The following is a 281,572-nucleotide window of genomic DNA, read 5'->3' as shown; positions in this document are numbered from 1 at the left end:
AGGTGCCAAACTAAGATACAATATGGTAATAAGTTCTCAATTGATGAATGATCGAAGGTCTTTAAAACTGTCCTCTCTAAACCACTTTTCCTAAGTAGTCTCAAGAAATACAAGCTAGGTCAGACTTATTCTTCCTGAAATCTATAATGAGTTCCTTAGTTTTCCTTGTAATTAAAATTATTTGCAGTACACACTTCCACTGGTCTACCAACCCCTTTCCTCCATTCCCGAGTTACCCCACCATGTTGCTTTTCAAGCGATTCAATATGATGGACAACTGTACTTATTTTACTATGTCATGTTTTTTAATGTATTGAATAAAACATGTCTTCTTACATTGACTAATCTTTTTGCCAATGCTAGACCTACCTCATTTAAAGTCCCAAACCCTCTTTTTGATGCATATAGAAAGGGATGGAGATGTGTGATCTCACTCACCTCATTTAAAATCCCAAACCCCTCTTTTTGTTTCAACCTCTTTCCTGTAGGACTCCTCATCCACTCCAGTGATACAGTCAACTACTGTGGTCATCATCTGCAAATTTAATAATGCTGAAAGTATGATATTAAGGGGTATAATCATAGGTATATAGACCGTAGAGGTGAAGACTAAGCACACAGCCTTGTGGTGCTCCAGTACTTAATTTAGGCTGGGAGGAACATATTTGCCCAATTAAACTATCTGTGATCAATTTATCTGAAAATCCTTTGTCCAATTGCAAACAGAAAAAGGCAGGTTCAGCTTCAGCATTTTCTCAAATAATAAATCTGGAATTATAGTATTAAAAGCAGAGCTATAATCTATAAACAGTATTCTTACATAGCGTTCTGAGTGCTGCAGGTGACTTAGTGCCCCATGCAGTGCCAGAGCTATGGCATTACCTCTACTTCTATTTGCCCTGGATGTGAACTGATAGGGATCTAAACTACCTGACATAAAACAAAGTCTTGTTATAATGTGTTTATGACCAGCCTCTGGGGGCATTTCATTAGCTCTGACGTCAGTGCTACAATCTTCCAAACTTCTGTGATTGACTTTTTCGGAGTTGGGATAATGATTACTGTTTTACTGTAGATCTTAGCAAAACACCTTGCAAGTTGATCTGCATAGGCCCAGGGAGTCCATCTGGACCTTCAGATTTCCTTGTGTTTATGGCCTTAAACACCTGTCCCACCTCATATTCCTGTAGTGAGTATGAAATTTTCTGGGCCTAGCGAATGCCTTATATCACATTGGGGTAATGTAACTTTGAAGTGTGTAAAAAAAAAAAACTGTTTAATTCCTCAACCAGTAAAGCACTAGAATTCTCTTCCACTTTAGCATTCCCTGCACAGTTTGTCATGGCCCTGTATGCTGACATGCCCTACCTGAAACAGTGGATGTAGATCTGAGGCCCCATACACACCATAGAATCTATCCGCAGATAAATCCCATCAAATGGGTTTCTGCGGATAGATCCTATGGTGTGTACACTCCGTCGGATATTTATCCGCAGATAAATCTCCCCTGGGATGGATTTCCAGCAGATGGATATTTGCTGACATGCTCAACAAATCCATCTGCTGGAATCCATACCAACGGATGGATCCGCTCGTCTGTACAGACTTACCGGATCCATCCATCCAAAGGGATTCCCCGCACGCGTCGTAATGATTTGACACATGCGTGGAATTCCTTATATGACAGCGTCGCGCCTGTCGCCGCGTCATAATAGCGGCGACGGCGCGACACGTCATCGGCAGAGGATTTCAGCGCGGATTTCAATGTGATGGTGTGTACACGCCATCGCATAGAAATCTTCTGAAATCCTCGAGAGGATTTATCCGCGGATACGGTCCGCTGGACCGTATCTGCGGATAAACCCTCTCGTGTGTATGGGGCCTCACAGTATATTTGTCAGAAAATTATTTACCATTCACCTACTGCAGAGTCAGTTTACAAATTATGCTACTAAGAAGCTTCTAGGGTATAGTGGAAGGGGTTGGGCCAGTGATACCCGAGGACTCTTTTCAATACTGATACCCATAGCCCAGATGACGATGGAACACTGTACTAATAAGACACTAAAGACCCAAATATCATTGTTTGACATGGTTCCCATTGATCAGTAAAGCCATATCTCTCCCTGTTGTGGAACAAGGCTGATAAAAAGCCATTTGATCATAGATGATCCTGATGACATGGCTTTTATTTGTCAACAAACCCATGAATTCACCCATCATTTTGATAATTTTTTATATGACAATATTGAGAAGAAAAGAACAAGACAAGGTTATTTCAAGAAATATTTAAATACTGTACATAAGCTGGTTTAAAACAATATATACCAGTAGAGAAACAAATAAAAATAGATGGAATCATATGCATAAGAACTCCAACAAGGAAGATTGGTAATACCACATGATCCATTAATAAAGCCAAAAGGAAACACTATTCTAGAAGAACTCTTCACCAGAAAACAAGGGGGGCAGATTAGTCAGTGTTGAAGAGGTGTATATTAGAAAGGGGCAGAAGAAAAACCTCAGTAGGTCCAAAGAATATAACTGATGAGGATATGCCTTGTCAGGGTACAGCATAAGGGAGAATAGGTGAATGACATCATTTAGAGCTCTCAGATCAGTAAATAATCTATATGGATATAGTGGGGCATTTAGTCCTTGATTCATGGTTGAGTCTAGGTTTCACAAAATGTAGTCATGGTATTTATTTTGTAGTGCTGCAAGGTTCCCGCAAGTCATAACTTGGGAAACTAGAGCCTTGATGTCTGCAAGAGGTATGGTACACCAGGGCCAACACCTGATTGGCAGCTATAAGCATGTGTGTCACCAATTGAATTGGTTAGCTATACCAGACTGACAATGCTGCAGTCTGCTGTGCCTTCGATGATCATTCCTCTGGAGTTGTGTCTCCCTAAAACAGGAGGTGTGTTACTGGCAAGAGCTTCAGGTGAAACAGAGGGAAAAGAGCCAAAGAAAAAAAAAACTGATGCAGCCACCACATCTGATTGGTTAGCTGCAATATATTACACTTTTGGTTTTGGGTTTAATATTGCTTTAGGGGGCCGATGAGGTTGTACCACAGAGAGACCTTCTGGATATATACAATGGCTTCTTGGGTTCCAAAAAGTCTCAGTAAGGAGTTAAAGATCCATATCATATTATAACATCTATAACACACACAATTGTGAAATATTATAACATCTATGATTACTCACTCCTCTTTGTAGAATCTATTTTTGACAGCATATGGTTAAATTTTTAATGAGTGGATACATTTTTTATGTATTTTTGCACGTTTTATCCATTTATTAATGTTTGCAATAGTGATGCCAATAGATTGTCTTATAAGGTCTCAATTGATCCTTTGTTTAAAATAGCGGCCATATAGGATAATAAAAAATAGGTGATACTCCTGCGCAGTCAGCTGCTCCTTAACAGATAAATGGGTAAATAAGTAATTGTGATGCTGAGCTGTGAACTCCCTAATGGGTGGTGTGAATAACTACAATAAAGTGCCAATACAAAAAAGGCAGTGTGATAATCACAAGCAAATCGGAAGGATCTATAATAAAGTGCAAATGCAAATGACCATGAAATACATCATGAACTATGCAGCAATGCGTCATAGGAATGGATACAGCTGTTCCCCGTTGTGTCAGAGGGGGGTGGGGTCTCCCGCCCATGTGATGGTGGCCCCACCCTCAGCTTTATAAGAGCTGTCACAACGGGAGAGCGTCATACGGCGGGTGCCTCCCACTGAGGCAAGATCGTGTCGGCGTGTGCTCCGTATACTCGCTCGAGAATGGATTACATCACTGCAATTTTTTTTCTTGTTTTCCTTTTTAATAAAGGACTTGTCCCAAGCTGTCTCCTGTAGTTTTTAAAATTTTTGACACTTTGTTTGTGAAGTGGTAGTAGGCCTTACCAATTCACATAGGGGGACTGGGATCTGGGGGTCCCCTTTGTTAAAGGGGGCATTCAGATTCCGATAAGCCCCCCGCCCACAGACCCCCACAACCACAGGGGAAGGGTTGTGCGGATGAGGCCCTTGTCCCCATCAACATGGGGAGGATGTCGCATGTGGCCTGGTATGGTTCAGAAGGGGGGTGCTCTCTCATCACCCCCCTCTTTTCCTGCGGACTGCCAGGTTGCGTGCTCGGATAAGGGTCTGGTATGGATTTTTGGGGGAACCCCATGCTATTTTTTTTTGGCGCAGGGGTTCCCCTTAAAATCCATACCAGACCTGAAGGGTCTGGTATGGATTTTGAGGTGGACCCCTACGCTATTTTTATTTTTTATTTGGCGCAGGTTTCTCCTTAATATCCATACCAGACCTGAAGGTCCTGATAATGGACTGGGGGGGGGGGGGCATGCCGTTTTTTTAATGACTATTATCTGTATTGCCGGGACCCGACAATTCATTATTTAGTTTTAAATTACTTTTTTTTATTAGGAAATGTCATTTTGTGCAGGGACTGTTCTAAACACGGGAAACATACGCTACTTTACAGGCATACTATAGACACCCCCCAGTTACAAAATTTAAAGGAATATTTCACTTATATTGTTTCACTTTAAGCATTATTAAAATCACTGCTCCCGAAAAAACAACAGTTTTTAAAACTTTTTTTTGCATTGATACATGTCCCCTGGGGCAGGACCCAGGTCCCCAAACACTTTTTATGACAATAACTTGCATATTAACCTTTAAAATGAGCACTTTTGATTTTTGACGTTCGTGTCCCGTAGATTTTAATGGTGTTGGCGTGTTCGAACACATTTTTTGCCTGTTCGCATGTTCTGCTGCAAACCAAACCAGGGGGTGTTCGGCTGATCCCTATTGTAGACTGTGAGTTCAGACCCACAGAGCACTTCCAGCTACACTGACAGCCCCCCCCCCCCACTGTATCCATGCATGCATGCTTACTGATGAGAGAACACTGGGCGGGAACCTATGATAAGCTCCTACCATCCTGTATACGCCCATTGGCTACACAGGAACAATGCCCATCCCTGGAAGTGATGTCACTAGCTTTCAGTAACCCCACCCACTTGCTGATTTTACTCTCAGAAGGAAGTAGACATTTTATAATTTTGAGGCATAAGGCTGAACTTAGCTCACATTAATGATTGCAGGGGAGAATTTAAGTGTTAGGGTGGACTTCCACTTTAACGACCAGTGATCTACTTGTACGTCACTGGAATTTTGGTGGTTATATTTTAGATTTAATGTTATGTCTATAAGGATGTTTTTAAAGATGAGCTGTTTTAAATGTATATAATAAAGATGTGTTTTATATTTTTTCAAACATTGTTTGTGAGTGTATATTTGTCCATTGGAGGGGTAATTAGAGTTTCATCACATGCAATTTTGCCTTTTGTTTTATCTCACATAAGGATGAGACCCTCCAATGGCATTAGTATTCACCTAGCACCATTTCCATAAATGTAATACTTGACCTCTGATTTTAGCCTCAACTACTAATGACCTCTGAACTCTGTGTCATTTACTACTGAACCTTTGTGACACTTACTAATGAACCCCTGCACTCTATGTCCCTTTAAGCTATGGCCAATTTTCACTGCCATGAAAACCACATCCAATTTTTTTTTTCTCTGGCAGGAGGGCCCAACTTATGATCTTGCATACTGCTTTCAGAAATAACCCCTAATTGTCAATCTATGGAAAAAGACTCTTCTTTTTACTGTGAATAATTGCAATTCCACAACGCAGCCCTTAAAGTGGATGTACAATCAAGTTGTTTAAAAAAAATTAAGGCTTGCACCTTGTAAAGTATAGGATTTAATGTCATCTGTGCCTAGTCTTTCCACAAAGAGTTAATTCAGCTCTGAGCAGTCCTCTTATCTTTTTTTCAGTGAGAGAAAAACTGACACAAACAGAAATTGGAGTCAGTTCTTCCACCTTGCTGTCATTGACAGGTGATTTACATATATCATGCACAAGCCTGAGAGAGACATTCTTTGTACTTCAGATCCCCTCCTACTTTCTTCTCCAGCTCTCCCAGGATTGGCTGTTCCACACCTCAGCATGATTGGGCTGGATGTTAGTGATCATAGCAGACGTTCCATGTGAGAAATACACAGGAGAAAATGCATGTTGATAAGGGGAGTGTAGAGGTGGGCGGGGAGTCTACTGACATCACGACTCCACCCACCGATCTCTGGACAACAGACCCACCCACAGAATCTGAATTTTTTCAGGTCTCATAAGAGACAGAGGGGAGACATTTGACAGGTAAGGATACATGCAGGAGGCATGTATATCCTTATAGGTCACCACTATCATAGCTCCCAACTGTCCCTGATTTCGAGGGACTGTCCCTGATTTGGAGCAATGTCCCTCTGTCCCTCATTCCTCCTCATTTGTCCCTCATTTTGGTCTGATCAATATAGTTGTAAATAAAATGCACTTTTTATCTATCAAAAAGTGTTTCCCAGTGCTAAACCTTTCATCTGATTTCTAAATTGCTGCATTTGTAAATTCCAAAAGCCAATATAAAGAAATAGTAGTGGTAAAAAATCACTTGTGGGTTTAACCAATCTTATTTTTTTTGTACACTTCTCCTTTAAGGGGGCGTGGCAAGGGGTGTGTCCTATGCCTGCATACTTTTGGTGATAGGTGTCCCTCATTCCCATCTCAGAAAGTTGGGAGGTATGCCACTATGGCAGTAGTTTAGAAAGGATGAGAGTGGCTTTACATTCACTTTAATGCAAACAAGGCGAACAGGATTGTATAGGCTATATTTATGAAGATTAGGGTACCATCTATAACACACTGGGACAAAATAGTTAGAATATCAGCTTTCCCATTAACTTATTTCTGCTTTTTTCCCTTTGCACATTCAATCAATTTATAAATGCCTACTTACAGGCAAGCTACCTGTGTAAAGCATATCCTGTAGCTGGATTTTGAGACCAAGAATATTTTCCTTATCCAATGAGTTTGTTACCTTGCATACCTGCTGATAGTTTACCAGGGTTAGTGGGGATAGTTATCACCCTCAAAAATGGGGTTAAATATATATTTTTTTCGTTTTTAATGAAGACTGTTTATGTTCTCCCACCTCCGTCCAGAGATATGTTGGCTCCTTTGGCTTCTGTATAGCGCCCTCCTCCTGTCTGACACGGGTGTAAGTCACACATGGCTGTTTATACCACATCTCATGAATAAGTTGTTGGAAAATAACTTTTTGTTGTATACTGTATATGTTATAAAATGTTAGTATTTTTATTCTATTTTGTATATGCTTAGATAATTAAATTTCTCCGGAGGAAGTGTAATTCCACGAAACATGTTGAGGACATATATGGCAATATACATAGTGACAACTAATGTTACTGAACATTAGACATGTGCATTCGTTTTCATCCGAATGCATTTTCGTCCGAATTTCAGGTATTTTCGTTATCGTTTTAACAAACGATAACGAAAGCACAGAAAACGAAAAACGAAAGATCCGACATAAACAAATGCTTTATTTTCGTTTTCGTTCCGGTTGAATGTGCGTAACTTTAACTCTATTAGTCCAATATTATTCTACAAAAAGAGAAAAGATTCAACATTATAGAGACATGAAGAAGAGTCGACATAGAGAAAAAAGATTCGACATAGAGAGACATAAAGATTCAACGAAGTAGCTAAAAACATATGATTGCAGCAAGCGGACATTTATGGTGAAATTCTCGGCCCATAGGCTATAGAAGAATTTTAATGTTGGTTGACTAGTAATAATAATTTATAAATATAATTATTACTACTGTCATACAACATTAGAATTCTTCTATAGCTTGTAGGTGGAACATTCGACTGGAAATGTACGATTGCTGCATCGTCCAGTTTCGTTGCTCCGTCAAATCTTTTTTTTTTTTTTTTAGATTCCGTCAAATCTTCTTTTTTTTTTTTTTTAAAGGTTCCGTTGAATCTTCTTAGAACATTTGACAAACACCATAAGCCTTCAATGATAGATTCGACTTAATTAATTTGGATTTTCGGACGAATGCATTTTTTTAACAAAAAAATAAATAAATAAAAACGAATTTCGGGAGTAACTAAATAAATTTATTTTTCGTACGAAAATGAAATTCCGAAATGAAATATTTCAGTGTGCACATGTCTACTGAACATTAATGATGGGAGAGTTCTCTTTCCTGTTATATGGGTGTAATATATATATATATATATATATATATATATATATATATATAGTGGATGGTGGGACCCTGTGCTATCTGAAAGATTGCTGGTTTATGCCAGATTTTGGAGAGAAAGACACATTGATTGCACAGCTGTGTGTTGGGCTATTTAGTTCTGACCTGACTATGGCTAAAGGCCCCACCCAACAGACAGGAAGTCTGTTCCTGGGAGTCAGGTGGACTCCCATCCCTCTGAGAGGAGTCAGAGGCTGCATGTCTGCAGGAGGCAGATGTAATTTCTGATAAAGCAGCAAGGTGCTGATCAGGAGTAAGCTAGGAGAGAGCTTAACTCTAGGAAACTGTTTGTTCTGAGGAGCAGACTTAAAGGTGTTGTTTATTCTCTAAATAGGTTCCTTTAAGCTAGTGCATTGTTGGTTCACTTACCTTCGATTATTTCCCTTTTTTGAATTTCTCACTTAATGTTTCTCCTCAGTAAGCTTTCCACCATCATCTGAGCAGTGGAAAGTCATTTAGAACAGCGTACTGAACACTTTACTGAGGAGGAACAGGAAGTGAGAAATTCAGACAAAGAAAACAAAGAAAAAAAACATTTGGAAGGGAAATTGAAGGAAAAGGTAAGTGAACCAACCATGCACTAGCTTAAAGTAACATATTTAGAAAATAAAAAACAAACCTTTACAACCCCTTTTAGGCCTAGGCTAAAGGCCTGAAACAATGGAAAAGAGTACCGCTCCAAGCCCTGCGACCTATGCTGTGCTCCCACACTGTAGTACTGACAGGTGCAGACTCTGCGCTGATCCGTGGAAAAAAGAAATGTTCCTGGACTGCCGCACTCTGATAGGCGATTTATTGAAACAAAATTAATAAAGGATAAAATCCAAAACTGTATAACATTCAAAAATTCATGCAACACTGCAATCAATGGTAGAAAGTGGACATAGGGGACAAAAAAGCTAACTTGTTTCACATCATGGATAGATGCTTAGTCATAGCTTTGTCACAGTTTTGGATTTTATCCTTTGTTCACTTTGTTTCAATAAATCGCCTATCAGAGTGCGGCAGTCCAGGAACATTTCTTTTTTCCACTAAAGGCTTGAAACAGCCGGATGGCAAGAATGAAAGCCAGGAGGCTAAAGTGTTGAGTATGCAAGATACAGTAATGGTGGAACCCCCTGTGTGGGCTACTGATGTATTTGTGAACGTTTTGTGCTTTTAAATAAAAGTGGGCTACCAGGCCCTTAAAAATTCAGTTCTGGACTGGCGTACTCACTAAAAATGCACCAACCGCTGGAGTCTGATCACCCAAATCTTTTAATATATATATATATATATAGTGAATGTGGGATAAATACTGCGCTGCCAGAAATAAACGTGGCTAAGCTGCTGACACAAACAATACGAATATTTGTATAGTGAAGTGCGAGTAAAATGTGCAGCGCTAGATGAAATAAATAATACATGAGGAGTGTAATCCTTAATGTGAACAGCTCAGATGTGTCCAATATATAAATAGTGATATATGTGTATAAAATAGATATGTATGTGAACCAAAAACTGACTCAAGGGAAAACAAAGTCAACATATACACTGGTGATAAGGATTACATTCCATATATAATATTTATTTCATCTAGCGCTGCAGATTTTACTCACACTTCACTATATATATATATATATATATATATATATATATATATATATATATATATATATATATATATATATATATATATATATATATATATTAATTTTTTTAATATGTCTTACTGTTTTTAAGATGGTTGTTCAATAAATCTCTAGTTTATATTATGTTGAATAATTTTTTTATTAAGAGCTTTAAAGCGTTACAGGCGATATAGAAAAAAAACATACATGTATCCTGTTCCAATAACATAGCAAAAAACACATAGTCCAGAAGCAAAACATTTGGTGAAATAAAGGTAAAAATGGTCACTGTCTATAGGCATACATTTCAGATGTGTTATCTAATTGAGCAGTTTATGCAATAATCTCTACCCGAGTACGGTAGAATAACCATTTGAAAATTCCAGGTAGTCAGTAGGCAGAATACCTAATAGATACATCCATAGCATTTAAGAATATATTTGCATTAGCATCGTTGGAAGCAAATCATTCTAATATACCTAATCTAAAATAACATGGAGGAAAAAATATGCATATAAAAGACAGCAGGAATAAGAGAGAAAGAAAGTAGGAAAAAAAAAAAAAAAAAAGGGGGGGGTGGAGAAAGGGATAATAGGAAGTACAGAGATGGCCACATCACATGGGAAGTCCCGAGAACAACTGTATCCTCGAGTTTTCGTAGGAACAAAGGCAGCAAAAGAGGAATATATGAAATGGGACCACATTGTCCACATGAGGTTGTAGGATTTAGACCTGTCATCATCCTATGCAATCATAAGTTCTACATAGCCAAGCTGATTCAAGTGGAAGTAAACCCTCCAATCGTTTTCAGGGAAAGGAAGCCGCCATCTTGGCCTCTGTCTGATCTTCAACTGTCATGATGCTGCACATGTGATCAGCTATAACACCAGTCATTGGATGGTTTGACAGTTTGGTTAAGAGTACAAACATTCTTTAACGTCCAAAAATTCTTTAACCTCCCTGGCGGTAAACCCGAGCGTGACTCGGGGTGGATTTTTTATGCTATTATCGGTATCCCCGAGTCACGCTCGGGGTGGACGTGCAGAGTGTGCAGCGGCGTGCAGCGGCTTACCTTCTCGCTGGATCCACAGGCAAGTTACTTACCTTGTCCCTGGATCCAGCGATGCATCCCCGCTGTGTGAGCGAGTGGGTCCTCGCTCGATTCACAGTGTCCCCGTGTGCCGCCGATCTCCGTTCCCTGCGACGTTACGACGCACAGGGGCGGAGAACGGCGCCAAATTCAAAAAAGTAAACAAACACATTACATACAGTATACTGTAATCTTATAGATTACAGTACTGTATGTAAAAAATACACACACCCCTTGTCCCTAGTGGTCTGCCCAGTGCCCTACATGTACATTTATATAATAAAAACTGTTCTTTCTGCCTGAAAACTGTAGATTGTCGAAAAGTGTCCCTTTATGTCAAAAATGGTTTTAGAGCAGCTAGAAAACAGCGATAATAAATTATAATCACTTGCAGAATTGTGCGATAGCGATTTGTGGGGAAATACGTCATAAAAAAATAAAAGTAATGACAGCGACAATTCTGCAACTAAGCAAATTTCAGTGATTTTGAGTTGATTACATTATTGAATAATTTTTATTATAATTATATTATTATTTGTTATAATTATTTATAATTATTTATTATATTATAATTTATCATTTTGTTTTTTAAAACAAATCATACCCGGGATGCCTACAAGACTCTTGTTTGGTCAGATTTAAGTGAGTTATTCCTAAAAATTACAGGCCTACAGTATAAAACGCCAAATTTCCTTGCAAAATAATTGTACCGCTTTTGGTACGTAATTCCAGACAGAATTATACCGCCAGGGAGGTTAATGCATAGAAACAATCAAAACAGCAACGTTTCAAAGTCGCACAGGACCTCTTCATCAGGCAAATGATGCAGCATTTGCCTGACAAAGAGGTCCTGTGCGACTTCGAAATGTTGCTGTTTTGATCGTTTCTATGCATTAAAGAATTTTTGGACGTTTTTCGAAATGATCCTCGGTGTGCTGGCGAATATGTTTGTATGATTGCCTTTCCAGTTCCCAGCTGGTAATCGCTTCAGCACCCTCTTTTCTTATCGGCCGTTCTCCAGGAAGGTGTGCAATTGGAATATTTTTGAGTTTGGTTAAGAGAACATCCAATGTGACAGTTACATTTCCGGCATGTGCCGGGAATGCTAACAGTTTTCTTAAACTATTAAATCTATGGGTTTACTTCCGCTTTCACTTCACAAGCCCATTCAGCCAATGATGGGGATTGCTAAGACTTTCTACTAAGAACTTGACTTCTTTGGCTTAGGGACTTAGCCCACCAATCTGCCATCCCCATCCAATAAAAGTACCTCAGTTGCCAATGGATGCTGTTATTGGGCAGGGCATAGTGGGTGGGAAGAGCCTAGAACTGTAGTAAGTCATTCTCTTAATAACCAGTAGGTATCAAGTGGGTGCCCTGATTTTTTTTTTTTTTATTGGCTAATGCATTTAATATCAGACAATAGCTCATAGATAGTAGTACTTTTACAAGTTTAAAACAATGGGCAAATTTGGTTTAAGATGACACACACGGGTAATGTAGACTCCTGATTGACTATCTTTAAAGCTTATAAAGGAGTATAAAGAACAGTGTCTGGGTCTCTTTACATATGGGATGAGAAGTTTATTTAAGAACAGAGTAGAATTTAGGTATCAACATTAGCTCTCTTAGAAGCTGAAAGGAGTTCAAATATGAATGTTGCATTATAATTGCTATTGCAGACATTTTACATAAATATAAGGTTTCTAGAATTAAAGCATATAAACTATTGAAAGAAAATCACTTGTTTTTAGAATATTTTTGTTTTGATTGTATATTTGTTTTCTGATTCCTCTTCTCGATATTAGGCCCATTTCTGCTCTTGATTATTCAACTAAAGGAGCAAACAGTTAATAGAAAAAATGTTATGATCACAGTACATGGATATTTTTCAATTCTGATTTATATACAGTAGGTTATTGCTGGTAAAAACATATTTAAAACATTAAAGTAAAATTTCAGGCAAACTACAAAATACACACAGTACATATACTGGAGCTGTTTAACCTTGAGGCCTCGTACACACAACCGAGAATCTCGTCGTAAAAGAAACATCGTTTTCCCTCAAAGAGTTTCTTGTCAGGCTTGTCGAGAATCTTGTCAAGCTTTATTTGCGTACACACTGTCAATACAAAATCTGGCGCCACCCTTGGGGCTGCTTTTGCTAATCTCGTGTTGCCGCGTGTTAGTAAAAGTTTGGTGAGAGACGATTCGCGCTTTTCAGTCTGTGACAGCGTGACGAATGTGCTATCTCCATTATGAATGCTACTTTTACCGAAGGTGCGCTCCCGTCTCATACTTTATTCTGAGCATGTGCGCATTTCTAAGCATACACACGAATGTGTTTCTCGTCATAAACCAGCTTGACGAGAAACACGACGAGGAAATTGAGACTCCAGGCAAAAAAAAAAGAGAACTTGTTCTCTTTTTTTCTCGTCGAGATCCACAACAGTTTTCTCATCGAAAAACATACACACAACCTTTTTTCTCGACAAATAAGCTCTGCCACCAATTTTCTTGATGGATTTTGTCGAGGAAAACGGTTGTGTGAATGAGGCCTTAAACTTAATGTATCCTTGTGTCCCTATGAAGCCATATTGATTCCTGGTTGGTCCCAGGCTCTGCATGGAGCCTTCCCCCTCTTGGCACTGAGGTCAACCGCAAATTTTGTCTGTGTCATGAGAATGTTAATCTTTGTATCACATAAAAAAAATTGTGGTAGCGCACCCCACGTATGAGTTGCTTAAAAGTCAGGAGCTGCAGTTCATGTTGGCTTTTAATATTTTAATAATTTTTAATATTTTTTTTTTACAGCGGAGCTCCACTTTAAGAGATGCCCACTTTACTTTAGAACAACTCTTCAGGGACAACTTTCTCTGCTTCCTCCAGCACACTTGCTTGCAGAATTCCTAGCTGGCACACTGATAGTTAATCCAACAGCCCGGGGCCCCTTGGGTTGTGTAGCAAAATACAGTGTCCAGTTTACATCCTGTGGCTACTGATTCCAGCACCACCTCTTCAGGCACCGTCAGCCCGCCTACTACCCCTTTCACTAGCCCTCATGGCTACTTCTTCACCACAGTCCTCCCAGATTGCACATTAACCAGCCCACCTGGCTGACTTCTCCTGGACATGCTGACTCTCTCTTGCTGTCTTTACTCCTGCTCCCGTCCATCCAGGAAGGACACCTCTGTGTGATGTAAGAGGATCCCTCCATGCTGACTCTCTCTTGCTGTCTTTAATCCTGCTCCCGTCCATCCAGGAAGGACACCTCTGTGTGATGCACCAGCACCAGCACCCGAGCACTAGGCCTGAGGTCACCCTCCCCAAGGGCCTCAAGGTCCATCAACAGTCTCCTCAGCACTGCATCTCTATCTTCCACCCGACCTCCCCTGTTGGTATGACCAAAGAGTATTTAAAAGGTGCCAGTTCACTTGCTGTGGATTGGGAGTGGGGCCCTCATTAAAGGGGTTGTAAAGGAAAAAAAAAATTCATAATAAGCATCCTTCACCTGCAGACATTCCTCTTTTCACTTCCTCATTGTTCGTTTTTGCTCAGAAGTTGCTCTATTTCTTCTCTGTTCTGTTAACTTCCTGCTTGTCTGATTTTTACTCACCACTGTGAAGGGAGGCTTTACTACGGTGGTCAGTGATGTGCTCGCCCCCCTCCTGGGAACTACATCTGTGTGGCAGGACGCTCTCTACATGTTAGAGACTTCAAGGAGGTGTGAATTACTGGGCGTGCCGCAATGCATACTGGGAAATGTAGTTCTTACATGAACGAGCGCTGCAAACCAGGAAGTGAATGAGAGAACAGAAACTAGAACGCCGGAGGTGATATAGATGAAGGAATTTAATAGGTATTTACTCGTTTTTTAACAGAATCATTACACTATTCTGTCTGTCTACCTTGCAGACATTAATTTTAGGATAACATTTTTTTTCCTTTACGACCTTAATGCTCCAAGCAGCTCCTCTTAACCTCCCACCCATTCTTCTGAAAGCTTCTCCAAATGTTCCCTAAAGTTGGGGGGAGGTACCAGAAGTGCTGCCTGATGAGTCATCCAACTTCCCTGAGTCACTCACCCCTGACCCAGATTCAACTAGCCTGGCTCTTAGCCAGGTTAAATTTACCTACACTACAGCTTACTATAAAACGATTATACACATATCACACTAAGCTAGAGGGTGTTAAACTAGGAATGCGCAAATGTGCACACTTCTAGTTTATAGACCACTCTGTCACTGACAATGGTGGGTCCCAGATTAAAGTGGTTGCAAAGGAAGAAGGTTTTTTTTTATCTTAGTGCATTCTATGCATTAACATAAAAAACCTTCTGTGTGCAGTAGCCCCCCTCATATCTCTGTTATGGCAGCAGCTAGCTGCCATAACCCAGGTATCCTCTTTTTCAGCCGGCGGTCCAGTTTCCGATAATGGTGGTCTCTGCGGTAGATTCGCTGCAAGATCAATGTTATCAGCGGCGGGAGAGGAGTGAACAGCGATACCTCACTGTGTTCAAACCACACATGTGAGATGTCTCTGCGATCGGTAGAGCAAGAACAAAATTCTAGCCCTAGATCTCTGTTACTCAAAAAATGCAACCTGTAGAATTTTTTTAATTTAGCCTATGGAGATTTTTAAGGGCAAAAGTTTGCCAGCATTCCACTAGTGGGCGCAATTTTGAAGCGTGACATGTTGAGTATCAATTTACTCGGCGTAACATTATCTTTCACAATATAAAAAAAAAATTGGGCTAACTTTACTGTTGTCTTATTTTTTTTTATTAAAAATTGTATTTTTTCCCAAAAAAGTGTGTTTGTAAGACCGTTGCGCAAATACAGTGTGACATAAAGTATTGCAGTGACCGTCATTTTATGTTTGGGGGTTCTAAGTAATTAAATGCATTTAATTAATGCATTTTTTAAAATTTGTGTCTATTTGTCAACTTTGAAACAAAGAAGTATGGGCCAGATTCACAGAAGAGATACGACGGCGTATCTCCTAATACGCCGTCGTATCTCTGTGATCCGCCCGTCCTAACTATGCGGCTGATTCATAGAATCAGTTACACATAGATAGCCATAAGATCCGACAGGTGTAATTGACTTACACTGTCGGATCTTAGGATACAATTCTATGCTGGCCGCTAGGTGGCGATTCCATTGCGGTCGGCGTAGAATATGCAAATGACTAGTTACGACGATCCACGAAGATCCGCGCGTTCGTCGCAATTCCGTACGTCGTCGCTAGTTACACCTGCTTTAACATGGCTTATCTTTAGATCAGCCATGTTAAAGTATGGCCGTCGTTCCCGCGTCGAATTTCGATTTTTTATTTTTTTTTGCGTAAGACGTCCGGGAATACGAAACGCTGTAACGCACGTCGCATTTCAAAAAAACCGTCGGGGCGCCGTAATTTCGCGCAAAGCACGTCGGGAAATTTAAACACGGAGCATGCGCAGAACGTTCGGCGCGGGAACGCGCCTAATTTAAATGGTGCCCGCCCCATTTGAATTAGGCGGGCTTGCGCCGAGCGCATTTACGTTACTCCGCCGCAAGTTTACAGGTAAGAGCTTTGTGAATCAGGCACTTACGCTGTAAACCTGCGGCGGTGTAACGTAAATGGGATACGTTACGCCACCGCGGAGTAACGTAAGTGTCTGTGAATCTGGCCCTATGTTTCTCTCTTTTGAGCTCTGGAATATTGTAGTCAGTCATATTGACATTGTATCCTATACACTGATTGCATATACTGTATGAATTCCTTTTGCATTTTGCTTCAAAGAAATGCATTTATTTACTTAAACTTTACTTACATTCTATTCCTTATATTTGAATGTTTAGTTTACTCTACACGTAGCCTGGAAGCATGTTAGCATTTTTAGAATGAGATTTTTAATGGAAGGGTTTATTATTGCCATCTACTGGTCACAAGCGATGCATTATCTGTTGTGTATAAGATAAGGTGTTTAGTAATAAATGTAGCCTTGTCCCTTACAGGGCATTTTTTTTTTTAAATGACCCTGAGATGACAAAGTCACAATAATAATAATCCCACCTGGATTGTCATTAATGGCTACTGTGCCGTTGAGACCCCACGGAGGCCTTGTCTACGTAGGTACAGTGGATATAAAAAGTCTAAAGCTTAGTGAATGGAGTGAAGCTCTGATGACTTCCATCGTCCAATTGTGCAAGCAAAAATTATGTTTTCTTTTCTTTGCATGTGATTGGGTATTCTTTGCAAAGTAAAATGTCACTGCATTTCCCTGCCAATTAGTGCAACTTCCCTTGCAAAGTGAACAGACTACTGGCCTTTACTAACTCAACCCCACTGTTTTTTTTTTGCCTGTGTTCCCATTGGAGAAATTTCTCATTGTTTCCTGTCCCAATTTAAAATGTGGGGCAATCTTTACAGAAAAGACCTATGAGGCAGTAAAGACCTGAGAGAGGCTTGAAAACCTTTCCTACTTTATCCAAAAAGAATAAAAATGTTTTGGTTGGAGTTTATCTTTCCATAAAATCTTTGGTGGGAAAAGAAGTTTGCTGTTATTGCTGAAAATGTGAGTTTATCTGGCTGCCAAGATGATCTTCCATACTTTTAAGGCCCGTTCACGTCACTTGTTCGAGAAGTGTTTCTGTGAACGTATTCTGCACTGCATTGAAACACGTTGCTCTCTTTAGATGTGCACGGTTAACATTAATTGTTAAATAGAAACATGCACATATTTACGACCCCCGAACTGACATTTGCTTATATCCATCCCCTCTACCCAGTGGCACCTGCTGTGCACAGAAGATGTCCTCGCAATCTGACAGATTTGGAGTGTTTTGGCAAAGAAGAGTGGGCAAATATTGCCAAGTCAAGATGTGCCATGCTGATAGACTCATACCCAAAAAGACTGAGTACTGTAATGAAATCAAAAAGTGCTTCAACAAAGTATTCGTTTAAGGCTCGGTTGACACCTATGCGAATTTCCACGCATCCAATTCGCATAGCAGGAGAATGTGACTGTCTCTCTATGGCAGTGTTTCTCAACTCCAGTCCTCAGGGCGCACCAACAGGTCATGTTTTCAGGATTTCCCTCAGATGAAACTGCTTTATCAGTTTCACTAAGGCAGTGAAACTGATAAAATCACCTGTGCAAAATAATGGAAAGCCTGAAAACAAGACCTGTTGGTGCGCCTTGAGGACTGGAGTTGAGAAACACTGCTCTATGGATACGGTTCACATATCTCTGCAGCTGGTCCGGTGCTGAAAAACGTGTGCTTTTTTGGTGTGTGTGTTCAGGTTCGATTTCAGCTCAAAATTCAGGCTAAAATCGGACCTGAACCGGTGAAACAGCATGCACCAGACCCCTGCTGTGAGCCGCATGCGGCGACGGTGTGAACCGAGCCTAAGGATGTGCACACTTATGCAACCATACTATTATCTTTTTTATTTTTACTTCTCTCTCCACCTAAAAGATTTCAGTTTGTTGTTCAACTGAGTTGTACAGTGTATAGGTCACATTAAATGTGGAAAACGTTCTGAAATTATTTATCTTTGTCTCATTTGTTTACATCACAGAAACCTGACATTTTAACAGGAGTGTGTAGCCTTTTTATATCTACTGTATTTACCGTGGGACCTTGAGACATTTGTATGACAGCATCAGGTTATAATACAAAGACATTGGGGTGTATGTCTCGCTTATAAATCAAGGCACCGGCATAATGTTGATGTCACATGAACTCAGCCCTGTCTGGTCCCGGGCATCAGTGATCCTGTACACCGGAGAGTCCAGAGGAAGGAGAAGAGTGAGAAAGAGCAAAAAGACCCTGAGTGCACTGTGCGAGTTGGCCCCACCCACGTTTCCAAGGAGAAGGTGTCATGGCTGATTCTAAGCCTTTGCATAGAGTCTCACAATGGCTCGGTCCCCACATAGACTAAACTATCCCCCAGGAGGGCAGTTTGATTTTTTTTAACCCTTTGTTAGGACAGACAGTGTTTAAATCCAGTTTACAGCTAATAATGAAGAACTGCAAGCACAGTGCAGACAGGGTTAATTATAAACGTTTACAACTTTATTTATACTTACTGTTTGCTTAAAAACGCATCTCATCTAAAGTCCCAAAATCTCCCCTCTTTTTTGTATCCAAAAGGGATGGAAGCAGACAGGGTTAAAACATTACTTCACAGTACCCTCCTAGATTTAGCAACCTGGGGTTTAGGCAGGGTTTCTCCTAAATGTACCTGCCTTAGCTAATTGTTAGGGATCAACTGATTTCTCCCCAAGTCTGGCATTGCTGCACTTTTTTCTTCTGTCCCTATGTGACCAGGTACCTGGGGGCATTAGATATGAGAAAGAGGGGAGATTTTGGGACTTTAGATGAGATGCGTTTTTAAGCCAACAGTAAGTATAAATAAAGTTGTAAACGTTTATAATCAGACTCACATTTACCACCCAAACAGCAAGCCAAATTCAACTGTCTAACTGTGTACATTAAAAGCAGAGGATTGGTTGCACGCATTTGCAAGTACATGATTAAGCTGCAGGCCTCGCCACGGCTCTCTGCATTCTGCAGTCCTAACTAAACTTTTAAAGTCTCCTCAATAGAGGAATATAAATACTGATGGGTAGATTGAGGGCGGTGACTAGGGGTGTGTCCCCGCCTCCACCTATGCTTGGTATGGTAGTAAAGAGCACTGAAAAAAAAACCGCATAAATGTAAAAGGGTATAAAACGCATCTCCATCCCTGTATAGTATAAATAAAACTAGCATTGGGACTTTAAATGAGGCATATGAAAAACATACGCCTCCATCCCTGTTGGATACAAAAAAGAGGGGAGATTTTGGGACTTTAGATGAGATGCGTTTTTAAGCAAATAGTAAGTATAAATAAAGTTGTAAACGTTTATAATCAGGCTCACACTTACCACCCAAACAGCAAGCCTCTGCTTTTAATGTACACAGTTAGACAGTTGAAGTTGGCTTGCTGTTTGGGTGGTAAGTGTGAGCCTGATTATAAACGTTTACAACTTTATTTATACTTACTGTTTGCTTAAAAACGCATCTCATCTAAAGTCCCAAAATATTCCCTCTTTTTTGTATCCAACAGGGATGGAGGCGTATGCTTTAAATATGCCTCATTTAAAGTCCCAATGCTAGTTTTCTTTATTAGATATGAGAAGGGCAATGCAAGGTCAGTTTATGGGTATATGAGGTATCTCAGCCAATGGGCAGGGGTTTTCTTGAATCCCTTGGCCTGCTGGGAGAACCTATATATTCGGGTGGAGTCAGGTGATCAGCGTTCTGTGCCACCTGGACGGCTGTCTGGGTGGACGTGTGTTGTATTGCTCTGGCTACTAGGCCAGAGTTTGGGCCTATTCCGGGCACATCTAGCTGCTAGGCTGTCTGAGGGCCTATCAAGAAGCAAGAGAGAAGCACAGGGTTGGGATTGCGGCTTGCAGGCCAATCAGAAGTGACGGTTCTGCCGCCGGAGAACCTGTCATGGTCGGAGGTAGAGGGGAATCTGTCGCCACTAAGGGACCAACCACCTTGTTACCAGGGACCACAGTGAGTAGCTGAAGCAAGTCCTGGAGCAGTTTTCTCACCAACCGGGGACGGTGAAGAATCTGGAAAATTCAGCAGGTATCAAGCCAGGGACCCAGCCAATGGAGGTGACGCTTGCAGAGCAGACTTGTGTGTCAAGCCAGGGACTGAGCAGGCCAGTGGGGTGAAGCTTGAGAAGTATCTTGAGTGCCAAGCTAGGGACCCAGCAGAGAAGTGGGGGTGACGCTTAGGGAAGATACTACAGTGAAGATTCAGTGGAGCTCAAGGGATTCAGTGACAGTGAATCAACTAGTCTAGTGAGAGACTGGGAGCTCAGTGGGCTGAAAAACTACAAGAAGTGATTGTAGTGGAAGTAAAAGAACTGTTATGCCGCGTACACATGCCCTTTTTTTCGGGTTGTAAAAAATTAAATTTTTAACGGTCTAGAAAAAACAACGTTTTTTTCAACGCGACCGTGAAAAAAAAAGGCTCTAGAAAAGCACGGTGACGTACAACACGTACGACGGCACTATAAAGGGGAAGTTTCATTCATGTGGCGCCACCCTTTGGGCCGCTTTTGCTGATTTTGTGTTAGTAAAAGACGATTCGCGCTTTTCAGTCTGTTATAGCGTGATGAATGTGCTTAATCCGAACGCTAGTTTTACCAGAACGAGCGCTCCCGCCTCATAACTTGCTTCTGAGCATGCACGTTTTTTTCACGTCATTAAAGCCCACACACGACCATTTTTTACGACGTTAAAAATGACAACGTTAAAAACGTCGTGAAAAATTAGAGCATGTTCAAAATTTTTAATGCCCATTTTTCATAACGTGAAAAATGCTCTGGAGCCCACACACGATCGTTTTTAATGACATAAAATGGTTGTGTGTATGCAGAATTATACTTTGCGTTAGAAACTGTTAAAGACTGCTGCCATAGGAGACAGCATTCCTACACATGCAGATGTGGTGTCTTGCTGGATGCCTTTCTCTGCATGGTTGTCCTCCTGCTGAAGTTTTGGAGTCTGCCAATTGACATTGCAACTACCTAAGGGTGTCCTGGCCCTAACCCTCCCTCTCAAACAGCGAACAGTTTGGGGTGTTCGCGGCAAATTCGAAAAGCAGCGAAACACCCTCTAAAAGTCTATGGGAGAAATCTAAAGTGCTCATTTTAAAGGCTTATATGCAAGTTATTGTCATAAAAAGTGTTTAGGGAGCCGGGTCCTGCCTGAGGGGACATGTATCAATGCACTGTTTTCGGGAACAGTGATTTTAATAATGCTTAAAGTGAAACAATAAAAGTGAAATATTCCTTTAAATTTCGTACCTGGGGGGTGTGTATAGTATGCCTGTAAAGTAGTGCTTGTTTCCCGAGCTTAGAACTGTCCCTGCACAAAATGTCATTTCTGAAGGAAAAAAGTCATTTAAAAGTACTCGCGGCTATAATGAATTGCCGGCTCCCGGCAATACAGAGAAAAGTCATTGAAAGTCATTGATAAAAAAATGCGTAGGGGTCCCCCCAAATTCAATTACCAGGCCCTTCAGGTCTGGTATGAATATTAAGGGGAACCCTGTGTCAAATTTAAAAAATAAATGATGTGGGGTTCCCCCCCAATATCCTTACCTTACCTTCAGGTCTGGTATGGATTTTAAGGGGAACTCCACGCCAAATAAAAAAAAATGGCGTGGAGTTCCTCCCAAAAATTCATACCAGACCCTTTCCTTTATCCGAGCATGCAACCTCCACACCATTTTTTATTTGGCACAGAGTTCCCCTTAAAATTCATACCAGACCTGAAGGGCCTGGTAATTGAATTTGGGGGGACCCCCACACATTTTTTTTAATTTTTTATCAATGACTTTTCTCTGTATTGCCGGGAGCCGACAATTCATAATTGTCGCAAGTACTTTAAAATTACTTTTTTTCCTTTGGAAATGACATTTTGTGCAGGGACAGTTCTAAGCAAGGGAAACAAGTGCTACTTTACAGGCATACTATACACCCCCCCCCCCAGGTACGAAATCTAAAGGAATATTTCACTTTTATGGTTTCACTTTAAGCATTATTAAAATCACTGCTCCCGAAAAAACTGCCATTTTTAAAACTTTTTTTTGCATTGACACATGCCCCCTGGGGCAGGACCCCGGGTCCCCAAACACTTTTTCTGACAATAACTTGTGTATAAGCCTTTAAAATTAGCACTTTAGATTTTTCATGTTCGAGTCCCATAAACTTTAACGGTGTTTGGATGTTCAAACAAATTTATTGCCTGTTCGCATGTTCTGATGCAAACCAAACTGAGGGGGTGTTCGGCTCATCCCTAGTTAAGAGAACTAAAATCTCTTTGCATCCAAGAAGTGTCTGGCGCCCGATGAATCAATCTTGCATTACACCCACCATGCCTTACAACACACCATATACAGAAGGATGTCAGCTGTCTCTGGCCGTGGAGGTTCTCATTAGATTAAATTAGGCATTGGACCTTGCTATATAAACATTACAAAGGGTGGAGGGCGTGTAAGGCATTTTAAGCAAGTAAAGAGCACTTAAATAGGTAATCTGCAATTTTTTATTCAAGCAAAATGTAATGCATAAGAAGTATAAAGTAGGTGTTATCCCACTTTAGCTGTAAAAGTGGAAATACTGTACACTTTAGAGCTTATCCAGAGAGTGTGAATTCCATATTTTCATTACAGCATCAAATATCAGACATTTTCTTTTAGAACTTACACTGTGCAGTAATGGCAGACATATGCGTGCCGATCGCCACACATGTCATAAGCACATCCAAGCACCCAAGGTAATGCCCAAGCAACCTTAATAAAGAGAGATGAATTAGAAACAACATGGGAAAAAAATATTATAACAGAACATTTGAAACTATAAATTGATTAAATAGCTTGTAGGCTTATAAACAAAAATATCCAGCCTTGTGATCTGGGCACTCATTTAGGCAGGGGTCACTCTGTTGCCCCTTTTAGAAAGATTCTTCTTTAAAATCCTTCCAGGAGAATGAGTTCATATCCTCCTGGCAGGATCAGATAAATACTTGTGGTGGTGCTTAGCTGGGAGAGTCCAGTCTGGCTGATGGGAAGATAGAAGTCAAGAGAGAGAGATGACCTAGAGAACAGCAGCTTTAGTCCTTATGCACACATGGCGTTTGTTTAGCCCCTCTGAACCCCAGAACTCCTGGCATGAAAAGAGCCGCGTTTAAAAAACGCGGTAGAATCTATGTACAGTATATCAAGAGTACACCCCTCACATGTTTGTAAATATTTTATTCTATCTTTTCATGTGACAACACTGAAGAAATGACACTTTGCTACAATGTAAAGTAGTGAGTGTACAGCTTGTATAACAGTGTACATTTGGTGTCCCCTTAAAATAACTCAACACACAGCCATTATTGTCTAAACTGCTGGCAACAAAGGTGAGTACACCCCTAAGTGAAAATCTCCAAATTGGGTCCAAATTGGGCCCGCGTTAATTTTTATTTATTTTTTTCACCTGAAAGGCAAAAGCCATAATGAGCTAGTATTCACCGCATATTAGCTCATTATGAAATACTTACCTCGGAACGAGGTGTAGGGAACTTACCTGGTCCACGCCTAACGAGATGTCATCTTGACTCGGCGTGTCTTCCGGGTATCGCTGCTCCAGCGCTGTGAGTGGCTGGAGCAGCGATGATGTCACTCCCGCGCATGCGTGCGGGAGACTTCAATTCGGCAAGGTCCGGCGGCTGCCGGTCCTTTAGCCGAGGATCCCCGCGGCTCATGCGCGGGAGTGACATCATCAGCGGCGCATTGCGGGGGGGAATATCTCCTAAACCAGGGATCCTCAAACTACGGCCCTCCAGCTGTTGCGGAATTACACATCCCGTGAGGCATTGTAAAACTCTGACATTTACAGACATGACTAGGCATGATGGGAATTGTAGTTTCTGAACAACTGGAGGGCCATAGTTTGAAGACCCATGTCCTAAACCGTACAGGTTTAGGAGATATTTTTTATGCCTACAGGTAAGCCTTATTATAGGCTTACCTGTAGGTAATGTGGGTTTACAACCACTTTAAGTGTGGCCACCATTATTTTCCAGCACTGCCTTAACCCTTTTGGGCATGGAGTTCACCAGAGCTTCACAGGGTGACACTGGATTCCTCTTCCACTCCTCCATGACAACATCATGGAGCTGGTGGATGTTAGAGACCTTGCACTCCTCCACCTTCCGTTTGAAGATGCCCCCATAGGGTTTATGTCTGGAGAAATGCTTGGCCAGTCCATCACCTTTACTCTCAGCTTCTTTAGCAAAGCAGTGGTCACCTGGGAGGTGCGTCGTTATCATGTTGGAATACTGCCCTACATCCCAGTCTCTGAAAGGAGGGGATCATGCTCTGGTTCAGTATGTCACAGTACATGTTGACATTCATGGTTCCCTCATTGAACTGTAGCTCCCTAGTGCCAGCAGCACTCATGCAGCCCCAGACCATGACACTCCTACCGCTAATGCTTGACTGTAGGCAAGACACATTTGTCTTTGTACTCCTCACATGGTTGCCGCCACACATGCTTGACACCATCTGAACCAAATACGTTTATCTTGGTCTCATCAGACCACAGGACAGGTTCCAGTAATCCATATCTTTAGTCTGCTTGTCTCCAGCAAACTGCTGGCTTTCTTGTGCATCATCTTTAGAAGAGGTTCCTTCTGGTATGACAGCTATGCAGACTAATTTAATGCAGTGTGGCATATGGTCTGAGCACTGACAGGCTGATCCCCGGCACTTCAACCTCTGCAGCAATGCTGGCAGCACCCATACATCTATTTCCTATAGACAACCTCTGGATATGATGCTGAGAACATGAACTCAACTTCTTTGGGCGACCATGACGAGGCCTGTCCCGAGTGGAACCTGTCCTATTAAATCACTGTATGGTTTTGGCCTCCTTGCTGCAGCTCAGTTTCAGGGTCTTGGCAATCTTCTTATAGCCTAGGTCATCTTTATGTAGAGCAACAATTCTTTTTTTTTTTAGATCATCAGAGGGTTCTTTGCCATGAGGTGCCATGTTGAACTAACGGTGACCAGTATGAGAGAGTCAGAGCGAAAATACCAAATTTAACACACCTGCTCACCATTCACAGCTGAGACCTTGAAACACTAATGAGTGACATGACACCGGGGAGGGAAAATTGCTAATTGGGCCTTTATCGGGCCCAATTAGTAAGGAAACAAGTAATAAGAAAAATAATGAATAGATGCAATGATGATTGACTAAAAGCAAGGTGGATCCTGTCAGAGCTCAACACGTTTCATGTAAAGACACTTCATCAGGAGAGGATTGCATCCATTAGTCTGTAAAAGATATATATAGATACCGAAACAGATAAAACACATTCAATGCATTACAACACATTACAACAATCGCAATGCTCGAGCATTAAGACCCCTTTCATACCGAGGCGCTTTTCAGGCGTTTTAGGGCTAAAAACATGTGCACGTGTTCTCATTTGCAGAGAGTATTTTAGGATTTTTAAAATGTATTACATTTTATTTTCTTTACTAAGTTTCATTCATAAGCATTTGCATACAGTATGTTGTACATTTCCAATGTGTTTGCGTGTGTTCTTTTGTGTTTTTGGTGCATTCCAGTGTGGAAGAATGCAGCATACTGTACTTTTTTTAAATGCTCATGAAAGCACTGCATTGGTGTAAACCAGACCCATTGGAGTACATTTCTTGCATGTGCATTTGCACTGCAATTTGCTGCATTTAACCACTTCAGCTCCAGAAGCCCCTTCGTAACCAGGCCATTTTTTGCTATTCAGCACTGCGCTACTGTAACTGGTGATTGCGTGGTCATGCAATGCTGTACAAAAACAACATTTATATAATTTTCCCCACTTTCTGTTATAAAACATATCCAATAAAAAAAATAAAAAAATCAAATGTCTTCATACATTTAGGCCAAAATGTATTCTGCTACAAATGCAAATAAGTGTATATTGATTGGTTTTCGTGAAAGTTTTAGCGTCTACAAACTATGCAATATATACTGGAATTGTGTTTTATGTTTTTATACTAGTAATGACAGTGATCAACGACTTATAGCGGGACGCCGGTCAATTTGACACTAACTGACACTTTGTGGGAACTGGGTAACTGCCACTGACATCTCTGTTGATGCTAATACAGTGATCAGTGCTAATAATATATACTGACACTGTACTAATGACACTGACTGGGAAGGGATTGACATATGGGGCAATCAAAGAGTTAAATGTGTGCCTAACAATGTTTACTTGTAATGTGTGCTGATTTTGCTAAGGGATGTGCCAGTTTTTAATTCCCTGCTTTGCAAGGTAACAAAAACCAGCACATCAATGCTGTCAAAAGAGAGCTTTGTGTTGTTTACATAAAGGGGTTTTTACAGGCAGAAAAAAAATGCTCAACACCTGAAAAAGATGCGTTTTTTTAAGCTCAGTGTGCCTGAGGCCTTATTGTTCTTAACCCTTGGGATGGGTACCCTGCTACCGAGCCCATTAAGGTACAATAGAACTCAATATTAAACTGCTGCTTAACCACTTGCCAACCGTTGCATGTACATTTACGTCAGCAGAATGGCATGGCCGCGCAAAGTAACATATATTTATGTCACTTTGAATTTCGCGCCATGCGGGTGCATGCATCGGCCCCTGCCGTGGGCTCCGTGACCGTGCCCACAGGACCCGCGGACTCGATGTCCATCAGTGTCCCGCGATTGTGTCACAAAGCTGCAGAATGGGGGGATGCCTTTGTAAACAAGGCATTTCCCTATTCTGCCTAGTGACAGGACACTGATCGTCTGCTCCCTGTAATCGTGAGCAGTGATCAGTGTCGTGTCAAGGTAAGCCCAGCCCCCACACAGTTAGAATCACTTCCTAGGACACACTTAACCTCTTCCCAGCCCCATAGTGGTTAACCCCTTCTTTGCCAGTCACATTTATACAGTAATCAGTGCATTTTAATAGCACTGCTCGCTGTATAAATGTGAATGGTCCCAAAATTGTGTCCCCAAGTGTTCTGATGTGTCCGCCATACTGTAATGTCGCAGTCACGATAAAAATCGATGATCGCCGCAATTACTAATAAAAAAAATATTAAAAAAAATGCCATAAAACTATCCCCTATTTTGTAGACGTTATAACTTTTGCGCAAACCAATCAATAAACACTTATTGCATTTTTTTTTTAAATGTAGAATAATACGTATCGGCCTAAACTGAGGGAAAAAAAATAAATTATATATTTTTTGGGGATATTTATAATAGCAAAAAGTAAAACATTGCATTTTTTTCAAAAATGACGCTCTATTTTTGTTTATAGCGCAAAAAATAAAAACCGCAGAGGTTATCAAATACTTTAATATAGCTTTTGGGAGATATTTACTGTTTATGCAGCCAATGACATCATTGGCACATACGCTTTGAAGGAACAGCCACCCGTGCCATTTCTTCAGACCCCTGTGCCGTGACCGATGGCTCCCACGCACATGCACGGGAGTGACGTAACATGGCTCTGGCTAGTCACACAGCCAGAGTTCACAGACCCAGGAGGAAGATGGGTGAAGATGTATGCGACCTCCAGCGGTGACAATGCATCGGTGGAGGGCTTTGTTTGCAGGTAAGTTTCACAAAATGTTCTATTATGTGATGAATACTAGAGCATTATGCCTTTACTTTGCAGGTCAGAAAAAAAAGCACCCATTTACTCTTTAACCACTTCCCATCCCGCCCATAATGATATGACGTCCGCAAGAGTAATCTCCTATCCTGGGCGGGTGTCATATGACGTCCTGGGCTTCCAGGCCGTCTAGGGGGCGCATCAATTGGTCTCCTCCCCTTGTGAGTCCCCGTCCCCTACAGAATCACTAGGACACACAACCAGCCACGACTCGAGCCAGCCAGCTGGAGCCTCATGATGTCATCACGCTCCAGCTGGCTGGCTCGAGCCGCGGCTGGTTGTGTTGCTTCCTAGCTTGTTCGTTTTAATACTTTCATGCTGATGTCGGTTACCCGGTACATGAAATAAAGGGTATTTGTTTTTTTAAAAACGAATGCACCAAAAAGTATTCCTTTCCACTTTTAAATGTATTTCCTTGTTATGCTCTATGAGAGAGCCCATCCACATCAAAACCCTGAAGGTGATCGTGAGTAGTCCCCAGCTGGTAAGTGGAGGTGAGGATTCGGATGATTGCACAATCTATTACTGCTGACACCGGGAGTGATCCTGCATACTGAGCTCATTTGATCTCCATGACAGAGATCCAACTATCTGGTAAGCGGCCTCTTTATACACCTGCCTTTTTTTCTTCACCTGCCGAGTGGAAGTATAAGATGAAGATTTGCATCTCTGCCCCTTTGGTTTCAGCACAATAGTTGTAGCTTATTTAAATGGACTGACAGAAATGCCTGTTCTGTAGTGATCTTTTTTTTTCACTTTGACATTGTTTTATTGCAAAAAATTTTGGTTTGTGTGTTTATACATTACCCACATATTTGCACTTTGTTTGCTTTTTTGTGGTTGCACATCTATTCTCAATTTTAACACATACATAATTACATTTTGTGATTAAAGCCTGTACTGAGAAAACAATCCCCTGTGGTTACTTTGCAACAGGACAGTTGCTTGGCACAGGAGTCGGAAGACAGCAAGGAACACTTTAATAGCGGAGGCTATCACAGTGATTCTCCACTTCTGCAGTGTTCCCACAAGTGGGGCATATGCATACCTACATCAATCCAAAATTAACCAATAATCACGCAATAAAATCTATACCTGGATTTCAGATTTAAGAAGGGATGCCTAGGATCCTGAGCAGGGTCCACCATCAGACTTGCCAGAATGCACACATACACCATTCAACAGCTAGCATGGTAAAGACTGCCAGCAAAATGCCTGCCCTAACCATAATTTCTGGCTGGGCTCCCAATAACAAAAATCTGCTAGCAAGGCAATACTTGCTAACAAAGCTACAATAATATACAAATATCCATCTTTGCCCCCCAAGCACAGCATTCAGTACTTACAGTGTATTTATACAGAGGATGGTACTGATGTCCCCCATACATATCACAAAACAATCAGTAGAACCAAAGATCCAGGCAGCTGAAGTTCTATGCAAATCCTTTTTCTGTATAAGCCCAGCTTAACTTTTACAGGTTTTGAACATAACTTCAGCAGTATTTTGAATCTACTGGCCTCTTGCTTTTATCACACACCTCAGGTTATACTGCCCAGGTTCATGGTGGTCTTTGCAGTGGTTTAGACTAGAGGTCAGACCTTCTAGATAATTTTAGCCTTCTGACCTTAACAATACTATCTCACTAACTGTTCAGAAGTTGCTAGTAATTCCAAAATTACCGGATTGAAGTCTCCAATTGTGCTTTTTCCTTCAAATCCAGGCTTAAAATATTCTTGGCTATTATTCCAGTCATTGATCGTTTCTGCCCATGAATCTTGTGTAGTAGAGAGGTGGATGTTTTCCCCACAAAAAGTGAGAAATGGCTCTAATAAAAAAGTAAAACATTTAAATACATGAATAACTGGGCCTCCTAAAAGCATAAAAGGCAGTAGAACTTAGATAGGCATCTCACAGTACAATAATAAGCACCCCAGCCAGGGGTTAGTTATGGTCTCCCTGTTAGTGGCACAATCCTTTAAAGTGGTTGTAAAGCCTGTACTACCACGTTTACCTATAGGTAAGCCAATAATAAGGCTTACCTGTAGGTACTGTGAATATCTCCTAAACTTGCATCGTTTAGGAGATATTCACTATATATGCTGGCGCCAACTTCTTTGGCGCAGGCACACTGAAGAAAGGGCTCGATTGTGCCGTTTCTAAAGGGCCTGAGCCATGAGCGGCAGCTCCCACGCAAGTGCGGGAGTGATGTCAACACAGCTATGGCCAATCACAGTGCCGGATCCTGCGAACCCGAAAATAATCCTGGGAGACATGTCTCCGGTCACAGCGGTGTAACAGCGTCGATCTACGGTAAGTATTTCATTTTATTCATAAAAGTTTTATTAAGAATGAAGAGAGCAGATATCTTTTAGAACAGGTAAAGACAATGCATACATGTTAACATAAGTTGTAATCTCTACATACAGTGTTGAATATAACAAGAGGCTATAAAACAGTGGTTCTCAACCTTGCTAGTTGTGGGGACCCCTAATAGTAAAAAAAAAATTGTAGCATGGGTTGTCGGGACCCAAAGCAAGAAGTAATGTGCGCCCCTAACCCACGGACATTTAGCGCTCCGTGAGTCCCTTCCACTCGTACAGTATTAAAACCCCTTATGGTACATTTTAGGATGTACCACTTTTTCTCTTCTCCTTTTTCCTTTTATCTCTCTGTGCTAATTTCTTGTTTTTTTCCCCTCGTCCCACTCTTTATCCTTCTTTCCTGTTCTTTCTCTTATTCTTTCTCTCCCCTTTTCTTTGTTCTTTGTTCCTCCCCCTCTTTTCCTCTCCTTTCCATGTATTCTCTATTTTTTTCCTTCTCTTAGGCCGCGTACACACAGTCGTTCCAAACCGATGAGAATGGTCCGACGGGCCGTTTCCATCGGTTCACCGCTGAAGTGGCCTGACGGTCTGATGTGCGTACACACCATCGTTCCAAAAACCGATCAGGTCAGAACGCGGTGACGTAAAACACACAACGTGCTGAAAAAAACAAAGTTCAATGCTTCCCAGCATGCGTCGACTTGATTCTGAGCATGCGTGGGTTTTGAACCAATGCTTTTCTGTACTAACCATCGGTTTGGACCGATCGGTCAGCGGTCCATCGGTTCGATTTTAAAGCATGTTTTAACATTTTGGACGGAAGGACAACAGACCGATGGGCCATACACACGGTCGGTTTGGACCGATGAAACTGAACTTCGGTCCATTCTCATCGGTTTGGAACGACGGTGTGTACGCGGCCTTACTCCTTGGTGAGAGGGCGGGAAGTTGGGATGAGTGGCAATGCTCTGGGAACTTCTTTGGTGCGCTTGATCAAGGTCATCTGCTGATCTGAGAACCGTAGTGGGGACTTTTAATGGCAAATATAATCACAAGTAGTGTTACTCACTCTCCGACTTTGTGGTGTCTGGTAGCAGTGACACCTATGCTGAAATCAAGAGATAGGGTCTCCTCCAGCCCCTCCCACTTCACATTCCTCACCAGTTATCTGACCTCTAGTCTCTGCCCCCCAGCCTTTCCATTAACTCAATGGGTGGCTGTGAAAAGGCAGAGTGGCCGGCCGTGGGCTCCAGGGCCAGCCCTGCTGGGTAGCCGCAAAAAAAGGCTGGGAGAGTGGTGTGGGCTTCAGGAACAGCCCAGGATTTGGTGACCCCTGGCAAATCATCATTCGACCCCCTGAGGGGGTCCTGACCCCCAGGTTGAGAACCACTGCTATAAAAGGTATAAAACATTTAACGGTGAGGCTTATCAAGGATGGTCAACAGTTCCATTGCTAAAAGGAAAGTTACATTCATTTTAGTCTTTTGAGAGAGCTATATATGGTAGATACCAAATATTGTAGATGTCTCTCAGGGTTAGATGAGGATCTACTGTATAGTGGATTTAAAACATGGTTCTTCATAGGCCAGCGGGACAGGGGGAGCCTGGGATATGTTAAGAAGGGCCGACGAGCCTTCATGTAAGGTAGTGTAGTCAATGTAGAAAATTAGTTCATCGTATGTCAGAGGGGACATTAGATATAAAGAAGCATAGTATCAAGGTGGGAAGGTGGGAGGGGGTTTGCATTGGTTTGCATAGGGGGAGGGGATGAATGTCTTTAATTTGGGCGATGGAATTAATAATTGTGGATGCTTACAATAAATATAGGGGTTATATATCTTTGTAAGCCAGGCAGGTATTTATTTTACATGAGATCACTATGAGGTCACATTAAGGTACTGGGATGGGGGTTACTGAGTTTGCTGAATTCCGCAGTGGTTTGGAAGGGGGTCCAGCAGGCCTATTTGCCAGAGAATTCGGTGGGGGAATCTCGGGCTATGCTAATCAAGCGTTCCATCTCTGCTGTTTTATTTATCTTTGTTAGCCATTCTTTGATTGAGGGAGGTTGGGTGGAACCCCAATAGAGTGGGATGCATTGTTTTGCAGCATTTACTACTGATGTGAAGTATGTGCCATGTGGGAGGGTGAAGTGATGTAGGAGGAATTGGGCTGGGGAGTGGTCTAGCGTATAGGTAGTTACCTGGGCAATGATGCGGACAAATGGACATGACCAGCAGTGATTCACTTTCAGATTGACATATCCAGCAGGTGTCTGGAAGGTCCAGGTAGAATTTTTGTAGTAAAGTGGGGGTTCTATACCATCGAGTTTGGACTTTATAGTAATTTCCTTGGGTGAAAAAGTTGATTCACCCCTTGTGGTTGTTTGGATGACTTTGTTCCCAATCTTCTGGTGATAGAGGTATGGAGAGATCCCTTTCCCAGGCTGCACAGGCTGACCCGTGGTTTGAGGGAATGAGGTAAGTATTGATTGACCCCTTGTGGATGTTTGGATGAATTTGTTCCCAATCTTCTGATGATAGAGGTATGGACAGGTCCCTTTCCCAGGCTGCACAGGCGGACCCGTGGTTTGAGGGAATAATGTAAGTATTTCATAATGAGCTAGTATGCGATGCATACTAGCTCATTATGCCTTTGTCTTGCAGGTTATTTTTATTTTAGATGGGTTTACAACAACTTTAAACCGGAACCAAACCCACTGATTTAACTGTTTCCCAAAACAGTTACACTTAGGGCATGCTGTGAATGATAACTGCTACAGTTGCTAGTGTGCTTTTGTCAGCTCTCAAGCAAGTTGTCAAGCCATCAAATGGCTAGTGTCATAGCGGGTTGAACGAATAAAAAATGACTTGATTCCAAATCCACACACTCAATGTGGATGGGGCAATCCTCCCCGCTGAGCTATTGTATTCTGACAACAGGGAGACCTCTGCGCTGTCAGAGTACACTGATCAGCATTCTAGACAATAGCCAGAGGTGCTGATCAAATGGGGAATCTTGGCAGATGAATTTTGATCCATGTATTGTCGTCTTAACATACCTGCTCCCTCAGCTGTAAAGGATAGGTTTAATGCCATTTTAAATCCTCCAAAGCAGAGAAAGATATTGGCGAAGTGGGTGTCAGCATCATGTGATTATCACAGTGAACGTTGGGCAGGCGATGTTCTGACGTCACCACGTTACCAGCTGAACCCGGAAGACATGGGCAGGCACATCGAGGAGCCGGCCGGCTCGATTTTTTACTATATGCTTCAAACAATTGACAAATTGTAAGTGTCCATTTTTATATTTATTATTAAAGTTAACCTGGATTTTACACAATGCAAGTTTTCCTTTTCATGGCACATCTTTACATGTATTGAACTTGAAAGTCTACATTGAGGAGTTCCCTGGTGGAGAGCTGTTTGGAAGTTACCTGCCTTATGCGTTTGCGATCTCCTAATCAGAGATTAATTCCAGCTGGTAAGAGGCAGTAATACCTATGGTGGAGGCTTTCCTTTCCTCACGTTCTTCTGGATGTTGGGAGTTTTCTGCACTGAAAAACCTAGTCCTGGGATTTCATTTTTTTGGATTGTGTAATCTTTGGACTCTGTGAATACACTTATCACTGGGTCGTTTTTCTTTTATCCATTTACTTATATGGGTTGGGAGTTTTTTGCACTTGATTAATAAGTTCAAACTTATCCATTGGGATTTCACCTATCTGAATTGCCAATATCTGGACTTTACTCTTTACACTTATCACTGGGGCATTTTATATACAGTATCATACTAATTTATTTGGTCACCATTTTTTATATATAGGTTAGGATGAAGGAAAAAAGCTGGGACAGCCGCACTCCAAAAAAACTCCTCCTTTAATTAAAAATCACAAAATACATGCCACAGCAAAAAACAGCACAACAAAAGAAAAGCTGACGTTTCGCACTATGCCTTAGTGCTTCTTCATAGCTTCACAGCTATGAAGAAGCACTAAGGCATAGTGCGAAACGTCAGCTTTTCTTTTGTTGTGCTGTTTTTTGCTGTGGCATGTATTTTGTGATTTTTAATTAAAGGAGGAGTTTTTTTGGAGTGCGGCTGTCCCAGCTTTTTTCCTTCATCCTAACCTGCATTTTGATTGCACTGCCTGCACCCTTGGCTCGGACCACAGGAATCAGATTACCTGGTTCTCTTTGAGCGGTTACCCACTCTCTCATTTTTTATATATAGGTTCTGTTTTTTAACAATTCTGTTTTCTAACAATTCTATATTGCTTATATATAGAGGGATCTTTATATAGTCACTTAATTAGCGCAGCTTTTTTTGTATCAATTTTTGGTTTAGTGTAATATAACACTTATAGTTGCTTGCTGATCATTATATATTTTTTTTTGGATGAGCGCAATATTTTTTTTTACCACAGAGCACAAGTAGTGTTTGAGGAACCAGCCGGAGTTAAGGGGAACTCCAACCCACTTGCAGATTCTGGGTAAACAGCTTGCTGGAACTTTCGGATGCAGAGATCAGAGGACTAGCCGTGTCGGTAAACTTGCAGGCAGCAGGGTACCAAATCATCAGCAGAAGCAGGGTCAAATGGGTAGCCGGGTTCAGGAACCAAGTAATCAGGAAGGTATCAGAGTCCAGTGACGAAGTCAGGGAAAGCCAAGTCAGCAACAGAAATTTAGCACAATACACGGGCGTCAGGAAATCAGGGCACTGCTGAAGACCAGTCAGTACCGCCTGGACGTCAGAGCCCCCTTTAAATAGGCACCAGGAGAGATTAGGAACCCCCTACGCGTGGATGCCGTCCATTGTGCACGCGCATGCGCAGTAGCGCTCTGGAGCGGCCGTTGTGTCCCATGTGCGCCAAAGGCATTCCAGTCTTTCTCTTACAACTAGGCTGAGCAGAAGCCATCCTAGGAGCCAAGGTCGGGACCTGTTCAGCAGGAGGCCTGTTCAGCAGTCGCTTGAGCATCAAGATTTACCAAAGGGACTGAGTGTATAACTTCAACCACTACACATGTGTGGCACAGTGGCTGCAATTAATGGGCACAGTGGCTGCGTTTGATGTTTTTTTTTGTTTTTAGAATTTTTCAGTTTGTTTGTACCGCCCAAAAATTTGGAGTACCAGATGCCACCAAGCCCGCTGACAGCTGATGACTCATCGGTTGTTAAGAATGCATCTTCCCGTCCCCCTCCTTAGCAACCAGCTATATACAGTGTTAAAAAAAAAAACACGAATCACGGTAAAAAACATGTTCAAAAACGTGGCACACACCGCAAAAAGCACTACAGAAACCCTCAAAAGCAACATGCATAGATGTGCATCGAGCCTCAGATGTACTAGCAGCAAATTTTGGGCCAGATTCACAAAGCACTTACGCCGACTTATCTCGAGATGCACGGCGTAATTGAAAAATGCGCCGCGTGTATCTTTGCGCCGTATCCTCAAAACGAGATACGCCTGAAATCCATTTTTTTCCGTCCTACCTAAAAAATTTACACCGGCGCTTCTACGAGCACAAAATACGCTAGACACACCACTGTTTTGATAGGCAAAGATGCAAATGAGGGAGATAAGGCGCTCCACAAAATTAAGTGTGTGCGGCGTAGGCTACGCCCTGTGCGCATCTGTTAGTTTCCCGGTGTAAATTTACACCTTATAAAAGCTGCCCTAACTTTACACCAGCCGTGTAAATGTCAGCTAAAGCAACACCATTAAGGAAGAGCTGAGCACACACACTTGCAGGACAACAATCTGTATGCCACCATGCCAGGGGCATCCATGCTCATATCTATACTAGTGACTTTAGTAACCCAGGGTACCCCATCTTCTGAGGGAACAGCAGCCAGGAGACGCCTCACAGAATGCATCTTTGCACAGTAAACACACACCTTAATCATGTCACAATGAGAATGCATGCACGCACACCCACTGTGGTCCCTAGCACAGACACATCACATGCACATCTAATTGGATTAGATCCAAGTACCCCCAATGGTACTTGGGAGCATTAACGCCACGCCACGGCTCCAATTATGTCACTACTCCACCAAAACTGAGGGTGACACCCTTATTTAATCAGGAATGCCACCCCCACATTCATACATCATTCACACACATAAAACAAATCATAAGTACAGTATAAATAATAAAAAATAAAAAGTACCCCCAAACTTAACGGTGGCGGCGTGAGCTACGCCTGGGCCGGCCATGGGCACAGCCACGGCCAACCAGGGGAGACTCCTGGGGGGGGGTGAAGCAGGGGAAGGAGGAGCCTCCCCTGGTGACTGTCCTCCTGCTGGCCTGCTCTCCAAGGCCACGGCTATCCTGGTCAGACTCAGTGTGAGGGCTGCCGTATTGGCCTGGACAGCCCGGGTGTTGTCCTGGACAGCCTGGGTCAGGGCACTCACCTCCTGGGCCATGCCTGTTGTGGCGGTCTGCAGCTCACAAATGCATGTGATGACCGCCACAGAGTTTGTGGCCACATCAGTGAGTGACTCCTTAATTGAGCCCAGGCTGTCCTCCATCTGGGTCAAAGTCTGGTTGATCTGACCCAGATGGCGGGTCTGAAGGGCCTGGTCCCTCCGCAGATTGGCCGGCAGACACTCGGCCACCCCCCTGGTCTTATGGGTAGCCTTCCTGCCTGCAGCTGAGTCTTGTGGCCTGGGAGGAGGGGAGAGAGAGACCCTTGTGGGGGAGGCCTGTTGGGGGAGGAGTGGGAGGGGCTACCCCTGATGGTGGCCTGACTGCTGCCAGCCTCAGGGGTAGCCTCAGGGGGAAACACATCTGAAGCCAAAAGGATTTCCCTGGCAATGTCCATATCTTCATCCTCATCCTCCCCCCCTCATCCTTCTCCCCCCTCAACCTCCTCCTGAGGTGAGATGTGGCCACTCCCCTCCCCTGGGGACTCCTGCCCTTCTTGGGGCTCTTCTGCAGGCTGTTGTCTGGGGGTGGTGCAGCAGACTGGCCTGATGGCCCAGAAACCTCCTGGCCTGATGGCCCAGCAATCTCCTGGCCATCTGTGGAGGACACAAAACATTCACAGGTTGGAGGATCCACACACTTGGCACATATTCCCTTCCCCCACCCACACATGCTACTCACCAGATAGAAAAAACAAAAAATTACCTGGCCTCACAGGATCATCCGATTCAAAGCCGGGCAGGCCCACCACCTGCTGGCTATGGAAGCACCGGGCCACTGCCCACTCCTCCTCAGTCAGCCTGACGGAGCAGGGTGGTCCTCCGCCAGTGCCCGTGGCATGGGCACTTATCTTGGCCATCTTGTCACGGACCAGGCTCCTGAGATCATTGATCTTCTTGGATATCCCACTGGGGTCCTCGTCTCCCCCCCCGCATTGATCTCGTCAGTAATTCGCTGGATGATCTCCCTCTTCCTGGCCGGGGTGGTGTCCCGGCTCTCAGGGCCATGCAAATAACGCCCGAAACGGGTGATGGCCCTAGCAAGTATCTGCTTTTCTCTGACAGAAAAATTCAACTTCCTGCACTTCGGTGCCATAACACCCAACACTCAGCACCAACAAAAAACAAACACAACAAACAAACACAAATACTCACAGAACAAACAGACACAGATGCTCACAGCACAAACACACACAAAAAGACACAGAAGAAACACACACAAAAATCAAACCACACAAGCAGACAGCTAATACAAATTCAAAAACAAACAGAAAAAACACTCAGAAAAAAAACACAGCTACTACACTCTACTACTCCTCCAAATCTTTTATCTAACACTACACTCACCAACACACACCAACAGATGACAGAGCAAAAGCTTGAGGAAGGGGAAAACAGGGATGTACTTTTGCAAGGGAAGTGCGTTTGTCTGGGGCTATTTATACACAGGGCGATTCTCAAACTAAGTACGCTTGGCCTTTTACCTATCTCACTGATTACGCCGAGCCGAGTTCTATGCATGCCCAGTGAGGTGCAGATTCTTGCGCGCATGCGCAGTACGGCCGGCCCTTCATTTGCATGGGGTCACGGCTCATTTCAATGGAGCACGCCCACTTCCTTCCCACTTGCAATTACCCCGCCTTACGCCTCGGGATTTAAGTTACGCTGGAGCAAATTTGGGCGCAAATGCGCTGTGGATACGGCACTTACGACACAAAATTAGGGCGCCCTAACTTAAATGACATAGGTTTGGAGTAACTTAATTTGCGCCGCTCTACGTGAATATGGCCCTTTGTTACTAAAACAGACTGAATCCAAACTCCAGCTCACTCTTTAACTGCTTGCCGACCAGCCGCCGTCATTCTACGGAGGCAGGTCGGCTCTGCTGGGCGAGAGCCCGTAGCTATACGGCGGCTCTTGGAGCCGCCACTAGGGGCGTGCGCGCCGCCTGAGGCGCGCGCCCCCCGCTCGCCCCCGACTCCCGTGCGTGTGCCCGGCGGGCGCGATCGCCGCCGGGCACACGCGATCGCTCGTTACAGAGCGGGGACCGGGAGCTGTGTGTGTAAACACACAGCTCTCGGTCCTGTCAGCGGGGGAAATGCTGATCTTCTGTTCATACAATGTATGAACAGAGGATCAGTGTTTCCCCTAGTGAGGCCACCCCCCCCCCCACAGTAAGAACACACCCAGGCATACTTAACCCCTTCCCCACCCCCTAGTGTTAACCCCTTCACTGCCAGTGGCATTTTTATAGTAATCCAATGCATTTTTATAGCACTGATCGCTATAAAAATGCCAATGGTCCCAAAAATGTGTCAAAAGTGTCCGAAGTGTCCGCCATAATGTCGCAGTACCGAAAAAAAAAATCGCTGATCGCCGCCATTACTAGTAAAAAAAAATATGAATAAAAATGCCATAAAAATACCCCCTATTTTGTAAACGCTATAACTTTTGCGCAAACCAATCAATTAACGCTTATTGCGTTTTTTTTTTACGAAAAATATATAGAAGAATACGTATCGGCCTAAACTGAGGAAAAAAAATGTTTTTTTATATATTTTTGGGGGATATTTATTATGGCAAAAAGTTAAAAATATTATTTTTTTTCAAAATTGTCGCTATATTTTTGTTTATAGCGCAAAAAATAAAAACCGCAGAGGTGATCAAATACCACCAAAAGAAAGCTCTATTTGTGGGAAAAAAAGGACGCCAATTTTGTTTGGGAGCCACGTCGCACGCGCAATTGTCTGTTAAAGCGACGCAGTCCCGAATCGCAAAAAGGTCTCTGGTCTTTGGGCAGCAATATGGTCCGGGGGGTAAGTGGTTAAAAGGAGTTACAGCAAACAGTTTTATTTTACCTTTGAAGCAAAGGTTTTATATAACTAAAAGCTGAAAATTGTAAGCAACCCTGTCAGTGGTAAATGGTTTGTCTCATTCCTGTAACTACCACATCTGCAGAAGAACTTATTGAACAATAGGCTTACTGGCAGGATCACCAAGGGAAAATAAAATAAATATTACAGTCTCGCACCACAGTTTAGAAAACCTATACACAATCTCAAAGCTGCTGAGACAAACACAATCTTGTGTCACTCTATGTGCATACTATATCACACCACTAAATGACCACTGTTCATGCACAATTATAATAATTCATCAAAATATCAACAAAAAAGTGTAACAATATCACTAAAGAAAAAGTGTCCATTGCCTATTTGTGACACAGCTAAATAAATGAAAGCGTCCAGTGTCACTTAAAGGGGTTGTAAAGGTTAATTTTTTTATTTTCTAAATAGGTTCCTTTAGAGCTGGGTCACACAGAGGCAACACGACTTTCAGCGCGACTTTGGGAGGCAACTTGAACACGACTTGAGTATGAATCACAACGCGACTTACAATTAGGGTTGCCAACTCATCCCTTTAAAACAGAACACAAATTAATTACACAGGTTCTGTGGCTGATTAAGGAGGTAATTAAACTCACTTGGTGCCTTATTTGCATTAAATTAGCCTCAGAACCTGTGTAATTCATATGTGTTCTGTTTTAAAGGGATGAGGTGGCAACTCTACTTACAACACACCTTGAAGTCGCCGCCAGGAAGGCGAACTTGATGCCAAATTTTAAATAAAAAACGGCATGGGTTACCCTTGAAATCCATACCAGACCTAAGGGCTTGTTATGCTCTTGAAGGTTGAACCAATGCCGTTTTTTGTTTTTTTTATTTGGCGTGGAGTTCTCCTGTGGGAGGGAGGGGCTTGCCTTAGAACAGGTTCACACTGGGGCGACTTCCTGTAAAGTTGCCTCACTGTGAAAGGGGATCCGACTTGGAGGCGACTTCCATTGAAATCAATGGGTACAAGTCAAGTAGTACAGGAACCTTTATTCAAGTCGGAGCGACTGCAGTAGTGTACATTAAGACAGCTCCATTCACTTACATTCATTTTTTCATGCAGCGCGACTTAATTCGACTAGGGGTGACCTGGGGCGACCTGAAATCGGATCCCAGGTCGCCCCTGTGTGAACCAGCTCTTAAGCTAGTGCATTGTTGGTTCACTTACCTTTTCCTTCGATTTTCCTTCTAATTTTCTTTTTTTGTTGTCTGAATTTCTCACTTCCTGTTTCTCCTCAGTAAACTTGCCACCCTCATACGAGCGGTGGTTAGTCAGCCAGAACAGCTTACTGAACAGCTTACTGAGGAGGAACAGGAAGTGAGAATTTCAGACAAAGAAAACACAGAATTTTTTTTTTTAGAAGGGAAATAGAAGGAAAAGGTAAGTGAACCAACAATGCACTAGCTTAACCTCCCTAGCGGTATGATTATTTCAGATTTTAGGTGCTGAAAGCGGCACCATTATTTGCAAGTAAATTTGGCGTTTTATACTGTAGGCCTGTAATTTTTAGGAATAACTCACTTAAATCTGACCAAACAAGAGTCTAGTAGGCATCCCGGGTATGATTTTTTTTTAAAACAAAATGATAAATTATAACATAATAAATAATTATAAATAATTATAACAAATAATAATATAATTATAATAAAAATTATTCAATAATGTAACTCAAAATCACTGAAATTTGCTCAGTTGCACAATTGTCGCTGTCATTACTTTTATTTTTTTATGATGAATTTCCCCACAAATCGCTATCGCACAATTCTGCAAGTGATTATAATTTATTATCGCTGTTTTCTAGCTGCTCTAAAACCATTTTTGACATAAAGGGACACTTTTGGTTGCTATGGACAATCTACAGTTTGCAGGCAGAAATGTAATGTGTTTGTTTACCTTTTTGAATTTGGCGCCGTTCGCCGCCCCCGTGCGTCGTAACGTCGCAGGGAATGGAGATCGGTGGCACACAGAGGCACTGTGTGAATCGAGCGAGGACACGCTCGCTCACACAGCGCAGTGGCATCGCTGGATCCAGCGACAAGGTAAGTAAACCATGCCTGTGGATTCAGCGAGGCGAGCCCGAGTCTGACTCAGGGTTACCGATCGCAGCACAGAAATGTAACCCCGAGTCAGACTCGGGAATACCGCCAGGGGGGTTAAAGGAACCTATTTAGAAAATAAAAAACAAACCTTTACAACCCCTTTAAATAAAGTGCTCAGTGCTTTTTCTTCATTTTCTCTTCACTTGCAATAATCCACATGGTGCATCTTTCCCAATTTGGAACTTTTCACCCACGTCACGTGTCAACACCAGAAAACTCACCGGATGGGCATGACTTGTTTGTTTATCAGTGGGTCACTAATATACTGTATATATATGTTTTATTATTTGGTTTAGATACAATTAATTCTTTATAGATCCGGTCTAATGCTGTAATTTAATACTGACTTTTTATTACCCGTTTGGATGGATCACTGGGCTTTTCACTGCATGTACTTGCAACCTTTTTAGCATTTCGGGCAGCTTTGTCATTCCAAACCTAAATGCAATAAGAGTAAATGAATTTCAGCCAACAATCAGAATAATTCAATGCAATTTTTAATTCTTCAGATTTTTAGGCAGAACGTTTGGTTTGGCTTTGGATAAACGTGGGAAGAGCATTTACTTTTGTCAAGTTTATATTGCTGTCTGTGACAACGTTAGGGAGAATTCACCTCATTTCCTTCCCTGCTACATCATTTGCATTGCTTGTGATAAAAACACATGTTAATAAAAGGCAAAGAATCCTTATGATGAAAGCCATCCTTGCGTGCTGATTTTTGTAACACATAAATATTGCATTATTATTTATTTCTATTATTCCTATTTATGTACACCCATGTGGTGTTCAATTCAATACCTAGGAGCCAGCTACATAGGGTTAAAACAATCATTAGTGATCCACAATAATGTGAAGTAAGATTAAATGAAATGGAAACCAGGCTTGTTAGGCAAGGTTATCCACGTTTATTAATCAACCACTTCAACCCTGGAAGATTTTCGACCAGGGCATTTTTGGCGATTCGGCACTGCGACTTTGTACAAAATTTACGTCCTTTTTTCCCTACACATAGAACTTTCTTTTTGTGGTAAATGATCACCTCTGCGATTAATTTTTTTTGCGGTATAAACAAAAAAAGAGCGTAATTTTTGAAAAAAAAACTATATTTTTTTATCTTTTACTATACTAAATATGCCCAATTTAAAATAATAATATTTTCTTCCTCAGTTTAGGACAATATGTATTCTTCTACATATTTTTGATAAAAAAAAATAGAGAGAAATAGAGAGAAATTCTGTCATATCAGCTATTAGGTATATTGGTCCAGAAACAGAAAGCCCTCATATACCATATCTAATATGAGACTGGAAGGAACTAGAAGCTCTATCAAAAGAAAGCAAACCTAAAGTATCTCTAGCGAAAGGTACACCAGATGTTAGGATGTCAGAACCCCCGTCTGTTACTCATATTCAGAAGCATAGGTGTGCGCACAGTGGGGCAGATCCACGTACCTTTGCGCCGGGCGCAGCGTATCTAAGATACACTACGCCGCCGTAACTTATCTTTTTTTTTCCGAATCCTCAAAGAATTTGCGCCGTAAGTTACAGCGGCGTAGTTTATCTCTGGCGGCATAAGGGCGCGGAATTCAAATTGATGTAATGGGGGCGTGTTTTATGTAAATACGTCGTGACCCGACGTAAACAACGTTTTTTTTTAACTGCGCATGCGCTGTCCGTGGGGGTATCCCAGTGCGCATGCTCGAAATTAAATCGGAACCAGCCAATGCTTACGACGGTGACGTCATTCTACGCAAATTCCTATTCGCGAACGACTTACGCAAACGACGTAAACATTTCAAAATTGTACGCGGGAACGACGGCCATACTTAACATTGAGTATGCCTCAGAATAGCAGCTTTAACTATACGCCGGAAAAAGCCGACGTAAAAACAATGCGCCGGCCGGACGTACGTTCGTGGATCGCCGTAACTAGCTAATTTGCATACTCAACGCGGAATTCGACGGGAACGCCACCTAGCGGCCACCGAAAAATTGCAGCTTAGATCCGACGGCGTACTAAGACGTATGCCTGTCGGATCTAGCCGAGATGCCGTCGTATCTTGTTTTGAGGATACCAAAACAAAGATACGACGCGCAAAATTTGAAATTACACGGCGTATCAAGAGATACGCCTGCGTAATACCTTTGTGGATCTGCCCAGTGTGTGCCAAATGTGGGCACACACTAATCACTCTGTGTGGTGTTGATTCCCCCCCCTGTTTAGACCCCTGATAAATCACCATGCCCTCTATCGGGGCTCCTTAAAAAAAAATTGGAAAGATAAAATAAAATTGTGAAAAATAATAAGAAATAAAAAATACTGACTCTGACTGTCCACTGCCCTACTGACCAATCTCTGCCCTACTACTGACACAGTCTATTACTCTACTGATGCTGTCAGTATATATACACATGCATACACACGCATGTGTGTTTGAGTTTTGGGGTGCACACCCTAATGCAATAGGCTACGCACACCTATGTTTAGAAGGCTAGAGAACTCTTCATGAAAAATAAAAAGGGTGGTTTCATAATTACCTTGCCAAACTAACCTAATTTACGATTGTGTTTGAGAATCATGTCAAAGTAAAGTTAATACCTTATTTGGTACCTGAAGCTCAGATAAATGCAATTTAAGAAAAAAAAAATCTATTACTTGGGTGTTATAGAGGAATTTCACAGAGTGGTCCAGTCCCATACTACTCATTCCTAAGAGCCCTTTCACACAGGGCGGATCAGTAATGATCGGCCCCGTGAACCCCCACTTGCTCAGCAGGGATCGCTCCGTTGATCCCCGCTGAGCAGGCGGATGACAGGGCGGTCCCCGCACACTATGCAGGGACCGCCCTGTCTTTTCTCTGCTCTCCCCTATGGGGGGGATCGAAAAAACACGGTCCGTATGTCCGTGTTCACCCGATCCGATCCGCAGATGGAAGGAAATATAGGGTTTTCATCCGCTGACACCCACGATCTCATAGGGACCAATGTATGTCCCTTTTTCATCTGCAGATGGATAGATGAAAAAGCGGACATAGGGTCCGCAGGTGTGAAAAGGGGCCTAAACCAGGTGGTAGCCAGAGGTTCTGCTACAATTGCAGGTAACTAAATAATATGTACACTTTAAAAGATTGGGAAAACCTACTCTGTATAGCTGATGAAAATTGCATTGGATTCAACTTCAGTTTAGCTGCCTGTGGATTAAAAATATGTAGCACTACCCCCGTATGAGCTGCTGGTTTAGATTTTGGGTTTTGCATGTTACCGCTAAGTTCGTTGTCCAGGGGAGGAAGTCTTTAGAAATGGCAATGTCCACACAAGATGTAAAACTGTAGGCTTTATTTTCGCTCCATAAACGTGTGAAGGAAGTAGAGATTATAGAGAGAAGGGCAAGGTTCAGGCATGCGGTACAGAATGCACAAAAGTATTCAAAGTTCCAATAATCGCCACTCACTCCTGAGTGGGTATTGCTCCCCCGGATAGACCCCTCTCACATGGCCTAGTATCCGGAGTGAAGCACGGACAGTATAGAAACAGTGTCTGCCACAGACCGTCTGAAAACACATAATGGATAGTCAGGGATCCTCTGCCATAGGATTTAAAGTCCCGAACTTCCTGTCTTACAGCCAAAGAGCCTTTAAGCCAATCCGGGGGACTGTAAGACAATTTGCGTTGTGGATCCCTTTTCCTTAACAAGGTCACCAGGCCTATGCCGAGACATCAGCTCTCCTTGCTTGTCTCCTCCAGGGCAGGTCCTCCCCCGGTTTCCTTTTCTAAGAAGCTTCCTCCACTTGGATGGACAGCTTGAGATCCCTTGTAGAACCATAGGCCCCAGCCAGAATAGCTGGGCCTACTTGACAGGAACACATCCTCAGAACAACGTGGTCCCGAGACTGGAATCACGCACACCCACCTCGCGCCAGGAGGGCCACGAGGCGAAGGACCCCGGAAAACGGCGTCTGCCCTTAAGTATCCCCTACCAGCATGCACAACGGGGCACCACTCCCACTGGGCTGCTGCCGAGAAGGGTCACTTAACAAACTATGGTTTGCCCGAGTTCCAACATGGGCCTGAAGTGGTAACACCACCTACAGGCAACAAGGGGAAACTTCTACCGAGCACAACCACAGCCAGAACAGAGGCTAATTTAAATGGAATTAACAGAGTCTGAGCCCAACTATTGGCTCAGACACCCCTAAATTTACTGCTGGGCTCTGAGGAAGAGGTCTCTGTCACCTCGAAACGTGTCAGCCAGCAGCAACGCACCTCGCCACCCCCCCCCCACATTCTGGAGTGTGGTTCGAGGGGTATTTCAATTATCGTTTGACAAGCCTTTTATCATTCTTTGTTTGTGAGTAGTTTTCATTATTTTGTTATTTCATTAAAATTTGTCAAACGGTAGTACACGAGGCTGGTGCGCCTTTCTTTCTCCCTTTTTGTCTTCTATCAGGATTCCCCCATCCATGGAGGGCAGCAAGGCCTCTGTTACTACGGGTTTTTTTTTACATCTAAGGAGAACTGTATGTAGATATCTGACTAATCATCAAGGATCCCACTTGTGCACAGGAGTTTGTGTTTCTTGTCAGAATACCCCTAAATTTACAATAGCGCCCGACTCATTGGGAGACCAGAGCTACAAATATTAGCCATTGTGAGAAGTTTTCCTACCATGTCACTGATTGAAGAATTTACTTTTCTCCTCATGTCATTGTGATGACGTAGAATTTCATCTCGGTTTTCTCTTTTCCAAGTCCCCAATTTGTCAGCCTGTGTATATAAAATATATAATTAAATATGTAATAAATACTAAAAATATAAAAATAAATATTCATTTATTTATTATTCTATAATACTCATTAGTTGTCGTGTTGAGATTAGCATATAGCATGAAAGGATAATTGAATCGAACTGGTATTAAACTCAAAAGCAAACACGTACTACATTGCAGTCTGAATAATGCACATTTTTTAGCTTGGTTATTCTTGAGTGTCCTTGTCACACTTATACAGTAACTGTTTATTCTCATCCAATGTAAGCATTGCCATTAACATATAACAGGTAGGCAACCCCCCCCCGCACTGAAGCCTCTTTGCCTGAACTCGGCTCCCTCCCCATCAGCAGAGCAGCACAGGGAAGTGTCAGTGAGACACTAATGCATTCCAATTTCAGAAATTCCCCATGCCGCACCTGCACTGAGGGGAAGGCACTGTGCCCCTACACATTGTAAAAGATGGGAAACATTGTTTGGTTTTCTAAATAGGCGATCCCTATTTCCAGAAGGAGGAGGATTGTCTTGGCCACTGCTAAAGCCAATCACAGTCCTGCTAGCCTTGTCCACCATCTGGAGGAAGATGACTCGCTTGGTTGCCACTAACAATCCCAGAAAGAAGGGATTTCACTGATTGAGAAAATCACAATCAGGTGACAGTTTGTGGAATTACTGTTGAGCTTCTGTAAACTTTGTTGAAATTATTCCTGGAACCTTTGCGTCACTTACTACTGAACACCTGCACTCTGTGTTCCTTTAAGCCACAGCCAGTATTCAGCGCAATGAAAATCACACCCAACCACTTTTTCTCAACTGCGGAGGCCCAACTTATGATCCTGCAGATCCTGCACACAGGCCCTCTGCTTTTAGAAAATGCCCCTGACCTGAGCTTATCATTGCGCATCCATTCCATATGCTTGTATGTGACATCATATACAAGCACGTGGGCTGGATGTGAGAGGAGGATCAGCAGGATGAGTGTGACAGGACAGGTTACATAGTTACATAGTTAGTCAGGTTGAAAAAAGACACAAGTCCATCCAGTTCAACCACAAAAAAATAAACAAACAAAATAAAAAAACACAATACTGTATAATCCCAAACACCCAACTCCATACCCACAGTTGATCCAAAGGAAGGCAAAAAACCCCAGCAGAGCATGATCCACTTTTCTACAGCAGGGAAAAAAAATCCTTCCTGATCCCTCGAGAGGCAATCAGATTTACCCTGGATCAACTTTACCTACAAATCTTAGTTCTCAGTTATATTATGTACATTTAGGAAAGAATCCAGGCCTTTCTTAAAGGTAGATGTGTCTCATTTCTGCTTCCTTTCACCACTCTGCATATCACGCATATCATAGATGAGAAGAGGGTACAGCAGTGGAGCAATGATCAGGAGGGTACAGCGAAGGTGAAAATGAGCAGGAGGGGTTTAGAGGCGGTACAGATGAGCAGGGGGTACAGCAGTGGGGAAAATGAGCAGGAGGGGTTCAGAGGTAAAAAAGAAGAGCAGGAGGGTACATCGGTGGGGCAGATGTGCAGGAGGTACAGTGGTGGGCCAGGTGAGTAGGGGAGTAGAGCAGTGGGGCAGATATGAAAGGAGGTGTATTGGTGGGTCAGATGAGCAGGGGGTTACAGTGGTGGGGCAAGATAGCAGGGGGAACAAAGGTGGGGCAGAAGAGCAGGGGGTACAGAGGTAAGACAGATGTGCAGAAGGTACATTGGTGGGGCAGATGAGAAAGGGGGTTACAGTGGTGTGGCAGATGAACAGAAGGGCTCAGTGTTAGGAAAGATGAGAAGGTGATTCAGTAGTGAGACAGAAGAGCATGGGGATATGGCGGTGGAGCAGATGTGCAAGGAGGTACAGTGGTGGGGCAGATGAGAAAAGGGGTACATTGATGGGGAAGATGAGCAGGAGGGTTACAGTGGTGTCAAAGATGAGCAGGGGGGGTTCAGTGTTGGGGCAGAGGAGAAACGAGGTACATTGGTGGGACATATGAGCAGGGGGTTACAGTGGTGGGGCAGAGGAGCAGGAACGACAGAGGTGGGACAGATTTGCAGGAGGTACAGTCGTGAGGCAGATGAGAAAGGGGGTTACAGTGGTGGGGCAGGTGAGCAGATAAGTTCAGTGTTCGGGCAGATGAGCAGGGGGTTACAGTGGAGGGACATAAGAGCAGGGTGGTACAGTGGTAGGGCAGATGCACAGTGGTTTACAGTGGTGGGACAGATGAGTAGGGGTACAGAGGTGGGGCAGATGTGCAGGTTAGTACAGTGGTGGGGCATATGTGCAGGGTAGTACAGTGGTGGGGCAGATGTGCAGGGGGGTACATTGGTGGGGCAGATGAGCAGGGTGGTACAGTGGTGGGGCAGATGAGCAGGAGGGTACAGTGGTGTGGCAGATGAGCAGGGGGGTACAGGGCTGGGGAAGGTGAGCAGGGGGGTACTGTGGTGGGGCAGGTGAGCAGGGGGGGTACTGTGGTGGGGCAGGTGAGCAGGGGGTGTACAGTGGTGGAGCAGATGAGCAGAGGGTTACAGTGGTGGGACAGATGTTCAGGGGGTTACAGTGGTGGGGAAGGTGAGCAGGGGGGTACAGTGGTGTGGCAGATGAGCAGGGGATACAGTGGTGGGGCAGGTGAGCAGATAAGTTCAGTGTTCGGCAGATGAGCAGGGGGTTACAGTTGAGGGACAGAAGAGCAGGGTGGTAGAGTGGTGGGGCAGATGTACAGGGATTTACAGTGGTGGGACAGATGAGTAGGGGGTACAGAGGTGGGGCAGATGTTCAGGGTAGGACAGTGGTGGGGCAGATGTGCAGGGGATGTACAGTGGTGGAGCAGATGAGCAGGGGGTACAGTGGTGTGGCAGATGAGCAGGGGGTGTACAGTGGTGGGGCAGATGAGCAGGGGTTACAGTGCTGGAGCAGATGAGCAGGGGGGTACAGTGGTCTGGCAGATGAGCAGGGGGTGTACAGTGGTTGAGCAGATGAGCAGGGGGGTACAGTGGTCTGGCAGATGAGCAGGGGGTGTAAAGTGGTGGAGCAGATGAGCAGGGGGGTATAGTTATTTTCGCAGATGGGCAGGGGGTATACAGTGGTGTGGCAGATGAGCAGGGAGTGTACAGTGGTGGGGCAGGTAAACAGGGGGTACAGTGGTGTGGCAGATGAGCAGGGAGTGTACAGTGGTGGGGCAGGTAAACAGGGGGTACAGTGGTGTGGCAGATGAGCAGGGAGTGTACAGTGGTGGGGCAGGTAAACAGGGGGTACAGTGGTGTGGCAGATGAGCAGGGAGTGTACAGTGGTGGGACAGGTAAACAGGGGGGTACAGTGGTGTGGCAGATGAGCAGGGGGGACAGTGATCTGAGGTGTGAAGGTGCAAGAATTGGGGCTCATCTGAAGTGTGGAGTTGCAGGAATTGGGGCTTATCTGATGTGTCAGAGTTGCAGGATATCAATTGTTCACTACTAAAGTAGTTTACAGCATTTACATTTAATAAAAATCCTTTTCGTGATTGAGACTGTGAAGTTGAATTTTTTTTGTTATAAAATCGTCACTCTCAATTTCTTTGAAAACATTTTTTGTCACACTGTGCTCAAAAGTTTGCCTACCCCTGGCTTTTAACATCCTCACTGTTCCTAGAATATTCATAATATGGCCACAAAACGGAAAAATTACATTATCAGTTTACAAAAATAATGAATATGTAATTTTACATTTTTAATTCTACTCTGTAAACGTGTGCATGCAAAGAAAATAATAACAAGGAAAAAAGCACACCTGATAGCTTAGTAATAACTTTATTTCAGTAAAGGTAAAATATAAAATATACTCACAAAGGGAAGTGTTAAACCCAATTTTCTGTGACCCATAAATATTCACCATCATCCAATAAAGAAGAGGGTTGGCGCTGAAAGCAGTTTGGAATGCTGGGATTGATACATTGAAACTCACTTTCTGAAGGCATCATATTGGCAGTAAAGAGAAATGCCCCTTGATGCACCATGCTAAGATGCAGGCATGAGCTTCTGTAGCTCCTTTTTCCACAGTCCCTTCCTTGGGTTCCCGCAATCTCTTGTATTCCCACAAGACCTTGGGCCCCTCGACACACCCAGTTTATATGTTTCCCAGTCTCCTGTCCTCTGCTGCTCAGCGAGAGCACACTTTATGAGCCAGAGGTGATTGGGCATGTGAACTGCAGCCAAGGTTTTCCACTGTTATGCCGCGTACACACGATCGGAATTTCCGACAAGAAATGTTCGATGTGAGCTTTTGGTCGGAAATTCCGACCGTGTGTAGGCTCCATCGGACATTTTCTGTCGGAAGTTCTTGTCGGAAATTCCGATCGTCTGTATGCAATTCTGACGTGCAAAAATTATATGCATGCTCAGAATCATTGAACTTCATTTTTCTCGGCTCGTCGTAGTGTTGCACGTCACTGCGTTCTTGATGTTCGAAAATTTACGACAACATTTGTGTGACCGTGTGTATGCAAGACAAGTTTGAGCCAGCATTCTGTCAGAAAAAAAAATCCATGTTTTTGTTATCGGAATGTCCGATCATCTGTACACAGCATTAGCCCGATAGCATGCAGCTTCTTGGAAAGACCCAGCCACTACGGAGAACATTGCTCCAATTGTTACCCTAGTACTGTGCATCAAGTGGGGTGGCCCTGCATCTCCAGCTGACCACCTGTCATACCAGCCTTAGGATTCTCCAAACTCTCACCTGCGCTGCCCTTCTGGAGATCCCTCTAGCTTTTTGGCAGAATGGCACGGCTGCGCAAAGCAACGTATATATACGTCGCTTTGAATTTTGTGCCGTGCGGGATTGCTCCCCTGGACATCGAGTCATGGAGCTGCAGAAAGGGGGGATGCCTGTGTAACCAGGGATGCCTTGTGACAGGACACTGATCGTCTGCTCCCTGTCATTGGGAGCAGCGATCAATGTCGTATGACATGTAGCCCAGCCCCCACACAGTTAGAATCACTTCCTAGGACACACTTAACCCCTTCAGCGCCCCCTAGTGTTTAAAGCGGTTCTCCACCCTAAAGTGGAGTCCCGCTGATCGGAACCCTCCCCCCTCCGGTGTCACATTTGACACCTTTCAGGGGGGAGGGGGGTGCAGATACCTGTCTAAAGACAGGTATTTGCACCCACTTCCGGCCCGGCATTCACAGGCAAAAGACGGGCATTCCGTCACATCCCGTCGCCCCCCGTTGTGTGCTGGGAACACTCGGCTCCCAGCACACAGCGGGAGCCAATCGGCGGGCGCGGCGCGACTCGTGCATGCGCCGTAGGGAACCGGGCAGTGAAGCCGCAGCGCTTCACTTCCTGGTTCCCTCAGCGTGGATGGCGGGGGGAGCAGCAGAGAGATGAGCGATCGCTCGTCCTCTGCTGCGATCGGCGCTGGACTCCAGGACAGGTAAATGTCCTAATATTAAAAGTCAGCAGCTGCAGTATTTGTAGCTGCTGGCTTTTAATATTTTTTCCCCATGGCACATCCGCTTTAACCTCTTCCCTGCCAGTGTCATTTACACAGTAATCAGTGCATTTTTATAGCACTGCTCGCTGTATAAATGACAATAGTCCCAAAATAGCGTCAAAAGTGTCCGATGTGTCCACCATAATGATGCAGTCACAATAGAAAATCGCAGATCGCTGCCATTACTAGTAAAAAAAAAAAATATTTATAAAAATTCCATAAAACTATCCCCTATTTTGTAGACGCTATAACTTTTGCGCAAAGCAATCAATTAACGCTTATTGCTTTTTTTACCAAAAATATGTAGCATAATACGTATCAGCCTAAACTGAGGAAAAAATGTGTTGTTTTATATATTTTTGGGTTATATATTTATTATAGAAAAACATAAAAAATATGTCGCTCTATTTTTATTTATAGCGCAAAAAATAAAAACCGCAGAGGTGATCAAATACCACCAACATAAAGCTCTATTTGTGGGAAAAAAAGGATGTCAATTTTGTTTGGGAGCCACGTCACACGACTGTGTAATTGTCAGTTAAATCGACACAGTGCCGAATCGAAAAAGTGGCCCGGTCATTTAGCAGCCAAATCCTTCGGGGCTGAAGTGGTTAGACCATCAGTTTTTTTTATTCTCTGGGGTGTTCATTCCTATCCGCTTCCTCCCCTTTAGGTATTTCCTTCTTTCTTTGGCTTCATAGATGTTCAATTCTTGTTCTACCAGTTTTAAAGTTGTCTTTCTAGAGAAAAACACCCTCAGGGAGTTTGAGACTTATTTACCATAAATGAAAAATCTGATTAAACTGTCTGTTTTCTTCTCTTAGGCTTGATTACCACCTATGCATGTTGCTTTTGAGCGTTTTTAGAGCGATTTTTTACTGCGATTTGCATTTTTTTTTTAACTGTCAATTTTTATTGTTTTACATTCCCTTTAACAACCAGCTATAAACAGGTAAAAAAAAAAAGAGCTGTAGCCAATCACAGTTTACTAGTAATCACAGCTGTTATGAATGTAACCCATTCATGACAGTTGAAAACATTGGCCCAGATTCAAGAAGCACTTGCGCCCGCGCAACCATAGGTTACGCAGCGCAAGTGCTTACTTGCTCCGCTGTAACGAGTGCTCCTGATTCAGGAACCTCGTTACACCGACTGCAGGCTAAAATCTGCACGGCATAAGGCTCTTATGCCTCGCAGATTTTAGGCTGCATTCTTGCGGGGGGCCGCTAGGGGGCGCTCCCATTGTGTATCAGCGTGTAGAATGCAAATTGCATACTACCACTGATTCACAAGCTTGCGCGGGCCCCGCGCAAGCTAGGTACGGAGTTTCCGTACGGCTACTTTTAGCGCAAGGCTGCCCCTTCTAATAGTAGGGGCAGCCAATGCTAAAGTATAGCCGGCCTTCCCGCGCCGTGAAATTTGAATTTCACGGCGTTTGCGTAAGTGAAACGTGAATGGCGCTGGACGCCATTCACGTTCACTTAGAAGCAAATGACGTCCTTGCGACGTCATTTGCCGCAATGCACGTCGGGAAAGTTTCCCGACGGAGCATGCGCTGTACGCTCGGCGCGGGAGCGCGCCTAATTTAAATGATTCCCGCCCCCGGCGGGATCATTTAACTTGCGCGCGCTTACGCCGGGCAAATTTGCTGGCGCGCCCTCGCAATTCACGGAGCTACTGCTCCGTGAATCGAGGGCAGCGCAAAATATTTGCGGGGGCGCAGGGCAAAATCGTTGCCCTGCTCCCCTGCAAATATCGTGCAATTCTACTTGAATCTGGGCCATTACTACTACAGTACAAAACAGGTAAAAAACGTCAATCACGTCGGGTCACCAATCATTTACATAAAACACGCCCCCCCATCCTCATTTGAATTAGGCGCGCTTACGCCGGCCACATTTACGCTACGCCGCCGTAAACTTAGGAGGCAAGTGCTTTGTGAATACAGCACTTGCCTATCTAACTTACGGCGGCGTAGCGTATATGCCATACGCTACGCCTGCCTAACGTTGCGCCCGGCTACCTGAATCTAGCTATATAACTTTTGTGCAAACCAATAAATATACGCTTATTGTGATTTTTTTTACCAAAAATATGTAGAAAAATATACAGTGCCTTGCAAAAGCATTCACCCCCCTTGGATTTTTACCTGTTTTGTTACATTACAGCCTTTAGTTCAATGTTTTTTTTTAATCTGAATTATATGTGATGGATCAGAACACAATAGTCTTAGTTGGTGAAGTAAAATTAGAAAAATATCTACATAAAACTATTATTCAGAAATAAAAAATTGTTAATTGGTATGTGTGTATGTATTCACCCCCTTTGTTATGAAGCCAATGAAAAGCTCTGGTGCAACCAATAACCTTCAGAAGTCACATAATTAGTGACATGATGTCCACCTGTGTGCAATCTAAGTGTCACATGATCTGTCATTACATGTACACACCTTTTTGAAAGGTCCCAGAGGCTGCAACACCTAAGCAAGAGGCACCACTTACCAAACACTGCCATGAAGACCAAGGAACTCTCCAAACAAGTAAGGGACAATGTTGTTGAGAAGTACAAGTCAGGTATAGGTTATAAAATCTTTGATGATCCCTAGGAGCACCAACAAATCTATCATAACCAAATGGAAAGAACATGGCACAACAGCAAACCTGCCAAGAGACGGTCGCACACCTAAACTCACGGACCGGGCAAGGAGGGCATTAATCAGAGAGGCAGCACAGAGACCTAAGGTAACCCTGGAGAAGCTGCAGAGTTCCACAGGAGAGACTCGAGTATCTGTACATAGGACGACAATAAGCCGTACGCTCCATAGAGTTGGGCTTTATGGCAGAGTGGCCAGAAGAAAGCCATTACTTTCTATGTCTGAATAAAGGTGTTTAACCACTTAACCCCCGGACCATATTGCTGGTCAAAGACCAGAGCACTTTATGCGATTCGGCACTGCGTCGTTTTAACTGACAATTGCACGGTCGTGCGACGTGGCTCCCAAACAAAATTGGCGTCCTTTTTTTCCCACAAATAGAGCTTTCTTTTGGCGGTATTTGATCACCATTTTTAGTTTTTGCGCTATAAACAAAAATAGAGCGACAATTTTGAAAAAAAATGAATATTTTTTACTTTTTGCTATAATAAATATCCCCCAAAAATATATTAAAAAACATTTTTATTCCTCAGTTTAGGCCGATACGTATTCTTCTTTTTTTCGTAAAAAAAAAAAAATTGCAATAAGCCTTTATTGATTGGTTTGCGCAAAAGTTATAGCGTTTACAAAATAGGGGGTATTTTTATGGCATTTTTATTAATATTTTTTTTTTACTAGCATTGGCGGCGATCAGTGATTTTTATTTTTTTATTATTTTTTCGGTACTGCGACCTTATGGCGGGAGTCGGGGGCGCGCACGTGCCCCTAGTGGCCTGCGCGAGAGCCGACATATAGCTATGGGCTCTCGCGCAGGGGAGCCGACCTGCCACGGCAGGTCGGCAAGCAGTTAAACTATTATTGTGTATTTATTAATATTGTTATTGGTTTATTTGTATTGTTTGTATTATTGTTAGTTTTGTTTGGGTATGTATGTATGAAAATCTATGTACGGATGTGTAGTTAGATTCTTGGTAATTTGTATATTATATTATATTTGAATTATTATTCAATAGCAAAGTCCATAACGACATTGATAAGCGAGTTTGGGGTTGAAAAACCTGACTGGCCTGCACATAGTCCTGACCTCAACCCGATAGAACATGAATTACAGCAGAGACTGCGAGCCAGGCCTTCTCTTCTACATCAGTGCCTGACCTCACAAGTGCTCTTCTGGAAGAATGGTCAAACATTCCCATAGACACACTCCTAAACCTTGTGGACACTTGCCAAACAATTCACTACATTCAATTTCTAATAACAGAGCTGCATCTAGCCAAACAAAGACATTTGTTTGAAACACTTCGGCTACTTAAAGCGGAGGTTCGCCCATAGAGAACACATTTTCCCCTTAGATTCCTGCTTGTTTTGTCTAGGGGAATCGGCTAGTTGTTTTAAAATATGAGCTGTACTTACCGTTTACGAGATGCATCTTCTCCGCGCTTCCGGGTATGGGCTGCGGGACTGGGCATTCCTTCTTGATTGACAGTCTTCCGAGAGGCTTCCGACGGTCGCATCCATCGCGTCACGATTTTCCGAAAGTAGCCGAACGTCGGTGCGCAGGCGCAGTATAGAGCCGCACCGACGTTCGGCTTCTTTCGGCTACGAGTGACGCGATGGATGCGACCGTCGGAAGCCTCTCGGAAGACTGTCAATCAAGAAGGAACGCCCGCTCCCGAAGACCCATACCCGGAAGCGACGGAGAAGATGCATCTCGTAAACGGTACGTACGGATCATATTTTAAAACAACTAGCCGATTCCCCTAGACAAAACGAGCATGAAGCTAAGGGGAAAAGAGAAAAAAAAAACTAATTGGGTGAACTCCCGCTTTAACAGCTACACTGGGGCTGAAGACATATAAACATAAATAATATATATAAACAAATAAATTAAAACTGTTGTAATAAAATAAGCCACCCTTAAAAAATCAAAAAGGTAATTCTAACAACACTCACCAATCCATTTGATAAATGAAGCATGGCAAATAAGAAAATAAAGCAGAATACATTTGTGGGAAACATGGCTCAAGAATAAATGTTCTTTTTGGAATTCAGATAGTCTGTGTGAAAGATGGAATTGCAAAGAAGAGAATGAGATCGGATATATATGAGGTTCAGGGAAAGCCAACGAGGCGTGTCCTGGAAGATTCATATATATATTTTTTTTCTGGTGACATTTATTATTTATTTTTTGCAGGAGCCTGGAAAGCCTTGCACCAGCGATCAGCAGATCTCTAATGCCATGCAGGCAGGCCCCGGATTTACTCCCTTTGCCGCCCCAATGGCAGGTCCTTCAAAGCCGCCGCCCCCCCCCCCCATGTGATAGAAATTAGGTAAAAAAAATAATTATATTAAAACCCCCTCCCACCAAAAAACAACTAGCATTACTTGTGATTTGCAGCAGTGGTGGTTGGGTGGGGATAGGATCAGTGGCAGCAGTGAGGGAGAGATGGGATGAGTGGCAGTGGTGGTGGGGGGGAGGAGATGAGTGGCAAGGGTGGAGGTTGAGGGGTGGGATCAGTGGTAGGGGGGATTGAATGGGATGTGTGGCAGAGGTGGTGGGGGAAATAGGATCAGTGGCAAGGGTGGTGGTTGGGGGGCATTGGATGAAATGAGTGGCAGCAGTGGTGGGAGGATGGGATCAGTGGTGAGGGTGGTGGTTGTGGAAGATGGGATGGGATGAGTGGTAGTGGTGGGTTGGTGGGATCAGGGGCAGGGATGGTGGTTGCTGGATGGGATCAGTGGTGGTGGTGTGGGGGTATCAGTTGCGGGGGTTTTATCAGTGGTACTAGTGGCGGTGTGGGGGGGTGTATCAGTCTCACTAGTGGTGATGGTGGTGGTGGTGTGGGGGGGAATCAGTGGCAGTAATGGTGGTGGGGGGGTATCAGAGGCAGTAAAAAAGTGGGGGGTATCAGTGGCAGTAATGGTGGTGGTGGGGGTATCAGTGGCAGTAATGGTGGTATTGGGTGTGTATCAGTGGCAGTAATGGTGGTGGGGTATCAGTGGCAGCAATGGTGGTGGCTGGGTATCAGTGGCAGTAATTGTGGTGGGAGTAATTGTGGTGGGGGGTATCAGTGGCAGTAATGGTGGTGGGGTATCAGTGGCAGTAATGGTGGTGGTGGGGGTATCAGTGGCAGTAATGGTGGTGGTGGGTGTGTATCAGTGGCAGTAATGGTGGTGGGGTATCAGTGGCAGTAATGGTGGTGGGGTATCAGTGGCAGTAATGGTGGTGGGTGTCAGTGGCAGTAATGGTGGTGGTGGGGGGGTATCAGTGGCAGTAATGGTGGTGGGTGGGTATGAGTGGCAGTAATGGTGGTGGGGGGTATCAGTGGCAGCAGTGGTGGTGTGGGGGGGAATCAGTAGCAGTCTTGATATTGACTGTGCCCGTGAGTGAGGGCGGCGAGGATAGGCGGAGCCGCCTCCGCCCCTTCACCCACTACCGAGACTTTACAGTATGCCCGTGAGTGAGGGCGGGGAGGATGGGCTGAGAAGATGGACGGAGCCGGGACTATACAGTGTGCCCGTGAGTGTGGGCGGGAGGAGACTGTGCCCGTGAGTGAGGGCGGCGAGGATAGGCGGAGCCGCCCCCGCCCCTTCACCCAGGATGAGCGGAGTGGGCGGAGATGATAGGCGGAGCCGCCCCTTCACCTACTGCCGCCCTGAGGCCTGGCCTCGGTGGCCTTGTCTAAATCGGCCCTGCATGCAGGTCTCCTGTATGGGTAATCAAAAACTACCTGATAGAAACACTTAACCTCCCTGGCGGTATGATTATTTCAGAAAAAAGGTGCTGAAAGCGGTACCATTATTTGCAAGGAAATTTGGCGTTTTATACTGTAGGCCTGTAATTCTTAGGAATAACTCACTTAAATCTGACCAAACAAGAGTCTAGTAGGCATCCCGGGTATGAATTAAAAAAAAAAAAAAATTATAATATAATAAATAATTATAAATAATTATAACAAATAATATAATAAAAATAAAAATGATTCAATAATGTAATCAACTCAAAATCACTGAAATTTGCTCAGTTGCAGAATTGTCGCTGTCATTACTTTTATTTTTTTATGACGAATTTCCCCACAAATCGCTATCGCTCAATTCTGCAAATGATTATAATTTATTATCGCTGTTTTCTAGCTGCTCTAAAACCATTTTTGACATAAAGGGACACTTTTGGTTGCTATGGACAATCTACAGTTTGCAGGCAGAAAGAACAGTTTTTATTATATAAAAGTACATGTAGGGCACTGGGCAGACCACTAGGGGGTGTGTATTTTTTACATAAAGTACTGTAATCTATAAGATTACAGTATACTGTATGTATTGTGTTTGTTTACCTTTTTGAATTTGGCGCCGTTCTCCGCTCCCGTGCGTCGTAATGTCGCAGGGAACGGAGGCACTGTGTGAATCGAGAGAGGTCCCGCTCGCTCACACAGCGCGGTGGCATCGCTGGATCCAGGGACAAGGTAAGTAAACCAAGCCTATGGATGCTGCGAGGCAAGCCCGAGTCTGACTCGGGGTTACCGATCGTAGCCAACAAATCTCACCCTGAGTCAGACTCAGGAACACCGCTCAGAAGGTTAATGAACTACCACGGCCCTCCACTAGGGGGACCACATTTCTAAACTACCATTCAGGGACACCTTCCCTTCCCAAAAATCATCTTGTGCTGTAACGAATCACAGCACAGTGATTGGACGCAAGAGGCGGGATTCATGATTTCTCCAATCAAAAGCAGGGGCGTGGATTGTGCTCCTCCAGGCATTCCCGGCCAGGACAAGTACTATCAGTGAGTAAATCAGTGATATGGCGGCCTTTTTTGGGGGCATCAGATTGGCCCGGAGGGTGGCTGTGTCAGTTTCATTCTGGGACACTGTATTGTCCTGGAATGAATGTGCCCGGGACAGACCTGCAAAATGCGGGACAGTCCCGGGCAATCCGGGACACGTGGTCACCCTACCCTCCACAGCGCCGAGGTAGTTCATTGAGAGCTAAAAGCTGACAGCCGCTAAGGATGTCGGGGCTTGTAGTTCATTTAGACACAGAGCTATGCTTTGTGCGCTGGTCCTAATCATTTGGATTATGGTGTGGTGCTGTTTTACTTACATGAGCCGGATCCAGTGTTGCTTTCCCCAAGCTCTTGTGGGCTCTTCATTGGATGATTGATAGCAGCGCAGCCATTGGCTCCCACTGCTGTCAATCAAATCAATGACGCAGCGGGGCCGAGTGATGCACTGTATCACACGAGAGCATGCCCGCAAACTTACCCCCTTGGGAGAGTGCTTCCCAGAGGGGGGTTAGCTCTTGCGGTGAGGAGCCGAGACAGCCACCGAGGGACAAGGATTGGGGCCACTCTGCGCAAAATGAACTGCACAGTGGAGGTAAGTATATGTCTGTTATTTAAAAAAAAAAAAAAAACCTTTATAACCCCTTTAATTCCAGTGAGGGAAACTCTTAAGGTGTCAGCATGCCAAGACATTCTGGACAATTTCATGCTTCCAACTTTGTGGGAACAGTTTTGGGATGGTCCCTTCCTTTTCCAACATGACTGCGCACTAGTGTATGAAAATATAGGAAAAGCACTCCTATGGCCATATCCATATGAAAGAAAAAAGGGGAGCAAAAGTAGCCCACAGGTCGGACTTTAACCACTTCACATCCCGCATAATGCCAAATGACGTCCACAAGGTGACTCTGCCATCCTGGGTGTACGTCATATGACATCCTCGGGCCTCCCGGCCGCTAGGGGACGCGTGCCGCCGGCCACGTCACGCAGATGATGATGCGCGTGCCCGGTGGCCGCAATGTCCGCCAGGTACCTGCAATCGGCAGTTACAGAGCCAGGGACGTGGATCTGTGTGTGTAAACACACAGATCCACGTCCTGTCAGGGAGAGGGGACCAATCGTGTGTCCCTTGTACATAAGGACACCGATCGGTCAACTCCCCCAGTCAGTTCCCTCCCCCCATAGTTAGAATAACTCTGTAGGGAACACATTTAACCCCTTGATCGCCCCCCTAGTCTTAACCCCTTCCCTGCCAGTCACATTTATACAGTAACCAGTGCATATTTATGGCACTGTTCGCTGTATAAATGTGAATGGTCCCAAAATAGTGTCAAAAGTGTCCGAACTGTCCGCCGCGATATCGCAGTCCTGACAAAAATTGCAGATAACCATTACTAGTAAAAAAAAAAAAAAAACATAAATCTATCCCCTATAACTTTTGCGCAAACCAATCACTATACGCTTATTGCGATTTTTTTTTTTTTTTTTTTTTTAACCAAAAATATGAAGAAGAATACATATCGGCCTAAATTGAGAAAATAAATAGTTTTTTTTAGAAAAAAATTGGATATTTTTTATAGCAAAAAGTAAAAAATATTGTGTTTTTTTTTAAAAAATGTCAGTCTTTTTTTGTTTATAGCCCAAAAAATAAATTTTAGTTGGGGGCCACGTCGCACGACCGCGCAATTGTCATACAAAGTGTGACCGTGCTGAAAGTTGAACATTTTCCTGAGCAGGAAGGGGGTGAAAATGCCCGGTATTGAAGTGGTTAAGGGCACAATGAACAGTGGAGATTATACAAAGTTATTGCAATATTTATTTATAGCAATACATTGTTAGAGTTTAAAAAAGCATATATAAATAATACATGACAAAAACTGAGCCCCTGTGCGTCAACGTGTTTCGCTGTCTAGCTTTGTCAGCACACACTCAGGGATTGATGGAGAGAAAACAGGTCTCACTATCTTGCAGAAAGAAGGGGTCCGTGTAATGCACACAAGTGTACAAAGCAAGGTCCATAAACACATGACTGAGCGAGTTTGGGGTGGAGGAACTTCACTGGCCTGCACTGAATCCTGACCTCAACCCGATAGAACACCTTTGAGATGAATTAGAGCGGAGACTGCAGTCAGCTCTACACGGCTCCTAGTCGGTGCGCAGGCGCCGTGTAGAGCTGACTCGCAGTTCGGCTACTTTCGGAAACTCTGTGACTGGGGTGTTTAACTACTTGCCGACCTGCCGCCGTCGTTTTACGGCAGCTCTACGTCGGCTCTCTTGCAGGCCACTACGGGCGCGCGCCCCCCGCTTGCCCCCTGATTTCCCCTAGTGAGGCCACCCCCCCTACAGTTAGAACACACCCAGGGAACAAACTTAACCCCTTCCCCGCCCCCCTAGTGTTAACCGCTTCACTGCCAGTGGCATTTTTATAGTAATCCAATGCATTTTTATAGCACTGATCGCTATAAAAATGCCAATGGTCCCAAAAATTTGTCAAAAGTGTCCGCCATAATGTCGCAGTACCGAAAAAAAATAGCTGATCGCCGCCATTACTGGTAAAAAAAATAATAATAAAAATAACCCCTATTTTGTAAACGCTATAACTTTTGCGCAAACCAATCAATAAACGCTTATTGCGATTTTTATTTTTTTTACGAAAAATATGTAGAAGAATACGTATCGGCCTAAACTGAGGAAAAGAAGCGTTTTTTTTTTTTTATATATATATTTTTGGGGGATATTTATTACAGCAAAAAGTAAAAAATATTCATTTTTTTCAAAATTGACGCTCAATTTTTGTTTATAGCGCAAAAACTAAAAACCGCAGAGGTGATCACATACCACCAAAAGAAAGCTCTATTTGTGGGAAAAAAAGGACGCCAATTTTGTTTGGGAGCCACGTCGCACGACCGCGCAATTGTCAGTTAAAGCGATGCAGTGCCGAATCGCAAAAAGTGCTCTGGTCTTTGACCAGCAATATGGTCCGGGGGTTAAGTGGTTAATGTCTCCCTGAAGACTTGTGATAAAAACTGAATCCAAAGCACTGAGTCTGGTTCTTCTCTGATCTCTCCTCTCTGCTATCTGCATGTGTCACTGACAGAACTCCGCCTCCTGAAGATGGCCAGCACCCCTCCAGCACACAGCAGGTCACTCATAGGGATTGATTTACTAAAACTGAAGCATGCAAAATGCTTCAGTTTTAGTAAATCAACCCCTATGAGTGACCTATGAGTGCTGCAGGCAAATTATGGATCAAATGTAAGCACAATTCTATCCTCTTTCCCCATGGCCCCCCATTAAGATCGGTTCACACTGGGAATTACACAGGAATGCGCTGCACTTTCTTGATTCAAATACGTTCAATTCCCTGTAAATTGAGCCCATTCATTCTGAATGAGCTAAATTACATTAGACCGCAGCAAAAGTATTGCGTGCACTACTTTAAAAATGCACAGCAACCGGATCGCAAGGTACTTCTGCACCATGCAATCCAGTGCAGGCAAACATACTGCGTTTGTGTCCTGTGTTTGAGCAGTGTGTTCTGAAAGTGGTGAAGGAAATGCGCACGGAAAGTGATTTTCCCGCATGGCTTTCTGCAGTGAATGGGCCCTGTTTGTAATGGCAGTTTGGATAAAGTTACACAACAGTTGTGGAAACCTGGCAAAAAAATAAATACAGAAAGAATGAAACATAATATTTGGTGTGTGTTTGATGTAGCAGATTGAAGCTCTACGTGTTTCACGCCAAAGAGCTTCTTCAGGAGCATGGGGTAAGTATTAAGGTGGATTATCGTCTTAGAAACTCAGCATAGTGGCTTTAAAAACAGAGACAATGGGTATGCCGAATATCGTCCAACATATAAAAAATCTGGACGTCAGATGCACACCAAGACCGCCCAGATATTGATAGCCATAACCGACTAGCACATTGTATATGGCTATGATGGAGCCTAAGGGCTCTTTCACACGGGAGGCCCGTTCAGGTCCACCTGCCAGTTTTTTTTGCGGACCTGAATGGGTGCTCCGTGCTCCTCTATGGAGCCGCGGATGTCAGTGGTGACATGCCCGCTGACATCCGATCCGCTCCGATCCGCTAAAGTGTGACGGAGGAAAAACCTACTTTTCCATCCGTCTATTGGCTCGGGTGAACACAGACAGACGGTCTGTGTTCATCCGATCCCCCCATAGGGGAGAGCGGAGAAAAGACAGGGCGTTCCCTGCACAGTGTGCGGGGACCACCCTGTCATCCGCCGGCTCAGCGGGGATCAACGGAGCGATCCCCGCTGAGCAAGCGGAAGTGCACGGGGCGGATCGTTACTGATCCGCCCCGTGTAAAAGGGGCCTTATTGGTGGTTTTGTTTATGTTTTTTCTTGATTTGGGGTAGTATATGCTATTGTGTGAATTTTAATTTACACAACTATGCTTTTAACAAAATTTGTAATTAAAAGTTATATTTTTTATAATAAAATATCATCACAAATGTTCTATCAATTTTGGGATGTGGCACTGTTTTAATTACCCACATCCACAGTTCCACCTTGTGAGGATGCAAACATACTACAGTAAAACCTTGGTTTGAGAGTAACTTGGTTTGAGAGCGTTTTGCAAGACAGGCAAAATGTTTTTATACATTTTGCCTTGATATACTGTACAAGCGATGTCTTGATATAAGAGTAGCGTCATGTCACAACTAAGTATAAAAAAAGAAGAGAGGAGCCTCGAAGTGTAGCAATATGGTTACGTTTAATGAAGGTACAACATTTAGCAGGTTATTGCTACACTTAGAAGTGCCTCTCTTCTCTTTTATACTCTGTAAAAAAAATGCTTTGATATACAAGTGCTTTGGATTACAAGTTTCTGGAACAAATGCTCGCAAACCAAGGTTTTACTGTATATTGACACTTAATATTACCCTGCCATATGTTACTCTGTCACTGATGTATAGATGGAAACAGTAATTCATTTAGTCCTGGACTGCAATTGTAAACATTGGATTTAAAAGGATCCTTGCCCAGCTGGTTCATTTACTGTACAGGTGGTTCTCAAAAAATTTGCATATTGTGTAGGCATGTGCAAAAGGGAAAATTTCGTTTCGTTTCGTTTCGTTTTAATTCGTTATTTAATTAATTTCGTTAAGTTAGGTTCGTTACATGTGTTAAATTCGTTTTCGGAACTCGTTCGTTTTCGACCGAATTTCGAAAAATCCGGTCGAATTCGAAAATTCTCTCTTCGAATATAATTTCGAAATTCGATCGGAATTCGAAAAAAAAAAAAAAAAATCCAAATCGAAAACCCGCGGACGAAATTCGATCGGAATTCCAAAAAAAAAAAAAAAAAAAAAAAAAAATTTCGAATTCCAAATCGAAAACCCGTGGACGAAATTCGATCGGAATTCCAAAAAAATAAAAAAAATAAAAAAAATTTCGAATTCCAAATCGATCGGAATTCCAAAAAAAAAAAAAAAAAAATTTTTTTCGAATTCCAAATCGAAAACCCGCGGACGAAATTCGATCGGAATTCGAAAAAAAAAAAAAAATTCGAATTCCTATCGAATTTCGTCCACGGGTTTTCGATTCGGAATCGAAAACGTTCGTTCGGATTCGGTAAATTCATTAAAGCGGATGTGCCATGGGAACAAAATATTAAAAGTCAGCAGCTACAAATACTGCAGCTGCTGACTTTTAATATTAGGACACTTACCTGTCCTGGAGTCCAGCGCCGATCGCAGCAGAGCACGAGCGATCGCTCGTCACTCTGCTGCTCCCCCCGCCATCCACGCTGAGGGAACCAGGAAGTGAAGCGCTGCGGCTTCACTGCCCGGTTCCCTACGGCGCATGCGCGAGTCGCGCTGCGCCCGCCGATTGGCTCACACGCTGTGTGCTGGGAGCCGAGTGTTCCCAGCACACAACGGGCGACAGACGGGATGTGACGGAATGCCCGTCTTTCGCCCGTAGCGTGTGGCCGGAAGTGGGTGCAAATACCTGTCTTTAGACAGGTGTCTGCACCCCCCTCCCCCCTGAAAGGTGTCAAATGTGACACCGGAGGGGGGGAGGGTTCCGATCAGCGGGACTCCACTTTAGGGTGGAGGACCGCTTTAATATTACAATTCGGGAATTCGTATGCATCCGAATGTCCGAATAATGAAAAATTCGTCCGAATTTCGATTCGGAACGAAACGAAATGCACATGCCTAATATTGTGATAAAGTTCATGATTTTCTGTAATGTACTGATAAACATTAGACTTTCATATATTTTAAATTCATCACACACAACTGAAGTAGTTCAAGCCTTTTTATTGTTTTAATATTGATGATTTTGGCATACAGCTCATGAAAACCCAAAACTCCTATCTCAAAAAATTAGCATATTTCATCCGACTAATAAAAGAAAAAAGTGTTTTTAATAAAAAAAAAAGTCAACCTTCAAATAATTATGTTCAGTTATGCACTCAATACTTGGTCGGGAATCCTTTTGCAGAAATGACTGCTTCAATGCGGCGTGGCATGGAGGCAATTAGCCTGTGGCACTGCTGAGGTGTTATGGAGGCCCAGGATGCTTCGGTAGCGGCCTTAAGCTCATCCAGAGTGTTGGGTCTTGCGTCTCTCAACTTTCTCTTCCCAATATCCCACAGATTCTCTATGGGGTTCAGGTCAGGAGAGTTGGCAGGCCAATTGAGCACAGTAATACCATGGTCAGTAAACCATTTACCAGTGGTTTTAGCACTGAGAGCAGGTGCAAGGTCGTGCTGAAAAATGAAATCTTCATCTCCATAAAGCTTTTCAGCAGATGGAAGCATGAAGTGCTCCAAAATCTCCTGATAGCTAGCTGCATTCACCCTGCCCTTGATAAAACACAGTGGACCAACACCAGCAGCTGACATGGCACCCCAGACCATCACTGACTGTGGGTACTTGACACTGGACTTCAGGCATTTTGGCATTTCCCTCTCCCCAGTCTTCCTCCAGACTCTGGCACCTTGATTACCGAATGACATGCAAAATTTGCTTTCATCCGAAAAAAGTACTTTGGACCACTGAGCAACAGTCCAGTGTTGCTTCTCTGTAGCCCAGGTCAGGCGCTTCTGCCACTGTTTCTGGTTCAAAAGTGGCTTGATCTGGGGAATGCGGCACCTGTAGCCCATTTCCTGCACACGTCTGTACACGGTGGCTCTGGATGTTTCTACTCCAGACTCAGTCCACTGCTTCCGCAGGTCCCCCAAGGTCTGGAATCGGTCCTTCTCCACAATCTTCCTCAGGGTCCGGTCACCTCTTCTCGTTGTGCAGCGTTTTCTGCCACACTTTTTACTTCCCACTGAGGTGCCTTGATACAGCACTCTGGGAACAGCCTATTCGTTCAGAAATTTCTTTCTGTGTCTTACCCTCTTGCTTGAGGGTGTCAATGATGGCCTTCTGGACAACAGTCAGGTCGGCATTCTTACCCATGATTGCGGTTTGGAGTAATGAACCAGGCTGGGAGTTTTTAAAAGCCTCAGGAATCTTTTGCAGGTGTTTAGAGTTAATTAGTTGATTCAGATGATTAGGTTAAGAGCTCGTTTAGAGAACCTTTTCATGATATGCTAATTTTTTGAGATAGGAATTTGGGGTTTTCATGAGCTGTATGCCAAAAGCATCAATATTAAAACCATAAAAAGGCTTGAACTACTTCAGTTGTGTGTAATGAATCTAAAATATATAAAAGTCTAATGTTTATCAGTACATTACAGAAAATAATGAACTTTATCTAAATATGCTAATTTTTTGAGAACCACCTGTATATGAAGTACAGCTACAAGTACAACAAACATTCCAGCTGGTTCATTTACTGCATTTGAAGTACAGACACGAGTACAACAAACATTGTTATTTGAATGGTTTGTTTATTCTGCACAGTACATATAACTTAAAATAATTTATCATTCAGTCACTTCAGTTTACAGACTATCATTTATGCCTCGAAGAAGCTGCCTGGGGAATGGTGGAAGAGGGTGGGTCAGTGATCCGGGATGACTATTTTAACTACTTGTCTACTGGGCACTTTTACCCCATTTTGCCCAGGCCAAATTTCAGCTTTCAGAGCTGTCACACTTTGACAATTGCATGGTCATGCACCACTGTACCTAAATTTTTATCATTTTGTTTACACAAATAGAGCTTTCATTTGGTGGTATTTAATAACCACTTTTTTTTTTTTGCTAAACAAATGAAAACATTCCAAAAACTTTCTGTTATAAAATTTAGCAAACATGTAATTTTCCCTCCTTTACTGATGTGTGCTGATGAGACTGCACTGATGGGCACTGAGGCAGCACTGATGGGCATCAATTAGCGACAATGGTGGGCACTGATGAGCAGGGCCATCTTAATGAGCGGGCACCCCTGGGCACTGCCCCAGCTGCATGGGGGGGCCCTTGCACTTTACCTGTCACCTCATGTACTGCAGTGCTCTGCTTTGCCATGTCAATCGGGTCAGCAGGAGTGTCAGCGATGCCGGGGAGGCTTCCTATAACACTGCCCTGCCATTCATTCAAGTAAGACTATAGATCTTCACAATCTCCCGAGACAGCAGGAGTTGGTGGGTGGAGCCAAAGGTGTGGCTGCCTCTTTCACTCCTCCCAAAATACTCAACTTCACTCAGGATCAAGGATTGGTGGAGACCCATAAATATTTAGGCCTTATCTCTGCTCCATCTACTTACGATTCTTAAAGTTAAGGACCACATACCTATTCCCACCTTTTCATCCCTCTTACTTCCCTTTCCACCTCCCTCCTATTTCTCCCTTTCTCTTCCCTTCTTTCTTTCTGTATTTTTTCGTCCCCATTCCCCCCTTTTTTCCCCATTCCCTTGCCTTCTCTCCCTCCCCTTCCTCCTCTCTTGACCCATTTTACTCCCCCCTTCCCCTTATTCCCCCCCCCTTTTCCCTTTCCTTACCTTTCCTTTTTGCTTTCCCCTCCCCCCCTCCCCTTTTCTTTTCCTCACCTCTTTCTTTTCCCCTTCTCTTTCTGCTATCTTTTCCATTTAACCTTTCCCCTCCTTCCAACCTCCTTATGATCGGAGACCTTATATTCATCTTAGCCTCTTTTTTAAATATATTTGCCAATTTCACCATGAATACTCGACATGCCATTAATATATAGGAACATCCTTCCCTGCTAGGGGTACGCAGAGTTAATCCCCACAGGCTCCCCAGGTTTAACCTCCATGCAGTTGCCAACTTTTTACAGGTGAATCTTCCATTTTTTATGTATAGCATTTTGTATGTTTCGCACATGCTTCAAACTTATGCAACCTTCCAAAGTATAGGCTATATGTACATTTTTCCTCAGATGCTCATCCTCTTTTTTCCCCTTATACTCTGTCATGGTGCATACAACAAGCTTTATCATAATCCAGTTGGTAGACTTAATAAATTATCAGTAAAAGAGATTAAAATTAGATGTGATATCGTTAGATAACAGTGTTGGAATATCCAATTTTTTCTTCCTAATTTCAATATGATTTTTTGTGCTAATAACTTGCTTGTATATCATTACAGTGTGTGTATATGTATGTATGTATGTGTGTGTGTATATGTGTGTGTGTGTGTGTGTGTGTGTATATATATATATATATATATATATATATATATATATATATATATATATATATATATATATATATATAATCCAAGGGCCTGATGATGAAACGGGTCATCCCACGAAATGCGTAGGAAATTTTTCTGGATTCTTCCGCCAGGATGACAACACCCTGGACAACCTAACTGTAAATGGGATTTTAACCAGTTTTGTCTATATTTTTTTTTTAAACAAACTATCTGTATTCAATATTTTTTGTATTCATTAGACCCTACAAGGTACATGTAAAGTCTCATCCGATTTTGTTCTAATATAGTTGTAGCAGCCTGCTCCTGGTGGGCTGTCACTGCTTTCAATTTAGAAGGGAGTCTGAGTGTTAATTGACTCAGACACATATAATTTTGGCTGAATTTGGCTTTTGTTTCAGCCGTGGCTGTGCTGAGAGTGACCACCATTGTCCACCTGGGGTGTTGTTACCACCCCAGGCCAAGGGTGGCAGCAGCTAAGTCAGGGTGATATTGGGTGTCTCCCCTCGGTGGCCAATCGGTGGGGGTTGATCGTTTAGCTGTGCATGCTGGGGAGGGGTACTTAAAGTGGAGGTTCACCCAAAAACGTAATTTTTAACATTAGATTGATGCTCATTTTGTCAAGGGGAATCAAGTGTTTTTTTTTTTTAAATCGAAGCAGTACTTACCGTTTTAGAGATAGATCTTCTCCGCCGCTTCCGGGTATGCGCTGCAGGACTGGGCGTTCCTATTTGATTGACAGGCATCCGACGGTCGCATACATCGCGTCACGATTTTCCGAAAGTAGCCGAACGTCGGTGCGCAGGCGCCGTATAGAACCGCACTGACGTTCAGCTTCTTTCGGCTACTCGTGACAAGATGTATGCGACCGTCGGAAGCCTGTCGGAAGCCTGTCAATCAAATAGGAACGCCCAGTCCCGAAGACCATACCCGGAAGCGGCGGAGAAGATCTATCTCTAAAACGGTAAGTACTGCTTCGATTTTTTAAAAAAACACCCAATTCCCCTTGACAAAATGAGCATCAATCTAATGTTAAAAATTGTTTTTGGGGTGAACTCCCGCTTTAAGGAACAGACGCCACTGAACCGGGGTCGTCGATCCTTGGTCAGTCATCCCACCACCTCGTGGCCCTCCTGGCTGGGGGTGTGTGCTCCTGCAATCCTGGCTCCAGGACCACGTTGGTCCGGGGGTGGTGATCTGTTGAGTGGGCCCAGTAATCGGACTGGGTCTGCGGTTTCAAGGTGATCCTGTGCCGTCCGTCCTGGAGGGAGGAAGCCGCTTGGAGAGGACCAAGCAAGAGGCTGGTATCTCGGGAGAGGCCTGGAAACTTCATCGAAGGAAGCACCGTTGAGAGTCTGAATTTGTCAGGGTGTTGGACTGTGCTAGCAAAGAAGGGGTTAAGGTCAGGTGGCTTGGCTTGGCGTTGGCTGCACGTGCAACAGAGTAAGGTGCTTGGAGTGACCTGCCAAGAAAATAACTGAAAGTTGGAGTAGTTACCAACTCCTGCGTGAGACGTGAGTGTGTCTGGCATGAAAAAAAGTATTGTTTGCCAGATCGTGGAGAGAAGATCGTTTGCAGTCATGTCGGCGTATCCATCACCATCGGAAAGATTGAGGCCTACTGTGTTCCAGGCTGGAACTGGTGCAAATCCTGCGCCAACGGAGTCCCGTTGATGGATACAGGCATCCGTATGAAGCCTTGGGGGCGTTTCGTGCTGTACACGAGTGGCAATGTGGAAGCGCTTGGAGTGCCATGCCCACAATGTGAGGGATTGGCGGTTCAAATCCGACCCTTTGGCAGATGTCTTCAGTGCAGAGAATATTTGTTCATGGTAGACCAGCCTACCAGATCACCCCGTGCCTATCGGGTGGACTGGATTACAGGTGCCGTTACTTTGGCGGAAGCTACTCCTTGGCCTACTACTACTACTACTACTACTACTACTGTTACGTCTGCTGTGACTTCTGTGGTGAGTGACTCTGGCAAAGCTGCTGTTGATGTGAATGTTTCTGAGTCACCTGTGGATGCTACTACAGAAAATGTCTGTACAGGGGTCGTGCCTGCCTGAAAGAAGGTGGGCTACGTAAAGGCTTCCAACGGCTGTGGTCGAGGCCTACCCCAGTGTCTACCGGGACCGGACTCCGAGGAGGATGTTGCCCTCGTAGAGGCCACGACAGGAACTGGTAAGCGGGCTGGGGACAATATAATTAAAGTCGTGCATACTTATTTGCCCGCAGAGGAGTATGCAGACTCTGATCTGGACTCATTGTCAGATGCCGGTGACGATCATTGGTTTGATCCGCAGTTTCCTGGGCTAACATGGGATAAGAGATTCAAAGCTGCCGCTTCCCGTAGTTCAGGGAAACGTTCTCCCATGCACTCTGGTAATACAACGCCTTGGGCGGAAACCCCGGGTGTGAATTGGGAAGTTGTAATGGATGCAGGAATCATTACTAGTGGGAAAGATGAGCCTCCAGCCATGACGCCTGTCTTGAAAAGGTCTCCGGAGGCTTGTGTAATGCCGGGACTGGGACACTCCCATACTTTTCCTAAACTTGCTAGATTGCAGAGGATCTTGATGAAAAAAGTTGCTCTTGACTATGGGTGGGAGTTCCCTTATGTGCCAGAAGTCACCATGAAGGAGATTGAGGAGAACCGTGAGAAATGGTATCAGGAAGCCATTTGGGACTATCTTAAAGTGCCAAAGCCGTCCCGTAATGTCAGTTTTTCTTTTATAATAGCTCACCTTTTTTGAGGGATGTCAGCAGTCCTGGAGCTATGGCCGACACATTTATTCGGATCGGGTGGTTATCCAAAAGCCTGGAAAGGATGACTGGGTCTACTCAGTCACTACCCTTGATGACCAGGGAAAAACCCTCACTTTGACAGATCCTCGATTCTATTTGTGATGAAAAAAAAAGAGAACTGGCAGAACCTATTTGCAAGGGTTCGGTTCCCGTTTCAAGAAGTCTGAGGACCCACATATTTTCCTTATTTTTTTTTTTTTTTGCTGCTGAGAATGTTATTTGACTTTGGGGGGGGGGGGACTAGTCAGTTAGGACAGGGCCTCTGAGGACTTTGTTATCAAAAGATGTTTTTGCTCAGGAATTTGTACAGCATTTTTTTTGTTTGTTTTGATTAAAAGCTCTACCACCAGAAGGCAGTGCTTAGCTATGCTAGGGAAGGATGGTGTTGTTTTTTTTTTTGTTGTTTTTTTAAGCCTAGCATTTAAACTTTGAATGTTCCTTAGGAGGAAAAGGAAAGCTCCACCTTGCAAAAGGTGCAATTTTGCTCTGCCTCGGAAATGTAGATGATTTAGGCATAGAATTGTGTGTGTGTGTTTTTTTTTTTTTTTTTGTTTTTTTTGATCGTCTATCAGGACTGTCCGAGAATGGGGCAGACTAGATAGATAGGAATAATACTGTAAATTTGTAATCTACCACAATATGACAATACTTGTTGTGTTCCTATTTTCTTTCTTCTCCCCATCCCTTGTGTGTTTTTTTTTTTTTTTTGGGTTCAGGTGTTGGCGCTCAGGCTTTAGACGCCATGGTTCTCGACACTGGGGACAGTGTCTAATTCAGCAGGGGGAGTATGTAGCGGCCTGCTCCTGTTGGGCTGGCACTGCTTTAAATTTAGAACGGAGTCTGAGTTGACTCGGACACATATAATTTTGGCTTTTGTTTCAGCCGTGGCTGTGCTGAGAGTGACCACCATTATTCGCTTGGGGTGTTGTTACCACCCCAGGCCAAGGGTGGCAGCAGCTAAGTCAGGGTGATATTGGGTGTCTCCCCTCGGTGGCCAATCAGTGGGGGTTGATTGTCCCGCTGTGCATGCTGGGGAGGGGTACTTAGGGAACAGACGCCACTGAACCAGGGTGGTCGATCCTTGGTCTGTCGTCCCACCACCTCGTGGCCCTCCTGGCCAGGGGTGCATGCTCCAGAAATCCTGTGCTGTCTCTCCTGGAGGGAGGAAGCCGCTTGATGAAGGACCTATCTTGGAAAAGACCAAGCAAGAGGCTGGTATCTCGGGAGAGGCCTGGAAACGTCATTGAAGGATGTACCATGTACTGAGATGCTTGATGGTAATCGCCTATCAGACTTGAATTCTACAGAAATTAATCTGGAAAGATCCGGGAGCTGAATCCTGTGTTAGGGGATTCTGGACCAAAAGTGTCTCCACTCAAAGGAAGGTCTGTGGCAGAGACTGTACTTTGTTCCGTGCGCCATTCCTATCCGGGTGCGCAAGACCCATTCTGACTAGAGATTGGCGACGAAAGCTGTGTTGCTGGAAGCAGGAGTGTTTCTGGATTGAAATTATGCACCTGAACCTACTTGTTTACCCTTCCACCCCTTCAACCACTTCTTCTTTCCTTGCCAAGTTCTACAAATAAATCTTAAACAAAGTGTAAAGTGTGGACATTGAACTTTTTCAACTCTCATCTACCACCCTGGACAGCGAGAAGATCCAGCAGCTCCTTCGGGGTAGTGCTACATATTATATGTTCTTTTTTTTCAAATTTAACTACTTGAGCCCTGCCGCACGCAGATATACGTCCTCTTTTTGAAGAGGGATATCTCGGTAACGGCAGCAGCTGCTGCCACAACCGAGATATCCACCTCTTCAGGTGGCGGTGCTGTAAAAAATAATGGTGGTCTGCGCGACGGCTTACCGTAGCCATCGGCAGCGGCGGAGGCGATCGGGTCCTGTGTCCTGCTTGCCATGGATACGAGTGAGGGCAAGATGGCCCCCACCCGTCTCCATAGCATAGCAGGGCGGAAGAGACATCAAAACGTCATTTCCGCCCATGCGTCTTAAAGGCACATTTTTTTTGTTGTAATTTTGTCAATTTTTTTTTTTTTTTTGTGTAAAAATTAGATCTGAGGTCTTTTTGACCCCAGATCTCATATTTAAGAGGACCTGTCATGCTCTTTTCTATTACAAGGGATGTTTACATTCCTTGTAATAGGAATAAAAGCGACCCATTTAATTTTTTTAAAACCGTGTAAAAATAACTAAAATCAAGTATAATAAATAAGAAAACAAAAATTATTTTTCTTAAAGCCCCCCTTCTCGACGAGCTTGTGTGCAGAAGTGAATGCATACGTGAGTATGCGGATATGAAAACGGGGTTCAAACCACACAAGTGAGGTATCGCCGCAATCATTAGAGCGAGAGCAATAATTCTAGCCCTAGACCTCCTCTGTAACTCAAAAGATGCAACCTATAGAATTTTTTTTTAAACGTCACCTATGGAGATTTTTACGGGTAAAAGTTTGACGCCATTCCACGAGCAGGTGCAATTTTGAAGCGTGACATGATGGGTATCAATTTACTCGGCATAACATTATTTTTCACACAATACAATTTTTTTTTTTTTTTACTTGAATAAAAACCCTTGTACATACAGTTCTCAGATGTTTCCATCAGAAGACAGAATAGTGCAATATACATGAATATGACATTATCTATCCTGCGCTTTCTCAAGTGCCCAGGCTGTGGTGCTTGTACCTTTTTAGTTGTTTTTGTCTCCATAGGGTAAATAATAAAAGTTTAAATTCTTATCCCATATCAGGTCCCACTATGGGGCAAGCACACTCTTGGTGTAGGGATTACATCTACATATATGTGGTTATTTTCCTACTTTCCCAGAAGACCTTGCGGCCCAACCTTCCCCTGCATTCATCCCTTCTTAAAACTGGAAGTGACACCACAGTACACCTTTAATCTCTAACACACCACACATTAACCTTTTGGAGTACAAAACAGAATTAACAAATAGTCACCTGCCAACAAACCATAACTAATAACATTTCACCACCCATGTGCATCATCATGGGGATGACTACAAGACTCTGGTAGAGATGGGCCCTTTCTGATTTCTATATTTTTGTTCACACAAATAGAGCGTCCTTTTGGTGGTATTTGTTTACCACTGAGGTTTCAATTTTTTTGCCATAAAACCCTGAAAAAAACATGTTTTTGATAAAAACAAAAATACAAATAAGTGTATATTGGTTTGTGCTAAAGTTATAGGGCCAGATTCACAAAGCACTTACGCCGACGTATCTCGAGATGCGCGGCGTAATTGAAAAATGCACCGCGCGTATCTTTGCGCCGTATCCTCAAAACGAGATACGCCTGAAATCCATTTTTTTCCGTCCTACCTAAAAAAATTACACCGGCGCTTCTTCGAGTGCAAAATACGCTAGACACACCACTGTTTTGATAGGCAAAGATGCAAATGAGGGAGATACGGCGATCCACAAAATTAAGTGTGTGCGGCGTAGGCTACGCCCTGTGCACATCTGTTAGTTTCCCGGAGTAAAGTTACACCTTATAAAAGCTGCCCTAACTTTGCTCCAGCCGTGTAAATGTCAGCTAAAGCAACACCATTAAGGAAGAGCTGAGCACACACACTTGCCAGACTACAATCTGCATGCCACCATGCCAGGGGCATCCATGCTCATAACTATACTAGTGACTTTAGTAACCCAGGGTACCCCCTCTTCTGAGGGAACAGCAGCCAGGAGACGCCTCGCAGAATGCATCTTTGCACAGTAAACACACACATTAATGATGGCACAATGAGAATGCATGCATGCACACCCACTGTGGTCCCTAGCACAGACACATCACATGCACATCTAATTGGATTGGACCCTAGAAAACCACATGGCATTAGGGAGCAGTAACGCCATGCCACGGCTCCAATTATGTCACTGTGCATTCATACACCTTTCACACGGACCTAGGATCACTTCTCCCTGGTCCTGGGGATCCCTACTCCACCAAAACTGAGGGTGACACCCTTTTTCACCAGAAATGTCACCCCCACATTCATACATCATTCACACACATCAAACAAATCATAATCACAATAAAAATTCAGAAAAAAATAAAAAAATAAAAGTACACCCAACAACTCAATGGCGGCAGCGTGATTACGCCTGGGCTGGCCACGGGCACGGCCATGGGCCCTCAGGGGAGACTCATGGGGGGGAGGAGGAGCCTCATGGGGGGGGAAGCAGGGGAAGGAGGAGCCTCCCCGGGTGGCTGCCCACCTGCTGGCCTGCCCTCCAAGGCCACGGCGATCCTGTTGAGGCCCAGAGTGAGGGCAGCCGTATTGGCCTGGACAGCCTGGGTGTTGTCCTGGACAGCCTGGGTCAGGGCAGTCACCTCAAGGGCCACACCTGTTGTGGCGGTGTGGAGCTCAGAAAAGCAATTGATAAAAGCTAATGAGTTAGTGCTCACGTCACTGACTGAATCATTGATGGAGGCCAGGCTCTCCTCTATCTGGGCCAAAGTCCGGATGACCTGACCCAGATGTTGTGTCTGACGAGCCTGGTCCCTCTGCAGATTTGCAGGCAGGAACTCGGCCACCCCCCTGGTCTTCTGGGTGGCCTTCCTGCCTGCAGTTGAGGCTTGTGGCCTGGGAGCAGGGGAGCCCCCTGGGGGGGCAGCCCTGTTGGGGGAGGAGTGGGAGGGACTACCCCTGATGGTGGCCTTCCTGCCTCCAGATGAGGCTTGTGGCCTGGGAGCAGGGGATTCCCCTGGGGGGGCCAGCCATGTTGGGGGAGGAGTGGGAGGGACTACCCCTGATGGTGGCCTGACTGCTGTCAGGCGCAAGGGAATCCTGATCCCAACACAACATCACTTCTCGGGCAATGTCCATCCGGTCATCCTCATCCTCCCCCCCTCATCCTCCTCCCCCTGAACCTCCTCATGAGGGGAGTTGTGGCCACTCCCCTCCCATGGGGACTCCTGCCCTTCTTGGGGCTCTTCTGCAGCCTGTTGTCCTGGGGGTGGTGCAGCCTGGCCTGATGGCCCAGCAACCTCCTGGCCTGATGGCCCAGCAACGTCCTGGCCATCTGTGGAGGACACAAAACATACACAGGTTGGAGGATCCACACACTTGGCACATATTCCCTTCCCCCACCCACACATGCTACTCACCAGATAGAAATAAAAAAAAATGTACCTGTCCTCACAGGATCATCAGATTCAAAGCCAGGCAGACCCACCACCTGCTGGCTGTGGAAGCACCGGGCCACCGCAAGTTCCTCCTCAGTCCACCTTACGGTACAGGGTGGGCCTCCTCCAGTGCCCCTGGCATGGGCTGCTTGCTTGGCCATCTTGTCACGGACCAGGCTCCTCAGATCATTGATCTTCTTCTTAATCCCACTTGGGGTCCTTGTCTCCCCCCCCCCTCCGCATTGATCCGATCAGTTATCTGCTGAATGATGTCCCTCTTCCTGGCCGGGGGGACATCCCGACTATCAGGGCCATGCAAAAATCTCCCAAATTGGGTGATCTCCCTGGCCAGCAAGTGCTTCTCTTGCACAGAGAAGTTAAGCTTCCTTCTCTTAGGTGCCATCTCACAACACAGCACTCACCAACAAACAGACACAAAATTCAAACCGAACAAACAAACACAAAAACACACAGAACAAACAGACAAAAAGACACAGAACAGACACAAAAAGACACAGAACAGACAGCCAAAAAGACACAGAACAAACACACACAAAAATCTGACAGCAAAAAAAAAAAAAAAACACAAGCAGACAGCTAATACAAATTCAAACAAAAAACACAGAAGAAACAGACACAAAAAACACTCAGAAAATACACACAGCTTCTACAACCTCCTACTACAATAAATCTTCAATATAACACTACACTCACCAACAAACAGCCACAAACAACAGAGCAAAAGACACTTGCTTTAGGAAGGGAACACAGGGATGTACTTTTGCAAGGGAAGTGCGTTTGTCTGGGGCTATTTAAGCACAGGGCGATTCTCAAACTAAGTATGCTTGGCCTTTTTCCTATCTCACTGATTGCGCCGAGCCGAGTTCTGCACATGCCCAGTGAGGTGCAGATTTGTGCGCGCATGCGCAGTACGGCCGGACCTTCATTTGCATGGGGTCACGGCTCATTTCAATGGAGCACGCCCACTTCCTTCCCACTTGCAATAACCCCGCCTTACGCCTCGGGATTTAAGTTACGCTGGCGCAAATTTGGGCGCAAATGCATAGATTTCCTCTCACTTCCTGTTTGGCTATGAGGCGGTAAATGAAGGGAAATCTCTGCAATGGGACAGGGACGGTAAAAAATAAACTGACAGGGGCTATAACCCTCCCTTACTCTATCCAAAATGAACAAAAAAGTGTTGCCTATAGTTCTAAGCACAAATTTCTGATAATTTTATGGAGAGGACTAAGAAGATATAACCATGCCAATGGTGCAGCAGAAAACCTATAGCACAGTGAGGAAGGTTTGTGGTCCAGGATGATAGGACAGTCAAAATTAGAAGCAGCGTCGTCGTCCCCCCCCCACAGTTGTGGAATGCCGGCCACCCACATACCAGGAGCCGTGCGGCTGCTTTATGGGGGCACTAAACTAATTTGTCTCTCAGCCCAGTCCACCTCATAAGACTGGCGCTACACTAACAATGTAGTGCAAGCCAGTGGGGACTCTTTCCGTGCTGCTCCCCTGCAAAGTGCTGCCCTAAGCCTGGGCCTTGTTGGCCTAGGCCAGGATACAGAATTGCTGTAGCCTCCAAAAAAAGAATGTGGATGGTGGTTGGAAATTTTAGTTATACCAGTAGAAGGTAAACCACATAAGAAAAGCGAATGAAGAAGGAAAAAAGGGAGAGGGGCACAATAATAATGACATAATAAACAACTATTGGCTGCCAAAACCCCAGATACGGTACTTTACTCCACCTGCCACCTATGCAACATATACCACGCTGCATCTGACAGTTTGTTATCATAGTGCATGCATTTGCCCTGCAATGATTGGTTAATAAACTATTCATAAGAAATGCACTATGTCTGCCTTTCAAAAGAGGACCGATTTTTTTTTTTTTTTTTTTCTGTGTGTATGGATTCCATTCAGAGCGGGTTCACACAGGGGTGACTCGTCAGGCGACTTAGTCGCCTAACAAGTCGCGCTCCGCTGTGTACTATGGAACTGTTCTAATAGGAGCGACTGAAGACGCTCCGACTTAGAAAAAGGTTCCTGTACGACTTTGGGACGACTTCAGGGCGACTTGCATTGACTTCAATACAGAAGTCATTTTGCAGGTCGCCTCTGAAGTCTTGTGCTGATCGCCTTCCTGAGTCGCTCGGCAAGTCGTGCTGCCCCAGTGTGAACCGGCTCTTACTGTCGTAATTGTACAAGTTGCTTTATTGTGATGTTTGTGTAAGAAAACGTTTGTACACGTAATTGCTGAACATGAGCAGCTGTTGTCCTTTGTTAGGTGTTCTGATTTTCTCATCTGATTTCAGCTCAATGATGTTCTTTTGGACAGTAAAATAACATTCTTTATAGGAAAGTATGCCAGCTCAAATAGAAAGAAGCAGCAAAAAGTCTATTTACCCAGTTGGAACGGAACTCCTCCTTAACTAAACAAGTGTGCAGTTCCTGGGAGAAATGTTTATAATTAAATTTCTTCTTTTTTTGGCACTCATAAAGGTCAAGGGATGATTTTATATTTTCTCCCTTTTTGTTCTGTTTTTTTTTTTTTTGTACTATGTTTGGGGCTAAACTTTTGTGTTTTTTTTTGTAAGATACTGTAAATATTTAATGTTGCTCATGAATACTTCATAGTTACAGCCTGTTGTTTAAAGCAGTGGTTCTCAACCTCAGTCTTCAAGTACCCCCAACAGGTCATGTTTTCAGGTTTTCCTTTACTATACGCAGCTGCTTTAAATTAATATCAATGACATGGTATTGATCAGAGCTATTTTATCTAATGCCGCATACACACAACCAGTTTTCATAACGAGAAAAAAAAAAATGTAAATTGGTCATTAAAAACAATTGTGTGTGGGCTCCAGAGAATTTTTCTCAACGTGAAAAATGGCCATTAAAAATGCTCTAATTTTGCTCATCGTTTTTCACGTTGTAAAAAAACGGTCGTGTGTATGCTTTAACGATGGGAAAAAAAACGTGCATGCTCAGAAGCAAGTTATGAGACAGGAGCACTCGTTCTGATAAAACTAGCATTTGTAATGGAGATAGTACATTCATCACGCTGTAACAGACTGAAAAGCACGAAGACTTAAAAGCGTGAATCGTCTCTCACCAAACTTTTACTAACACGAAATCAGCAAAAGCAGCCCAAAGGGTGGCACCATCAGAATGGAACTTCCCCTTTACAGTGCCACCGTACATGTTGTACGTCACCGCGCTTTGTTAGAGCATTTTTTTTCACGATCGTGTGTATGCAAGGCAGGCTTGACAAGAATCACGTCGAGAAAAACATTGTTTTTTTCCATGACATTAAAAACAGTCGTGTGTACGTGGCATTAGGGAAGTTCCCAAAACATGGCCTATTTGGGGTACTTAAGATAACCACTGGTTTTAAGGACTGATTAGCTAAAGTGCAAATTACACACGCAGCTGGATGAGTCAAATCAGTGAATAATTTCCATGTCTGGTCCCAGGCATTGGTGTGTACACTTTCGGGCAAGGTGTAACCCCTGTGCTAGGATGAGTGACCCTTTGCATCGCCTGGATTAGCCCAGAAGAACCCACCCTGAGGGTAGGCCTCCTATGTGACCCACACTGGGCACCCAATGGAGGGTGGAGGTGACATCTGCCTTCTGTAAAACGTACTTGATGCCCAATGTAGGGGTACGCCTATCACATGCACCTAAAGACCACCCAAAAAAGACCATGGCTGTAGTTAGTGTACAACCTGTCCAGGCTTGCCCATCAATAGTCCACGAGAACTCCAAACGTCTGATTCCTGATTGGCTCTTGCAAAAGGCACCCTCGCTAGATTGGCAGAGACGTTAATAAGGGGTGTATATAGCAAAGGAACCCGGACGATGCTGGAGACCTCCACGTACATATGCATTAATAGGGAGCACATGCCATCCGACTATAACACATGATTTGTCTCTTACATGCATACATACATTGGTAAGTATGGACAAATGTAACTATGCAAAAATATATATGTATAATATACGTGGAATTCAGCTTTAAACCTAACACACATGCACTTATACTAACTTTTCCCACAATCCCCCACCACTCTGCTCATCTGTTGTGGTGCAGAGAAATGCATGGGAGGAACACATGACCAATTCCCCTTCCTCCGAGGATGCAGATTTTGGCCTTAAAGGCTAAATTTACCTTTATTTTCTCTCCTAAATTCCAGCTCCCCTATGCACCAATATAGCATTCATGTACTTTTTTTGAGAAAATATCAAAACTTTCCATAAAATCTACAGACACGTACCCTCCTTTTAAAAGAAAAAAACAAAGCTGGGCCAATGGAATATAGATGATGTTTCTACTAGGTCACCTAGGTTCAATTGTAAATAAATAAACAAAAAAAGTCCCTGTAAAAACTTGGCATATATATGAACAAAAACGATCCTGTAGACAACACCTCTGTGATATCTTAACTGTTGCACACTGAAGTGAGGACCCACCACCGAGATAAAAAGTCGCTTACCAGAAGGCAAGCTTGATTAGCATTCAGCTATAGCCCAGCCTTTACTTAAGTGGACTCCCAGGATCACAAGTTCCAAGAACAAACAGGAATTTCCAGCACGATCACAAGCTCATCCAGACGACATAGATGGGGAGAATAAGCACCATAGTGTAATTCCATAAAAAAAGGTTTTTATTTTGAAGATTAAAATGTACTTGCAAGAAAGCAGATAAAATCCTGCAGTATAAAAACACAGATGCTGGCCGGCAACAAACGGAGCCCTTCCTCCTTAGCGTGATGACGTCACTGCATGTCCTCCCAGACGTGTTTTGTCATTCCGTAGACATTTTCAATGGGATAGGGCACAGCAGTAACTCACCTCATATTAATACCCAAGCCTCGTTGTGAAGTCCGAATCAATAGCGGCGCCATTTTAGCTTTGGGAAAAACTGCCAGCACTATACTGTAGGTGACCGCGATATTGTGTCAATCTCGCTCCCTTTCTCGGCGAGATTGACCACCTACGAGGCCCGTCGCGGGAGCCAGCGCCGACCCGGCTCGCCGCGATGGAAAAAAGCCACCATAAAAGCGACGGGGATCCGACTTGGATTCCCGCCAATTCTAGCCGCTGCGTTTGGTATGAATCATGAGGGGGAACTCCACACCTAATTTTAAATAAAAAAACGGCATGGGTTCCCCCCCAGGCCCTTAGGTCTGGTATGGATTGTAAGGAGACCCCCCCTATGCCGAAAAAAAACGGCGTGGGGGTCCCCCAACAATCCATACCAGACCCGTATCCAAGCATGCGGCCCGGCCGGTCAGGAAAGGAGGGGGGACGAGCAAACGCCCCCCCCTCCTGAGCTGTACCAGGCCACATGCCCTCAACATGGGGTGCTCTGGGGCAGGGGGGCGCCCTGCGGTCCCCCCCACCCCAAAGTACCTCGTCCCCATGTTAAGGACAGGGCCTCTTCCCGACAACCCTGGCCGTTGGTTGTCGGGGTCTGTAGGCAGCTGGCTTATCGGAATCTGGGAGCCCCCTTTAATCAGGGGGCCCCCAGATACCAGCCCCCCACCATAGGTGAATGAATATAGGGTACATCGTACCCCTACCCATTCACCTGGAGGAAAAGTGTAAAAGAAAATAAACACACAACACAGGGTTTTAAAATAATTTATTAGTCAGCTCCGGAGGGTCTCCTCCGCTCTCCGGGGGGTCTTCTGCACTCTCCGGGGGGTCTTCTCCACTCTCCGGGGGGTCTTCTTCCATCTTCTCCACTCTCCACTGTCATCTCAGCGCTCCTCGGTTCTTCTCCCGCTCGCTCTCCGGTGCCTTCTTCGGGGCTGGCCGCCGCTATCTTCTTTTTAGCTCTATTACTAGCGGCGGCAAAGCCTGCTTTTCTTTGCCGTCTTCTGCCTTCTTCTTTTCTTCCGATGTTGATGCAACGCTTCTTCCCGCTGTATTGCCGGGTGCCCGGCTCGCACCGATTTATATAGGCTTCTTATGGCGTCACAGTCCCATCATGCTCTGGGACCCACGTGGGAGCTAAAAAGAAGATAGCGGCGGCCAGCCCCGAAGGAGGCACCGGAGAGCGAGCGGGAGAAGAACCGGAGAGCGCCGAGATGACAGCGGAGAGGATGGAAGAAGACCCCCCCGGAGAGTGGAGAAGACCCCCCGGAGAGCGGAGAAGACCCCCCGGAGCTGACTAATAAATTATTTTAAAACCCTGTGTTGTGTGTTTATTTTCTTTTACACTTTTCCTCCAGGTGAATGGGTAGGGGTACGATGTACCCCGTATTCATTCACCTAGGGTGGGGGGCCGGTATCTGGGGGCCCCCTTATTAAAGGGGGCTCCCAGATTCCGATAAGCCCCTTGCCCACAGACACTAACAACCAACGGTGTCAAATCAATTTAAATTATATGAGTAACGCCAGTAAAATTGGGTTACAAATTAACTCCATCCCTCCCAGGGAAAAAATTTTTAATACTGGGAGAAAAGAAGCGGCAATTGATAACAGTTAAAGTGAACTTAATATGTGAGCATAAACTTTACTGTGAAACTAGCTACTAAATGAAAGGACGTTTAATGCTCAATCTCTTGCAGGATCATTAAAACAGAACGTCTATAAGTGTGTAAACCCTACTATAGGGGTGAAAAGAAACCCCCTCCCCACTCAGGGATATTATGCATGTTCGTGCAAAAAAAAAACTAAGCACAATACCCTCCATCTATAGGACGGAAAAAACCCTCCTTAATAGTGATAAAGTACGTGAGTGCATGTCGTTTTATAGACTTAGTTTTGCACAAAAAAACGTTCTTATTAAGAAGAAAGGAAAGAAGTAAAAAGTTTTATTTAATCCCATTCGTAACCCTTATGTGAATAGAGTGATGACAATTTAGATCATCATAAATTAAATTACAATAAAGTATTTTTAGCACCAATATTCTCGAACTATGTGTACCTCAATGGCAAAGCCACGTTCTATCAATGGACATTGTGCTTAAAAATATATGTGCAACACAAATTAATTGGTGTAGATATAAAAAATCTGGTATCAAAACCGTACCTATTTAAGTGGGCAAGTGTATGCCCCACCCAAAAAATATAAAAAAATGAGAATTAACATAAATTAACTAAACCAGACCCCTATATCTCTTCAAACTATAACCGCCTCTATTGATACGGATCACAGCAAGTTCACAAATTCAATATCGGATAATCAGGAGTCTTCACTGCCTGCTTCACCAGCCTTACCAGTCTGGACCCTTAGAGCCTGACCTTATGCCTGCATCATTCACTTCAGTATCGCAAGTACCCTGATGTTGTTATACATTGCTATCCTATGAACTGCCCTGCCTGCGAATTATGTATGCTAACTATACCAGGAATTGCTGCAGCCATAGTCTCTCTATGTTTGGTACTTCTAATAAGGATCCTGCCATGATTTCTACATTCTAAGTCACCAAGTATAAACGGTGCCTACGTACCTCCTTCTCAAATGTTATTTTGTGCACATATACTACCTATTACTTTGAGAACTTTGCCGTTAAGGTTATTTACATGCCACACATGCTCGGCTACTTCTGCATTTAACTAGTATCAGTTCTACCTGGACTTTATACTTATTGTTTGAGTTTTCACTGGCGCCTATGAAGGAATATGCGCCATGTTTCTTGACTGAGACTGTGATGGTAGGATTCCAAACTCTCTGCACACAAGAGAGTGAAACCTGGGTCCGAAACTGAGTAGTCTCCGCAGTTGAGATCCTAACTCTCAAATAATATCTGGCGTAACGTTACAGCGCGGGACTTTCGACGGGTCAGGTAAGTAAAACGGGGGCTCGGGGGGGGGGGGGACGGGCGGCAACATCAGATGTTTTTTCACCTTAAAGGATCACTAAAGGAATTTTTTTTTTAGCTAAATAGCTTCCTTTACCTTACTGCAGTACTGGTTTCATGTCCTTATTGTTTGTTTTTGCTTCGAAGTTGCTGTAAAACTGCTCTGATCTCCACACTTCCTGGTTGTCTGTTTCCTTATAACCACAGTACTGGGAGCTTTTCACGGTGGTCTAAGCTGTCATTACTGTGTGTCTAAAACTTAACAGAACCAATCAGATTCATTTTAAAAACAAAACACTTCCCTGGATTTGTTTTGTTTTTGTTCCGTGTTTCTCTCTAGTTCACAGGAACATGAAACCAGTTTAAAAGTGAAACTAACCTGCAGGCACATTATATGATTGATTTTTATCTATTTGTAATCATTTTTAAAAGGAATCAGTTAACTTTTATGTCTCTATACCCTGTAAACAGTCATTTCAGCAAAAACATGTTTTTCCTTTAGTGACCCTTTAATGCATAGATTGCATTAAGGTGAAAAAAAAAAATTTCTTTACAACTGCTTTAAATCCAGTGGCAATCATTTTATGAAGCAGAGATTGAAATAAGTCTCTCTGTTGCATGGACATCCTACGTAACTTGTGTGCAACAAGGTAACCCACAGCATCACATTCATCATCCTTTTGTTTCATAACAGACGATGCATCCTTCAGCAAAGTAGCAGTATCATAATCTAAATTATTTCTTTTGTTTCCTCTCTGAGTCCTCAGACCTGATGGCCCTGGCTGCTGTGCTACTGGGCTTTGAGTATCCTATATGTAACGCCCACCCCAATTTTAGGGGGGAGGGGCTATTTTAAATTTAGGGGAAGTTTGGGCCAGTACTTGGACCCAGACCTGTTTGATTAACCCAAATTTGCCTCTGTTCTGGCTGTGGTACTACTCCCTTGTTGCCTGCAGGTGGTGTTGCCACCCTGGCCTTATGTTGGAACACAGGTGTACCATGGTGTGTTCGGTGTCCCTTCTCGGCAGCGGTGCAGTGGGAGTGGTGACCCAGCTGTGCATTGATCGGGGTTCTTCCTTGCCTCGTGGCCCTCCTGACGCGAGGGGCGTGTGTGTGAGCCCGACTTTGGGGCCACATTGGCCCGGAGTGATTCTGCTATTGAGTAGGCCCATCTACGCTGGCTGGGGCCCACAATCCTAAAGTGGAAACCCACGTTGTCTGTCCACAAGGGAAAAAACTGTCTTGATTAAGGAAACCGGGGGAGGACCTGCCCTGGAGGAGACTGGCAAACTGCTAGCGTCTTGGGTGAGGCCTGGTGACCCAATCAAGGAGGGATCTACTACATTGAAAGCCCTGCAGTCTGCCGGTTATTTCTTGAAGGCTCTTCTACTGCACGGCTGGAAGTTCGGGACTTTGAAATCCGGTGGCAGAGGATTCCTGGACGCATTCCACATAAATTCAATGTAAGAATTTAGTTCAAAGGTCTGTGGCAGAGACTAAGTTCATTCCAAGAGGTCTGTGGCAGAGACCATCTGGACATTAGTTTGTGCATCATCCCGGCTGCTAGACCAAGTGAGAGGGGACTATCTGGGTGAGCAATACCCACTCAATAGCAGAGAGTGGAGACTGATTTATTCTGTACCGTGTGCCTGAACCTTCCCCTGCTCTTCTCCTCCTTCCTGCTTTCTCTATTTCAAGTTACCCTGCAGTAAAAAGAAATAAAACCTAACTGTTGGAGATTTTACATCTGTATGGACATTGCATTTATTATGGACTTTCCCACCCTGACAACGAAGCTACAAAGGTAACGTGCAAACCCAAAATTTACCAACAGCTCCTACAGGGGTTGTGCTACATATAGAAAATAAATAAAACCATCATTAATTATCAATTACTATCAATGCTAAATATTCTTATGTCCTTTTTTACCAACAGCTTCCCACAAATTTCCAGGAATGGAAAGACCTTGCTAAAGAATTCCAGGATATGTGGAATTTTACTAATTGTGGGGGGTGCAATTGATGGGAAACATGTAAGGTTCACTCCATCAGGATCCTACTTTTACAATTACAAAGGGTTCTTTAGTATACTATTAATGGGGATCGTCAATGCAAAATACAAATTCATATACCTGGACATATTGAAAAATGTAAGAAAATCAGACGGAGGAGTAATACAGCGGAGTGAATTCCTGAACAGATTGAAAGGAGGTGTTTTGCATCTTCCATCTTCAAGTGAGACTGTGGAAGGACAACATTTTGTCTTTATTGGGGATGACGCGTTTGCTTTGCATGGACATCTTTTGAAACCTTATCCCTTACGTAATCTAACAGCTTAACAGAAGATATTCAATTATCGCCTGTCTAGGGCAAGACGGGTGGTTGAGAATGCGTTTGGCATTACTGCCAGCAGATTCATAATCTTCCACACCGCTATGAATGTAGGAGTGGAAAAAGTGGACATAATGGTACACAATTTTTTTACGACGCATGACAGTGTCATACATGCCATCATCTGCAGTTGATATGGAAGACATTACCAGTGGGACAATTGTGCCAGGTGACTGGCGAAATTACAGTACTGGTTTGCAAAATTTATCTCCTGCAAGGCCTAGACTACCAACTGACAATGCACGTCAAAATCAACAAAATTATACTGATTATTTTTAGGCAGGGGGACAGTTGCATGGCAGGACTGTATATAGCTAGATATACATATGGTTCATTGTATAATAATTGCTGGTAATGTGTAAAACATTTTAATTTGTTAACCCATGACTCTGCATTCAAAATACATTGCAATGCAATTATTCTAGTAAATCAAAACCTTTTTCCATCAGCAGTATGTAACAGTCTTGTTACTTCTATTAGTGTAAGGTTAAAGCTTGGAGGAGGAATTCTCATTCTACTTTGACTGTCCTATGAAGCTACAGGACCACTGCCCTTCTGTCTGTGCATTTTTATAGCACTGATCGCTGTAAATTTTTTTTAGAAGGTATAACTTTTGTGCAAACCAATCAATATACACATATATTGAACCAAAAATATGTAGAAGAATATGTATCGGCCTAAACTGAGGAAAAAACATTTTTTATATATTTTTTGGGGATATTTATTATAGCAAAAAGTTAAAAATTATTATTTTTTTTTTTAAATTGACGCTCTATTTTTATTTATAGCGCAAAAAATAAAAACTGACGAGGTGATCAAGTACCACCAAAAGAAAACTCTATTTGTGGGAAAAGGGACATACATTTTGTTTAGGAGCCACGTCACATGACCACGCAATTGTCAGTTAAAGCGAAGCAGTGCCGAATCGCAAAAAGTGGCCTGGTCTTTGGCCAGCAAAATGGTCCGGGGCTGAAGTGGTTAAACAATGCAGAGAATTAACCTTTGTTTCACAATGAGTGCAATAAGAATGCTTTACTGGATATACATAACATGCTGATTTTAATATTATGGTTTTGGTTAGACTTTCAATATAAAAATATTCATGCAAGAAAGTACAGTAGGGTACAAATTGTTCACTACTCTATTGGCAGTTTAAATAAAGAACATAACATATGATACAACATAAATGTACCTGTGTCTGTGTTTGGGACATATCCTCTGTTTCAGATAATGCACTGGAGTCTGATGCCCCACTTGGTTGAAGAGTACAATGGGACATGGCACAGTGACAGGGGGGCACAGGGGGGAAGGGGCAGAAGCAGGCAGAACAGGGAGGAGGATCGTGTTGGGGAAGCAATTACAGGACTGATGCCCTGTGTCTGCGTCTCTCCCTGCAGCAGCTGAAAGCCGCCAGGAGGGGGAGAAACTGTCTTTCAGCTGCTGCAGAGAGTAGCACAGGGCATCTTTCTGTAATTATCCCTCTCCCGACTGCACTAATTTCCCCTGCTGTTTGGGCCCCCCTGTGTTCCCCGGGACCCCTACAGGAGGACTGGTGGTCCCCCCCTATCAGCGGCCCTGATGGTAGACATGGTGAAAATACTGCAAAAGAAGGATTATGATTGTAGTGAGCAAGTATACAGCAACATGAACATATGCAAAGATGCAATATTAGAGAAGGTGCAATGTGTCTTACACAAACGCCATGGCATTTAACGCACAAAAGATCAGATAAGAAAGCGATAATCCGACCTGAAATGAAGAGAAGAAAATCACAAAAGTAAGTACCTATATTTTAGGTGTGCATGTATTACGTTCCTGTTTGCCTATTCCATCATTTCTGAGTGTTATGTTCTGTATATTCCATGTGCATCCGTTCTGCTTTCACCCAGCATGCAGAATTAACATTTTGAATGGGAATCTACATTACAGTAGGTTGCTTGACTTTACAAATATACAAAGGTTTTATGTTTGAAAATGTATAAATGGTATTGCAATGTTTTACCTGCACCTAAAAGTCATTTATATATTTGCATTTAATAGGAAGCCTAAAAAAGAAACATGGAGAGGTGGAAATAGCACATCAGGATTTGGAGCAGGCAAGTGCTCAGTCTGACGTGGCAACAGACACGACTGTAATCATACTGACGCCTGTTGAAGGGAGTGATGTCCACTTCAAGTAAATTAACTATATTTTTTGTATCTGCTTTATTTTGTTTTCAATCTCTGTTTTATAAATTGTATACACTAATTACACAATTATACATTATTACAAACATATTCATTACATTATACAATACTTATTCTCCTGTATATCAGCTTTATTACATTATACAATACTTATTCTCCCATATGTCAGCTAGTGTTCACAGTGTACAGCATAAGGTCTATTAGTCGAATTTCTTTTTTATCTTTCGTTTGTCCTTCCCCAGGAGTTCTATACTCTTTCCAGGGGCGTTGCTAGGTGGCAAAAAGAGCAGGGGCTTCAGCCCAAAGCCGGCATCGGGGAGGGGGGGGGTGTGCGGTGGAGTGGCGCGGGGTGACCTACCCAACACACATACCCTGACCTACGTGTGTGTATGTATGTCAGTGTGTGTATGTGTGTCAGTGTATGTATGTACCGTATTTATCTACGTATACCGCGCACTTTTTTGCCCTGAAAATCAGGGCAAAATCGTGGGTGCACGATATACGCCGATATCCGCTTCCCGCACCGAGTTTGAACCACTGCGCCGGCATATCCTGAGCGCAGTACACTTGGGTATATATTTGGGCAGGCTCGGCTCCTCTCGCGGTCACATCCTGGACATACAGGACGCACAGGACGTGACCGCGAGAGGAGCCGAGCCTGCCCGACTATACCCGAGTGTACTGCGCTCGGTATATGCCGGCGCAGTGGTTCAAACTCAGCGCGGGGATCGAGCGGGGAGGACACCGCAGAAGAACGCCGGACCCGACTAGGAGGACACCACCAAAGCCGCAGACGGACGCCAGACCCGATGAGGCCACAGATGGACGCCGCGCAAGACACCAAAACTGTAAGTACTAAAATGTTTTTTTTTTTACAGGAATGCGGGTCCACTTTAGGGGTGCACGCTTTACGCTGGAGCGCGCAATACCCCAATAAATACGGTATGTCAGTGTGCACACACAGACATATACACGCACACACAGACTGTACAGTCTTGCATACCTATTGTACATATGGACACTTTATATGCTTGTAGCTGCCTACCTCCAGTATTGTTTTCCACCTGAAGATACTAGCACACTGCATCTCTACTGTGATAAACTTTTTCAGAATTGCACTACTACTGTCAGGGGTCAAGTCCTGGGGAAAAAGTGTGGGAACTCCCACCCAAGATCCGCTCCCCCACCAAAAAAAAAAAAAAAAAATTATACGCTCATATGCATAATTACTAAACCGCATGTTTTTTTTTTATTTCGATCCACTGTACCTTAGTAATCCTTTGTTACTGGCCGCTTCCTGTATATGGAATCATCGCCTAGTGTGTGGGTATTCCGTCACTTCCTCGATGCCGCAAGGTCTGCCGCGCGTTATCACGGGATTTAGAAAGAAGCAAGTTCTTTCTAAATCCCGCGATAACTCGCGGCAGACCTCCGCAATGTCTCCTGGGAACAATGACAAAAGCTCCCAGGAGACATTGCGGCATCGAGGAAGTGACGGAATACCCGCACACTACCCGATGAATCCATATACAGGAAGCGGCCAGTAACATAAAGGATTACTATGGTTCGCCTGCCCCTGACAGTGACTCGAGCTGGGCATCGCCGCTTAGTGAAGGATTGGCTCGGGCAGCTCTGCTGCTCTAGTCCTGCAAAGGGAACTGAGTTCCTGCTGTGAAAAAAGTGCAGGAACTCCGTTCCCACGCGTTCCCGCAGGACTTGAGCCCTGATTACTGTACAAAATGCCTAGTGATTATATAGTATAAAGAAGTTATATTTTTTTCATTTAGAAGTTAATGTTTTAATATAGAAAATACTTATAAATGAGACGGTACATTCCTGTTTTGGGTTTGGCACGATAAATCTGTGCTTGTTAGAATTTGGTGTACAGTGTCTTTTACTCATTATGTGCATGATGTGATGCCACCTGTATTCACCACACTTGATGTTGTACGTGATTTGAAATGTCCATTACACATGCACAGACACTTTTGTGTTTATTCCACTTTGCTCAAAGACATGTCGGCACCTCCTGACTGAAGCAGACTTGCTGGATTCTTTTACTTTTTTTTTTATAGCGAATGTGGCGTATAGCAAATGCAATAGGTCATTATTGCCTGCTTTCTTTATATTTTTTCCTACCATGTCATAGAAGGTATGAAATGACCATTATACATGCACAGGCATTTATGTTTATTTCACTTTTCTTGCAGACTTGCTGGCATCTCATCATACTTTTCTGTGGCCTATAATTTATAGACCCATAATCCCAGATGCTGGCTGTGTTTGCTGACTTGTTACTAGGCCAGGGGTCTGCAGTATCCCTCCCCGGTGGCCTAGTCATTAGCAGATTGTATTAGTTGGTGGACTACTGATCCCAGCTAGCCCAACTTGCAAATCCTGCGTCCTCAGGCCTCAACGATTTGACACGGACACCTCCTCCATGAACGTGTAAGGATGAGGCTCCCTCCCAGCTATCCTGGGCTCCTCCGCTGGGCAGTGCACACCCCCAGATGGGGATGGGCCTCTGCTGCTATCTAGCACTCCATTCTCCATGTCTCTCATCCGACGACCCCCCTCCAGTGGGCTGGACCTGAGCTTATATGGGAGGCCTGCCCCCTGCCAATAGCAATTTGGGATTGTTACAAAACTGACAGGCACTGAAGAGGTGGCACTGATGGGCACTGATGAGGTGGCACTGATGGGCACGGATTATGGGCACTAATATGCGGCACTGATGGGCACTGATAGGTAGCACTGATATGCAGCACTGATGGGCACACATAAGTGGCACTTATTGTCACTGAAAGGCAGCACTTATGGGCACTGAAAGGCGGCACTGATAGGTGGCATGGATGGGCCCTGATAGGTGGCACGGATGGGCACTGATAGGTGGCACTGGTGTACACTGCTGGATGGTACTGATGGGCATCACTGAGTGGCAGGCATTATTGTTTGGCACTAATTGGCTTCCATTGTGGGCACTGATTGGCATCCCTGATGGCCATGGGTGGCATACCTGGAGGTGACTAGTGGTGGGCATCCCTGGTGGTCCCGCGTGGGCATCCACGGGGGGATGTGCTGATAATCAATCAGCACAGACCCCCCCCCCCTGTCAGAGGATCAGCCGATCGCCACTCCTCTACTTGTGTCTGACAGACGTGAGTGAGAAAAAGCAGATAAACGACTTTTCCTGTTTACTCTGTGATCAGCCATGATTGGACAGGGCTGATCACGTGATCAGAGTTGCAGTGTCAGACTGACACTCTGCACTACGATCACTGTGCTGCGCGTCCTCACGAGCGCACACTGGCTAGTTATCCTGATCACGTCATATGACGTCCAATCGGATAGCAGAATCACTTTGCCGCCGTCATTTTGCTATATGGCAGGGAGCAAGTGGTTAAAATAAATAAATAAATAAATTAAAATTACAGTTAACTGTATATACTATACAGTATAACTTTCACACAAACCAATAAATATACATTTTTTCTACCAAAGACATGTGACAGAATATATTTTAGCCTAAATGTATGAGGAAATTAGAATTTGTCTATTTTTTACTTATTGGATATGTTTTATAGCAGTTAGTTAAAGAATATTGTTGTTTTTTATTTTTTTAAATGTTCAGTCTTTTTTCGTTTGTGTAATAAAAGATTAACTAGAAACCCAGTGGTGATCAGGAGCAGTGATTTTAATGATGCTTAAAGTAAAACAATAAAATTATAAAAATCCTTAAAATATAGTGCCTCTTAGCCTGCCTGTAAAGCGGGGCATCTTTAACATGTATAGAACATGCTGCAGCAAAAATGAAATTTCTAAAGAAAAATGCATGAAATTACATTTAAATCACTGGAAATACAATACCATTGCCAGCAATAGAATAGAACAAATAGAATAAAAAATGGTGTGGGGTCCTCCTCCAATCCATGCCAGGCCATTCGGGTCTGGTATGGATTTTAGGGAAAACCCCACACCAGGCCAGGAAATGGGTAGGGGGACGAGTGAACAGTTCTTATATAGGTAAGGGCAGCGCCACCTGTCGACATCATCTGGTGGCACTGCCCCCTTATGATGTCACAAACCGAGCATGCACTGGTCCATGACACCACAAGGGGGGCGGTGCCACCAAGTGACGTTGACAGGTGGCCCAATCAGAACTGTCATTTGGTGGTTTGCCTTCAGGGCAGGCGGATCGCTTTTTTCCGTTTTTGGTTTCAGCGTTGTCGTGATTGACAATGGATCTAATTTGTTAACCACTTACCCCCCGGACCATATTGCTGCCCAAAGACCAGAGTACTTTTTGCGATTCGGGACTGCGTCGCTTTAACAGACAATTGCGCGGTCGTATGCGTGGCTCCCAAACAAAATTGGCGTCCTTTTTTCCCCACAAATAGAGCTTTCTTTTGGTGGTATTTGATCACCTCTGCGTTTTTTATTTTTTGCGCTATAAACAAGAATAGAACGACAATTTTGAAAAAAAATTATATTTTTTACTTTTTGCTGTAATAAATATCCCCCAAAAATATATAAAAAAACATTTTTTTTCCTCAGTTTAGGCCGATACGTATTCTTCTACATATTTTTCGTTAAAAAAAATCGCAATAGGCGTTTATTGATTGGTTTGCGCAAAAGTTATAGCGTTTACAAAATAGGGGGTATTTTTATGGCATTTTTATTAATATTTTTTTTACTAGTAATGGCGGCGATTAGCGATTTTTTTTCGGTATTGCGACATTATGGCGGACACTTCGGACATTTTTGACACATTTTTGGGACCATTGGCATTTTTTATAGCGATCAGTGCTATAAAAATGCAATGGATTACTATAAAAATGCCACTGGCAGTGAAGGGGTTAACACTAGGGGGCGGGGAAGGGGTTAAGTATGCCTGGGTGTGTTCTTACTGTGGGGGGGGGGGTGTCCTCACTAGGGGAAACACTGATCCTCGGTTCATACATTGTATGAACAGAAAATCAGCATTTCCCCTGCTGACAGGAACGAGAGCTGTGTGTTTACACACACAGCTCCCGTTCCCCGCTCTGTACCGAGCGATCGCGTGTGCCCGGCGGCGATCGCGCCCGCCGGGCACACGCACGGGAGTCGGGGGCGAGCGGGGGGCGCGCGTGCGCCCCTAGTGGCGGCTAATAGGCAGGACGTCATATTACGTGCTCTCGCCTAGGAGAGCCACCTTGTGGACGTATTTCGACGGTGCGCGGTCGGCAAGTGGTTAATAAAGGAATTGCCAAAAATAAAAAATGAAACTTTTTTGGTGAATGGGTATACTTATTCACAGGGGTGGAGGATCTGTGGACCCACTTCTTAAAGGGGGCTTCCCGATTCTGATAAGCCCTGCCTACAGACCCCGACAACCGCAGCCCAGGGTGAGGACATGGTGCTTTGGGGCGGGGGGCTTTGGTCCCCCCATGTTGAGGGCATGTGGCCTGGTATAACACTCACTCGTCCCCCTGTTTCCTGACCAACCAGGCTGCATGCTCAATTAATGGTCTTGTATGGATTAGGGGAGACCCCCCACACCCTTTTTTTCCTATTTTTACTGCATACATTTTTTTATATTAAGCTGTCAGCAGGGAAGCCCATTGACAGCTAAATACTCATTGGTTGTTAAGGACGCCGAGGCCAGCTTCACGGCCCAGCTCCTTAACAATCAGCTTTTACTGCGCACTGATTGGGCAAAGCGCAGCGCACAGTGCATTTCAGGGCGTTCGGCAGGACAAACGTTTTCTGTACACCCTGCAAATTCAGGTGTTCCCCCGAATGGGGTGAACAGCATGAGTTTGACCCGAACCGTTCGCCCAACACAAGTGGCCACTGGCCATTGATGGTCAAGGGCTGGGCTTAGATGACCATGTGTCAATGTAAGGCTCCAGGGTAATTAAGCAGGGTAATTAAGCAAGGACTTAGCCAAAATAGAGAATGCTAAGGTAAGAATGACATTGTGAAATTATTACACTTCTCTTATATGTGTTTGTAAGGAGTACCTGTTGCCCCCTATTCCTACAACTGCTACCAAAGTAGTGTTAAGTCAAGATTATTGCCGTTAAAGACATATTATTTATAAGTAGATACTCTTTTAATACCTACTTCAATGTTTAGTTCCATTTAATAATTTACTGCTGCCTATGTCTGTGTCATTCTATTTTCTCACCAAGTAGGATGATTACTTTTGTCTGCTATGGCGTCTACTGTTGAGGCTGGCAGCCAAGGCTAACTTAATTTAACAGAGTTTAATCATGTGCAGGCTGTTTTTGTTGCAGTATATTGTTTGGCTGAGGATGTACAAAGTGACATAGCTTTGACATGTTTGTAAGGGATGGGACAGATTATGATGGTCATAGATATATAAATCCTTGTGCGCTTTTCAGATTGTCATTCTTGTCTTCACCCGGTGTGTACATAAAGGGGAGAAGGTAAGTGATTATGCACATTTTCATCCAATCTACAAAAATATGCATTTCAAATTGATTTACATTTCTAGCAAAATAAGAAATATATATTTTTTTTATTTAAATTGTCAAAAAAAATTCTCAATAGGCATGAGTTCTGGTTAAACTCTTAATGATGTTTTTTTTTTTTTTTTCACATGATTTCTTTAATAATTTAAAATGTTACATTTTTAATAATCATTTTTTTTACTAATACTTTAATAGAGAAAAATTCCTGAAGGTTTTAATAATAACAGGCTATGGGAAATCAGCGTAATTTGCATTATTTCAGGGACACAACCTTGTGAACAGAAGCAGTCATCTATATGGGGATGAGCTGAATTGCCCTGGGTTTTTGTTTAAGAAGGATTTGGCTAACTTTAAGGGAGTTTGGATGTCAAACCCAAACCACATTGACGTTGACGGAACCAAATCTGTTAATTTAAATATGACCATTTTCTGGGCTAATAGGCAGAGGAGTGTCAAAAAATAACATAGGGCTGGGCACTGCCCTGGGGAACATGCAAATGTTTTTTTTTTTTTAAATCCCATCCGGCCAGGAGCAGCACATTTTTTTAATGCCTAAAGCGAAATATTAAAAATGCCCATTTAATTTAAATAACAAGACTGGGGTGCCCTAATCCTGCCTGTAAAGGGGTGCATCTCTGTGATTTAAAGAAGTAGCATTGAAATTTACAAAAAGGATAATGTTGTCTAAAATTGCTGGTAAATGGCATTTCATCAACAGTTTCTTAAAAAAAAAAAAAAAAAAAAAAAGGCAGCAGACCATTGAAGGGGTCTGTATGATATGTATTATGTGCGACCTTTAGGGAGGGCGGGAAGTCTGTGCTGTTTTTTTATTGTGTTGGCAATGAATGGCATTTGCCAACAATTTCAACAGTATCATTATTTTTATTTGTAAATGTCACTTTTGCTGTTGCTCCCCCCCCCCCCCCAAAAAAAAAAAAAAAGAAGAAGAAATGCATACCAGACCTTTCCATCCATCACAATGCCCACTGACACGACAAATACAAAATCTGATGACACGATGCATACCACCAATCCTCATGATATTTATAGCCGAATGATGGCTCCCTGAGCTGTCCTCAGCTATATAAAGGAAAGGGATGGTAGTGACATCATTGATCAAATCTGACCTGATGTACATGACCAATCCGAATGATTCTCATAGCCAAGTGACAGCTCCCTGAGCTTTCCTCAGCTTTATAAAGGGATGGTAGTAGGCTGTGGCCGATCGCCCTGAATGGTACCTGCAGGATTCCTATTCCCTGTTTAAAAGGGTTACTCCCTTGGGATAGACCATTTATATTGACCCTCCCTGGCTTACTGGTATCATATGATTACTAAGCAAAGGAATACGGTTATCTTCAAAAAAGGAAGTGCTCAGGTGGCACGGTTCTCCTTGGAAGCTTACAACCAGTATATGAAGTAGACACTCTGGGAGTGATATAATTATCAGCCTATTCATTTGTTAACTTCTTACCATAACAGGGTGTGATTGCAGGGTTATTGTTCCCCCCTCATTTATGGCACACAGACACCTCATTGGACCTGAGGACTGGAACCTTGATCATTTTAAGGGTGGTACTGTACTAAAGTCCAAAAAAAGCTCCAGAAGAAACCGCGATTGTGGTGAAACATGTAAAGGCAACCATTCTTTTGTATTGTGATCACAGGGCTTGCTCTGGTTTTTATATAAAAAAAAAAAAAAAAATCCTTTTTAACTATGCTTGTTTAATAAAATTTTGAATTTTGTAATATCAATTTTAATTAATTTCTTTGCACCTCAAAACTCCCATTTGTTTCTTGGTATTTCGTTGAGTTTATTTAACCTCCCTTTATTCCCGAGTGTGGCTCAGGGTGAATTTTAAGTACCAAGCGGTAACCCCGAGCCACACTCGGGATCGCATCACAGAATCCTGGTACAGCTCTTACCTTGTCCCTTGGATCCTGCAATGTTTCCCCGCTGTGAGCTGCGAGCCGCTGTGTCTTGCTCGATTCCCAGTGCCGAGCTCCGTTTCCCTGCAAGCGCTGCGACGCACAGGAACGGAGCTCGGCGCCAAATTCAAAAAGTAAAAAACACAATATACATACCGTAATCTTACAGATTACAATACTGTATTAAATAATTACACACATCCATTTGTCCCTAGTAGTTTTTCCAGTGCCCTGAATGTAGTTTTATATTATAAAGACTGTTCTTTCTGCCTGGAAACTGGAGATTGTCCATAGCAACCAAAAAGTGTCCGTTTTCATCAAAAGTGCTTTTAGACCAGCTAGAAAACAGCGATAATAAATTAGAATCACTTGTAGAATTGAGCGATAGCGATTTGTGGGGAAATTCATCATCAAACACTAAAAGTAATGACAGCGACAATTCTGCAACTGAGCAAATTTCTGTGTTTTTGATTTGATTACATTATTGAATATTATTATTATTATTATTATTATTATTATTATTATTATTATTATTATTATTATATTATTATTTGTTATAATTATTTATAGTTATTTATTATATTATAATTTATGATTTTGTGTTTCAAACTTTATTATACCCGGGATGTCTACTAGACTCTTGTTCGGACAGATTTAAGTGAGTTATTTCTAAGAATTACAGGCCTACAATATAAAACGCCAAATTTTCATGCAAAATAATGGTACCGCTTTCAGCACCTAAAATCTGATGTAATCATACCGCCAGGGAGGTTAAGTGGTGCCTGTAGTGAATTATCCAGTCTCTAAGACCAAACTTATTTTTTTGATGGTAGTGACATCATTGACCAAATCTGACCCAATGCACACGGCCAATCCTGATGATACTCATAGCCAAATGACAGATCCCTGTGCTGTCCTCAGGAATATAAGGGAAGGGGGTATTAGAGACATCATTCACCAAATCTGGCTATGGACGTATTTGGGCAATGATGTCACTGTTATTCCTGCCCTTTGCCTACGTGGCAGAGACTTCCAGTGACATTAGTGGTTCCTAGGGATGCGGTGGTTGCAAGCACCTGTAGATTTCATAGAATCCAGTGACAGCAGGAATTAATGAAAATGGAAATATGTTATTTAAAAATGTCATTAGCATTTTAATGTGTGGTTATTGAAGGAACCAGGAAAGGAAAAATATAAACAGATTCAACTTTAGCTTTAAGTAGTGATGTCAGTTTGTTGGTATTTGGACTATCATCATTATACTCTTATCTTGTTTTAGAAATGTTGCTATTGGTGCTTATAGTTATTATTAGTATGCATCTTTAATATCTGCAATTTTAAGTCAGCAATGGCAGCTTTCATAATTCTGTCCTCATAGGTTTGCATTACTTCATTATTGCTGGATATTAAAAGTGATAAGTCAGAAGGTCATGTGCAAGAGTATTGCTTTCTTTTTTCCTCCCTGCAATCTAGTGGTACTGGCAGCTCAAGACTTTACCCTTACTATTTATTGTCTAATTTTTATTTTTATTTTTTTGATGGAGGACATATGCAAAGTTTGTTACGGCCAAAACCTCTTTCAAATGTTCCTGGTAATTGTTTATATTGTGCACATTGCCTATGGCACAAGCTCAGTGTTGTGTACACCCCCAGCTCATTCCCAACATCTGTAAAAGGTGGAGGAATGCTTAACCCAGAAGAAACAATAGATAAGATGGTGGTGGTGAGGCACAGGGCATTGATGGTGAGTGTGGACCTACCAGCACTGGAGAAGAGCATGCTAGTATGTAGGTGGGCCATAAGCTCCAAGTATGCTGGGCATCTTTGCTGATTATGGCAAGATCTCCCCCATCCTCAGCACTCATTGAGTTGGCATAAAATTATGTTGTAAATAAGAGACTAATAGAAAAATAAAAACAAAATCAGGAAAGAAGAAATTGTGAAATTCTGTCCAAGCAATCTAAACACAGCACTCTGAATATGGTACAGATATGTATAGTAGACAAGCAGCTTTTAAATTCAGCTTGTTCAATTTAGAGAGCTTTGGCCAGGAATCCCGGCCGTGTATGCTCCACCGCAGTGTTTCCCATAAGAAAACTACTGGGAAAAAGACAGCTGGGAATCGTAACAGGAAAAAAAAAGAACATGTTTCCTGTCGGGAAAACTGCCATGGAGCATACACACGGCCAGTTTTCCCGGCCAAAAGCTGACATTGCAGTTTTCCCAACGTGTACGAGGCCTTAGAGTTATTCTGGGAAAGTAAAAAAAAAAAAAAAACAAGGTTACTGTATCACTGCTTCTAAATAGAAGCTGTGACATGAGAGAGGGAGCAAGAAATGGATAATAAACGCCTCTATGATATTATTGGATGGGATTGCGAAAGAAAGGTTCCGGTCACTTTAACGATTTGACCTCTGGTTTTACCCCTTCATGATCAGGCCATTGTTTTTCCTATATTGTACTACTTTACCTGGTAATTGCTTAGGCAACCAACACTGTATGTAAACAAAATGTATATCATATTATCAGACATCTTTATTTACCACTGAGTTTATTTTAAAATGTTTGCTATATAAATGGAAAGATACTGTTAATTTTGAAAAAGAAACACATTTTTCTTAGTTTCTGTTAATAAAATTTGCAAACAGATAATCTTTCTTAATAAATGTAGGCCAACGTGTAGTCTGCTACATTTCTTTGGTAAATATAACCCAAATCAGTATATATTATTTAGTCTGTAGGAAAGTTTTAGCCTCTTTAACCACTTAAGACCCGGACCAAAATGCAGGTAAAGGACCCGGCCAGTTTTTGCGATTCGGCACTGCGTCGCTTTAACTGACAATGGCGCGGTCGTGCGACGTGGCTCCCAAACAAAATTGGCGTCCTTTTTTTCCCACAAATAGAGATTTCTTTTGGTGGTATTTGATCACATCTGCGGTTTTTATTTTTTGCGCTATAAACAAAAATAGAGCGACAATTTTGAAAAAAATGCAATATTTTTTCCTTTTTGCGATAATAAATATCCCCCAAAAATATATAGAATTTTATTTTTTCCTCAGTTTAGGCTGATACATATTCTTCTACCCATTTTTGGTAAAAAAAAATTGCAATAAGCGTTTATCGATTGGTTTGTGCAAAATGTATAGTGTTTACAAAATCGGGGATAGTTTTATTGAATTTTTATTAATATTTTTTTTTGTTACTACTAATGGTGGCGATCAGCGATTTTTTTTTTTTTGTGACCGCGACATTATGGCGGACACATCGGACAATTTTGACACATTTTTGGGACAATTGTCATTTTCACAGCAAAAAATGCTATACAAATGCATTGTTTACTGTGAAAATTACAATTGCAGTTTGGGATTTAACCACTAGGGGGCGCTGAAGGGGTTAAGTGTGGCCTCATATGTGTTTCTAACTGTAGGGGGGCGGGGCTGGACGTGTGACATCATTGATCGTGCTTCCCTATATCAGGGAACATGAGATCAATGACAGCGCCACAGTGAAGAACGGGGAAGCTGTGTTTACACACAGCTCTCCTCGTTCTTCAGCTCCGGGGACCGATCGCGGGACTCCAGCGGCGTTCAGGTCTGCGGGTCACGGAGCTTCGGACCGGGTCTTGGGCGCGCGCCCATGGCCCACGGCTGGGCACCTAAAGAGGATGTACAGGTACGTGCTTGTGCCCAGCCGTGCCATTCTGCCAGCGTAAAAGTGCAGGAGGCGGTCCTTAAGTGGTTCAACTATGGTATGTACAGTACAGCTGTAGCCAGTTGAGTTTTGAGAGTGACACAAATATTAATTTTCACAAAGTCTGCTGCCTCAGTTCTTAGGATGGCAGCTTTCATATACTCCAGAATGTTATGAAGAGTGATCAGGTGAATTGCAATTAATTGCAAAGTTCCTCTTTGAATATAATCCCATAAAAAACATTGAAATGTGTGTGAAAATCTTGCGCTAATTTTAAGTGTAGACTGCTGCACTTTTATCACTCCTTGGATACAAAGAGATAATGGAAAAAATTTGAAAATGTAAAAGGTTGCGCTGTCTCATAAACAAAGAAAAAAACCTTTAAAAAAATATAGCAAACGCAGTGTATCAACTAGTGGTAAATAAAGAAAAAAATATTCCATTAGTATTCCACCAACTGGATGTGCTATGCACTGTTACCATGATAATAAAGTATAACAATCCAAATGTAAAATAAATTGGCCTCTTACCAACTTCCGATGATCTCTAAATTATAAGAGATCATCTAACGCATGCGGTAAGAAAACGCCCAATGCCTGGCCACATTCAATGTGTGTCTCCCGACCTCACTCAAAGATGGATGGATGGATGGATCCGACTGCTCCAGGCTCTGCGTCCCAACACCTCTTACTCTATATATATATATATATATATATATATATATATATATATATATATATATATATATATATATATATATATATATATATATATATATATATATATATATATATATTATAAGTTAATACATATTTTCTTTTAAAGGGTTTTTCTTTGTTTATGGGACAGTGCAACCTTTTACATTTTCAATTTTTTTCCATAAAAAACATTAACACTGCATTTGTGAAGAAGACTTCACGGCGCCCAAGACAGTCCAGAAAGTGCCAGGACTGTCTCCTACAGTTGATTGAGCTGCGGTATAATGGCACCACCACCAGTTCAGAGCTTGCTCAGGAATGGCAGCATACAGGTGTGACTGCATCTGCACGCACAGTGAAGGGCAGCAAAGAAGTCACTTCTCTCCAGGGAAAACATCAGGGAAAGACTGATATTCTGCAAAAGGTACAGGGATTGGATTACTGAGGACTGGGGTAAAGTCACTTTCTCAAATGATTCCCCTTTCCAATTGTTTGGGGCATTTGGAAAAAACCTTGTCCGGAGAAGAAAAGGTGAGTGCTACCATCAGTCCTGTGTCATGCCAATGGTAAAGCATCCTGAGACCATTCATGTGTGGGGTTGCTTTGAAAGCCAAGGGAGTGGGCTCACTCACAATTTTACCTAAGAACACAGTCGTGAATAAAGAATGGTAAAAAAACATCCTCCATGAGCAACGTCTTTAAACCATACTAGAACAGTTTGATGACAAGCAATGGGGGTTATTTACGAAAGGCAAATCCACTTTGCACTACAAGTGCAAAGTACACTTGGGAGTGCAGTCGCTGTAGATCCGAGGGGGACATGCAAGGAAAAAAAGAAAACAGCATTTTAGCTTGCACATGATTGGATAATAAAATCAGCAAAGCTTCCCCTCATTTCAGATCTACCCCTCAGATTTACAGCGACTGCCCTTCCAAGCGCACTTTCAGTGCAATTTCAAGTGCACGTTGCACTTGTAGTGCAAAGTGGATTTGCATTTTTGTAAATAACCCCCAATGTTTTTTCCAGCATGATGTACTGTATAAGGCATAAGTTATAACTAAGTGGCTTGGGGAACAAAATATTTCATTTTTGGGTCCAGGCCAGGAAACTCCCCAGACTTTAATCACGACCGTTTTTTGGGTTGTAAATTAAGTTTTTTTTTTTTTAATGTCATTAAAAACGATCATGTGTGGGCTCCAGAGCATTTTTCATGATGTAAAAATGGGCATTAAAAATTTCGAACATGCTCTAATTTTTCACTACGTTTTTAACGTCACGTTATTCACGTTATGAGACGGGAGCGCTCGTTCTGGTAAAAATAGCGTTCGTAATGGAGTAAGCACATTTATCACGCTATAACAGACTGAAAAGCGCGAATCGTCTTTTACTAACACAAAATCAGCAAAAGCAGCCCAAAGGGTGGCGCCATCCGAATGAAACTTCCCCTTTATAGTACAGCCGTACGTGTTGTACGCCACCACGGTTTGCTAGAGCATTTTTTTTTCATGATCATGTTAAGGCAAGGCCGTTTTAACGATCGGGTTGAAAAAAACTTAAATTTTTCTAGATCATTAAAAATGTAATTTTTTACAACCCGAAAAACGATTCTGTGTACGCGGCATTAACATAAACTTCAAGTACAGTAATTGTCAATAAAAGCCTTTGATACTTATAAAATGCTCATAATTATACTTCAGTATACCATAGTAACATCTGACAAAAAGATCTAAAAACATTGAAGCAGCAGACTTTGTGAAAATATTTGTGTCATTCTCCAAACTTTTGGCCACGGCTGTATATTTGAAAACTGGTCAATCCTGGCGTACTGACAAACTATCTAATTTCTTTAGGCCCTAAAATTCCAGGTCAGTACAAATACCCCCCAAATGACCAATTTCTTTAAAGGAGACAGTCCAAGGTATTTAGTAAGAGTCATGGTGAGTTTTTTGAAGTTGTATTTTTTGTCACAATTTTTTGGAAAATTAAGAAATTAAATACATTATTTGTTCACATTATTTTTTTTACATACGGTCATCAGTGCAGTACAGCATCATCATATGACTGGTGTGGCAGTGATCAGGGATACTGACTGGTGACAGTATGGTAAAAAAAAATTAAGTTGAAGAATTTTTTTTCAATGATCAAGGATTTTCTTTGCTCTATTATTGCATATAACAGTGATGGTCATTGGTAAAAGCAATAGTTTTAGCTATCGTGAATGGCTTTCATTAATGGCAGCTTGCTTACTATTGTGATCTGCGATTGGCTACTGCTAATTACATTGTACAGCCTGCTGTGCTTAGCCCAGGTACCATTTTATAGCTGTGGGCCAATCACAGCATCAAAATAGTATGCAAAACAGTCATGAATAGAAGAACTATTTTGTTTCAGAACTGTTTTGTTTACATTGTAATGATGTGATCGCTATGGATGGTATATTCTTTATTCAGTGTATTCTGGTGGAGGGGGGCAACAATTTCTTGAAAATAGAGTACCATTAAGTAATGCACGTGTATGGATTATTTTTGGAAACTAAGGATATTGTTTAGCGTCATTTTAAATCTATTAAAATTAATTTTTTTGTTATCCTATAGAAATGAAGACTTTTTTGAAAATTCTGCTTGCTGCTAACTTTTTGCTGCAAATCTCAATGGCAAATGTAAGTCTGACGGTGTTAGAGAATCCAGTACATATGGCTATATTTTCTATACAAAAGCAAAAATTGTCTGAGGAATTCAGTAAAGCACCAAGGATAGTTTACTGGCAGTAGTGCCCTTTAGAAATACATGTGACTTATTCAATAAGCATTTGTGCCAGTTTCTGTAACATTACCAATACATTTTTACAAATTAAGGTAGTCCTTACTACCGCCACTTTTAGAACCTGACACTATGACAGTGACAAATTATTTAAGAGTTACAGTCAGTTCACAAATCGGGAAACTGGTGGCATCTAAAACCAACTCTGAGCTGGTGAACAAAGGTATTGTGATGGATTAGGGTAACATTTTTATTTTGAATTAAAGCGGGATGTTTTTTTAACATTAGATTGATGCTCATTTTGTCAAGGGGAATCGGGTAGTTTTTTTAAAATCAAAGCAGTACTTACCGTTTTAGAGAGCGATCTTCTCCGCCGCTTCCAAGTATGGTCTTCGGGACTGGGCGTTCCTATTTGATTGACAGGCTTCCGACGGTCGCATACATCTCGTCACGAGTAGCCGAACGTCGATGGGGCTCTATACAGGCGCCTGCGCACCGACGTTCGGCTACTTTCGGAAAATCATGACGCGATGTATGCGACCGTCGGAAGTCTGTCAGAAGCCTGTCAATCAAATAGGAACGCCCAGTCCCGCAGCCCATACCCGGAAGCGGCAGAGAACAAGCTCTCTAAAAAGGTAAGTACTGCTTCGATTTAAAAAAAACTACCCGATTCCCATTGACAAAATGAGCATCAATCTTATGTTAAAAATTAAGTTTTCGGGTGAAAACCTCCACTTTAAGCTAATTATTTTATTAGAACCACAGAGATGTTTCTCTCTTTTTATATTCTTATAATTTCTTTTATATTTTCATATTGTTTTTTATATTCGTTATATATATATATATATATGCATGTGTGAAAAATATGTATCACAATAGTGTTTTGTTTTCCTTGAGAATTTTATATCAGATATGATGACTTAAAGAAGTTATAACTCAGCATTGGAAAAGGGACAAAGGAGAGCTGTTTGTTCAGATGCCTTTTTTCCCTTATGTTTCAAATGTGTTCAACCTTCCCCCTCCCTGTCTTCATCCTACCAAAGGAATTTATGTCCCGTGACCAGAGAATTGTTTCCAAATATGGACTTCCACTCCTTGCTCCTATAGACAGCTCCTCCCATAGCCCACACCATCGTCTGAAATAAAGATGGCCCCTGGACTTTGGAAATGTGTGCCATGTGCTACAGACGTCACAGGGGGAGGGTAAATGGGAGTAAAATGTGTAAGTTAACCAATCTGAATGCATATGTTTTGTGATGTCATTTGCCAATAAAAAGCAGCTCTCCATGCTGCAGAGAGATCTCTTCACTTTTGGGAACAAAGCAAGCAGACTCTGTGTCTATTCTTGCTATACAATTTGAGCCAGTGAAGCAGTACAGGTTATCCTGTCTTGGGACAGGGCCCTCATCTTTATCAATTTGCCAAATATCAGGTTGGCCCATGACCAGGGCTTTTTTTCTGCAGGAACGTGCCGGACACCGTTCCACCACCTCTGGCAGCCCTCTCCTCTGCAGTCTGTTACATAACACATAAGCCGGTAGAGAAAGTTTTCTATACAATTGACTTCCTCCAACGGCTTCTGTGTGCTAGTACCTGCATCCAGGGCATGTGTCCCACATCTGATTAATCGGTGCCCTGTGACCGGGTCCAGATGCCGCAACTGTTGGCTTTTATTTGGGATTCCAGAGGCAGATAACCCATCCTGTTGCCTGTCAGATCTTTTTTAGCACTGAGCAGAGTGAAGTGTTCTGAAACTCCTCCTTGGCTATGTGCTACACTGATCTGACAGGTGGAGCTGCATGGAGGAGACTGCAGTAGGCTAAGGAAAAAAAACAGCCTAATGTGCCTAAGGCCTCGTACACACGACCGAGTTTCTCGGCAAAAACCAGCAAGAAACTTGCTGGGAGATATTTTTTGCCGAGGAAACCGGTCGTGTGTACATTTTCGTCGAGGAAACTGTCGAGAAACTCGACGAGCCAAAAAGAGAGTATGTTCTCTATGTCCTTGACTGGAATGGAGAAAATTGGCTTGTCGAGTTCCTCAACAGCCTAACAAGGAACTCGACGAGCAAAACGATGTGTTTCGCCCATCGAGTTCCTTGGTCGTGTGTACAAGGCTTAATAGAACTGAGTTGGCTGCACTGCTAAATGCCAAAGCAAGAGAGAGCTGCGGAGGAAAAAGGGGAGGAAGGGTGGGCTGGTTGTGCAGAGAGAGTAGAGACTGTAAAGTTTTGGATGTTCTGCAGAGGTCAAAACTGGGAGGGTTAGAGATTGTGCAAAATGAGAGTTGAGGGTAGGGGGATTTGAACAGAGTTAAGAGAGTTGGGGGTGCAGTGGTGAAAGATGGAGGGTTGCAGAGGTTTGGAGCTGTGGATTGGGGTGAGCTGTAGATAGGGGTGCAGAAGTGAAATGTGGAGGAGAGAAAGATAAGCGTGGATAGGGATGCAGAGGTGATTGTGGTCTGGGGGTGTAAGCTGTGGATGAGGGGTGTCCAGAGGTGGCATATTGACAGAGGTTAAACGGGAGGGTTGGGATGTGGGGGGGGGGGTGAGCTGTGGATGAGGGTATGAGCGGGGGTGGGTGAACTGTGGACGAGAGAAAAGAAGGCAACCAGTGTATGGGGTGGGGGGTGAGCTGTTGGGGGGGGGTGAACCAAGGAGGAGAGAACAGAAGGTAACCTGTGGATGGGGTGGAGGGGGTGAACTGTGGAGAGCAGGGGAGAGGGTGAGCTGTGACCGAGAGTAGAGAGAGTGACCTATGGATGGGGAGGTGAGCTATGGACGGGGGGAGGGGGGGTTGTGTGCCTTCATTACACCCATTATTTATCAACACTTTACTAAGGAATGGAGGGATTGGGGGCAGGAAAGGGTATGGGGTGCAGTTGGGGGTGGGTAGTTGACTGGGGAGGGTGGGTTTCTGCACCTATTCTCTGAGAAAAAAATCCCTGCCCGGAAGCTGTCATGAAAATGGCCCTGTATGAGGCTCTATCTCTGACCCTATTTAGCTGTTGGCAAGGAGGTTCCCCGGCTTAAGTTGTTTTTAGGTCCTCCTTGTTTGAATGACAATGGATGGCAGTGGGCAGATTCAGAAGCTGCTATTGGATTGAATAGCACTATGAATCTGCCCACTGTCATGGAACTCAGCCTCTCAGTTCCCCAACAATCGCCACCTACCACTACTACAAAAGTCTATTATGTACCAATCAGTGTGGCAGATGAGATGGCCGGGAAGGGAATCACACTAGAAAAGCATCAAGTATGTTTCTGACAGGTACATGACAGAATTTTAAAGACTGTCTATGACATCGTTTATTCATTTCACTTCACTTTTTTGTGTGTGATTAAGTGCAATAACATTTTTTGGAACTTCAATTTAGTTTGTTGACAATGGGTGTTATTTACGAAAGGCAAATCTACTTTTCACTACAAGTGCAAACTACAAGTGCAGTCACTGTAAATCTGAGGGGTAGATCTGAAATGAGGGGAAGCTCTGCTGATTTTATTATCCAATCATGTGCAAGCTAACATGCTGTTTTTTATTCTCCTTGCATGTCCCCCTCGGATCTACAGCGACTGAACTTCCAAGTGCACTTTGCCCTTGTAGTTTGCACTTGTAGTGCAAAGTGGATTTGCCTTTTGTAAATAACCCCCAATGTATCTTTATTCTGTCATACTGAAGAATGGCAAACATCAGGGTTAAAATTATAGTATGGTGTGCAATGGGAATATATGGTACAAGTTGTAGCAGAGGGCTGATCTGTATCAGACATTTGTGGACAAAACAAAAAATGGGAGTATCTTCAATGCACAGAGCACACCAGCCACATCTACATAAGATGCTTTTCTAACAACCTATAACAAATTATATGAACTATCACATGCCTATTGTGACGGATCTCAGATACCCAGGCTGGGCACCTCCGCCAGACCTGCGTCTCCTGTTCTCCAAACGCGCCGGCAGACTCGCCATAACCAGCCCTTAACCCCCCCAGTCACGAGGCAAAACACACAGGTGTTGAGGGTTAAACATGCAGAGCATAAACTGTTTATTAAATACAAAACATACACCTTTAAACACAGTTAGGGACACTCCCCTTAGCCTGGTCATAGAGGGGGTAGGGGACAAGGAAGAACCAATGGGAATTCAACACTTGTACATTGAAACAGAAACAACAGTTTCAGTTATCCCGGCAGACATGCGCAGCTCAATGAATGTTCTAAAGAAGACATTGCTTGTCTCTTCTGCAGCAAAGAGCATACTTGCAGTTTTTTTTTTTTTTTTTTTAGAAACAACTTAAATATCCTACTTAGTTATTGTAAGTAATGTTTATGTTGGGGCTGGGGAGTTAATGTTTACCTTAACCCTGTCTATATAATATGCAGGCAGATCTACCGTATTTATCGGCGTATACCGCACACTTTTTTCCCCTTAAAACCAGGGGAAAATCGTGGGTGCGCGATATACGCCGATACCCGCTTCCCGCGCTGTGTTTGAATGCCACGTCGACATATACTGAGCGCAGTACACTCGGCCAGGCTCGGCTCCGCTCGCGGTCACGCCCTGTGCTGCCTTCTAGCCTTTATGCGAGAGGAGCCGTTCGTGGTCGAGCGTGCCCAAGTGTACTGCGCTCGGTATATGTCGGCGGCGTTCAAACACAGCGTGGGAAGTGGTGATCGGCTCAAAAACAGCGCGGGAGAAGCGGGGAGGACACCACCACGGACGCAGACGGACGCTGGACCGGACAAGGCCGCCGATGGACGCCGGGCAAGATACCGACGAGGGGCATTCAAACTGTAAGTGTTTTCTTTTTTTTCCAGGAATTTCCCTTCTAGGTTGGGGGTGCGCGATATACGCCGGTGCGCGCTATATGAAGATAAATACGGTAATTATCATTTGCAAGTTAGAGTTGAACCCTGTCTATGTTAACAAAGGGTTAAAGGCCCAAAAGCTGGACTTCTGCATTGCATGTCAATTAGAGGAAACTGAGCCTGTCTGTGGGGACAGACTCACTTTGAAGTTCTTCAGAGTAGTTTGCTGTCTGCCCAGAGGCTTTTCTCCCAAGGAACATGCTAAAAAGAAGATGTAACAGACCTATGTATTCTGCCTGGACATTTATAATCTTCATGCAGGGAGGACTACAAGGAACTGCATGGCTTGTCACAATTGGATGTACCACATTGTATTCTGAGCTCAAAGGGTTAATTGGACAAGGGTCTCTTTCACTGCTGAATGCTAATGTTCCCTTTGCATAGCTAATGAACTCTCTTTTGTGTAGGTAACAGCCTCCTGTGAGGTGTATGCTGATGGGGATTATGTGTGAGTGATAATTGTTTTAAAGGTTAATTGAATTCTATTGTCTGATCAAGCTAAGTTTAGGAGCCAAAACGTCTAGCGACTGATTGGCTCAAGGGAATGTCATTATTTCAAAGTATGTGTATTGAAGCCCCCCTGGGTGGGGGGGGGGGTGTCATTTGTTTCTGTAAAGTTTGTAACCAGATATAAGGAGGTAAAATGTGGCATTAAAAGTCAGTCTGCTTGACTCTGCAAACGTAGCCCGTCTTGTTTCTTGGAAGGGCGTTCGATGGGATATACCGGCGGTACCTGCATATTGCAGCTTGCCAGGGAAAAGGACTTCTCCAACGGCTGAGACCCTCTCACTATAAGGGTAGCCGTTACAGAAGAGATGTAAAAAATGTATTTATAGGTATGCTGTGTGAATAGGAACACATAACAAACATAGTGGGGTTTTCTCAAATGTGACTGCAATAGTGGAAATACAGTTTAAAGATAAGTGGGATGTTCCGAATCCTCACATGTAAATCTTCCACTACCTTCAGAGTAGGCACTATGCTAGTAGTATGCTTATTAAAGTTCGCTCCAGTAGCCCATTGTGCCCATTTCTATTAGAAGAACTTTGCCTATGCAATCCACATTCCAACAGACTTGATACCTTCTTTACCTCCTTGACGTACAGCAATAAATTCCCATTGGGGAAACTCTAGAAGCCCCGGACTAGGATAACATTTTGACTGCAAAGAGCTCAATTATTGCTGGTGGTACTTTACACCCAACTGCATTGCCAAGGTCACCAAAAGAGCTTGCTATGTTGCTATGAATGCGGCACCCTCTTACACATCGGGTGGCAAGTCCCAAGGCTAAAAAACTTTGGATATAAGTATACTATATTATAAGGTCTGTACATTGTCATAACTCAAAACCCCTGCAAGAATGTCATGTTACACACATGTTGTGGGTTGTTGTTTTTTTTTAAATGTTTCATTTTGTTTCTTAGTATTTTGTGCCTATCTCTGCCTGTAGTTTAGTTTTCCTCACTGCTGTTAAGCATCACTGCCACCTTTCCAGAATTATGTCCCAGCCTCCATTCAAATCACATCTATGATCATTGATTGTTGCCAAGATCTGCACAGTTTGAAAAAAATTCTCAACGATCTTCAAGATGTCATTCTGATCAACTGAGTCAACTGGTTGCCAACACTTCTGAGAGTGTAGGTTATTGGTATCTTGCTACAACAGTTACAGAAATCACACTTTCAGGCCAGTTTCTCGGCAAAAAACAGCAAGAAACTTGCTGTTTTTTTTTTTGTTGCAGAGGAAACCGGTCGTGTGTACATTTTTCAACGAGGAAACTGTCGAGGAAGTCGTCGAGCCAAAAAGAGAGCATGTTCTCTTTTTCCTCGACGGGAAAGGAGAAAATTTGCTCGCCGAGTTCCTCGACAGCCTCACAAGGAACTCGACAAGCAAAACGATGTGTTTCGCCCGTCGAGTTCCTCAGTCGTGTGTACGAGGCCTCAGAGACTTTCCTAACTAGACCAATACTGCATTTCTCAGAGAAGATCAAAAATCCCCCTTCTTCTTTCATAACTCCTTCACCGAATACCTTCATGTACCCTAACCATTCCCCCCCCCCCTACCCAATGCTGATGTATACACCTGTTTTACATTTATACCTTTGTAATAAAATTTGCTCATATCTATTTTTTTGTGTCCTCATCGTTGCCTTAAAAGTCCCACTAGTTCCGGGGGGTACTTTTTGACCTTTTGTTCATCATCAGGGATGTTGGCAACACTATATGGCTTATTTGGGAGGTCACATGCTCTATTTAGAGTTTACAATACAGTATGGTAGCTCCCTAAAGAGAAGCAAGCATTTTTTATCTCTAGTTAGAGCATTCAGTACCTGCCGCTCCTTGGACATGGGAAAATTTTAAAATTGCAACAGCAGATGCTGTGAATGCTGCATGCTTTTGTTGAAACATGTATTTGGGATACCACACACATAGGTATAAAAGGTTAAAACATTATTAAACACAAAAACGTAATACAGAGACACCCTTAGACAGCGCCATTGCCAATCTGAGGGTAGTGTTCAATGTACTAGCAGCTTTAGATACAATTGACCTCCATTTTTGCTGGACAGCTTAGTCTGTTAAAGAAAGAAGAACAATACAAAACATATTGATTGCATCAACAGGTGAAAATGAAAGAAAAAAGAAGAATTGGATATGTGTAGGATATTATTTTTTAGTTTTTGGGCTTAATACTGATTTACTGTATATACCCGAGTATAAGCCGACCTGAATATAAGCCAAGGCACCTTATTTTACCACAAAAAAATTGGAAAACGTATTGACTGGAGTATCAGGCCTCGTACACACAACCGAGTTTCTCTGCAAAAACCAGCAAGAAACTTGCTGGGAGATATTTTTTTGCAGAGGAAACCGGTCGTGTGTACATTTTCGTCTAGGAAACTGTCGAGAACCTCGACAAGCCAAAAAGAGTGCAAGTTCTCTATTTCCTCGACGGGAGTCCAAATTGGCTTGTAGAGTTCCTCAAGGGGCTGGTTTTCGACGAGAAACTCGGACGTCTGTATGTTAAGAAACCCACGCTTGCTCAGATTAAAGTATGAGACGGGAGTAAAAGTAGCATTTGTAATGGAGATAACACATTTTTAAAGCTGTAACAGACTGAAAAGTGCAAATCGTCTCTTATCAAACTTTTATTTAACACGCAAACACATGAAATTAGCAAAAGCATCCCCAAGAGTTTAGCCAGTGGAATCGAACTTCCCCTGCCGTTGTATGTGTTGTATGTCACTGCGTTTGAGAACAAGGAGATTTTGGCTTGACAGTGTGTACGCAAAGCAAGCTTGTCGAGTTCCTCGGCAAGCCTAACAAGGAACTCGACGAGGAAAACAATGTGTTTCGCCTGTCGAGTTTCACGGTCGTGTGTACGAGGCCTTATGGTTAAGTGATTGACGTTTAGGTTTGGGGGTTAATTGAATTTGGGTGTTTTCAAGTTTACTATGCTGAGTTTTCAGTAACAAAACAAATCTACCTTTTCTGCTTTAGGTTGCATAGCTATCACTAATGTCCCTCAAGCCTAACAAGGAACTCGACGAGGAACTCGATGTGTTTCGCCCGTCTAGTTTCTCGGTCGTGTGTACGAGGCCTAAGCCTAGGGTGTGAAATGCAGCAGGTACTGGTAAATAATAATAAAAAATAGATACCAATAAAATTACATTAATTGAGGCATCAGTAGGTTAACCACTTCAGCCCCAGACCATTGGCTGCCAAATGACCAGGCCACTTTTTGCGATTCGGCACTGCGTCGCTTTAAATGACAATTACCTGTGACGTGGCTCCCAAACAAAATCGACGTCCTTTTTTCCCACAATTAGAGCTTTCTTTAAAAAAAAGTAATTTTTTCTCAGTTTAGGCCGATACGCATTCTTCTACATATTTTTGGTAAAAGGAATTGCAATAAGTGTATATTGATTGGTTTGCACAAAAGTTATAGGCCCGGATTCACAAAGCACTTGCGCCGACGTATCTCGAGATACGCCGCGTAAGTGCAAATATGCGCCGTCGTATCTGTGCTCCGGGCCCACAAAACTAAGATACGCCTAAAAACAGGCTTCAATCCACCGACGTAACTTGCCTACGCCGGCGTAGAGTGGGCGCATATTTACGCTGAACGCATTTGGCGTTCCCATTGATTTTCTAATATGCAAATGAGGGAGATACGCCGATTCACGATGGTACTTGCGCCCCATAAAGGAGGTGTAACCCAGCAGCAGACATGTAAAGGTCTGCACCAGGGAACTCAAACCGGCGTATTTTACGTAGTTTACGTTGGACGTGAATATGGCTGGGCGTAGGACGTCGATTTGGTTTGGGAGCCGCGTCGCAGGTAATTGTCATTTAAAGCGACGCAGTGCCGAATCGCAAAACGTGGCCTGGTCATTTGACATCCAATGGTCTGGGGCTGAAGTGGTTAACCTACTGATGCCTCAATTAATGTAATTTTATTGGTATCTATTTTTTTTCTTATTTACCAGTACCTGCTGCATTTCACACCCTAGGCTTAGGCCTCGTACACACGACCGAGAAACTCGACGGGCGAAACACATCGAGTTCCTCGTCGAGTTCCTTCTTAGGCTTGTCGAGGAACTCGACAAGCTTGCTTTGCGTACACACTGTCAAGCCAAAATCTCCTTGTTCTCAAACGCAGTGACATACAACACATACAATGGCAGGGGAAGTTCGATTCCACTGGCTAAACTCTTGGGGCTGCTTTTGCTAATTTCATGTGTTTGCGTGTTAAATAAAAGTTTGATAAGAGACGATTTGCACTTTTCAGTCTGTTACAGCTTTAAAAATGTGTTATCTCCATTACAATTGCTACTTTTACTCCCGTCTCATACTTTAATCTGAGCAAGCGCGGGTTTCTTAGCATACAGACGTCCGAGTTTCTCGTCGAAAACCAGCCCGTCGAGGAACTCGACGAGCCAATTTGGACTCCCGTCAAGGAAATAGAGAACTTGCTCTTTTTTGGCTCGTCGAGGTTCTCGACAGTTTCCTCAACGAAAATGTACACACGACCGGTTTCCTCGGCAAAAAAATATCTCCCAGTAAGTTTCTTGCTGGTTTTTGCCGAGAAACTCGGTTGTGTGTACGAGGCCTGATACTCCAGTCAATACGTTTTCCCATTTTTTTGTGGTAAAATTAGGTGCCTCGGCTTATATTCGGGTATATACGGTAAATCAGTATTAAGCCCAAAAAATTTAAAATAATATCCTACACTTATCCAATTCTTATTTTTTCTTTCATTTTCACCTGTTGATCCAATCAATATGTTTTGTATTTTTCTTCTTTCTTTAACAGACTAAGCTGTCCAGCAAAAATGGAGGTCAAGTGTATCTAAAGCTGCTAGTACAATAAATTGAACACTACCCTCAGATTGGCAATGGCGCTGTCTAAGGGTGTCTCTGTATTACGTTTTTGTGTTTAATAATGTTTTAACCTTTTTACCAAAAAATAAAAAAGGGAGAGCAACCCTCTTATTTTAAACTACATCTTACCCTCTCCTAAAAAAAAAGGGGGGAGGTCTTTTATGTGTTTCTTGTATAGTGTTATTTCAGTGGTTAAATCCATGAAATCTCTTCCCCCCCTTGTGCAATGCATGGGGTCCCAACAAGAGCGCAAAGGCCAAACAACAAAATATAAAAAAAAAGAGAAAAAGAAAGGGGAGGGGGTGCCGGAGCTGACATCCATATACTATGTGTATATAGGGGGGAGAGGGGGAAAAATGGGGGAGAGGGAACCCCAAAGGGTAGAAGAGTTTTGGGGGAGAGGAATAACCTCCCTGGGAGGGAGCCCTAAAGGGGATGTCCAAAAGCTGAAAAAAAAAGGAATAAGGGAGCCCTGTTGAAAGTTTACTAGTCCAGTACATCTCTCATTTCTATTCACTTAGGGGGGCCCCATAAGGGTCCCCTTCTCCTCTCCTTTGCACTGGCACTGGTACTGCCAGGTCCTTTGTCTCTGCTGGGTTTATTGTTTGCCTTGACAGTCCTGGTATGTGTTGCAACCAGTCCGGTACTTCTATTGCCTCTATCTGAGCGGGGGCCCAAAGATCTGTGTAGTCTTTCAAACTCAAAGACCTGGGGGAGGGAGGAGTGGCTAACTTAAGACAAATCGTCTGAATAGTTTGTTGTAACATTTCTCTCCCTTTTACTTCAGGAATCCCCCTGAACCTCAAATTCCCCAAACCTCAATTGCATAACATTGGCTTGGGAAGACTGGTAGATTTGTGCCTTCTCTAAATGTGTAATACGCTTTCCTAATGATACCAACATGGTTTCATTGGCCCAGATTCAAAGAGATTTGCTCTTTTTTTGTGGAGGCACAGGGCAACGATTTTGCCCTGCACCCCCGCAAATTTGCGCCGCTGCCCTCGATTCACGGAGCAGTAGCTCCGTAAATTGCGAGGGCGCGCCGGCAAAATTGCCCGGCGTAAGCGCGCGCAATGTAAATGATCCCGCCGGGAGCGGGAATCATTTAAATTAAATGTATGCTCCGTCGGGAAACTTTCCCGACGTGCATTGCGGCAAATGACGTCGCAAGGACATCATTTGCTTCAAAGTGAACGTGAATGGCGTCCAGCGCCATTCACGATTCACTTACGCAAACAACGTAAAATTCGAACGTTGCAACGCGGGAACGACGGGTATCCTTAGCATTGGCTGCGCCTGCTATTAGCAGGAGCAGCCTTACGCTAAGCATGCCGTACGGAAACGACGTTACTTGCGTACGCAGGGCCCGCGCAACAATTGTGAATCGGTGTTAGTATGCAATTTGCATACTATACGCTGATCACAATGGGAGCGCCCCCTAGCGGTCAACGCAAGAATGCAGCCTAAAATCTGCGTGGCATAAGAGCCTTATGCCACGCAGATTTTAGGCTGCAGTCGGCGTTACGATGTTCCTGAATCAGGAGCATTCGTAACGCCGGAGCAAGTAAGCAATTGCGCTGCGTAACCTATGGTTACGCAGGCGCAATTGCTTCTTGAATCTCGGCCATTGTTTTTTAACTTATCTGCTAGTTGCTGGACTTCTCCTCGTACCACCTCCAGATCTCCTCCATGCGTGCGATCAGCGATTCCATGTCCTCCTCAACCCTTGTAACGAAGAGTTCCATATCAGCGCGGGTTGGGAGGGCCTGCATATCTGCATGGGTTGGGAGCACTTGTAGTAATGCCCTTAAGTCAGGCTCCGGTTCTCCAGGGCTTGTGTGCGATACACTTGGCTCGTCTTGTATGGTCTTTGGGTCCATTCCGCTCCCTTCTCAAAATCTTGGAATACGTGGAAAACCAGAAAAAAAGGGGGTGTAGCCTGATAATTGCGGAGTAGAGAGACACACGTTCAGAGCTCCATCTACCCACCCGGCTAATCTGGAGAAGAGGCAGCCAGACCCCGCAGCTCCTACTGCCTACATGAGCCTACATGAGCTAGAAGCCAGAAGCTGATAATCTGGAATTTTGGAATGAGGAGGAAGGAGGCTAAAGCTCCAAAGGCACATACATACATCACAGCCATTGCAGCCCGAGATCCAGCGTTTCTTTCCCTTAACTAGAGCGGCTGTTGTACGGGATCGCAAGACTGGGTCACGTGGGGCCGTGACGCTCGGGAAGTCGAGTGAAGCGTCAGCATCTTTCCCGCACACCCTGTCAGCAAAGACCGCTTTAGAGATTGTGCTTTACACTTTTCATCACAATTGATGCTATTAGAGGCCTCTGATGATGCCTGATCTATATCATTGTATATAAAATGCACTTTTTATCTTTCAGAAAAGTGTTTCCCAGTGCTAAACCTTTCTTACAATTTCTAAATTGCTGCATTTGTAAATTTTAAAAGCCAATATAGACGAATAGTAGTGTAGCACTACCCCGTAGGAGCTGCTGGTTATATTTTGGGTGGCATGTTACCTCTATATCCTCGCTGTCTAGGGTGAAAGTAGAGAGTCTGAAGAATTCCAATGTCCACACAATACACTTATTTTTCTTGGATTTATTTGGGAGAACTTCAGAAGAAAAAAAGGATGAGGGGGTGGGAGGGTAGGTAGGTTCAGGTGCATAATCAAAGTAGGGAAACACTCCTGTTTCCAGCAAACAGTTCTCGTCGCCACTCTAGCCAGGGTGGGTATTGCTCACCCAGATAGGTCCCTCTCACTGGCCTAGCACCCGGGATGGCGCACAAAGCAAAGTACAGTCTCTGCCACTTGCCATTTGTAGATGAGACACTTTTGGTCCGGAATCCCCTGTCACAGGATTCGGCACACGGATCTCTTTAGCTTGGCTTCTCTAGAATTTCTAGATCCGACAGGCAAAACTATCAAGCCTTTCAGTGTGCGGTGCATCCTTCGATGAAGTTTCCTAGCCTTCTTCCAAGGTACCAGCCTCTTGCATGGCCCTCTCCAGGATAGGTCCTCCCATGGCTTCCTTCATCAAGTGGCTTCCTCCTGCAGGACGAACAGCACAGGATCACCCTTTCAGCACAGGCCCCAGCCAGACAACTGGGCCCACAAACAAAGCCGCAGCCCCCAGCCAACGTGGTCCTGGAACCAGGATTCAGGACGCGCACCTCAGGCCAGGCGGGCCATGAGGCGTGGGCAGACGGCAGACCCCGCACCATTGGCATCTGTCCTTTAAGTACCTCTCCCCAGCATGCACAGCGGGGCGACCACTCCCACTGATTTGTTGCTGAGGGGAACACTCAATACACCTTGACCTTGCTGCTGCCACCCTTGGCCTGGGGTGGTAATGACAACCCCAGGCAAGCAATGGTGGGTACTCTCAGCGGAGCCATGGCTGGAATAGAGGCTAAATTGTCCTTAACCTCCCTGGCGGTATGATTCTGTCTGGAATTACGTACCAAAAGCGGTACAATTATTTTGCAAGGAAATTTGGCGTTTTATACTGTAGGCCTGTAATCTTTAGAAATAACTCACTTAAATCTGACCAAGCAAGAGTCTTGTAGGCATCCCGGGTATGATTTTTTTTTTTAAAACAAAATTATAAATTATAATATAATAAATAATTATAAATAATTATAACAAATAATAATATAATTATAATAAAAATTATTCAATAATGTAATCAACTCAAAATCACTGAAATGTGCTCAGTTGCAGAATTGTCGCTGTCATTATTTTTTTTTTTTATGACGAATTTCCCCACAAATCGCTATTGCACATTTCTGCAAGTGATTATAATTTATTATTGCTGTTTTCTAGCTGATCTAAAACCATTTTTGACATAAAGGGACACTTTTGGACAATCTACAGTTTTTAGGCAGAAATTACATTTTTTATTTTTATAAAATAACATGTAGGGCACTGGGCAGACCACTAGGGACAAGGGGTGTGTGTATTTTTTACATACAGTACTGTAATTTATAAGATTACAGTATACTGTATGTAAAGTGTTTGTTTACTTTTTTGAATTTGGCGCCGTTCTCCGCTCCCGTGCGTCGTAACGTCGCAGGGAACGGAGATCGGCGGCACACGGGGACACTGTGAATCGAGCGAGGAGGTCCCGCTCGCTCACACAGCGGGGTGGCATCGCTGGATCCAGGGACAAGGTGAGTAACTTGCCTGTGGATCCAGCGAAAGGTAAGCCGCGCCCAGGCCCGGATTTACTCCCTTTGCCGCCCCAAGGCCGGGTCCTTCAATGCGCGGGGGTAAGCGATTTTTCCCAGACAATGACTGGTGTTAGTGCTTCAATCATCCCGGCACCATGGTTGTTATGGTGTCAGGATGATTGAAATGCATTATTTTTATCATTACATTGTAATATAAAATGAAATAGTTCAACTCAACATAAAGCAGAATGAGTGTGAGCCCTGAGCGTGTCACTTGCCACCGTTGCTTGTCACCAGATGGGAATGTCACTTGCCACACTGCCTGCCACCAGATGGAGATGTCACTTGCCACGCTGCCTGCCACCAGAAGGTGATGTCACTTGCCACGCTGCCTGCCACCAGATGGGGATGTCACTTGCCACACTGCCTTCCACCAGATGGGAATGTCACTTGCCACACTGCCTGCTACCAGATGGAGATGCCACGCTGCCTGCTACCAGATGGGGATGTCACTTGCCACGCTGCCTGCCACCAGATGGGAATGTCACTTGCCACAACCGCCTGCCATGAGATGGGGATGTCACTTGCCACACTGCCTGCTAGCAGAATGGGAATTGCCACAGTTACCTGGCTGCCACTCAAAAAGTATCAGTTTGTCACTAATTGCATGTAAAATCAAGCCCCCCTCCAGCATTGCAGAGTACTTGCAGCCAGGGGAAACTAGCTGCAGGTTAACCGTGAAACAGAGGCACATGAGACTCGAGTGAGAGATGAGAGTGAGGGCGGGCGGTGAGAGATGACGTAATTCTCTCTCTTCTGTGTCACGCAGCCTGTAAGTAAGGGCGGAAGTTGGAACAGCAGTGCGAACAATGAGAGAAGATGTAATCTCTCTCCGCCACCGCACGGCCCGCACCGCTGAAAAAATTCCTTGTCTCCTCCGCCGCGCGGTGCCGCCCCTGCACACAGTGCCGCCCCGAGGCCTGGCCTTGTTGGCCTTGTGGGAAATCCGGCCCTGGCCGCGCCGCTGCACACTCTGCACGTCCAGCCCGAGCGTGACTCGGGGTTACCGATCCTAGCATAAAAAAATCAACCCCGAGTCACGCTCGGGTTTACCGCCAGGGAGGTTAATTACTCTGGTCTGAGCCAAATAACAGCTCAGACCCCCACTAAATTTAAAGCAGCGCCTGTTCAACAGGAGCAGGGCGCCACAGTAGTGGTAGAAAAAAAGCAGAGGTTAATACACTCCTGCTTAAACTGTGATGTCATCCACCTTACTGCGTTATGTGGCAAAGTTGTGCATATTTTGCATATAGTTTGCCTGGAGTTACGATTTAAATAATACTTTCTAGTAGAACTAACTTTGAAATAAAACCTGTAATAATTGCAAGTACAATCTTGCCCATTTAACCTCCTGTACATAGCTCCCAACTGTCCCTGATTTCGAGGAAATGTCCCTGATTTGGAGAAATGTCCCTCTATCCCACTTTCCCCCTCATTTGTCCCTCATTTTTGTCTGATCTATAGCATTGTATATAAAATGCACTTTTTATCTTTCAGAAAAGTGTTTCCCAGTGCTAAACCTTTCTTACAATTTCTAAATTGCTGCATTTGTAAATTTTAAAAGCCAATATTATGGAAGAGCCCTGGGGCCATCATAAAAAAAAAAATACTAAATTCTGAGTTTCAAAGTCAGAATTCTGAGATTAAAAAGACAGAATTCTGTGTTTCAAAGTCAGAATTCTGAGATTAAATGTCAGAATTCTGAGATTAAATGTCAGAATTCTGTGTTTCAAAGTCAGAATTCTGAGATTAAATGTCAGAATTCTGAGATTAAAAAGACAGAATTCTGAGTTTCAAAGTCAGAATTCTGAGATTAAATGTCAGAATTCTGAGATTCTAAATCTAGTAGTCTCTATTAGGAGGATTTTAGGAGCAATTAGCAATAATGTATTAACACCCATAGACCATCATTCTGCAGACATACAAGTCTGGTGCTCTAGATATAGATCTGTAAATCTATCTTAGTTACAGCATACAGTATGGGGAAGCAGGCAATGCTGGGCTCTCTGGTTCCTCTACAGTCCCACAGTTTACTGTCATTTGCTCTAACATAAAGAGGGATGCTGAAAACGAGTGTATTGTGTGTGTGAGTGGGGGGGGGGGGATGACACAGCTTCCATAGATAACAGAACACAATGCACCCCAACTTTTAGGAAACATTGCACTGTTGCCCCAACAAGAGGGAATTGTGAGCACAATGTGTGTCTTTGTTCAGAACGGCTTGATTATAGCAATTACATGTCTGGACTAATTCTTACAGAGAATGAACCCCATATTACACATAAAAATCGATGCAGGTATATAGCTTGAGAAATAGCTCAATGCATAGGGCGACAGACTTGTGTTTCATATTTTGTGGGTTCGAATCCAGGAGACAGCACAATTTGTTTTTAAGTTATATGTATATATACATATTATTTTATACATTGCTCTTAGATTAAAATAGAGATGTCCCAATACCAATATTAGTAAATCAATATATTGAAAATGTATATGTCTTCAAAAAATTAAGCTCTGAGCTGGATTCGAACCCAAAACTTAAAAACACAGAAGTCTATTACTCTAACCATTGAGCTATAACCCAAATCATAAAACTCTACTCTTTTTTTAGGTTTAATATGGGGTTCATTCTCTGTAAGAATTAGTCCAGACATGTAATTGCTATGATCAAGCCGTTCTGACCATAGACACACATTGTCCTTCTGCCTTCTAGCCATTCACAATTCCCTCATGTTGGGGCAACAGTGCAATGTTTCCTTAAAGTTGGGGTGCATTGTGTTCTGTTATCTATGGAAGCTGTGTCACCCCCCCCCCCCCCCCCCCCACTCACACACAGAATACACTCGTTTTCAGCATCCCTCTTTATGTTAGAGCAGATGACAGCAAATGGAGGAACCAGAGAGCCCAGCACTGCCTGCTTCCCCATACTGTATGCTGTAACTAAAATAGATTTAAAGATCTACATATAGAGCACAAAACTTGTATGTCTGCAGAATCATGGTCTATGGGTGTTACTACATTATTGCTAAATGCTCCTAAAATCCTCCTAATAGAGACTACTATATTTAGAAACTCCGAATTTTGAGTTTCAAAGTCAGAATTCTGAGATTAAAAGTCAGAATTCTGAGATTAAAAGTCAGAATTCTGAGATTAAAAGTCAGAATTCTGAGATTAAAAGTCAGAATTCTGAGTTTCAAAGTCAGAATTCTGAGATTAAATCTCAGAATTCTGAGATTAAAAGTCAGAATTCTGAGATTAAAAGTCAGAATTCTGAGATTAAAAGTCAGAATTCTGAGTTTCAAAGTCAGAATTCTGAGTTTCAAAGTCAGAATTCTGAGATTAAATCTCAGAATTCTGAGATTAAAAGTCAGAATTCTGAGATTAAAAGTCAGAATTCTGAGTTTCCAAAGTCAGAATTCTGAGTTTCAAAGTCAGAATTCTGAGATTAAATGTCAGAATTCTGAGATTAAAAGTCAGAATTCTGAGATTAAAAGTCAGAATTCTGAGATTAAATGTCAGAATTCTGAGATTAAAAGTCAGAATTCTGAGATTAAAAGTCAGAATTCTGAGATTAAATGTCAGAATTCTGAGATTAAAAGTCAGAATTCTGAGATTAAAAGTCAGAATTCTGAGATTAAAAGTCAGAATTCTGAGTTTCAAAGTCAGAATTCTGAGATTAAATCTCAGAATTCTGAGATTAAAAGTCAGAATTCTGAGATTAAATCTCAGAATTCTGAGTTTCTAAATATAGTAGTCTCTATTAGGAGGATTTTAGGAGCAATTAGCAATAATGTAGTAACACCCATAGACCATGATTCTGCAGACATACAATTCTTGTGCTCTACATATAGATCTGTAAATCTATTTTAGTTACAGCATACAGTATGGGGAAGCAGGCAGTGCTGGGCTCTCTGGTTCCTCCATTTGCTGTCATCTGCTCTAACATAAAGAGGGATGCTGAAAACGAGTGTATTCTGTGTGTGAGTGGGGGGGGGGGGGGGTGACACAGCTTCCATAGATAACAGAACACAATGCACCCCAACTTTAAGGAAACATTGCACTGTTGCCCCAACATGAGGGAATTGTGAATGGCTAGAAGGCAGAAGGACAATGTGTGTCTATGGTCAGAACGGCTTGATCATAGCAATTACATGTCTGGACTAATTCTTACAGAGAATGAACCCCATATTAAACCTAAAAAAAGAGTAGAGTTTTATGATTTGGGTTATAGCTCAATGGTTAGAGTAATAGACTTCTGTGTTTTTAAGTTTTGGGTTCGAATCCAGCTCAGAGCTTAATTTTTTGAAGACATATACATTTTCAATATATTGATTTACTAATATTGGTATTGGGACATCTCTATTTTAATCTAAGAGCAATGTATAAAATAATATGTATATATACATATAACTTAAAAACAAATTGTGCTGTCTCCTGGATTCGAACCCACAAAATATGAAACACAAGTCTGTCACCCTATGCATTGAGCTATTTCTCAAGCTATATACCTGCATCGATTTTTATGTGTAATATGGGGTTCATTCTCTGTAAGAATTAGTCCAGACATGTAATTGCTATAATCAAGCCGTTCTGAACAAAGACACACATTGTGCTCACAATTCCCTCTTGTTGGGGCAACAGTGCAATGTTTCCTAAAAGTTGGGGTGCATTGTGTTCTGTTATCTATGGAAGCTGTGTCATCCCCCCCCCCCACTCACACACACAATACACTCGTTTTCAGCATCCCTCTTTATGTTAGAGCAAATGACAGTAAACTGTGGGACTGTAGAGGAACCAGAGAGCCCAGCATTGCCTGCTTCCCCATACTGTATGCTGTAACTAAGATAGATTTACAGATCTATATCTAGAGCACCAGACTTGTATGTCTGCAGAATGATGGTCTATGGGTGTTACTACATTATTGCTAATTGCTCCTAAAATCCTCCTAATAGAGACTACTAGATTTAGAATCTCAGAATTCTGACATTTAATCTCAGAATTCTGACTTTGAAACACAGAATTCTGACTTTGAAACACAGAATTCTGTCTTTTTAATCTCAGAATTCTGACTTTTAATCTCAGAATTCTGACTTTTAATCTCAGAATTCTGACTTTTAATCTCAGAATTCTGACTTTTAATCTCAGAATTCTGACTTTTAATCTCAGAATTCTGACTTTTAATCTCAGAATTCTGACTTTTAATCTCAGAATTCTGACATTTTATCTCGGAATTCTGACATTTAATCTCGAAATTCTGACATTTAATCTCAGAATTCTGACATTTAATCTCAGAATTCTGACATTTAATCTCAGAATTCTGACTTTGAAACACAGAATTCTGTCTTTTTAATCTCAGAATTCTGACTTTGAAACTCAGAATTTTGTATTTTTTTTTTTTATGATGGCCCCAGGGCTCTTCCATACAATATAGACGAATAGTAGTGATAGAAAAAAAGCACTTGTGGGTTTAACTAATCATTTTTTTTTTTACAATTCTCATTTAAGGGGGTGTGGCATGGTGTGTGTCCTATGCCTGCATACTTTTGCATGACCTCTGTAGCATTTTCAAAAAAAAATTCCCTTCCTGACTTTACAAAACAACATATTCACTCCTTGGTTATTTCCTGTCTTGACTCCTGCAACTCCCTCCTTACTTGCCTACCTTTACAATCCTATCCCCCTTCAGTCTATTATGAATGCTGCTGCTAGACGTATACACCATTAACCAATCCGTGACTGCTGCCCCTCTCTGTCAATTCCTTCACTGGTTTCCAATAGCCCAACGTATAAAATTCAAAATTCTAACCACAACGTACAAAGCTATCCATAACTTGGCCCCCAGCTACATCACCAACCTCATCTGCAGATATCACCTAAATCAGGGGTGCCCAACCAGTGTCCCGGGGGCCACATGTGGCCCACAAAGCCCTCTGATGTGGCCCGCGACTGCCTGTTCTGGGGTGGAATAGAATAAAATACTGTTATTAAAGGTCAGTTTATTACTAAAATCACAGTGTATATATGGGCATATCTGTTCTGTAGTGGTTACTGGTCTGCTTTCAAACTGATCCGCAGGTGCAAATCAGTTTACCTGCGGGTTACCTGCACTAAGCCATAGACTTCTGTTATTGCCTGCGAGTTTGGTGAACTTTTTGAAAGTGCACCAAACCTGCAGAAAATAATAGAAGTCTATTGCAAAGTGTAGGAAAGCCAAGGGTATACTGCATTGCACCCGTGGTGTGAGTAAATTGCAGCACATCAACCAATTGGGCCCACCATTCACCTCCAAGTAGTGGCAGACATAAACCGACATTGTGGTCCGCAACCGGTTACCAAGTTGCTTAAGTGGCCCTTGCTCTTCAAAAGATTGGTCCCCCCTGACCTAAATCATCCTCTCCGCTCCTCCAAATACATCTTGCTATTTAGCTCCCTTCTTACCACCTCCCATGAGCGTCTCAATTCCAGAACCTCCTTTATCCTCTGGAACTCCCTATCCCCATATGTCTGGTCAGCTCCTACCCTGTACTCACCTACAAACTGTAGTCACCTCCATCAGATCACCCCCTGCAACTATTACCTTTTGTACAACCTCCCCCTTCCTTTACATTGTAAGTGTCATGAGCAGGGCCTTACTATTCCTTCTGTATTTAACTGTGTTGTAATTTTACTGTCTCCCTTTATATTGTAAAGAGCTATGCAAAATGTTGGAGCTATATAAATACTTAAAGCGGGAGTTCACCCAATGATGTTTTTTTTTTCTCTTTTCCCCTTAGATAGATGCTTGTTTTGTCTAGGGGAATCGGCTAGTTGTTTTAAAATATGAGCCGTACTTACCGTTTTCGAGATGCATCTTCTCCGTCGCTTCCGGGTATGGGTCTTCGGGAGCGGGCGTTCCTTCTTGATTGACAGTCTTCCGAGAGGCTTCCGACGGTCGCATCCATCGCGTCACTAGTAGCCGAAAGAAGTCGAACGTCGGTGCGGCTCTATACTGCGCCTGCGCACCGACGTTCGGCTTCTTTCGGAAAATCGTGACGCGATGGATGCGACCGTCGGAAGCCTCTCGGAAGACTGTCAATCAAAATAGGAACGCCCAGTCCCGCAGCCCATACCCGGAAGCGGCGGAGAAGATGCATTTTGTAAACGGTAAGTACAGCTCATATTTTAAAACAACTAGCCGATTCCCCTAGACAAAACGAGCATCCATCTAAGGGTAAAAAGTGTTATGTACGGGTGAACCCCCGCTTTAATAATAATAATAATAATAATAATAAGAATAAGAATAAGAATAATCAAATTGATTGAGTAATATCCATTCAATTTGGGGAGCAGACAGTTATTGCCAAAACAAAGGATGGAAATACAAAGGAAAAACAAGCAGTTTTATGATCTGACCCAGATTGAGATTGGCAAGACCTGCAACCAACATATACTGATAGTGATGGAAGAGCAGAATGCCCTGGTGGAAAATAAGATGGAAGGAAATGCAGTCATAAATATGGTCATAGTAACAGAAATTATCCATGAAAATAATCAGCTAATCAGCTTTGGTTGCTACAATAACCTTTTTTTAAAGTGATATTAAAGGCAATTTTAAAAAAAATAACAAATATGTCATACTTACATGCTCTGTGCAGTGGTATTGCACAGAGCAGCCCCGATCTCCTCTTTTTAGGTCCCCCACAAGTGTTCCTTGCCCCTCCCTTTTACAGAGTGCCCCCAGAGCACCCTGACTCAGACCCGCCCCCTCTCCCTCTCCTCATTGGCTCACTGACTGTGATTGACAGCAGTGGGAGCCAATGGCTTTCGCTGCTGTCTCAGTCAATGAGGAGGGAGAGTCCCCAGAGAGCCAAAGCTCTCATACACATCCCTGGATCACGATGGGTCTTAGGTAAGTATTAGGGGGCTGGGAGGTGCTGCTGTACACAAAAGGTTTTTTACCTTATTGCATAGAATGCATTAAGGTAAAAAAACTGTCTGCCTTTAGAACCACTTTAAGGAACCAAAGAAATGTTGAAATACGTTGACATCACCACATGTACTCAAAATCAATTAGACTACATTCTCTGTGACAAATGTTGAGAAAGCTAAAACGAAAATGAATGCAACTAGAATAAGCACCTGCATTTGACTTAGTATCAGCCTCCTTCATTCCAGGGTACAGAAGAAGATTAGCGGCTGGGAGCCAATTAGATGTGCTGAATGCAAATGTCTTGATAAGGAACATTATGATAAGAGGCAATAGGAGGGATAACTTCATCAGAATGCTTCTGTTCTTTCTCCATGTCTCTTCTGCAAAAAAAATAGTTTTATCTTCTTCCTCGCAAATTTCTTAAACTGTATACTGAGCTGCACATGCAATCTGAGCATGTGATAGGAGTTAGGTACTACAACACCCCCCCCCCCCCCCCCGTGCCCGGCCAGACTATCTAAGCTGGTGAAATATCCCGCACCCAGAAGAGGAGTGTGAGAAGATGTCATTGCCACCCAGGCATCACATTGCTGGAGCAGAGGTTAATACACTCCTGCTTAAACTGTGATGTCATCCACCTTACTGCGTTATGCGGCAAAGTTGTGCATATTTCAGGACTGGATCCGCAGAAAAAGATATCCTTTTGCAAGTAAAACAGCTCTTTTATATGTATTTCCCCTGTGCATTCAAGTTGTTTGCCTGAACTTCAGTTTTAAATAATACATTCTAGTAGAACTAGCTTTGAAATAAAACCAGTAATAATTGCAAGTACAATTTAAAAATATTTTTGAGCAATAAAATGATTCCTTTATTTTTCTTACAGGAAAAATCTAAGCTAGATGAAGATAAGGGGGGTGACACAGAACAATATCAAAGTACACCCGGACCCAATCAAGATTATGTATGTTGACATTGTTACATTCTAGTAGAACTAACTTTGAAATAAAACCTGTAATAATTGCAAGTACAATTTAATTTTTTTTTTGAGCAATAAAATAATTCCTTTATTTTTCTTACAGGAAAAATCTAAGCTAGATGAAGATAAGGGGGGTGAGAAGGATGAGGGATCTAATGGCACAGAACAACATCAAAGTACACCTGGACCCAATCAAGATGATGTATGTTGACATTGATCAAATTTACTATTACAAGATATAAAGGACATGTAGGTGGTTATTTACTAAAGCTGGAGCGTGCACAATCACCAGCTTTTATTGTCAAAGCTTAATTGAACAAGGTGATTGGCTACCATGCACAGCTGCACCAGATTCGGTGTGCTCCGGTTTTAGAAAATCCTCCCCCATAGTGTGATGTAATTACTAATGCCTTGTACACACGATCAGAATTTCCGATAAAAAAAGTCTGACGGAATTTTTTCATCGGATATTCCGACCGTGTGTGGCCCCCATCAGACTTTTTTCCATCGGAGTTTAGAAATAGAACATGTTTTATTTTTTTCCTATGGAAAAAAATCCTATCGGAAATTCCGATCGTCTGTGTGGAACTCCGACGGAGAAAAAAACATGCATGCTCAGAATCAAGTCGACACATGCTCGGAAGCATTGAACTTAATTTTTCTCGGCTTGTCGTAGTGTTCTACGTCACCGCGTTTTGGACAGTCGGAATTTGGTCTGACAGTTGTATGCAAGACAGCTTGAACAGAATTCTGATGGAAAATTCCATCAGATTTTATCCCATCAGAAATTAGGATCGTGTGTACAGGGCATAAGACCCCTTTCACACTGAGGCGCTATAACGCTAAAAATAGCGCCTGCAAAGCGCCCTGAAACAGCCACTGCTGTCTCTCCAGTGTGAAAGTCCCAACGGTGACGGTGAAAGCAGCATCTTTGGATCGGTGAAGGAGATGTGTGTGTATACTGCTTCTCCACCGCTCCTGCCCATTGAGATCAATGGGCACCGCAGCTATACGCTGGCAAAGTGCTGCTGCTGTGGTGCTTTGCGTGTGGTTTTAACCCTTTTTTGGCTGCTAGTGGGGGTTAAAAGAGTCCCGCTAGCGGCCGAATACCCCCGTAAATACGACGATAAAGCACTGCTAAAAATAGCAGCGCTTTACCGCCGACGCCAGTGTGAAAGGGGCCTAAGTAAAAGCTATGCTGTCTGTAATTTCAACTCCTGTTAGGGTCACCCATAGCAGCTATACCAGACAAAACCTACAGTCTACGAGAGGCATTCAAGTCAAACCGGCAGTTTTGAGTTTATATAGTAGAAAAACAAATTTTAAGTGGAGTGGAAACTGCATTTCTTTTCGATATACTCCCCTGCTACATTTATAGACTTATCCCAGCATTTAACTAATGCCTGGAAAGCTTTGGCATAGAAAGATTTGTCAGTACACCTGAACCATTCGAGGAGAGCTTGCTTCACTTCGTCATCAGTGCTGAAACGCTGACCTCCAACCTTGTGAATAGGGATGAGCCGAACAGCCCCCCGTTCGGTTCACACCAGAACCTTTGAACGGACCAAACGTTCGGGCGAACATTTAGAACCCCATTGACGTCTATGGGACTCGAAAGTGCTAATTTTAAAGCCTAATATGCAAGTTATTGTCGTAAAACATCTTTGAGAACCCGGGTCTTGCCCCAGGGAACATGTATCAACGGGAAAAAAGTTTTAAAAACTGTCGTTTTTTCAGGAGCAGTGATTTTAATGATGCTTAAATAAAAAATAAAAAAAATCCTTTATTGTACCTGCTGGGTGTCTATAGTATGCCTGTGAAAACATCTTTAAGAAACCCGGGTCTTGCCCGAGGGAACATGTATCAATGGAAAAAGAGTTTTAAAAACGGTAGTTTTTGTCAGGACTCCTGAAAAAATTACAGTTTTTAAAACTTTTTTTCTATTGATACATGTTCCCTCGGGCAAGACCCGGGTTCTCAAAGACGTTTTCACAGGCATACTATAGACACCCAGAAGGTACAATATTTAAAGGAATTTTTCATTTTTTTTTTTCATTTAAGCATCATTAAAATCACTGCTCCTGAATCTTTAGGTGCAAACTACAGAGCACATGGCCAGTACACACCAAATAGCTTTAGGTGCAAACTACAGAGGACACAGGCAATAAACCATGTAAGAATACTGCAGCTAGCACAATCACCTGCCTGCCAGTAAATTAGGAAGAACTGATCTAGCTAAACTATACAGTGTATAAATATATGTACATCACCTGGGATGTATATATATCCTCTACACACTGTAACATTAACTGACTAGCCTGCCTGCCTGCTCTATCTACCTGCAAAAAATGACACTCTCTCTGTCCTCTCAACCACCGCAACACACTACACAAGGCCGACCTGCAGGCGGCCTTTTATAGTGTGGGGCGTGTACTAAACCCCCAGAGCAATAATTGGCCAAAGCCACCCTGGCTTTGGCCAATTATGGCTCTCCGTTTTTTGCAAGCTGTGATTGGCCAAGCATGCGGGTCATAGTGCATGCTTGGCCAATCATCAGCCAGCGATTCCGCAGTGAATTATGGTCTGTGAAACGTAACTCAAATTTGGCGCAAACGACCCGTTTTGTTCGTATTTCGGCGAACGATCGAACATATGATCAAACAAATCGCTATAAGCGTTTATTGATTGGTTTGCGCAAAAGTTATAGCGTCTACAATATAGGGCATAGTTTTATGGCACTTTTATTAATATTTTTTTTTTACTAGTAATGGCGGCGATCAGCGATTTATTTCGGTACTGCGACCTTATGGCGGACACTTCGGACACTTTTGACACATTTTTGGGACCATTGGCATTTTTATAGCGATCAGTGCTATAAAAATGCATTGATTACTATAAAAATGCCACTGGCAGGGAAGGGGTTAACACTAGGGTGCGAGGAAGGGGTTAATTATGTTCCCTGTGTGTGTTCTAACTGAAGGGGACTGACTAGGGGAAATGACAGAAATGACAGATCGCTGTACATACATTGTATGAACAGACAATCCGTAATTTTTCCCCCTGACAGGACTGGGAGCTGTGTGTTTACACACACAGCTCCCGGTTCTCGTTCTGTAACGAGCGATCGCGGGTGCCCGACGGTGATCGCACCTGCTGGGCACACGCATCGGGACAAGGGGGCACGCACGCGCCCCTATTGGCTGATTCACAAGATGACGTATCGCTACGTGATCTCGCACAGCCGAGCCGACCTGCCGCCGTATAACTGCGGCGGCTGGTCGGCAAGCAGTTAAAGGTTCTTGCGGCTCCTCCCTGCATTAGATAACCCTCTGGAAAGCTCTCTCCTGAGGGGGTTACCTTGCGGGCGCGCTCCTGTGTATATCCATAGGATGCATTAAGGTGAAAAAACATGTAGGTTTACAACATCTTTAAACTTTCATACTAACATTAATGAATAGTCATTCAAAAGTGCTTCAAAATGAGCGTTTATGGTTTTCATGTTTGATTTTGGAACAAATGGACACTGTTAAAAATGTGTTTGTTTGAAAAAAAATGTACATCCTGTTCCTTCAAGTTCTCATCACTGCAGTTGAAAATGAGTGTCAATTTGACCCCCACTAATGATTAGAATGTTCTTAAAAAGAAAATATTTCAACAAAATTCTACTAGTTTATAGCCAGCGTAAAGTCCCGTATGCATGTCGGAAGACAATGGGTGTTTAAAGAAAAAACGGCCAGCATTCGGCCCGCATGTATGTCAGTCTGTCCAACAGAAGCCGGCCGTTCGGAAAACCAGCAGCTGACTGACTCCCGATCAGCACTGTCAGCATGGGTGTCCGCTCCATAGGGCAAGGGGGGCAATTGACTCCCCCTGGAATCGAGAAGGTGTTGAAGAGTGAAGACACCCCTCCGTGACTAAAGCAGTGACAGGGCCGCGGTGACAGGCAGGTTAGAACAGGGAGAGAGAGAGAGTGGCGAGCTGCTGGCTGTGGTGTTGCAAGGGGGGGTGGTCTGGTGCAGGGTGACACCACTGCACCTGACCAACCATCCCCTTCTCTCGCAGCCGCGGGCTGTCTGAGCAGTCCCGGGCTGGATGTCACACAGGCACAGTGAGCAGAGTGAAGCCACCTCCCCCTCCAGTGTTTATGTGTACGCAGTGGGAGGGTCCATCTGTGCTGAAGGGGGGTTGTGCTGAATTGGGGGGGGGTCCATCTGTGCTGAAGGGGGGTTTGTGCTGAAGGGAGGGGGTATGTGCTGAAGGGGGGGTCCATCCGTGCTGAAGGGGGAGTCTGTGCAGATTGGGGGGTCTATGGTGAAGGGGGGTCCATCTGTGCTGAAGGGGGGGTCTGTACATTCTCTAGACTATATTTATATGGGCATGGAAGCTGAATTATCTCAAGAGCTATTTTATCGGTAAAGCGCCGCTAAAAAGCATCGCTTTACTAGCGTTTTAGATGCGCTATTTTGGCTGATAGCAGTCGAAGAAAGGGTTAAATGCGACTGCGTATCACCACTGCCGAAGCGCCTCCCCCTGAAGAAAATTTTGCGGACGCCCATGACTGTCAGCCAATGGCAGAAAACACTGATCAGAGTGTTGTGGCAGGGAGGCCGTCCCCCTGTCACAACACAACAGCTCACCAGGGCAGATCGCTGAACTAACCTTGCATGGTTAGTACAGTGGCCCCGACCAGAGCTGTCAGTTTTTTTTTTTGCACGACTTGGCTTTAGTATCAGCCTCTTACAATCTTCATTATAAAGAAAGACAAAAAGGTTGATTTACTAAAACGTGAGAGTGCAAAATCTGGTGGAGCTCTTCATAGAAACCAATCAGCTTCCAGGATTTTTTGTTAAAGCTTAATTGAACAAGGTGAAGTTAGAAACCGATTGGCTACCATGCACAGGTGCACCAGATTTTGCACTCCAGTTTTAGTCAATCAACCCCAAAGAGTTGGGAGCTAATTAGATATGCTACATACAAAGATCTACTTAAAGAACATACGACAGAGATAGCAGACATGACTTCATCAGAATGCTGCTGCTTTTTTCCTATCCTTTTAAGAGTCTGGGGAGGAGAGAGGACATCTTAGACCAGAACTTTAATGTAAATATTTTAAAAAATTGCAAGCAGAAAATATGTATTTTTTTTTTTAATGTTAGTTTAATGTTTTAAAGGTCTTCTGATGTCCATCAGCCAATCATGTGCAAGCAAAAATGCTGTATCAGTTCCCTGAAAGACCTATGTAGTGGCAGTATTTTTTGTGGGGAGGATCTTATGGATTCTGTTTCCTTGTACTTATCTTGACTATTCGTAAAAGGTACCCCAGACATTGGAGAAGACCGAGAGTTGCTTGTTTTCCCATAGAGGAATCCCAAGGTCAGGGATGGAGTAACACCATATCCAGAGTAAGGTATAATAGCAAGAAGAGAAAAGACACAGAGAGAGAGAGAAGACAGGAAAGAAGAAGTAGTGACCTGAATATCCCCATACCATCCCGAGTGTATATATAAACTAGATTAAGGGGTGAGGTCTATCTGCAGATATTGGATCCAGGGTTCCCAGATGGCTTCATATTTCTCCTTAGAAATCTAATAGTGTGCTCACCATCTTTTCCTGGGCCATAATCCAGGAGACTTTTCTTATTACTAAAGTGAAGGAAATGTGGGGTTGTTTCCAAGCTCGAGCAGAGGTTAATTTTGTCCCAATGAGAATGAGCATAATGAGGCGACTTACCAGTTTGGGTGCGTTTGGGACAGGAAAATTGAGCAGAACTACGTGGGCTGATTTCTATATGGGGAGGCCTGAGACTTTTCAGAGCATATGGAACATTTTATTCCAAAATCCTCTGATCTTGAGGCAATCCCACCAAACAGGCACCATTGATCCCACATGACCGCGATTCCGGAAGCACTTGGATGAGGACATGGGGTAAATTCTGGATAGTTTTAGGGGGACAAAGTACCATCTCATTAGCACCTTCATATTCGCCTCCACAAGGGTTGTAGTCAGTATTCCCTTATAGGCGGAAGCTGATGCCTGTGCCAGTTTACTAGACTCCAGGGTTCAGATCCACAAACGAATTACGCCGGCGTATCTATTGATACGCCACGTAATTTCAAAGTTCCCGCGTCGTATCTTTGTTTTGTATACACAAAACAAGATACAACTGAATGAGGGAGCGATTCGACTGGCGTACGTCTTAGTACGCCGTCGGATCGTAGGTGCATCGTAGGTGCATATTTACGCTGGCCGGTAAATGGCGTTTCCGTTGAATTCCGCGTCGAATATGCAAATTATATAGATACGCCGATCCACGAACGTACGTCCGGCCGGCGCATTTTTTTACGTCGTTTGCGTTCGGCTTTTTCCAGCGTATAGTTACCCCTGCTATATGAGGCGTATCCTATGTTAAGTTCTCGCGTCAAATTTTTGAAAATGTTACGTCGTTTGCGTAAGTCGTTCGCGAATAGGGCTTTGCGTAGAATGACGTCACCGTCGTAAGCATTGGCTTGTTCCGATTTAATTTCGAGCATGCGCACTGGGATACCCCCACGGATGGCGCATGGGCAGTTGAAAAAAACTTCATTTGCGTCGGGTCAAGACATATTTACATAAAACACGCCCCCATCACATACATTTGAATTGCGCGCCCTTACGCCGCCTAAGTTACGCTACACCGCCGTAACTTACGGCGGAAATTCTTTCAGGATACCATAAAAAAAATGAAAGTTACGGTGTCGTAGCGTATCATAGATACGCTACGCCGGATGGAAGAATGCGCCAATCTACCTGGATCTGCCCCCAGGTCTGTCCCAGGTCATTCTCCCATTCCAGCATGAAGAGGGTCTTTAAATCCATCTTGGCTAGTGACCAATATATTACTGATATCCCACCCCTCTGCTCCATGGTTTGCCCACACCAAAGTTTGTAGTCAGTAAGTGTTAAAGGGTCAGGTGCAGAGGACCATAAGTTATGGAGAAAGTTCTTTATCTGATGTAGTCGATATTGTTCCGCTGAAGGCATATCTAATTTGCTTACACAGAATGCCAGAGTGAGCGGGTCAGTAGTGTGAATGAAGTGTCTCATTCTGTACACCCCCTTATTCAGCCACCAGCTAAAGGCCTTTATATCAATACCAGGGGAAAAAGGAGATTGCGAAAGAGATGAGAAAGGGGGTGCCATTTGGAGATCAAATGTGGGTTCGTTTTGAGGGTGTTCCATATAACAAGGGAGTGAGAGAGCGTAGGGACCATGATTGCAGGTCTGGACTGGGAGGGGGGGGGCACCAGAGAAGAAAATTTGGCATGTAATAAGGGGCAGCTTGGCATTCCATATGGACCCAGTCAGGATGAGCAACTTTAAAGTGTATGACTGAAAGTTGAGATAGTTGGTGACTCTATGAGCTTTTGTTCCCCATATAAATCTTAATATTTTGGATTGAAATTGTCGGAGTTGATCCTTAAGGATTGGGATGGGGAGCAGTGGTGTATTTAGGTTTTGTGCTGCCCTAGGCCTGACTAAACTTGTGCACCCCTAATTTAAATATGACCCACTCCTTCCTGTCAAGGCCACACCCCTTTCTGTTTAAGTCCCACCCTAGACCTGCTCCACTTTTCGAGTGGGGACACTAGTTCTGAGGGCCTGGGGGGGCAATGGATTCCCTTAATTTGCAGGGATTTCCGAATCTCACTTCCTGTTTTGCTATGGGGCAGGAAGTGAAGGGAAATTTCTGCAATTGGACATGGATGGTAAAAAATAAACTGACAGTGCGGCTGCTTTATGGGGGCGCTGGACTAATTTGCCTCTCAGCCCAATCCGACCCAGAGGGCAGCCATCACAAATGTTGGGGCCCCTTACACAGCTTTAGGCAGGGCCCCCCTGGAGCAGGAAAAAAAACAGTGTATTCTCTTCTCTCCTGACGCAAGATAATAAGCGTAAGCGGGGGGGCCTGGGGCCCCTTACAGGTGTAATGGAAAAAAAAAAAAAAAAACGGAGGATGGCAGGTCAGGTCTGTAAGGGGCCCTTTGGACCATTGGGTCCCTTACATGTGTAATGCAAAAAAAAATGCCTGTACCCCCCTGATGGCAGCCCTGCCGGCCCAAAAGACTGGCACTACACTAACAGTGTAGCACAAGTCGGCGGGGACACTTTCCGTGCTGCCCCCCTGCAAAGTGCTGCCCTAGGCCTGGGCCTTGTTGGCCTAGGCCAGGATACAGCGCTGATGGGGAGGCTCCTAACAGTTAGAGGATTCTAGTAGTAATTTTTACAGAGTTGACCCTCCCTAACCATGAAAGCCCTAATGTGTCCCAGCTTTTAAGGTCTGCTTCTAATTTGCGGTACATAGTGGAAAGTTCACTGTTTAAAGGCGGTCCACATAGGCTGTCAGACTGAGCCCCGGATAGGGAATTGTCATATTGCTTCTGGTAAACCAGAATTGTGAAGCAGGAACAAAGATTGTCTCTGGACAGCCGCACTCTGAAAAAATTGTAGCCTTTATTAAAAAACTACAGCACTACAAATCACAGCAACATAAAATAAAACCCGACTGCTGACACGTTTCGCACTGAAACTAGTGGCACCTGAGTTGTCTGCAATGGAGGATATTCATCTGGGTTCCCACCTGGAGCGACTACTCCCTTTTCCCAAACTGGAATTGTGGTTGTAATCTCTCGACTAAATGTTCGGGCAGATCTATGTTTAGGGCCATTGATTTTGAGAAATTTACTTTCAAACACTGAGACAGTGCCAAAACTGTCTAACAATTTACAGATATTAGGTAATGATATTAGTGGTGAGTTGATGAAAAGCAGAATGTCATCCGCAAAAAGTGCGCATTTGTGCACTTGTGAGCCTCACCATACCCAATGTATATATGGATGTTCTCTTATGGCAATTGCCTCGATGACAATGGCAAAGATCAGGGGGATAAAGGACAGCCCTTCCTAGTGTCTTTGAAGGTTGGGAAGGATTTGGAATAGTATCCTTGAAGAAAGATGTTCTCCTCTAGGTTTGAATATAGAGCTCCTATCACGTTCGTGAAGCTATTACCAAAGCCCCAGCGTTGTAATATTGGCATAAGGAATGACCAGGATACTGAATCAAATGCCTTCTGTAGATCCAGAGATAACAGAATGCCCGTTTGAGGAGGTCGCCTGTCAATCGCCCTTTTAATTTTATCTGGTCCCTGTCTTCCAGGTACGAAACAGACCTGGTCTTTATGGATGTAGAGTCTAATAAATATGGTCTGCTAGGATTTTTTCCAGGATTTTGAGATGGTTATTTATTAAAGATATAGGGCAGTAGTTGGCAACTGAGCTAGGGTCCTTGCTTTAGAGATTTGTCTAGCCGGGTTCCTTTGTGTAGTTCGTTGAAGAAACGGGCTAAATAAGGTGCTAATGTAGTAGTAAAGTGTTTGTAATACAGGAGGAAGAAACTGTATGGACTAGAGGTAGAGTGACTTTTCAAGGTTTTGATGAATCAGGAGACCTCCTCTGATATTCTTGCTTCCAGTTCATCTCTGTGATGACTCTTAAGTTTAGGGATCTTGATAGTACTGAGAAAGGACTCAAACAAGTTATCTGGAGCCTCTTTTTAGGCACTATATAGTTTCTTCTAGAATTCGTGGAAAGCTTCCATGATTTTTTGGGGATTTTGTGAGAGCGCACCACCTACGATTTTGATTAAGGTGTGTGACCTCAGTTTAGGGGTCAACCTGGCAGCCAGGGGTGTATGGTGAATGTAGCAGTAACAGAATGTCCATGGCAGGTGTCTTCTTCTGTGCTCTTTATTACCCAGCCGGGTAAAAACAATAAAACTTGTGGTGAAAGGTAGAGATGAAGTAGAAGGAGAAATAGCAGACTCAGGCGTAACAATAGGGAAACAGTCCTGCTTCCAACGACACTTTGTCTTCTTTGCCACTCTAGCCAGAGTGGGTATAGTGTACCTGCACAGGCCTCTCTCACTGACCTGGCAGCCAGAGTATCACTTGGAGCTTAAGGGAAAAGTCTCTGCCACAGACCCTCCTTAGAATTGTGATAGTGGAGATGATCCTCCTCAATAGATTTTTTGTCTGGATCTCCTTCAGGTGGTTTGCAGGTTACCGACTGTTAGGTGACCAACGTCCAGCCTTTCAGTGTCCGGTTACCTTGATCCCCGGTGATTTGTCGAGACTAGAGTTGAGCGGACACCTGGATGTTCGGGTTCGGGTCCGAACCCGAACTTTAAAAAAAAGTTTGGGTTCGGGAACCCGAACCCAAACCCGAACTCCGAACCCCATTGTAGTCAATGGGACACAGACTTTTAGAAAAAAAAATGCGCGGAGGTCCCCGCAAATTCAATAACCAGACCCTTTAGGTCTGGTATGGATATTAAGGGGAACCCCGCCGTCAATTTAAAACAAAAATGACGTGCGGTTCCCCCTAAATATCCATAACCAGACCCGTTATCCGAGCACGTTGACCTGGCCGGCCGCAGAAAAGAGGGGGGGACAGAGTGCGCCCCCCCCTCTCCTGAACCGCACCAGGCCACATGCCCTCAACATAGGGAGGATGTCCCCATGTTGATGGGGACAAGGGTCTCATCCCCACAACCCTTGCCCGGTGGTTGTGGGGGTATGCGGGCGGGAGGTTTATCAGAATCTGGAAGACCCCTTTAACAAAGGAGACCCCCAGATCCTGACCCCCCCCCCCTGTGTGAAATGGTAATGGGGTACACTGTACCCCTACCATTTCACGAAGGAAGTGTAAAGTATTGTAAAAAAAACACACTGACACCATAGAATAAAGTCCTTTATTAAAAAAAAAAAAAAAAAAACTCCAGCAGTGAGAAATCCACTCGTTCCCGGCTTCCTGCATTGTCCTGATCCTGCAACGGCTGCGGGTGATCTCCCGCGATGAGACGATCCTGCGACGGCCGGGTGATCTCCGATCCAGCGATGTGAAGATCCATCCGGAGCGCAGCAGCATCCCCGACCTCCTCATCGCCGAACACAGCCCAGCGGAATGACGCGCTGGAGCTGTGACATTACTTATATAGAGGAGGCAGGGCCCCCCGTCACGTGACCCCGCCCCCTCTGACGTACCCTCTGCTACGTCACTGGGGAAGCCCAAGAAGAGGGAAGACTATGGGCTTTGCCAGTGACGTAGCAGAGGGTACGTCAGAGGGGGCAGGGTCACGTGACGGGTGGCCCTGCCTCCTCTATATAAGTATTGTCACAGCTCCAGCGCGTCATTCCGCTGGGCTGTGTCCGGCGATGAGGAGGTCGGGGATGCTGCGCTCCGGATGGATCTTCACATCGCTGGATCGGAGATCACCCGGCCGTCGCAGGATCTTCTCATCGCTGGAGATCAGGACTTTATTCTATGGTGTCAGTGTGTTTTTTTACAATACTTTACACTTCCTTCGTGAAATGGTAGGGGTACAGTGTACCCCATTACCATTTCACACAGGGGGGGTCAGGATCTGGGGGTCCCCTTTGTTAAAGGGGTCTTCCAGATTCTGATAAACCTCCCGCCCGCATACCCCCACAACCACCGGGCAAGGGTTGTGGGGATGAGTCCCTTGTCCCCATCAACATGGGGACATCCTCCCCATGTTGAGGGCATGTGGCCTGGTGCGGTTCAGGAGAGGGGGGGGCCGCACTCTATCCCCCCCTCTTTTCTGCGGCCGGCCAGGTCAACGTGCTTGGATAACGGGTCTGGTTATGGATATTTAGGGGGAACCGCACGTCATTTTTGTTTTAAATTGACGGCAGGGTTCCCCTGAATATCTATACCAGACCTGAAGGGTCTGGTTATGGATATTTAGTGGGAACCGCACGTCATTTTTTTTTTTAAATTGACGGCGGGGTTCCCCTTAATATCCATACCAGACCTAAAGGGTCTGGTTATTGAATTTGCGGGGACCTCCGCGCATTTTTTTTTCCCGAACTCCGATCCCGGACCCAAACTTTTTTCAATTATTCGGGTTCGGGTCTGGGTTCGGGAAAAACACAAAGTCCGTACCGAACCCGAACTTTGCAGTTCGGGTTCGCTCAACCCTAGTCGAGACCCTATTGGATCGCCAGCCTCTCTTGGCTCTTCTCAGATGGACTCCCCACCGAACAGCTTCCTCGCTTGGGATTTTTTCTGGATTAGGGACTCAGTTGATTACTGGGGCCCAGCCACAGCTTAAATGTTCCTGACCAACATGGCCCTGGAACCAGGAACACCGCGTAGCATGTGCACCCCGGCCTGGTAGGCCATTTTGCCGGGGCGCCGTGATGCAGTCACCCTAAAGGTGGGTGCCGCACTCGAAGAAGAAGACCCAGACCAATGGGGTCTGTCCCATAAATACCCTCTCCCAGCATGCACAGCGGGGGAAAACCCCCCTGATAGGCTGTTGGGGAAAAGCACCCACACCTCGACTCCACTGCTGCCACCTATCGTCCTGGGGTGAGAACAGCACCCCAGAAGCAACAGAATGAGCCCACAGCACAGCCAAGCCGAGTCAGAGACCCAATTTGAACAGACTAACTGGATCAGAGCCAATTAACTCTCTGAACCCCTCTAAATTTAACAAAGCACCGGTACTTGGAAGTAACCAGGCGCTACACCATAATAATGTGGTTTCACCACAATGTCTCTGGGTAGCCCATCAGAGCAGGGAGGACCAAGGGCCCTATGAGGTCAGTCCAGTTCCAATATGTGAGAGCGAACGTTTAGGACGAACTGCTTGATAAGGGAGCAAACTGCTTCATGTACCTCCGTAATGCTTTCCGACAGGCCTTTAACGTCAAGTTGATTATGTTGGTCTTGTATGCGATCAGTGGTCTGGTTTGTCCTTGCAACAGTGGCATCCACTTTGGTCTCAATAGTTTCAATACAAGTAACAAAAATAAATCTGCGCTATCGTAGTGGTGAGCAGCTACACACAATCCAGTGAATAAAGGAAAGCAACAAAACAAAATTCAAAAAATGTAGCGCTAATAAAATGATGAACAGGCACTGATTGTCTATGTCCAACACCAATTGAAACAGTGTAAACAAATATAAGTCCGTGAGGTTCTCATAAACCCAATAAATGAATAAACTGATAAATGATGAAAAAAAGACACTGATTGTCTAAATCCAACATCCAACATCAATAATACTGTGTACGAAAGTATAAGTCCATATGAATAAACGTGAACTTGATAGATGAATAAACCAATTCCAACAGTAGTTATTGCAAACCCACGGTGATTCTTAATGAACTAAACATGTAGTGATAATACCCGCCACCAGAGGGGGAGGCTTACCAGATAGATTGATCCCAAGTGAGCATACGCTCAAAGGGTCAATGAGGCTTTAGGTATGTAGATGAGAAGATGTACCAGCAAACACCAGATATGCGATCAACAGGAAACAACGAAGTCTTCACTTGATAACAGATGAGGGAGGTATCAACAGCTTGGAGATGGCTCATGGAAAATTGAAACCATACCCAGGGTACATGGAGGAAAATAAAAGGCACATAGTGTGATTCCGTACAAACATGGAATGTTTAATACTGGTTAAAAACACTTACAGTTGGTTGAATAAAAAAGGACATCAAAGTAGAAATGTGCATGGCAGCAGTAGAGTCCCAACGCGTTTCGCAACAACTTGCATTAGCCCCCAGACGATGTACCTTATGGTACCAGGATCCCCCCATTCCGATTGGAATCTGTGTCTGAGGATCAGCAAGCTGCCAGCATTTCCTCTCCAACCACCCGGTCATGTGACTGATCACATGACTGGATCGATTCCCTATGTGAGTCTATGGGCTGAGGTGTAGGCGCGCCCATCTTAGTCACATGACCGGGTGGTGATCTACATCGTCCTGAGCGGGAGAGGATCCGAGAGATTTGGGGTGAAGACATCCTTGCCAGACAAACATTTAGGCTGGGTTCATAGCCACAGGCTCACAGAAGATCTCTAATTGGGATCTTCTCATCTGGTAAGAAGCTGATAATCACTGTGGTGGAAGATCCTCTTTACTATCTGGTCACCTTTCGTGGTGTTTTTGACACCATTTGTTTCCTCTAGAGGAGCAGCACATCTTGAGAGAGACGATCACTCTTTGAATCACGTTTCATTTATTTTTGTCACATAGACTCAATTTTATGTTTGAGGACTAATTTTTCATTGAATTTCACTAAGATTCACTAAGATTGGGTTCTACATTCTCTTTGGAGATCTTCTTCATCATTGATTGTCCACTCAGTGGTCGACACTCATGATATTTGCGCAGCTTGTTTTTTCTTATTTATGTTCATTTTGTGTGTATCTCACATTTTAAGTTGCAGCATTAGTATTTGTTTGGAATCATCTTGACAGCGCAGTATTTCCATTTCTTTCTATTATCACTACATGTTTAGTTCATTAAGAATCACCGTGGGTTTGCAATAACTACTGTTGGAATTGGTTCATTCATCTGTCATGTTCACGTTTATTCATATGGACTTACACTTTCGTACACAGTATTATTGATGTTGGATTTAGACAATCAGTGTCTTTTTTTCATCATTTATCAGTTTATTCATTTATTGGGTTTATGAGAACCTCACAGACTTATATTTGTTTACACTGTTTCAATTGGTGTTAGACATAGACAATCAGTGCCTGTTCATCATTTTATTAGTGCTACATTTTTTGTATTTAGTTTCAATACAAGTGCCCAGACTCTGTATATCCTGCTTAATATCTGAGGTAATTTTGGCAGCAGTCTGGGACAGACCACTGTCAAGCATTTCAGCAAATTTAGTGAAAACAAAAGCCACGTCTTGCTGGTGCAGAGGGAGCTGTGTAGTGCCATGCAGGGAGTCTCTGGGCCTGGGAGAGGGTGCCACCATGGGGGACATTAAGAGATCATCCAGAGTCTGGTTTATGAGGGACTCCATGGAGGCTTGGGAGGCTGGGTCTCTGTAAGCTGTTTGTGTGTACTCTGAGCTGCACATGCAATTCCAGCATGTGCAGGAGTTACATCCTACTGGCCAGACTAATCAAACTGGTCGAAGGGAGCTTGTGAACATCACATTGTTAGATTGCCATATTTTTGGCAGGAAAACAGCTAATATGTATTTCATAGATGTGCAGATAGATACACCATTAAATATTTGTTATCAATAAAAAATGCCTATATATTTCTTACAGAGAACATCGAAGTTAGCAGAGGATGAGGAGTGTGAGCAGCATGAGGAGTATGAGGAGGAAGACAATTATAAGGAGTATGATGAGGAAGAAGAATATGAGGAGTATGAGGAATATGAGGAGGAGAATGAGAAATATGAGGGGTATGAGAAGGACAAGGAATGTGCTGCCAGAACAGGATCAAGAAACGAACGAATCTGATCAAGATTCTGATAATGTACAAGGAACAAAATTATAAAACGCAACACGTTTGTGTTTGCCCATATTTATCATGAGCTGAACTCAAAGATCTACAACTTTTTCTATGTACACAAAAGGCCACAAATCTGTCTAAATCTGTGTTAGTGAGCACTTCTCCTTTGCTGAGATAATCTATCCACCTCACAGCCTTGTGGCATATCAAGATGCTGATTAGACAGCATGATTATTGCACAGGTGTGCCTTACGCTGACCACAATAAAAGGCCACTCTAAAATGTGCAGTTTTACAGTATCACACAGCATAATGCCACAGATGTTGCAAGTTTTGAGGGAGCGTGCAATTGGCATGCTGACGGCAGGAAAGTCCATTAGAGCTGTCTCCCTTGAATTGAATGTTAATTTCTCTAGCATAAGCCATCTCCAAAGGTGTTTCAGAGAATTTGGCAGTACATCCAACCTGCCTCACAACCACAGACAACGTGTAGCCACACCAGCCCAGGACCTCCAGCCCGGACATCTGCTGCAACAATCGGTTTGAATAACCAAAACATTTCAGGAACCGTTTTAGGGAAGCTCATCTGCATGCTCATTGTCCCCATCGGGGTCTCGACCTGACTGCAGTTTGTTGTCGTAACTGACTTCAGTGAGCAAATGCTCACAATCAATGGCGTCTTCTCTTCACGGATGAATCCCAGTTTTCATTGTACAGGGCAGATGGCAAACAGCTTGTATGGCATTGTGTGGGTGAGTGGATTGCTGATGTCAACGTTGTGGATCAAGTGGCCTATGATGGTGGTGGGGTTATGGTATGGGCAGGCATATTCTATGGATAATGAACACAGGTGCAGTTTATTGATGACATTTTGAATGTACAGAGATACCACAACAAGATTCTGAGGCCCATTGTTGTGCCATTCATCCACCTCATGTGACAGCATGATAATGCATGACCCCATGTTACAAGGATCTGTACACAATTCCTGGAAGCTGAAAACATCCCAGTTCTTGCATGGCCAGCATACTCACTGGACATGTCACCCATTGAGCATGTTTGGGATGCTCTGGATCGGCGTATACGACAGTGTGTTCCAGTTTGTGCCAATATCCAGCAACTTCGCACAGCCATTGAAGAGGAATGGACCAACATTCCACAGGCCACAATCAACAACCTGATCAACTCTATGTGAAGGAGATGTGCTGCACTGCGTGAGGGAAATGGTGGTCACGCCAGATACTGACTGGTTTTCAGGCCCCCCGACCCCCCAATAGAATAAAACTGCACATTTTAGAGTGGCCTTTTATTGTGGTCAGCCTAATGGCCCGTACACACGATCCGAATATCGGACGAGAAGAATCGTACGATTTACAGATCGTGTGTACACTATTTTCGAGAGCTGATCACGACAGTTCATCCAATATTATTGGATCGGACAAGCATGAAAATTTTCCTCGTACGATGCCAGATGGTACAATTTTCATTTAGTCAGTATAGTTGTCGTCCGAAAATAAAATACAAAAACATTACAACACATGACATCACTTACGTACAAGAATTTTCATGACTTTAGTAACCTATTCAATTTCTACTTTTGGACTTTTAAGCAAAAAAAGTCATACGATCTGTCGTAAGATATTCGGATCGTGTGTATGGGCCATTAGGCACACCTGTGCATGCTGTCTAATGAGCATCTTTATATGCCACACCTGTAGGGTGGATGGATTATCTCGGCAAAGGAGAAGTGCTCACTAACACATATTTAGACTGATTTGAGAGAAATAGGCCTTTTGTGTACATAGAAAAAGTAGTAGATCTTTGCGTTCAGCTCAGTATGCTGAAATTGATCACATTTACTATCACATGGTATAAAGGAAATATAGTGAGATGTCATTACTATATAAAAGCTATTCTGTCTGGAGTCTCTACCCTTCTTGGGGTCAACCACTGCAGAAAGGTTTTAGCAGAGATACCAGATAAAAACCTGCAACGTGGAAAGCAGCAATAGAGGAATAGATTATGAAGCAGCAATATAGGACAATGTCAGTGGTGGATGATCACAGCGGCATTGACAACAGCAAATCCATCAACTCACATTGCTCATAAAAGGCAATGGTTAGCCACTTCTGTACATTCCCAATAAAATCATATCCTGTAGTGAGTAAGATATTATTGTAACTGTTACTTTAACTTATTGCATTTTCTGTTGTTTTGCTAACTGGATTTCATATTGATATACTGTTTGTCTGTTCTCTCTATAGTGATCACCAGGATTGGGCAAATTTAATAAAGCTGGTGCACTCAATCTAGTGCATCTGTGTATGGTAGTCAGTGAGCTTCTAACTTCAGCTTGTTCAATTAAGCTTTTACAATAAACCCTAGAAAAAAATTGGTTTATCTGCAGAGTTGCAGCAGATTTTGCACTCTCCAGCTTTAGTAAGTAACTCCTGATATTAGGGAATGCAATCAACATCCCTGTTTAAAGAGTATGTTAAAGTGGTTGTTAACCCACACTTCATATAATGCTCTTTGTCTCCTAATAATAGGTGCTCTTGTCTCTGTGTTTTATAAAAAAATGCTGTGTATGCCTGATTTCAGAGCACTTTCAGTGACTGGCAGGGTCTCTCCTCCCCCCGTCTGACAGCTGCAGAAGGCGGGGACAAGATTCCCCCACTGACGTCAGTCGAGACGAGAGGAGGAGAGAGCTGGTATAAACTGCATTTTTTTTAAATCACAGAGACAAAAAAAAAAATTGCCTTTACATACACTTTAACCACTTAAGGACCTGAAGGATTTGCCCCCTTAATGACCAGGCCGTTTTTCGTGATACGGCACTGTGTCACTTTAACTGACGATTGCGTGGTCATGCGACGTTGTACCCAAACTAAATTGATGTCCCTTTTTCCCCACAAAAAAAGGCTTACTTTTGGTGGTATATGAGCGACTCTATTTTTGTTGCACTATAAACAAAATAAGAGCGACAATTTTGAAAAAATCAAAACAATATTTTTTACTTTTTGCTATTTATTATAGCAAAAAGTAAAAAATATTGTTTTGATTTTTTTTAAATTGTCGCTCTTATTTTGTTTTCCCCCAAAAATTCAAAAATAAACAAATTTCTTCATCAGTTTAGGCCGATATGTATACTTCAACATATTTTTGGTAAAAAAATTAAAAAATCACATTAAGCTTATATTGATTAGTTTGCGCAAAAGTTATAGCGTCTACAAAATAGGGGATAGATTTATGGCATTTTTATTATTTTTTTATTTTTTTTACTAGTAATGGCAGTCATCAGAGATTTTTAGCAGGACTGCGACATTGTGGCTGACAGTTCTGACACTTTTGAATTTTTTTGGGGACCAGTGACATTTATACAGTGATTAGAGGTAAAAATAGCCACTGATTACTGTATAAATGTCACTGGCAAGGAAGGGGTTAACACTAGGGGGCGATCAAGGGGTTAAGTGTTCCCTATATGTGTGTTCTAACTGTGGGGGATGGGACTGACTATAGGAGAAGAGAGATTGTGGTTCCCAGCCCATAGGAATTTACAATTTCTCTCTCCTCTCCTCACAGAACTGGGATGTGTGTGTTCCCTAGCGAGGTGTTTCTAACTGTGGTGGGATGGGACTTACTGGAGGAGGAGAGAGATCACTGTTACTGATCACTATGGATAGCAGATCTCTTTCTACTCCCCTGTCGGAACTGGGATCTGTGTGTTTACACACACAGATTCCCATATTGGCTGTCTCTGGAGCGATTTCCGGTGGTCGGCAGATATCGTGGCCACTGCACATCGTAGCCGCCGGACACACGCATTGGCTTAAAGCAGCTGACTTACACCTACACCATTGTGCCCCGGAGAGCCAACCTGCCGCAGTATAATGATGGTGGCTGCTTCTGTTGGCTTTCTTTTGAAAATGCTTGCTGCTTGTCTGATAGTCCAATCAAGAAAGCCAAATTATTTCTGAGTCATTAACCTAAAACAAAAATGTATCCAGTAAAATTAGGACATGTAAATAACTATAATTATTGAGTCTTTGGAGCCACTGGGGTTGATTTACTAAAACTGGAGTACTTAGAATCTGGTGCAGTTGTGCATGGTAGCCAATCAGTTTCTAACTTCAGTTTGTTCAGTTTGCTTTAAAAACAGACAAACTGGAAGCTGATAGTAAAGTAAATCAACCAATTGGGTTAGGAGACATCACCTATAGCAGGCCTGCATATTTCATCAGCACTTGTTTTTGCATATTTTATCAGCACACATTTCTTCTAAACTGCTGACAGAATCACATTTGGTACTATGGAGAGTCTGTTGTTTTCTGTAAGACTAGATCTGATACCATGACACGGTGCCTTGTTGAGGCGAGTAGACTTGTATCCATCAGGGAAGCTAAATTGTATGGTGCCTGGAGTTGCAACTACCTCTGAGGCTGGGTTCACACTGGTGCGACGTGACACTAGTACTACTTTGGATCCGATTTTGCCCTGCGACTTGAAGCCGACATATGTCCGACTTTCAATGAGCGGGGATCCGACTTGGATCCCTACCAATACCAGGCACTGTGTTTGATATGAATCTTGAGGGGGAACTCCACGCCAAATTTTAACGGCATTGGTTCCCCCTCCAGGAGCACACCAGGCCCATGGGACTGGTGTGGATTTAAAGGGAAACCCCCTACGCCGAAAAAAACGCTGTGGGGGTCCCCCCAAAATCAATACCAGACCCGTATCTGAGCAGCAGCCTGGCCGGTCAGGAAAGGGGGTGGGGACGAGTGAGCGCCCCCCCTCCTTAACCGTGCCAGGCCGCATGCCCTCAACATGGGGAGATAGGTGCTCTGGGGCAGGGGGGGGGGACTGCGGCCTCCCACCCCAAAGCACCATGTCCCCATTTTGATGAGGACAGGGCCTCTTCCCGACAACCATGGCCGTTCGTTGTCGGGATCTGCGGGAAGGGGGGTTTATCGGAATCTGGAAGCCCCCTTTAACAAGGGGACCCCCAGATACCGGTCCCCCACCCTAGGTGAATGAGTATGGGGTTCACCTGGAGGAAAAGTGTCAAAAAAATAAACGCACTACACAGGTTTTTAAAATCATTTATTAGTCAGCTCCGGGGGTCTTCTTCCGACTTCTCCGCTCTCCAGGGGTCTTCTTCTGACTTTGGTGGTCTTCTTTCGTCTTCTCCGCTCTCTTCTTCTGCTCTCTGCACTCCCCGGTTCTTCTCCCACTCTCTGGTGCCTTCTGCCAGGCTGCGCCGCCGCTATCTTCTTTGTAGCTCTTTTACTAGTGGCGGCCAGCCCGGGCTTCCTCCGTCGCCTTCTTCTTCCCTCTTCTTTTCTTCCGATGTTAACTGTAATGCTGGGTGCTCGGCTTGCACCGATTTATTTAGGCCTCTTATGACGTCACAGTCCCAGCATGTTCCGGGTGGTGACGTTATCCCAGATTCCGATACGCCCCCCACCCGCAGACCCCGACAGCCAATGGCCAGGGTTGTCGGAAAGAGGCCCTGTCCTCATCAACATGGGGACAGGGTGCTTTGGGGTGGGGGGGCCGCAGGGCGCCCCCTGCCCCAGAGCATCTACCTCCCCATGTTGAGGGCATGCGGCCTGACACAGTTAAGGAGGGGGGGGGGCGCTCGCTCGTCCCCACCTCCTTTCCTGACCAGCCGGGCTGCTGCTCGGATATGGGTCTGGTAAGGATTTTTGGGGGATCCCCACGTAGTTTTTTCGGCGTAGGGGGTTCCCCTTTAAATCCGCACCAGACCCATGGGCCTGGTATGCTCCTGGAGGGGGAACCCATGCCGGTTTTTTAGTTAAACTTTGGCATGGCGTTCCCCCTCAAGATTCATATCAAACACAGTGCCTGGTATTGGCAGGGATCCAAGTCGGATCTCCGTTCATTGAAAGTCGGACATACAGTACAGACCAAAAGTCTGGACACACCTTCTCATTCAAAGAGTTTTCTTTATTTTCATGACTATGAAAATTGTAGATTCACACTGAAGGCATCAAAATTATGAATTAACACATGTGGAATTATACATAGCAAAAAAGTGTGAAACAACTGAAAATATATTTCATATTCTAGGTTCTTCAAAGTAGCCACCTTTTGCAGCAGACACATCTCTAGAACTGTTAAGAGGAGACTGTGTGAATCAGGCCTTCATGGTAGAATATCTGCTAGGAAACTACTGCTAAAGAAAGGCAGCAAGCAGAAGAGACTTGTTTGGGCTAAAGAACACAAGGAATGGACATTAGACCAGTGGAAATCTGTGCTTTGGTCTGATGAGTCCAAACTTGAGATCTTTGGTTCCAACCCCCGTGTCTTTGTGCGACGCAGAAAAGGTGAACGTATGGACTCTACATGCCTGGTTCCCACCGTGAAGCATGGAGGACAGGGATGGACTGGCCATTGGGACTACAGGGAGTTTCCCGGTGGGCCGATGGCTCAGTGGGCCGGCTTCAGTGACAGCGGACCGATGCCCCCCTCCGTTCCTCTGTCTCTCCCTTCCCGCAGCACTCACCTCCTCTCCCTCCCCGCAGCGCTCACCTGGGGGGAACAGAGAAGCAGAGGGAGGACCAGAGGAGCATAGGGGAGGGGACAGACAGCTGACTCAACAGCTATGGCCTGGGAGTTCCTCACTTCTGCCTAATCTTGTCCCATAAGGGGGAGCACCGAACTGATTCCTTGCCCCAGGTGAAATAATGTCTAGCTTCCCCACTGGTACTGCCTATAAGAATACCAGTACCAGCCGTTCTACTCTAATAAAGTAGAACGGCTAGTGGATAGTGAAGGGGGAGAGGGGGCTTGGGTGGCCGGGGGGGGGGGGGGGTGCAGGATTTGTCCGGCCGCCAATGGGAGAGACCTGTCAAAGTGGGCCAGTCTGGATGAAGTCCAGGGCCAAATTTTTGTCCCAGTCCAGCCCCGATGGAGGAGGAGGTGTGATGGTGTGGGGGTGCTTTGCTGGTGACACTGTTGGGGATTTATTCAAAATTAAAGGCATACTGAACCAGCTTGGCTACCACAGCATCTTGCAGCGGCATGCTATTCCATCCGGTTTGCGTTTAGTTGGACCATCATTTATTTTTCAACAGGACAATAACCCCAAACACACCTCCAGGCTGTGTAAGGTCCATTTGACCGAGAAGGAGAGTGATGGGGTGCTACCTCTTGAAGTTCATCAAGAGAATGCCAAGAGTGTGCAAAGCAGTAATCAAAGCAAAAGGTAGCTACTTTGAAAAACCTAGAATATGAAATATATTTTCAGTTGTTTCACACTTTTTTGTTATGTATAATTCCACATGTGTTAATTCATAGTTTTGAAGCCTTCAGTGTGAATCTACAATTTTCATAGTCATGAAAATAAAGAAAACTCTTTGAATGAGAAGGTGTGTCCAAACTTTTGGTCTGTACTGTATGTTGGCTTCAATTTGCAGGGCAAAGTCAGATCCAAAGTAGTACTAGTGTCGTGTCGCACCAGTGTGAACCTGGCCTCAGGCCACCCAAGGCAGGCAGATTTAGCAAAGATACCAAACAAAAATCTACCAAATTTATTGGGAGTTAGGTAGCAATATAATGTTGTCAATATTCCTATCGCACATGTACCATGCATGTGGACTACATTCTCCAATATTAAGAGTTTGGTACTTTAGCCTGCTTAACGTAACTTAATTGCCTTTGATTTTTTAACATTTTTTGGGCAGGATTTGACATCGTAATGACATCACAGTTTTAATTTTTTTCATGCTCTGGTGGCTGTTGTATTTATATTCTGCTTTGACACTGTTGCACTTTATCACATGCCTGACAAATGGGCCCTGCGTGGCTTGGAAACATTGCAATTATCGCTGTGATGTGATCTCTTTCAATAAAAGAAACCTTTGGATGGTAATTGTGGATCCATGGTGTGCTGGTGAATATGTACACTAGGTAGCAATATAGGACAATGCTGATGTTGTATAATCAATGGGAAAGACATTAACCCAAACTGTGTGGAAGAAGGCAATGTTAAACCAATTCTGTATTTTATCATTAAATCTATATAGATAGATACAATAGAATGAAGGTCAATATAATGCCAGCAGACAGGGCATAAGACACTCAACATACTATTGAGGAATAGCGAGGGAATATTCATAGTACAGCTGATGTAAAGGATATGATTACATCAAACATTTTTGGTCATCTAGACAGTGATGTTGCCATGTGAGAAAATAAAATTCTGAAGCTGTAGAAGCAGACTTGGAATGTGTGGGGTATCAATAAAGATAACTGCGCGTACACACGATCGGAATTTCCAATGAAAAAAGTCAGATAGACTTTATTCATCGGAAATCCCGATCGTGTGTGGGCCCCATTGGACTTTTTTCCATCGGTGTTTAGAAATAGAACATGTTTTATTTTTGGAGGCTTACCAGAATGTGTGGACCCAATTAAGCATATCATTAATGGGTGGTAAAGGCTAAAATTGATGATGTCCTGGTTCCGGAGGTGTCTTGAATGGAAGGCAGGAAGGTGATTTCCACTGCGATTCAGTATATGATATACCGGAGGAAGAGGTTATCCCAATATCAGCCAGTAATGATAGAGGCTTGAGCCAACATCATCAATTCAAAAACTCAGTGTATAGAAAAGGATAAAAGAGAAAACGAAGATCCACATAGTGTAAAACTGTAAAAATGATTTACTCAGCAGCAAAAAAGATTTTGAGTTTACACTCACATTTCAGCAGATAAAATCAGGCATGTAATCAAATAAGCAGTAGGATCAGCCTTTTTTTCCGACGCGTTTCGATCAACAGATCGTCATCTGGGGTGCTGGGACTTTATTATTCCAATGAATTTTATTTATTTTTGGTTTTTATTCACAGACTTTTGAGCACTTTTGGTGTTATGTATTCACGTTTTTGAGATTTATTCTCTGTTCACATATATTTAGCGCTACACCTTTTTTGTTCTATATGGTAACAATTATTAAAGAATAATTACAGGCATGGGTATTTATTACATACTTACAGTGGTCCAGCTTGGACCAATGTAACTACTTTATGTACAATGCCTTGAAAAAGTATTTACACCCCTTGAAATTTTCCACATTTTGTCATGTTACAACTAAAAACGTAAATTTATTTTATTGGGATTTTATGTGATAGACCAACACAAAGTGGCACATAATTGCAGTAATTGAATTGAAGTGGAAGGAAAATTGATAAATGGTTCTCATTTTTTTTTTATAAATATGTGAAAAGTGCGGTGTGCATTTGTATTCAGCCCCCCTAAGTCAATACTTTGTAGAACCACCTTTCTCTGCAATTACAGCTGCAAGTCTTTTTGGGGATAGCTCTAGCCCAGAACTGCACAGCATACTCTAGGTGCGGCCGGGCCAGAGTCTTGTAGAGTGGGAGAATTCTCGCTTTATCTCTGGAGTTAATCCCCTTTTTAATGCATGTCAATATTCTGTTTGCTTTGTCAGCAGCAGCTTGGCATTGCATGCCATTGCTTAACCTGTCATCTGCTAGGACCCCCCAGGTCCTTTTCCATCTTAGATTCCCCCAGAGGTTCTCCCCCTAGTGCAGGGATATGCTATTGGTGGACCTCCAGCTGTTTCAGAACTACAAGTCCCATGAGGCATAGCAAGACTCTGACAGCCACAAGCATGACACCTAGGGGCAGAGGCATGATGGGACTTGTAGTTTTGCAACAGTTGAAGGTCTGTTAATTGTATATCCCTGCCCTAGTGTATTTTTGCCACCCAAATGCATTATTTAAAAATGTTCTACATTAAACATAATTTGCCATGTAGTTGCCCCATTAATTTGTTCAGATCTTCTTGCAAGGTATCCACGTCCTGCGGAAAAGTTATTGTCCTGCTTTATTATCTTCGCAAATACAGAGATTGCACTGCTTACCCCATCCTCCAGGTCGTTTATGAACAAATTAACCACTTAAAGCGTAGGTTCCCCCAAAAGTGAACCTCCGCTTTTTGGAACCCTCCCCCCCCTCCGGTGTCACATTTGACACCTTTCAGTGGGGAGGGGGTGCGAACCAGTGGGAACTGCACAGCACGACTCACGCATGCGCAGTAGGGAACCAGGCAGTGAAGCCGGAGCACTTCACTTCCCGATTCCCTTACCGAGGATGGCGGCGGGGGAAGCCGAGAGCCAAGCTACCGCTCGACTTCGGCTACCGACGTCACGGGCGACTTGGACAGGTAAGTCAGCAGCTGCTGTATTGGTAGCTTCTGGATTTAAAAAAAAAATTTCAAGTGAACTCCCGCTTTAAGGACCGCCTCAACTCCCGCACAACCATATACGTCGGCAGAATGGCACAGCTAGGCACATTGACGTATATATCTGTCCCCTTTAAGAGCCCAGCCACGGGTCGCGAGCGCGCCGGCACGCTCGCGACCCGGCCTGAAGCTCCGTGACCGCGTCCCGCAATCGGGTCACAGGAGCTAAAGAACGTGGAGATGTGTAAACAAACCATCCCCGTTCTTCTTTGTGGCAATGTCAGTGATTGTCTGTTCCCTGATACAGGGAACGACGATCACTGACGTCACACGTCCAGCCCCTTCCCCCTTCAGTTAGAAACACACAAGGTCACACTTAACCCCATACAGCGCCCCCTAGTGGTTAACCCCTTCACTGCCATTGTCATTTTCACAGTAATCCGTGCATCTTTCTAGCACTTTTCGCTGTGAAAATAACAATGGTCCCAAAAATGTGTCAAAAGTGTCCGATGTGTCCGCCATAATGTCGCAGTCGCGAAGAAAATCGCTGATCGCCGTCATTAGTAGTAAAAAAAAATTATTGATAAAAATGCCATAAAAATATCCCCTATTTTGTAAATGCTATAAATTTTGCGTAAACCAATCAATAAACGCATATTGCGATTTTTTTTTACCAAAAATAGGTAGGAAAATACGTATCGCCCTAAACTGAGGAAAAAAAATGTTTTTTTTATATCTTTTTGGGGGTTATTTATTATAGCAAAAAGTAAAAAATATTGCATTTTTTTCAAAATTGTCGCTCTATTTTTGTTTATAGCGCAAAAAATAAAAACCGCAGAGGTGATCAAATACTACCAAAAGAAAGCTCTATTTGTGCGAAAAAAGGACGCCAATGTTGTTTGGGAGCCACGTCGCACGACCGCGCGACGCAGTGCCGAATCGCAAAAAGGGGCAAGGTCCCTAACCTGCATATGGGCGGGTCTTAACCGGTTAAATAGGATTGGTTCCATTACAGAACCCTGGGGGACCTCACTACCCACCTCTGATCATTCTGAGTACTCCCCATTTATCACCACCCTCTTAACTCGCCCTTGTAGCCGGTTTTCAATCCATGTACTCACCCTATGGTCCATAACAACTGACTTTATTTTGTACAGTAAAGCCGCGTACACGCGATCGGAATTTCCGATGAAATAAAATCCGATGGAATTTTTTGTTGGAATTCCGATGAAGCTGACTTCCATCAATCTTGCATATACACTATCAGACTAAATTCTGACCGTCCAAAACGCAGTGACGTAAAACACTACGGCGAGCTGAGAAAAATGAATTTCAATGCTTCTGAGCATGCGTCGACTTGATTCTGAGCATGCATGGGTTTTTTCTCCATCGAGGGTTGCACACAGACGAAAAAAAAAAAAAACATGTTCTATTTCTAAACACAAACGGGAAAAATTCCGATGGGGCCCACACACAATTGGAATTTCCGATGAAAAAAGTCCATCTGACTTTTTTCATCGGAAATTCCAATCATGTGTACGCGGCATAAATGTTTATGGGAAACTGTGCCAAATGCTTTTCAGATACACGACATCTACGGGACTTCCTTTATCTAGATGGCAACTCACCTCCTCATAGAAGGTTAATAGATTGGTTTGGCAAGAACGATTCTTCATGAATCCCTGCTGATTACTGCTAATGATACCGATTTCATTACTAAAATCTTGTATATAGTCCCTTGCATACTATTGACGTTAGGCTAACTGGTCTGTATTTCCCAGGGATGTATTTTTTAAATATTGGTGCTACATTGGCTTTTCTCCAATCAGCTGGTACCATTCCAGTCAATAGACTGTCGGTAAAAATTAGGAACAATGGTCTGGCAATTACTTGACTGAGTTCCCTAAGTACCCTCGGGTGTAAGCCATCTGGTCCCGGTGATTTATTAATGTTAAGTGTCCCAAGTCTAATTCTAATTCTGTCCACTGATAACCATGGAGGTGCTTCCTGTGCTGTGTTATGAGGGTAAACACTGCAGTTGTGGTTACTGAAGCCCCCAATTCCCTTGTGAAGACTGAGGAGAAGAATAAAACCAATGCCTTCGCCATCTCCCCATCCTTTGTAACCAGATGTCCTTCCTCATTCTTTATGGGGCCAATATGGTCTGTCCTCCCTTTTTTACTGTTTTTATATTAAAATAATTTCTTGGGATTTTTCTTACTCTCCTCCTCTCCTGTGTCATTCGTGTTCTATATTTGCTGCCCTAATTGCACCCGGGCCTATTTTGGCACTTCCTTTGGCACTCTCCTTCATGTAAAAATCAAAAAATGTTGCTAGAAAATTAATCAGAACCCCCAAACATTATATATATATATTTTTTAGCAGACACCCTAGGTAATTAAATGGCGGTCATTGCAACTTTTTTTCTCGCACGGTATTTGCGCAATCATTTTTTAAGCGCCTTTTTTAGGGAATTTTCAGTTTCATGAATTAAAAAGTAACAAAACAGTGAAGTTAACCCAATTTGTTTGTATAATGTGAAATATGATGTTACGCCGAGTAAAACGATACCTAACATGTCACACTTTAAAATTTCGCACACTCATGGAATGGCACCAAACTTCGGTACTTAAAAATCTCCATAGTTGACGCTTTAAACATTTTTTACAGGTTACTATTTTCGAGTTACAGAGGGGGTCTAGTGCTAGAATTGTTGCATAAGCTCTAACGCACCCGAAGATACCTCACATGTGGGGTTTAAACGGCGTTTACATATATGGGCGGGACTTTCATGCGTGTTCGCTTCTGCACATCATCATTGCACAGACATTACCCATTGGAATTACCCAATGGAATGCACAGGCATTATTTAATATGCTCTTAAAGCAAACTTATCTCTCCTCCATGTTCTTTGTGCCTAAGATTTTATCCCAATTTATGCCTTCTAGCAAGGTTCGTAGTTTAGGGTAGTTGGCTCTTTTGAAATTCAGTTTCTCATTATCCTGGCCAGGCCAATCAAGTGTTCCCATAATTTGAAACCCAGATGAGACCTGTGAGAAGATGTCAGTGTGGGTGTGGGCGCTTGCGGACATTACATTGCCGGAGAGCGGGGAAATATATTTATGCTTTAACTGTGAAGTAATCCACCTTGCTGTGCTATGTGGAAAAGCTATGTATATCTCAGGACTGGATGGAACAGAAAATATATGAACAGAAAAATAAATCCTTTGATAGAAAAAAAAAGTTTCTTATATGTATTACATCTGTGCATTTAGCTGTTTGACTGGAGTTCAGCTTAAAGCGGGGGTTCACCCGTACATAACACTTTTTCCCCTTAGATGGATGCTCGTTTTGTCTAGGGGAATCGGCTAGTTGTTTTAAAATATGAGCTGTACCTACCGTTTACGAGATGCATCTTCTCCGCCGCTTCCGGGTATGGGCTGCGGGACTGGGCGTTCATATTTTGATTGACAGTCTTCTGAGAGGCTTCCGACGGTCGCATCCATCGCGTCACGATTTTCCGAAAGAAGCCGAACGTCGGTGCGCAGGCACAGTATAGAGCCGCACCGACGCTCGGCTTCTTTCGGCTACTAGTGACGCGATGGATGCGACCGTCGGAAGCCTCTCGGAAGACTGTCAATCAAGAAGGAACGCCCGCTCCCGAAGACCCATACCCGGAAGCGACGGAGAAGATGCATCTCGAAAACGGTAAGTACGGCTCATATTTTAAAACAACTAGCCGATTCCCCTAGACAAAACGAGCATCCATCTAAGGGGAAAAATTGTTTTATGGGTGAACTCCAGCTTTAAGGCCTCATGCCCATGGACGTTTTAAAAAACGTGGGTCTGACGTCTTTACAGCTCTAACACACTGGTTCTGGGTTTTTTTGCAGCTTAAAAACGCCTATGCCATTTACAGCTCAAAAACGTCATGGTGGGCATGAGGCCATAGGCTAACATGGAGCAGCGTTTTTAAGCGGAAAAAAACGCTCATAAAAGTGGCTGTAAAAACGTTTGTGGGCATGAGGGCTTAAATTTTAGTTCTAAAGAACTAATTCTTAGATAAAGCCTTTAATATTTGTAATAAAATGTTTGTAAACAATAATAAACCTATCTTTCTCTTACAGAAAACATCAGAGTCACAGGTGGATAAGGGAAGTAACGAGGATCATGAAACAGAAGAACGCGATAATGTATGTTAACATTGTTCACATTTACTAGCACAAGGTATAAAGGAAATATGGTGTGATGTCATTACATTATTATCATTATATTGGAAAGCAACAATAGAGGACAATGTCAATGGCTAATGATCACAACAGCAATGACAACAGCAAATCCATCAACACACATTGCTCAAAAAGGGCAATGGTTAGCCACTTCTGTACAATACCAAGAAAATCATACAGTGAGATATTATTGTAACTTTAACTTTACATTTTTTTTTTTGTCTGTTTCCTATGTTTTGATAATTTGATTTCATATTCATATGTCAGTCTTTCCTATAGTGATCATCTGGTTATTAAAGACGGCTGCCCTGGGCACAGTGGGGATTTTTGCTAGAAGGGGTGATTAAGAGAGGGGGGTGGATCAATGCTATTAGTGATTGGGGGATTTGTGTTAGAAAGGGAAGTTTGCGGGGGGTATTATTGCTAAGAGAGGGGACATGAGGGGAGTTTGTGCTGGGAGAGGGAAGTTTGGAAGGTGTGGGGGGTGGTTTTGCTCAGCGGAAAAAATTGAGGGGTAGAGGATTTGTGCTAGGAGGGGGGATTTGGAACTCTGTTCTATTGCAGTTCCTGTGACAGCTCAAAAATGATTGTTGCCCATAACTTTCTGTACTGTACACAATGCTTACCAGGACAGATAGTGATGGTTGATTTCCCCAGTGAGGAAATAGACAAAAATAATATCTCACGTATTCTAACTCTTCCACATTCTACCCAAATTGAAAATTGTTTTGGCTTTACATACGCTTTAAATAAAATTTGTACCCAGTAGCGGCTGGAGCTCAAAATTTTTGGGGGGCGCGAACTGAAAAATTCTGAAAAATACTGAAACAAAAAAATCTATTGCAGCCTCACTGTGCCATCAATTGCAGGCACTGTGCCCATCATACGCAGCCAACTGTGCCCAGCAAATGCAACCACCTGTGCCCATCATATGCAGCCAACTGTGCTCATAATATGCAGCCAACTGTGCCCATCATATGCAGCCAACTGTGCCCTAGATATTTTTGAATTTTACGAAATTACGAATTTATGAATTGCAATCCTAACGAATGACCTGATAAACATAAAAAAAAAAAAAAAATGAAACAAAATTTTCAGCAGTGCACATGTCTAGTGGTTTTTAAACATTGCTCAGTTGGTACTAAGGGACCCAAAGTGTGTCAAGAAAATATCTCCCACACCATGACACCACCACCACAAGCCTGAACCGTTGACACAAGGCAGAAGACATGTGAACACTGAAATATTTTGTTTCGGAATTTCGTTTTCGTCCGAAAAATACATTTATTTAGTTACTCCCGAAATTTGTTTTTATTTATTTTGTTTTTCGTTGGAAATTGCATTTGTTTGTAAATCCGAACGAATTAAGGTTGAATCTGTCATTGAAGGCTTATGGTGTCTGTTGATTGTTCAAAGAAGATTTGACGGAGCAGCGAAACTGTACGATACTGCAATCATAATTTTCCAGTCGAATGTTCCACCTACAAGCTATAGTAGAATTCTAATGTTGTATGACACTAGTAATAATTATATTTATTAATTATTATTACTAGTCAACCAACATTAGAATTTTTCTATAGCCTATGGGCCGAGCATTTGACCGGAAATGTACGATTGCATCGTCGTAAAGTTTAGCTGCTCCGTTGAATCTTCTTAGAACTATCAACAGACACCATAAGCCTTCAATGACAGATTTGACGTTTGTATGTTTTTCGATGCTTTGTCGAATCTTCGTCGTTCATGTTGAATTTTCAAGTTAGTTCTAGCTATTTTACTGCTCCTCCTCTTTGGTTACAATCAGCCAATAACATCATTATTTATTTTTACTTCCCCCACCCAATTCCAGCAGCGATTTTTTCTCTCTATAACAGGGATGTGCAATTAGTGGACCTCCAGCTGTTGCAAAACTACAAGTCCCATCATGCCTCTGCCTCTGGGTGTCATGCTTGTAGCTGTCAGAGTCTTGCTATGCCTCATGGGAATTGTAGTTATGCAACAGCTGGAGGTCCGCTAATTGCATATCCCTGCTCTATAATGTCAAATCTTTTCTCTCTATAATGTTGAATCTTTTCTCTCTATAATGTCAAATCTTTTCTCCCTATGTAGAATAATCTTGGACTAATAGAGTTAAGGTTAGGCACATTCGACCAACGAAAATAAAGCATTTGTTTATGTCGGATCTTTCGGTTTTCGTATTCTGTGCGTTCGTTTTCGTTTGTTAAAACGATAACGAAAATACCTGAAATTCGGACAAAAATGCATTTGGACGAAAACGAATGCACATGTCTACAAAGCAGTATAGATCCATGCTTTCATGTTGTTTACGTCTGACCCTATCATCTGAATGTCGCAGCTGAAATCAAGACTCATCAGACTAGGCAACGTTTTTTCAATGTTCTATTGTGTAATTTTGGTGAGCTTGTACGAATTGTAGCCACAACCGTCACTGGATATTTTGTCTTTTTTGGACCATTTTCTATAAACCCTAGAGATGGTTGTGTTTGAAAATCCCAGTAGATCAGCAGTTTACTCATTACTCAGACCAGCCTGTCTGGCACAAACAACCATGCCAGGTTCAAAGTCACTTAAATCCCCATTCTTCCCCATTCTGATGCTCAGTTGCTGAACTTCAGCAAATCATCTTCACCACATATAGATGGCTAAATGCATTGAGTTGTTCCCTGGTATTTGGCTGATTAGAAATTTGTGTTACCAAGTAATCAAACAGGTTTAAAGTGGCAGGTGAGTGTAGATAACTGATTATTGGGTCTTTGGAGGCACACAATTAGGAGAAGTCACCAATATCTGTCTTGGATATTATTCTAGTAATCTAGGATTACTCATAGTAAAGCTAGTGTAAATTATGCAACTGGACTAAAAGTTTTTGGTCATCTAGACCAGGGGTCTTTAAACATTCTAAACAAAGGGCTGGATTATTGTCCTTCAGACTTTTGGAGGGCTGGACTTAGGCCAGCGGGAGTGGAAATCTTCCTGGCATCAGTGGGAGTAAACATCTGATATTAGGGTGAGAAATAGTGCCCCATTGTTGGTATCATAGGGAGGAATAGTGCCCCATTAGTGTTGTCAGCGGGAGAAATGGTGCTCCATTGTCGGTGTCAGATGGCAGAATAGGGTCTCGTATCAGTGGGAGGGATAGTGCACAAAGAGCCACATAAAGGCAAGTAAGGGGCCACATCCGGCTCTCAGGCTAGAGTTTGGAGACCACTGATCTAGACAGTGATGTTGCCATATGAGGAAAAAAAAGCTATAAAAACAGACTCTTTAGAGGAAGATGGAATGTCCTGATCATGAGCTTGAGCATGGAGCATGAGCTTCACCGATTTGGGGATTTGAAAATCCTGGTGTTTTTCTCTCCTCTCCTCACAATGCTGGCAGTATGAGCTAGATGGTTTCTGATTGGTCAGTGTCACCCATGTGATGGTGTTGACCAATTAGAATCACTGTAATTTGTACTGGCTAAGCAATACAGACACAAGATTAAGCAGCAGGACTTTCAAATCTCTGGACCAGTGAAGCAGCTTTTTGGTGTCTGACAGCGGGGGATCGCAGCAATCTGGTACAGCAGGATCCAGTGGGATGGGGAGGGGGTCCAGGGTAAGGTCAACTTACAATTTAGACTTTAACTGGACTGGCTTAGGATACTTTCATTTTCAATAGGTTTTTATTGAAAACATTTAAAAGGTACAAAACATGACATATGAGAACTTTTTGAAATCGTCAAGAAGATAGTAGACAGCTGATGATAATGTAAAAACATCCAACAATATACAGTATATTGCTTAATAATAAACAAAACGTGTAGCCTGTAAATAAGAGTAGGGATCGATGAGCCAGGTAATATCTCTACAGGCTGCAAAACAATAAGCAGGTCCAGACATCAAGTCTGAATCAACAACAAAATCTGCAACAAGGAAATAAGAAAGAAGAAAAGAGAAAGAAAAGATGTCAACAGTAGGAGGATGGGAGAGAGAGGTAGGATAAGGGGAAGGGGAGTGAGCGTCGGGATGCCCAAAGTCAACACCCCAATTCTGCACTACTATAATGAGTTATAGCTTTCCATGGACAATGACGGATGAGCATATTGTGACTTAGGACACTTTCAGTAAAAAGAACATAAAATCGACTATTCTGGTCATTAAATCAAAGAAGAAATGACGTGGTTTGCATAGTCAGATATTACCAAGACTGAAGACTGTTGTTGGATATAATTGCCATGAATCTAAACAGATCGACTAATATCAATTCGATTCTGGGAACACTCATTTAATATCACAGTTATATAGTTTTATTTTCCAAACAGCTAATGCAGATTAAAAAAGCAAGTATTTTTTTTTTTTAAATCAAACCATAGCTGAGAGCCACAAAGCCTTGTAAGCAAGATACTTTTATAGTGCTACTCCCATAGGAGCTGCAGGAATATTGCCCAAGTTCTGCCACAGATGTTTTGCCCTACTGCCAGACACACAAGCTCTGCAGTCACACATTTCTTCAATACCCAGTCTAAGGATAATGTTTTTGCTCTTTTTATTTTTGGAGAACTTGCATAGAGTTGAGGGAATTGAGTGGGATACTCCAAAAACATGAACTATGTACAACTTGAGGACTAGATATTCTCTCTGGAAAAAGCTGTAATAAAGTCCATTCTTGCAACAAACAGTGGACTTAGCTTTGAAGTAGTAGTCAAATGCAAACTCCTTTCTCACAAAAGCAGAGTCCCTTCATAGAAGACTGGGTGGACTAAGCTCTGCAGGCCACCAGCCGATGTCCCCTTTAACAGACTCACAGCTAACTCTCTAGCACCAGTCGGGTGGCAGCAGCCCAAAAGTCTCTAAGATCTCCCAGAACTGTCTGCACTCACACAAGGCCCAAGGTTAGCTGGTTGCCTCTTTTCAACCTCCACGTGATGCCTATCTCATGTGATACCTGACCAGAACTTCAGCAGACAGCCCCTCTGTCAGCTCTCTAGGGTCCCAGCATCCAGGCCCTCAGGCCCCTCCTTCGCAGACAGCAAGCACATGGCAGCATTTCCCTGGAGGGCAGCAAGTCCTCCAGGCTGGTCTGATCCTCTCCAGGAAAAGACCCAGAGCCCAGTGTGCTCAAAGAATATATAAAGTTACCCAGCATGCCGCCAGGGCTGTATAAATATTAACCAACTAGCAGCAGCAGACCTAACTAGTCAAATGCAGCTACACTGAATATAGTGAGCAAGCTAAATTTACCTAACACAAATGTTGCACTGATTGACGTGTGACAAGCTATGTTCACGTATCCAAAACACAGATCCACAAAACACATTGAGCCAACACTAAGTCAATCTATCTAATCCTAGCACCTAGCTAGGAGGGTGATACACAATTATAGTGATGGAAAACCAGAACGCCAAGATAGGAAATAAGAAATAAGGCAACATGGTCATGGTAACACAAAAACAAATATTTACTAATATATTTCGACTCTCACCACTGTCAGTCTGCAATCGTGACCAGGAAGACTACCCTGCAGTAGAGCAATCTGAAAGCTTGTGGAAGGGACGACGTCAATAGCAGTGCGGAGGAAGGTCTATGTGGACAGCTTTACCCCGGATGCCTGCATACTTAGATGTGCCTGTTTTAATCATCAACCATGCGAGTTGCTAAATGTCGTAACCAAAAATCTAACAATATTGCTACACTTATGCTGGATTCACACCTATGCATTTTTATTACTTTTTGCATTTTCCAGTTTCGCACTACAGAACATGACCCATAAGAAACTATGTTAAGTGGACTGTAGTACAAAATCTGCGAAATGCAAAAAGCACTAAAAATGCATAGGTGTGAATCCAGCCTTAGAGATGCCTCTCTTCTTTTTTATGCTCAGTTGTGACGTGACATGACACTACTTGTATATCAAGACATTGCTATTAAAAAATGTTGCTTGTTTTGCAAAATGCTCTCAAACCAAGTTACTCTCAAACCAAGGTTTTACTGTAAGTGAAAGAGAACCGGGTGAACCTTGGATAGAATTTAAAGACGTCATCAAGAATTAATAAGAGAAAAACATGGGAAAAAAAGACCAAGAATTTGAAGTGGATGATACAGTAGAAGATGCAGATATACAGTACTGCACAAAGCAGAATAAAAATGTAACATCGAAAAAAAAAATACTTCTGGCAAAATAAATGATTCTGCCAGCAAGGATGAAAACCAATATTACAAAACATTTATTACATGTTCAAAGATGGAAACAAATGTGGAAAACCAAGAAAAATCAAAGAGAAATTAGAGCCTCAAGTATGTTTGCCCAAAGATGTCCATGGAAAATCATCTCAGATGGAACTAAAATTAAACAAGGGTCTAAGGAATACATAGAAGATCTATAGAAAACAAAAATGTATAGCCAGGGCACATTTTTTGAGACCAGCTATACAAAAGAGCTTTGGCTCTGGCATTGAGATCACTGCCAAATAGCAGGGTCTCGAGAACTGATACCATTGCATCAGAATTACTGATGAAGAAGAATCATTCAAAGTGCTGATAAATGAATGCCAACATATCCAGAAAACTTCTCAATTACTATTATTTTGGAAGAAATCTGTTTATTTTCCAATGCCACCTGAAAGACTGCACAAAATATTGAACATGTTTGTTGATATCAGACACTAACAAGATTATGATAAAGATTCTTTACCACAGACTAGAACTGTTGTGGAGGTAGAGGCAGAGGAAACCTGGGAAGTGACCTGCAGCCAAGTGACAGTCCTACTATTGTCATAACTGGTGTTCAGGAACCAGGTTGGAGCCCAATGCAGCATAAGCATTCTTTGAATTCGGAGTCTGTTTTGCAAAGAAAATAGAGACATTAGTGCAGAAGCACCTATTTAAAATGCCAAGAAATACGGGAAGGAAGTCAAGACTGATTACAGCAAAGATTGTGTAAACCAAATGAACTTATGGAATGTTCTCAAAAAATATATATTATTTTCTTGTTTTTATGAAGGACCTATATACTGATCAAGAATCCACAGGCATGAAAACAAAAACACAGACTGGTACAAGATCAGCGAAAGGATCATTCAACACTTCAATTCCAACCTTTCACTAGAAGTCCAGATGATTAGACTCATGCCTCGTACACACGACTAGGGATGAGCTTCGAGTTCGAGTCAAACTCATGTTCGACTCGAAAATTGCCTGTTTGGCGAACAACGAACAATTTGGGGTGTTCGCGGCAAATTCGAAAAGCAGCGGAACACCCTGTTAAAGTCTATGGGAGAAATCTAAAGTGCTAATTTTAAAGGCTAATATGCAAGTTATTGTCCTAAAAAGTGTTTGGGGACCTGGGTCCTGCCCCAGGTGACATGTATCAATGCAAAAAAAGTTTTAAAAACTAACGTTTTTTTCGGGAGCAGTGAATTTAATAATGCTTAAAGTGAGACAATAAAAGTGAAATATTCCTTTAAATTTCGTACCTGGGGGGGGAGTTGTAAAGTATGCATGTGAAATAGCGCATGTTTCCTGTGCTTAGAACTGTCCCTGCACAAAGTGTAATTTCTGAAAGAAAAAAAGTCATTTAAAAATCACTCGCAGCTATAATGAATTGTCGGCTCCCGGCAATTCAGAGAGAATTCATTCATAAAAAAAAAAAAAGCATGGGGGTCCCCCCAAATTCAATTACCAGGCCCTTCAGGTCTGGTATGGATATTAAGGGGAACCCTGCCGTCAAATGTTCGAGTCCCATAGACTTTAATGGGGTTCTAAAGTTCACAAAAACATTTGGTGTGTTCGCAGGTTCTGGTGCGAACCGAATTGGGGGGTGTTCGGCTCATCCCTACACACAACCAGTTTTCCAATTGGCAAAACTGCCATGACAGCGTTTGGCCGGGAAAACTGGCAATGTGTATGCTCCTTGGCAGTTTTCCCGACAGAAAAAATATATATATATATATAAAAAAAAATTCTCCTCAGTTTAGGCTTATACGCATTCTTCTACATATTTTTGGAAAATCAGCGATTTTTATTGTGACTGCGACATTATGGCGAGCACATTTTGATACATTTTTGGGACCATTGTCATTTTTACAGCGTTCAGTGCTATAAAAATGCACTGATTACTGTAAAAATGACACTGGCAGTGAAGGGGTTAACCACTAGGTGGCACTGCAGGGGTTAAGTCAGTACTAGGGAGTGATTCTTATTGTTAGGGGGCGTGGCTACACATGACACGTCACTGATGACCATTCCCGATCACAGGGAACAGCCATCAGTGACAGTGACCAAAACATGGCCGTCCACCCAAACTGACAGGCCGGGCAAGGAGTGCATTAATGAGAGAAGCAGCCAAGAGGCCCATGGTAACTCTGGAGGAGCTGCAGAGATCTACAGCTCACGTGGGAGAATCTGTCCACAGGACAGCTATTAGTTGTGCACTCCACAAATCTGGCCTTTATTGAAGAGTGACAATGAGAAAGCCATTGTTGAAAGAAAGCCATAAGAAGTCCCATTTGCAGTTTGTGAGAAGCCATGTGGGGGACACAGCAAACATGTGGAAGAAGGTGCTCTAGTCAGAGGAGACCAAAATTTAACTTGTTGGCCTAAAAGCAAAACACTTTGTGTGGCAGAAAACTAACTGCACATCCCCCTGAACACACCATCCCCACCGTGAAACATGGTGGTGGCAGGATGCTTTTCTTCAGCAGGGACAGGGACTCTGGTCAGAGTTAATGGGAAGATGGATGGACCCAAATAAAGGGCAATTTTAGAAGAAAACCTGTTAAAGTCTGCAAGAGACTTGAGACTCCTTCACCTTCCAGCAGGACAACAACCCTAAACATACAGCCAGAGCTACAGTGGAATGGCTTAAATCAAAGTGTATTCATGTGTTAGAATGGCCCAGTTAAAATCCAGACCTAAATCTAATTGAGAATCTGTGGCAAGACTTGAAAATTGCTGTTTAGAGACACTCTCCATCCAATATGACAGAGCTTGAGCTATTTTGCAAAGAAGAATGCACAAATATGTCACTTTCTAGAAGACTAGCAGCTGTAATTGCAATGAAAGATGGTTCTACAAAGTATTGAGGGGGGGCTGAATATAGATGCACATCACACTTTTCACATATTTGGTGGTAAAGAATTTTGAAAAACATTTATAATTTCCTCCCACTTCACAATTATGTCCCACTTTGTGTTAGTCTATTACATAAAATCCCAATAAAATATATTTACGTTTTTGGTTGTAATATGACAAAATGTGGAACATTTCAAGGTGTATGAATACTTTTTCAAGGCTCTGTATTGATTCAGGGGGGGTAGAATACGCCACACTTTTCAGATATTTATTTGTAAAACATTTAGAAAACCATTTATCATTTTCCTTCCACTTCACAATTACTGTATGTGCCACTTTGTGTTGGTCTATTACATACAAATCCAATAAAATACATTAACATTTTTGGTTGTAACATGACAAAATGTGGAAAATTTCAAGGGGTATGAATACTTTTTCAAGGCACTGTATCTTCTGGTAATAATAATATAAAATGTGACTGCCATAAACCATTAAATGTGAATGACAAAGTAACACATGCCAAATACATTGATAACTAATCATATGAAATATGGTGTTAATAATATGAAATGCAACTGCAATCTCCTGGTGTTACTAACATGTGTGGCTGCAATAAGCCATCAAAGTATGCATGAAAAACAAGGCATAACAAATGCATCAATTACTTTGCATATGTAGTCTAAGGCCTCGTACACACGATAGGTTAAACAGAGGACAACGGTCTGATGGACCGTTTACATCGGTCGAAAACGATCGTGTGTGGGCCCCATAGGTTATTTAATCATCGGTTAAAAAAAAGCCAACTTGCTTTAAATTTAACTGATGGATTCCTAACCGATGGAAAAAAAACGATCGTTAGTAGGCACAACCATCGGTTAAAAATCCAGGCATGCTCAGAATCAAGTCGACACATGCTTGGAAGCATTGAACTTTTTTCAGCACGTCGTTGTGTTTTACGTCACCGCGTTCTGACACAATCGTTTTTTTAACCGATGGTGTGTAGGCACGACTGACCATCAGTCAGCTTCATAAGTTAACCGACGTGAACGGTCCATCAGACCGTTCTCATCGGATGGACTGATCGTGTGTACGAGGCAATAGATTCCTGTGTGTGATATCAAAACACCATCATTAATAACAAAACAAAATATATGATCAACATAGATGTAAACCTTCCAGTGTGAAATAAAAGGTCCAAAGTGAATGTCTCTTTAACCGTTTGCCGACCGCCGCACGACTATTTATGTCGACAGAATGGCACGGGCAGGCAGATTGGCGTACAGGTACGTCCCTTTAAATCTGCCACCCTATTCTGCCTAGTGACGCTGTCACTGATGATCGTTCCCCGTGATCGTCACGTGTAGCCACGCCCCCTAACAGTAAGAATCACTTCCTAGGGAACGCTTAACCCCTGCAGAGCCACCTAGTGGTTAACCCCTTCACTGCCAGTGTAATTTATACAGTAATCAGTGCATTTTTATAGCCCTGATCGCTGTAAAAATGACAATGGTCCCAAAATGGTGTAAAAAGTGTCCGATGTGTCCACCATAATGTCGCAGTTCCAATAAAAATCACTGATCGCCGCCATAACTAGTAAACAAAAAAATATTAATAAAAATGCCATAAAACAGTCCCTTATTTTGTAGACGCTATAACTTTTGCGCAAACCAATCAATATACGCTTATTGAGATTTTTTTACCAAAAATATGTAGAAGAATACGTATATTTATTATAGCAAAAAGTAAAAAATATTGAATTTTTTTCAAAATGTACGCAAAAAATAAAAATAGCAGAGGTGATCAAATACCACCAAAAGAAAGGACATCAATTTTGATTGGAAGCCACGTCGCACGATCGCGCAATTGTCGGTTAAAGCGACGCAGTGCCGAATCGCAAAAAGTGGCCCGGTCATCAGGGCTCAAGTCCTGCGGGAACGCATGGGAACGGAGTTCCTGCACTTTTTTCACAGCAGGAACGCAGTTCCCTTTGCAGGACTTGAGCAGCCGAGCCGCCCGAGCCAATCCTTCACTATGCAGCGATGCCCAGCTCGAGTCACTGTCAGGGGCAGGCGAACCTTAGTAATCCTTTATGTTACTGGCCGCTTCCTGTATATGGATTCATCGGGTATTTCGTCACTTCCTCGATGCCGCAATGTCTCCTGGGAGCTTTTGTCATTGTTCCCAGGAGACATTGCGGAGGTCTGCCGCGAGCTATCGCGGGATTTAGAAAGAACTTGGTTAAAGTTGTGGTTTAGTAATTATGCATATGAGCGTATAATTTTTTTTTTTTGGTGGGGTAGTGGATCTTGGGTGGGAGTTCCCAAACTTTTTCCCCAGGACTTGACCCCTGCCGGTCATTGACCACCAAAATGGTTCGGGGCTGAAGTGGTTAACTATACTCCACTTAGGTGCTCTTGTAATATTAAAGTAACGTGCAAAAAAACAGCAATGGGTCCCACCACTAATTGACACACCACCCTCACCTTTGTAAATGGACCTATTTAAATAAAAATAAAAAAATAGGTCAAATGCGCAATACCCTTTAAGGGGATTCACTCCAAGGGAACCCTACTCCCTCTTTGCAATGTTCTATTTGGCAGTTAGGAGATATTATCTTTTCAGTGGTAAATTTCACCTTAGCTCAGAAAGAAAAAAAAAGGGGGCGAATTATCGTTAAAATCCAATCTTTATTAAAAAATATATTATATATTACACACAGAAGGGAAGCATACTAGATAAGTAGTGCACCACTTAAATCGCAATTGTGCAGATATAGGTAAAGGTCCCTTTAAGGCTGAGACTTATAGCATGGTCTGCCAATAATTCCTGATGGACATGTTGATGCCTGTAGGCCCTGCACTGACGCATTTTGTCACAGTCATGTGACTCATTCATGTGACCGTTACAAAACACGTCAGGGCAGGGCCTAGTGATGTTATCATGCCCATCAGGAGGTATGAGAGTGTCCTGAAGAAGCAACATCTTTAGCGAAATGCATTCACAGCCTGGATTTGGAGCAACATCTGGGCACCTATTTTCAAGCAATGTATTGTTTGTATTGTCAATGTCATATATAGATGTTAGGATAGCCCTAGTCCATTCTGGAGTTAGGTATTGTATCGCGATCCAGGTTCCCTTATTTAGGGGTAATGTTTTTATATAAAATGATATTTTAGCGTTTCCAATACAATTCTTTGATTTTACATTTCTCTGCCTCCTGTTGTGCCTAAAATGCCTGCCAATTTTTGAAAATGTTGTTCTTTCTTCCCCTTAGTGTTTATGTTCAGTTGCCCACTCTGTTCTCCCTACCCTTGTAATCTCACCCATCCTACTGGGTGAATGCCACTCCTCACTCCTCCTACTGCATTTCCTATCTGTAAAATGAAAAAAATCAAAAAAATAAACTCTCATTATATATGCAGGTGATGCCTCTGAACATATATAACTAAGCAGATTCTTTTTTATGTTTCAGGTCATCTACCCAGATGATATTGTGCCATGTGACATTTTATCAACACGTAAAAAGAAAGTACAGGACGAGATAGTAAAAATTCACAATGAATACAGAAGTAATGTAACACCATCAGCTGGCAACATGCTTCGAATGGTAAGGAATAAGAGTTATATAAACCAACACGTTTAACCACTTGCATACTGGGCACTTTTATCTCTTTCCTGCCCAGGCCAATTTTCAGCTTTCAGCGCCCTCACACCTTGAACGACATTTGTGCTGTCATACAGCACTGTACCGAAAATAAATTTGTATCACTTTTTTTACACAAATAGAGATTTCTTTTGGTGGTATTTAACCACTTAAGACCCACACCATTATGCAGGTTAAGGACCTTGCCCCTTTTTGCGATTCCACACTGCGTCGCTTTAACTGACAATTGCATGGTTGTGCGACGTGTCTCCCTAACAAAATTGGCATCCCTTTTTTCCCACAAATGGAGCTGTCTTTTGGTGGTATTTGATCACCTCTGCGTTTTTTGCGCTATAAACAAAAATAGAGCAACAATTTTGAAAAAAAATCTATATTTTTTACTTTTTGCTATAATAAATATCCCCCAAAAATATATAAAAAACATTTTTTTCCCTCAGTTTAGGCCGATACGTATTCTTCTCTTTATTTTTGGTAAAAAAAATCGCAATAAGCGTTTATTGATTGGTTTGCACAAAAGGCCCCCTGGACCCCAAACTTGGCACACATGTCGCCCCACTCTTCCTCTAAAAGTGTGCAAAGTTTGTTGTCCAGGGGACCTACGGCCGGGGAGCACCGATTTTTCAAAGCCGGGCACCCCTTCCATAGACTCCAATGTTAAACGGTCATTTTTCCAGTGAATTTGGGGACCCGGTACCGGCCGGTCGAAGCACATTCCACAGCTTTGAGTAAGCACTGAGTATCAGTGCGAAATGTCAGCTGTGTATCCCGTTTTCACCTTTTGCTGTGGATTGTAGTGTATTCCATTGTAACACTAAAGGACAATTCAGGAATCTTTTTCAGGAGTGTAGCTGTCCAAATATTTTCTTTTTTGTTTTCTCGTAGGAACCCGGAACTTGGCACACATGTAGCCCCATTTCCCATTTCTCCTCTACAAGTGTGCAAAGCTTGCATAGACTCCCATGTTAAACGTCAGTCTAGTCATGGACATAGTGAGGTATGGGCACAGTGAGGCATTGCACAGTGAGGCATGGGCACAGTGAGGCATGGACACAGTGAGGCTTGGGCACAGTGAGGCATGGACACAGTGAAGCATGGACACAGTGAGGCATGGGCACAGTGAGGCATGGACACAGTGAGGCTTGGGCACAGTGAGGCATTGCCACAGTGAAGCATGGACACAGTGAGGCATGGGCACAGTGAGGCATGCACATGGACACAGTGAGGCAAAGTGAGGCACAGTGAGGCATGCCGATGGACACACAGGCTTATACTCGAGTCAATAAGTTTTCCCATTTTTTTGTGGTAAAATTTGGTGCCTCGGCTTATATTTGGGTCGGCTTATACTCAAGTATATACGGTACTTCCTTGTTTACATGTGACCGGCTTTGATTGGACACAGACTGGGACATCGGTAAAGAGCCGTCATCGACTCTTTACCAAGATTGGGGTTGCGCTGTGTCCTAGAAACCCGCGATCATCACGCTGTGCAGCCATGATCAACATGCTGCGCGCCCCCAAGGGCTCTCAAGAGCGGCTGCTCTGGGGAGCCGTCATATGACGTCATATCAGAACGAGAGCTGCCCCAATGTCATTTTACTATACAGCGGGCGGGAAATAGTTAAAGAGGGTTTTCAGCTTGGAGGTAATTTTTTTTATTATTATTTTTTATATTTCTAAAGCACTCTTCTCCCTGAGGACGCTTTATCTGCTGCTGGGGCCGATAATGAGGCAGCTGCCCTGGATGCTCTTTGTAGAATAGCATACTAGGGCCAAATAACCTACCACCATGTCTTTGGAGTGTGGGAGGAAACCCACACAAGCACAGGAAGAAAATGAATACTCCATGCAAATAGTGTCCTGACTGGGGACCCATATGCTACCAAGCCACTGTGCTAAATGCGTAGAATTTTTTTTGTAATGAATGTTTATTGCACCTTTGAACTTGCTAGCACATTTGACTATTCAGTTGTCTAGGAAAAGCACCTTCCACTTTCACATTATAGACTTTTCTGGGAGTGTCTGGTTACTGTCTGTGCAGGCCCAGCTCCTCTGCCCCTCCCCACACCTTCTTACATAATGTTTTATGTTGCTTTCAGGGATGGAATAATGGTAAATACTATAGAGTGTCACTTGTAGTAATAACAAAGTCTGTTGGGGCTGCTAAAATCACTTCCAAGATGGCGGCACCCATTTACGTTAAAAAGGCTTTTACAGGTAGACAACATACATAAAATACATTAAACACACATATAAACTTATGTTGTTGAAATTAAAGGACTCTTTAGGGAGAATTCTTCAAGAAAAAAAAACATCTTGTCACTGGAGTTGGGAAAACGGTTTGGCCCGAGCTTCATAGTTACATAGTTTGTCAGGTTGAAATAAGACACAAGTCCATGCAGTTCAACCCAAAAATATAAAAAAATCATACGATCCCATATACACAATCCTTTACTTACAGTTGATCCAGAGCAGGGGTCTCCAAACTGTGGCCCGAGGGCCAGATGTGGCCCTTTGCTAGCTTTAATTTTGGCCCTAAGCTCCGTGACCGCACCCGCTGGACCCGCGGACCTGATCGCCGCCGGTGTCCCTCGATCGGTCACCGGAGCTGAAGAATGGGGAGAGGTGTGTGTAAACACACCTTCTCTGTTCTTCACTGTGGCAGTGTCATTGATCGTCTGTTCCCTGATATAGGGAAAGACGATCAATGATGTCACACGTCCAGCCCCGCCCCCCTACAGTTAGAAACACATATGAGGTCACACTTAACCCCTACAGTGCCCCCTAGTGGTTAACTCCTAAACTGCAATTGTCATTTTCACAGTAAAAAAAATGACAATTGGCAAGGTCCTTAACCTGCATAATGGTCTGGGTCTTAAGTGGTTAAAGCAATCTATTGAGCTTGCCAGAACTACCACTGGAGGGAGTCTATTCCACATTTTCACAGCTCTTATGCCGCGTACACACGATCGGACATTCCAACCAAAAAATTTTCGATGGACGTTGGCTCAAACTTTTCTTGCATACACACGGTCACACAAATGTTGTCAGAAATTCTGAACGTCAAGAACTCGGTGACGTGCAGCACGTGCGAGGAGCTGTACCTGCACAAAATATAATTTGTGAAGGAAAAAAAGGCATTTAAAACTACTTGCGGCTATTCATAAATTGTCGGTTCCGGCAATACAGAGAAAAATGACAGCCCCCCAGTCCATTACCAGGCCCTTTGGGTCTGGTATGAATATTAAGGGGAACCCTGCCATTTTTTTTAATGACTTTTATCTGTATTGCCAATTTATTAATAGCGCAAGTAGTTTTAAATGACTTTTTTTCCTTCAAAAATTACATTTTGTGCAGGGAACCAAAATGTAAAAAATAAAAAAAAATGTGTGGGGGTCCCCCCAAATTCCATATCAGGCCCTTCAGGTCTGGTATGGATTTTAAGGGGACGCCGTGCCAAAAAAATCCATACCAGACCCTTTATCTGAGCACGTAACCCGGTGGGCTGCAGGAAAAGAGGGGGGGTGAGAGAGCGCCCCCCCTCCTGAACCGTACCAGGCCACATGACCTCAACATGGGGAGGATGCTTTGGGGGTCTGTGAGAAGGGCCTCATCCCCACAATCCCTGCCCGGTAGTTTTAGGGGGTCTGTGGGCAGGGGGCTTATCGTAATCGGGAAGCCCCCTTTAACAAAGATTCCGCCCACCATGTGAATTAGCAACGGGGTACATTGTACCTCTACCATTTCACAAAAAAAGTGTCAAAAATGGTAAAAAAAAATCACACAGACAGCTTGGGAAAAGTCCTTTAATAAAAAAAATCCCAGCGATGTACATCCTTCCACTACCCGGACCCATGCTACCCGCCGCTATGAACAATACAGCCTCCTCCACAGAAGGCTCCCGGGCGAATGACACGTGAGCCGTGTGACATTTCTTTTAAAACCGAGAGCGGGGTAAACCCTGTGATGTGCCAGAGGGGCCGGGATCACCCTTGACACCACGGGGAAGCCGCCAGAAACCCCCGTTACGTCATAACAGGGCGGGGTCATTCGTCCACGTCACAGGTGGCCCAGCCCTCGATGTTAAAAGAAATGTCATGCAGCTCACGTGCCATTCGCCCAGGAGCCTTCTATGGAGGAGGCTGTATCGTTCGTATCGGTGGGTAGCGGTGGGTATCGGCAGGTAGCGTGGGTTCGGGTCGTGGAAGTATGTACGTCACTGGAATTTTTTTATTTTTTTATTAAAGGACTTTTCCCAAGCTGTCTGCATGTTTTTTTTACCTTTTTTGACAATTTTTTTGTGAAATACACAATGTACCCCATTACCAATTCACATGGGGGGGCGGAATCTGGGGGTCCCTTTGTTAAAGGGGGCTTCCAGATTATGATAAGCCCCCCGCCTGCAGACCCCCACAACCACCGGACAAGGGTTGTGGGGATGAGGCCCTTGTCCCCATCAACATGGGGACAAGTTGCTTTGGGGGGGGGTCACAGACCACCAAAGCATCCTCCCCATGTTGAGGGCATGTGGCTTGGTATCATCCCCCCTCTTTTCCTGCGGCCTGCTAGGTTGCGTGCTCATATAAAGGGTCTGGTATGGATTTTTAGGGGGACCCCACGTCATTTTTTTTGGCGCGGAGCTCCCCTTAAAATCCATACCAGACCTGAAGGGTCTGGCATGGATTTTTTGGGGGAACTCCACATAATTTTTTTTAAAAACAAATTACGCAGGGTTCCCCTTAATATCCATACCAAACCTGAAGGGCCTGATATGTTATTTGGGAGGACATCCACACATTATTTATTTTAGTTCCCTGCACAAAACTTAATTTTTGAAGGAAAAAAAAGTCATTTAAAACTATTCGCACTATTAATGAATTGTCGGGTTAATATTCATCCCAGACCCAAAGGGACCCCTGTCATTTTTTTCAATTACTTTTCTCTGTATTGCCGGGACCGACAATTCATGAATAGCCACAAGTAGTTTTAAATGACTTTTTTTCCTTCAGAAATTACATTTTGTGCAGGAACAGTTCTAAACACGGGAAACATGCGCTACTTTACACGTATACTTTAGCCACCCGCCACGTACAAACATTTTAAGGAATATTTAACTTTTATTGTTTCACTTTAAGCATTATTAAAATAACTGCTTCCAAAAAACAGCCGTCCCCAAAAACTTTTTAGGACAATAACTTGCATATTAGCCTTTAAAATTCACACTTTTGATTTCTCACGTTCGAGTCCCATAGACTTTAACGGTGTTCGAATGTTTGCGTGAACTTTTGGTCTCTTCGCATGTTCTGGATGCGAAACGAACCGGGGGGTGTTCGGCTCATCACTAATTCTGATTCATAATTCAATGGTATTAATTCAAGAGCCTCAGGCCCACGTTGGTTTGTGTAGGGGAACTGGGTAGAGTTGCATCCATGGATGCAGGTGGCCACAACCAGTCCATGTAGACATTTTCCTCCTCACTGTCTTTGTCTTCCTCTGCAGCTGGGAGAGAAGATTGTGACTTGGTCACTGGTAGAGATGGCCTGGCGGTTCGCCCGGTGGTCGTTTTGCAGCAAACTTTGCTCGTTCGCGGTCCCCTGAACAGGCGAACATCTGTCGATGTTCGCGGCGGTTCGCAATGTTACATGGGTCAGAACTTTGACCTATGACACATCCATCAGGTGGTGCAGGACAGCCAATTGAGACATTTCAGCACATGGACAAACCCCCTACCTTATAAATAGACCTGATCTGGCGGCCATCTTACATTCTGCTTTTTGTCAGTGTAGGGAGAGGTTGGTATTTGGAGCAGGGACAGGCTGTATTCAATCAAATAGCTATCTAAAAGGTCCACAAAAGTCATTTTTAAGGACTGGTATAGGTGTGCTAATTGCTGTGCAGTATTTAGGTGTCTAATACATTCATATACTTTTTGTCAGTGTAGGGAGAGGTTGGTGTTTGGAGCAGGGACAGGCTGTATTCAATCAAATAGCTATCTAAAAGGTCCACAAAAGTCCTTTCAAGCACTGTTATAGGTGTGCTACTTGCTCTGCAGTAAATAGGTGTGTAATACATTCATATACTTTTTGTCAGTGTAGGGACAGGTTGGCGTCTCCAGCAGGGACAGACTTAAGTGACACAAATCGCTACCTAACAGCTCCACAAATGTCCTTTCAAGCACTGGTAGAGGTGTACTACTTCCCCTGCATATATAGGTGTAATATACACTTATAATATACTTTTGAATATAGAAAGCATATTATAGTGGATTTGTATTGTGCAGCATTGTGACTGGCGGTGTATTTGGTTACTGCTGAATTTTTGCCTCTTTCTCTGCTACACACATCAACAACATTTCCTGAAAAAAAAGTTTCACAACTGGTGCGATAAACCAGTGGCCCCCCAAAACGACAGATTTGATTATATACCTTCTTCCACATATACTGCAGGGTCTTTTAAAAAATGACAGGCAGAGGAAGAGGCAGGCCCTTCTGCAGGGGTGGTAGGGGTAGGGCAAGAGCACCAGGCCGGAGCCAAATTGGGAAGTGGCACAATGTTCGTTCGATTACATCAAAGGACACACCAGACTTGGTTGAGTGGCTCGCCACCAACACCACCACCACCACCATATACCCTCCGCTTGAGTCACAGGAATTATTTTCCGATCCATTAGAAGACATTTCGGATGCGCAGCCATTCTTGGCATTGGATCAGAAAGAGGGGGTAGCAACAGCCGGCACTCAGCAGTCTGACGACAGTACTCAGATCAGCCCAAGGAGGTTGGTGCCCGCTGTTGCTGCCTACTCCCAGATCTCTATTGTTAGTGATGAGGAAGGTGAGGTCGATGATGACGTGTCTACAGACGTCACGTGGGTGCCCACAAGAGAGGAAGAGGAGGGGAGTTCAGAGGGAGAGATGGACCAGCCAATAGGGAGAAGAAGCAGGCCGAACTTACATTGCACAGGAGGGACAAACCAGACTCCTGATTTATCAGGAGCGAGCCATCAACCATGTACAGTCACATCTGGTGCTCCCAGGACGCCGGCCCATGGCTCCGCAGTGTGGGCTTTTTTTTTACGTGTCCACTGCAGACAATAGTGTTGCCATCTGCAGCCTTTGCAGTCAACGCATAAGTCGCGGTAAGCCCAACACTCACCTAGGGACGACCGCCTTAAGATGGCACCTGGCCTCCCATCACCAGTGGGAGCAACGCCATCAGAACCCACAAAGCCACACTCCAGGCTCTCACCGTCCAGGCTCTTCTCCTTCTCCTTCCCCTCTATGCTCACAATTGTCCTCCACTCCACCTTCCATCATGCCTTCCTCGCGTTTTTCTGCCAAAAGTCAGGCTTCCGTGGCCCAAATGTGCGATCGTAAAAAAACGATGACGCCGGATAACCCTCTTGCCCAATGGTTGACCGCTGGCTTGTCGGAACTGATAGCCCGCCAACTACTGCCATATATACTACTAATACTATATGTACTCTCAAAGTACCTGAGCTATATTGCCTCTCATATGCAATTAATACTTGTTACTACTAATACTATATGTACTCTCAAAGTACCTGAGCTATATTGCCTCTCATACCTTTCTATTAGTTGCCAGTACAACTTGTGTATTATATGTGTATCCTCAAAGTACCTGAGCTACACTATCTCTTGTATGCAATTAATACGTGTTACTACAAATACAATTTACTACGTGCTTGGCAGAAGTATAAAATACTTATAGGCCTTGTCCTAATTGTTGAACATGTTCGCTCTAACTTTTCTATGCTAGGGGTTGATGCTATTTCATAGTATCTCCCCTAGTGGCCTAAATACATCTCTACATGCTATGGTTGATATGATGTAGAGAACCCGCAAACTCCTGTTGCTAGGAGTGACACCTGGGGTCCCTTACTGATAATCACCTGCATGTAGTGGTGTATTGGGATATTGACCTTGAACTAATTTTAAACACTAAGACTTGGTCACATGTTGTAATGCGTCCATGCTTAGTATCTCAACGCCTTTCTTTATGTGACACAGAGATGATGTATATATCCCCCAAACTCCTGTTGCGAGGAGTCACGCCTGGGGCCTTATACAGTACCTGCCGCCGAGAATGTGTTTTTAGCACGACGGCATCGCGCTGATTCTCGGCGACAGGGTGCCGACATCTCGCACTTGCTTGAATAGTGACAGCACATTCCAGCAAGCGCGTCATAGAAGCGACGGGAGATCCGACTTGGATTCCCGCCAATTCTACACGTGTGCGGCGTGTTATGAATCCTGAGGGGGAAGTCCTTGCCGGATTTTAAATAAAAATCCGGCATGGGTTCCCCCCTCAGGAGCATACCGGGCCCTTAGGTCTGTAAAAAAACGGCGTAGGGGGTCCCCCTACAATCCATACCAGACCCTTATCCAAAGCACGCTACCCGGCCGGCCAGGAAAGGAGTGGGGGACGAGCAAGCGCCCCCCCCTCCTGAGCCGTACCAGGCTGCATGCCCTCAACATGGGGGGGATGGGTGCTCTGGGGCAAGGGGGCGCACTGCGGGGCCCCCCCACCCCAGAGCACCCTGTCCCCATGTTGATGAGGACAGGGCCCCTTCCCGACAACCCTGGCCGTTGGTTGTCGGGTATGCGTGCGGGAGGCTTATCGGAATCTGGGAGCCCCCTTTAATAAGGGGGCCCCCAGATACCGGCCCCCCACCCAAAGTGAATGGATATGAGGTACATAGTACCCCTACCCATTCACCTGGAGGAAAAATGTTAAAGTCAATAAACACAACACAAGGGTTTTTAAAATAATTTATTAGTCTGCTCCGGAGGCACCCCCTGTCTTATTTAGCTCTTTTTACCAGGGGGGGCTTCTTCTTTGACGTCTTCGGGGGGGGGGCACTCTTCTTCGCCGCCGTCTGGTTCTCTTCCACCGCCGGGGGGGTCCCTTTTATAAAAGCGCCCACCCCCCGGCGGGTTTCCTCCGACGTCTTCGGCGGGGGGTGGTGTGCTTCTCAGGGGGGCTTCTTCCGCTATCCGGGGGGGTCTTCTCCGATATCCGGGGGGGTCTTCTCCACTCTCCGGGGTCTTCTTCTATGTTCGCCGCTCTCCGCTGTTGACTCGGCGCACCCCGGTTCTTCCTCCCGCTGTCCGGTGCCTTCTCCTTCAGGGCTGAGCGTCTTCTTCTTCTTCCGTGCTGTGACGTCTTCTTCTTCTTCTGGGCTGTGACGTCTTTTTCTTCTTCTCTTCTCCCGATGTTGACACGTCGCCTCTTCTCGCTGCAATGACGGGTGCGCGGCTTGCATCGGACTTATATAGGCCTCACAGTCCCATCATGCTCTGGTACCTACCCATGTGATACCTACCCAGACCCACGTGGGTAGGTATCACATGGGTAGGTACAAGAGCATGATGGCACTGTGAGGCCTATATAAGTCCGATGCAAGCCGCGCACCTGTCATTGCAGCGAGAAGAGGCGACGTGTCAACATCCACAGAAGAAGAAGAAGACGTCACAGCATGGAAGAAGACGTTCAGCGCTGAAGGAGAAGGCACCGGACAGCGAGAGGAAGAACCGTGGTGCGCCGAGTCAAGAGCGGAGAGCGGCGAACATAGAAGAAGACCCCCAGAGAGTGGAGAAGACCCCCCGGATAGCAGAGAAGACCCCCCCGGATAGCGGAAGAAGCCCCCCCCCCTGAGAAGCACACCACCCCCCGCCGAAGACGTCGGAGGAAACCCGCCGGGGGGTGGGCGCTTTTATAAAAGCGACCCCCCCCCGGCAGTGGAAGAGAACCAGACGGTGGCGAAGAAGAGCGCCCCCCCCGAAGAAGTCAAAGAAGAAGCCCCCCCTGGTAAAAAGAGCTAAAGAAGACAGGGGGTGCCTCCGGAGCAGACTAATAAATTATTTTAAAAACCCTTGTGTTGTGTTTTTTGACTTTAACATTTTTCCTCCAGGTGAATGGGTAGGGGTACGATGTACCCCATATCCATTCACTTAGGGTGGGGGGGCGGTATCTTGGGCCCCCTTATTAAAGGGGGCTCCCAGATTCCGATAAGCCTCCCGCCTGCATACCCCGACAACCAACGGCCAGGGTTGTCGGGAAGGGGCCCTGTCCTCATCAACATGGGGACAGGGTGCTCTGGGGTGGGGGGGCCCCGCAGTGCGCCCCCCTCCCCCAGAGCACCCAACCCCCCCATGTTGAGGGCATGCAGCCTGGTACGGCTCAGGAGGGGGGGCGCTCGCTCATCCCCACTCCTTTCCTGGCCGGCCGGGTAGCGTGCTTTGGATAAGGGTCTGGTATGGATTGTAGGGGGACCCCTACGCTGTTTTTTCGGCGTAGGGGGGCTCTCCTTACAACCCATAACAGACCTAAGGGCCCGGTATGCTCCTGAGGGGGGAACCCATGCCGGATTTTTATTTAAAATCCGGCGGGGACTTCCCCCTCAGGATTCATAACAGACGCCGCACACGTGTAGAATTGGCGGGAATCCAAGTCGGATCTCCCGTCGCTTCTATGACGGCTTTGTCTCCATCGCGGCAAGCCAGCTCGGCGCTGGCTCCCGCGATGGGACTCGTAGGTGGTCAATCTCGCCGAGAAAGGGAGCGAGATTGACACAATATCGCGTGCACCTACTGTACTGAGTTGTCGCATAGAGAATCGCATTGAATTCCTTGCTAACCGCAGTTGTGGTTCACTCCGTTCATGAGTGCTGTTACAATGCCTAATGTACCACCAGCTACAGAATACAAGGTTGCTTGCTGTCAGGTGAACGCCTGTGGCCGTGGGATAATTTTTGGGGCATGTAATGGGCGGTGCTTACTTCTGTATCCGGTGAATGCCTAATGTACCACCAGCCACAGAATACAAGGTTGTTTGCTGTCAGGTGAATGCATGTGGGCTATTTTTGGGGCCTGTAATGGCCGACACTTACTTCTGTATCTGGTGAATAGCTTAATGTACCTCCAGCCACAGAATACAAAGTTGTTTGCTGTCAGGTGAACACCTGTCGGCTATGTTTTGGGGCCTTTAATGCCCGACACTTACTTATGTATCCGGTTTTTCACTTAATACTTCTGGTAGGTCAGTGTCCATGTTGTGGGACTATTTGTGCACAGCTAGTAAGTATTTTGTGGCTACAAATATGACCTGAAGGTTTTTAATATTCACCTGCCATTAAAGTCAATGGGGCCCACCACAAACTTGCGGTTCGCGGACATTTGCGAATGTTCGCGGTTAGCGTTCGCGAACCGTCCCTTTGGATGTTCGTCCATCACTAGTCACTGGTCATTATCAGATAATGAGATGCTAAAAACACATGCAAGCTCAAGTATTGGTATACTATCCACCACTATATTAGCATATAGTAAATAGGTACTAGGCTGCTTAGTTGTGAAACAGTAGGTTTATTATCACAAGATAAAATGCATGGCAATGCAAAAAAAATCAATGAACAGATAAATGAGTGAATTCAATAAACTGGCTATAATATGGCAATTAATCTGGATCACTGTGGTGCTAAGAAAAAATAACCTAGTATAAGCAGCACTGGTACAGAGAAGTGTAAACAATGAACAGCATAAACAGTAAGGGAAAGTCTTGCAGTGCCCCTCTGTTACAGAACTGCTAAACACTGTGGTACAATAGAATAGCCACCATGGCTTACCAGTCTGGGAACCCAGCAAACCTTGTCCTGGACACTCCTCTGTCTATATTCCATAGGTACTTGACAGTTCAGGGATGCTACGTATGCAGATAGTTCAGTAATAAATAGCACATACCATGAGAAGGACTGTAGGCAAAGCAGGCTTGCTGATATTTATGGTTCACCACTGTAAATGTCAGCAAGGCAGAAAACACTGGTGCATAGGTGGAGCAAGTCAGAGCAGGCCAAGTTGTAACAGAGCGTCTGATAACAAAGGAGATTCAAATCAGGCAGAAGTGTAGTCTAGACCAGGGGTCTCCAAACTTTTCAAACAAAGGGCCAGTTTATTTTCCTTCAGACTTTAGAGGGGCCGGATTGTGACCAACAGGGGCAAAAAATGTGATGGGCCCATCATCAGGGAGAATAAATATGGCCACCGGGTTGGTGGCCAATAGGAGGAGTAGTGCCCCTATTAGTAGGAGGAATAGTATCCCATCATTGGTAAAGAAATAATGTCAAGCAGACTGAGTCGCACACAGTCCTTCACAGAGCAAGCAGGGTCAAACAAGACCACACAAGGTAGCATCCGCTATCACAAGCACTAATGGTGTGTACAACAGATGCTTTAAAGGAGAAGTATAGTCAAAGCTATTTTGGCTATACTTCTCCTGTGACATCAACTGTTGGCTGATGTCACAGAGCCGATACAAGCTTGGGAAAGATCCCTGGACCGGAAGCTGGCTCAGCCTCTAAAATCTAACACACTGACTCTTCTTCAATTCACTGTGAATCAAGGATACAGTGTTGACACCCTCTCAGGGGGTGGGGCCATACTATCCTGCATTCATAGCTTGATCTTAATCTTCAGGGTTTAATCACTCTGACATCGTTGAACCCCAACACTGAGGAATCTGGGGGCAATACAGAATTACTTGGGATGGGTAGCTCTGGACTGAAGTTGAGTATTGCAGTCTGGACTGATTTTTGGATTTCGAATGTGCCTGGGGACCTATTTTATTTAAAAAAGTTGTTTAGAGATGGGCTTTGAGATAGAACAGCCCTATCATGCTCACAAAATAGTTTTTACTCTTACTATGCAGACATTATACCATTTTATTGCTGGAAGTTAAGGTTTTATTAGAGCTTTCTTTTTTCTCTTTACATTCAAAGAAATGGAGTAATAAATTAATGGAATCAGCAGAGAGATGGGCAGTAAAATGCTATTTAAACCACAGCGAAGTTAAAGACAGAAACGATGATGGTAAGACATGGTGAGATTTAATTGACAGTGTTGTCTACACAATGTACTCAGCTAGATCAGTTCGATAGCAATCACATTCATGTAAAAGCTTTGATTCAGGAAATAATGATTTCATCTTTCAGCAGCAGTCTGTGGATGGCAGCGAGCCTCTGTTTTATATTGTAATTGCTTGATACTTTTATAGTATTAAAAAAAAAGAAAAAAAAAAGGAAAAACATGTATATCTCTCTATCGATCTACTGTATCTATCTATCTATCTACAAAAAAGTCCAATCTGCAGCTCCTCGATCACATTCTCAAAGACCAGAAATTAGCAACACCTAAATAACTCTAATTGAAGGCATAATTTGGTCTAACATTACAGCTAATATTACGGAGATACATGACAGTGTTCTTGGTTACTTCATATTGATGCCTGTAAGGCCCCGTACTCACGACCAAACATGTCTGCTGAAACTGGTCCGCGGACCAGTTTCAGCGGACATGTTCGTTCGTGTGTAGGCAGTAACGTACAGGATTCCAGCAAACAATCGTCCGCCAGACCGTTTTCCAACGAACAACTGTTTCCTGGTCTTGCTTTAAAACAGTCTGCTGGAATCGTGTCCGTCAGACATGTTCGGTCGTCTGTACACAAAAGCAGCGTACAAAAACCCCGCGCATGCTCAGTCCAAATGAGGAGACGGGAGCGCTCGTTCAGGTAAAACTCGCGTTTGTTTGGGATATGGCACATTCGTCATTAGAAACCTTTTATTCTAGCAAGAGAACAATGTCTTAAAAAGGCGCACTAAACCACATTTTCTTGCCTCGTTTTATTAATTCTTCTCTTGCTAGAATAACCCCGTTCTCTTGCTGATGCAATTTCAATAGAGTTGTCCCATACTGAAATGTCACATTTCTTGCTTGTGATGTAATCCTTTAATAATGTTTTCTATGCCAGACGTGTGTTTTGGTTGGTGGTCCTCCATAATTTATAGTAGTCATTTTTGTAAAGGAATGTGCATTTTTTTTTTTTTTTTTTTTTTTGTTTCTAGTTATGTCACCATTTAAAATATTTTTTTTTTACATGTTTTTTTTTTTTTTTTTTTTTGTGTTTCATTAGAGAATATTAAACCATGTTGGCACACCAAATGTTCCCCCCCCCCAAGGAGTGTGTCCTTTGTAAATTACCCATTGTATATTTATTAAAGGTTTGCTGCCTAATAATCCCCACAGTATAACAAACAATAGACATGTTTTCAAATGAAAGCAAAAAGCCTTTTATTCAGGCAAATGTCATCACAAAAAATAAACAGAACGGCAGCACTAGAATAGATAGCAAACTATATGCAAACTTGCATTTCCAACATGGTGAAGGATAAACTTCCAAGCCTCAGGAGCCAAACACAAAAATATGAAGCAGCAGCACACAAACAAAGGAACCCAAACTGTGGTAGTACAAACACTATCTCCTTTATGTGAAAGGAAATGGAAGGCAGAAAATCAACGTTTCCTCCTCTTTCCAGCCTTCCCTCCAGGCAGCCTTCCAGCGGATCTAACACGGGGTCTTGCAGGTGGGGTCGATGTGGCAGCAGGAGGATGGTGTTCCGCAAGCCGGGCCGGGTCACATAGCCCAGTCTCTGGGGTCAGCAGGCCCCTCTGCATCCACCAAAGGACCTGGTTCATCAGGGCCTTTGCCAGTCTTCTCTGGTCCTCCTCCCCTTCATTTAAATCGTGGGCCAATGAGGCACTGAAGGCCTCTGTGGGGTTGAGGGGGGCCCTCATGATGGCGCTTGCCTCCTGTATCATGCGGAGGCTTGCCTCCTCCACAGGCCTCAACTGCCTCCTTCGGCCTGATGGCCTCACCTGGGGGGGAGAAGACTGGCTGGTGGTGGTTCTCCTGGCCGGGGGGACCTGCTGCAGGCCACTGGGCCCAGCCTCCTCCTGGCTGCCACTGACCCCGGCCTCCTCCTGGCTGCCACTGACCCCGGCCTCCTCCTGGCTGCCACTGACCCCGGCCTCCTCCTGGCTGACAGACACCTGAGGATCTGCCACCTCCTGGCTGATCTCTTCTTCCTGTGTGGAAAAAAAAGGACATTTTTTACAATTTCGCTAAATAAAACCACACTCATTTTCATGTTTTTCGTTTAGTATTTTCTGTTCATTATTACTTGAATACACTCTACTTCTGACCCCTGCAGTTGTCATCTCTGACACCTATTTGTCTGAACACCTTTTTTTTTGCTTTTTCCCAGCTTGGCTTTTTTTTTACAATATCAAATCATTAATCCACAAAGAATTATTTACGCCAGAAATATAGAGGAAACTACTATACCTCCTCATCGAAGGGTGGCAGATCTGCATCTCTGTCAGCCAGGCCCTCTTCCTCCGACTCTGCAGGGCTGTGGTCATCTGGGGAAGGTCCGCTGGAAGGTAGCATGGAGGAAAGGTTGGAAGAAAGACTCGACATCGTTTTCCTGCCTTCCATTTCGTCCCGCAAAAAAGCCATCTGTTTATAATACCACAGTTTGGGTTCCTTTGCTTGTCTTGCTGCTGCTCCCGATTTTTTGCTTTTATTAGCTTTGTATGCTCTCCTGTATGTGCTTCTGAGGTTGGCAAGTTTATCCTTCACCATGTTGGCAGTGCATCCTGGCACCCAAGTTTGCATATAGTTTGCTAGCTCTTCTAGTGCTGCCGCTCGTACATCTTTATTGCAATATAATGCGTGTTTTGAATTCCACAGGATGGGCGTCTCCTGATATTTTTGGAGTAAGGCCTCTATAGCTTCCTTGGTTTGTAGTTGGTCCATTGAATTGTTTGAAAAATTATATTTATTTTTGAGTCTAGATTCCAAAAACATAAACCACAGAAAAATAAATATTCAAAAGGATCAGCGTTGACCTTGATCTAATATGTGTCTTCAAATTTATTACCTATATCTAATTACAAACACAGTCTCTCTTGTTTAAACAATGATTGGCAGCTCGGCCGCATTGCTTGTACCAAACATTGATTTGCTAGATGCAGAGCCATTGTTAACATTGCAGTAAATATTTTTAATATAGAAAAATAAACAATGCTTACAAATGACAGTATTCATCTAGGCACTCTTTCATGTGTAAATTTCATGCCCCTGACAATGGATGACATAAAAGACACTTCCTAATGACCTCTGTACAACCAACACTTGAACAATACTTTGCCTGATCTGAATACACCATTCAAAAACTTGTCAATGAGGTACAGCATTGTTCACATCTCTATTTTGTGAGGTGTCCAAAAGCATTTGGATACCAAAATAACATTGTGGTACCCCATAGACAGAATAGCTTAAAAAGGGTGCAACCAACAGCCCAAACCCCCATCCCATGTGTCTACATTTTCTAGGCCTCTGCTGATCCCATTTTTAATTTCCTTACCTTCCTGTCTCTCGCTCCTCGTTTCTCACGCTCGCCTAATTACCGCGTAAGATGCGTAATCACGGCGTGCACCTTTTAAACACTCCGCGTATTTATTAAACCCCGCCCTCGTCACCTTTGCTAGGCCCCTAATCAATGAGTTTAGGAAATATGGCGTTAACTGTGTATGTTCTGGATGCGCTCGAAGATTCTCCGCGTAACCGACGTAAACACGTTGTTTGCATTCTCTACACTCCGCGTATGTATTAAACGCCGCCCTCTTCTCCGCCCATGGCGTAAGAATTCATCTTTTCCACGCCCATAATCTCTGTGGGAAAGGAAAGATGGCGATGTCACACGAGCGGGCACGATGCTCTCATGCCACAAGTGAAGGGACAGAGGCAGGGACGTCCCGATCAAGGCCAAGAAGATACAAAGCCACTAATATGCGGTTCCAGGAAATGGTGGAGTTAGTTTACATCATGCGAAAGAAGGACTATGATGGTGAATTAGGGCCATACAAGACCCCTAACCGCCGAAAGGCACATATTATGGACAAGGTGGCGAGGAGAATGCAGAGGATGTTTGGGATCACCAGGTCCAAGGAACAGCTGAGGAAACGATGGTCAGACTTAAAATTGAGGGAGCCACATCAGATGAAGAAAATACTTAAAATTCTGCGTAAAAGTAAGTAAATATATATTGGGGTTGGGGGGGGGTGGGTGATTGTCTGCAATAATGTGTTGCCATGTATATTTCACCATCTGCCTCCTTGGCCTGCTTGTAATTTTAAAGACATGTTGTCATTTTTTTTTTATGACATAAATACCTACATATTTACAAATAGTGTTCTTAGTAAACCACGTAACATCACATAGTTTCTCAGAAAGGCTCGGTTATTCCAGGAACAACACACCTGGACATGGCTCACTGGCCAAAAACTTTGTTTGTAAACATTGTGTAAAAGCTAGTTCTAGAAAATAAAATTATGAGAATGGGAAAGGCAAACAGGATTCATTCTAAAAACAGTGGTAATAAAGCAGATGTTTTCACATCTGCAATGCAGAGCACCTGTGTCTCCCCAAACCAAAAAAGGGTTTTGGTAGGGTCTCCCAGAAATACTGTTTAGGGGGGACATCCATGTGTGTCACTTTGCTAAAAAGGGGCAGGATCAGAGCTTGCCATATAGAAGTAATTGCAAAATGTAGGTTTGGTGAAAGATAAAAGTAACTAAATGAAAGCATCTTCTAAGCAATGTGTGCGATTTATGCTCTCCAATATCTGTGTGCTGATGAGTCTACATTTTTTTTGGTTTATTTCAGGGGAAAGAAGTCGCCAGCATTTGGAGGAGGCAGAGAGGGCCAGACAAGGCCAAAATCTGCCATCTCAACATGTGGAGGAGGAGGAGGATGTGGAAGGAGAAGAGGATGTGGAAGGAGAGGAGGAAGGAAGAAAGGAGGAAGGAAGAGAGGAGGAAGAAGTAATTTTGGACTTAGAATTTATAGCAGATGAAGGGCAAGTGGCGGAAGAACAATTTGGCGAATTGAAAGAAGGTGGATTGATGGATGAAGGAGGAGTCCAAGATGATGGGGAAGTGGTGGAAGAAGGAGGAGTGATAGAAGATGATGGGGAGGTGGTGGAAGAAGGAGGAGTGATAGAAGATGTCGAAGAGGTGGAAAGGAGAAGCCCATCAGGTCAGTGTCACCCTAGCTTGATTAAAAAAAACATATGTAGATAGGCCTCATCGAAAAATAATGTTGTAAATGACAATTTAATTTTTTTTTTTAGGGGAGGAGGATGGTGTGCCAATATTTTCACGTGCAAGTGCTGCTATAATTATTCAGCAGGTAATGGAGTGCAGCACTGAAATGCACAATATGCGTGAAAGGATGGTTGTCATGGAAGAGAATTTAACAAATGTCCTTTTGGAATGCTGCACGGAAATGGACAATATGCGGCAAAGAATGATGGTCATCGAATCTAATTTTAAAAATATTATTGACATGATGGGCCGTGTCAAAGACTGAAACACCCCCCGCCCATCCCCCGCCCCCACAAACATTTTTACTGTTTTAATAATGAATACGCCAAAATTTGAAGATACACACACAGTGTGCCAACATGTGCTATCTGCCATCACAGAATATCTAGTGTCTGTGCTTTGTGGGTCCAACCCCCTCCTCCATCCTCAAGTAGTTGAGAGGAAGGGTTTGCTCCCACAGAACACAGACATTGATCACCCATGATGTCAGATAGCACATGTGGCCATTTGTCTGTTGAACCAATGACATTTGGCGAGTTTGCACTGAATGTGTGTATCTTCAAATTTTGGCGTGTTCCAGTGTGAAAGCACACCATGACTGACTGCTGTTGTGAGTTTTTATATTTTTTGATTTGGATTATGTTACTTTTTGACCATGTTGAACATTTTGGGATACTATAAAGTTTAGACCATAAAGAATAAACAACGCCAAAAAATTTAAAAGATATATATATAGAATTATAAATCTCTCTAATCACTGAATTTAGTGAAGTCGAGATTTGACTCCAAAATCTCAAAAAAAAAAATTCTTATTGAAAAACACACCAAAAAAAAAAAAATGGTTAAAAAAATATTGGTTTTTGTGCATAAAAAATATGCCGAAAAAATATAAAAATAAGGCGGTAAACACCCCACCAAAAATAGTCTATATATATATATATATATATATATATATGTAAACAATAAATCTAACTATATTTGATAAACAAAAATGTGAACTTGTTAAAAAATGTATAATCTGCATAATATGTTTGGTTGAATTACCTGAAAAAAAAAAAAAAAAAAAAAAATTTGTAGACTCCTAAGTACAAAAGCAGGGAGTAATGAAAAAAATATAAAATAATTTTTGGGGTCATGAACAAGCAAAAATTAAAATACTTGACCTCAAAATTTACAAATGGAGTTGCTTCTTATTTCTAGACTCAATACCCTGTTTGTAGATGAGTGAATACTGTGCAAAATGTGGTTAGTTACTAAAAGTGGAGAAATCAATTATGCATTAAAATGGCAGAAGTTAGTTAGAGAACCAGGAAGACAGATAAAAAGAGAAAAAGCATTAATGACAAACAACTGTATAAAGTCCAATGGTCTAATTATTTATTATTGGAGAGAATATTCCTTTCTTTGGGGGCCGAATTAGAAAGAAATATGATCTGGCATAGCAATGGCCCCCCGACCCATGAAGTACTCAACATATTTGTCGCGTACCTCACGAGCTGATTGGGGGGCCAAGCCAGCGCGACCAGTGTCCAGCCCGGGAAGGGGATCTGAGGGTAGTCTTGCCTCAGAACCGATGTCGGGTAGGTACGTCTGGGAGTGCCTGCGTAAAAAGTTGTGCAAAATGCAGCAGGCAAATACAACGGTGTCCAATTTATATTCCGCCAGATGTATCGATGTCCTGAACAGGCGGAACCGGTTGGTGAGTATCCCAAAGGCATTCTCGACTACCCTCCGAGCCCTGGCCAACCGAAAATTAAACACACTCCTCTCTGAGGTGAGGGTCCTCTGGGGAAAAGGCCGCATGAGGTGAGGACCAAGCCCGAAAGCCTCGTCCGCTAGGAACACAAACGGAAGTCCTTCCACATTATCTTCATCTGGTGGCAATGCCAGACCACCAGCTTGGAGACGATCATAGAAATCAGTCCGTGCGAACACTCCCCCATCAGACATCCGGCCGTTCTTCCCCACGTCCACATATAGAAACTCATACTGTGCCGACACCACCGCCATCAACACAATACTATGATAACCCTTGTAATTATAATAGTAGGACCCCGAGCGGGGTGGGGGCACAATGCGGACGTGTTTCCCATCTATTGCTCCACCGCAGTTTGGAAAATCCCACCGCTGGGCAAATTGGGAAGCCACAGACTGCCATTCCTGTGGTGTGGAGGGTAGCTGTGGGGACAAAAATGTGCATGGAGAATTTGGGAAATGAAATATATAGGGCCACTTCATTAAGAGACTCCACAGCCCTCTGATGGGGACAATAAAAGTTTGAAGGGGGGGGGGGGACACAAAAACCAAAAAGTCCTGTTTTAAAAAATGGCAAGGTGGGTTTGTCCCTAGGATAGCATGCTGGACAGGTTAATATTGGGTAAGGGACAAATATGCAGGTAGGTCAAGAATAAAACATGTAAAGCTTATATCAACATGCATAGGGAGAAAAGGGAACGTTAGTTAAACACACAGCATATCTGGGAAATTAAAAATAAAGTTAGTTGGCCACATTATTACAGCCAGGAAACTTACCTTAATATACTCCTCATGCATAACTTTGATGATGGCAGCACACGTGTCCGGTATGATGACCCCAAGCGCCTGCGGAGAGATGCCTGTTGAGAACTTGAGGTCCTGCAGGCTCCTCCCAGTCGCCAGGTACCGCAACGTGGCAATAAGCCTCTGCTCGGCCGTGATGGCTTGGCGCATCACAGTGTCCTGCCTCGTGATATAGGGGGACAGAAGTTCCAGCAGACTGTTGAATACGGGGTCCGTCATGCGGAGAAAATTCCTAAAGTCATTAGGATTATTCTCCTGGAGTTCCCTAAGCAGAGGCATATGTGAGAACTGGTCACGCTGGCGCAACCAATTCTTGGTCCAGAAACGCCTCCGCCCCCTGTTTCTGGCCAAAGTACTGGACAAATGAACATATCCAGCAGCCATCCCATAAACAGCACCAACTCGCGAAAATTGACGCTGCTGCTCCATCATGGCTTCAAACCGGCCGGCTGGTCAGTCAAGAACACACTGAAACAGAAAGCACTCGCAAATCCAGCACTACCTGCGACAAACGCGTGACAAACAGATACGAGCGCACAGGATGCAACTGCTAAAGCAGAAACAACCTGCTAGCCTATAGCCGAATGACAACTACGTTACCGCAAGCACACGCACTGAACCCGTGAATACACGCTGTCAAAGCCTGGAGACCGAGAAGCGCGAATCAGCTCTAACCAAACCTTCACTAACACGAGCAAACCCGTAACTAGCAAAAGAGGAACAGAGGGCGGCGCCATTAAGTTTGGTCTTCCCCTTTATAGTGACGTTGTACGTAGTTTACGTGCACGCGTTCCGGTACGACGGTAATTTGGTCCGCTGGTGTGTACACGCCAGCGGAACCAAACACAAATCAGCCTTGTACGCCGGAAACTGTCGGGCAGACAGTTTCCAGCGCACAGATCCGGTCGTGAGTACAAGGCCTTAGGCCTCATACAGACGACCGAACATGTCTGCTGAAACTGGTCCGCTGACCAGTTTCAGCAGACATGTTCGGTCGTGTGTACGGCCGACTGGACAGGTTTCCAGCGGACATTTGTCCAGCCAACCGTTTTGCAGCAGACAAATGTTTCTTAGCATGCTAAGAAACATGTCCGCTGGAATCCTGTCCGTCGGACATGTTCGGTCGTCTGTACAGACTCACCGTACATGTCCGAGCGGCCGCCATCCCTCGCATGTGTCAAATCACTTCGACGCATGCGTGGAAGCATTGACCTTCCAGCGTCGCGCACGTCGCCGCGTCATCGTCGCGGCGACGTCACGGACACGTCACCGCGCTGTCTGTCCGCGTGGATTTCTGTCTGATGGTGTGTACAACCATCAGACAGAAATCTCCGAGGGGACATGTCCGCTGAAAACGGTCCGGCGGACCATTTTCAGCGGACAGTCCCCTCGTCTGTACGAGGCCTAAAAGAAAAAATATATACATTTCATTTTTTTAAAAATTACAAAAAGAGATGTAAATCATAATCTTTGTTCAGGGAAAATTGTGAAACCCACCACACTTTTCTCTGTTCCAATCTTATCTCCCTATTTGCCCCTATTCTCAGTCATGGCATATGATCAGTTACTATGTGTCTTAAGCCCTGTACACACGATCGGTTTGTCTGATGAAAACGGACCGTTTTCATTAGACAAACCAATCGTGTGTGGACCCCATCGGTTTGTTTTCCATTGGTGAAAAAAAATAGAACATGTTTTAAAATCTTCCTATGGATAAAAAAACGATAGAAAAAAACGATCGTCTGTGTGGAACTCCATCAGTCAAAAATCCACGCATGCTCAGAATCAAGTCTGAACTTAATTTTTCTCAGCACGTCGTAGTGTTTTACGTCACCGTGTTGGACACGGTCGGATTTTTGAGTGATGGTGTGTAGGCAAGACTGAAGAATAAGTCCGCTTCATCGGATATCCGACGAAAAAATCCATTGGATTAGATTCCATCAGATATCTGATCGTGTGTACAGGGCATTAAAGATTCAAGAACTTAGCAACTGGTAACTGTGGCAAACAAATATAGGATTTTTGTTGGGATAGCCTAATCTTATTTTCTGAGTGATCTCTCCCATGTAATATAACCCACATGGACTATGGTCGAGGTGCTGTAGATTGGACTTTTTTGTTTTTTATATATTGGAGTTTGGGTGATCTCCCTTGCCTGCTTTGCACCTGAAAGATTATGTTACATGTCGGGTGTGTGCTTTGCTCTTGACCTGTCTTTGAAAAAAATATAAGAAAATTAATAATTATATATATCTATAGATGTATAGTTATATAGAGATATATATCTCTATATATCTAAAAATATATCTAGCTATCTATAGATAGATATATACAGTGCCCTGAAAAAAAGTTAATTTATTTTATTGTGATTTTATGTGATAGACCAACACAAAGTGGCACATAATTGTGAAGTGGAAGGAAAATTAAAAATGGTTTTCATCAGTGGTGGCTTGTCTATTAGGGGCACATGAGCGCCGCCCCCCACCATCCATGCATCCGGCCTCCTGATCTACATACAGGGCGCCGGACCATGCATTTTACTGGGGGGGGGGGGGGGTTTGAAGCACGTGATTAGAGCCAGGGGCTCTAATAGGCTTTTAAAAGGCTCTAAGTTGTGTGAAAATAGCGAATAAATATTCGCTATTCTCACACTGATCCTCCTCCTGGCCAACCAGGAATCGGATCTTGAGACCAGTCACCCGGTTGGCTGAAAGGACAGGCGATCCTATTGGATGCCTAGGAGGAAGAGGGAGGAGCCGCACAGTGGGAGCTACCAATACCCTGCTGTAATGGAAAGAGGACACAGAAGCCGCTGCCCACCACCCACTACCTAGATGGGCTAAGTGTCAGACCAACCATCAGACAGTGGCAGGGCAGAGTGCCGCCAGCAGCCCACGGGGGGTGGTTGTTTGCCGCCCCCCCCCCCCCCAAAAAAAACAGCGGCCACTGGTTTTCATAATTTTTTACAAATAAATATCTGAAAGTGTGCATTTGTATTCAGCCCCCCCCTAGTTAATACTTTGTAGAACCATTTTTCACTGCAATTAAAGCTGCAAGTGACACTGGGAGAATCCAGCACAGGTTCCCCCATCGCATGTCACCCGTAGGCACTTCAAACTGCCCTATGCGAATTGCTGCGGGTGTCAGTAGAAACTTAATGACACCCCCAGATCAGTTCACATATCACAGTGCGAACTGGCAATTAGGACAGGAATCGGATCGCAGAAGTGTGAACACCCCTGCGATCTGATTCTGTTGCGGACCAAAAAAGGGATCCCGCACAACCTTTGACCGAATGCGATGCAAATTCAGCCATACAATATGTATGGCTGAATTTGCATCGCACAGACCTCGCATGTGATTTGCACAGCAGAGCGATGCGAACCACATGCAATGTCGGAGAGCGCACCAGTGTGAACCCAGCCTTAAAGAACTACAGTATTATACTAATTTGCAAATAAACATATTTTTCACAACCAAAGCTCTGTTTGGAAGTTGTGCTGACTCATTGCGATCTATATACAGACCTCCCCTTTTTTTTAAATGAATTATAATGGTTACCATTGTTTTTTCTCTAAGGAGTCCCATTTGGAGAGAATATACTATCTTCACCAGCCTGTGTAAAGTGGGACATGGCTATTAAACAGTGGTACAATGAGAAAGTATACCTGATCTGGGGAGTTGGACCTGTAGGCACAAATGTAACTGGTCATTATACCCAGGTATGTGTCATTCCTTCTGTGTTATGCCATGAAAAGTGTGTAATAAAGTGCAAGTCCAAGAAAACAACTAAACACATGTATATATATGTATTTATTGCTTAACCTGTGAAAGAATTAATCATTAGGATAGTCATTTTTGAGATACACATCATTTCTCAGATACGTTATGATATGACATTACTGCTCCTGCTCCTTCCTCAATGGACATGGGTAATGATGCTGATTCTCTGTTCAATGAACAAGCGGGAGGCAGAGAGGGGTGACATGCATTGCTGATACAAGAAGGTGATTTGTCTAATCATAAACAGTATGTGTCACCTGCCTGACTATTTAATGTGGAAAATGTGAGTAATGCCTTGTACACACGATCAGGCTTTTGCCCAGCCAAAAGCACATCGGAATTCCGACGGAATTCCATTGGAGTAAAATAGAACATGTTCTATATTTAAACTCTGATGGAATTCATCGCAATTTCTGATCATCTGTATGCAATTCTGACGCACAAAAAAACATGCATGCTCGGAATCACGCATGCTTGGAATCACTGAACTTAATTTTTCTCGACACGTCGTTGTGTTGTACTGTACATCACCGCGTTCTTGAAGGTCGGAATTTTGTGTGACCGTGTGTATGCAACACAAGTTTGAGCCAAAATTCCGTCGGAAAAAAAATCCACAGTTTTCTTGTCGGAATTTTCGATCGTGTGTACGCAGCATTACCCACCCACATTTTGCTCAAAGAAACTCAAACCTAACTGCAACAGAATACCTCTGCTCAGAGCCGCTGTTAGAAATCATGGGGCCCCGTACAGCCTACCTGATGGGCCCCCCCAACCCCACCCTTGGCCCAGCCTCAAAAAAGTGATATTTTAAGTGATATTTACGGTATCTTTGTCCGGGCCAATTACATTCCTTCTAATGAATGAGAGTGCTGCAGCTGACTTTAAGGATTCAATTTTCCTTAAGCCAGCACATCTATTATGCCTTTAAATCAGCTGAGACATGTACTCCAATACTTATTTAAATCTGTATGAGCTCATTCACACTAGCATTGCTCTCTGAAGAGTGATCTGCATGCGGATTGCTCTTCTGACAGAATTTGGCTGGTGGTGAACAGGCATTGTATCACCTCCTCACAACCTGTGTTAACCACTTAAAAACCCTGGCCCGGATTCAAGAAGCAATTGCGCCTGTGTAACCATAGGTTACACAGCGCAATTGCTTACTTCCCCCGGCGTTACGAATGCTCCTGATTCAGGAACATCGTAACGCCGACTGCAGCCTAAAATCTGCGTGGCATAAGGCTCTTATGCCACGCATATCTTAGGCTGCATTCTTGCGATGACCGCTAGGGGGCGCTTCCATTGTGCTCAGTGTATAGTATGCAAATTGCATACTAACACCGATTCACAATGTTGCGCGAGCCCTGCGTACGCAATTTACGTTGTTTCCGTACGGCGTGTTTAGCGTAAGGCTGCCCCTTCTAATAGCAGGGGCAGCCAATGCTAAAGTATACCCGTCGTTCCCGCGTTGCGACGTTCGAATTTATGTAATTTGCATAAGTGATTCGTGAATGGCGCTGGACGCCATTCACTTTGTAGCAAATGACGTCCTTGCGACGTCATTTGCCGCAATGCACGTCGGGAAAGTTTCCCGACGGAGCATGCGCTCCAAGCTCGGCGCGGGAGCGTGCCTAATTTAAATGATTCCCGCCCCCTACGGGATCATTTACATTAGGCGCCCTTACGCAGGGCACGTTTACACAGCGCACACGCAATTTACGGAGCTACTGCTCCGTGAATCGCGGGTAGCGCAGGAAATTTGCAGGGGCGCAGGGCAAAAACGCTGCCCTGCGCCTCCGTAACTAAGGGGCAAATCTACCTGAATCCGGGCCAATGACAGTAGTTGAAAAGTAAAATGCTCAGCAGGAAACATGGTGGGTGGTTACAGTAGTTGCTTTGCAAAAAGCATTGTGGTTGCAGCCTATGTACTTTCCCCAGCACTACCTTTCCAGCACAAGGGCTCTTTCACACAGTGCTGCTCCACTCAGCAAGGGATCAGTGAGTGGATTCTCTGCAGAATTGGAGCTAAATGGGACAGATGTGTTCTGATTTCCAGGTCTGTTCAGTTTGCATCTGCATACAATGCACAGCCGACAGGGGAGGACTTGTGATGTCTCTATGGGTGGCCAAATGGAACTTTGTACAATGTGGAAGGAAGATTGACCACACTCCCAGCATAAGAAAAAAATTTGCTTTTATGTCCACAAAGAAAAGCATCACAAACCCACAATACAGAGAGATAGCAGCATTTTTTTTTTTTTGTTCAAATCTATGTACCATCTGGATTCCATCCTATATAGAGCTTTCATACAGATCCACATGAAAAAATGTCAGGCAGATCCAATTGTAAGGTTTGGGTGAAAGCTTCTTTAAGAAGGGGTGGTTGGTGGGTGGTTAAAAAATGCAGCATAGCTGCATGTTTTTACTCCCCCCCCCCCTTCCATCCAAACAAGTAGCAAGTGTAAAGTAGCATCTAATGCTTATGATTATCATCATTATGATGATCACAGAACTTTAGATCCTCTATTGCTCTGCCACAGTGCCACATGGCTATTGAGTGTTGACTTTGTTATGGCTCTATTGTGTGACAGTCTGTACACACTCAGACCCAATAGCCATGTGACACTGTGGAAGAGCAATAGAGGATCTAAAGTGCTGTGATCATCCTAATGACGATAATCATGAACACAGTGGGGAGTCAAGGGGCTGTACCTTCTTTCCATGGTAGCTGGTGTGACTGTGTGCGAACCGATTGGGGAGGTGTTCGGCTCATCCCTAATAACGAGTCATAAAATTGTTGTAATCAGAAGGAAAGGGGTGCACTGATATCCTACATATTGCAGGAGGCTGATATCAAATTCAGGTACACTTTGTACATTGAAAATACATTTACCAATCTAATAATGAATATGGAGGGACCAACATTGATTGGTATCTTTTTTTCTGCTTGGAATTCAGCTTTAACACACCTAGAGTACATGTACACACGAGCGGAATTTCCGTCTGAAAAAAGTTGGATGGTTTTTCCTTGCATACACAAAAGTTTGGCTTGCATACACACGGTCACACAAGAGTTCTCTGAAATTTCAAGAAAGTGGTGACGTACAACACTACGGCGAGGCAAGAAAAAGAAGTTCAATGCTTCCGAGCACGTGCCAAATAGTTTCCGAGCATGCATGCTTTTTTTCCCGTCAGAATTCCATACAGACAAACGGATTCTCCAATAGGAATTTTTTCCGTCTGAAAAATTGAGAACCTGCACTTTATCTAAGTCCATCGGAAATTCAGACGGAAAAAGTCCGATGGGGCATACACACAGTTGGAATATCCAATGAAAAGCTCCCATCTGACTTTTTCCATCGGATGCGGCATTGCTTGAGTAAATCAGTTTTTTTTTTAAATAAGCAAATTCCTGAATTGCCATTTTTTTCACATTATTTGTATGCAGATGTGTCTACTTTGCAGTGAATAATTAAGGGTCACCTGGATTTTTGCATTCTCTTTACATCAGATGAAACTACATTCCAATATTTATCACAATCAAAAAGCAAGAATTCTGTCATTCTCCTGATTTGATAATTGCCTTCTTCTTTCACAGATGGTGACAGATAGTACATTTGAAGCTGGCTGTGCTCTGAAACTATGTATTCTGAATAAAATCAAACGTGCTTTTTACGTCTGTCAGTATTACCCCCCGTGAGTATTACCTCTAAATGCTATTTAACTAAACTGTATCTGAACACCACAAACTGAAAATGCTATTTAATTCATTTTTAATATTCAAAGCAGACTCACCTATCCATCTATGTCTCCATGCTTTATTTGGTTGAGAAATCACTTTGATAAACATCCCCTTGCATTTCTAGCCATGACCATCTTCTTGAGTATGGGCATGATTTGTGTCACATTTGCTTCCATCTGCCCTTAGCTCATTGGTGCAGGCAGGAGGATGTGCTTAGCTGGAAAAGACCCTCCTTTAGATGAAAGAAATTATGAAGACTCCTGGGGTGTATGACATAATTTTGGCCTAGGTCAGAAATCAGAAACTAACAGAAGTTATGTATAAAAACTAGGGCTGTGCAAATTAACTTTTAATTAATCGATTAATCTTTAATTTTTTGATCGATCAAAATCTTTTTGATCGATTAAAATTCTTTTGATTGGTACTCACCTCTCCGCTGGCTTCTGGGCCTTCAGGGAATTCCGTCGGAGATCCAGTAACGTCACGGACACCGGCGGGGCTTTCCGTGTCCATTTGAAGGGCTCCTTTGCTGTGCCTTCATATCTGCAAGCCGGCGGGACCTTACTATCTGCCTCACTATCTGCCACTTCCCTCTATCACTTCCCTCTATCAACCTGGGATTCTACAACCATCCACTGGGAGTTGTGATAGTTCCCTTCATGGGACATCTACATGCCGACGGACTGATGTTAACTTCTCCTCATCTGGATTAAGCAGTGGTATCGTTATACACATTTTTTTACCAGTACTATACTTTGCTACATGTTTTTATGACTAATTTTGGTACCGTTTGGTATTACTCGCACCATTTTTACAGTTTATGTAGCTACATCAATTTTATCTCCAGTGCAATATTTATTTGGTTACCTACTTGAAGACTATAAAAGTTTTAATGCTATCCCCATCGAGCGCTGCCTTTGGGTGTTTTTTGTATCCTGCTATCCATTTTTCCAGTGGTTGGTAGCTGCACTGGGAATCAGCCTGCAAGGAGATCAGCTAAAAGTAGTTGAATCTGTATGTGCTTTATAACTAATCAAAATTAGTCGATTAAAAAAAAAACGATTAATCGAACAGAAAATTTTTGATCAGTAACAGCCCTAATAAAAACAAAAGGTTAAACTAAGACAATCCGGTATAATATAATGTCTTATCTATTTAATGCTAGAAGTTAAAAGATTAAGAATAGGTAATGTTGATTAAGAGAGTTTAGTTCTACTTTAACTGCTTCCAACACCTAATCTGTTATGAAGGCTTATCTCCAGGAAAAAAAAAAAAGCCACCATGAAGACTGGTCACAGAAGGACTTCTTTATTTGTCTCTGTAGTGCAGGAGGGTCCAATTTGCAGTGCTTGTGTCACTTCCTGGTGATGTCGAAGCTGCCCATCGGCATAAGCATCTATCACAGGGTCCTGAAGCCTTGAGGAATGATGTCACTCAAAGGGTGGAAAGAAGGCTGGATGAGGAGGTGCTTTGAAGATCAGGTAACAGTGGATTAACACTGGATAGGTTCAGGAGCGGGTAGCAGGTTGTGAGTTAGGTATCGAATTAGGCAGATAGTTGGGCTACCTTGAGGATACATTAATAATTATTCAGGACTGTCAGTTCAGTGACAGCTATCCTTTCCCAATTATCACATAATATGTGATCACTGTGACTAGGGATGAGCCGAACAACCCCCCGTTCGGTTCGCACCAGAACCTGCAAACAGACCAAAACTTTGTGTGAACTTTAGAACCCCATTAAAGTCTATGGGACTCGAACGTTTGAAATCTAAAGTGCTAATTTTAAAAGCTAATAGGCAATTTATTGTCCTAAAAAGTGTTTGGAGACCCGGGTCCTGCCCCTGGGGACATGTATCAATGCAAAAAAAAAGTTTTAAAAACTGCATTTTTTTCGGGAGCAGTGATTTTAAATGACTTTTTATCCTTCATAAATGACACTTTGTGCAGGGACAGTTCTAAGCACGGGAAACAAGCACTGCTTTACAGGCATACTTTACACACACCCTAGGTACGAAATTTAAAGGAATATTTCACTTTTATTGTTTCACTTTAAGCATTATTAAAATCACTGCTCCCGAAAAAACTGCTGTTTTAAAAAAAAAAAAAATTGCATTGATACATGTCCCCTGGGGCAGGACCCAGGTCCCCAAACACTATTTATGACAATAACTTGCATATAAGCCTTTAAAATTAGCACTTTAGATTTCTCCCATAGAACTCGAAGCTCATCCCTGAGGCCGGGTACACACGGACAAACATGTATGGTGAAAGCGGTCCGTCGGACCGTTTTCACCATACATGTCTGCCAGAGGGCTTCTGTACGATGGTTGTACACACCATCGTACAGAAGTCCGCGCGTAAACAATACGCGGGGCGTGTCCGCGGTGTCGCCACGTCGATGACGCGGTGTCGCCGCGACAATGACGCGGCGACGTGGGCGGCCCGCCTTTAAAATGCTTCCACGCATGCGTCGAAGTCATTCGACGCATGCGAGGGACGGCGGGCGCCTGGACATGTACGGTAGGTCTGTACTGACGACCGTACATGTCCGAGCGGGCTGAATTCCAGCGGGCTGTTTTAAAACAAGTCCAGGAATATTTGTCTGCTGGGAAAAGGCCCGGCGGGCAAATGTTTGCTGGAATTCGGCCCGCTCGCGCCCACACACGACCAAACATGTCTGCTGAAACTGGCCTGCGGGCCAGTTTCAGCAGACATGTTTGGTCGTGAGTATGGGGCCTAACGGTGACAGACAATCCCAGCGATCACATGTCGTTATTTACAAAAAGCCAGAGCAGGACACCTCAACAGAGAGGGGTACTTTGACAGAGGCAGTCCACAGCTATTACAATAGTATAGACTGTGATAAAACAGATTCATGAAAGGTTCAAAAAATATAAGAGATTTTACGTTAAAATTGCATCCTGTTTTTTTTATTATTTTGGCCATTTGTCTGCTTATTAAAAAATCCGAGCAGGGTGTTCATTAAGGATGAGCCAAACACCCCCCTGGTTCTGTCCGCACCAGAACTTACGAACAGGCAAAACATGTGTTTGATCACGCGAACACCGTTAAAGTCTATGGTACACGAACATGAAATATCAAAAGTGCTAATTTTATTGTTTACAAATGGTTTATTGAAAAATAAGTCTCAATACAGTTTAAGTGTACATAGGTAAGAAGTACAAATACATAAATGGGAGCAGTAAGCATCAGCAAAAAATATGCATATCATTTATTTAAAAGGTAGGAAAACAAATCATGGGCTGTATAATAGAATCATTGATAACATAATATAGAGATACAAAAACCTAGTGGATTTGCTTAATGATAAAAAAAAGTCAACAGTATCCTGTTGTGTATTAGCCTAGTGTGGGCTATAGGAATGTCAGGAATAGAATAGAAAAGGAGGCACATTTTAGGTGTCAGTTCTATTCTTCTACCTATTATTTGTTCTATTTTGTTTTTGGCTTGTTGCCATGTAGTTTTGATGTGTGTACAATCCCAGAAGGTGTGTATGAGGGAACCCTGTACTGGGCAAAAGTGGGCAAAAGTGCTCATTTTAAAGACTTATATGCATGGTATTGTCATACAAAGTGTTTGGGGACCTGGGTCCTGCCCCAGGGGATTTTGAGGGGACCCCTATGCCATTTTTTTTTGGCGCAGGGTTCCCCTTAACCACTTTAGCCCCGGACCATTTTGCTAGTCAAAGACCAGGCCACTTTTTGCAAATCTGCGCTGCTTTAACTGAGGATTGCGCAGTCATGTGACGTGGCTCCCAAACAAAATGGTTTCCTTTTTTTCATACAAATAGAGCTTTCTTTTGGTGGTATTTGATCACCTTTGCGGTTTTTATTTTTTTCACTATAAACAAAAATAGAGCGACAATTTAGAAGAGAATGCAATATTTTTTACTTTTTGCTATAATAAATATCCTCCAAAAATTTATAAAAAAATAAATAAAAATTTTCCTCAGTTTAGGCTGAAATGTATTCTTCTACATATTTTGGTAAAAAAAATCGCAATAAGCGTTTATTGATCGGTTTGAGCAAAAGTTAAAGCGTCTACAAAATAGGGGATAGTTTTATGGCATTTTTATTAATATTTTTTTTTTTTTACTAGTAATGGCAGCGATCAGCAATTTTTATTGTGACTGCAACATTATGGTGGACACATCGGACACTTCTGACAGATTTTTGGGACCATTGTCATTTTTACAGGGAACAGTGCTATAAAAATGCACTGATTACTGTGAAAATGACACTGGCAGTGAAGGGGTTAACCACTAGGTGGCGCTATAGGTGTTAACTGTGCCCTAGGGAGTGATTCTTACTGTAGGGGTGATAGTCTGTGTGTGACAGGACAGTGATCACCACTTCCGATTACAGGAAGCTGTGGTCACTGTCCTGTCACTAGGAAGACTGGGGAAATGCTTGTTTGCATAAGCATTTCCCCCTTCTTCCTCACTGTGACACAATCGGGGGTATGCCCGCGGACATCGAGTCCGGTCGGAGTCACGGAGCTTGCGGCGCACGCATGTGCACAATGCCGGCTTCCATAAAGGAGACGTATATATATATGTCCTTTTGCCTGCCGTGCCATGCTGCAGACGTATATCCGCATGTGGCGGGCGGCAATCGGTTAATATCCATACCAGACCTTAAGGGCCTGGTATGGATTTTGGGGGGACCCCAAAGCTATTTTTTTTTTTTTTTTGTTCGGGGTTCCCCTTAATATTCATACCAGACTCAAAGGACCCAAAGGACCTTGTAATGAACTGGAGGGGAACCCATGGCATTATTAAAATCACTGCTCTCGAAAAAAAATTTAACCACTTCCTTACTGGGCACTTAAACCCCTTCCTGACCAGAGGACTTTTTGCGATTCGGCACTGCGTCGTTTTAACTGACAATTGCGCGGTCGTGCGACGTGGCTCCCAAACAAAATTAACGTCCTTTTTTCCCCACAAATAGAGCTTTCTTTTGGTGGTATTTGATCACCTCTGCGGTTTTTATTTTTTGCGCTATAAACAAAAATAGAGCGACAATTTTGAAAAAAAAAAACATTTTTTTACTTGTTGCTATAATAAATAGCTCAATTTTTTTTTTACGTTTTTTTTTTATCCTCAGTCTAGGCCGATACGTATTCTACATATTTTTAGTAAAAAAAAAAAAAAAAATTGCAATAAGCGACTGGTTTGCGCAAAAGTTATAGCGCCTACAAAATAAGGGACAGAATTATTATTATTATTTTTTTTTTTACTAGTAATGGCGGCGATCTGCGATTTTTATTGGGACTGCGACGTTATGGCGGACACATCGGACACTTTTGACACATTTTTGGCGCCATTCACATTTATACTGCAATCAGTGCTATAAATATGCACTAATTACTGTATAAATGTGACTGGCAGGGAAGGGGTTAACACTAGGGGGTGAGGAAGGGGTTAAATGTGTACCCTAATTAGTGTTCTAACTGTGAGGGAAGGGGGGTGACTGGGGGGGGTGACCGATCTGTGTCTCTATGTACAAGAGACACAGATCCGTCTCCTCTCTCCCCTGACAGCACCGCTGTCTGCGAGAGCCGGGAATGAGAGATGATCTCATATGTAAACATATGAGATCATCTCTCATTGGCCGCACAGATTGCCTAGGAAACGGCCGCTCCGATTGGCCGTTCACGGCGATCTGTGACTGGCTGTGTCCAAGGGACACGGCCAGCACAGTAGTTCCCCGCTGCGCGCTCGGGAGCGCGCTCGGGGAACGTGCAAAGGGGCGGCCGTAAAAAGACGGCCTGTTAGAGATTGGGAGCCGCGCTGAGGCCGTACAAAGTCGTACGGCCGTCAGCAAGTGGTTAAAACTTTGTTTTGCATTGATACATGTCCCCTGGGGTCCCCATGCATATAATGCCGTAAACACACAACCGTTTTTCATGACGAGAAAATGCAATTTTTTTAATTGGTTGTGAAAAACGGTCGTGTGTATGCTCCAGAGCATTTTTCTCAAAGTTTTTTAGAACCTGCTCTATTGTTTCTCTCGTCATTTTTCATGTGAAGAACGGTCGTGTGTACGCTTTTACGAGGAGGGAAAAATGCACATTCTCAGAAGCTAGTTTTGACACAGGAGCGTTCGTTCTGGTAAAACTAGCGTTTGTAATGGAGATAGCACATTTGTCACGCTGTAACGGACTGAAAAGCACGAAGACCGAAAAGCACGAATCATCTCTCACCAAACTTGTACTAATACAAGGATCAGCAGCCCAAAGGGTGGCGCCATTTAAATGGAACTTCCCCTTTAAAGTCCCGTTGTACGTGGTGTACGTCACAGCGCTTTGCTGAAGCATTTTTTTTCTCGAACGTCTGTATGCAAGGCAGGCTTGAGAGGAATCACAACAAATCACGTTGAGAAAAACATTGGCCCAGATTCAAGAAGCAATTGCGCCCGTGTAACCATAAGTTACACGGCGCAATTGCTTACTTGCTCCGGTGTAACGAGTGCTCCTGATTCAGGAACCTCGTTACACCGACTGCAGCCTAAAATCTGCGCGGCATAAGGCTCTTATGCCACGTACACACCATCACTTTATGTGATGAAAAAAAACGACACTTTCTGTGAAGTAAAAAACGACGTTTTTGAAACTTCAATTTTCAAAGACGAAGTTGCCTACACACCATCGTTTTCTCACAATGTTCTAGCAAAGTGAGGTTACGTTCCACCACGTTTTACCATTGAAGCTCGCTTCATAAGTAGCTTCTGGGCATGCGTGGATGAAAAAACATCTTAGAAAACGACGTTTTTTGCTACACACGGTCAATTTCTGTGAAGTAAAAAGTGCACTTTTGAAAAACGACACATAAAATTGAAGCATGCTTCAATTTTTTTTGGTCGTTTTTTACAAGACATAAAACGACGTTTTCCCCCACACACAGTCAATTAAAGTGACGTTTTTAAAAACGTCATTTTTTTTCATCACATAAAGTGATGGTGTGTACGCGGCATTATGCCTCGCAGATTTTAGGATGCATTCTTGCGTGTGCCGCTAGGGGGCGCTCCCATTGTGATCAGCGTGTAGTATGCAAATTGCATACTACCAACTGATTCACAAACTTGCGGGGCCCCGCGCAAGCCAGGTACGGAGTTTCCGTACGGCAACTTTAGCGCAAGGCTGCCCTTTCTAATAGCAGGGGCAGCCAATGCTAAAGTATAGCCGCCGCTCCCCCCCCGTGAAATTTGAATTTCACGGCGTTTGCGTAAGTGATGCGTGAATGGCGCTGGACGCCATTCACGTTCACTTTGAAGCAAATGACGTCCTTGCGACGTCATTTGCCGCAATGCACGTCGGGAAAGTTTCCCGACGGAGCATGCGATGTATGTCCGGCGCGGGAGCGCGCCTAATTTAAATGATTCCCGCCCCCGGCGGGATCATTTACATTGCGCGCGCTTACGCCGGGCAATTTTGCCGGCGCCCTCGCAATTCACAGAGCTACTGCTCTGTGAATCGAGGGCAGCACAAAATATTTGCGTGGGCGCAGGGCAAAATCGTTGCCCTGTGCCCGCGCAAATATAGCGCAATTCTACCTGAATCTGAGCCATTGTTTTTTTGCATGACATGAATAACGGTCGTGTGTACATCGCATAAGCCTTTAAAGTTAGCACTTTAGATTTTTCATGTTTCTCTGCCATAGACTTTTAGGTTCAATAAAAGTTTTATTAAAGAATTTTAGACAGACATCAGAAGAAACATGAACCAGACCCCCAACACTGGGTGGGCTGGTTCTCAGTATAACAAACAGTACCTTTCCGAAACATAGTACGAACATCTTTGGAAGTTAGGAAAACATTCATGTATTCGACCCTATCGCGCTGCATTATATACCCAGTATCTGCTCCCTCCGTCCTGGGCGCCCCCTTGGGAGCCAGCTGCGCCCATGGCCAGGGGAGAGCAGGGAGACATGCTCCTGACGATATGGGTTGCCTTAAGAACAAGGCAGTAACATGTTTACCATTCCAGCTTATAAGGGTGTGAGCCAAAGAAATTCAACCACCCATACTTGAGGTAGGGTCCTGTCTTGGTGAAACCAAGCCTGCATGTGGAAGGCGGTAAAAGTACCAAAAAAGATATAGAAAGAATAAGTCAAGAATACAAGACTAGAGAAGAAAAGAGAAAGGAAAAAAAAAAAAAAAGATATAGAAAAGGATGGGAGGGGGGGTGGTTGGCGTGCCCAGTCCTTCCGTGCCCTAGATCTATAACGTGTAATACAAGATCAAGTCCTCCCGTGCCCCTCAGGGCGGTGGAGAGCTCGAATCAGGTGAAAGTAGTGTCTTTAAAGTGTCTCAGGAGGAATAATGCCTCCATATTCCCCATGTAAAGGAGAACTTGGCATGGCTTTAGCTTGGAGTTCCTCCATCAACATAACTCCATTCATTTCGGTAACCCATTCATCTAGTGACGGGGGTAGAGGGGATTTCAAGTGCCTGAATATTAACTGTCTGCTCGTACTGAGACAGAACCTGAGTAGGGTGTGCTTCTGAAACTTGAAAGTACCCGGGAGAATGGACAACAGGGCGACTGCAGGGGAGGGGAGAAGGGGTTTACTGTATATATCCGAATAAATTTGAAATATTTGATTCCAGAATGGGAGAATAGCCTCACAGTCCCACCATATATGTAGATACGTACCAACAGCCGAGTTACATCTCCAGCATGAGTCAGAAGCCGACAGAAACATGATCCTGAGGGCGGACGGCACCCTATACCACCGTGATAGCACTTTATAATTTTTTTCCCGAACATAGCTCGAAATAGAGGATTTGTGCGTGTAATAGAAGGCCTTTTGCCAATCCGCCTCGCTGATAATTGTCCCCAAGTCCCCAGACCAGGCTGTGGTGAATTTAGGAAGGGAAGTGGTTGTGTGTCCTAAGATCATTTTGTATATTATAGAGAGGGTGTGGCGAGGGGTCTCCCGTAGTAAGCACAGCTGCTCAAACTCCGTCAGGGGTCTATGGGTCTGTCTTGATTTATGGAGCTGTTTGCAGTAAGATGTCAGGTGAATTTGAGTGAGCCAGGTCACCTTAGGGGGAGGAGAGGGCTCGTCTGTGACTAGAGAACCCGTGGTAGCGTTTACAAACTGTCGTGCAGTAGGCCATTGATCCCTTATATATCCAATGAACGTGTGAACAAGTTTACCTTCCGGGAGTGCCGGGTTGTCAAATAAAGGGGTCAACGGGCTCGGGTCCGTGGTCATAGCATATGGTATCCTCCGGCGGTACCAAACTGCTAGAGCGTCTCTGGTCAGGGGCGATAGGTCCGTGAAAGCACAAAGTGTCCTCTCGTGGCCCCAAAGGAGGGACCGAAGGTCAAGAGGGGAGAGGTCTTGTTCGACCAAGGTAGAAACCTTGCCCGCAGGATGGGGGAACCATTCCAAGATCCGTGAGATAACCGCCGCTGCATGATACAGTTCAAAGTCGGGAAGGCCTGTGCCTCCCCTAGTAATGGGGGAGCACAGCAATTTATGTTTCAGTCTAGGGCGATTTCCCCCCCATACAAAGCGTATTGCCATCGAGCGTAATGTCCGGAAGAATCCCGAGGGGAGGACTATTGGTAGTGCCTGGAACGTATACAACAATTTGGGCAATATGTCCATTTTCAGGGTGTTCATACGCCCAAACCAGGACACTGGGAGATTTAAGCGATCTTCCGAGAGGCGCCTGAGTCTGGTCAGTAACGGACCATGGTTGAGGGAGTATATCTCCGAAAGGTCCGCCGGAATCTCCGTTCCCAAATAGGTGACGGACTTAGCCCGCCATTGGAAGGAGAAATTGGATTTCAACACCGAGAGAACGGGTTGCGACAACGAGATGTTCAGGGCTTCCGTCTTAGATAAATCCAGTTTGTAGTTGCTAAGGGTACCGAACCGCGAAATCTCAGCCAAAATAGAGGGGATGGTGACATGGGGGTGGGTGACGTACAACAGGAGATCATCAGCGTATAGGGAGAGTTTACAGTGAGATGAGGGGGTCTGTATGCCCTGTATACTCGCGTTAGCCCTAAGCGCCTGAGCTAGGTGTTCTATAACTAGAGCAAACAGGAGAGGGTAAAGGGGACACCCCTGTCTGGTACCATTTTTAATTGCGAACGACTCGGACTTAACGCCGTTGACCAACACTGTCGCAGAGGGTCTGCTATATAAGGACATGATGCGTGCAAGCATCTTAGGGCCCAGGCCGATTTGGGCAAAAGTGGCCCTCAGGAAGGGCCAACTGACCCTATCAAAGGCCTTTTCCGCGTCGCAGGATAAAAGGCACGTTGGGATCCGATTCCGCTTGGCGTACGCAATCAAATGGATTGTCTTGGTAGTGTTGTCATGGGCCTCTCGGCCCGGGACAAAACCCACCTGGTCACAATGTATGATGTTGGGAAGTATAGGGGAGAGGCGTTCCGAAAGAATTTTAGTGAATAATTTCAAGTCTACGTTTAACAGGGATATTGGCCTATAGTTGGGGCAGAGTGACTGGTCTTTACCTGGTTTCGGGATAACTACTATTTGGGCATGCAACAGGCTCGAGGAAGGGCAGAGAGTCTCGTCAATGGCACTGAAGGCCTTTGCCAGCAGAGGAGATAGCTGGGGCGCAAATATTTTATAAAACCTGGGGGTGAACCCATCAGGGCCCGGACTTTTACAATTTTTTAATTTCTTAATGGCTAGGAGGAAATCCGCCTCCGTCATGGGCGCTTCCAGCTCCTCTACCTCTGCTGGTGAAATGGGGGGGAGGGCTGTTTCCTGAACGTAGGATGAAATCGCATCAGGGAGTCCAGAACTCTGGGTTGGGGATCCTATCACCTGGGGGGATAGATTGTAAAGGCCTTCATAAAAACGCCGGAACTCGTCTGCGATCGCCGAGTTATTGTATGCCTTCCCTCCATTAGAGGAGACCACGAAGGGGATATGCTTCCTTGCCTGGCGCGGTTGTATTGTGTAGGCTAGGAGTCTTCCACAATTGTTGGCTTGGGCGTAATGTGTGAACCGTCCCTTATCCCTAGCCACTAGGGCCCTGTCTGTAAAGATTTGTAAAAGGTCTCTACGGGCATTAGCTAGATCTACCAATTTAGTGGGTTCCGGGGAACGCTTATGGGAATCTTCTAGGGTGGTGATCGTGTCAAGGAGGCGAGCAATGTCAGCGGTTCGGGCTTTCTTCAGGCGGGAGCCATGTTGAATGAATTTGCCTCGCAAAACGCACTTCAAAGCTTCCCATTTAGTCAGGGGGTTAGTTTCGTCTCGAGCATGGTCTGCGTTAAAGTGTGCAATCGTCTAAATGATATCCGCCGTACAGGCAGAATCTGCGAGTAGGTTATCATTAAGCCTCCAGGACGACTGGGGCCTGAAAAGAGGAATCTTTCCAAGGGTCAGGTGGACAGGGGCGTAGTCGGACCACAATTTGATTCCAATAGAGGCCGACGGGGAGAGGTCAAGTAGGGACTGTGACACTAAGAGGTAGTCCAGTCTACTGTACGAGGAGTGTGCTGGGGAAAAATAGGTATAATCCCTATCGGAGGGGTGCAGAACCCTCCATACATCAGTAAGGGAAAGGTCAGTCAGCAGGGACCGCAGCCTGGTCAGGGCAGCCAGTAAGAGCAAGGACTTACCTGTGGATGTGTCGACACGGGGCACCAGAGCGGCATTAAAGTCCCCACCCAGGATCATGTTGGTCGTGCTAAATTTCTTCAGGCGAGAGATCACGGAGGAGAAGAACTGCGGCTGGTCCTGGTTGGGAGAATAAACGTTAATGACAGTGTAAATCATATTTTTGTATGACAATTTAAGTATGATATATCTTCCTGTCGGATCTACATAGGTGTCTAGAACATCTGGGGTAAAGGAGGAGTGGAAGGCTATAGAGACCCCCTTTGACTTAGCCAGGGGATTGGAGCTGTGGAACCAAGTGGGATAATGTTTACTGGAAATTTTAGGGATTGAGTCTGATCTAAAGTGGGTTTCCTGGAGGAGGAGCATCTGGGTGCGCATTTTATGGAAATGATATAATATCTGCCTCCTTTTCTCCGGTACATTAAGGCCCTGACAATTTAGAGAGGAAACCTTCAGGGCAGTAGGGGTAGTCATAGGTAGTATAAGGGGGGGGGTGTAGGAGGGCGTCCGGGAGGAGTGAGCACACCACTTCAGGGGGATGGGAGGGGAGGGGAGGAAGAGAGTGGGCAAGTTGTCCAGAGACGAAAGAGAAAAGAGAGGGAAGGAAGAAAGAGAGAAAACAGACGGAAAAGAAACATCGTGGCCTCAAAGGCCGCACTAATATTGTTGCTAGCAACATTCCAGCTGATACCAAAACGGCAGCTGAATCACCTAAGTGGGGGAATGTGGACAGCGCACAGCGAGATGCCGGCACACACCGTAACCTTTAAACTAGATAAACAATATAAACTATCGACAGGTGAATTATTTTGGAATCCCCTCGAGTGGCAGAGAGAGAAAGCAGATCCTTCCATAAAACCTGGGGCATAAAAGCACCCATTTGTGATCCACTGGTCCTGCCACTCAGGGGGACCCCGTCAAGACAAATACACACACCAATTGCAGCCCCAGCACAAGACTGAGGTGTAATCAGGGCGGGGGGGGGGGGGGGGGGGGGGAGTTAGTGTCAGGATAGCCCTCCAGCTAAAGGGGGTCAGGGCTGAGCCCGGGGGTGGGAGGTCAGAGCAGCCCTGAGGCACCGGGGATAAAATAAAACCTGGGGATTTAAGACATTGCCAGATCATAAACAGTGAAAGAAAAACTCTATGAAAATACTGATCAGGAACAGTCCAAAGTGCAATGCCCCCTCCCCTTCATCCCACTTAGTCCCCTGGGGAGCGGATCAGCCAACCTATACTCTAGGTAATGGAGAGAAAAGAAAAGTACAAAGGGGCCCTGCTTTTCAATCATCAGGTGGTCCGGGGGCTTCTGCTCTGGATCATCTCGGCTTCTTGGACTGTCTCTTCCATCCGGAGGAGGGCTGGAATCCAGGGGTTGCGGCTTTGAGTGGCCAGTCCGGCAGGGGTATCTGTGGCAATTCAAAGGTGCCCAAGAATTTGGGGAGGTCTCCCAGTGTGCGGAATATAGCAGACTTCCCTTCGTGGGATGCCGAAAGTTGGAAGGGGAACCCCCATCTATACCTGATTTGTTTAGCTTGAAGTGCTCCAGTCAGGGGTTTTAGTGATCTGCGAAGGTCTAGAGTCAGTTTAGAGACATCTGGCAATAGATGAATGCGTGTTTCGTTGAAAGTAATGGCTCCCTGCACCCGAGCAGCCTGCATAATGGCATTTTTGATGGCATAAAAATGAACTCTGCATATGACATCCCTTGGATAATCTGGGTTAGGGTTCTTAGGTCCCAGGACTCTGTGAATCCTGTCGAGCTCTATAGGATCCTCCTTATCTTTTTGGAGCAGTTCATTAAAAATTCCGATAACCACTGGGGCCAGGTCGTTGATTTCCACCGTTTCTGGGAGTCCACGGACACGTATATTATTGCGCCTGGCCCTGTTTTCTTGTTCGTCCTGGGAGAGCATGAGCTGCTGGATCTGTGCAGTGTGTTCATTCAAAATAACTTATTGAGCCTGCAGAGTGGAGACCGTTTCTTCCATGCTCTGTTCCACCTCCTCTATCCTGTTAGTAACGTCCCTCCTGAGCTCCGAGATTTCCTGTTTGTACGAGCGCTTCATCCTCTGAACACAGGCCTCAAAGTCATGCCTGGTTGGGAGGGCCTTGATGTAGGCCTCAAGATCCCAGCTTATGTAGGGGCAATGGGATTCGGGGGAATGGCAGGCCGAGCGGGTCGAGCCTGCATCCGACTCGGGAGGGGAGACGGCCCTCTGTCGAGTTCTCATGGCTGAGGAGGGTTTTTGAGAAGAGCAGCCTTGGGATGATGGATGGGGCCCTGAAGGACGGATTTTGTGAAAAAAACGGTCAATGACGCCGTCTCTACCCGGATCGGGCGTATGGTGGGTGTCTCCTCCACCCTTTCTGCCCATTACCGACCTGTTCCGCGGTGTGTGTGCAGTCCGTAGTCGATCGTGAGCGCGGCGTGTGCGGGAGCTCACAGCTTCAGCGTCTTACACCGCAATGCGCCAGGCCACGCCCCCTGCCATAGACTTTTAAACGATGTTCCGCGGCTTTCGAATTTGCAGTGAACACCACAAATTAATGTTCGCTATTCGGCGAACACCCGATGTTTGAGTCAAACTTACGTTCGACTCTAACATCGGGCTCTTCCCTAGTGTTTATACTAGCCCTCTCTCCTCAAAAACAATGTAAAAATGTTTTAGGTGGGCAAATTAGTTTCTATTCAGTTGACGGATGCTGCTAACTTTGGCTGGGCATTTAGGCATAATGTAAATGGCCCCAGGTAATGTAAGGTTTAGAAAGGTATAAATTCTATGGTTCTTGGTAGGATCTAGTTTCTATTCTTCACACAATTATATAAGTTTCCAAAGGATTAAGCCAATTGGTGAACTGAATCGTCCCTACTCCCTTTATAATAAAATATTGTTTGCTATTTCAGTTTTGAAACTGTGGTTCACACTTATGCAAATCGGATGTGGATTTCTCTGCAGCCAAGTCACATGACAGGAGACTGCTATCGGCTCTCAATGAAGCCGATTCATACAGCTCTAGGGCAGCCACTGTCCACACTGAAAAAAATTCCTGTGCGTGTTTGGTTTCAGGTCCAAATTCAGGCAAAACTGCAGACCTGATTTGCACCTGAAAAGGAGAACAGGGACACACTGGACCCCGGTGTATCACCTCTACAACATCCTACTTTATATGTTTTATAGGTGATATTATTTAGTAATGTCAATCAGTTTCAAATTTTCTCTTAAAGCAGATGTCCGCCGAAAAAAAGCCGCAGTATTTGCAGCTGCTGACTTTTAATGCTAGGATACTTACCTGTCCTGGAGTCCAGCGCGGTCCGCAGCAGAGGACGAGCCATCGCTCGTCACTCTGCTGCCCCCCCCGCCATCCTCGGTGAGGGAACCAGCAAGTGAAGCGCTCCGGCTTCACTGCCCGGTTCCCTACGGCGCATGCGCGAGTCGTGCTACGCCTGCCGATTGACTCCTGCTGTGTACTGGGAGCCGAGTGTTCCAAGAACACAACGGGAGGGGGGATGGGAGGTGATGTCGTGCCTGGAGTCTGCCCGAGACATTGTGGCCGGAAAGTGGGTGCAAATACCTGTCTTTAGACAGGTATCTGCACCCCCCTCCCCCCTGAAAGGTGTCAAATGTGACACCGGAGGGGGGGGGGGTTACGATCAGCGGGAGTTCCACTTTAGGGTGGAGCTCCATTTTAATGTTGGTTCCACCCCATGCACAACAATTTCCAATATTTTCAAAATTCCCGGCATATCTGCTGTCACTAGTTTGACCCCCTCCCTGCTCACGTGGCCGGCTGCTACACCAATTTTTAGTGGCTGGGCATCTTGCCCCGTTTGCCGGATAAGGACAATTTTTGTCCTCTCGTTCTTTTTTTTCCTTTTTGTTTAACCCCTTCCATACCGGGCATTTTCACCCCCTTCCTGCCCAGACCAATTTTTAGTTTTCAGCGCTGTTGCATTTTGAATGACAATTGCGTGGTCATGCAACACTGTACCCAAACTAAATCTTTATGTTTTTTCCCCCACAAATAGAGTTTTCGTTTGGTGGTATTTGATCATCTCTGCGTTTTTTTCCCCGCTATAAACAAAAGAACAGCGACAATTTAAAAAAAAAACACAATGGGCCAGATTCACAGAAACAGTACGCCGGAGTATCTGCTGATACTCCGGCGTACTTTCAAATTTGCCGCGCCGTATCTTTATTTGGAATTCTCAAACAAAGATACAACGGCATTTGGCTAAGATCCGACAGGCGTACGGCTTCGTACACCTTCGGATCTTAGGATGCAATACTTCGGCGCCCGCTGGGTGGAGATCGCGTCGTTTTCCGCGTCGGGTATGCTAATTAGCTGTTTACGGTGATTCACGAAAGTATGCGCGTTCGTCGCATTCTCTTACGTCATCGCTAGTCGGCTTTTCCCGTTGCAAAGTTACGGCTGCTATTTAGGTGGTGTAACAATAGACAGCCCATGTTAAAGTATGGCCGTCGTTCCCGCGTCGAATTTAAAAAAATTTTTTGCGTAAGTCGTCCGGGAATACAAAAGTACGTAACGCACGTGGCCGTTTAAAACATTATGTCGGGGCGACGTCATTTCGCGCAAAGCACGGCGGGAAATTTCAAAACGGAGCATGTGCAGTACGTTCGGCGCGGGAACGTGCCTAATTTAAATGGTACACGCCCCATTTGAATTAGGCGGGCTTGCGCCGGACGGCTTTACGCTACGCTGCCGCAAGTTTACACGCAAGTGCTTTGTGAATCAAGCACTTACGCTGAAAACTTGCGGCGGTGTAACGTAAATGGGATATGTTACGCCGCAGCGCAGGTACCTGAATCTGGCCCAATATTTTTTACTTTTTTGTTTAATAAATATCACAATTTAAAAAAAAAAAAAACATTTTTTTTCCTCAGTTTAGGCCGATACGTATTCTTCTACATATTTTTGGTAAAAAAAAATCGCAATATTCGTATATTGATTGGTTTGCGCAAAAGTTATAGCGTCTACAAAATAGGTGATAGATTTATGGCATTTTAATTTTATAATTTTTTTTTCTTGTCCCCATGTCTCAAATCCTTGTGTTTTGTTCAAATGTTATTACAGCCCTTTTGGCATTTTTTTTGCTAAAATAAATAATGGAAGTCACAGTTTCTCTTGTCACAGTCAGCCAAGACATTTATACAATGCTTTATTCTACTGTTTTTTACTATTCACGGGATATGTCTTACTTAGATTTATTTCTCTCCAGAATGATTCACTGATTAGGCTCTCGATCACAATGGTTCACTCTGAGGATCGATACCATAATTGGTTCATGAATTTTGTTGCTTTTACAACTTATAATAATATGTTTGTTTTTGCTCAGTATAACTTCCCTGACATAATTGCAGATGGATCTCAAGGTATTATCACATAACGTCCAGGGTTTCAACTCCCCCCACAAATGCAAAAAAGCTTTCCACCATTATAAAAGATTGGGTGCAGATATCATTCTATTACAAGAAACCCATTTTGCATCTTCCAATCACCCCAACTACTTCGATTACTCCTATAACAAATTTTACTATACGACTTTCACAAATAAAACTTGTGGAGTTGCTGTCTTTATACGTAATTCCATAGTTTTCGATATTCAAAATATTTATAAAGATGTGGAAGGGCGTTTTATTATCCGTAAAGGATCCATAAACAACCGTGCAATTACAATCGCATCAGTTTATGCACCTAACGAATCCCAATCATTATTCTTTGCAAAAAAAAACTGAAACCCTGGACCGTTACAATTTCCCCCATATTGGGAGGAAATTTCAATCTTTCTGCCCACCCTGCCCTTGATAGGAGCAGAGTGGCTCCTTCCTCCAAGGCCTTCTCCAAGTCTGTTAATCGCTCTATCAGCAAACTACAATTAATAGACTCCTGGAGGGCTCATAATGTAGGATTAAAGGCATATACTTTTTACTCCCACCCCCATGATTGCTATGCTAGACTTGATTACATATTTTGTACCCCGATCCTGTTAGCCAACTCTTCTCAGGCTCACATACTGTACATCCATGTCCATGGTCAGATCATAATATTACCTCATTCAAAACTTCTTACATAGGCCTCCCCCCTTCACCCTACAACTGGTGCCTTAACGATTCTCTGCTAACTGATCCCTCAATCACACACTCTGTTTCCACACACATAGAAAACTACTTCACAGATAATATTAATAATGAACCCCCCCCCCCCCCCCACAACTCTCTGGGTTGCCCACAAAGCGGTCCTTCGTGGACACTTAATTAGTCTAGCAGCAGCAAAAAAAAAAAGAAAGGTTAGCTGACATTAGATGTCTTACAAGGGATTTAGATGATCTCTATAACAAATTGCAACACTCCCCCTCCCAAGAACTCAGTGAGCAGATACAAGCCAAAAGCCAAGCCCTTGGTCTTATTCTCTCTGCTTATACAGAAAGATCCCATAGATTCTCAAAGGCTACATTTCTGTTACATAGCAATTCCTCATCAGCTATGCTAGGAAGCTCAACCAAGATAACAAACCCACTCATGTATACAAGCTTAGAGATCAATCGGGCAACCTAATCACACATCCACAGGAAGTCTTGAAAATGTTCACGTCTTTCTATAAAGACCTTCTTTCTGGTCTTCAATCTCATCCTTGCCGTTCTTCCAAGACTTGGTTAGATAGTTTACAACTACCTTCCCTTAACCCTCAACAAATTATTTCTCTTACCGAACCCTGCGCAGACGCGGACATAATTAAAATAATCAAATCCCTTAAAACTTCTACAGCCCCAGGCCCAGATGGTTACACATCTTATTATTATAACAAATTTGCCACTCTTTTAGCCCCCAACCTTATCAAACTTTTCAACCATATACTGGATGGCAACAACTTTCCAGATGAAATACTTCTCGCTAACCTCACAAAGATCATTCCCTCCCCCTAAACTTCCGTCCCATTTCTGTCTTAAATAATGACTTAATAATCTTTGGCAGAATACTTGCTGACAGACTAGCAGCAGTTATCTCGCCCCTTATACACCAAGACCAAACTGGTTTCATCCCAGGTAGGCAGATTGTGGATAATGTTAGGTTAGTCACAAATATTGTCCAAGACGCCAACTTTCTCCCTCGTCAGGCCTGCCTTCTCAGTTTGGATATACACAAGGCATTCCACAGTGTAAACTGGTCGTACTTAAACTTTCTTCTCCCCAAATTTGGAATCTCAGAAAAATTCTTACAGGGCTTTAGTGCACTTTACCATTCCCCTAAAACACGTATTAGAATCCCCGGCAACAACTTAGAATTTTTCTCATTTGGTAGAGGTACTAGACAAGGCTGCCCGTTATCCCCACTCTTATTTGCGTTAGCGATTGAGCCTTTAGCCCATGCAATTAGAAACAACATTGATATTAAGGGATATTCTAATGATCAGTATGAATTTAAACTAAGTCTGTACGCAGATGGTGCTCTTATATTCCTCACAGATCCCCTCATTTCTATCCCTGTTCTCCTTAAAGCACTCAACACATTCCATGATATTTCTGGCCTTGATATAAACATCAATAAACGTTCTGCTCTTCCGATTAATCTCCCCAAAATACACAAGAGTTATTGTGGAAACATTTCTCATTCATTTGGTGCCAACAATCATTTAAATACTTAGGTATTCAGGTCACATGTTCCCATTAACTCTTATATAAAGCAAACTACCCCCCTCTTTTTGCATATATTAGCTCCCTCCTTAAAAAATGGTTGCCATACCACATTTCTTTCCTAGGCAGAATATGCACTATCAAGATGAATATTATCACCAAACTCCTATACTATTTTCGTACACTCCCCATAAACATTTCAAAATCTAAACTAGAATCCCTTAAGAGAGATTTTAACAAATTTATTTGGGCAGACAAAAAACCCAGGTTTAGCTACGCACTCCTACATAGACCACAATCCAAAGGAGTTATAGGTTTCCGAATCTCTGGCATTATTTTCTTGCTGCCAGACTTACACAACTATCTCAATGGTTCACTCCAGATCAGAATATTTCTTGCGTAAGGTTTGAATCATCCTCTATCCTCCCCTTCCATCTCCAGGGTATCTTGTGGTCTAACTCAGTCCTGTATCGAAACATCCTTAAATACAACACAATAGTTGCTCATTTCTACCATTTATGGCTCAAGATTATGTCATGAGTTTTGGCGACGATAAAAATAATAAAAATGCCATTAGGCCTCAAATTTGATCGTAACAATTATATATGAAAGTCATTCAGTCAGTGAAGAAGGAACATTTGGCTCAGATGACCAAGTTCCCAATACATTAGCTATCTCTAATTTTTACAAGCTTGGTGAGAGTCTGAACAATGGAAGCTCTCCTCACAGAACAATGAAATGTCTTTCTCACCAAACAATGTGTTTAAACTGGCTTCAAGTGAATAGCTATGCCCATTGTGGGGTAGCTTTCATGGATAATAACATTGACTTTAGCCATCCTAACACAATGGACCATGTTGACTAGCGAATAGTCTCTAAGGAGAGGATATTTACACAGCTGAGCTACTAAACTGTCTTCATTAAGTCCAAGCTTCACCAACATATGATACAAGTCAGAGATATTTTAAGATACACATGGTATTAAAAGAATATGTTGATATGAAATAAATGAGAGGTAGTGTGTAGATTATCAATGACATCTTAGGACCAAGGGAGATATTCCGTTAATGTAGAACTTTGTTCGAAGAAAGAATTATATGAGAAAATTGTTTTATAAATAGAAGTGCTTTAAATAAGCTAATCAACATTATGAAAGATATCACATTGTGATTATAAAAATATGAATTAACTTGTAACACATATCCATCAAACACATATCAAAATAATTCATGTATCCACATTAATAATTATTTTGCATTTGATTGAGAGATGTAACCTATGCATTGATTGAAAATACTTTTTTTGGGGAACAACGTTTATAAAGGAATAATAAGCATGTTATGTGGAATACAAAAGTATACTAATTGTATTTTATATAATATAAAGATACCAGAGTCATACATAGATGTGTGTGTATATATATATATATATATATATATATATATATATATAGGTCGATAGTTTACCCAAAAATATAAATATCCAACGTATGGATGATCTCACAATAAAGGTGAGACACCTAGTGGCTGGATGTAATATTACGCAAGGTTCTCTAAGCCCAGAGAACAAGTCAATTATTAAGCTGTCAGCCAATAGAAACCAAACACGTCTTGACAGGAACGCCCATATGTGCCACAGGCCTATGAGTGAAGGACAGTTGTCAGAGGGGCAGAACTGAGTATGATCTTTATGGTCCTATTGTTTTGATCAATATAAAAAGGGAAACCCATAAGCTAAGAGATCTTAGCTCAATGGGAGGATGAGAGAAGACCACTTCAGAAAAGGGGGCACGCTTGCACTATGCATGAAGACTGCAACGATTTTAGCTCTGGTCACTTGCCAATAGGAAATAGCCATCTTGGGAATTGGTAACTATGTCATTTTGATTTTATCTCAAATCTATTGTTGTTCCCTAGAAATGTTGAAATATTGAAGTATTGAATATCCTGTAGTTATGGTTTGTTCTCATTATCAATAAATAATCATTTTTCCTTAAAGAGTACAATTTTTATTATATTTTTATTTTTACATAGTTCTAATTTTATTGACAAAACAAACGTCCAATATATTTCACATTGTTAATCATTTACTTACCTGCAGTATAGTAACGATTGGGCATGTGAAATAGACGCTTTTGTTTCATTGTCATTTACATAAAGTTATCTTGAGAACTTGCCATGACACAAATCAAAGGTATTGCATGCCCATTTTGGGGGTATTTTATTGATTTTCAAGTCGTTAATGTAACGCAACTGGTCTTTTAATTTCATGTACATATTAATAATTTGTCTACCAATAAATTAGCTATTTTGTATGATCATGCATCTCCGTGAATAAGTTTCATATTACAGACTATGGTATATAGATTGTCTTGTATTTAAAAACATCTTCGTTATAAAAGAATTCAAAGTAAATTACTGTGCTGGTAAATATGACCTTAAAAAAGCACAACAATTAAAAACACCTTTGGTCTTTCATCAGATACCCCTCCATTGGCCTCCTTCTTGGGTGACCATAGATTCAGTCTAGCATACAATAATAGGTTCCTCTTCTCCCCTGGATAAATAACAATCTAACCACATTAAAATCTCTACAATCTAAGTGGGAATTTACATCTTTCTCCACATTACAAATTAAACACAACCTCCCATCATCAGAACATGAACACTATCTGCTAATTAGGTATTTTTATGCTAAATACTTTTCTCTTTCTACCCACCCCTCTAACACAATCTTTGAAAAGATATGTATGAACTCATCTAGAGAATGGGCTGATTTCTTGATTTTACCACTATCTCAACAATTTGGCACTTCAGGATAAGTCTGGCCCACTGCTTCACAGGGAGTCTGAGTTGGAATGTACCCTTTCAGTAAAAGCCTGGCACTCTATGGTGGATAACCTTCGCAAATGTAATAGGGCCATTTCGTTCAGCGAAACCCTGGTGAAGTTATTCTCTCGATGGTACCTCACTCCCTCCAGAATTTTTACATTATTTCCCTCCACCTCTCCTAATTGTTTTAGAGGCTGCCCAGAACAGAGGACTTTTTTACACTTTTTTTGGAGCTGCAAAATTCTTAATCAGATATGTGCAGCTGTTGACAGATTTGAAGAATCATCAAAACTTAAAATTAGTCCCACTCCCCAGATCGGTCTTATATGCTAAGATTCCCGACATACCTAAACCTTGTGCCAGCCTATTCCATTCTTTATGTAGCTCCATACAATGGATGATCGCACTTAACTGGATATCTGACACTCTACTATGGTCACAGGTACTTGCCAGAATGGAGATGCTAAAACTCTCATACCCTAAATTATAGCCAACATATCTTTGACCTAAAATTGTCTTTCTGGAATATCACATAGTTTCAGTCTTTCATGATGCATATCCTCGACACATTAAATTACCCCTCTAGATGCTATGTACTTTTACATATTTCATTTCCACTGTTTATGATTTATATGTATCATGCAATTATGTCACTCCTTATTTTAAGTTGTGATATATGCTCATCTAATGTCTTACTGTTGACTCCCTTTTATATATTACATTATGTAAATGCACTTTTTTTCTTCCAAATAAACTTTTGTAAACAAAACAAAAGTATTCCCACTCCACCATATCGAAGGCTTTTTGAGCATCTAAGCATAATATTGCTCTAGATTCCATATTTTCCATAGGCAATTGCAAATTCAAAAATAGCCTGCAAATCTTTGTTGCAGCGGTTCTCTTTGGGATACAACCTGTTTGATCCTCATGTATCAAGCTGTTAATATATTTTGATAGCCTGTTTGCGAGGACCCTTGCCAAAATATTGACATCTGAGGTGAGGAGAGATATAGGGCGATAGGATTCAGGCAACATTGGGTCCCTACCCTGTTTTGGAATCACTATTACTATTGTTTCCTGTATTGATTCTGGAAGTTTTTGTTTTTCATATGCATCGTTTAGTACCTCTAAGGCTTCATTTCCACTGGTGTTTTTACAGCCACTTGTGTTAGCCTTTTTTACAGCTTAAAAACGCCTGTCCATGTTTATTTTGTGAAAAAAAAAAAAAAAATTGTGAGCTGGAGCTCAAAAACGCAGCGATAGCGTTTTTGATCGTTTTTGAGCGTTTTTGCGCGTTTTTGAGCGTTTTTTAACGTCTGGCGTTTTTACAGCTCTACTCTGGAGCTTCAGAACGCCCTGGTCCTGCGTTTTTTTTACAGCTCAAAAACGCCTATGCCATTTGAAGCTCAAAAATGCCTATGTGGGCATGATGCCATAGAATAACATGGACAGGCGTTTTTAAGCTGTAAAAAACGCTCAGAAAAGTGGCTGTAAAAATGTCAGTGGAAATGAAGCCTAATAGTTCTGGTAGCAAAATCCTATCAAATTATTTGTATATCTCTGTCGGTACTCCGTCCATCCCTGGCACTTTATTGTTATGAGTTTGTATAACTGCTTGCCTTAATTCTTCCAGAGATATGGGACTATCGAGAGCTTCTCTATCCTTCATTTTAAGTTTTGGGAGAACCAATTTATCCAACAATTGTTTAGCTTGGTTCATTGACTTTGACAGCTAGGATTGATACATTGATAAGGGAAATCGGGCAGTAGGAGAGAGGTTCTTTATGAGGTTTTAGTAAGAGAATTATTAATGCCTCTCGCATAGATGGGGGGAAAGATCCTGTCTTCCAGAGACTTGTTATAGGTATGGATAAGAAAGGGACAGAGTAGATGGCGATATTGGGCATACCATTCAGCCAGAAATCCATCTAGGCCTGGCGTTTTATGTCCTGGCAGTTGTGAAATGACAAGGGTGAGTTCTTCAATAGAGAGAGGGGTATCCAGCTCCTCATGTGCGCCATTCGACAGGCAGGGAAAATGGCCCATATTCACAAAAGAGATACGGCGGAGTATCTCAGATACTCCGTCGTATCTCTCAGAGTATCTATGCGACTGATTCATAGAATCAGTTATGCATAGATATCCCTTAGATCCGACAGGTGTAATTGTTTTACACTGTCAGATCTTAGGATGCAATACCACGGCCGCCGCTGGGGGGAGTTTGCGTCGTAAACCAGCGTCGGGTATGCAAATTAGGAGTTACGGCGATCCATGACGGTTTTTTGCATTCGCTACGTCGCTGCTAGTCTAGTTTCCCGTCACAAAGTTAGTTTTTGGTGCCCTAACTTTACACAGCACACGTATATGGGTGTCACTGATCCTGGCTTGGAGGGTCAAGATCCTGGGGGATAGAGATAGGGGTGTGGTTGGGTTTAGTCAAATAAGCAAGTAAACGACCAGCCTGGTTACCATGTTCAAATACTTTCTGGGTGACATAAAGCATATGTTTTTTTAGTAAGATCCAACAAACAAAGTTCATATTCTCTATGTTTATGTAACCAAGAGTCATGTGTGACAGGGTCAGGATTATTGGCATAGGCAGCCTCTGCCACCACCATGGCATTCTCCAACTTTTCAATACGCTTTTGGGTATTCTTACGCAATGCACCTGTTATTAACACAAAAGAGCCCTGCAGCATAGCCTTAAAACCCTCCCATTCTGTAGAGGGGTCAGTAGGGCCCAGATTTGCATTCCAATAATTTACAATGCCGTTCTGCATTCACCCTGCAGAGGTGCATGATCGGACACACCCCTGGGTAGGCGGTGCACTTGAAATTGCACTGAAAGTGCACTTGGAAGTGCAGTCGCTGTAAATCTGAGGGGTAGATCCGAAATAAGGGGAAGCTCTGCTGATTTTAATATGCAATCATGTGCAAGCTAGAATGCTATTTTTTATTTTCCTTGCATGTCCCCCTCAGATCGACAGCGACTGCACTTCCAAGTGCACTTTCAGTGCAATTTTAATTGCACTTGCCTTTTGTAAATAACCCCCATGGTGGGTAGGAATCAGAGTGGCAAGAATACTGGCAAACACCAGGATGCTTCCACCTCCACAGCCCAGTGATACCATATACCTGTACCCATCAGTAAATGAGGGATATGATCTGCCACTACCCCCTAAGTGGTCCACAGCCAGGGTCAAAGACAGCATTAACGTCCACTATGTAAAGCAAGGGACCAGGGAGGCCTAGATTAAAGTAGAAGAGACAATTTAGAGAGCAGATCTGGGGAAAACGGGAGAGGGACTTAGGCCCAGATTCACAAAAGAGATACGACGGAGTATCTCAGATACTCCGTCGTATCTCTCAGAGTATCTATGCGACTGATTCATAGAATCAGTTACGCATAGGTAGCCCTTAGATCCGACAGGTGTAATTGTTTTACACTGTCGGATCTTAGGATGCAATACCGCGGCCGCTGCTGGGGGGAGTTTGCGTCGTAAACCAGCGTCGGGTATGCAAATTAGTAGTTACGGCGATCCACGACGGTTTTTCACGTTCGCTACGTCGCTGCTAGTCTAGTTTCCCGTCGCAAAGTTAGTCGTCGTTTTTGGTGCCCTAACTTTACACAGCACACGTATGTGCTGTATAAAGTATGGCCGTCGTTCCCGCGTCGAAATTTGAACATTTTTCCTTCTTGCGTAAGACGTCCGGGAATACGGAAGTACGCTACGCACGTCGCCGTTCGAAAAAATGACGTCACTTCGCGCAAAGCACGGCGGGAAATTCAAAAGGGAACATGCGCAGTAGGTCCGGCGCGGGAGCGCGCCTAATTTAAATTGCACAGCCCCTTTGAATTACGGGGGCTTTGTGAATCAGGCACTTGCGATGAAAACTTGCGGCGGTGTAACTACAATACGTTGCGCCGCCGCGAATCTACGTGAATCTGGGCCTTAGATATTAACCAGTGTAAACATAATGGAGACAATCTGTATAGTGAGTACAACAAATCTCCCTTCCGGGTCAGTCTTAACTTGCAAAACCTCTGCTGGAAGAGATTTTGCTAACAAAGTAGAGATCCCCCGGGATTATGTAGTGTGGGTGGCATGAAATGAGGCAGCCAGCCAGGGACAGGGGCGCTTAAAGGGGTTGTAAAGGTTTGTTTTTTATTTTTTAAATTGGTTCCTTTAAGCTAGTACATCGTTGGTTCACTTACCTTTTCCTTCGATTTCCCTTCTAAATGTTTTTTTTCTTTGTTTGAATTTCTCACTTCCTCTTTCTCCTCAGTAAGATTTCCACCATCATCCGAGCAGTGGAAAGTGAACAGCTTACTGAACAGCTTACTGAGGAGGAACAGGAAGTGAGAAATTCAGATGAAGAAAACAAAGAAAAAAAAAATTAGAAGGGAAATTGAAGGAAAATGTAAGTGAACCAATAACGCCCAAGCTTAAAGGAACCCATTTAGAAAACAAAAAACAAACCTTTACAACCCCTTTAAGGGCCAGTAATTTAGCATCAATAAGATGTGTCACTTGAAGGCAAATTATATGAGGCTTATATTTTTTTTAGGAAGGAAAAGACCAAGGACCTTTTATGGGGTGACACAGACCAACTCTTATGCCGCATACACACCATCACTTTGATGAAAAAAAACGACACTTTCTGTGAAGTAAAAAATGACGTTTTTGAAACTTCAATTTTCAAAGACGAAGTTGCCTACACACCATCGTTTTTCTCACAATGTTCTTGCAAAGTGAGGTTACGTTCCACCACGTTTTACCATTGAAGCTTGCTTCATAAGTAGCTTCTGGGCATGCGTGGATGAAAAAACGTCTTAGAAAACGACGTTTTTTGCTACACACGGTCAATTTCTGTGAAGTAAAAAGTGCACTTTTGAAAAACGACACATAAAATTGAAGCATGCTTAAATTTTTTTTGGTCGTTTTTTTACAAGACATAAAACGACGTTTTCCCCCACACACAGTCAATTAAAGTGACGTTTTTAAAAACGTCATTTTTTTTCATCACATAAAGTGATGGTGTGTACGGGGCATAACAGCTGATTCTTTTTCCACTCTTTGCCACTCTGTCACCATCTACAACTTTCAGAAATTCACACCTCTAGCTGCTCCCTTGCAACCACATGTGCTCCTTGGGAGGGTGGATCCCTGAGCTACTATAGGGTCTCAGGCTATAGGTATAAACACCTGCATCATCAGTGTGCCAGTTGCCTGCAAAACCTGGTGCCAGGCCGGGTTTCACCAACCCCTGAGGAAACTGAAATACCAGTTTCCTCCAAATGAAATAAGCACCTCGGAGATCTTCAGCCCGCCTAGTTGATAATCCTGGGTGACACATGACCCTTTTAATACCAAGGCAGGGTACTGCACTGTCACTATATATATATATATATATATATATATATATATATATATATATATATATATATTGAATTGTACTGAATCTGGGAGCAGTGACAGAGGACATAATTCCTCTACTCCCTCTTCACATCACACCTGTTTTTCTCTTCTTTCCCTACTATCTCCACTTCTTTGGTAGAGAAACAGGGGATAAGATATTTTACTTCAATGGGCAGTCAGGTGCTTTTATTGCACCTTCTTAAACTGGCCATTGGTATTGACTTGAATGGCCGCTTCTCACTGTGCTGCTTCTCATCATAGCTTCATAAACGGCTCCACAGGGAAGATGAGCTGTGATAATCCTTATCTCAGCTTATCTACATTTACATTTACAGTAAAAAAACATACACCTCAAAAGTTTCAGTAAGTCAAACAGAGCCTGATGGAAGATGGCCTTCTGTGTTGTCTCTATAGCTGCCCCATGGCACTCGTGGAATCCTTTATCATGTATTAATGTTTATGTTGTGGAACAAAGATTGTATAATCCACACTAAAATATGTTTTGTTTTGGCTTTGTAGCGGCAACCGGAGGTCCTCACTCTTCCAACCATATGACAAAGGGGAACCGTGCAGTCTATGCCCCAAAGATTGTGATGAAAGTGGAAAGCTTTGTTGTAAGTATTGAGCTTAAGAACTTCATCTAAATCCCTTACCACCCAGCCTTTGCGCGCCTTTAACTGAGCTATTATGCCCGGAGGAAAGGAGGGTCCACCCGAACATTTGACCACTGTCATTGGCTGTCACAGTAGTCACCATGATCAGAAGCCAGTATCACCTTCTCTCAATCATTACTAGACACTAGGGATGGACCGAACATCACCCCCCCCCCCCCGGTTCGGTTCGCATCAGAACTTGCGAACAGAGCTTAAAAAATAATGCAAACAACGTTAAAGTCTAAGGGACGCGAATGTGTTAAATCAAAAGTGCTAATTTTAAAGGCTTTTGCCATAAAAAGTGTTTGTGGACCTGGGTTCTTCCCCAATGCAATCGGGTCACAGGACCTGAAGAACGGGGAGAAGTGAGTGTAAACAAACCTTCCCTGTTCTTCTCTGTGGCAGTGATCGTCTGTTCCCTGATATAGGGAACGACGATCAGTAACGTCACACGTCCAGCCCCACCCCCCTACAGTAAGAAACACACATTAGGTCACACTTAACCCCTACAGCGCCCCCTAGGGGTTAACCCATTCACTGCCATTGTAATTTTCACAGTAATCAGTGCATTTTTCATAGCACTTTTCGCTGTGAAAATGACAATGGTCCCAAAAATGTGTCAAAGGTGTCCGATGTGTCCGCCATAATGTTGCAGTCACGAAAAAAATTCGCTGATCGCCGACATTAATAATAAAAAAAAATATTAATAAAAATGCCATAAAACTATCTCCTTTTTTGTAAACGCTATAAATTTTGCGCAAACCAATCCATAAACGCGTATTGCAATTTTTTTAACCACAAATAGGTAGAAGAATGTGTATCGGCCTAAACTGAGGAAAACTATTTTTTTTATATCTTTTTTGGGGATATTTATTATAGCAAAAAGTAAAAAATATTGAATTGTTTTCAAAATTGTCGCTCTATCTTTGTTTATAGCGCAAAAAAAAAAAAACGCAGAGGTGATCAAATACTACCAAAAGACCGCTATATTTGTGGGAAAAAAGGACGCCAATTTTGTTTGGGAGCCACATCGCACGACAGCGAAATTGGCAGTGCCGAATCGCAAAAAGGGGCAAGGTCCTTACCCTGCATAATGGCCCGGGTCTTAACCGGTTAAATGTCATGCCTGGGGGGTCTTCTTAGTCTGCCTGTAAAGTAACACATTTTCCCCATGTTTATAAAAGTACCACAGCAAAATTAAATTTTTGAAGGAAAAATGTCATTTAAAATTGCTCACGGCCGTAATGTATAGCCAGATCCCGGCAGTATACATACAAATCATTGAAAAAAAACAGTGTGTGTACATTGGAACTGTCAAAACGGGAAGGAGGGAAAAGAGAAAAACATTGATACTGAAGAAAGGGAAACAAAAAAGGAGAGGAGAGAAAAAAAACAAGGGGGGAGGGGCAAGAGACAAGGGAAACTGCAGAAAAAGAATGGGAGAAAGAAGCTGGAGGAAGGAGGGGGCGGCACAGAAAGGAGAGGTCAGTGGGGTATGGATTAGCGGGGTAAAGGTAACAAGTCCTGCCATCTCTGCCCCCCCATGCCCCACCCCCCCCCCCCACGGCCCAAGTACCAAGTATTGTAAACTGTATACTTGGAGCACTTGCCAGCATTCTATCTAGGAACTGCCATTCCGAAAGTGTTCAGTCATTTTAAAGTGGGTCCAGCATGCCCATGTTGTAGTGAATTTTTGTATCTGCTCTTGGGAAATATGTATCAGTTCCTCCATCTCTTTTATCTTGGAGAGCCTGGCGAACCACTCTCTAACAGTTGGAGAGGATCTAGATCGCCAATGCATCGGAACACAAAGTCTTGCCGCATTCACCATGTGCATAGCATAATGATTTGTAGCAAACACTTTTAGACATTGTGGTATGCTGCAGTAAATATTGTGCTGGGGTATAATTTAAGGTATACATGGTGACCTTTGTGATAATGTTGTGTACCCTTTTCCAGAATGGTTTGATAGAGTCACAATCCCACCAGACATGGAGCATAGTGTCTTCTCCTGTACTGCATCTCCAGCACGTGATAGGTATAGATGGCAAAAATGTTTGGAGGAGAGAGGGGGTCCTGTACCAACGTGTTTCAATTTTATAGCAATTTTCCTGAATTCGCTACATTCATGGAGCCCTTGTGTGCATATTTGTGTATGGTTTCCTCATAGGATAAGGAGAGCTTCAGTTCCCTATCCCATGCATTGCGCACGGGCTCTCTAGTGGTGTTAGGCTCTTCTAGCAATAATGTGTAGATCAGTGGTTCTCAACCTTCTAGTGCTGTGACCCCTTGATAAAATTATGTTCGTAGCGTGGGTTATCAGCACCCACCCAAGGCAAGACAAGTAATTTGCACCCCTAACCCACAGACATTTAGCGCTCCCTGGGTCCTTTTAATGGCAACTATAATCGCAGGTAGTGTCACTCACTGTGTCTCCGGCTTCACTGTGTTTCCAACTTTGTGGCGTCTCGTAGCAGTGACACATATGCCAAAATCAGGAGATAGGGTCTCCTCTATCCCCTCCCACTTCACATTTCTTACCAGTCAGCTGACCTCTAGTCTTTGCCCCCCAGCCATGCCGTGAACTGAAAGGGCACCTGCGAAGAGGCTGAGTGGGCGGCCACATGCTCCAGGGATAGCCCTGCTGGGTGGCTGCAAAAAGGCTGGGAGAGTGATGCAGGCTTCAGAAACATCCCAGGATTCGGTGACCCCTGGCAAATCATCATTTGACCCCCGAGGGAGTCCTGACCCCAGGTTGAGAACCACTGGTGTAGATAAAAGATATCAAATGCCTTTGTGGCATTTTTCTTGTACAGAGGGATTCAAATGGTGTGAGCTGTTGTGTCCATGTTGATGGCGTTGGTTGTGTAGATAGGAAACTCCAAATCTGTCTAAGTCCAAAAGGGGAAAGATTTGGTTAGTGAAAGAAGAAGTGTTGCACACTCATGTCTTTGTAAGGCCATTCGCGACTCAGAAATTAACCTGTGTTTCCTGGTGGGTAATACGGATTTCCCTTTAGCGCGGTTAGGGGCCCTGGAAATGAGAAAAGGGCTGTAGATTTAGCTGCCCATGTGAAGGCTACTAGGGATGGATGGATGAATGAGCGGATGTGTCAAAGACTCTGTTGGCCAATGTTTAGGCATGAGCCAAGGATATGCCAGTCAGCGATTCTGGTGAGATGACAGGCTAAATAGTATTTATAGAGGTTAGGCATGCCTATCCCTCCCTTAATCTTGGTGCCGGTCAACCGAGCGTATTTGATGCGTGGTGGCGAATCCTTCCAAATAAATCTTGAGCAAGCCTGCCTGTACATCGCAAAGAAAGTTGTCTGAAGATGGACTGGGATGGTCTTCATCAAATATAAAAAGCGTGGCAGAATAGTCATTTTAACCAAGGCTAAACGGCCAAACCATGAGACATTTAAACCTGCCCCATCTTTTAGATCTGATTTTGTTTTGTTCAATAACCTGAAAAATGTGTTTGTACAAGTCTGACAATTTAGTAGTGATCTGGATACCCAGGTATGTGATTGCATCTCCCCTCCATTGAAATGGAAAGGAGTGTTGACAACAGTCTATGTCCTGTGGTGTGATAGAGACATTTAATGCATGTGATTTTGTATAGTTGACTTTAAAATTAGATAAGGTGCCAAAATATGCTATATCTTTCAACAAGTTCGGCAGGGTGATGAGAGGGGACATAAGCGGCTACTTTATATTCCCTATCCCCTATTTGGACTTCCATGATGTTAGTGTTTAATCTCAATTTGTTCAGGAAAGGTTCCAGGGTAAGGACATAAGTCAGGGGGGACAGGGGACAACACTGGCGGGTGCCGTTGCCAATGGTGAAGGCGTCCGACAGGTGGCCATTTACTCGTACACATACAGAAGGGTTGAAGTATAATGCCAAAATGTGAGTCAGCATGCGTGATCAAAGTCCTATCAACCTCAGAACCTCACGCATGTAGTCCCAGGTCACTATGTCTAACGCCTTCTCTGCGTCCAATGGCAATAAAAAGCCTAGGGTATTAAATGATGTCAACCAATGGTGAATGTTTAAATCTTGTATAGTGTTGTTCCTGGCCTCTCTACTAGGAACAAAATCTACCTGGTCTAAGGATATGAGACTGGGAAGAAGGGGTAGTAGTCTATTGGCCAGGATCTTTGCGTATAGTTTTATGTCTACATTAAGTAGAGAGATGGGTCTTTAATTTGATACTTCTGTGACATCTTTAACTTCCTTAGGGAGGACCGTTATATGTGCATCTAACATGTGACCTGTGAATATATTAGGTGCTGAGAGGGCATTGAAAGCAGAAATCATCTTAGTAGCCAAGACATCCATGAAACATTTGTAATATTGTCATAAGAGCCCATCAGGGCCTGGACTCTTGCCCGGTTTCATTTGCTTCATGGCAGACTGTAACTCCTGTTTGGAAAGGGGGCTTTCCATCTCCTCAGCCTGCTGTTCAGTAATCATTTATGTGCCATACTAGGTTAAAAAACTCTGTAATGGTCTCCTTCCTTGATTCCTGGGATATTGGGTTAGTGTCTTCTAAACTTGGTTATAAAGCTTAGAGTAGTAATACTCAAAGTTTTTAGCTACAGTATGTCCTCATTAGTCGCATGTAGTGTACCATGCAGGTCGCATATGTGGTGAATTGTGAGCGAGGCTCTCGAAGCCTGCACCGCCCTTGCCAAAAGTCTTCCACTTTTATTGCCATGCTCGTAGAACATCTTCTGACAAAGCACGTATTGGCGTTCGGTATTTTTCCCTAATTCTTCCAGCAGAAGAGAGCGAGTGTGTAGTAGGTCCTGAAAGAATTTTTGTGACTGTGAGTGTTTATGGAGAGTTTCTAGTCTATGAATTTTGTCTCTTAATGTATGGACCATTTCCTGGTGTTTTCTTTCAGCATTTGCTGCTAGAGCCAATAATTCCCCTCAGATCACACATTTGTGGGCCTCCCATAGCGAGGTTGAGGAGATACTTGGCGTGTCATTTTCCGCAAAGTATAATTAAATTTGTGTTTTGAGTCTGGAGAGATTGTCTGGGTCCTTCAGTAAGGAAGGATTTAATCTCCAAGTTTTAGTTCTGTACACTGGAAAGGTCAAAGTGCAAGAGATTGGATGATGATCCGATAAAAACATTGGCTCTATCGTTGCCTGAGTAAGATGTGTTAAGTCTCTTTAGGACAGAAAAAAAGAATCAATTCTGAAATATTTTTGACAAGGGTTAGAATAGAACGTGTAATCTCTATTTGTGGGGAATAAAGTGAGCCAAGTATCGTGCAAAGATAATCTGGCGTAAGGCCCGGTATGTCAAGGTGGATGTGCCAGAAGAGGTGTCTATGTCGGGGTTCAGTGGCACATTAAAGTCCCCTGTGAAGGTAGATAGTAGATTACATACCTTCCTCATAAATGAAACTTGATGTTCGTTTGGACAATATATGTTAGCCAGTGTCACTGGTTTGGAGGTGAATTGGCCCTTTATGAAAAGATATCTACCCTTTGGGTCTATGAGGGAATCTTTCATGGTGAATTGTGCATGTTTGGAAATTAAAATGGATACCCCCTTAGTTTTGGCTGAGGCGTTAGTGGAATGAATCGCTGTCTGATACAAGTGGTTGGTAGGTTTGGATACAGAATCTGATCTAAAGTGGGTCTCTTGGAGGAACAGAAACTGAGCTTTATGCTTGGTGAGTGCGGACAAGACCTGCAATCTTTTTTCTGGGGTGTTTAATCTTTTCACATTAAGTGAAATGCATTTTAATGATAAAGACGGTTGTTTTTTTGGGATCTTTTGCATGGGTAACTGAGGTATAGACCTAGCAAGGTCCGGCGATGTAGTCGGCAAGAGATATTACGAATCCCAGTAGAGGGCCAACCGGGAGGGGAGCAGAGATGCGCAGGATGCTCCAAGCAGTGGGGAACAAAATATGGAAAAAAAGAAAAGAAAGGAAGAGGGGAAGAAGAAAGAGAAGATAAAAAAAAAAATAAAAAAAAAAAAAAAAATAAAGGGGGAGAAAACGTGGGGACAGAGATAGAAAAAGGAACGGGAATATTTGTGCGAGAGTCACATGCTATATGTAGGAGTAGATACCAGAGGTGAAGATAGGGGTTCTATATCACCTAAAAAAGGGAAAAGAGAAGAGAAAAAGATAGAGCCGGTGAGTTAGCAAATGTAGTATAAATACTACAGCTCATGGGGTAGTAGTAAGGATGAGACCAACAGTGTCCCCCAACCCCGAGGACTTACAGGAGCCTATAATTTAAAGGCAAGTCTCGGGAGCTTGAGTCTCAGGGTAATAAAAGAACTAAAAAAGATAAACCAACAGCATAAATTTGACCGTACATGCAATAAAAATATTGTTTCATGAGCCCCATATCCTAATAAAAGAGGGGGAAGAAAGAAAAAGCATTAACCTGTCTCAAGTGCTGACTAAACCAAGAACTAAAAACCACAATAACCATTTTCCTTTTATAGTTAGATCAGAGGATAGTCCACCATTTTGTGAGCAAAACTCCTGAAAAACAAGGCATTGGTCATCCAATATACTGTTAGTGTCCAACTATACATATTAGCTAGAAAACAGGCAGGAAGTATAACTCCAGATCAGTATTGTTATAAAATGTCTCTTGGTTTAAGTAAGCGTCTAATCAAATAATTGCCAGAGGCAGGGGGCATAGCCCAGCACCCAGCCCTGAGGGGTCCGAGGCCTGTATTGCCCAAGACACAAATGCAAATAGGGCCTCTGGTAGAGGCGTTAAAGATATAACAAAAGAAAAAGCTCAATGGAGCCACAAATGTGGGGCGACAACCCCATGTATGGGTTAATACCTGTAAATCTAAGCTTGCATTTGTGATTGTGTGATATTAGGTGACAAATAGTGTATAGCGCAACCCCCCAAAAAAAAAAATTAAATTAATAATTTTTGTGAGCATATAGTGAAATATCAACTGAAAATTGAAAAAACGGACAAACTGATACACTGTATCCACTAGCAATCAGTCAGAAGGATAGTAATTCTCAGATGTAATTTTCAGCTGTAATAAACATATGGTACACTGATCTAGATGAAAGCACTGTGTCATTGGCTTGGCAAACAGTGAAGTAAACCTTTTCACACGCAGACCAATGCATCAACCTGAGAGACAATCACAGGGTTAACAGTTCTCAACTATGATAGTCATATAGTCCCCTGATCTAAATGAAAGCGCTGTGTCACTGGTTTAACAGACAGTGTGGTAGAAAAGCTTTCATACACAGATCAATGTATCAAACTGGGAGACAGTTATAAGGTGGAAAATTCTTGAATGAAATAATCATATGGTCCCCTGAAAGCGCTGAGTCATTGATTCAGCAATGTTTCACACACCGATCAAAGTATCAAACTAGAAGACAATCACAGGGCTATCAGTTCTCAATTAAAATGAAACACATATTCCCCTGATCTGTATAAGAGCACTGAGTCACTGGTTTAGCAGATATGGTAACTAAATTATCCACATAAGAAAACAATGTATCAACTGGAAAGTAAAATAAACACAAGGCTGACAGTTCTCAAATGAAAGAGGATAGTCCGCTGGTCTAATTAGAAGCGCTGAATCGTTGACTGGCAAACAAAGTGAATGAATCTTCTAAGCGGAAAACAATGTGTCAGCTGAAACTCAATCACAGAGCTGGCGGTTCTCACAGACTATAGGTTCAAACAGTAAATTCACTGGATCATTTGGCAGAAAATATAGATGAATCTTCCACAAAGTAGTACTTCAGCATACAGGAAATAATAATTGAAAAGTGAGCAAGGTGGCCCCTTACCACAGAAGATGGATCTCTAACCAGAGATCATTAGGGCATATGGTAAGGATTCCTTATGACCGGAGGGGTGCAGGAGAGGAGGATCCGTCTTCACAGATTTCCAGAGGACACTTACGATCAGCTCAGCTCCACTCAATTACAAATCTCCAGGATATGGCATAGTCAGCAAATTTAATTGAGTGGAGCTGAGCTGATCGTGAGTGTCCTCTGGAAATCTGTGAAGACGGATCCTCCTCTCCTGCACCCCTCCGGTCATAAGGAATCCTTACCATATGCCCTAATGATCTCTGGTTAGAGATCCATCTTCTGTGGTAAGGGGCCACCTTGCTCACTTTTCAATTATTATTTCCTGTATGCTGAAGTACTACTGTGTGGAAGATTCATCTATATTTTCTGCCAAATGATCCAGTGAATTTACTGTTTGAACCTATAGTCTGTGAGAACCGCCAGCTCTGTGATTGAGTTTCAGCTGACACATTGTTTTCCGCTTAGAAGATTCATTCACTTTGTTTGCCAGTCAACGATTCAGCGCTTCTAATTAGACCAGCGGACTATCCTCTTTCATTTGAGAACTGTCAGCCTTGTGTTTATTTTACTTTCCAGTTGATACATTGTTTTCTTATGTGGATAATTTAGTTACCATATCTGCTAAACCAGTGACTCAGCGCTCTTATACAGATCAGGGGAATATGTGTTTCATTTTAATTGAGAACTGATAGCCCTGTGATTGTCTTCTAGTTTGATACTTTGATCGGTGTGTGAAACATTGCTGAATCAATGACTCAGCGCTTTCAGGGGACCATATGATTATTTCATTCAAGAATTTTCCACCTTATAACTGTCTCCCAGTTTGATACATTGATCTGTGTATGAAAGCTTTTCTACCACACTGTCTGTTAAACCAGTGACACAGCGCTTTCATTTAGATCAGGGGACTATATGACTATCATAGTTGAGAACTGTTAACCCTGTGATTGTCTCTCAGGTTGATGCATTGGTCTGCGTGTGAAAAGGTTTACTTCACTGTTTGCCAAGCCAATGACACAGTGCTTTCATCCAGATCAGTGTACCATATGTTTATTACAGCTGAAAATTACATCTGAGAATTACTATCCTTCTGACTGATTGCTAGTGGATACAGTGTATAAGTTTGTCAGTTTTTTCAATTTTCAGTTGATATTTCACTATATGCTCACAAAAATTATTAATTTAATTTTTTTTTGGGGGGTTGCGCTATACACTATTTGTCACCTAATATCACTCCTTCTATTGCTGTTTATTCCAGCAATACTTAGTTTGCAGCACCTACTCAGAGTTTTCCTCTGTCCCAATACTTACCAAGTTTTCTTTATACACACACACTTATGTTTTTATACATAAATTCACATCCTCTTCACTGAATAAGTTGAAGCTAATTAGCAGGTGTTGCCCTGCCCAACCTAATTATATTCCTTTATTATCACCATTTCTTGTTCTTTGTTTTATCATAGCACATTTTTCTAGGGAAGCGCAAATTCACCATTGCTTTACATTTGTGATTGTGTGTCAGGGAGAATTGTAATGCCTAATAGAGCTGAACCCCTCGTTCTGAGGCTGCACCACGCCTCCAACTCCCCCCACCATAAACAAACAGATTGTCTCCAGTACGGAAGTGAGTTAATAGCAAACCAGTTTAAAGAGTATGACCGTCATATTGGATCCAATTCTGTGTGATCTGGGCCCATAACAAAAAAAATAAAAATAAAAATGTTAGAATAATTAGATCGAGTTGAGACCATTAAACATCCTATGTGTGTTAAGGCACTTCTTTCTGGACTTTGGCCGTGACAGTCATGAATGCAGAAGTGTTTCAGAATTGCTGTTGAGACAGCTGAGTGGAGTGTACCAATGTGGAGTCCCTGCATGATTAGATTGGCCCTTTCCACTCCACCTCACTAGGTCTGACCAAAAAATGTGCTAGATAACTGATAGACTCATAAGTCAGCTTTATAAATCTTGCATCGGTGCAAGAGAGAAGCAGGTTTTGCTGTCAATGTTAATTGTGTACAACAGGTACAACGGGAATAGAATGTTCCATCTGGAAATAATGGTGCCCATAAAGCAATACTTGCGTGTCTCTGTCTCGGCTTAGGCCTCCAGTCGGTCTCTATGCGGGGTTCCTGCATCTCTAGGGCTTCGTTGGTTCAGGTCTCCACGCGTAGCATGAGGTTCAGGTGAGATGGGATCCAATCGACATCGTCTCGAGCGTTGTCTTTGGGCTTTTGGTGATGGGTTAGAGGAGATTTGACACCAGGGATCATTCGGAAAATAAAAAGCATATCATTCCGGTAATTCTATTTGAGGATGGTCAAGTTGGTCACAAAAGGACTGTAGATCTTCTGGTGTGCGCAGCAATGCAGAGCGACCTCTGGCGGAGGCTGACAGCCCAAAAGGAAACTTCCAGCTATACTGTATGTTGCGGGAAAGGAGCGCCTCCAGCAGTGGGCGCAATGCACGTCTGTTTTGCAATGTGATTTGGAACAGATCTTGGTACAGTTTGATTTCAGTGCCATTGTACAAAATGTGTCCTCTATCCCTCGCCTTGCGGAGAATTTCTTCTTTAAGTGGAAAGTTCACAATGCAGCATATGACATCTCCTGGGGGTTCTGAGTCCCTGGGTGGGGGCTGCAATGTATGATGGTCGCTCTCCATTTCGATGGGGAGTCTGCTGGGCGGCCTAAGAGGTCACTGAAAACTGAGCATATGGCCTGTGGTATGGCTGCCTGCTCAATCACCTCAGGGACTCGCCTTATCCTTATGTTATGCCTGCGGACGCAGTTATCGCAGTCCTCCACATGGCAATGTAATTCCAATAAGTGTGGCAGCTGAGTGTCATAAGTGTGTTGCACCTGTTTAATGGCGGCTGCATGTAGCTGTGAGGCCTGTTCTACAGAGTCAAGGCGGTGAGTAGGGATGAGCTTTGAGTTCGAGTCAAACTCATGTTCGACTCGAACATTGCCTGTTCGGCGAACATGAACAATTTGGGGTGTTCGCGGCAAATTCGAAAAGCCGCGGAACACCCTGTTAAAGTCTATGGGAGAAATCTAAAGTGCTAATTTTAAAAGCTAATATGCAAGTTATTGTCCTAAAAAGTGTTTGGGGACCTGGGTCCTGCCCCAGGGGACATGTATCAATGCAAAAAAAAGTTTTAAAAACTGACGTTTTTTCGGGAGCAGTGAATTTAATAATGCTTAAAATGAAACAATAAAAGTGAAATATTCCTTTAAATTTCCTACCTGGGGGGGGTATAGTATGCCTGTGAAGCAGCGCATGTTTCCCATGCTTAGAACTGTCTCTGCACAAAGTGTAATTTCTGAAGGAAAAAAGTAATTTAAAATCACTTGCGGCTATAATGAATTGTCGGCTCCAGGCAATTCAGAGAAAAATCGTTCCTAAAAAAATAAATAAAAAAAAGCGTGGGGGTCCCCCCAAATTCAATTACCAGGCCCTTGAGGTCTGGTATGGATATTGAGGGGAACCCCGCCGTCAATTGAAAAAAAAATTACGTGGGGTTCCCCCCAAATATCCATTCCAGACCCTTGCCCGGTGGTTGTCGGGGTCTGCGGGTGGGGCTTATCGGAATCTGGAAGACCCCTTTAACAAAGGGGACCCCCAGATCCCGACCCCCCTATGTGAATTGGTAATGGGGTACATTGTACCCCTACCATTTCACTAAGGAAGTGTAAAGAATTGTAAAAAAACACATACACTCTGTGGAAAAAGTCTTTATTAAACGATGAGATGAAGATCTCTTCATCCAGGTGAGGTGAGACGGTGCCACCCGTCACGTGACCCCGTCCCCCTCTGACGCACCCTTTGACTACGTCGCTGGGGAAGCCCAGACTCTCCCTTGCGTCAGAGGGGGGCGGGGTCACGTGACGGGTGGCCCCCGCCTCACCTTTATAAGAGCTGTCACTGGCACAACCCGCGTCATTCGCCGGGCTGTCTCCAGTGGAGACAGGCGGCCGGCGATGCCTGCGCTCTGGATCCCGGACCTGGATGAAGAGATCTTCTCATCGCTGGACCCCGGCAAAGAGGAGATCGCTCGTCGCAGGATACCGACAACGTTGGTGCGGGGACCGAGTGTGGATTACCACCGCTGGATTTTTTTTTTAATAAAGGACTTTTTCCACGGTGTTTGTGTTTTTTTAAAATTCTTTACACTTCCTTAGTGAAATGGTAGGGGTAAAATTCACATGGGGGGGACATGGGACCCTCACGCTTTTTTTTTTTAATGAATGACTTTTCTTTGAATTGCCGCGAGCCGACAATTCATTATAGCCGCGAGTAATTTTAAAAGACTTTTTTTACTTCAGAAATTACACTTTGTGCAGAGACAGTCCTATGCACGGGAAACATGCACTGCTTCACAGGCATACTTTACACCCCCCTAGGTACGAAATTTAAAGGAATATTTCACTTTTATTGTTTCACTTTAAGCATTATTAAAGTCACTGCTCCCGAAAAAACTGACGTTTTTAAAACTTTTTTTGCATTGATACATGTCCCCTGGGGCAGGACCCAGGTCCCCAAACATTTTTTAGGACAATAACTTGCATATTAGCTTTTAAAATTAGCACTTAAGATTTCAAACGTTCGAGTCCCATAGACTTTAATAGGGTTCTAAAGTTCACACAAACTTTTGGTCTGTTCGCAGGTTCTGGTGCGAACCGAACGGGGGGTGTTCGGCTCATCCCTAGCGGTGAGCTAGCACCTGAACGGCCGCTTTTAGGTCAGAAATAGCTGCTGCCAGAGGACTTTTAATGTCCAGGGCCACAGACTGTAGCTCAGGCAGGCTAACAGGAGGGAAAGAACGGTGGATGCCTGTGTCCTCCCTGTCTTCCTGTGTGTCGGACCCGCTACTTGGGGAGTGTGGAACTGAGGTCTGTGACACCTGAGAAGCCGCGGACTTGCCTGAGGTCCGTGACTGGAATATGTCCGGTATGCTGTGGCTGAGCTGCATGTCAGTGTCTTTCCCCGTGCGGGGGGTAGAGGAGCTTCTGGTGGTCTTACCCATAGCGGGATGAGCGGTATTACATGTCGGGAAGAAGCTGCTTTGTCCTCGGTGTGCGGGAGAGCTCAATACAAGCTGCCATCTTGGATCCCGTCCAGGCCCATCAAGTCAAAATGTATTAAAAAAATGTGCTTGTCTTGCAAAACGCTCTCAAACCAAGTTACTCTCAAACCAAGGTTTTACTAACTGCAGTATATATACTATATGGACTGCACTATATACTCTGCTGAAACAATTGAACCTTAGGTGTTGGTGGTGGCAGAATACGGTAACCCCTAACAGTTACTCTTGTTGGGCGCAGGAACGGTCCCTGCTGTTAAATATAATTTCAAAAATTGTATGTCCCTGTTAAACAGAAAAATTGGGCCTTGGGTGGTGGTGATGCCCTAAACCAAAAATATTGTTGGATGCTAGCATCATCATGATTGAGGAGGAATATGATAGGCAGCATAGGCAGTCTTCAAGGGATCCCAGATCCATAGCAAATTCAATTAGTTACATCAGCATCAGGTGCTTGATAGCTGCTGATCAAGGACTGATTCATTTTTATAAATGTGAGCCTATAAACAGAGTCTGTGGACAGGCGCACTCTGTGATCCGTTACAAACCCTCCAGCTGCACTGAATGTGCATTCAGAAAGAACGCTGGGTGCAGGACAGGCCAGTAGCTCAATGGCATATTGAGAAAGTTCTGGTCAGTGGTCCAACCTCAAGACCCAGTGGATGTTTTGTTGAAAAGGTCTCCAAGTTTGCTCTTGCCCTTAGATCTTCCTGCACCATATAATGCAGATGCTGGCGATGGTTGCTGGAACTTTGGCGCTAAGGACTGAAAAATTGTTTAAAGGCATCACTCAGCATGCCACCTTCTCCAGCTCTTCCTCTGACCGAACGAAGCCTCAGAAACACGTTGTCCAGCACCAGAAAATGGTAACCACCCAGGGTCTGGAAATGCGTTAAGACCTCCTTAAGATGTTTCATCCTCTGCTCCATCTGTGAAGGCAGGATGAGTTCTTCAACCTTACTCTTGTAACGTGGATCAAGAAGGGTTGCCAGACAGTAATGATCCCTCTCCTTAATACCAAGAATCCTAGGGTCCTTTCGCAGGCTTTGCAGAATCAGGGAGGCCATGCAGCGGAAGTTTGCAGAGGCATTCGATTCTGAGTCCTCTGGGTCACTAAGGAGCACATTATCCATAACTACCCTTCTCCCAGCCATGTACAAATTCTTGGGTTTCTGGGGACTGAAAACCATCCCTTGAAGACTGCTGCATGTTATCCTCAACATCCATGAAGACACAATTCTCCTCCTCTTCTTTCTGTGTGTTTGACAGACCCGCAGGAATGCTATCTGGATAAAGGGGGCTTTAAAAGAAAAGGAAGTCCTCCTCTACCTTACGCTGTTCTGCCTCAAGCGCCCTGTCTATGATTCCACAAAGCTCCAGCAGGAATACTAGAGGGACAGTGTCACTGATGCATGCATTGCCGCTGCTCACCATCCTTGTGGCCTCCTCAAATAGTGACAGGACAGTGCATGCATCCTTGATCAGTAGCCACTTGCATGGTGAAAAGAAGCCAAGCCATCCTGACCCTGTCCTGATGCCATACTCGCAAAGGTACACATTGATGGCCCTCTGCTGTGTGTGCAGCCGCTGCAGCATTGCCAACGTTGAGTTCCACCTGGTGGACATGTCACAAATGAAGAGGTTGATGGGCAGGTTGCATTCCCTTTCAATGTCAGCCAGCCGAGCACTGTCATTGTATGACTGGCAGAAATGACCATAGACTTTTCTGGCCTGCCTCAGGAGATCTTGTAAGCCTGGGTACCTGCTCAAGAAACGCTGCACCACCAAATTCAGGATGTGTGCCAAACATGGAACATGGGTCAAGTGTCTCTGTCGGAGGACGGAGAGAAGGTTGGTGCCATTGTCGCATACAACCATTCCTGACTGAAGCTGGCGTGGTGTCAACCACCTCTGAGCCTGCCCATGCAGAGCTGAGAGAATCTCTGCCCCAGTGTGGCACCTGTCCCCTAAGCCGACCAAATCAATCACCACATGGCATCTTTTTACCTGACTGCTTGTGTAGCCCCTTGAGCGTTTAGGGATCACTGCAGGTTCAGAGGACAATTCTACAGAAGAAGCCATAGAGGAAGAAGAGGAGGGAGGGGCATGAGGGGCAAGAGCTTTTTGAAGGCATGGTGGAGGAACAAGCTCCAACACTGAACCCTGTCCTGCATCCTTTCCAGCTGCTAGCAGAGTTACCCAGTGCGCCGTGAAGGAAAGGTAAATATTGGATCAATGAAGATGAAAGGTCATGAGGAGGAGTTGTAAGCAGTTTATAAATATGTGAAATTTATCTGACGACAGGTCTAGGTGTATCATAGAATTTCAGAAGGGAACATGTTATTGAGTCTCCTTCAGACCACATTTGGTCCAGGAGTACTGCACTGTAGTATGCATGAATGTTGGGAGCTCCCAATCCGCCATGTTGAACAGGGGTGGTGAGGATGGATATCCTTACTCTAGAATGCCTACAGTGGATATAAAAAGTCTACACACTGTTAAAATGTCAGGTTTCTGTGATGTAAAAAAACGAGACAAAGCTAAATAATTTCAGAACTTTTTCCACATTTAATGTGACCTATAAACTGTACAACTCAATTGAGAAACAGACTGAAATGTTTTAGGGGGGAGTATAAATAAAAAAACTAAAATAATGTACTTGCATAAGTGTGCACACCCACTTATAAGTGGGGATGTAGCTGTGTTCAGAAATAAGCAATCACATTCAAACTCGTGTTAAATAGAAACCAGTACACACCTGTCATCATTTAACCACTTCAGCCCCGGAAAAATTGGCTACCCAATGACCGGGCCATTTTTTGCTATACGGCACTGCGTCGCTATAACTGACAATTGCTCGATCGTGCGACAATGTCCGCATACAAAATTAACATATTTTTTCCCCCCACAAATAGAGCTTTCTTTTGGTGGTATTTGATAATCTCTGCGATTTTTATATATATTTTTTTTAAAAACACAATATTTTGTACTTTTTGCTATAATAAATATCCCCAATTTTTTTTTTTTTTTTAAAAGCTATTTTTTTCTCAGTTTAGGCCGATATGTATTCTTCTTAGAGTTGAGCGGACACCTGGATGTTCGGGTTCGGACCCGAACCCGGACTTTGAAAAAAAAGTTCGGGTTCGGCACCGAACCCGAACCCGAACCCGGATTTTGACCCGAACCCCATTGAAGTCAATGGGGACCCGAACTTTTGACTACAAAAATGTCTCTAAAAAACTAAGGGAAAGGGCTGGAGGGCTGCACATGGCAGCAAATGTCGGGAAGAGCATGGCAAGTACTCTGAAAATAAATGTGGATAGGGAAATAACTAAAAATAACATAAAATAACATAAAAAAAAATAAAAATAAAAAATAAAATCATTTTGCAAAATGTTGGGAACAGCATGGCAAGTACTCTTAAAATAAATGTGGATAGGGAAATAACTCAAAATAACATAAAATAACATAAAAAAATAAAAATAAAAAATAAAATCATTTTGAGCTAGGAGGACGAGGTCCATATGTATTAGGAGGTTGAGGTGGATGTGGCGGTGTAGGTGGAAGCGGCGGTGGAGGAGGAGGAGGAGGCGGTAGCCAACACAGCAGGTTTTGGTTTTTAATATATGTATTTTTTAAATTAGGGTAAACCCCAAAAGAATGAGAAAGATCTAGGGTTGCTACCTCATCCCTTTAAACCAGAACACAGAGTAATTACAGGTTCTGGGGCTAATTTACTGTCGATAAGGCACCAAGTGAGTTTAATTGGCAGCAACTTAATCAGCCAGAGAACCTGTGTAATTAATATGTTTTTGCTTTTAAAGGGTCGGGTCGAGGACCTCATCGTCCTGCACATTATCTTCCACCCAGTCTTCACCACTGCCCTCCTTGTCGGACTGCACAATTGCAAAAGCACCATCATCATCCAAGACGTGCTGTGATGGTCCCCCCATGTACTCATCTTGAAATATAAGTGGTTGGGCATCGGTGCACTCAATCTCTTCCCCTTCTGGGGCTGGGCTAGGTGGATGGACCTGGGAACACATTCTAACATACTCATCAAAAAGAAGAAGAGACTGCTGCATGCTTTGGGGCTCAGACTGCTTGGCTGATTTTCAAGGGGGTGAGGTGAAAGACTGATGGTGGACATCGGCTGCAGGCGCCAACTCTGAACTTTCAGCACAAGACTGGTTGGAAAACAATGTGAAGGAACTGGAGGCACTGTCAGCAACCCAATCTACTACCGCCTGTTCTGCTCCTGGCCTCAACATTCGTAGAGCTGGATTAGGCCCGACCAAATACCGCTGCAGGCTCTGTCAGCTACTCGCACCTGAGAAAGGTGTTTCACTTGTGCGTGTAGCTGGCACAGATCAACCACATCCTCTCCCTGTAACAGGAGCTCCACCAGCAGCACCACGACCGCGGCCACGTCCCTTATTTGACGTTTCCCTCATATTTCTCAAATTTAGGATCTTGCCCTAATTTTGAGAAATGTTAAATACAAAAATAGTGTAATATGGTGAAATAGGCAGAGATTCACCTACATATTTCTCTACCTATAGCAAGAAGCAGGAACCTACCCCTAAACAATGTACTGCACAGACAGTATATCACAGGGGACAGGTGGAGTGCTGGTGAAATAGGCAGAGATTCACCTATATATTTCTCTACCTATAGCAAGAAGCAGGAACCCAGCCCTAAACAATGTACTGCACAGACAGTATATCACAGGGGACAGGTAGAGTGCTGGTGAAATAGGCAGAGATTCACCTATATATTTCTCTACCTATAGCAAGAAACAGGAACCCAGCCCTAAACAATGTACTGCACAGACAGTATATCACAGGGAACAGGTAGAGTGCTGGTGAAATAGGCAGAGATTCACCTATATATTTCTCTACCTATAGCAAGAAGCAGGAACCCAGCACTAAACAATGTACTGCACAGACAGTATATCACAGTGGACAGGTTGAGTGCTGGTGAAATAGGCAGAGATTCACCTATATATTTCTCTACCTATATCAAGAAGCAGGTACCTACCTCTAAACAATGTACTGCACAGACAGTATATCACAGGGGACAGGTAGAGTGCTGGTGAACTAGGCAGAGATTCACCTATATATTTCTCTACCTATAGCAAGAAGCAGGAACCCAGCCCTAAACAATGTACTGCACAGACAGTATATCACAGGGGACAGGTGCAGTGCTGTTGAAATATACAGAGTCACCTATAGATTGCTGTCCCTATAGGAAAATGTCTGGAACCTGTCCCTGAACTATGTACTGGACACACACAGTATATCACAGGTGCACAGGTGGTGGCAGGTGCAGTGCTGTTGAAATATACAGAGTCACCTATAGATTGCTGTCCCTATAGGAAAATGTCTGGAACCTGTCCCTGAACCATGTACTGGACACACACAGTATATCACAGGTGCACAGGTGGTGGCAGGTGCAGTGCTGTTGAAATATACAGAGTCACCTATAGATTGCTGTCCCTATAGGAACATTTATGGAACCTGTCCCTGAACCATGTACTGGACACACACAGTATATCACAGGTGCACAAGTGGTGGCAGGTGCAGTGATGTTGAAATATACAGAGTCACCTATAGATTTCTGTCCCTATAGGAACATTTCTGGAACCTGTCCCTGAACTATGTACTGGACACACACAGTATATCACAGGTGCACAGGTGGTGGCAGGTGCAGTTGAAATATACAGAGTCACCTATAGATTGCTGTCCCTATAGGAAAATTTCTGGAACCTGTCCCTGAACTATGTACTGGACACACACAGTATATCACAGGTGCACAGGTGGTGGCAGGTGCAGTTGAAATATACAGAGTCAACTATAGATTGCTGTCCCTATAGGAAAATGTCTGGAACCTGTCCCTGAACTATGTACTGGACACACACAGTATATCACAGGTGTACAGGTGGTGGCAGGTGCAGTTGAAATATACAGAGTCACCTATAGATTGCTGTCCCTATAGGAACATTTCTGGAACCTGTCCCTGAACTATGTACTGGACACACACAGTATATCACAGGTGCACAGGTGGTGGCAGGTGCAGTGCTGTTGAAATATACAGAGTCACCTATAGATTTCTGTCCCTATAGGAACATTTCTGGAACCTGTCCCTGAACTATGTACTGGACACACACAGTATATCACAGGTGCACAGGTGGTGGCAGGTGCAGTTGAAATATACAGAGTCACCTATAGATTGCTGTCCCTATAGGAAAATTTCTGGAACCTGTCCCTGAACTATGTACTGGACACACACAGTATATCACAGGTGCACATGTGGTGGCAGGTGCAGTTGAAATATACAGAGTCAACTATAGATTGCTGTCCCTATAGGAAAATTTCTGGAACCTGTCCCTGAACTATGTACTGGACACACACAGTATATCACAGGTGTACAGGTGGTGGCAGGTGCAGTTGAAATATACAGAGTCACCTATAGATTGCTGTCCCTATAGGAAAATTTCTGGAACCTGTCCCTGAACTATGTACTGGACACACACAGTATATCACAGGTGCACAGGTGGTGGCAGGTGCAGTGCTGTTGAAATATACAGAGTCACCTATAGATTGCTGTCCCTATAGCTGAACACAATTCCTAAACTATATGAAGCACAGCAGATGTCACAGGAATAAAGAGTGCATGTTTAGATTTCTGAAGCAGGATACACCTCTCTGACACTGTCCCTCAATCAACAACAGCAGCCTGTCCCTACCATAGCTACAACACAGTGATGAGCCATAAACCATAAGATGATGCAGATCTCAAAGAAAAAAAAAGTGTGCTTGTTTAGATTTCTGAAGCAGGATACACATCTCTGACACTGTCCCTAAGCAGCAACAGCAGCCTCTCCCTATCCTAAGTAAAGCACAGTCACAAGCCATAAACCATAAGATGATGCAGATCTCAAAGAAAAAAAAAAGTGTGCTTGTTTAGATTTCTGAAGCAGGATACACCTCTCTAAAACTGTCCCTAAGCAGCAGCAGCAGCCTCTCCCTATCATAACTAAAGCAGCGCCCCAAAACATACCCAAACTCCGAACCCGAACCCAAACTTTTTCCAATTATTCGGGTTCGGGAGCAAAAAAAAAACAAAGTCTGTACCGAACCCGAACTTTACAGTTTGGGTTCGCTCAACCCTAATTCTTCTACATATTTTTGGTAATAAAAATCGCAATAAGCATACATTGATTGGTTTGTGCAAAAGTTACAGCGACTACAAAATAGGGGATAGATTTATAGCATTTTTAATATTATTATTTTTTTTACTAGTAATGGCGGTGATGTCGGGACTGCGACATTATGGCGGACACATCGGAGACTTTTGACACATTTTGCTATAAAAATGCACTGACTACTGTAAAAATGTCACTGGCAGGGAAGGGGTTAACACTAGGGGGCGATCAAGGGGTTAATTTTGTTTCCTAATGTGTGTTCTAACTGAAGGGGGTTGGGACTGACCTAGAGGAAATTACAGATCATGGTTATTAGGAACTCACGATCTGCATTTCCTTGCTGAACAGAACACGTCCCTGTTCTGCCACTTGTGCCTGGGATATCGCTCGTGGCCGGCGGTCATCGCGACCACCGGTCACAAGCATTGGCACCCCTACGATGCTGCAGGCACGCGCATGCCTGCTTAAAGCGTCCGACGTACAGCTACGACAGTCCGCGCAGTGGAGCCAGCCTGCCACAGTATGACTGCGGCAGCTGGTCTGTAAGTGGTTAAAGTGCCTCTGATTAACCCCAAATAAAGTTCAGCTGTTCTAGTATGTCTTTATTGACATTTTCTTAGTCGCATCCTACAGCAAAAGCCATGGTCCGCAGAGAGCTTCCAAAGCATCAGAGGGATCTCATTGTTAAAAAGTATCAGTCAGGAGAAGGATACAAAATAATTTCCAAGGCATTAGATATACAATGAAACACAGTGAAGACAGTCATAATCAAGTGGAGAAAATATGGCACAACAGTGACACTACCAAGAGCTGGACTTCCCTCCAACATTGAAGAAAAGACAAGAAGAAAACTGGTCAGGGAGGCTGCCAAGAGGAATACAGCAACATTAATACAGTCATTATATAGCAGCAATTTAAAGAGGAATATTGTTGTAATGGCAGCAGCTAGCTGTCATAACCCCGGTATCCTCTTCTTCAGCGGGCGGTCCGCTTTCAGAATAAAAGTGGTCTCTGAGGCGGATTCGCCACAAGATCACTTTTATCAGCGGCAGGAGAGGGACCCCCTCCCACGGCGCTCCGGTGCCCTCCGCCGCTACTCAAGGACACCCGCCGGTGGAGGCGATCGGGTCCTGCCACCTCTGTGGTATGGAGCTGAGTGAGGGGCAGATGGCCCCCATCCGACTCCATACCATTGCAGGTGTCAAAACGTCACTTCTGCCCATAGCTCTTAAAGGGATTTTTTTTTCAAACAACATTTATTTATTTTTATTGCATTTTAGTCTTTATTTAAGAGGTCCTGTCATGCTTTTTTTCTATTACCCTATACCTCCTTTGTAACTTAAAACATGCAACCTGTATATTTTTTAAATGTCGCCTATGGAGATTTTTATGGGTAAACGTTTTTTTGCCATACCACGAGTGTGCGCAATTTTGAAGTGTGACATGTTGGGTATCAATTTACTTGGCGTAACATCATCTTTCACAATATAAAATTGGGCTAACTTTACTGTTGTCTTATTTTTTTAAAACAAAGTGCGCTTGTAAGCTTGCCGCTCAAATACGGTGTGACAAAAAGCAATGACCGCCATTTTATTCTCTAGGGTGTTAGAAAATATATATATATATATATATATAATTTTGGGGGGGGTTTAGGTAATTTTCTAGCAAGTTTCTAACAAGTTTGAAAAATAGGCCCAATCCTAAAGTGGTTAAAGGGAGCTGAAGGAATATCTGGCAAGTACTGGCTGTGTGGTACATTTGCCAAATTTTTCCCATATTCTTCATATGTCTGGGCTATGGGTAGAGTGGCAAATTGGAAGCCTTTTCTTTCAAAGAAAATCATCCAAGCCCAGATACATTTTGCAAAAACACATCTGAAGTATTTTTGAAATCATTTCAAAAGATATGTTTGGCGCAAAAACAACCCTGCACATCACCAAAAGAACACAATACCTACAGTGAAGCATGGTGGTGGCAGGGTTATGCTTTGGGGCTTTTTTTTCTTCAGATGGAAGAGGGGCTTTAGTCAAGGTAGAGGGAATTATGAACAGTTCCAAATACCAGTCAATAATGGCACAAAACCTTCAGGCTTCTGCTAGAAAGCTGAACATGAAGAGGAACTTTATCTTTCAGGACCTAAAGCATACATCCAAATCAACAAAGGAATGGCTCCAAAAAGAATATTAAAGTTTTGAAATGGCCCAGCCAAAGCCCAGACCTGAATCTGATTGAAAACCTGTGGGGTGATCTGAAGAGGGCTGTGCACAGGAGATGCCCTCACAATCTGACATATTTGGAGTTCTTTTGCAAAGAAGAGTGGGAAAATATTGTCAAGTTAAGATGTACCATGCTGATAGACTCACACCCCAAAAGACTGTGCTGTAATAAAATCAAAAGGGGCTTCACCAAAGTATTTTTTAAGGGTATACACACTTATGCAACCATATTTTTTTATTTTTACTTCCCTAAAAGATTTCAGTTTGTTGTTCAACTGAGTTGTACAGTTTATAGGTCACATTAATGGTGGAAAAAGTTCTAAATTTCGTTATCTTTGTCTCATTTTTTTTATAATCAAAGAAACCTGACATTTTAACACGGGTGTGTAGACTTTTTATATTCACTGTATGTTGCCAATTGGACGTGGTAAGTATCACCTAAAGTCTTTGCAGTTGAATCGGTAGGAATGTAGGGGCAATAGTATGGAATATGTGGTAATATGTACATTTTAATTTGAGTGATTCTGCCCATCTAAGAGACGGAGATGTGACTCAAGTCTTTAGATAAACGCAGAAGCTTTTTTACAAGGTCCTTGAAGTTTGCACTTAAAAGGGCATTGCTTGGGGATGTTAAATGGATTGCCAAGTAAGATAAAGAGAGGCTAGAGGACCAGGAAAAGGGGGTTTGTGCAATGATAATCCATTTAGTTTGAGTTTCAAGGCCGACATTTAGCAGAAAGGACTTATGATTCCCCTTGTAGAGGAAAACTGAGCTGAAGTGGGCCAAAATACATTGGCGTTTGGGTAAAGATAGTGTGGGGTTTGTCAGAGCTATTATAGCATTATCGGTGTGTAAGTCAATTTTATGTTCCATATCTCCATATCGCCAATCCTAATTCCCGAGACCGATTGAGCTGAACAACTTGTTTTTGCGTGTGGTTCCATAAGCATTGCGTGGATCAGTGGGGAAAGTGGCCATCCCTGTCTTGTGCCATTTGTGATTATGTGATACAATACTCAAGGTCCATACACGCGCACTTGGATAAGAGAATAAGCTTAAGATAGCTGATAAAAATACTCCAGAGAGGTTAACTGTAGGCCCAGTGGACCCTGTCAAATGTCTTCTCCATATCCAGTGAGAGGAACAGAGAAGGAGTTTGATGGTGTTCCACCCATTTTATGAGATTGATGAAATGCCTAGGTCCATCTAAGGCCTGTCTGCTAGGTATGAAGCCCACTTGGTCTGGGTGGATTATATGAGTAACAATCGTTGAGAGACGCTGGGCTACAAGTTTTACGAAATGTTTAGTATCGGTATTCAATATTGAAATTGGTCTTCACTGATTTGGGTGTACCCCTGAACTTAATGTTGTTACACCTAGAGTGATCCTCTAAGTCCTCTAGCTTTAGTTTAATATGATACATTTCCTCTGCATGGTGGTTGTGAGCATCTAAAAGCTCATTATTTGCTTTAGTGTACTCGCTCATGTGCTCCTCTAGCGTGTTAAAGTTTACATGAAATTTTAGTGAGTCTACTTTATTGTTTAGGTAAGTAAAAAAACTGGATTTTAATTCCTGGAAAATAATTTCACTTATGTCAAATGGAATATGTGCAGGACTTTTTTTTGGCACCACCAATGCCACTGGTCCTGAGCTCACCTTACCACTCCCAAACCACATCTTATTTCTGAACCCTCTTCTCAGCTCTGACCTCTACATCCCCACAGCTGTGGCAGAGAGCTAAAGAGCTTAATTGTTTAAGGGGTGGGGCAGGAAGAGGGGGTGTTGCAGAGATACACTGTAAAATAAGGGTACAAAAGTAAGCTGTGGACAGGGGTAAGCTATGGTAGGAGGTGCAGTGGTGAGCTTTAGAAGACGGGAGAGTGTGCATAGGTGAGCTGCAATTAGGGGGTGCAGATGTGAGATGTAGAAGGAGCAAGTGTGTGGAGGTAAGCTTAGTTTGAGGGTGCAGAGGTGGGTTGCAGGTGGGGGGTTCAGAGGTGGGTTGCAGATAGAGGGTGCAGAGGTGAGGTGGGTTCTGGACAGGGCATGCAGGGGTGAGCTGCGGACAGAGGTGAGTTGTGGACAGGGGTGCAGAGTTGAACTTTGGACAAGGGTCCAGAGGTAAGCTTTGGGTGGGAGTTCAGTGGTGAGTTTTGGCAAGTGGGGTGCAGGGGTGAGCTTTGAACAGAGGTGCAGAGGTGAGCTTTTGACTGGGGAAGAGGTGAGTTGTGAACAGTGGGGCGCAGAGGTGAGCTGTGGATGAAGGTTACAGAGGTGAATAATGGGTGCTGTTTTTATGGGGGGAGAAAAGGTTTCATGGGGGGAGATTTTTACTTAGTGAGGAGGGACAGCACACCATACAGAGTTCAGCGGCCAAGAGTATATAATGCAGCAGTTAGGATTATGTAGCAAGGGATTTGGGTGGAGAGCTCTGTAGTGGTGGGTTTGGAAAGAATCTGGAAAAAAACACCCCTCCCCCTTGGTGCACTTTAGCCACACTCACCCAATGACACGGAGCACACAATTTATCTCATCGCTACACAACACCCTCCCAACCCCCCCAAGGGGGTGAGGGTGAGCTCTTGAACCAATACTCTGACAAAAAAATCCCTAGATATGTAAGATGCATATTATCAAAACTATTTGTATATCCACTCTTATCTCTGCTATATTATTTCCTTGCAGTGAACTCCTGCTCACATGCAGACACGGCTTCGAACTGTCCAGTAGTTAAAAGTGTGGGAGGATGTGAAGAATTCCTTAAAGTTTGTAAAGCAACTTGCCTTTGTAAAAATAAAATAACATAATTGTTCTGCATATTATAGAGAAACTATACTTTGCTGTTGGCTTGGACTTTCATATGAAAAATGTCATATATGAAAAAAGTAACTACAGTAAAATTTTCGAAATTATAAAGACAAAATAATGAGGGCTACATCACACATTTACAAAACAAATTTAATGAATAATTATAGAGAACCCTACAAATCAGACATTCAATCGGATGTGATCACACAAATTAGAATTGTCTCCAAAGAATAGACAAAAGGTGCATTTTTTATGTACATATTAAAGGGAATAAAACAAGAAAAATCCTGATATGTCACAATATGCAACAGCATTATTTTTTAGAAAGTAGTCTAAGCACACAACTTTTTAAATTCATATGGAGTGGTGAAGAATAACTATAAAGTGGTGTTGGCTGTGATTGGCCCCTGGTACCATGTTATTGCTAACACATTAAAGGGGTTGTAAAGGTACAATTTGTTTTCCAAAATAGCTTCCTTTACCTTAGTGCAGTCCTCCTTCACTCAGATGCGTATCCCTCCTTTCAAAGCATATTCTCATGTTGATAAGGGCAAGGGTTTCTTCCCCACAACCCTGGCACTGTGGTTGTGGGGGCCTGTGGGTGGGGACTTCTTGGAATCTGAAAGCCCCCATATATCACCTCCTCATTCTCAAAAAAGAATGTCAATAGTAAAGACACACACACACACAGTTTTTGACCAGTCCTTTAAGTGCTTCACACCTGGCCTATAGACAAATGACGGCCATGTGATGGCTGTGACCAATCACAGCAGATCACATGACAATTGTACACAATGGACCATATACATAATGCCATTCATTGTGTACATTTGTGTTGCTTGCTGTGATTGGTCACAGTGATCACATGGTACAGTTAGGGGCAATCACAGTCCATCTGTACCATGTGATTAGCTATGGCCAGTCACAGCTAATCACAATAGTAAACACTGAATGAATGCATTTCATTCAGAAAAAATGGATGCTTATAAAAGTGAAATTCACTGTTATAAGCAATTATAAAAAAACATCCTAAACACCTCCCCAGAGTGGTACCTAGTTGATATGACATGTATTGGGTGTGAGTCCAAGGAAAAAAAAAATATATATATATATTTTGCTTTGTAAATGTCACAAATTGTATTAGGCTGGGTTCATACTTATGCAAATTGGATGTGGATTTCTCTGCATCCAATTCACATGACAAGAGACTGTGACCGGCTCTCAATGGAAGGTCCTGTGCGTTTTTGGCTCCACTTCAGACCTGAATTCAGGCAAAAATTCAGAGCTGATTCACGCCTGAACCGGAGAACAGGGACGCGCCAGACCCCCTGATGTGAGCCACGGCCGCAGCTAGTGTGAACCCGGCCTTAAACAAATAAGTCATGAGAAAAATATTTAAATTAGTAACCTCCTGGAAATGCTACTTGACATTCAGAAAAAGGTGCCCCAAACAAGTGTCAGGAATTTTGGCTTAGAATAATAGTGAGGCAGCTGGTATTTTCAGAAGTCAAGACCAGCAAAAGCACAATAGCAGACATGTTGTCATGAGTAGAATGTTGTTCTTCGCAAGAAAACAATGGGTGGTGGAGGAATGCCATTCAGAGGTGTTCTATAAGAGTGCAATTGTCATGAAATTATACATAAAGTGTGCCATTACTGCCACCATAATTAGATAGCATTTTCAGAAGAGAGCTTAGCAATGGCAGCTTTGTGGGTTCTTTTTAAAGTGAATCTAAAGCCTCGTACACACGCTTGGTTTTCTCGGCAAGAACCAGCAAAAAAACTGCTGGCAGAGCTTTCTTGCCAAGTAAACCGGGTGTGTGTGAACGTGGCTTTCAGGTTTCTCATCTGGAAATCTGGCCAGAATCTGGACGAGAAAAATAGAGATCCTGCTCTCTATTTCCTTGTCGAGATTCTTGTCGGCCTGTTTCCCGACGAGAAACCGGAGCGTCTGTATATTTACCTGTCGCCGTGGAAACCCACGCATGCTCGAAATGACTTTGACGCATGCGTGGTAGCTTCCACGGCATAGGTAGGGTGAAGCAAGATGGCGGTGATGGCATCGAATGTGATGAGTCATACGCGATGACCTCACTGCATTCTTGCCTTTCAAAAGAACCGCGGTTCTTTTGAAAGGAGTGTGTGTACACTCGGGCAGGAAGAGACTCTTGCCAATAATCTCGTCAGGAAAAACAAAGTTTTTTTCCTGACGAGATTCTGGCCCGTGTGTACGAGGTTTTACTCTGGTGCATAGACTCTTTGGAAAATGGTGATGGTGTAGATAAGACTATAAAAATGAAAGCTTTTAGTACAGCTCAATTCACAAAGTTGGCTCAATTCACAAAGTTGACACACCAGGATAATCCTACATTTGCAATGGCACCTAAGGGCAGGTGCGATTGTCACACGATAAATCACACTGAAATCGTGACAAACCACATTGTGCAAAGCTTGTAGCCCTAAAGAAAGCTGCTGCTCCTTTTTGAGCAACAAGCTTCATGCAATGCAGTCTGCCGCAATTGAAGTGCAATGTATCGCGCAACAATCACAGCAGTATAGCACCCACCATTGAAAACGAATGGCACCTGAACAAGTGTGGTATGGTTTGTCAGTTTTGCAGAGCGTAGATATTTTGTCTGCGATCGCAAATGCCCATGTGAGAACGGGGCCTAATGCTGCGTACACACAATCATTTTTCGGCATGAAAAAAAAACTTTTTAAAAACGTCATTAAAAATGATCGTGTGTGGGCTTCACATCGTTTTTCGGCTTCTGAAAAACGCAGAAAAAAAAATTCGAACATGCTGCATTTTTTAACGTCATTTTAAAAAATGTTGTTTTTCGGGTTGTAAAAAATTATCTTATGTGGGCTAAAACGATGTTTTAAACTTGCGCATGCTCAGAAGCAAGTTATGAGACGGGAGCGCTCGTTCTGGTAAAACTACCATTCATAATGGAGTAAGCACATTCATCACACTGTAACAGACAGAAAAGCGCAAATCGTCTTTTACTAACAAGGAATCAGCTAAAAGCAGCCCAAAGGCGAATAGAACTTCCCCTTTAGAGTGCCGTCGTACGTGTTGTACGTCACCACGCTTTGTTCATCATTTTTCAAAAACAATGGTGTGTGGGCAACATCGTTTTTAATGATGAAGTAGGAAAAACTTTGTTTTTTGGACATGCTGAAAAACAAAGTTTTTTTTTCATGCCGAAAAACGATCGTGTGTACGCGGCATTACAGTCGCATGGATAAATTAAAGGTCCATTTCTGTGACTCCAGTTTAGCTTTTAATGCTGTTTGTAGCCTCCCATAAGAATTGTTTTTTTCATCCTGTTCTGAATGGTTTGTGTCACCTGAATATGAAATGATGGGAAATCTGTTTTCAATGTTTCCATAAAGGGGATTCCTGTTATGTCTAAAATACCTGTCTCGTCACAGCTTATTTTTTGATCTTCAGATTATGTAAATGATTATCATTTTAACTCTGTTAAAATGTATTTGGATTCAAATGTTAAATATGTATTTCTTAAATCAATTCTAATACAACAATGGATGTTCAGCACAATATACATTTGATCTTTCCTGAATATATTAATAAAACAACTTGTATAAATTGACGTTCATTTAGTTATGGTTTATTGTTTTGGCATCTGATGAAACATTATTTTTCCATTCATTCCCTTTTCCTATCCCCTTGCTATTGCAGGTTGAAAGCTGAAAAAGGGGTTCTGCAGACTTGTAAAAATAGTGCTGTGTGATAACCACATCATTTATGTGTGTGCTTTGTTTGGCCTTATTCACGTTGGCATTCTTGCGTACATGTGTCAATGATTGATTTCCTGACACAATTTCAGGATTAACCCCATGTCTGCCGCTTGTTTTGGTTTTTAAAAACCTGTGTAGTGTGTTTATTTTTTGACACTTTTCCTCCAGGTGAATGGGTAGGGGTACAATGTACCCCATACTCATTTACCTAGAATGGGGGGCTGAGATCTGGGGGCCCCCTTATTAAAGGGGGCTCCCAGATCCAAATTATAAGGTGAGACATGCAAAACCAGAGAGACTACAAATTTCACATTCTCACCTTTCTCAGCGTTCAAGTTGAAGAGGCCCAGCTAGGCCGGAGCATCTCCCTTTTATTGGTAAATGACATCACAAAACATATGCATTTGCTTGGCTAGCTTATACATTTTACTCCCACTTACCCACCCCTCTGTGACGTTTGTCCTTGGCATGAAGCCCTCATTTTAGTGGTTCCGTTGGTCCTAGTTTGACATCCCATCAGGTAAACATGTGATTTGTTTTCATCCGAATGCATTTTCGACCAAATTTCTGGAATTTTCGTGTTTGTTTTAACAAACGATAACGAACATGCTGAATCCAAAAGATCCGACATAAAAAATTGCTTTATTTTTGTTTCGTTGTGACAACAGTTCGATACAGATAGAAGATTCGACATGACGGTGACAATAGCGATCTGTGTCTATCGAACCTGCGGTTGAATGTGCCTAACCTAACTCTATTAGTCCAAGATTTTTCGACATAGAGAGAAAAGATTCGACATAGAGAGAAAAGATTTGACGTTATAGAGACATGAAGATTCGTCAAAGCAGCTAAAAACATACGATCGCTGCGAGCAGACATTTATGGTCAAATGCTCCGCCCATAGGCTATAGAAGAATTCTAATGTTGGTTGATTAGTAATAATAATTAATAAATATAATTATTACTAGTCATATAACATTAGAATTCTACTATAGCTTGTGGGTGGATCATTCGACCGAAAATGTACGATCACGACGTCGTACAGTTTAGCTGCTTTGTCAAATCTTCTTAGAACATTCGACAGACACCATAAACCTTCAATTGACCGGTTTGACCTTAATTAATTTGGTTTTTCGGACGAACGCATTTTTTAATGAAACAAAATAAATAAAAACGAATTTCGGGAGTAACTAAATAAATACATTTTCGGACGAAAACGAAATTCTGAAACAAAATATTTCAGTGTGCACATGTCTACCATCAGGTGTGGATGTATGCCTCTGAATGCAAATTGAGACCAACAGCAGGCACTACACTCCGATAGACATGAATGGGGCTACCTGCACAGGGATGCATGGAACACCTACACATCCCATGTGGGCAAAAACTGCCCCCCACAAGAATCTGTGCTTAAAAGAGAAGTATGGACTTTTTTTGCACATTTATACTTACCTATGTGGTCTGATGCTGCATCTGTCCCCCCGTCGGCTCTAACACTGAGAACCGAGCGATCTAACACCACTGATCACTCAGTTCTCACAGCTCCTTGAGCATGGAGCCAGTAAATGTCAATCAGCAGCTCTCTGCTCTGCCCCTTCCTCGCTCATTGAAGCGCTGGGCTGTGGAGAGGGCGGGAGTGGCCGGCTCAGGCTCTCAGTGGCTCACTGAGAGGCTGATCCGGGTGCCGGTCCAGGCATGTGGGCGGATCTTGACTTCATTGTTATGATTTTTAAAAGACACCATTTTTTTTTGCGCTGGGATCAAAAGAAATTAAATCAGAGAAAAAATTATGAATTAAATGTAAAAGCAGCTGACACAATATGCAAGGATTGCACAGTAGATAATGTAGAAAATGGTGTAGCGCTAATAGGAACTGTATTTTAGTCCAACTTCACTTAAAAGTCCATAGTAACATTAAATCTTGCAAAATCTGCTAGTAAGGACACCACCACCATCACCCAAACACACTGCCTCTTACCCTTAGGTAGATTAAACAAGCATAGGTATTTTATCAATAACCGCTCCTCAGCAGCATGGGGGATAAAAGACTACAACTCCTTCAGATAGATACCAGCAAGCTTAGATGCCTCTCAATATCAAATGCACAATCATATGGCAATGAGTATAACAGCTCCTCCACCACATGTAGTACCCAATAGAGAGAAAAAACACTTCATAGTGCAGACATCCCAACCATACACTCACATTTAAGTAGTTAATAACAGGCAAATGAATAAAAGATCAGGCGTTTTTCCAACCAGGAAAATGGCCGCTGCATCCCAGCACACAAGTCATGTCACATGTCACTGTCTTCTCCCTACGCGTTTCGCCATCAGTGATGTTGTCAGGGGTGTGGCCGTACGCATGCTGTGCTTGATATATATAGGGGACGGCTTATCAGTGGGCGGATTATTCTCTGCGTTTCAAATATGGGAAGCAGGAAGTTCCTATGCGCTCCAACGATAGGGTGCAGTCATAGATGTATACCGAAGCTGATCCAATGGAAACAAAACAAAATATATGTGTTTCAGATACCAGAAACACATTGGAAGTATAATAAAAAATACACATAAAGGGATAAATACCATCATGAGCCAAAATATTACACAATAGGTAAACAGCACAACTGAGGCCCCTTTCACACTTGTGCGACTTCAAAGTCGCGCGATTTTACCACGAATTTGCCACGATTCACGCCCGCGATTTTGACAAGACAGTCATCCGACTTTGCCCCACAACTTGAAGTACGACGTCAACGAGCAGGGACGCGACTTTGATCTCCCAATAATTAGGGGGAACTCCACACCAATTTTTTGAAAAAAAAAACGGCATGGGTTCCCCCCTTATGAGCATACCGGGCCCATCGGTCTGGTATGGATTTTAAGGTGAACCCCCGTGCCGAAAAAACGGCGTGGGGTATCCCCTAAAATTCATACCAGACCCTTATCCGAGCACTAGCCCGGCCGGTCAGGAAAGGGGGTGGGGGTGAGCGAACGCCCCCCCTCCTGAGCTGTACCAGGCCGCAGATTCCAGCCCCCCACCCTATGTGAATGAGTATGGGGGTACATCGTACCCCTACCCATTCACCTGGAGGAAAAGTGTAAAAAAAATAAACACACTACACAGGTTTTTAAAATCATATATTAGTCAGCTCTGGGGGTCTTCTTCCGACTTTTCTGCTCTCCGGGGGTCTTCTTCTGACTTTGGGGGTCTTCTTTCGTCTTCTCCGCTCTCTTCTTCTGCTCTCCATGCTCCCCGGTTCTTCTCCCTCTCTCCGGGGGGCCTTCTTCCGGGCTGCGCCGCTATCTTCTTTGCATCTCTTCTACCAGCGGTGGCCAGCCCGGTCTTCCTAATCGCCTTCTTCCCTCTTCTTTTCTTCCGATGTTGACTCGACGCTCCCTCCCGCTGTAATGCCGGGTGTGCGGTGCCCAACAATTTATATAGGCCTCTTATGACGTCACAGTCCCAGCATGCTCCGGGTGGTGACGACATAAGGGGGCTGGGTAATTATGTCATCACCACCTGGAGCATGCTGGGACTGTGAAGTCATAAGAGGCATATATAAATCGTTGCGCACCGCACAACTGGCATTACAGTGGGAGGGAGCGTCGATTCAACATCAGAAGAAAAGAAGAGGGAAGAAGGCAACGAGGAAGACGGGGCTGGCCGCCGCTAGTAAAAGAGCTGCAAAGAAGATAGCGGTGGGACAGCCCGGCAGAAGGAAGAAGGCACTGGAGAGCAGGAGAAGAACTGGGGAGCGCGGAGATGTCAGCGGAGAGCAGAAGAAGAGAGCGGAGAAAACGAAAGAAGACCCTCGAAGTCAGAAGAAGAGCCCAGAGAGCGGAGAAGTCGGAAGAAGACCCCCGGAGCTGACTAATTAATGTTTTTAAAAACCTGTGTAGTGTGTTTATTTTTTGACACTTTTCCTCCAGGTGAATGGGTAGGTGTACAATGTACCCCATACTCATTTACCTAGAATGGGGGGATGAGATCTGGGGGCCCCCTTATTAAAGGGGGCTCCCAGATCCAAATTATAAGGTGAGACATGCAAAACCAGAGAGACTACAAATTTCACATTCTCACCTTTCTCAGCGTTCAAGTTGAAGTGGCCCAGCTAGGCCGGAGCATCTCCTTTTTATTGGTAAATGACATCACAAAACATATGCATTTGCTTGGCTAGCTTATACATTTTACTCCCACTTACCCACCCCTCTGTGACGTTTGTCCTTGGCATGAAGCCCTCATTTTAGTGGTTCCGTTGGTCCTAGTTTGACATCCCATCAGGTAAACATGTGATTTGTTTTCATCCGAATGCATTTTCGACCAAATTTCTGGAATTTTCGTGTTTGTTTTAACAAACGATAACGAACATGCTGAATCCAAAAGATCCGACATAAAAAATTGCTTTATTTTCGTTTCGTTGTGACAACAGTTCGATACAGATAGAAGATTCCACATGACGGTGACAATAGCGATCTGTGTCTATCGAACCTGCGGTTGAATGTGCCTAACCTAACTCTATTAGTCCAAGATTTTTCGACATAGAGAGAAAAGATTTGACATAGAGAGAAAAGATTTGACGTTATAGAGACATGAAGATTCGTCGAAGCAGCTAAAAACATACGATCGCTGCGAGCAGACATTTATGGTCAAATGCTCCGCCCATAGGCTATAGAAGAATTCTAATGTTGGTTGACTAGTAATAATAATTAATAAATATAATTATTACTAGTCATATAACATTAGAATTCTACTATAGCTTGTGGGTGGAACATTCGACTGAAAATGTACGATCACGACGTCGTACAGTTTAGCTGCTTTGTCAAATCTTCTTAGAACATTCGACAGACACCATAAACCTTCAATTGACCGGTTTGACCTTAATTAATTTGGCTTTTCGGACGAACGCATTTTTTAATGAAACAAAATAAATAAAAACGAATTTCGGGAGTAACTAAATAAATACATTTTTCAGACGAAAACGAAATTCTGAAACAAAATATTTCAGTGTGCACATGTCTACCATCAGGTGTGGATGTATGCCTCCGAATGCAAATTGAGACCAACAGCAGGCACTACACTCCGATAGACATGAATGGGGCTACCTGCACAGGGATGCATGGAACACCTACACATCCCATGTGGGCAAAAACTGCCCCCCACAAGAATCTGTGCTTAAAAGAGAAGTATGGACTTTTTTTGCACATTTATACTTACCTATGTGGTCTGATGCTGCATCTGTCCCCCCGTCGGCTCTAACACTGAGAACCAAGCGATCTAACACCACTGATCACTCAGTTCTCACAGCTCCTTGAGCAGGGAGCCAGTAAATGTCAATCAGCAGCTCTCTGCTCTGCCCCTTCCTCGCTCATTGAAGCGATGGGCTGTGGAGGGGGCGGGAGTGGCCGGCTCAGGCTCTCAGTGGCTCACTGAGAGGCTGATCCGGGTGCCGGTCCAGGCATGTGGGCGGATCTTGACTTCATTGTTATGATCTTTAAAAGACACTATTTTTTTTTGCGCTGGGATCAAAAGAAATTAAATCAGAGAAAAAATTATGAATTAAATGTAAAAGCAGCTGACACAATATGCAAGGATTGCACAGTAGATAATGTAGAAAATGGTGTAGCGCTAATAGGAACTGTATTTTAGTCCAACTTCACTTAAAAGTCCATAGTAACAGTAAATCTTGCAAAATCTGCTAGTAAGGACACCACCACCATCACCCAAACACACTGCCTCTTACCCTTAGGTAGATTAAACAAGCATAGGTATTTTATCAATAACCGCTCCTCAGCAGCATGGGGGATAAAAGACTACAACTCCTTCAGATAGATACCAGCAAGCTTAGATGCCTCTCAATATCAGATACACAATCATATGGGAATGAGTATAACAGCTCCTCCACCACATGTAGTACCCAATAGAGAGAAAAAACACTTCATAGTGCAGACATCCCAACCATACACTCACATTTAAGTAGTTAATAACAGGCAAATGAATAAAAGATCAGGCGTTTTTCCAACCAGGAAAATGGCCGCTGCATCCCAGCACACAAGTCATGTCACATGTCACTGTCTTCTCCCTACGCGTTTCGCCATCAGTGATGTTGTCAGGGGTGTGGCCGTACGGATGCTGTGCTTGAAATATATAGGGGACGGCTTATCAGTGGGCGGATTATTCTCTGCATTTCAAATATGGGAAGCAGGAAGTTCCTATGCGCTCCAACGATAGGGTGCAGTCATAGCTCTTCTACTAGCGGTGGCCAGCCCGGTCTTCCTAATCGCCTTCTTCCCACTTCTTTTCTTCCGATGTTGACTCGACGCTCCCTCCCGCTGTAATGCCGGGTGTGCGGTGCGCAACAATTTATATAGGCCTCTTATGACGTCACAGTCCCAGCATGCTCCGTGTGGTGACGACATAAGGGGGCGGGGTAATTATGTCATCACCACCTGGAGCATGCTGGGACTGTAAAGTCATAAGAGGCCTATATAAATCGTTGCGCACCGCACAACTGGCATTACAGTGGGAGGGAGCGTCGATTCAACATCAGAAGAAAAGAAGAGGGAAGAAGGCAACGAGGAAGACGGGGCTGGCCGCCGCTAGTAAAAGAGCTGCAAAGAAGATAGCGGTGGGACAGCCCGGCAGAAGGAAGAATGCACTGGAGAGCAGGAGAAGAACTGGGGAGCGCGGAGATGTCACCGGAGAGCAGAAGAAGAGAGCGGAGAAAACGAAAGAAGACCCTCGAAGTCAGAAGAAGAGCCCAGAGAGCGGAGAAGTCGGAAGAAGACCCCCGGAGCTGACTAATTAATGTTTTTAAAAACCTGTGTAGTGTGTTTATTTTTTGACACTTTTCCTCCAGGTGAATGGGTAGGGGTACAATGTACCCCATACTCATTTACCTAGAATGGGGGGCTGAGATCTGGGGGCCCCCTTATTAAAGGGGGCTCCCAGATTCCAATAAGCCCCCCGCCCGCAGACCCCGACAACCAACGGCCAAGGTTGTCAGGAAGGGGCCCTTGTCATCATCAACATGGGGGCAAGGTGCTTTGGGGTGGGGGTGCAGGGCCCTCCCTGCCCCAAAGCACCCACCCCCCATTGTGACGGCATGTGGCCTGGCATGGCTCAGGAGGGGGGCGCTCGCTCGTCCCCACCCCCTTTCCTTACCGGCCATCGGTCAAAAATCCACGCATGCTCAGAATCAAGTCGACGCATGCTCGGAAGCATTGAACTTCATTTTTCTCTGCACGTCGTTGTGTTTTACATCACCACGTTGGACACGATCGGATTTTTAACTGATGGTGTGTAGGCAAGACTGATGAAGTCAGCTTCATCAGATATCTGATGAAAAAATCCACCGGTCCGTTTTCATCGGCTGAACCGATCGTGTGTACGTGGCATTAGTGTTAATCCAGGCTCTGACAGCATAAATCCAAGGTATTTAAATGTTACAGCAACCACACCAAGAAACAGCACTATCTTGTGGTTATATATTTTTGCAGCCTTTGGTTGCCCAAACTCCGTCTTTCATGAGAGATTCCACTTAAGTAATACATGCCTTAAAATTGGCCCCGCCCCCTCCTCACTGGCTGTGTATCACACCCCTCCAGCCTGGATCTTAGAATAAGAGGAGGTGAAGCCTCCATCGATCAAGATGTACTATCCCACTCCCATTGTGTTTAGCTGGTTAGTGGGCATGGAGGAGGAGGGAGGGAGTTGGCTGTCATTTACCACTGTGTAAACCTCACATGTGTGAATCATATAGTGACAGAGTGAGTATGAACAGCATGTAATACACCGTGTATTGATAGTTTTTAATGATGTGGGTTTAATGATACTTTAAAGTCATTGTACAAGGAGTCTTGGTTTGTTTTAAAAAACATTCTGTAAAATGTTTGACATGGAGCAAGGTGTCTTTCCACTAGTGCCCTCTAGAAAATGGTATATACACAATATTACCAAAAGTATTGGGACACCTGCCTTTACACGCACTCGAACTTTAATGGCATCCCACTCTTAGTCTGTAGGTTCAATATTGAGTTGGCCCAGCCTTTGCAACTATAACAGCTTCAACTCTTCTGGGAAGGCTGGCCACAAGGTGTAGGAGTGTGTCTATGGGAATGTTTGTTTATTCTTCCAGACGAACATTTGTGAGCTCAGGTACTGATGTGGACGAGAAGGTCTGGCTTGCAGTCTCCACCCTAATTCATCCCAAAAGATGTTCTAGCAGGTGCAGGCCAGTCATGTTCCTCCTCCCCAAACTCTCTCACCCATGTCTTTATGGACCTTGCTTTGTGCACTGGTGTGCTTTTATAGCTGTAAAAGATGGGCCAACTCAATATTGAACCCTATGGACTAAGACTGGGATGCCATTAAAGTTCATGTGCGTGTAAAGGCAGGTGTCCCAATGCTTTTAATATAGTGTATATGTAGAGTAATCTAAGGCTAGCAATTGGCTTGGTAACCAGCATGATGCAGAGAGTGGGATAAAATGAGTGTCTAAACCAGAGTTGGCAGGTTGATTTACCATCAAACAATCACTGTATTTCTAGGTGGAAATAGAGATGGTTTTTGGCTAATTAATAGCCATTAGTAACATTCAACTAGACTTGTTGCACAATGCTGAAATCTGAAGCCTTGTACACACGCTCGGTTTCCCTGCAAGAACCAGATAGAAATTTGCTGGCAGAGCCTTCTTGCCTAATAAACCAAGCATGTGTACGAGGCTTTCAGGTTTCTCATCTGGAAATCTGGCCAGAATCTCGATGAAAAAAATAGAAATCCTGCTCTTTATTTTCTTGTCGAGATTCTTGGCAGCCTGTTTCCCGACGAGAAACCCGAGAGTGTATATACTTACCTGTCGCCGTGGAAACCCACGCATGGTCGAAATGACTTTGACGCATGCGCAGTAGCTTCCACGGCATAGGTAGGGTGAAGCAAGATGGTGGCAACGGCATCGAATGTGACGAGCGTATGCTCGTCGTACGCGATAACGTCACCGCATTCTTGACTTTCAAGAGAACCGCGGTTCTTTTGAAAGGTCTGTGTGTACACTCGGGCGGCAAGAGATTGTTGCCAAGAATCTCGTCAGGAAAAACAGCGTTTTTTTCCTGACGAGATTATTGCCCATGTGTACGAGGCCTAAGACATGTATCTTCTTATTCAAGCAGCTTTTTCAGTTCTAATGAGTTGGGATATACCCCAATATCTATAGTCACACAGGTAACTTATTTAAATACAAGCACCATGTGTGTCAAGAAAGAGACTGCTGTCTTTTTAACTAATCCCCCAGTCCCATGGGGACCCTTTGTCATGCAATAAATATACATTTTGTTGAGGCATTAATGCAAGGTGAAGAGCCTCAGTCCAAAGAAACACTGGATGCCATGATATGCGTAGACCAATCACTGTGTGCGTCAAGGTAGAGACTGACTGTTTAAGAAAAGGATGAACGCTGCGAATATTTGTCAAACCAGCCTGTTCTAATTACATAATTCAAGCACCATGGAGTCTGGGACATGTGTCGATCCTTTCATATTTACATGGATAAAGGTGTAAATTGTTGTCCAATGATCAGGGTAGGGGTATGAAACATTTCTCAATGCTCTTGGTAGTTACCATGAGAATATCTACCTAGGATTAAAGTCACTTCAAAAAACTGGAGAGAATACGTTTTTAGTTCACTGCAAGAAAGATGTATCTTTTATTTAAAAATAGAACATGAGTTGAAAAAGTGCCCTATTTATCCATTTCAAGTATAAATTGTAAAAGTAATGTATGATAGTTTCCCCCCATCTCCTACCATGACCATGCGCCATGAACTTTGGAACCTTTCTTTTTTTGTAGTTCCATGACTGAAATGCGTACCAGAGCTGATTTAGCCACTCAACAGTTATCCTGCCATAGGAGGCTTCAGCTGGGATTTAAAAGGGGTTATAAAGGTAAAAGTTTTTTCACTTTAATACATTCTATGCATTAAGGTGAAAAAACTTCTGACAATACCAGCCTCCCCAGCCCCCCCGTTTACTTACCTGACCCCTCAAAAGTTCCGCGCCGTGAACGCGCTGGCATCTTAGCCGGTTTCCCGGCTCATTCATTAGCCGATTGACATGTTTGTTATTTTTTAAAAATAAAAATGTTTTACTTTAGTGTTCCTTTAAGACCCACTTGCCAGTATGTCTTTGGAGTGTAAGAGGATACCAGGGTACTCGGAGGAGACCCACGTACAGAAAATGCAACCCGCTTGCAGTATAGTGATTTTGTACTTATTTTATCTGCTATAGTCAGGACTAAAATGATAAAAAAATTAAAACCAGTTATTTCACAGTCAAGTTAATAGGAAATACCACACATGAATCATGTTAAGTCTTCTATTAAAGTGTTACTAAACCCACAACAGTAAAATAAGTCTGTGTATGAAGTAAAGCATGCTTATTATACTCACTGTGGAACCTAAGGGTTTAATTCTCTGCATTGTGTAAAACGGCTGTTTGATCCTGTCTTCTCTGATTCTCCCCTTCTTCCACTGTCCCCAATCCATCCCCTGATAAGGCAGAGCCTTTGGAGTCACTCTGCATATGCTCAGTTTGGTGTGTATTGCTAGAGAGTTTTTTTTTTCTTGAGAGGGTGCATGTGACCAGCACAGGGCCAATCAGCACTGTCCAGACAGAGGGTCAGGGGTCTTGCAGCCTCATAGGACAGTCAAAGTCCTCCTACAAGCTTTAACTAGACACTGATAGAAGTTGCAAGGCTGCTATATACTGCTAATGAGAAAAGGTATTTAGTAGTTTATATTTACTAAAATAATTGTATTTCCATGTTCTATGTACTGTGGGAGACCAGATATAATGAATACAGGGTCCTGGGCATAGTAACGCTTTAAGCCAGCAAGTGGTGTTTTAGGCTCTTTTTGTGTCTGTTTGTTGAGCTCTATAACTCAAGCTGGAGTTTTTACAAATGCTTACATAAGTTAGACTGGTTATTCCTTGCTTATTAGATGCCTCAATACAAGATTTTAATTAGACAAACAAAGGAGGTGTTGGTGTGCTGTCTCTTTAGATAACTCACAGTCCTCTGAGAACCCTTTGTCCTGTTAAATGTTTATAAAAAATAAAAATAAATTAAAACAAACATGTAATACTTAATTAGTGTTATTACATCAGTTTAAATATTCAAAAAACCTAAAGAAAAAGAAAATATAGGATAGTTTCACTTTAATAAAAAAAATCCTTTTTAAGTATGCAGTATGGAAGGTGTTTACTTTGAAATTGCGGGCAGCAAAATCTTATTATAGAAAGATACAGTGATTATGTTTATAAATTCATGGTTTACTTAATGTCAAAACTTTAAACTCGCTTCTACTCTATGAAATATCTTCTGAAAATTTCCAATCACATTCTTCTGGAAGGAATCGAATGGCAAAGCCATAAAAAGCAGATAAAATGCACTGAGTAGATTGTAATAAGGCATTAAATGGAAACACTCCATGGTCAAATAAGCAACACAATATGTTTGGCAGTTTGGTCATAAGCCATTAAATGGAGAAGCAAATGACAGTATATTTTTAAGGATTCAGCTAATCCGTACCCCAGTGCGATAGCAAACATTTTGGAGCCTGGGGGCGAACAGACAAAAACCTATTCCAACTGAGGTTTATGTTCAACAGAGTCGAAGACAATACAAAATGCAACATCTTCGCACATTGTCGTCATGCTAGTGCGCTTCTATTTAATAAAAATAAAACTTTAAGGAACTGTGCACTGAAAAGTCAGCTCTAACATCTGACAACAAATATGGTCCTCTATATTAAAGAAGCACTCTATAATAATTAAAACAAATATATTGTTACAAATGTATCCTTTATGCAGCCTTAAAGTATAATGTGCTAAGGACATTTGAATATTCACATATTCTTAACGAGCAGTAAATAAGTAATTTGTCCTTTACGTGAAAGAAAAGCCAGAGGCCCCGTACACACGATAGAATCCATCCGCGGATAAATCAGAGCAAATGGGTTTCAGCGGATAGATCCTATGGTGTGTACACGCCAGCGGATCTTTTTCCGCGGATAAATCTCCCCTGGGATGGATTCCAGCAGATCGGATATTTGCTGACATGCACAACAAATCCATCTGCTGAAGTCCATCCCAACGGATGGATCCGCTCGTCTGTACAGACTCACCGGATCCATCCGTCCAAAGGGATTCCCCGCACGCGTCGTAATGATTTGACGCATGCGTGGAATTCCTTATATGACAGCGTCGCGCCCGTCGCCGCGTCATAATCGCGGCGACGGCGCGACACGTCATCGCCAGAGGATTTCCGCGCGGATTTCAATGCTATGGTGTGTACACTCCATCGCATAGAAATCTGCGGAAATCTTTGAGAGGATTTATCCGTGGAAACGGTCCGCTGGACCGTATCCGCGGATAAATTCTCTCGTGTGTATGGGGCCTAAGTCTAATTATTCTTTAAAAATGTTCTCTCTCTTTCCCCTCACACCCATTGTCCAGAGAACCCAGCCACATTTATACATCTTTTTTGGGAATGTCCAGTTGTTAGGCCTTTTTAGCCAGATGTCTCTAAGGCCGCGTACACACGATCGGTCAAAAACGATGAAAACAGACTGAAGGACCGTTTCATCGGTCCAAACCGATCGCGCGTGGGCCCCATCGGTCAATTATCCTTCGGTCAAAAAAAAGAGAACTTGCTTTAAAATTGAACCGATGGACGCCTAACCGATAGGTCAAAACCGAGCGTTAGTATGCAAAAGCATTGGTCAAAAGGCCGCACATGCTCAGAATCAAGTCGACGCATGCTTGGAAGCATTTAACTTCGTTTTTGAAACGGTAATTTAGTCCGTTTTCATTGGTTATGACCGATCGTGTGTACGCGGCCTAAGTGTATTTGTTCTGTCACAACTGTTTTGGTATCCTTATCAATTGATGTACACTGGGTCCTGTTCATTTACTGGCCATGTCCAAAGCAATAAGAACTCTGTTGGGACTGTTCTACGCTTGTAAGTCTATTCTCCATAACCACTTAAGCCCTGGACCATTATGCAGCTTAAAGACCTGGCCACTTTTTGCGATTCGGCACTGCGTCACTTTAATTGGCAATTGAACGGTCGTGTGGCGTGGCTCCCAAACAAAATTGACGTCCTTTTCTCTTCCCACAAATAGAGCTTTCTTTTGGTGGTATTTGATCACCTTTGCGGTTTTTAGTTTTCGCGCTATAAACAAAAATAGAGCGAAAATTTTGAAAAAAAAATCTATATTTTTTACTTTTTGCTATAATAAATATCCCCCCAAAAAATATAAAAAAAAACAGTTTTTCCCTCAGTTTAGGCCGATATGTATTCTTCTACCTATTTTTGGTAAAAAAAAAATTGCAATAAGCGTTTATTGATTGGTTTGCACAAAAGTTATATAGCTAGATCCACAGAGATGGCCGCAACTTTAAGGCGGCGTAGCTTATGGCATTTAAGCTACGCCGCCGTAAGTTAGCGAGGCAAGTACATGATTCACAATGTACTTGCCTGCTAAGGTACGGCGGCGTAGCCTAAAGCGGGCGGGTGTAAGGGCGCCTAATTCAAATTTGTCTGAGGGGGCGTGTTTTATGATAATGAGGCTTGACCCGACGTGATTGACGTTTTTTTTTAACTGCGCATGCGCCGTGCGCCTACATTTCCCAGTGTGCATTGTGGCTAAGTCCGCCTCACGGGCCTATTGATTTTCGACATGGACGTAAACTACGTAAATCCCTATTCACGGACGACCTACGCAAACAAAGTAAAATTTTCGAATTTCGACAGGGGAACGGCGGCCATACTTTAACATTACTATTCCATCTATTTGATGGAATAACTTTAGGCCTTCTAATGCGTTACGTAAATGGCGTATCTGTACTGCGTCGGCCGGGTGTACGTTCGTGAATAGGCGTATCTAGTGATTTACATATTCTACGCCAACCACAATGGAAGCGCCACCTAGTGGCCAGCCAAAATATTGCACCCTAAGATAGGACGGCGCAAGCCGTCGTATATCTTAGATAGGTTTAAGTGTATCTCTGTTTGAGAATACACTAAAACCTAGGTTGGCGCAGATTCTGAGTTAGGTCGGCGTATCTACTGATACGTCGACCTAACTCTTACTGAATCTAGCTAATAGTGTCTACCAAATAGGGGATAGTTTTACTGCATTTTTATAAAAAAAAAAATTTAATAGTAATGGCGGTGATCATCGATTTTTATCGTCACTGCGACATTATGGTGGACACATCGGTCACTTTTGACACATTTTGAAACCATTGTCAGCGAACAGTTCTATAAAAATGCACAGTTTACTGTAAAAATTACACTGGCAGTGAACTGGGTTAACCAGTAGGTGGCGCTGTTGGAGGTTAAGTGTGCCCTGATTTGTGTTTCTTACTGTGGGGGGCGTGGCTATGACAGGGAACAGACGATCAGTGTCAGTCTCACTAGGAAGCACAGGGAGAGGTTTGTTTACACTTACCTCTCCCCGTTCTTCCTCTCTGTGACCCGATCGTGGGACACCAGCGGCGATCAGGTCCGCGGTTCCTGCGGTGACGTCACAGAGCTTAGGACCGAGTCGCAAGCACACCACGCTGCGCGACATACGGCTGGACTCTGAAAGGGGACGTACATGTATGCCCTTGTGCCCAGCCCTTCCATTCTGCAGACGTATACTGTATCTGCGTGCGGCGGTCCTTAAGCGGTTAAATGGAAATCCCCTCAGGCTCCTACATCTGATTTCGGGAAGTACATAGTTAATAAAATGGTGGCACTCTATAAATATACATATGAGTCTAGAGCAGGGGCCTCAAAGTACCGGCCCGTGGGCCATTTGCGGCCCGCGGACCGGTTATAAATGGCCCGCAGGCAGGGTGGGGGGTACTGCGGAAGTGGGGGGAGTAGATTTTCTTCACATGCAGAGTAGCGCAGGAAGCGTCTGTAATAAGTTCACTTCTCTGTCATGTCAAACTGCGGCTGCTCCCCGCCCCCCGGCGGCCCCCCCTCTCTTCTCATCCATCCCCATTTGCTTGTGATATCACCTGGGATGGACGAGAAGAGAGGGGGGGCCGCCGGTGGGCGGGGAGCAGCCGCAGTGTGACATGAGAGAGAAGTGGACTTATGACAGACGCTTCCTGCTTTACTCTGCATGTGAAGAAAAATCACAACAAGTAAACGCTGACCTGTGCCCCATGTACCCCTCATGTGCCCTCATGTCCCCCATGTACCCTGATTGTTCCACCCTTTTCCCCTATGTACCCTGAGTGTGACATCATGTGCCCCATGTACCCTGAGTGTGCCCTCATGTTCCCCATGTACCCTGATGTGCCCCATGTACTCTGATTGTGCCCTCATGTGCCCCATGTACCCTGATGTGCCCTAAATGTGCTCCATGTTCCTTGATGTACCCCATGTACCCTGATGTGACCCATGTGCCTTCATGTGCCCCATTTACCCTGATTGTGCCCTCATGTGCCCCATGTACCCTGATTGTGACGTCATGTTCCCCATGTACCCTGATTGTGCCCTCATGTTCCCCATGTACCCTGATGTGCCCCATGTACCCTGAGGCCCCGTACACACGAGAGGATTATCCGCTGGAAACGGTCCTCCGGACCGTTTCCGCGGATAAATCCTCTGGCGGATTTTGATCTGATGGTTGTACTAACCATCAGATCAAAATCCGCGCGGAATTCCCTCCACGGTGACGTGTCGCGCCGTCGCCGCGATGATGACGCGGCGACGTGCGCGACGCTGTAATATAAGGACTTCCACGCATGCGTCGCATCATTACGACGCATGCGATGGAGCGAATCGGACGGATTGATCCGGTGAGTCTGTACAGACCAGCGGATCAATCCGCTGGACTGGATTCCAGCGGATAGATTTCTTAGCATGCTAAGAAATTTTTATCCGCTGGAAATCCATCGGCCCGAAAAATATCCGCAGATAAATATCCGCTGGGTCGTAACCTGATGTGCTGGGCTCTGTGACCTGATGTGATGTGCCCTGATGATGAGTGGTCAGTGTGTAGTGTAGTGGTCAGTGGGGTGTGTAGTGGTCATTGTGCAGTGTAATGGTCATTGTGCAGTGTAGTGGTCATTGTGCAGTGTAGTGGTCATCGTGTAGTGTAGTGGTCAGTGGGGTGTGTAGTGTTCAGTGGTCAGTGTGTAGTGTTCAGTGGTCAGTGTGCAGGTCGGTGTGTAGTGGTCAGTGTGCAGTGTAGTGGTCAGCCTTAATAATAAATCCACTGACACCAGTGCTGGGGGTAATAATGCGTTCGCTCACACCAGTGCTGGTGGTAATAATGCATCCGCTCACACCAGTGCTGGTGGTAATAATGCGTCCGCTCACACCAGTGCTGGTGGTAATTAGGCGTCCGCTCACACCAGTGCTGGTGGTAATTAGGCATCCGCTGACACCAGTACTATTGTTTTTGACGTTTGAAAGTTTGCATGCTGCCCCCCATGGGATATGAAAACTCGTCTTGTGGCCCTCAGGTAATTTGAGTTTGAGACCCCTGGTCTAGAGGATGCCCTGATACATTTTCCAAGGTCTGGGATGTTTGGATTGAATCCAAGGAGACGGTGGCTTCCATCCCCATACCCCCCTAGCACTTCTGTTAGTATTTCCTTGGGAGTGGTTATGGCTCATTACAGAGCGCTGTAGGATCAATCCTCTTTATATGTTATTTATGGTGCTTTCAGTGGAGCAATTTAATTTGCCGTAGGGCATTGTTTGCTATTTCAAGTGGACATGTGCAGAACGAAAAAAATGTGTTTAGTTTCGTATATATTCTTTATGTGACTAATTTTGTTTTTGGCATTTGTTTAGTGTCGTTTCGGAGTTTGTTTATTTTTGTTTTGTTTTCGTTAAATTTAATTTTGTTTTTACAAAATTTTGTTTTGTTTATTCATTTTATAATGAATTCCAAATTTTCAGAACGATTGGAATTCGGATCGGACGAAAAATTATCTACCAATTTGAATTCTTTGTGAATAATAGCTGGGTGTTAAACAGCGGGCAGTCTCTTTCCCACAACCCTGGGCTGTTATTATGGGGGCCTGCAGGCAGGGAGCTTATCGGAATCTGGAAGCACCCCCAGATCCTGCCCCCCTCCCCAGTGTGAATGAGTATGGGGTACATAGTACCCTTACCCATTCACCAAAAATGTGTAAAAAGCGATCTCATGCCGCCTGCTGCACCGCTGAACCCGGAAAAAGTAAAAAAATACCTTCGATCTCATCGAAGACTTCCCATGGACTGCCTGCTCCTTCATCTGTTATTTCTTAAATAGTTAAGAGGCGGAGTCACCCGATGGCATCACCTGGTGCCATCGAGTGACCCGATGGCATCACTGGGTCAATGAAGTCACAAGGGGGCAGGGTCAGCAGGGGATGTCATCGGGTGACTCCACCCCTTAGCTATTTAAGACATGTCAGATGGAGGAGCAGGCAGTTTGGGGAGGGACCCCACGCAGTTTTTTTTCTGAATTTTCCCGGCATTGTTTTGTTTACATTTCGGCTGTCAGATGGAAAGTCCACTGACAACTGATGAGTCATTGGATATAAAGGATGTGGCATCCGGCTTCCCGGCCCACTGCTTAAAGGGGAGTTCCAGCCATTTGTGTGTTTATTAAAAGTCAGCAGCAACAAAAAGTGTAGCTGCTGGCTTTTAATAAACAGGCACTTACCTGCTCCAGCGCTCCAGCGACGCGCCGGCCGGGGCTCCGCTCCTCTCCCCCCCTCCCCGGCCGGCGTCTTCATCTTCAGTGTGGGCACCCGGCCGTGACAGCTTTCGGCTTCACGGCCGGGCACCCACTGCGCATGCGCGAGCGCGAGCGGCGCGGCACTGCGCATGCGCGAGCGGCGCGGCCCGGCGCCGCGCCGTGTAATTGGCCAGGAGATCGCCTAGGACCTGTGACGTGTCCTAGGCGATCGCCAACAGCAGCCACTTCCTGAAGGCGACTAAGCTTAGTCGCCTACAGGAAGGAGGAAGTGGGACAGGAAGTCCCACTCGTGCTGAAGCCCCCACTCCCCCCCCAAAAAAATTACATGCCAAATGTGGCATGTAAGGGGGAGAGGAGTGGGTTAAGAGGAAGTTCCAAATTTGGGTGGAACTCCTCTTTAACAACCTGCTATTGTTCACACAGAATTTGGATCGGTTTTCGATTGATCTAAATTCGAATTGTTCTGAAAATTTTGAATTTGTTACAAAATGAATAAACAAAACACATTTTAAAGAATTTAAATGAAACTCATTACTATTTCATTCAGGGATTCGGATACATCTGAATCTCTGAATAATCAAAAATTTGATCAAATTTGTATTCAGACAGAAATGAATTGCACAAGTGTGTTTTGTGTTAAGTTGTTTTGTTAGGTCATATTGTGTTTGTTTAAGCCTGGGTATGCCCAATAGGCTTTGTTTTGTATAACTACTACAACTTTGGAAATTCAATAAATAGAATTTACAGAAAAAAAATAAAAATATTTCCTCTCCCCTCCTGCTACCTTTCCTAACTGCTCTGGTCCGGCCATATGATCCAGCAGCTCTGGCTCTCCTGTGACAGTCAGCTATGGGGTGAGGAGGGAGCAGGATCATATGACTGGACCGGATAAAAAATAAGTAAGTACAAACATGTTTTTTAAAATAATTTAGGCGGGATAGTTTTTTTTTTCAAAATAGTTAGACTTATGCCGCGTACACACGGTTGGAATTTACGACAAATGTTCGATGGGAGCTTGTTGTCGGAAATTCTGACCGTGTGTAGCCTCCATCGTGTGTAGGCTCCAAGTGTGTGTACACAATTCCGATGCACAAAATTCCATGCATGCTCGGAATCAAGCAGAAGAGCCGCACTGGCTATTGAGCTTGTCGTATGTGTTGTACCTCACCGCGTTCTTGACGTTCGCAATTTCCGAAAACATTTGTCTGACCGTGTGTATGCAACACAAGTTTGAGCCAAGATCCGTTGTAAAAAAATCCACGGTTTTGTTGTCGGAATGTCCGATCGTCTGTACACGGCATTAGGCTTTTCTTTCACTTTAAAATTACAGCCGAAGCTTCTCAGCTTTTCTCCATAGTTCCCACTCCCAGTAGTGACTTGACAGCCTGCCAGCAGTCTATGACAGCAAAGTGCTGAGACTTGACTTGAAAAACTTCACTGATTCTCTTATGAATTTTGAGGATGAATTGCTCCACAGTGTCTGCAACTACAGAGGCCAGTGAGGACTTGTGTTACAGAGTATTTACTTGCTGTTAAGAATTTATAAATATTTGAATATCTATAGCCTGGCCACAGTTCTACTATATAAAACATGTTCAGGAATTTGATCCAAAGTAAAGCTGTGGCAGCGCAATAACTGGACTTAACGTGGTTGTAATTCTCAGACATGAAATATGAGCCAAGCACACCCTTGTATAGTACTTTTTCTCAATTAAGAGCACTAAGTATCATTCCTTTCTGCTGTTTCATTCATCTGCATGAATCACTTCTGACAAGTTTTCCTGACACCAAGAGAAAAATGGTGACAGGGGAGGAAGCTAAATCTGATTGACAGCATCAGCTCTATTCCTGTATGTTGTGTGAAGGGGGGGGGGTGTCCCTTCCTTCCAATCAGTTCTCAGAGCCCTCATCTCTGAGCTCTCCAGTGTCTCCATTTCAACTCTCAGCCCCCTTTTTTATGACAGCTCTGGCAAGCTGTATAATTTCTGGACTTTGAACGGCTGTAGAGAAGAGAGGGCTGCAGATAAATAGGTACAACTTATGTAGGATGATTTGTTTAATCTCTGTGTATCATCTGATTTGGCTCCTTTCATTCAGATTCTATTAACCTCTTCCCATCTTCGCTGTAGCCAGATGACGGCTACATCGCGGACCTACATTGCCGGGAGGCCGTCAATAGACATCTTTCCCTTTGCACGCTCCCCGTGCGTCCCCTGCAGGGCGCACACGGCACGCTCTGTGATCACTGAGTCAATGAGACTTGGATGATCACACGATCCCGGCCCCTTACCATGTTATCAGCTGTCAGCGAATGACAGCTGATCACGTGATGTAAACAGAAGATCGGTAATCGTTTTTTTTTTTCAGATACATCTGAATCTCCTCATAACCAAACATTTGAGGAGAAAAAAAGCTGATTACCGGCTTCTGTGTAAGGGACTTCGGTCCCGAAGAGAAAGAGGCACCTCATTTGTGTCCACCAGTGCCACCTGCCAGTGCCCACAGTGCATATCAGTGCCCACCAATCAGTGTCCACCAGTGTATTTCAGGTCCACCTATCAATGCCCACGAGTGCCACCTATCAATGCCCACCAGTGGTGCCAATCAATGCCTCATCAGTGCCACTTAGCAGTGCTGCCTATCAGCATCACCTACCAGTACCCACCAGTGTCACCTCATCAGTGCCCACCAGTCCCACCTATCAGTGCCCACCAGTGCTGCCTATCATTGCCTATCAGTGCCCATCAATGCAGCCTATCAGTGCCCATCAGTGCACCTTATCAGTGCCCATCACTGCACCTTATCAGTGCCCATCAGTGCCCCTTATCAGTGCCCATGAGTGCAGCCTCATCAGCGTACAGCAATGAAGGAGAAGAATTACCTGTTTGCAAAAATGTATAACAAAATATAAAACAGTTTTTTCATTTTTTCCAAATTGTTTTTTTTATGTGCTGTTTCATGTGCCCTGATGTGCCATGTGCCCTGTCCTGATGTTCTGTGCCCTGATGTGCCATGTCCTGTACCCTAATGTGCCATGTGCCCTGTCCTGATGTGCTGTGCCCCATGTGCCCTGATGTGCCCCATGTTCCCTGGTGTGCCCCATGTTCCCTGTTGTGCCCCATGTTCCCTGGTGTGCCCCATGTTCCCTGGTGTGCCCCCATGTTCCCTGATTGTGCCCTGATGTGCTCTCATGTGCCCCATGGCACATCAGGGTACATGGGCCACATCAGGGCACAATCAGAGCACATGGGGCATATCAGGGCACATAGGGCACATACGAGCACACCAGGGCACAATCAGGGCACTCCAGGGCACAATCAGGGAACATGGGGCACATGAGAGCACATCAGGGCACATGGGGCACAGCACATCAGGACAGGGCACATGGCACAGGGTACCCTGATGTACAGAGCCCAGCACATCAGGGTACATGAGGCACATGAGGGTACATGGGGCACATGAGGGCACATGGCACATTGGGGCACATGAGGCACATCAGGGCACAATCAGGGCACATGAGAGCACATCAGGGCACATGAGAGCACATCAGGGCACAATCAGGGCACACCAGGGCACATGAGAGCACATGAGGGCACAATCAGGGCACATGAGAGCACATGGGAGCACATCAGAGCACATGAGAGCACATCAGGGCACATGAGAGCACATGAGAGCACATCAGGGCACAATCAGGGCACATGAGAGCACATCAGGGCACAATCAGGGCACATGAAAGCACAATCAGGGCACATGAGAGCACATGGGAGCACATCAGAGCACATGAGAGCACATCAGGGCACATGAGAGCACATGAGAGCACATCAGGGCACAATCAGGGCACATGAGAGCACACCAGGGCACAATCAGGGCACTCCAGGGCACAATCAGGGAACATGGGGCACATGAGAGCACATCAGGGCACATGGGGCACAGCACATCAGGACAGGGCACATGGCACAGGGTACCCTGATGTACAGAGCCCAGCACATCAGGGTACATGAGGCACATGAGGGTACATGGGGCACATGAGGGCACATGGCACATTGGGGCACATGAGGCACATCAGGGCACAATCAGGGCACATGAGAGCACATCAGGGCACATGAGAGCACATCAGGGCACAATCAGGGCACACCAGGGCACATGAGAGCACATGAGGGCACAATCAGGGCACATGAGAGCACATGGGAGCACATCAGAGCACATGAGAGCACATCAGGGCACATGAGAGCACATGAGAGCACATCAGGGCACAATCAGGGCACATGAGAGCACATCAGGGCACAATCAGGGCACATGAAAGCACATCAGGGCACATGAGAGCACATTAGGGCACATGAGAGCACATCAGGGCACAGGTCAGCATTTACTTGTTGTTTTCTTCAAAGGCAGAGTAGCGCAGGAAGCGTCTGTCATAAGTTCACTTGTCTCATGTCACGCTGCTACTCCCCGGCAGCCCCCCCTCTCTTCTTGTCCATCTCAGATGATGTCACAAGCAAATGGGGATGGACGAGAAGAGAGGAGGGGCCGATCTACACTTCCGCGGCACCCGCCCTGCCTGCGGGCCATTTAAAACCGGTCCGCGGGCCGCAAATGGCCCACGGGCCGGTACTTTGAGACCCCTGATTTACAGACTCCCAGTTGTGCTGTTAAGCTCAAGGTCTAATGCACACTGGGGGCCAGATTCAGGTAGAATCGCCTATCTTTAGGCGGGCGTAGCGTATCTCAGATACACTACGCCGCCGTAAGTTTGAGCAGCAAGTTGTGTATTCACATAGAACTTGCGCTTAAACTTACGGCGGCGCAGTGTAACTGAGCCGGCGTAAGCCTGCCTAATTCAAAATAGGCTGGTTGGGGGCGTGTACTATGTAAAATAGTAGTGACCCCACGTTTTTGACGTTTTTCCCGAACGGCGCATGCGTCATCCGTGGAATTTCCCAGTGTGCATTGCTCCAAAGTACGCCGCAAGGACGTCATTGGTTTTGACGTCCAGCCCCATTCACGGACGACTTACGCAAACAACGTAACTTTTTCAAATTTCAACTGAGGAACGACGACCATACTTAACATTGGTACGCCGCACTTATGCCTCATATAACAGGGGCAACTATACGCTGGGAAAAGCCTAACGTAAACGTTGTGGGGTAGATTCAGGTAGAATGGCGCTTCTTTGTGCGGGCATAACGTATCCTATTTACGTTACGCCTCCCCAACTTTTACAGGCAAGTGCCGTATTCTTAAAAGAAAGTTGCGGCGGCGTAGCGTAAATAGGCCGGCGTAAGCCCGCCTAATTCAAATTGTGAAGAGGTGGGCGTGTATTATGTAAATCAGGCTTGACCCGATGTGATTGACATTTTTCCCGAACAGCGCATGCGCCGTCCGTGGAATTTCCCAGTGTGCATTGCTCCGCAAGAACGTCATTGTTTTCGACGTGAACGTAAATGACGTCCAGCCCCGTTCACGGACGACTTACGCAAACGACGTAACATTTTCAAATTTAGACGCGGGAACGACGGCCATACTTAACATAGGATATGCCTCATATAGCAGGGGTAACTATACGCTGGGAAAAGCCTAATGTAAACGGCGTAAATGTACTGCGTCGGCCGGGCGTAAGTTCGTGAATTTGCGTATCTAGCTGATTTACATATTCTAGGCGTAAATCAGCATACACGCCCCTAGAGGTCAGCGCAAATATGCAGTTAAGATCCGACAGCGTAAGAGACTTACGTCGGTCGGATCTTAGTCAAATCTAGGCGTATCTGATTCTATGAATCAGGCGCATAGATACAACCGGCCAGACTCAGAGATACGACGGTGTATCTGGAGATACGCCGTCGTATCTCCTATGTGAATCTACCCCTGTATGTTTTGGTAACTCTCCTAGACTCCTTTCCTCCTGGAAGCAGAGTTTTGGCAGAAAAAAAAACACCTGACACTCGTAAACTCATATAACGCGGTTTGGTGCATAAGCGCTTGGGTGTTAATTAATTTCATTGGTCAGAATAGTAATTTATTCTGACTGTTGAAATGCATTAATGTTCAAGAGCTAAATACAACTAGGGCTTAGGCATTTGGACCGGTTTAGATGTGTTTAAGTGCGTTAAGCGTTTTTTTCTGCCAAACATATCTGCTGCTCCTGGATGTGGGCTGTATGTTTTTTTTTCTCTGCCTCTAAACATCTATGCATGCTTAGATACATAGGGCCAGATTCACAGAAGAAGTACGCCAGAGTATCTACTGATACTCCGGCGTACTTTCAAATTTGCCGCGTCGTATCTTTAGTTTGAATCCTCAAACCAAGATACGACGGCTTTTGGCTTCGATCCGACAGGCGTCGTTTTCCGCGTCGGGTATGCTAATTAGCTTTTTCCGGCGATTCACGAAGGTACGCGCGGCCGTCGCATTCTCTTACGTCGTCGCTAGTCGGCTTTTCCCGGTGTATAGTTAAAGCTCCTGTTTCGTGGCGTATAGATAGACTTGCCATGTTAAAGTATGGCCGTCGTCCCCGCGTCAAATTTTGAATATTTCTTTTTGCGTAAGTCGTCCGTGAATAGGAAAGGACGTAACTCACGTCTACATTCAAAAAATGACGTCGGTGCAACGTCTTTTCGCGCAAAGCACAGCAGGAAATTTCAAAACGGAGCATGCGCAGTACGTTTGGCGCGGGAACGCGCCTAATTTAAATGATCCACGCCCCCTACCCGGATCATTTGAATTAGGCGGGCTTGCGCCGGAGGGATTTACGCTACGCCGCCGCAACTTTACAGGCACTTGCCCGTAAAACTCGAGGCGGTGTAACGTAAATGCGATACGTTACGCTGCCGCAAATGTACCTGAATCTGGCCCATAGCTTGCAGGGACATTTAGAGACAGGTAAAAAAAAAAAAAAGAAGCTAAACGTACCTAGTAACAGCAGAAAAAACACCCAGTGTGCAAGAGACCCAATGGTTTCTAATGAGTGTTTTTGAAAAACAAAGAAGTAGAGGAATACAGTTAAACCTTGGTTTGCAAGCATAATTTGTTCCAGAAAAATGCTTGTAATCCAAAGCATTTGTATATCAAAGCATTTTTTTACAGGGTAAAAAAAAAAGAGAGGCACATCTAATGCCACGTACACACCATCACTTTATGTGATGAAAAAAAAAACGACATTTTTAAAAACGTCATTTAAAATGACCGTGTGTGGGGAAAACGTTGTTGTATGTCTTCTGAAAAACGACAAAAAAAAATTCGAACATGCTTCAATTTTTTGTGTCGTTTTTCAAAACGTAGTTTTTTGTGACATTTAAAATGATAGTGTGTGGGCAAAACGACGTTTAAAACTACGTTTTTAAACCCGCGCATGCTCAGAAGCAAGTTATGAAGCGAGCTTCAATGGAAAAGAGTGCTGAACGTAACCGCGCTTTGCTAGAGCATTTTGAAAAAACGATGGCAACGTCGTTTTTGAAAATGAACTTTCAAAAACGTTGTTTTTTTACTTCACAAAAAATGTAGTTTTTTTTCATCACATAAAGTGATGGTGTGTACGCGGCATAAGTGTAGCAATAAGTT

The 281,572-nt window shown here is 43.7% G+C and overlaps 2 protein-coding genes across 4 annotated transcripts; one reads left to right on the top strand and one right to left on the bottom strand.

Annotated features, from left to right (window-relative positions):
- Positions 1-29,731: 29,731 nt before the first annotated feature.
- LOC120935286 (allurin-like) lies at positions 29,732-46,677 on the bottom strand. The gene is made up of 3 exons (XM_040347430.1): positions 46,581-46,677; positions 42,264-42,354; positions 29,732-30,006 (listed from the first exon to the last, which is right to left on the bottom strand). The coding sequence occupies exons 1-3, from the start codon at positions 46,614-46,616 to the stop codon at positions 29,816-29,818; spliced, it is 318 nt and encodes a 105-aa protein (XP_040203364.1). The 5' UTR covers positions 46,617-46,677; the 3' UTR covers positions 29,732-29,815.
- Positions 46,678-95,802: 49,125 nt separating this feature from the next.
- On the top strand, positions 95,803-253,326 carry LOC120936199 (cysteine-rich secretory protein 2-like). 3 transcript variants are annotated; one of them, XM_040348374.1, is made up of 12 exons: positions 95,804-95,996; positions 98,607-98,628; positions 104,954-105,018; positions 128,408-128,485; positions 128,604-128,702; positions 158,199-158,264; positions 170,841-170,975; positions 183,821-183,911; positions 195,186-195,328; positions 198,988-199,085; positions 227,198-227,292; positions 252,375-253,326. In XM_040348374.1, exons 3-12 carry the CDS (start codon positions 104,956-104,958, stop codon positions 252,494-252,496), a joined length of 990 nt encoding a protein of 329 aa, XP_040204308.1. In that variant the 5' UTR covers positions 95,804-95,996; positions 98,607-98,628; positions 104,954-104,955; the 3' UTR covers positions 252,497-253,326. The 3 variants fall into 3 exon arrangements, with proteins under 3 accessions (XP_040204310.1, XP_040204308.1, XP_040204307.1); XM_040348373.1 differs by lacking the exon at positions 98,607-98,628; XM_040348376.1 differs by lacking the exons at positions 98,607-98,628; positions 227,198-227,292 and having other exon boundaries at positions 95,803-95,996.
- Positions 253,327-281,572: the final 28,246 nt, after the last annotated feature.

The sequence above is a fragment of the Rana temporaria genome, chromosome 4, assembly GCF_905171775.1.
Source record: "Rana temporaria chromosome 4, aRanTem1.1, whole genome shotgun sequence".
Classification (NCBI taxonomy): Eukaryota; Metazoa; Chordata; class Amphibia; order Anura; family Ranidae; genus Rana; species Rana temporaria.
The sequence above is the reverse complement of the archived record's forward strand: the minus strand, read 5'-3'. Positions and strand labels throughout refer to the sequence as shown.

What these genes read in the sequence shown, in the direction of transcription:
- LOC120935286 (XM_040347430.1), bottom strand. Translation starts at nt 46,616, where the DNA reads ATGAGGAGAAAAGTAAATTCTTCAATCAGTGACATG. An exon ending in ATTCTTCAATCAGTGACATG is followed by an intron (nt 42,355 to 46,580) that starts GTAGGAAAACTT and finishes TATTGCATTTAG; the next exon opens with GTTTGGAATGACAAAGCTGC. An exon ending in ATCCAAACGGGTAATAAAAA is followed by an intron (nt 30,007 to 42,263) that starts GTCAGTATTAAA and finishes CTTTTTTATTAG; the next exon opens with AGCCATTTCTCACTTTTTGT.
- LOC120936199 (XM_040348373.1), top strand. Translation starts at nt 104,956, where the DNA reads ATGAAGACTTTTTTGAAAATTCTGCTTGCTGCTAACTTTTTGCTGCAA. An exon ending in TGCAAATCTCAATGGCAAAT is followed by an intron (nt 105,019 to 128,407) that starts GTAAGTCTGACG and finishes TTTTTCTTACAG; the next exon opens with GAAAAATCTAAGCTAGATGA. An exon ending in CCGGACCCAATCAAGATTAT is followed by an intron (nt 128,486 to 128,603) that starts GTATGTTGACAT and finishes TTTTTCTTACAG; the next exon opens with GAAAAATCTAAGCTAGATGA.